The sequence below is a fragment of the Hydra viridissima genome, unplaced genomic scaffold (assembly GCF_058129835.1).
Source record: "Hydra viridissima isolate aposymbiotic clone 2 unplaced genomic scaffold, HvirCarnegie_v1 scaffold_12, whole genome shotgun sequence".
Taxonomy (NCBI): domain Eukaryota; kingdom Metazoa; phylum Cnidaria; class Hydrozoa; order Anthoathecata; family Hydridae; genus Hydra; species Hydra viridissima.
Window position 1 is genome coordinate 420,206 of NW_028324311.1, and position 215,841 is coordinate 636,046.

Below are 215,841 nucleotides of genomic sequence, written 5' to 3' on the forward strand. Positions count from 1 at the left end.
TTTTCACAATTCCCTGATCCTCCTTCAATATGGCTCCGAAGTAAAAGTCGTTTATATGCTGCTGTGAATTGTTTCCTTGTTGGGTTATTGTTAAATCCTCCTGATCCTCGTATTGAACCAAAAAACAATTCCAGATGGTCTTGACTTAACTTATATGTTAGAAGATATTTTAAAGGTGCTTCAGGAATTTCAACAAGGTTATAAAATATCTAAACGTATGAATGAAATATATATATATATATATATATATATATATATATATATATATATATATATATATATATATATATATATATATATATATATATATATTGATTGGTTATGTATTATATCAAAATAATACAAAGCTCTTGTGCGTAAAAGAGTGCTCAATATTATAATAATAGAGCAATATATATATATCTGTTATTTAAATGGAGAAAAACAACATTTTAATAGTACTTAAAGTTTCGTGCCTTACGGCAATCATCAGCTATTAATTACAAATTAAAAACGTAAAAAACCGTTTAAAAACGAATCAAATTTACGGTAGAACGAATTCTGACGTAATGAGCAAAAAGACGCAATCATTTAGTCTTCAGTATCAAAAGAGGATAAAAGGAACTTGTTAGCATGTCGACATTTAGATAATGTTTCGCTTCTTTTGTTGAGTAGGTTGTTTTCTTTATGCGATAAAATTTCAAACTTCTCGTGAAGGCAAAGGTTACAGGTCTTGGTTTCAGGGTTGGAAGGTTTGCATCGCTTTACAATTCTCCACTTTATTATAGGTGTGATGGCTTTTTCTTTTAATTTCCAAACTTCCTTTGAAAGTTCTGTATCATTCTTATACCTGACCGTATTAAAAGATTTTACATGGTTAGCATATCTTAGCTTAAATGGTGTCTCGCTAATGCCAAAATAAACTTTTTCTTTGAGTTCAAGATTTTCGGAACTCACGATAGCTTTATAAACGATGTTGCTTAATAAACATTGATTGTTTAAAGGGCAAGTAGTTTTGTTAGTACAGTTGCAAGTGTTTTTTGGTATGCTTTTTTGGTCTTGTAAAATTTTGTGGTTATGCGAATTAATGATGGATTTTACGTTTCGCATACAGCTATAACTTACCTTGATCGAATTTCTATTAAAAATTTTGTGCAATCTATGATTTACCGGGAAGTGAAGGTCAACCAATGCAAGTAAACGGTTTCCTATTTTTGTTTCCACGTTTTGACTGAATGGAGGGTTAAACCATATAATGTTTCGCTTGCGTTTTGTATTTTTAGTGGTGGCAACATGATGTTGATAACTAAGTTTACATTTATAGCCTGCTTTATTTAAAGCCTCTTCATAAGGTGGAGTAGCATTTTTAAAAATAAGTTCGTTTGATGAAGTTGAAGATAATCTTAGTTCAACAGTGCGAGGTAGTCTTTTGATAACACTTGGTGGATGGTTGGAATCACAGTTGACGTAACTCAGTTCGTTATCACATTTCGAGTAAGGTCGAAAAGAATTATCATTAAGATCAAGTGTCACATCAAGATAATTTACGATTTTCATATTGCATTTGATGGAAATAAGAAAGTCATTACTTTTAAATATTTTCACGAAATGCTTTTTGATTTTTTCCATCTGCTGGCCGTTTTTCTTTTTAAATATTGCTAGCCCGTCGTCACGATATAGCCCGAAATCTTCACTTTTATAATATTGAGAAAGTTGAAATAATAGAAAGATTCCTACTAATTCACATACTTCAGCACCATCGTAAGCCCCCATTGTAACATCGAACTGCCCCCCATTTTTCTTAATCCACGTTTCATTGTTGTTAAAAAGTAAAGATTTTCTTGCATGTTTTATTATTGCTTTTTGCTCCGAGTTTATTAAAAGGTGCTGTTCGGCAAAGTTGATTGCAGCGTTGAGAGTTTTTTCACTTATTGAAGGATAAAAATCATTAATGTCAAAAATTAGAAATTTGTAGAGATGCTTGTTTTTAATTTTTTTAAACCAGTCGGTAACATTTAAGGTGCTTTGCCATTGGTTTACAAGGAGCTTACTTTTGAGTTCATTGTTGATTTGAGATAAAATAAATTTGCTTATTCTTCCTACCTCGTTTTTTGCTGGATTTAAGAGTCGAACAGTAGGGTTGTTGATAAAGTTTTCTTTGTGGTCTTTCAATGTAATAAAACATCATTTACAACATATACAAGCATTAAACAACATCATATAATACAACATCAAACAAGCATTATTTTATATATATATATATATATATATATATATATATATAAAATACATACAATATATATAACTTTAGACACAATTTTCAGATATAAGTAAAACTTTACAAAATATTTTAACCTGCTTAATACTTTTTATAGCCATTAAAAATCCAATAAACCCAGTTTTTCTTTTTGTTGTATGCAATAATCTATGAGATGAGTCTTTTAAGTTTGAAATATAATCATATGCTTCATTAAGAAATTTATCCCATATATGCTTATTACTCATTTTTAGTGCGGATTTATAACCTTTAGCAAAAGGATTTCTTGAGTTTAAAATGTCAAACAATCTATCAAATATTCTAATTAATTTAACTGTTGCATCACTTCCTTGAAACTGCATTAATTTAAGGTCTTTGCAGCAGAACTCTATTGCATTAGCTACACCTGAACTAATTGCCTAAGCAGCAAGATTCACTTTCATTTTTTGTTGCCTCCAATTAATATGTGCTAATCTTAAATTATTTCCAAGACGTAATCCTTCATTTTCTTGCAGTTTTTGAAGATAAACTATATATTTCCATGATATTACATTGTTTTCGCTATCAAACAAAACATCAGTATCTGCGAAGCAATTTATTTTTTTAATTTAATTTAGCTTAATTAGCTTAAGCATGTGACAAATATCGAGTAGAGTATGAACTTTTTTATCAGAGTTGAGAGTATGAGTGAAAGAAGTGTTCATTTTTAAAACATCAATTGAAACACCAAGGTTTGATAACATAGAAATGTGACATGAGGGTCCATCACATGTTAGTGATATGACTTCAACACCAACATCTGTCAATCGTTTGATACATAAATTTACAATGTTTGCTCGTTCAGCACCATTTAACCCATCTATAAAAAAATATCCGCATGGAACTTTCCATGAGCTGTTTATACTAATAGCCATAAGAACTAGGGCATCTTTTGCAACCGGGGATGAACCATCTTGTATGTCATTCCCAAGATCAGCATACCCCTTAAATGCTTTTCCATCCCATGATATGTGTTTTTTAATAGCCATTTCATCTAACATAAGTGAGCAAATGACTTTTGATCCTAACTTCTCAGCTTCTATAACCTTGTATTTAAGTGCTGCAAAAGCTGGCTTTGTAAAACCTGGTTCTGCTGAAACTTTTCCATACCATTTCCTAATTTGTGCTTGGTGTGGTAAATTAAAATTAAATGTTTTTCGCACATAATCATAAGCTTTACTTGAATAAAACTGCAGGGTAAGTGCAAAGGATTTAATTTCTTCTGAATACTTAAATCCTTTACCATGATTTTTATGCATAATCATTCTTCTGGTTAGAGCTTGCGGAACTTCTGAAAATGTTTTTAGTAGCATTTCTTCACAATTTGATGATATTTTTTGTTTATTACTTAATATTTTTACAACTGATTTAAGAGATGTTATCTTTTTTTTCATTCTTCGAGATTTTTGCTGTTCTGCTTTTACCTTCTTTTTCAAAGACACAATTATCTTGTTTCTACGATCTGTTTTTTTTTTTTCTGGAGTTAAACTGCAATTAAATATTTTTTTTGGGGAGCCAACTTTCATGCAGATAGGTATAACACAAGTTTCAAAATCACTATTTACAGAATTTTCAAAAGTTGATCTATTAACAGGAACTTTTCTCTCTTTCATTTTCTAATATTGAAAGAAAAAAATATATAATATATAAAAAATTAAAAATAAAGTTTATATATGTTTATATATATATATATATATATATATATATATATATATATATATATATATATATATATATATATATATATATATATATATATATATATATATATACTTGTATAATTTTCAAATTTTATATCAAACTAGAAGGAACCTCTAAGTTGTGTTTACTCACAGACCTTAGCTAATAGTTCATGCAGCATTTATAAAATAAAAGCATACAATAGCAAAATGGTTATTATATGTTTTAGCTGCTTACCATACAGTTGTGTTATAAACCCTCTAGCACACTGTATAGGGTAACTAAGAACTAAAAGGTACATATCAAACAAACCTGTACAATACATTAAAACATAATTGATTATATACCTTTTTTAAGTAGTCTGGAAATTTTTTAAATCTTTTAGGAAAAGAATTTTCTTTTAATCTAACAGTTTGTCCAGTTCTGTCAATATTTTTTTCTAAAAAATGATCAGAACATATCAAATTGCTACTACTTGGACTCCATTCTTGACGGTGTATTTTGATGGTCCATTCTTTTCTTTTTTCAGTGTTTGAAGGAAATTTGAATAAAATTAGTAGGAAAATTAACATTTGATATTTTATTAAGTTTGTTATACTTTTTGCACAACTGACATTATTTAAATCCATTTCTTCACATTGCAAGCAAACTAACAGAGGTCAATAAATTTTAAAATATTTTTATTTTTAAAAGTAATTAAGAAAGTCACCTATGAAATGTTCTAGGAAACTTTCGTTTCAAAGATGATTCATCATCAGAGATTCCATCGCTATCACTTCTTTTACTGTCGCTATGTTTTCTTTTATTGGAACCAAATGCAACATACTGTGTCCCTCGCTTTTTGGAATTTTCTCCAGACATTTATATAATGAATATTGTAATTATTTTACTAAAAAATAATTATCATTATTTGAAAAAAAAAAAAAAAACTTTTCTTACATTCAATCTATGTTAAATATAAAAAAATATAAAGTTAAACCATCAAAATAAAGAAATAGCTTGTTCACCTTTCAATATTTTAACTAAATAATTTTTCTCCGTGGGTCCTCCCAATATGGCGCTAGCGAAAATATTTTGGCTTCAAAAATTACGCTATTTTCTTAGGAGATGCGCTTTCCAGTTATTATATAGATCAGTGATAAAAGTTCATGTTATAAAAAATATAACAAGAATTTAGCTTTACTTTTTCGTCAATTTAAAGCATCATGAAGTGATTTTATTTTGTGTCAGTAACTAAAAACCTATTGTTTTGAACTTAGTAATGTCGAAGAAAATGGTTCTGCCTTACACTGATTTGACCTATGTCAGTTGTAATACACTCAAGTAATGTTAAATAATTGGTAAATTATTTTACCTCCGCATACTTTTTATTTTAATTTTACAAATGGTTTAATTTTTTCAATTTGAAGGCGTTTTTCTAAAAGGGTATAGTTAAGATTTCGCAAATTTAAATTGTGGAAAACAGCCACTACTAATTAACAGACTGACCAGATGCCATATTACGGGTTGCTTTTTGTTAGTTAAAAATAACTCTTAACTATCAAAAACCAAAAATAATTTTTAACTATCAAAAATATAAAACATTTTAAATCTTTACATTTAATAAATGCTAATTTAAAAAAGTAAAAAACCAAATTAATGAAAAAAGTCCAAATATTGTTGATTTAATTAAATTTATTCTTTCTAAAATACTTCTTTTACTTTTGTTCAACTGGTTTATTACTCTTAAATTGGTAACTGATAGAAAACAAAGTTTTTAAATACTTATAAAAAAATAGTAAAGATTAATATCCAACCACTAAATTGTCTGTGAATTATAATTATGGTGTTGTGTAAATAATTATTTTTGTATTTATTTATAAAAAACCATTTAAAAAGAAAATTATGAAAAAAATAAAAATAATAAAGATAATAAAGAAGCTATTTGAATAACAACGAACCATAGATTGATATTTCATGAATAGAAACTAATAATAATTACCATAAAAAAAAAAACATTTTGTGTTTAAACATTTTATCTGAATAAAACTAATACAAAATACAAATATAATTACAAAAAATAAAAATACTGAAGAATTGTTATTTAAGACTTATTTAATTTTAGTTAATAAATTTAATTAGTTGAAATGTTTATCTTACTCAGATAAATAAACATTTAATTATTTATCAAATATAGCATGTTTTAAAGTTAAATACACATTGAAACCAATCTTATTACCCCATAATGGACAAAAAACAGTTAATTCGTCAATTGGTAGATAAATATGTCTACATGCCAAGTTACATTCCACTTTTAACAAGCCATAATCAGATTTCTATTTAGAATGGTATTTTTTTAACTCAAACCAAAATTGATTTAGACCAGATGAAATAATTTTTAAACAGATAATAATTTCAAAATAGATGAAATATATTTTCCAAGGATAAAAACTCCCTTATTCTGATGCATTACTACAAACTGATCCCTAGTATAAGTGGTTCCCTTATATGTAATTTTAAATGAGCAAAACTTTTCTGTGTATGAAATAGCAGCTACTGCTTCTGTTATTTCAACTGAAAACATAGAGCCATCAAAACAAAGACCATTTGAACCACCATCATCATTATTAGAAAATGAACTTTCACCACAGATATATGACTGTAACAGTTGATGAGCCCCTGCTAAATGTTTAGTGATATTAATGAAATTTTGAGCACTTCTAGCAGATCTTTTAAAGAATATGTGTTTACTCTCCATTCTTATTGTCCAAAGTCTTATTTGAGGGCCATATTTCATAATCAAAAATGGGCAATGACACAGGTAGTGGTGTTTAGGACGAAGTGGAATATCAGGGAGTAATTTTTTCTTTGTTCAAGGTACTCATTAACTAAATGTTGCAAAAATAATACTTGAGATAAAGAAACTTTGCTTGGACAAATAAGCTCTGTTATTGTTTATCCCAACGCTTTCTCTCGTTGTTTTGTGCGTTTTTTTTATGATCTTAGGAAGGAGAACACATTATACGTGCTCGTTTTGTTGATGGTTTTCTCTAGTGCAGTGAAGGTTTCTCGAGAATCATGAGGTATTACTGACTATATACGGGAGAGGGAGAAGAACAGAGTAGTTTAATGTGTAGAGACTGTTCAGCGATTCAAGGTGTTTGACTGGTGCGTGGTACGGATTTGTTTGCTTTTTAAGGATTTTCGGTTTGAGTAAATGTTGATTGGTTTGCTCTTCACTATATTTTGTAAGATGGGGTCGTTCTTAATAATTCTCCAGTGTTCGTTCACCATCGCCATGATTTTCTTGCCCGTGATGTGATATGAAAGGATCAGGGGGATACCGTTCACGTAGAGATTTTTTTTGGAATTTTTCTTTCTTGAAGATTTAGGTCTTTTTGAGAGAAGGTGAGTGCTCTATTAATTTCGTGATTTATGATGTTTAGTTGGTATCTTTTGAAAATGAGGGTTCTAGCTAGTCTTTTAATTTCCATTTCTAGGTCACTGTCTCTAGAAACCAATTTATTAAGTCTTAAGGCTAGGCTGATACCGACTTTTTGGTGCCTCCGGAAGTTGGAATGAAAATGAAGAAGCGCTAATGTGTCTGTCGGTTTCCTGTATAGTTTAGAGTGGATGGTGTCATCGCTATTCTTCCCTAGGATAAGATGCATAAAGCTGATGGATGTGGGTGACTTCTCAAACGTAAGGACGATATTCTTATTTGTTCATAAATGCTTTAGACCCGTCAAGTTCAACCGTTTTGCGATCAAAGATCAGGAGGACGTCATCCACAAACCTCTTATATAGGATTATGTTTTTCTTAACTTTGGAAAGAAATGTTTCATCTAGTTCTCCCATAAAAATATTAGCGTAAGGGGGTGCCATTCTTGTGCCCATGGAGGTGCCGAATTTCTGCCTAAAAGTGCGTGATCCGAAGTGTTAAGAGGGTTCGTCTTTGCTGTTAAGAGTTCTATTTAAGGGATGATAGACGTTATTTAAAAGATATAATTTTACCTAAGAATACTATGGGTTCATATGAAGAGATTGCCTTGAAAGAACTTGGTAAGCGTAGACCTATTATTATTTTAGAGGATATGTTATATGATGATTCTGATTGGAGTGGTTCTAGTTTATCATTACGTTCTATGAGCTCCAATAGTTCTCGGGTTTCTAAATTTAGTCTTAGTTCTAATGGTAGTGTAAATTGGAATTTTCATTCGGATTATCAGCCTGTTCCTACTACCGAGTTTTCTGATTATATGCGATTGAAACGTATGAGATACGACGCTTTGTACAATCCTAATGACGTTCCTTTGTTGAAAGGCGGTAATATATCAAAGAAGGTCGGGCGGTTTGAGCTTTTGAAACCACAAGAGTTTCCTATATACTTTGATGATTTACCTGAAAAGGCAATGCAGTGGGATTATGGGAAAGGTTTGAAGCCTTTGAATGATCGCTTGTTTTCTGATTATTCCGTTAGCGTTGCTGTTGCTGATGGTATTGACAAAATGAAGTTTCGCTCATTCTAGCAGAAGAAAAGTGTGGTCTCATCACGGTTATCATTCTAATAATGGCCGAACAGCCCCAAAAACGAGAACTGTCAGCATCACCAGATTTCGTTATAGAAAGGTCGTTTGATCCTTCAATGGGCTATTGTGATGAATTTATTGTTGAAAAGGTTTTTTATTTTTATTGCAGCTTTACTTCTGGTACTGTTAATGATATTTATTATTTTCCTGTTGAGTATCCAAACCTGTGGGCCGATGTTGATCAATATTGGCCTGTTGCAGACGCTTTATTTTATGTTAAAACTATTAAAGTTGTATTGTAAGATTTTCTTGTTGAGAATCAGCTTAAGTCATCTCAGTCCACTAATGTTCCGTTAGAGATGTCTAATATTGGTATAAGATTTTTTGACGTTGAGAACGATCAACTTATTACCGACGTTGTGTATCCTCTCTTTGCTGATTATAAGAAAGTTCAGAATTTGAAGTTAAAGAGTACCGACAAGAAGCCTTAACCGTTACCTACTATGAATTTGCATGAGGATTTTGTTTTTTTCAGCGATCCTAAAACTGGTAAACCTGTTTCTACTAGATTCTCGAATATTGTTAGTACTAAGGATCCTCGTTTTATAGAGCGTAATAATGTCGGTGAGAAGGAATTATATTCATCTACTTGGGTTAATGATATCGGTCTAAGGAAACCAATTAAGTTATTGTTTAATGACCCTTCCTGCAAACACAAAAACGTTGATACAACGTTGTTATAATGTCGCGGTACTCGTCGAACTGACGTTGAAAATTAGTTGAAATGACGTTGTTTTTGTCAAAGTTTAAACAACGTTGCGAACAGACGTAAGAAACATAGTGATTTTACGTTTTATAAACGTTATTTCAACGTTGGTTGTTTTTACCGATTTAAAACGACCAAAATAAATATTAAGCAAATACAAAACATCTCTTGAAATAATACAACATATAATAATAGGTATATAGTTCTAATTTCAAAACAAATACATCACAAATTAAGAGAATTGTGCGGTATATAATTCTTATTTCAAAACAAATACAGCATAGGTTTAGAGATTAGTTCGTTATCTGAATAAAACTTTTTGTAAATATTGGTTGTATCAACGCTTACAAATAACTTTCGTTACTCCGGAGTGCGTGGCGAGCTCTTGCGCCCATCTCCGTTTAGCCTATCAGTAGTATATTTTAGATAATCTTTCAAAAAATCTCGAATTGTGGATCTCGTACTCTCTGCATAAGTCGCCAAAACCGAATATAAAAATAGAACAAGAGTTAATTATTTAAAAGTTTTATCTGACAAATTTTAATTAGAATCGATCTGCATATCACCTACAGCTAGTTTTATATCAACTAGACTAAGAAATTTACAGGTTGTTGGTCATATAAAATTTAAGCAATTACCACCCAGTAGACACGCCGACATTTATATGACGTTGAAAAGACGTCTTTTTGAAACGTTCAGGACCGGTTCTAAATGGCAATGCCAGATGACGTCTTTATAGGACTTAATAAGGACGTTTTTATAAGACGTAACTGAGACGTCTTTTTGCGACTTTATTAAGACATTCAGAACTGGTTCTAAATGTCAACGCCAAATGACGTCTTTTTAGGACGTAATTCAGACGTCCTCTTTTCACGTCTAAAAGACGCAAATTCACAACGTTAATACGTTGTTAACAATTACTTGTTGGATAACTTAGTTGCTTGATTTCCTAAGGTTGAAATTTATGTTTTCACACCATTTCTTAAGAATAAGAAAGAAAATAATATTTCATATAACAATATAGTATAATAAGTATTAACAATAAAAAGTATTAACAATAAGTACGAACTTTTTAATATGTTTTTGGAAAGAATTTATATATATTATAAATTTAAAAAATCTCCTTCTTCTTCCTCTAGTTCAAGTCCAAAAATCGACTTTTGGCGTCCTCAGCCCTCTTTTCTGTCGGGTGCATGTTTTAAAATAATCCCAACAGCATTTTGAAGGTCTTTTTCGCTGTACAAATCAGGTAAACAGTCTGAAACGGGAAAAAAAATATATATATGTATATATATATATATATATATATATATATATATATATATATATATATATATATATATAACATTTATGTTTTTTTAGGCAAAAATAATAAAAAATAAAAATCTTTAACAAACTTTAAACTTTAGCATTAATTGCTGAATTATAATAACTCAATACCACACAGAATCTTCATCAGATAGGTCTTTCTGAAATTATGCTTATTTGTTCCAGTCATATTAAAAAGACTCATAACTTTATTTGACATCACTCTACAATGCAAAGATTATATATATATGTGTGTGTGTGTGTGTGTGTTTGTGTGTGTTGCATTAAAAATTTGTTTTTCGTAATAAAATTACTTACTTTGAAAGCATGCCCTTTGCAATAGCACTGCATGTTAAGCCACCAATGTTAGATAATTTCTGTTTTTGAATTAACAAGATGACACAAGTTTAAGTGATAATGCATAAGAGCAATTTAAAAACGTTTTGATCATTTTGCAAATATTACGTAACTGTATGTCAGGGATGTAACCTCAGTTTTTTTTATCCATCCAACTTCACAGCAACTAAAATATTGCTCTTGACTTGTTTAGGTCAGCGGAGAAGTAATTCACTTAGTCAACTATGAGATTACACCCATATGTGTATGTGTAAAGTGAGAATCTTGTGTATAATTACAACTTCGATTGTAATAAACAAGAATCAAAACAAAATATTTAAACATAATAACAAAAATGTACCACTTTTTTTGCAACATCTTGGTCTAGAAGTGATTGATCAAAATCATGAACTTCCTGGATAGATTTACACTAATGAAGTTCAAAACTATTTTCATTTTTTAACATGGTTTTTATATCAGCAACATTGTTTTTCAATTCAGTCAGCTAATGAGTAACTTTATATTGAAAGCCTGTAATTAAATAATTAATAAATTAAAACTAAAAATCTTTGCATTTCTCGTGTTATTCTTTACACATAGTTTTTTTAATTCAATATCTACTAGCTTCCTGCTTCTAAAGGAAAAACTGAAGCGTTCTTCTTTTCTTGCTGAGTTGGTTTTAGAACTGTTTTGTAGAGTAATAAACAAATTTAACACATTCTTATTTGAGAAAAAAGAAACAAATAGAACAGCATATCATGTTAAAAATTTTCTAACACCAGTACTACAACAGAAAAAAAAAATATTGCATTTATCTTTTAAAAAACTAAAAGAAGATTTTAGATTGACGGCTCCTCTAATAACGTTTTTTTTCGAGGGGGAAGAACATCAATTTGAATTAATGGATTTTCAAATTTTGGAAGAGTTGGATGAAATAGAGAAGATTTTACCTAAAAAAATTTTTAGGCTATTGCACAAAATAAAATGTTTAATAATAGATATAATATAAATAAAATATTACTCTAACAGGAGTTACTTGCTTTCTTTGCAAAAGCATTTCTAATTTGATTATTTTAATTTCTCTTTTCAATTATAAACTCTATCTCATCATTTGAGTAAAGTTTAAAACTTTCATATAATTTTTTTTTAACTAAAAATATACAAACACTGAAATACAAAAGTCATGCCAATAAATGACTACATTTTAAAAACTTAGGTCTTTTGTTACTAAATAATAAAATTCAACGCCATTTAATTTCCATAAAACAAAAAACAATATTTACAAAAAAATACACACTTTTTCAATTACACTTTGGAGTTGGATAAGTTGCTAAAAAATAAATGTTTTCAAATAATAAATATATATCCTAATCTTAATAAAAATTATTTATTTGGCATTTTTACAGAATTAGAACTAAATAGAAATATTCTTACACTCATCTTTTAAAGGAGAAGTTAAAATTGATTTCCCCGTGTCTGTTACCTTCAATTTCTATAATCGTTTAACAAGTGACAACTAAAAAACGAGACTGGATTTTAAGACATATATCTTCTTAAAGGAATAAGATTTTAAAAATAGGAAAACTGTTTTAGAAGATATTTTTATTCTAGTTTTTAAATATTTTATGTATTTTTATTTTTTATAGAAAAATGAATAAAAAAAACAAATTCAAAACAAGAAGAGATTAGAAAACGTGTGTATGAATTTTACTTAAATTACAAAAATGCTGGTAAAAAGTTCACTTATGACCACTTTAAATTTGAGAATATACCTAAAATTACTATCTACAAGATAACTAAACGTGCTGAAAGTGAATCTGGGTACCAAAGAGTTCAAGTAAGTGGAGTAAAAGCTAAAAAAATGACCAAGACAAACATTGAAAGGCTCAAACTCATGGTTAACCATAAAGACGGAGTTTCTCAACGACAGGCAGCTAAAAAGTTCAACTGTACTCAGCAACACATTAATAAGACATTGAAAAAAAGAACAAATATTAAATCAAGAAAAAAAATGACGATTCCAAAATGTTCTGACCAGCAAAAAGGAGCAGCAAGAAGTAAGTGCAGTCGACTGTGTCAGAAATTCAAAAATCGTAAACCAATCATTGACGATGAGTCTTATTTCAAGTTAAGTCACTCCAGTATCAACGGAAATGATGTATTTTATCTAGTGATGTAAAATCTACTCCATTTACAGTTAAATACCAAACAAAACAAAAGTTTCAAAAGAAGTTACTTCTATGGATTGCTTTTTCTGAAAATGGAATTTCTCAACTTTATTTTCTACCAAGTGGACTGGCTGTAAATCAAAAAATCTATTTAAACAAATGTATTAAGAAGAGACTTATTCTATTCATCAATAAGTATCATTCAGAGGTTGCATATGTATTCTGGCCAGATTTAGCATCATCTCACTATGCAAAAACAGTAATCATGTACCTAAACAAGGAAAAAGCGCATTATGTTGAGAAAGAAGATAACCCTGCAAACTTGCCAGAATATCGTCCTATCAAAAATTTTTGGAGTATTTCGAAAGGCCTTGCCTACAAGAATAATTGGCAAGCAGAAAATCTTAAAAAATTACGTTCTAAAATCAAGTATTGCCTTAATAAAATTGATATTGAGCTCATACGGAGCCTAGCTCAGTCTATACCAGGCCTAGTTGATAAAGTCAGGAGAAATGGGTTAATTGAGAACAGCTGATTATATATTTAAAAGCTAGAATAAAAATACTTTCTAGAACATTTTTCCTTTTATTTAATCTTACTTCTTTAAAGAGATACAGTGGCGAGCAAAATAATAGGTGCGAACCAAAAAATTTACAAATACGAGAATATCTTTGAAACAAATAAAATAAAAATTTGAATTTTTATTAGAACTTTTATTTTATTACATAAATAAACAGAAATTAATAAAAATTATGTTATTAAATATATATATATTTTAATTTAAAAAAAATAAATTCCACACCGAGCAAAATAATAGGTGTAAAATAAAAAAAGATGGAAGTCAATAGGGTTGCAAATTATTAATATTTTGTTCCATACCCTTTATTTTTTAATACTTCCGTGCATCTTGACGGCATTGAATCCACTAGTTTTCTGCGAACTTCTACAGGAATGCTGTACCAAGCCTCCTGGAGCATCATCCACAGTTCATTTCTATTTTTTGGATTTTGTCCAGAAATTTTAAGTTTTAACTGCCTCCATAAATTCTCAATAGGATTTAGATCCGGTGACTTAGGTGGCCATTCTAAAACTTTTACATTATTGGTCGTAAACCACTCTTTCGCAGCTTTGGATGTATGTTTTGGGTCGCAGTCCTGTTGGAAATGCCAAATTATCGGCATATTTTCTTCGGCAAATGGCAACATGACATTATTTAGTATGTCTACGTATGTATATTGGGTCATAATATCTTTGATCCAAAAAAGTGGCCCCACACCGTACCAGGAAAAGCAACCCCACACCATTATATTTCCTCCGCCGTTTTTTACTGTTTTCGCAGTGAAGCGAGGTGAAAGTTCTTGCTTTGATGGTCTTCTTACATACTGTTTTCCATCAGAATTAAATTAACTAATCTTAGTTTCATCACTCCACAAAATATTTCGCCATTTTTCGGTCATATCTGGTCCCCGCCAAGCAATATTATTTTTTGCAAAAATTTTTCTTTTCATAATGTTCTTTCTACCAAGTAATGGTACTTTCTTCGGAGTTCGAGCTGGCAACTTACTTTCTAAAAGCCTTCTTCTAACTGTCCAAACACTAATATTTTCATTAATTTCATTTAAAATTTTTGTTGCTGGCTTGAATAGGTCTTTTTTTGAAATAATTGTAACGTGATCATCCGTACGCTGACACGTTTTACGTGGTTTTCCTCTATTCTCACGTGATTCTTCTGGTTTTAAGGCATTTGTAACTTAATTTTGAGAACATCCCATCGTAATTGAAATTTCCTTTTAAGTTTTTCCTTGTTTTCTTAAATTTCTAATAAGTTTTCTTTCTATCGTTGTGCAATGTTTTCCTCGTCCCATTTTATATCTAATTCTAATTCAATGCAAATATGATATGTTATTATTTTATATAAGTTGCATAAATATTGGCCTTACCTTCATATCAACAACAAATAAAAATAAGAAAATGTTTTTTTAATCCTACAGCAAACAGGTTAAAATAAACACACACCTATTATTTTGCTCCACCAAATTTGTAGGTTAAATATATAAATAGGGTATTCCCCTCGTAAATTTGTAAGAAATTGGAAATATACTGCTCTCTGTTATAATAAAATAAGCATAGTTTGTGTAGCAATCAGTTCCTAGATGTCACTTTATAAAATATACTATAAAATGTTAATTTAAGTGAAATTTATTATTCACACCTATTATTTTGCTCGCCACTGTATGTGTTTTTAAATCCAGTCTCGTTTTTTAGTTGTCACCCAATAGGAGGAGGAGCTTTAAATTTTTTTTGAGAAGCTTCAAATAGTAAAGGAGTAGGATAAGCTACTAACAAAATAATTTTATTTAAAAAGTTATGGCCATAAAACTTAATTTTATGAAATGCCAGAAAATGGGAAGTCTATAAACAATTATCTAAATATTATTGTAAGTAAAGCACTTTATAGGTTTTTTTGTTTAACATTTAAAAAAAGAAACTTGATTAATCTCACAAGTGTTACTTGCTGCTTTTTTTAAAGTATACTTCATTACTTTAGTCTCTTTTTTTAGGGGTTCACTCTTATCAAGTGTTAGTACTTCCTCATTTGACGAAAACTCATAACTTTCACATAACTCCTTATCATTTAAAATAAAATAAACAATATATTGAAAATAAATTATATAGGTATTTTGAAACATTTAGAATGTAGTTTAAAAAAGCATCACTTACCATCATAACACTTAACTTTCAGTACTTTAAAAATTTTGCAAAGTTGCGTCAGGCTTAGCGTGTCCATTTACAGCAGAAAAAACATTTATCTTTGATAGCCAATACACAAACTGACTACTCAACATGATGGAATAACACCTTCCTCCTGAAGTTCATCTTCTTGCCATACAGCTCGACACCAAGCCATAAGTACTTACTACACTAAGTATAAGTATAAATACAATTTTATATTTAGATATTTTACAAATAGAAAAAGTTAACTAGGTAATACTCACAAAATTTTAAATGGATTAAAATTTTATTTTTTCTTAAAATGTTAAGTAGAAAGTGTCCAGAGTTATAATTTTAATTTTAAAAAGGTAAAATCTTGTAAAATAAGAACAACATTAAAAATATTTCTGACATACATAATTATAAAAATGTAAAGTACAAAAATTTAATTCTATAAAATATTATTTATATGCGAATTAATAGGAATTTTTTTTGTTCAAAAATAAAAAATGTATGTAAATATAATCAACAGAAACAAAGTCTAAACTCTTTCAATTTCATGCAGTAATGGAAAAATTGCAAAACCACGTTATTCTGGTAGACAGACACACTTTCTAAGAAAATCATCTTTTTGAAGAATTTTTCTTTTTAGTTTTCTTTTATTTCGATTAGGAAAGATTGCAGTATTCAACTCTAATGAGTTCATTGGAAAATCATAAAAATTGTCTGACAACATCGCACAAAAATGAATCACTATCTATGTATTCTTTTACAAAAGCGACATCATTGCCTTGAATAAAAAAAACAATTTTCTTTTCTTCTGTTTAATATCTTTGTATACAATGTTTTCTTAGGTAATGATACAAAGGCATTTTGGAATTCAGCTTTTTGCTTTGTCACCTGAGCAATTGGATTAGCAGAATTTCAAATAGATTTTTTTTAACCTTTGCGAAAAATTTTCATATTTAAAACATGATATTAAATCCAATGAGCAATTATAATGTAAACAGTCATCTGGTAAATGTACCAGATGATGAATGTTATAAACAATGAATGTGGGCCCATAAATGTATTTACAGTTATATACAAAATGTTTATAAGTTCACGAACATATTCTAAATATTTTAAACGTATTTTGTCGTTGTCCTGTAAAAGAATACTCACAGGAACACTTAATGCCAAAAAGATGGATATAGGCAGTATCTGACAAAATTGAACGAAAAACAACTGGGCCAGTGTATAAAATAAACTGACGAAACTCTGCTGCTTTCCATCGGTCCATATCTTGAAGTCCACGTGGGCGACGAGCATATTCGCTGGGCATGTATGCATTAAATGTTAAAAGTAAAGTTGAAACTTCACGTATTTGACATGCAGATATTTTTTTACATGGACCATTTTTTAAAAAATGTAGTAGTCTACGAACAGCTCCTAAACATACAAGATGCATATAGTCTAATGGAAACATTTCAATAACATTTAAACCTATTTCAATCAGGGGGTAATTTCTTTTTGATGACCTTTTTATCCAGATCATCTGTAAGTACCATTATCTCAAGGTGGGTAGACAATTTCTTCATTAAACACAACTCTGCTTTCTGTTCAAGTTCAGTGAATGGAATATCTTTTACACGAGTCGTAACCATTGTGATATGTGACACCTTTTAAAAAAGATCTTGCTGGAGCATTACACAAGAGCGATTTAACAGTTGCGTTTATATGTTTTCAATTGTATACAAAACTAGTTTTTAATAACTGCCTTAACTCAAAAACAAAATCCATTAAGTAATCAGTTACTGAATTAGGCTTGGTTTCACCACAGTAAATAGCAACAATGAAGATATCAAAACAATCAAAGCAAGCTAATATTGGCCACAATTGTTTACTCGATGATTTAAACAATGGTAACCCGTCAATGTTAAAATTCAAAGAAACTCATTCTATTATTCCGAAGTGGGAAAATATATTCATAATGCCTGTATTCCAAAATATCCATAACTACCGCCATACTTTTCGTGAATAACTATTTCTCTTGGAGTTTTTAAAATTGTCACTGCATCTTTAGGAAGCTCCAAACCTTGATTACGTATTATTTCGAGTAGTTCATTAAGAGATGCCTTTGTCCAGTTATTTCGAACAGCACATGCTGAAAGTTGTTGACTTAGAGGTAGTAAATTCTGAGATTTATCAGGAATCTCGCTTTCTGTGTCGCTACCCAGCCGGCACGGGGACGTACAAAAAACGTACAATGAACGTTCAGACGGAACGTCTTAGACGCGTTCAAAACACATCAATGTATAGACGCTCAAGGACGTCTTATTCGGACGTTCAAAAGACGTCCTATATAGACCGAAGTAAGACGTTCCTTTTAAATTTAATTTGCTGGAATTAAGCGCGCGTTCTAAAGTAGTTTTAATTAAATTCCATATGCGTACGAAATTTCGTACGCATATGGAATTTAATCAAAACTACTATAGTTTACTATATGGGCACTATAGTAGTCACTATAGTAGTTCTACTATACACTATATATAGTGTATAGTGGGTCACTATAGTAGTTCTACTATACACAATAGTGTATAGTAGAACTACTATAGTGACCCACGACCCTTTAATTATCTGTTTATCTAATTATCTGGAACTTAATCAGAACTACTATATATAGTAGTTCTGATTAAATTCCAGATAATTAGATAAACAGATTATTAAAGGGTCTTGGGTCAGGATGTTTAAGTTGAAAACATAATAGAAACGGGAACAGTTTCGCCTATATAAACCAATAGAATACACAATTAAAAGTATACACTATCTACAAAATATTTCAGATTACAGATTTTAAAAATTGTCTTCAAAACTGTCATTTTCGCTGCTTCCTTTCTCACGACCACCGCCGCCTTTTCTGTCCGGCGCTCTTTTTAGGACATTACCAATGCACTTTTCTACTCCATTTCCAGCATACTTGGGCATGGCCTCTGTGAAAAGAAAAAAAAAAATAACATAAGAAAGTTTAGAATAAGTTCATGTTACCTTTCACACACTTAATTAAATAACAACAGAGTTCATGTTACCTTTCACACACTTAATTAAATAACAACAGAGTTCATGTAACCTTTCACACACTTAATTAAATAACAACAACAACAAAAACTTTTTATGATATATTTATGATATATTTATTATATAAAGTATAGTTTCAACACTGAAACTAATAAATCAAATAAGTCTAATAAAACCAAAAACCCAAGGTATATTTTAAAAAAGAAAAAAAGAAAAAGATTTATATCTTTATACCAACAATAATCTTTATCAAATTTGTCTTGCGAAATGGCATCTTCTTCCCTGTTCCATCCAAATTAAAATTCGACATTAACTTGTTTGTCATTAGTCTAGGTAGTAAATTGAATATTTAATATATAACATAAATTTCACTATACATTCATAGCAGATAGGCTGGAGAAATGTTATCCTTTTACTTCAGCATTTTTAAATTTTAGATAATGAAAACTATTATGGGCTATTAAATATGGGAATAAAAGAAGTGTCAGCTATGAACTCAAGTTCATAAAACATAATTATATTTTTCATTTCATATATTTTAAGCAGAGCAAAATTTTACAGACAAACAATATAATTAAGAAAATAAGCAATGCAAAATTTTTCCAGATACATACTTTAAAAGAATTGCTTTAACATTTGCATAGCATGTGACACCACCCATTTTAGAAAGTTGGGTTCTCTAAAAAAAATAATTATTCAGTTATTCAATGTTGAGGATGAATGATAGTATACCTTCCTTATAAACATAACTTATAAAGTTTAAAACTCCTTATTAGATTCTAAAAATCACCAAAAGTTCTATAACAGGGAAATCTGGAAATTGCCTTTATTTTATTAAAACTAAAACCTACCAAACTAGTATATTGACAATTTTCATTCAATCCATTATCAAACTCATGAAAATTTTCCAAATCAGACATTTGATGTATAAAATATGTTGAATCGAGTAATTTGTCTTGGTTGCCTTGTTTCTTAGTTTCTTCTAAAATCTCTTCTAATTTCTGAAGAACCTTATACTGAAATTCTGTAAAATTGAAAAAAAGTCAATAATTAACAGAACAAAAGAAAATTTCATTTCATATCAAAAGTTGTGGTTTCATATCATAGCTTCACATAATCTTTATACATTACTATTTATTATTAAATCATGAAATATTATAATAAATAAGTAAAATATAAAAACTTTTAACATAAATAAGAATAACATTTTAACATTAATAAACATAAGTACTTTTAAAAACTTTTTAAAAGTATGCATAAGTAACCATAACTACTTTTAAAAACAAATTATTACATACTTGCTTCAGTTAATGGAAACTTGTTTAATGCTATATTTGAAGTTTTTCTACTTTCTTGTTGAGCTCTTTGTGATACATATGTATTTGCACTAAATGTAGAATTAGACTGTGATAATAAGGATGTCTTTAAAATTCTTCGAGGTATTTTTGATTGTAGTGGATGCTGAAGAATTGGGTGTAAGATTTTATGAGATATGGTCTTTTCTTGTTGGGTAGAAGGTAAAAACAATGAGGATTGTGATGCAGTTGGCGATATAGTAGACAAAGAATCAATCAAAGCTAAGGGAGTTTTAAACGGTTGTTGGTATTGCGATTGTATGATTGGAGAAACACATTTCCTTTTAACAGCTATTGGGTCTAAAATACATAAACAGTAAAATGTTATGTACAATAAAATGCAATATGTTTATACTAAACAAAGTACTTACGCTTTCGTTTTTTTGGATTATGTAACTCTTCATTTTCTTCGTCAGATGTGAAATCAAAGCCGTCACATAAATTTTTGTCATCTATGAACGAATGTAAAATAAGTTCATTTAATAAGTACATGAAAGCCAAAAAATGATAATAGAAAAAAGTAATACCTGATTGAATCTTAACTTTTATAATTGCATATTTAATCCAGTCGTCCTTCGGCGGCCATTGCTGCAAGCAAGCTCTAACAACATTAATGCCTATCGGCCAACAAACATTATTTTCTACAATCCAGAGGGTAGGAATGGTCATTTTCTCTTCCCTTATTAACTCTTTCCATACCACTCTTGACCATGACATAACTTTAACTTTTAAACTTTTAGCAATAAATAAACAAAGATATAAGCAATACCAAATAAATATAACATTCATTATTGTGCAACTGTATTGAACTCGATTGCAAACTTTAATAATATACAATCCAACAGCATAATGGCAGATCAGTTTTGAATTAATGCCCAAATTATTAAGTATCGAAGTAATTATAAAGATTGAAAAGTGTTAATTAAGGTTAAAATGAATTAAAAATAACAATAAAATACCATATAAATACAATACCAACATATTTACATTTGGACAATGTTTTTATACCTTCAAATTACTATACAACTTGTATTATTAAAAAATAGTCTTATGTTAACAATTATGCAAAATGAGAATAAATAAGAAGTATGAATAAAGAATTATATAATAATTATATTTTATATTGTATTTCATATATATATATATATATATATATATATATATATATATATATATATATATATATACATTTCCACAACAATTATATAACTAATATTGCAGATATTAGTCAGCGATATGACGTCACGCTGATTTAGGTATAGGCGAGGGCTTCAGTACATACATCGACTGATTTAGGGAGAACTCGCAAGGGAGTTGATAACACATCGAAGGGTTTGGGTTGGGGCAGGGATCAATTTATTTTCATTATTCTTTCTTTTCCCTCTTCTTTTTCTACTAAATGTTACTAAAAGAAAGGTAAGCAATTTTATCACGTTTTGCTTATCTATACATGCAGATGTATATATATATATATATATATATATATATATATATATATATATATATATATATATATATATATATATATATATATTAGGGCTTGCATGCGATTAAAATTTTTAATCGCAATTAATCGCACGATTAAATTTTTTGATCATAATTAATCGCGCGATTAATCGACTATTATAATCATAATATAATTCCTACAGAAATGCTTAATGTTTAACGTTTAATGTTCAACGTCGTTTCGTCATTAGTTCCAAGGCTTTGAATTAGTTACTAGGCTTTGGTAGAGCGCGTTCTTCAAATGCACGCGGCCATTGGAGAAAGATCTTTTGAGCGAGTTAAAACTTTTTTCCTTTTGGAATTTAATTATTAGTTTAGATATATTACATAAAGAATCATCTTAATCAATTATATATCATATTATAATTGAAGTAAGTATATGAAATAGTTATATATACATTTTTATCAGATAAAGTAGAAAGTATTAAAACTTTTATTAGATAAAGTAGAAAGGATTTAAAGTAGAAAGGATTTTAATTTTTTAAATCGTTTAGATTTTGTTTGTTTTAGTTTTTCTTTTAGCAGTTTTATTTTTATTTTTTTATTTTTTAGAAAGAAAATAGGGGTATGGATGTTATTTAAAGTTATACTAATGCTATTTCCATAAAAGGGTTATTAATACTTTGAAATTTCTGTGATGCTATTAACTATTTTTGTTCTTTTTTAGAAAATTTAGAAAAATAAATTAAAATTTTGTGCCAACACTAACAACGCATGTCACATGTTATTGTATGTAAAGGTTAAATTTTGTTATGAGGATTACAGTTCTTATGAAGAAAAAAAAGAAGGTAAAGATTATTGTATGTAAATATATATTTTGTATCTTTTTAAATTTTCTGGCATCATTTTTAAAATTTTTGTTTGCACACGTTTATTGTTTGCATATATGCTTTTTTGATATGTATGTGTATGTGGTAATAAGTGCTTTATAGTTGTTTTATCAATGTGTTTTTATAATAATTATAATAATGTAAAGTGTTTTTTTACTGTTTGTGTATGTGTTAATATGTGTTACATAATTGTTTTAAAAATGTGTTTAAATATGTATATAAGGTATTTATTTATTTTAGTATTAGTATATATTTAACCTTATATACATATTTAAACACATTTATTGTGGTTATAGTTTGTACATATGTTTATATTATGTTCTTTCTGTGTTTTTAAAGTGCTGTGACTTGGTAAACATCTACCTGAAAATCAATTAATGTATTTTAGAGAAGGAGCAGAACATATGGCTTTAGATCGTGCAGCTCAGCGTGATATGCACCTTTAAGTTAAATACTGAAAATGAAAGAGCATATTGCTATTCGTATGTAGACATTCCTTATCACTTTATATTTGACGATAAACATTGTAAATGGAAGGTTAGATAAAGGGGTGGTAATAAGGTGATAGTAAGAATGTATAAAGTTAATCCAACTGGAGAATAGTTTTTTCTTAGACTGTTACTTTTGCAAGCAAAAGGAGCAACATCTTTGGAGGATGTGCATACTGTTAATGGTATTGTCCTTGAAACGTTTTGTGTAGCATGTGATTTGAAAGGTCTGTTGCAAGATGACACTGAATGGCAGAATACTCTTTCTGAGGCGGTTTTAAGGCATGCCAAAGAAAATTAGACAGTTGTTTTCAATTATTTTGACCTTTTGTGAACCTGACAATCCTTTACATCTCTGGAATACATACAAATTTTTTATGATGGAAGATTTCATTCACCACTCAGTCCCACTTCTAATAGCTGAACAAGCTACTCTTCATCAAATTGAAAAGATCATTAATCAAATGTGTTATATAAAACCATATTTGTTTATAGTTGTATATATGTTTAAATTATGTTGTTTCCATGTTTTCAAAGTGGTGTGATTTGGCATTATGTTGAGCAAGATTGATAATCTTGCCACCCAAGCGATGTACTTATAGCAGAGTTGTGACTTGGCAGCATTTAGTGCCAGGCGGAGTTACTGCTTTGGAGCTAGGTTGTGTTGTGTAGCCTTTTTTAATTATTCTCAAAACACATAATAATGTCTCTTAATGTTTAGCGTAATGTGTATGAGAGTATGCAACCTTGATCTTTAAATCCAGGGTGTTTTCATGTCCTAAATTTGAAGTAATTGAATAACTGATATTGAACATAAAAACAAATATACTTTTATATATTTATATGTTTAGTAAAAAGATAAATATAGTTAACTTTAAATTGGTTTTCTAATTTTGCCTTTCATATTTTAATTTGGTTTGTTATCTTCACTGGATTTTAGGATCAAGGATGTAAATATTCTATTGTTATGTGTTATTGTTGTGATGTTTTGTGTTGGTATTCATTTTTAACAATAGACACCTTCATGTTGGTGACCATTGTAAAAAATGAATAATAGGTTGTTTCATTATTGGAACTTACTGCTTTTATTTATTTACTGAAAGCCAAGACAACATGGTAAAAATGCAATTTATATCTTAAATTGGTTTTTATATATATATATATATATAGTATTGTTAATCCTTTTGTACTTCGAAACAGATTTTATTGTTACATTTTCGATAAATGTTTATATTAACTGCCATGTCAAAATGGGTTACTATAAATAGGTACATCGATTTTCAGTTTTTATGCGGTGTTTTATTTTTGTTTTTTTTTTTGTTGTTGTTGTAATTATAGTATCATAATTCCATTTTTATTTTTCTTTAGGATTTACGATTGACGCATTTATACGATTTATAAAAAGAAACCTGATTACCTTTTATTGTAAATTTTGGTCAGTTAAAATGATATAAATGTATGCAATTAGTTCAATTTTTTTTAAAGTTTTCTCTATTTTAAGCCTAATAATTTGCTGTACGTAATTTGGTGGTTAATATTGTAGTTTAGCGCATTTTTCAAATATCGAGTTACTTAAATTTTATAAGGTTTTTAACTAATTAATTAGCTTAGTTTGCATTTGCAACACTTTTGAGGAAAGAAAAAATGCTTATATATGTTAAATTCTTATAAATATTAAAAAGAAAAAATTTTTATACACGTAAATCATTGTTTTACATTTCGGTATTCTGGTAAAAGGCCTTCATCAAAAACTTGACTACTCTTAATAAAAATATTCTCCTGACCACCATTAAGGTAAAACGGCAAAAACGGGGAAGGGAGGTCCTTTATTAGTGTCAAAATATTGAAGAGAACTTAACGTTTTAAAGACAGTTTCCTTTTTTAAAGAAACATGTATCAAGGGGATACCAAAAAGTTAATAATTCATGTATAATTAACGTTCGCTTTATATTAATCTTATAAATTAAAGTTCATGTTATAAAAAATATCACAAGAATTTAGCTTCACTTTTTCGTCAATTTAAAGCATTATGAAGTGTTATTATTTTGAGTCAGTAACTAAAAACGTATTGCGTTGAACTTGGTAATATCGAGGAAAATGGTTCTGCCTAACACTGATATGACCTATGTCAATGGTAAATTACTCAATATTAAATAATTGGTAAATTATTATACCTCCGCATAGTTTGATTTTATTTTTACAGATGGTTTGATTTTTTCAATTTGAAGGCGTTTTTCTAAAAGGGTATTAGTTAAGGTTTCGCAATTTTAAATTGTGGAAAACGGCCACCATAAATTAATTTGTAAAAACGGCCACTATAAATTAACATGTTAAATAATTGTAACTTATTTAACCTCCTCCTTCCTTTTTATTTTATTCTTACATTTAGTCTTTTTTATTAATTTGGAGGGGCTTTTCGCAACTTTAAATTGTGGAAAACAGCCACTATAAATTAACAGACCGACCATAACCCGTATTACGGGTTGCTTATTGCTAGTTTAAATAAATAAAGGAAACAAACAGGAAAAGTTTTTTAAATCATTTGATCTATTTGCATGCAAATGATAAAACATCATAAAAAAGTTCTAATTATAGTTTATATTGTTTCTAATACAACCAATAAAAATAAAATATTTTAAAAACTTGAAACAAAAAATTTCTTAAAGCCAGTCTTTTAAACATAATAACATGTTCAATGAATCTGGCAGCAGAGATGATCTGTGCTTGTCTGAAATGAATCCAGCGGTTGAAAACAGTCTTTCGCATGGAACTGTAGTCTCTGGAACTGACAAATATTTCTTTGCGATTGTTGCTAATCGAGGATATGAACCTTGATGTAGCTTCCACCACTGAAGAGGATCTGAATCCATTTTGGCGCAGGGTTCTTTTCGATATCGACTCACTTCATCTTCACTTGGGGAATCAACTTCATCCAGATCTGGTAGATTGAATGCCATTTTAAAATTTTTTGCTGATGGCTGTTGCAAAATAATTATTCAAATATTACCATAAATAAAGCATATAGATATTATCTAACTATTTCAATTAATATTATAGTACTCATAGAGTTTTATCTATTATTAAAACGATTATTTTAATAAATGCAATTTTGAATCTATTATTATGTCATTAGAATAATTCAATAAAAAAACAATATCAAATTTATTACTACAAAATGCTCACCTCTTTTGGTTCTTGTTCTATTGATACTGGTCTGAGGTCTGGAACAGATTCAAGAAGCTTCGATAATCTCTGCCAGACATTTGATCTTTCATTTGAAGCTATAAACGATAAATTTTTAAATCTTGAATCCAATGCTGACGAGATTTGCAACCAACTATCATTCGAAAAATCATTAAATCTGCGCTCCATTTCATTTACAAATTTTTCTTTAAATAGCGCGATGTAACGAGGATCATCATCTTGAATAACCATTTCACGTGATAAGTGGCATATAATTGGTAAAACCACCGAACTAGATACGTATTTATTACCACCTAACAATTCTGAAGTCACTTTGCATGGTTGCAAAACATCAGCAATTTTCTCCATTTTTTCCCACTCTCTTTCTGTCAAAGTCTGTAAGTATTGGTTTTGCTCATCAAGTGTTACTGTGATGGCTTTTTTATGTTTCAACATACTTCTCAGCATATCATATATGCTATTCCACCTTGTAACAACATGCTGAATTAGATTTTCTTGTGGCAGGTCGAGGTCAATCTGATTTTCATGTAATTCCATATTATTTGCTGGACTATGTTTAAAATGTCCAACAATTCTGTGACATTTAGCTAGTGTTATGTCAAATGCAGTCTCTTCAATGGCAGATTTTATAATTAGCTGAACAGTATGTGCGAAACATGGAAGATGTTTGAAGGGAAAACTTGATACAGCCTTTACAATGTTTCTACCGTTATCAGTACCAATAGAAAATATTTTTTCAAATAATCCCCATTCATCTGCAATATTTCTGATGTGGGTTGAAACATTGTCACTGGTGTGTCGGTCCAATGTTTGATGAACACCTAAGGCAAATGAGTTCAACATCCAGTTGTTATCTATCAAATGATATGTTAAACCAAGGTAACTGACATTACCCATTGAAGACCAATGATCACAGGTAATTGCTATACTAGTAGCCATGTTTACGAGGTCTATTTTTTTTTTCTTCTCATCTTCATAGAGTGTTTGCATTTTAATTTTAATTGTGTTTTGACAGGGAAGATTGTAACTGTAGTCGGACGTTGCTGTTCGAATGACATTCGTCAAACCTGGATCTGTAACAATGTTGAGTGGTCGACAGCTACTGGCAACCCAGCAAACAATGGCTTCCGTAATTTCCTTTGATTTATCTGCAGAAATTTGTTTATTTACGCCATTTTGTGATTTAATACTGTCCTCAATTGTAAGTTGTTTTGAGGAACTCACGATCTTGTTTTGATTTTTACTAGTAGTTGCGAAGAACACGTGTTTACTGTTCAAATGTTACTGAAGCGTTGTAAGACTTCGTTGATATGCAAATTCTTTGGAACAATATTTACAGATAACCAACTTTTTTGATTCGTCTTTAAAAATAAAGGCTCCGTTGAGGATAGATTGATTGCCGTTTGAACCCATAATTTAAATTATTAACAAATAAAGTTCATCAGGATAAGATGTTAAAATTTTGGAAATTTAATAAATTTATTAACAAAACAACAACGCGATCAAAACAATTTCGAAAACAAAAATTATAAGGTAAGAGAGACATAATTGAGACAAATAAAACAAAATGGCATCATCAATGAGTAAACATTGATTAGAAATAAGAAAGTGTTATAAAAATTTCTTTATTGCTCAAAAATTATTTTTCGATGCTAACCAAAATTAGCATCGCCAAAATAATTTATGATCTAATCTAATCGTCAGGGTTAGGGTTAGGGTTTTATGAAAATTTATGAGTTAAAAAATTTCATCTGCGTTAATTTTTTTAATTTGCGTTAAATTATTAGCGCTTTAACGCGTTTTTAACGCGTTAACTTTGCAAGCCCTAATATATATATATATATATATATATATATATATATATATATATATATATATATATATATATATATATATATATATATATATATATATATATATATATGTATTATATATGTATATATATATATATATATATATAATAAAGAAATATGCTAATATGAGTAAATAAGAAACAGAAAAAACTATAAAATTTACAACTAAAGATAAATTTATTCAACATAAATGAACTTTTCAGTTTCCGCTTCGTGCAAAACAGGAAATATGGCGAGCCCCCTGCGTTCTTGAAGACAAACACACTTTTTTTTCAAGTCACTTTTGGAAATGAGTTTTTTTTCAACTTTTCCGTAGTTTCCTTCCACTAACAGTGCTATATTAAACCTTAATGATGGAACTGGTTTGACATATAAATTAAAAAGATACCTTCGATTAATAACATCACAATGAAAAGTTTCATTATTTTCATTTTCTGTCACAAAAGCAACTGAATTGTCAGTAAGAAGGAAGCATCTGTCTTTTTTATTTTTCGATATTTTTGTAAATAAAGACTTATGTGGAACATGTTTAAAAAAATTTTGAAATTCTACTTGTCTTTTACACACTTGTACAATAGGGTTACTTGAGTTGTTAACTGACTGCTTTAGTCTTTGAAGAAAATTTTCAAACGGAAAACAAGAAATACTGTTAAGTGAGCAGCAATGATTAATACAATTATCAGCTAAATGAAGTAGGTTGTGTACATTATATACAGTAAAAGTTTCTCCGTAAATATACTTACATGAATAAACAAAATGTGCCATCATACTGCGAGCGTAAACTAAGTGATTGTTGCGAAACTGGTCATTAGATGTCAACATGATACCAACAGAAGTGCTTAACAGAAGAAAATGCTCATATATCTGTTCAGATACAACACCCTTTAATACAACAGGACCTAAATATATCAAAAACTGCCGAAACTCTGTAGCTTTCCAACGATCTAGAAATTGAAGACTTCTTGGTTGACGAGCAAATTCACTCGGCATACTTCCATTTAAACAAGTTAATCTTCTGGAAATTTCAGCTATTTGGGATGCATATATTTTTCCAACAGGCCCTTTCAGTAAATATTTTAAGACACGCTTTGTAACCCCCAAACAAACCAAATGCATATAATCTAAAACAAAAGAATTAATACAGGGAATGCCAATAGTCACAAGTGGAGAAACAGCTTTTTGATGATCAAGATAGCCATAGTTTTGGAAAGTCAACTCGTCTCTTTTATTGAAATCAATTTCATCATTGAAAACAACTCTTCCGTTATATGAGCCATGCACACAACACCTTTCACAAGAGTTGTACCCAGTGTGGCTTACAACACTCTTTAAATAGGCTCTAGCTGGAGCATCACAAATAAAAGCTTTAATTGTTAAACTAATATGAACTCCGTCAAAATTAATTCCACCTTTAATTTCCATCCATTCCTTCACAAAATCTGATAGGAAATCTACCAAAGGGTCAAGTTTGCAATTTCCACAAAAAATTCCAATAATAAAAACGTCTGAACCCTCAAACATACCAAGAATAGGCCATAGCTGAACAGTAGATGGCCGGAAAAGAGGAAGGCCATCAATATTTACAAGTAAATTGATCAAAAAATCATTTTTAACAGCTAAATATGTTAATATTCTTGTAACTTCACTCTTAATTCCAAAGTATGCATATTCGCCACCACATTTATTTTGAGTTACTATTTTTCTTGGAGAGTTTAATAGTGTTCGGGCATCTTTCGGAAGATTTAATCCTGTTTCTCTAAGAATACATAATAACTGGTTAATCGATTCACGACTCCATTTATTTTCAGTTGCACAGACACCTAACCTCAGATTTAAATGTGTTAGTGACTTATGTTTTTCATATTCCTCTGATAACACTTTATCTGAATCGTATGCATCTTCAATAAAATTTTCTGAATCTGAAATTGAATCCACATCAGTTTGAAATTCTGAAGCTATATTAACATTGGTATTCGATAAAACTTGGAAGTACTCTGTAGCACATATTTCTCTTTGAACTGTCTCATCCTCTGTTACTTCCATCACCTTTTTATTTATCTGGTACCACCTACTGGATCTTGAATTCATTTTATAATATGGTTTGAGATTCTAAATCTTTAAAATATGGTTATATACTTTGTTAGTATATAACAAAGCTTTGTTATATACTAACATATATATATATATATATATATATATATATATATATATATATATATATATATATATATATATATATATATATATATATATATATATATATATATATAATTTGCAATTGAAAACATTTTTCTAAACGTATTTAAGTTGATTTTTCTAAAATTGAGTTTTCGTGGGTTTAAATTAAGTCAGGGAAAACAGGTAAAAAATCAGGGAAAAAGTAAATATAAAAGATTTTCGTTCAAAATGAGTAAAATACTCAGAAAAATGTCTGGTCATATACTACTATATATAAAATACTGTATAGTAACTCTATATATATCCTACTATTTAGTATATATTAGATATTCATTTTAATCATATATTTATATATTTAATATAGCTATAATAAATAAATGTGTATATATATATATATATATATATATATATATATATATATATATATATATATATATATATATATATATGTATATATATATATATAAAATATATATAATATATATAATATATATGAAATATATATATATATGTATATATATATATATATATATATATATATATATATATATATATATATATATATATATATATATATATATATATATATATATATACTTTTCACTGGGTCACCATCATCAGCTTGTAAACAATATGTATACTATATATTAACTATATGATATTTTACAAGATTATGATGGCGACCAAATATTTAGTAAATATTTACTAAAAGATATGTTTTTTTAAAAAACATGTTTTTTTAAATATAAAATTAAAAAAAATTATTTACAATATCTTCGTAAAAATCTGTTAAACCTATAGGTTTAACTTATTAATTATCATTATAATGATAATTAAAACTTACTATTAAATTGACTTTAAGCAACTCCTTGTGAAGCCTTTGGGTATTAACATTTCCATGGAATTATTTTTAATTTGAGATGAAAAAAATGTCGTGTGGTTTAACAACTAAACTGCGCATAGTTAACCATAAAAATTTAAAATATACCAAGTTATTATAAACCGGGAATTGTAATTTTGTTTAGTTGCTTGTTTTTACAGTATTTTTATTATAATTCATCACGCTTTCTGAATGTAATTAAGACGTCTTTCAAACGTCCTACGCAAGTCTGAAATATTTTTATTGGTTCCGAAATAGTTACAGGACTTCCAAAACGCAAACTGAACGTTCATTGTACGTTTTTTGTACGTCCCCGTGCCGGCTGGGTAATTGGTTTAACTTCTGAAAAGCATGATTCTTTAATATCTGATTTTTTTGAATAATCTGAACTGCTTGTTGATATGCTTAATTTTAAATTATTGCTTTTAACATCTACATAAATTTCAGTATCATTTGTATCATTACCGATATGATTCTGAATTGATTGACTACAAGTATTTAAATTAGCAAGAACTTGTTTACTTATCAATTTTCATTTATTAATCCGATACGTTATAATATTATTCTTTTGCAATTGTAAAATAAGGAATTTGATTTGGAAAAGTTTTAATTTGATTTCCAAAGCTTTATACTAAATAAAATTATCCAGAAAGCCCTACGAAAAATTATTTAAGTTCAATTACTAAAAGATTCTGGATAATTTTTGTATTGGACGCAAAAAACAAATTCAAAAGACGTTCAGAAAACAAATGGGACGGACGGATGCCAATTGAATGTTAAAAGAACGTCTTTATTACGTCCCGTACCAACTAGGCAGATACAGCATGATAAAATTTTGTCTTTTCAAATGCTTTCTTTCGTTCTCTCTTACCTGCCATACTAAATTTAGCTTAAAGACTGATTAACATTACCCTAAAAACTGCAGAAAAGAAATTAAAGTTACGCACAAATTAAAAGTCTTGTTATCTGCAATTAAACTTTTTATTAATCTTTAAATAGAAATAAAAACATTCAACAGTTTAAATTGTAATGATTATATTGTCTATATTTAATATAAACATTAATATATGTATATATTGTCTATATTTGTCATTATTATTACATATCCAAATATTATGTCTGAATTTCAAAACCGTTTTTAACTACAAAATGGTCGTAACAAAAATATAATATCATTAGTTTTGAAAACATTAATGTAAAACATCACCATTATAAAAGTATTTTAAGAAAAGCAATAGAGTCAGGGGTGATAAGTAGTGAAGCATGCATTCAGAGAGGTTGTCTGTGGGTGAGCCACAGCCGGAACTTATCAGTCTAAGTGGTAAGCCGATTTTATGTATTTTGGGTTGACCGTAGAGTTAAGGAGTTCTGACTGGGACGGTTGGGGTCGTGATTTCAGCTATCTTCTCACTGATCACTAGACCAATAATGTAAACCTCTGTTTCTTTGGTAATTAGGAGCGCAGTGTGGTCAGTGGGAACTTCTGGAAGCTCATGGTACGAGTTCTTGTCTTCTAGCATTTGTAAGATCTTCCTTTCGTAATCCTCACTGTCCAGGATGCAGATGCTTTCTTCTTTGTCTATTTTTTTTGAAGATGATGCTCTTGTTTTTGTTCAGTTTGTCAATCGCGCGGTACTCAGCTGGTCTCGTGTTCCTGTTCCTGTTCATGAGATCTCCAACATTTTGTTTTGAGAGGAGTCTTTCCGTCTCTCTTGTGATGATGGAGAAGAATCTGTCTAATTTTTTGCATCCCAATAGTTTTGGTGTCCAATTAAGGTTAGGTCTCGTGAACTTGTGTTTTGTTGGTTTCTCATTTCCGTTTCCGCTTTTCCTCACTCATTTCTTTCTCACTGCAAACCTGACGTTTGTGAGCTTTAACAACCTTCCCTTTAAAGTTTAAAGCGAACGTATCCCCAAAAGCTATTCGAGATGGAGGCAGGCACGGAGGTTTGTTTCGGTAACAACATTGTCGTTTGCCGTCTTCTTTCCTTCCGCAGTGTCGCAAACGGATCGGCCGGTCACTTAGGTTACGAGAAAACGTCTGATCTTTCGACTCGAACGCATAACCGGCTAAGATTTGTAGAGTTAGTGCAAAGTCGCATCTGGAATGACGTCGTGAAAATTTCGTGACGTCACTTTCAAAGCTCTTGGGTCGAATTTAACCCTCAACCCTAAAGTCGATTTTTGCTTTCGGTGTGGCTCTCTACGACTTTTGCGATGAAAAAGGTTGCGCGGAGTCTACAGTCGTATTTAGCCGAAAGTCGCTGGCAACGCAGGAACAGAATGACTCTTTGGCAGCGCAAACCGAGCGTTCAGCGACTTTTTCGCAATTTCCGTCAAAGCGGCCGATCTGCACCACAAATAAAGGTAACTTTCTCTTTGCAACAGTTAGTCACTGAAAGTTGTACGAGTGTACAGCTTTTTTGCGTCGAAAGCCGAGCGGTGGCCGGATGCGATTTTTCTTTTCACTCAAAAGTCCGAACCTGGTCTTTAGTCGTGTATCACCATCGAATGCTTAATGAGCTGGTTTAGGGGTTAGGGTTAGAGGCAGGGTTAGGGTTAGAGACAGGGTTAAGGTTAGAGACAGGGTTAGTGTAGTGATTTCTTGAAACAACAAAAGCTTATAAACGCTTAGAGTGCACATTTGAAAGAAGAAAATCCGTTTATAAATAGTTTCTTTCAATTTGATGAGACTACGCAGTTAAAATATAAACCTTGAAAACACACTAGCTAAATAAAACCTAAACAAACAGCTTTGCGGTACTGCTGCCTAATATGTTAACGGATGGCCAGGAACAACCTTGGTCTATAATGAATTAGTTCGTCTTTCCAGTTTTAAAAATCACCTAAAGTATAAGCTCAACTTTCCATTCAAGAAAAACAAATATCAGAGTTTCGGAAGGTTTGCATGCACGACACCACCATCGATGTTACTTAAACAAACAGCTTCACTGAATTACAAAACATAACAACGAACAGCTAGAAAAAAGCATGGTGATGAGTAAGCTTCTTCAATCCTATCAAGGAGCCTAGCATCACAGTTTCGGCAATGGTGCACATGTAAATCAGCAAACTCCGATACTTAATCAAACAACTTCACTGTTTTGCTTAGTTTGAGAACGGATGGGTAAGAACAACCAAGGTAGTGAGTATGAATTCATCTCTTCATTCAAGGAATTAATAATCAGAGTTTTAAAAGATTTTGCAAACATTTTTAAAGTTGTGCAAAATCTTATGTGCGATACTACTATCAATGGTACTTAATCAAGCAGCCTCTTAGAATTACCTAAGTTGAGAGCGGACGGCTAGGAACAACCTAGGTAAGGGTATATTTTTATCTACCCATGCAATAAATTAAACATCAGTCTCAGAAATTTCAAATATACAATTCTACCTTTAACAATAATAAATCAAACAGCCTTTCAGAAGTGCCTAAGTTGAGAACGGACGGCTAGGAACAATCGTGGTAGTGGGTATATTTTCATCTACTCATTCAAAGAATTAAGCATCAGTTTTAGAAGTTTCGAATATAAAGTTCTACCATCAATAATACTTAATCAAACGGCCTCATTGTATTGATTAATTCGTGAACGGACTGGTAGGAACTCACTTAATATTGATTGGGTACACCTTTTCATAGAAGTAATAAACCATCAGAGTTTTAGAGGTCTCTTATAAGCGATACTACTATCAACAGTACTTAATCAAACAGCCTCTCATTATTGCTTAATTTGAGAACGGACGGCTAGGAACAACCGTTGAAGTGGGTAAGTACATCTTTTCATTCTATGAAATAAGCTTCGATCTCAGAAGTTTCGAATACACAGTTCCACCAACAATGATGCTTAATCAAACTGCTTCACTGCATTGATTAGTTTGAGAACGGACTGCAAGGAATAATCCTGATAGTAAGTAGCTTCATCTTTTCATTCAAGTATCTAAGCATCAGAGTTTTGGAAGTCTTGAAATGTGCGATACTGCTATCAGAGGTACTTAACTAAACAGCCTCACAGAAATGCCAAGTTTGGAAACGGAAGGATAAAAACAACCTTAGTAGTGGGGCCAGTTCAACTTTTCATACAAGCAATTAAACATCTAAGATCTGAAAAATAAGAAGAGCTCTTTGTTCACTGTTATCATGAAATCCAATATTGCCAACCTAGCTGACCCAAGAATGCCACTTATATAGGGTGATAGTGTACACATCCCAGAGTCACCTGGTGCAAATTTTGAAATCTTTTAGGTACGTCTGCGGGAAAAAAAGTGACTTTGAAGTTACAAAAATGGAAAAAATTTACCTTCTTTTTTGACATGGCAAAACCGCTATAAAATCCATACTATTAATATCATAGACCAATAAAATTTGGTGGCAATGTAGCCTATGCCAATACCAAGATTTGGGTGAAATTTTATCGCAATCCCTGCAGTATAACAAAAGTTATGGTAGTTTTAGTGTTGATTTTTTGTTGATTTTTTCACTTCCAGTGCAAAACTTTACTAATTACTGCCTATTACAACCCCCCAGGCCATAATGTGGGTAACACATGTGCTCTAGTTGAATATACCAACAACATTGTAAAATAAGGATTTTGATGTTCTTACCAAAATTTTTGGTTTCGGGGGTCAAAACTGTTGTTCTTGAATGAGCCCCGAGGATTTGTGAGCAAAGCAAAGAAATGTGTTGAAAACCTTTTGAATGTGATTTTTAACTGGTCAACATGTATTGTGTGTTGAAAAACCCATTTCATACATAAAATCAGCTAAAAATGCCTAGAACTTCCTTTGTGTTTTGTTTTCAAAATCATTATCAAGTGTACAAATTGTAAAGTTCAATAAATTTACACTAACAGTGAATTAATTTCTAAAATTTATTCAACTCTATTCTTTTCTTGTGATATCTTCACACTCTTTAACTTATTTGACATGACATTTAAAGCACTGGCCAGCTTACTATTTTCAAACGGCACTAAACTTTGTCATAAGATTGGGACAAGTTTTAAATATTTTATTTGAATTTGACCATAATTCATTATAATGAGTTACTTATGAGCTTAAATTCTCTTCTAACAAGTAATATTAATTTATTAAAATGAAGCTGAACGGATGAAAACTTTTCATTATTTTCTAAAGGTGTTTACTATTCAAATCCACAAGACAACTGAACAGCCTTCCTTTGTGTTCAGGGTGGGTTTTATCTCTTTTGTATCTTGACCAATGCTGGTGAAAATCTTGATGTGCAGTCTCAAAAGCCTGTTCACTGAATTGTCCTAAGGGCAATTGTTTTATGTTTACAAAGTCCTTGATGTGATGGAATACTGTGTGGATTTTGGGCGTGATGCTTCCAAGTTGGATTGCCAAATATGTAGCTTTAAATTGATCAATCTTGACAGAAAAATCCTTTTCTAGTACATTTCTAAAGCAGGAATTCACAACCAAATTAAACTTTTTGAAAGCTTCAATGACAGCAAGAACTTGGGTGTTGGAAGTTTCTTCAGCAAGACATTGTAAAACATCAACATTTTTCAACGATTTTCTGCATTCATTGCCTTCAAAGTGTCCGCCATGATACGGGCTTTGGTGAATGTGAAGCATGGCTGGCCACTTTTCAGCATCAGACCACACAACCTTGAGAATTTTGAAGAGCTGATTGACTGTGCCCAAAAGTAGGTGTAACTCCATTGGTGGAATGATGTCTAGAATCAGTGTATCTTTAGGTCCATTGATAACTAACTAGTGAACAACATTGCCAAACATTTTGGCCTTGGCCAACACTCCACCCGATTTTTCAAAAGGCTTGAGATTTCTTTTGACTGAGCCAAGTGTTCTTAAACTGTCTCTGCAAGCAAGTTTCTTTGAGTCAATATCACACCAACAACAAGGGTGCATGCTTGAGTGTGTTTGAAGTCCACAAATAATGTTGGCAACTTTCATGTCACATGCAATAATCAACTTCAGAGCATCTGCATTGATGAGTGACCAGACCTTTTGAATATTAGAATGAGTTTTTGGCAAATCTTCAGAGACTGCTACAAGAATTTGTCTTTTCACACTTGTTGCTTTTGCTGCTCTGGAACTCAAAAGTCGATTTTTAGGGGGTGAGTTCGATTTATCTTGTTCTGTGGAACTCTCAATAACACTGACACAAAACTTGAGGAAACCTTTGCCTCCATCAATGCCTAGTTTGACAAAGTAGCCACCTGAAGTTTTTCTAGATTGAATGACTTGACTAACCAGAACAGACAAATCTTTGCAATAAACAACAACATGGGTTGTGTCACAACCTTTGGAATCTGTGGTTTTTAAGTCTGTAAAAGTAAAAAACTCCTTCAGCTGTTGACCAGCCATTTGAAAATTGGCATAAAAGTTGGGCTCAACCATCTTCTTGTCTGATGACTGATGAACAGTTTTCACTAACTTTTTGATCCCATTGTTGGAGAGGCCAGTGTTAATTTGTACATTGATGAGGTCTTGGGTTGTCAATGTTGATGTGGCAGAATGTGATCTTGCTGCACTTGACCCTATAGAAAGTTTGCATTTATTACCTCCAGCAAACAAAAGTTACAAAAACAATCATTTTATAATTAATCACTTAAAGTTATAATATTATAACTAATTTTTGCTGATACTGTACCTGGAGTAACAGGGAGTGGATGACCTCCAGACGCTTTTGCTAAAGGAATTGTGGCTTTTGGAGATGCTTCCTTATTTTCAATCACATTGGATGCTATCTGTTCTGCAGCTTTGGGATCTAATGAAGCCAATTTTTGTATATTTTCCCTGAACTTTAACTGAGAACAATGATGTGGTAATCCCTTACCTAATGGGCTGAGGCAGGTACTGCATCTCACAGCTGGTATTTGATTCACTTTCATTTTTTCATTAGGTTCAGCTTTTTCTGGAAACCTAGACTGTCCAATTTTGCAAATCAAGCAGTCACACACATGACTACGTGCTTTAGCTCTGACTCGGATAGATTTGAAATCAAGCAACTTTGGCAAAGGAACATCCTTTCCTTTCTCTTTTCGTCTCAAAGCAGTTCTGCATGATTCACAAAGACCTTGAGGCACACAAGAGTCACACCCATCAAGATTTGTCTGGTAAATACGACAAACTCGTTCAGCCTGAAAAACAGTCATCTGTCGGCCACATTTTTGAAGGCAGAGCATGCAGACACACTTTCTGTTCTGCTCATGGTTTCTTGCCTGATTTGGCATCTTAAGGAGTCAGTGGATTGTAGCTGTGTACCTAAACAAGTTGAGCTATAATATGAAATTGAAGAATATGATAGACAAACATTAATAATTCTGGCAATGTTATTTTATTATCAACATTACTATAGGATTTTCTGTAATGTCATCATAAGAGATGCCTAGATTTATTTTGATTGGAGTTCAAGATAATGATAATGTTTAGAATCCTGCCATCTTTGATAATGTGAATTTAATACAATAACATATACGTCACAGTGAGGTAGGTGTATTTCAAATAAATAACATATTGCTTTATGTAGAGCTACATATTTACCTAAATCAATCCAATTACTTCAGCCTAACAATTTGTGTATTATAAAAATGAAAAACAAAATTTTTACCACAAACAACGATTTTCAAGTGAAAGGTTTAATTATTTTGGATATTTCTGCAAACGTTTCAGTTCATTGCCACAAAAACAAAGTCATATAATGATTTTAACTTTTTACGATATGTACGCCACAGCGTACAAAATCAACGCAAAAATCAAATAATCATGTACGCTCTTATTCAAGTGATGATGGGTTGATACTGTTAATTCTTCTTATGCAAAACCCTTTTACTTTTTTAATCATTGTAAAAACAAAAATGGAACAAGACTAAAATTAAAACACTTAAAACTTTGAAACTAAATTTAAGCATATCTTATGATAGAGTAGAAAAAATGTTCGTTTTGAGAATAGTAAGCTGACCAGTGCTTTAAATGTCAAGTCAAATAAGTTAAAGAGTGTGAAGATATCACAAGAAAAGAATAGAGTTGAATAAATTTTAGAAATTAATTCACTGTTAGTGTAAATTTATTGAACTTTACAATTTGATTTTGAAAACAAAACACAAAGGAAGTTCTAGGCATTTTTAGCTGATTTTATGTATGAAATGGGTTTTTCAACACACAATACATGTTGACCAGTTAAAAATCACATGGAAAAGGTTTTCAACACATTTCTTTGCTTTGCTCACAAATCCTCAGGGCTAAATCCATGTGTAGAATAAGCGCAATTTGACTAGAGTAAAAATGTCAAGATTTTTTATAATTTTCATCAAAAAATCTGTTAAAATGTCTCAACTAACTTCTAAGGTAGTAGTTTAGTTAAAAGAAAGCTTATGGGGCACTAATAGCACTATCATATTAGGTTTTATATAGAAAAAGGTCCATATGGTGTAAATAGGGCTCATTCAAGAACAACAGTTTTGACCCCCGAAACCAAAAATTTTGGTAAGAACATCAAAATCCTTATTTTACAATGTTGTTGGTATATTCAACTAGAGCACATGTGTTACCCACATTATGGCCTGGGGGGTTGTAATAGGCAGTAATTAGTAAAGTTTTGCACTGGAAGTGAAAAAATCAACAAAAAATCAACACTAAAACTACCATAACTTTTGTTATACTGCAGGGATTGCGATAAAATTTCACCCAAATCTTGGTATTGGCATAGGCTACATTGCCACCAAATTTTATTGGTCTATGATATTAATAGTATGGATTTTATAGCGGTTTTGCCATGTCAAAAAAGAAGGTAAATTTTTTCCATTTTTGTAACTTCAAAGTCACTTTTTTTCCCGCAGACGTACCTAAAAGATTTCAAAATTTGCACCAGGTGACTCTGGGATGTGTACACTATCACCCTATATAAGTGGCATTCTTGGGTCAGCTAGGTTGGCAATATCTTTTTTTTTTTTTTTTCTCCTTTTAAATGAATGTTTTTCTTTTATCTATTTATTTTGCTTAACTTTTTATTACTGGCGCTTTAGGTCATTTCTGTTACTATCTCTGAAATATTATTTAACACTTTAAATTGTGATAAATATTTGAATAGAAGAAAATTTTTTTCTAACGTTAAAATGCATTAAGAATATTTTATTTTTACAAAAAGCACTTGCAAAAATAGTTTCACAAAATATCTTTTTTAAAATATACATTGAAATAAAAAAAAATCACAAACCGCAAAAAGATAAATTAAAGTAGCAGAGAAACAAAAAACAGAGTATAGAAAAAACGTTAAGGAAGGGCGCATAGAAAATCATGCCATATTAAACATAAAATCTATTGTTTAGAAAGAGCATTTTAAGTTCAATTGTTTGTCTTTTATTTTAGTGCATTGTCGCTGGGTTTTTTTAATCGCAAATACTTCTTAGTTGCTGGGGTTTTTTTAAGTAAAGGTAATCAGGGTCTTTTAGGGAGCTCCTGTAGCTTAATCAAAAATAACAAAATATCCTGCTGTATATTTTTACAGTAGAATAAATAAAACCTTTTGCGCAAATATAGACATTTTAGAAAGTATGACAAAATTACTGTTGTTACGGCTTTGAAATTATTCGACTGTCGACTAAATCGATTATTGTATTTTTCAATGTCGACGAAAATCGACTAATACATTTTTAAAATCGACTAAGTCGACTAAAAGTTAATTTAGTCGAAATATTTGAATAAAAATTTTGTCATAATCATATACTTTAGTGACACTCGGTACATACATGTACCACTAAATTGAATTGCTGATCTAGACGTCTTTTGTGACTAAAGTTCGCTTGAAATCTATATATTTTTATTTGTTGATGACGCGTTAGGAACGTGTAACAAAAATAGAAAATATTTACCTAAAATCAATAAAAAGCTGAAAAGAGGCGAATATGTTTTTCAGTGCAGTAAAGATGGACTGCTATTTGTAAAATGGAATGGCAAGACACAAAAGAAGTCCTCATGTTGAGTAATTTCCATAAAGCTTATGTTACAGAAGTGACGAAAACTTTGAAAGATGGCTTAAAATGAAGTGTTTCTTGCCCAGAGATGGTTGCGTTTCATCGCGAAATTATGGGAGGGGTGGATTTAACGGATCAATTGATAGGACTATATGAACTGGATCGTAAATTGAATAAGTGGTGGAAGAAATTGTTCTATCGCTTACTTATTAGGGTATATCATACTTTTGCATGTTTTAATTTTCATTCAGTATGTCACTTTTCCTATGTATTCATAAACCCTGAGTTGAATGGTATAATTTATTTTGGTGAAAAAACAAGTCTAGCTACCGGGAAAACGTTTTTAATTTTCAAAAATATTGTGTTTTTTTACTAAATGATGGCTGTTTATGTTATAAATGTGCATAATAATTATTTAAAATATTGTTTAACCTTATGCTTAATTTTTATAATATGCTTTGAGTTTTTAACAATATTATTTTGTGTATAAGTATCAGTTAATATTCAAATATACTTTGAAAATATTATAACTACCATTTTAGATTTTATTTCAAATTAATTGCTATACTTGCTGTATTTATATCTTCCAGATTCATAATATATTAAAAAAAGAAAAATGGCATTATCAGTTAGCAAGAAAACCAGAAAATCGATTAACACCAAACTAAGTGAGTATCTTGGAGGTCCTAAAAAGTTTCTCCAAACTGAATTTCCAACATTACGTGATTGTTTGCAGCGATGTCTAGATCTGCAGCGAAACAGAATACTAGTCTGTGAAAAAAATCCGCGTAACATATCAATCCAAGAAATTTTTTCTAATGTTGCTAATGAAGTTGCAGAACGGTGGCTTATTTCCAACACAGAATTTAAAGAACCCATAGTTTGTGGAACTAAAGCAATAGCACTAAGAATTAATAGAAGTTGGTCTGCATTCTCTAAGATAGCTCGACACATATCTCAAAAGGCAAACAAAAAATGCTGGGAACCTAAACTTGATAAACTTTTAGATATTGCTTTTTGCAAATGCAGAATCGTTTACTGCAGTGATAATGATGCCCCTTGCAACGAATCTTGTGATGACGGTGCTCATTGCTTTCGCAAATGTGACTTAAATTTAAGAATTCCTAAAAAAGAACTTATTTGGATAAAAACCCAGCGAGAAAAACAAGGCAGTGTTTCATGTATGCAAGAATTTGGTCTTGATCTTAAAGAGACTGCCAAACTTAGGCTAAAATGCTTACGCAAGTCAACTGAACAAGAAAGACTCACGCGACAACGTGAAGAAGCTTCAAAGTATAAGTTAGAATCATCAGTCTCTATTTATCCAACCGATGTTAGATTTGATGATGAAAGTACGGGTGTTACAATAGAAATTAATAATAATTCCAATGATGTGATAGTCAGTGATAGCGATAAAGTCAGTGATAGCGAAGAGGACTCGACAATTGAAAATCAAGAGAGTTATGTTAAACGAAACTACCTTGATATTAGTAATGCTGCCGTTGCCCCTATCAGATTTGGTGTATCATCGACTGCTACTGCTGCTATCATTAATGGTCTACTGAAAGATATTATGAAGGCAGGAAAACTTGTTGAAGATAAAAAAATCTCATATGTGATAGTGTGAAAGTTTTTCGTGCCAAAGAGTGTGCTATGAAGTATTCCAGAGTAGAAGAAAATTTCGACTGTGAAAGAAATATAATTACTGGAATTTTTGTTGATAGTAGAAAAGATAAAACTTTAGTTCTTATCCATGATAAAACTACAGGCACCTTCAGAAAACAAATTATCAAAGAAAATCATATAACTGTGACAGAAGAGCCTAGAGGTCGCTACCTTACTCATTATACACCCAAACCTAAGTCAGAAATATCTAAACCAGCTAAGCAATGTGCTATTGGATTATTCGACTGGTTAATGGAAAGAGGTAAAGATCTTAATCTCCAACTAATTGGCAGTGATAATACAAATGAAATGTCTGGATGGAAAGGTGGAATGCTTCATTTTGTGGAAGAACTTCTCAATCGAAAACTTTTTAGATCTTTTTGCTGGCTTCACATTAATGAGCTTCCATTCCGTCATATTATGGAAAAACTTGATGGACCAACTTCTTCAGATAAAGGATGGAGTGGAGCAGTAGGTAAACTGCTTTCCAAAGTAGAAAATCTTGAAAGAATTACTAAATTTATGCCAATTCCGCTTCTGGAGCCTCTTGTTACAATAAGTGAAGATTTCTTAAAGCAAATGAGCACTGACAGTGTAGTCGCATGGAAGCATTTAAATGCAATATTGAAAGGAAAGCTCGATCCTGAAGTAGCAGCTCTTAAATGTGGTAGATTGTCTCACAGTCGATGGCTTACTTGTGGCATGAGATGCCTGCTTCTCTATATGAGTAAACATGATCTTGAACCTGATAATGCAGAGATCTTAAGACTGCTTGCAACTTGGGTGACTCAGGTTTATTTTCCAATGTTCTTTGAGATTAAAGTTAAGCATGACATTAAATATGGTTCTTGTCATCATTTAAAACTGTTTCAACTTTGGCAGAAGCAAGATGATAGGATTAAAGAAGCATCTAAACTTTATCTCAAAAGTGAATCTTGGTGGGCTCATCCTGAGAATATACTTGTCTCACTTCTCTGTTCTGATAACTCAGAACAAAGGTTATTTGCCGTCGACATAATATTGGCAGTTAGGGCCGGAAGTGAACTTGGCTCAACAGATGTTAGACCATTTAAAGTTCCGCAAACAATAAACCTTGATGCTTGTGACATCAAAGAACTTATCGACTGGGAAAAAGAGGTCATCACTGAACCAATTTTCACTGCAAATATGTCGTTAGTCCAACTCAATGCATTGATAGTTTCTCCCCTGCAGCTACCTCTATACTCATTACATACCCAAAGTTGCGAGAGAGCAGTCAAATTAGTCACAGAAGCAGCTCAGTCAGTCTGTGGTTGGGATAAAAGAGATGGTTTTATAAGAACTCAATTGCGAAATCGTGAACTAATGCCTTTGTTTAAATCAAGAAAAGACTTTAAGTAATTTATGTAATTACTAATTTAGTATTTTTGATTTTTATTTATACTTTGTTGTGCATAACATTAAATGTTAAATAAATACTTGGTTTTAATGTTGATTTTATAAGAATTTTGGGGAGCTAAAACAAAAATTAAGACAGCCAGATTTATAATTTGAATTAGTATTTTGAGTAAGTGTAAGGGGAGGGGGCTTTTGCAACTAAGCCCCTTGCTCCTACTCTACCTACTCTATCTCCTACCACTATTTGATTCAAATTAATGTATGTATTTTTTGCAACGTAAATATTGCTAAATACGTAGATCTTTCATAAAAAGGCAGAAAATTGTCAAAATCACGTAAAAATGAAGCATTTAATACCTGCACTTGCAACACGATTTTTCAAGTTCTAGTAATGTTTTAGCTTTGAAACTTTGCAATTTTGTGTCAACCCATGAAATAAAGGGAATGAATTAAAATCCATGAAAACAAACTATTTTTAGCATTTTTATTTGATATTTTGTGACTTTTGCAATATTTTTAGGGGGTAGAGCTATGTTAAAAACACTAAAAAAACAAAAAATAAATGTATATTTCAAAAACTTTAACATTCATTCCCTTCAACTAGGTATTTTAAACAACTCCTGAAAATTTGAAGTAAATTGCTTGACCCAATCTTAAGATATCATGCTGCAAGTCAAGTATCGTTAAAATGCAATTCTGAGAAAAAAAGAAAAACAAAATACAAAAGCAAAAAACTATTAAAATCCACCAGATAAATAAGATTTTTGTAATGAAGTTCCTATTTTATTATCAATCCAACCTTTTTTTAATGCTTTTAACTTTTCTCTTCTTTTTTTAACTTTGACATCATTTTTTTAAACAGGTTTTTTAAACGCTTCATATCTTTTTGATGAAATGGCAATGAACTTTTTAAGTCAAATTTTACGTTAAGGAACTTAAAAACTCTGTTAAGACCATAGATACTATCATTGAAGTAAAGAACTGCGGAACAAACACCCACTTCAAGCGAAAATCTTGTAACAGAAATATTTTTTGGACATCGAGACCATATTATGTTATTAAGTCCTTTATTGCTATTTTGTGTCTCTCCATGAATGCATTTTTTGAGAAAAAAATCATCAGATAAGTCATCAAAATCTTTTTTTATTACATCATAAATCCACACAGGAATATTTACTGTAGGCTTATAAATGTCAACTCCTTCTTCACAGTTCTTCCACCTACACTATCTATTTAATCCTCTAGGGCATAGTATATGTCGTCGCAATTTGTGTGGAAAGTTAGTACAATGATTTAGAACAGCTCTTATACCTTTTTTCATTTGGTATACTTTTTCATCATCGTTTAAATTTTTATTGTTTGCAAATTCTCTTATCACCATATCAAAATAGTTTTGAATAGTGTTTATAGAATTATTGTTGAGGTTTCCAACACCTGTTAATTTTTTCCCACAAATACTTTGCTTTCTTCGCTCTCTTAAACGATTTCCCACACGCTTTTGTATATCCCCAACACATTCAAGTTTTTGCACTTCAACTCCATATTTACTATATGGTTTGCTACTAACAACATCATTGAATGATGAAGAATCACCATCACCCAAATAGTACTTATAAATTACCCCATAGTTATTTACGGATCTAGAAAATATTTCTACTGCACCAGTACCTTCCATAGCTCCTGAAGATTTGGAATGATTTAGGTGACATTTGTGATTAGCTTTCCAAGAGTTGGATGATTCACTCTGTTTAGGATGATTCACTCTGTTTTTCCATATTTGACATCCCCTGCAATATTTACTAAGTACTGCAAATTCAATGCAACTCCCTTCACTTATAGCTGTTACTACTCCTTTTTTTAGAACTGTGACCTCGTTTTTGCCACGTCCCATCAATAGAAACTTTAATCAAAGGTTCTCCAGTAGTTGTTTTATTTGGTGAAATATTTTTTACTTTATTAGCAGCATTTTTCATAGAGTGTAATGCAGCTGAATGGTAAGCCTTTGATAACGTTTTCATTGAATTATTAAACGCATTTTTTTGCATACATGACATACTCATTTTACGAGAGAAATCTTTTATAGCTTCATGCCCTTTACCTATTTCACGAAAAGCTATTATTGTTTTTAAATTCACGTCAAATAAATTTCTTCCTTGCTTTGAATTACTTTTATAAATTTGATTTGAAGTGTATCTATTGAACTCATACTTATATTTATTGTAACTTATAATTAATTTGTATGAAAATCCCATTCTAAGTGTTGAATCATCATTAATTACCATGTTACTTTCACAATTTGGACATATACAAAATTTCTCAATAATATCTTTAAGAATTTGAAAGTTGAAAAGAATGTAGCGGTTGTTTTCAGTGTCCGTATTATTGTTAAACCTGAGCTTTTTAGAACTGACACAAGTTGATTGAAATTGTATTTGACTCTTGTTTTCAGTACAAGTTTTTGAAAACCCATTAAATTTTCTTTTTCTTTTCGTTCATTATTTTTTTTAATACCCATTACTATAAAATGTATTTATATATAAATACTATCTTTGGTTGAAATGTAAATAAAATTTGTTGTCCGAATCGCTATAAATGCAAACAAAGCTCCTTGTACTAATTGTTAAACTATAAATATTTTAGTATGAGGACTTACAGTATTCAATTGCAAACCAAGCTGGCATAATAACCCATATAGTGTTTAAATTTTTAGGCAGTTGATCAAAAAGAGAAGCATTTATAGGGTTGTTGAAAATGACTTACCAAAAAAAAATGCAGTTGCTATGGACGTTGCTAATGACGCTTTTTTATACTTACCTAGAAACTATCCAAAATACAATAATTTTTAGAATGAGTTAAATAAAACTAAGTTTATCATAATTAAAATGGATCACCGAAGCACTATATCACTTAAGTATCAAAAAATTGATTTTTTCGTAGAAAAAAATTTTTTTTCTGTGGTTATCTACCTTAAATAAGTTATTAAATGAATAGTCAATTTTGGAGCAAAGCTTATTCCACATATTTCCAATAGTAAATGAATTAAATGATAACACTGGTTATTAGTTTCAACAACATCGCCAATTAACAATCAAAGAAATCTTCCTTAACACCAACTTTGAGTTGCATTCATACCTAACTTTTTGTCTTTAGAAACAAGCTTTTCCCGTGTTATTGGCATTGGCCTATTTTTTTTATCAATGCCAAGTTAGTTTTTTATCAAGTTAGCAGACGGCCATTGAACTCCTCAATTCTCAACAGGCAATCAATTAGTAATAAGTGATGAAGAACTATTTTTAATTCATACTGTAAACAACCCTCAAGTATGTCATGCATTGAATCTGGGCAAATGTTATCAGGAACAGTAAAATACTTAAGCTCTGACAAGGGATTTTTTTTATATACACTAGACAATTTAAAATATTCAGTATTATCACAAGTACTTGACAATCGGCAATGTGACGTTCTTTAGTTCTTAAGTCTAGATCTTCTTCATAAAAAGTGTGTTGCATTTGTTCTTTTGTTGTATAGCAATTGCAGCTCTTATTAGCATTAAAGTTTGTACTAAATCCAAAAATCTGGTGCAATACAAGATTATCCCCAGACCACATAACTACTGAACCAAATAAGCAAGCCTAACTTCCATTTACATAAAATTGAACTCCTTTTTCTAGAGCTAACAAGTCTATACTAGTGGTTTTAAAAGCTTTTTATATCCATACTTTGCAACATCAGCTGAAAAACAATAAATTACATGATATATGTTTGCCAATTTAGAGCATCTCTTTGTGTTAATATTTTTTATACAAACAGCACACATTTTGTGAACTTTAGTTTTTGAACCTAAAGGGTTTACTGTTTCAAAATCATCACAGTATATTTTAAGCTGAAAAGCATTTGGATGTTTTTTATATAAAAGGTGATATATTGTTCTTGATCACTATAACAAGTTGATTTATTTAATTTTGTACTAATGTTACTATCTATTTTGTTAACAGTGTTCTTTGAAAGCACCATAGAAACGGTTTCTAGGATAGGAATATATTGCATAGTTTCGTTTACATAACTTATCATATTATTTTTATAAACTTTTTGACGAACCTCAGATCTGAACCCAACAAATCTCATATATGAACCCAGCAGTTATTTCAATAGGTGTAACCATCCCTTTTTGTTGTAAATGTTTTCTTTGCAAGTAACTAGATGTAATTAAACTACATTTTACAGACTCATTTTAAATATCATTTAGCAAATCATTTACTCTGACAGCATCAGTTTCATTATTGAGCATAGTTTTTTGTACACTATAAATTAATGTGGATAAAATATTTTGAACACTTTTTCCTACATACTGAATTACAACTTCACTTATGTTATGACATCTAAGAGTCATTAGAACATCTAAAATCATTTCTTTTATATTTTCCCCAGATAATGCACTTGAGTAAATATTATTAGTGTTATCTTTATGAACATGTGCTGCTGTATAAATACCTTGCTGATCTATTAGATCACCATTTCTTTCAAGAGGAGAAATATTTATACTTTCATATTCCGTATAAGGATCACTTGGATGCTTTCTATATAAATGAATTTTAAGGGCATGGACACTGTCATATGTTGTGCAACAACCAACTTGTCTGCAAGGAATTTTCCAATTTTGTGTTGAAGGAATACCATGGCGATAATAAAAATGTTTTAAAAGATGACTTACAGTCTTTAATTATTCTAAGTTTGACTCACAAATTGCACAAAAGTAACCCATTGTTTATTCTAATATTAAAAAAATGTTAAAAGTAAAAAATACAAACGAAAAACTTGAAAATATACACAAATTTTAAGTTGTTCAAACTTTTACTACTTCTCGAAACTCTAAAACTCTTTTTTTCGTTTTAACGCATGCGTTTTTTGAAAAACTTTTAGCACATATCTTGTCTCAGCGAGAAAGTTGAATTTGCATTTAACGCATGCGCTTTAGAACGATGGAAATAAAATTTAACATCACTATGCGTTAAATGAAAGCAACACAAGATCAAGTGTTAGTTTTCAACACAAGGCTTTTTACAGTGTGGTACACATATGAACCACTACAGAAGATTGCTGGTACGTATTTGTACTACCAACCTCACTAACCCCTTGATGTTTCATTGGCACTTTATCAATAGATTAGTTACTATTGACTTAAAAAATTAAAAAAACACACACAAAAAAAATAAATTCTTACTTTTATTCGTATCAAAAGGGTTAATATTGCTTGACAATTTATGTTTTAGAAGGTATGAAACAAATAGAACTTTAGGAGAGTAAACAAAAATCCTAGGTGGTATGTAATACTGTTATAATAACACATGCTGTTGCTATATCAAGAGCATTTTCTTTGTTCAATTTTAATTCATCTAATCTATTAGATGAATTTAAACCGAATAAACAAACAAATTATAACGGAAATTACTAATCAAACAAATTATAACGGAAATCACAAAGTAAAGAGAAAAAAATACAGATGGGCATTTAATATCATTTTTCACAATAATTAACGCAAAAAATGAACAGAAAATTTAACGAAAATAAAAAAAACGTTGGCGTAGAGAGGTGGGGGTGGATGGGGTGGCTAAGCTTTTTAGGGGCGGCAGATTTAAAAAACATTTTTGTATCCTTAGTTGAGTACCATAACACATTACTTATTATTTTGGGTTATAAAGCATCAACTGGTTACTATAATGAGAAAAAGGAATTATTAATGAAGTGGTGCTACATACAGTAAGCTCAGAGTTAAGTATGTGCTACAGCTAATTAGGTTCGATATTCAGATATTTTAGCTGAATCTAAAAATCCGCTATGAATATTTCTGCGCATGGCTCATTAGTTAAAAATAATTTATCTTTACAAGATAAACTACTTATAATAATATCTCTTTACTCGTTGGTCAGCATCATAACAACATCAAAGATTGATAAAATTAAATCAAGTGAAAATTGAAATAGGGATATTAGGATAATTACCCAACTAAATCGCCTTTTAGTCGATTAGTAGGAGACCCATAGTCGATTAAGTCGACTATTCGATTTTTCAAATTCGACATATTTTGACTTTCGACGAGTCGACTTTTAGTCGATTTAGTCGAAGTCGATAACAATACTGAACAAAATATAAAGCCTCGTTGTTTTGCTGAAGAAAAAAATGCACGGTTAGAGACTTCTTTTAAAATTCGAGGGCTATCTTTTCCGTTTAAGGTACTTTTTGAATTTCAAAGAAAAGTTAGCGCAGCTTTACTCTTTTAAATTTAGCTTATGTAGCTTGACATCAAAAAAAACCAAAAATCAAAAAGGCAAGATAAAAAAGAAGATAAGCGTAAAATAAAAATGAAATAAAAGTTAGGCTGCATAAAAAAAAAACATATCATGATATACTTCTATATATGTTTGGATTGAATTAAATGAATTCCTTTGAGTACATATAAGTAATTTAGAGAGTAAAAGTTCATAAAAAGCCTCACTAGTTTGCTGAAGAAGAAGGTGATGATTAAATGCAACTTTTTAAATTTGTGTGCTATCTCTATCGATTAAGGTACTTTTTGAATTTTTTTTTTCAAAGAAAAGTTAGCGTAATGTTCCTCATTTAAAATCAGCTTATATACCTTGATATCACAAAACGCAAAACAAAAAAGGCAAGATAAAATAGAAGATAATCGTAAAATAAAATATTGATGAAAGAAAAGTTAGGCTGCATAAGTAAAAGACATAACATAATATTCTTCTACATACGTTTGCATTAAGTTAAATGAATTCCTTTGCGCAAAAATAGGTATATTAGAGAGAAAAAGTGCATAAAAAGATTCGCTTTTTTGTTAAAGATGTGGATGACTAGATCTTTTAACTTAAGGAACTTTTTGATTTCTTTTTCCGAAAAAAGGTTTGAGTGGTTTTCTTTTTTTAAATTTCACTTATGTAGCTTAACATCACAGGAGTTATTATTTTGCTTTTTAACCAATTTTTAAAACATCAGAAGTAATTCTAAGTGCAACTCTAAAAAGTTTTAAGGGAATTACAAAGCAATTTCTTTTTGTAAAGATAAAAGTTTGAACTTTTTTTAAGTAAGAAATGTAAGAACAGTTAAACAGAACATCTCGTTTATTAAACATTTAGCGAAACAGATGAAAATATTTGCAAAATGCATAGGTAAAATAAACTACACAAAAAGCCTATCTTTATTGCCAAACTGAACAATCTTATCTAAACTACGTAAATGGTCTCACTATATTGCAATATTGAACAAAATTTTCTAAACTACCGTCTTTTTTAATTTTCAGCTTGATGTTTTTAATTTTGTCTTTAATATGGCTTTGGTAAGGAAACTTTTACAAGACAAATGATCTTGTCAATGCTATGATTTGCCAAGATACCATGTAATCTTTAAACGTATGTAATCTTTGAACATGTGTAATCTTAGAAGGAGGATCTTGAGTTTACATCTGTAAACACGTCTTGCAAGATGTATGTCAATACTAAAGCTGCACAGCGAGGAAAACTTCTAATGTTGAACCATTCGTTGTGGCCATGGGAAGCATTCAGCTTTTCAACTATTTCATCTTAAGTTTTTCAAACTCTATTCATAACACAGAGTTTAAATCGGATACTCATTTGGTTCTGAAGCATAAGAAGATTTATTTTGTTTACTTATTTATTATTATTTTTCTTTTGTTGACCTAACTGTTGGCACTGATTGCTATAAATGGTGTTTGAAAGTTGTTGAGCTGGTTTTTATTTATTTTTAACTAGATTCTTTGTATTATTTTCTATTTTGTTTTTTCTGTTTTGTTTTTTTTGTTTTTTTTTTTTGTTTTTGTTTGCTTCATATCAATTTGAGTTCTTTTGATTTTTATGCTAAATACAAAGGATGATTACCTAATTGCCATTGGATAACTTCTGCTTTATTTTCCTCTGTTCGTGGCTGAGTTGAACCTGATATAAAAGCATGTTCATTATTCTAATTCATAAAAACCATCGACAGTTTCTTAGTAATAGAGGTGATAACAAGTTGTGCATGATTTCTAATGGTAATGTTTCTAACTTCACAATTAAAAATCGGGTATACACAACTTTCTAAAAGTGCACTTAGCAATGATGGCTAGTTTTTATTAACAATTAACTATCTGAAATTGTGCAAGAAGAGGTTTGTGTTTAAATAACTGTTTACAGTTTTATCAACTTGCTAAAAATAATAATTTGTAGGCATAGCTCCTTTTTTATATCTTAGCAAATATAAGGTTTTACATTACCGATATTATCTTGAGCGAAAATGATTTTCTAGCTTGATTTTATACTTCTTGGATCTTTTACTTATAAAACATAATCAATTTTAGTATCACTCACTTCTAGAAAAATTTAAGCAATCACGGAATTAGTCCTGCAAAAATTACATACAAACCTCTGTGTTTTTAATATCTTTAACAATTACATTACGGCAAGGAGTTGACATGGGTATTTTTTTTTATTGAAAGTGCGTTCAGATTTGCATAAAAATAAAAAGCAAAAAGAATTTACCTCTGGATGTACAAGCAAGATGTTGGATAAATGGACTACCTACAGATTGAACAGCGCAAGGTGGGAGCTATTTTGAAAGAACAGTAACTGCCTGTTAGACTGGAAAAGCTGAAATTGGATCAGATGAAAGAAGCAAACTAAGTTTGGCGATTGTTTCCTGACAATATTAGGAGCCAGAGGAACAGGAAAGACCTCCTCTGAAGGGTTGTAAACAACATGCAGAAAAGGAGCAACAGCAACAGGAACAGGTTTCGCAACCACTTGCTGATGAGTTTCAAGAAGAGCATGTTCAGGAGGAGCATGGAAAACACGTGTGACAGGCATAAGATTATCTTGCTGTGAAGCAACATTAAACACTGCTTCCAGAGGAACAGAAAAGACCTCTTTTGAAGGGCTGAAAGCAACTTGCTAAGAAGGAGCAGTAGAAACAGGTTTGGCAACCACTTGCTCACCAAAGTAAATCGGAGAAGGTTGTGCATGGTGTTCAATAAAATCTGGTTCATTACGAAATAATGTTAATGCAAGAGGAGAACAAGCTGTGTCAACAGGAACAGCTAAAGTCTGTTCTACATCAATGCAAACAGTTTGTTCATTAGGAACTAGTTCTGCAAAAGCAGAAGATATTTTAAGAACTGAACCGGTGGTAGTTTGATCAGATGGAACAGACGAAACAGCAGTTGAGGTAGGCTCACACAAGAATCCTACGGCATGTTAATTGCTGTTCTCTAAAGGAACATTGTTTTCTACAGCTGGAGAGAATGGAACCACGGTTGTACAGCTGAAAGTAGCAGCACATTCTTCAGAGTCAGAACCAGAGTCTGAATCTTCCTCAAAGATGTCCTGAACCTCATGAAAACCGTGCTCCTCTGCATTAGTTTGGAGCCAGTCCATCACATCCTTTTCCTTCTTTGGTGGTTCTCAGACTTTTCAACAGTCTAAAAGTCTATGACACCAAAGGACTGTCCGATGCCGAGTGCAAAGCGCAAATCCTCTGCCACGTTCCTTTGGGACACATGAAAGTTATCCATTGTGTTTCTGCTGTGCTTCATGTAGAGTATATCACACCGCTCGCGGTCTTCTTTGCTATTGCTGGCAAAGTAAGTGGCTATTGAACCGTACGGGTTCAGACACAGAGAGAAGATGGTTTCGTAGAAACTCAGCATTGTCTCCAGTCGGTGTAAGATACGGCTTTCTAATCAATTCCAGTTACTCTCTTACACATGCTGACCGAATACTTGCCGTATTCGGTCAGCAAACTGACATTGATGATGTTGATGCCTTTTTTGCTTTTCACAAGGCGTCTCCTTAAAAAACGAAAGGGCCTCAGCACTTTTTGCAACTCCTCCACCTTGCAGTGCAAATATTGGATGGCCTCATGAGAAAGTCCAAAATAGACGTTTCTGGCTTCACTGAAATGAAACAGTAGACAAAGGGATACGAGGCGGTTGTACAACGTGTGAAAAGACATGACTTTTTTTTGGTCAAGTTCTCTCAGTTAGGAATTGAGCTGATTGTTTTTAAAGTGCAAGGAAGTGTATCTATCCTCCAAAACAATAGTATTGCTGAGGGCGTTTGGGTGCTGCTTCAACTTGCTGTCACAACAAGTTAATGTTTCCACAACTGCAATTTTGTAGATCTTTGCTTGTGACAAAGTGTTGTTGTTGGCTATTGCAAGCCACTTCAAAATCTCTGAAGAGTTCATCTACTGACTGGTGATGAAAATGAAAAGCATTTTTGTCCAGCTGAAACAAGAGTCTCTTACTTTCAGTCAAGACAGAGAAGTTGGAAACCAAGTGCTTTAAGGAATTAAAGTCAGACTCTAGGACGGATTTGGTTTTCAGCTCTTTGTTTTCTATAGAGGTGCATTCTTTTGCAGAAGGAGCCTTGAACGAACCAGCAACTGGTATGGGCAAGTTTAAAAGAGGATCAGAGGAAAGAACTGGAGATGAAAAAGAAGAGAAAGGCTCAGGAGCAGAGGATGCAGACCCTAATGCAGACGCTTGTTCAGCTACTGGCTTAATACCAAAGAAGGCAGGTCGAATAAGTTGAGAGACATAGAGCTTCTCGTTGTCGTATCGCTTTGCCTCAGCAATCTTTTGTTCGATCCCCTTAGAGTCGTAGAAATTAGTTTCATTCAAGTGTGTGTCAAGTCTTTCGTAATATTTGCAACATTACAAACAGGTGTACTACACTGTTTACGGACCCTCATGCTGCAACTAATGCGGTCCTGACTCTGTTTTTGAGCTTTAAGTCTCTCTGTTCTTGTGAGTGCTTTCTTTTTCTTATTTTTTGCTTTAGAGGTAGAAGAAGGGGCAACAACAGTTTTTTCTTGTGAAGAAGACTTCTTTAGGTGTTTGTTTGCAACGCTTTAAGCTAAAAAAGAAAATAGTGAGAGTTTTTTTCTTCTGGCTGCATCCAATCCAGGAATTTTGCATGCATTGATGAGAAACATATTTACAGTGAAGAGCTGTGTTTTTTTTTAATCTTCTGAAAGAAAGCAAGAAGAAAATAACGAGAGCAATAAAAAGAAATAAAGCTTGCACTTGCGAAAGAAGAAGAATGAGAACAACTAGCATTATATGCATGGTGGTAACAGTGATTGCCATTATGAGAAGAAGAATAAGAAATAAATAAATAAACAGACAAGGCGGGAGAAGAGAGAAAACGAACCCGAAAAAATCCATTCAACTGATTACTAACTCTAATATCACTACCATAGAAGATAAAACAGCTGCAATTCAATGCGAGGAAGATGCCGATGTTAGTTTTGACGAATACGATTCAATAAATTCACCATGTGCGGAAAAAATAGAGTGAGTCATAACTTTTTCTTTCTAATACAATTCCTTTAACAATCTTTCTTTTTCTTTGTTTATACTGCATTTATTTACTGTTTCACTTGCGCTTAAGAATTTTTATTTCTTTTTGTTTCTTTAAAATGTTCCATTTAAGTGATGGTATTTTTATTTTCTTTTTTAAATATACTTTTTTTTAAATTTACTTTTATTATCATTTTAATTGTATATAAATAGGTTATCTTCAAATATCTTATTCATATTGTTACTAGCAAAAAGCAACCCGAAAAACGGGTCATGGTCGGTCTGTTACTTAATTTACAGTGGCTTCTTTCCACATTATAAAGTTGCGAAATCTTAACTATACCCTTTTAGAAAAACGCCTTCAAAATGAAAAAGTTAAACTATCTGTGAAATTAGAATAAAAAGTATGCGGAGGTATAATAATTTTCCAATTATTTAACATTATTTGAGTATATTACAACTGACATAGGTCAAATCAGTGTAAGGCAGAACCATTTTCCTCGACATTACTAAGTTCGAAACATTACGTTTTTTGTTAGTGACACAAAATAATAACACTTCATCATGCTTTAAAATTGATGAAAAAGTAAAGCTAAATTCTTGTTATATTTTTTATAACATGAACGTTAGCTAATAAGATCAATATAAAGCGAACGTAAATTAACCATGAGTTAATAATTTTTTGGTATCCCCTTGACACATTTTTCTTAAAAAAAAGGAAATTGACTTTAAAACGTTAAATGCACATAACTAAATAAATTTATTAAAAATAACTGAACATTTGACCATTACTATATATGGCACTAATTTGACTATTTTTATATATGGCCTCTTTGTTTCAATAGTTTTTAATAAACGGTAATTTGTTACCATTTACTAAAAACTCCTTTTGTTACTCGAAATTTAATTCTCTTAAATATTTTGACACTAATAAAAAAAACCTCCCTTCCCCGTTTTTGGCTTAATGGTGGTCAGGAGAAAAGAGTTATTTTTATTAAGAGTAGTCAAACTTTTTATGAAGACCTTTTATTAGAATAATAAAATGTAAAACAATGATTTACGTGTATAATAATTTTTTCTTTCCTTAAAAGTGTTGCAAATGCAAATTAAGCTGATTAATTAGCTAAACACCTTATAAAGTTTAAGTAACTCGATATTTGACAAACGCGCAAAACTACAATATTCACCCCCCGTTTAATAAGATCCTCTAAGTTACGTATAACAAGTTATTAGGCATAAAATAGATAAAATTTTAAAAAAATTGAACTAATTTCATATTTATATCATTTTAACAGACAAAAATTTACAATAAAAGGTAATCAGGTTTCTTTTTATAAATCGTATAAATGCGTCAATCGTAAATCTTAAAGAAAAAAAAATGGAGTTATGATACCATAACTACAACAACAAAAAAAAAACAAAAAAAAAAATCTAACCGCATAAAAACTGAAAATCCATTTCCCTATTTATAGTAACCTATTTTGACACGGCAGTTAATATAAATATTTATCGGAAATGTAACTTTAAAATCTATTTCGAAGAACAAAAGGATTAATAATATTAAAAAAAAAAAAAAATTAAAATGTAAATTGCATTTTTAGCATAATGTTGTCTTGGCTTTTAGTAGATAAAAAAAAGCATTAAGTTCCAAAAATGAAACTACCTATTATTCATTTTTAACAATAGTCACCAATATGAAGGTGTCAATTGTTAAAAATGAATATCAACACAAAACATCACAACAATAACACATAACAATAGAATATTTACACCCTTGATCCCAAAATCCAGCGAAAATAACAAACCAACTTAAAATATGAAAGACAAAATTAGAACACCAATTCAAAGTTACCTATATTTATCTTTTTACTAAACATATAAATACATAAAAGAATATTTGCTTTTATTATTGAGTTACATCAAATTTAGGACATTAAAATACCCTAGATTTAAAGATCAAGTTGGCATACTCTCTCATACACATTACGTTAAACATTAACAGACATTATACACTTACCATACCTTAAATGAGATGTTTATCAATTTTGAAAAACAAAATATTAAATGCTCTAGTTCTTGAACATGCAACATATAGTTGACCATTAGAGAAACCCGGTTTTTTGAGATATACCCCAACTCTATGAAATGTTTCACCTTGACTTTTATTAACTGTTATTGAATAAGCCAATCTGACAGGAAACCGACAACATTTCAGAACAAAAGGTAAATTAGAATCTGATAGAGCCAACTGAATTCGAGAAACAAAAACCCGTTTGCTACCAGAAATGCCTGTCAAAATCTCTGCATCAAAATGATTATTTTGAAGAGCACAAACCTTAATTCGAGTACCATTGCATAATCCAGCTTTGAGATCTAAATTTCTATGTAGCATAATTACACAACCAAATTTCAATTTTAAACAATAAGTTGGCATACCAAAAACTCAACAAAAAAGTTATTTCTTTCATTAAGGTCATCAGTTTCAATTTGATCAGCACTTAAATAAATTTTGACCTCACCCGGCAGACATGCAAGCACTTCTTCATTGATTGATGATGACTCAACATTTATTGGTGTTAAAATCACGCGTTTAGAATAATCATTTTGATCAGCATCTCCAAAAATCTTTTCAACAATCGATTCATTTTCTCTAATAATGTACTGATTTGGTATTTCAATACATCCTTTAAAAGGATCCTCCTCTTCTACAAGTATTGTTCCATTCCCAAATTTTAGCAGCCTTTGGGAAAATTCACCTTCCCCATCTTGTACTCTCACATTTTCAGTTAATGCAAACATCTGCACCAGTTGCCAATGCAAAGAACATTTTATACACGATTCTACTATCTCAGCTGGTTGTCTTCTTTTGACAACAGGCAGAATTTGCCTAAAGTCACTACCAAAAAGAATGATTTTTCCTCCAAACGGAAAGTTGTTGTTGCAAATATCTTTTAACAACCTATCAATTGCAGTTAAGGCATGTTTAGGTATCACGGATATTTCATCAAGCAAAAACAAACTAAATTGTCTTTAAAAATGTCCGTGTACAGAGTTAGGAGTTACATTCCATGTTCTATTATCCTATATTGGAACAGGAAGTTTGAATAATCCAAGCAATGTAAATCCATTTGTAAGATGAGTTGCTGCTAAACCACCCCATGTAGCTGTAGCAGATTTAAAGCCCCTACTTATGGTTTCAGCAATCAAATAATTATAAGTAAAGGTTTTTCCACAATCAGTAAGTCCATCCATAAAAAACAATTTAGAATGTTGATTTTCTACACTTAGATACTCATTAAGTGCAGCAAGGAAAGCAATACATACATTTAATTGATTGACATTAAGCAACAGTCTCATTTGATTGGCTTCGTCAATAGATTGTTGAACATTTTCATCAAAATTTTCCGGATTTAAGCCTATAAACTCATCAATAACAGGCAGATATAATCAGCCAGCATTTTACCACTTTGATTAATAATCTTTTTAACTTGATGAAGAGTAGCTTGTTCAGCTATTAGAAGTGGGACTGAACAATGAATGAATTCTTCCATCATAAAAGTTTTGTATGTATTCCAGAAATGTAAAGGATTGTCAGGTTCACAAAAGGTCAAAATAATTGAAAACAACTGTCTAATTTGCTTTGTTTTAATACTTATAACCACCTCAGAAAGAGTATTCTGCCATTCAGTGTCATCTAGCAACAAACCTTTCGAAACACATGCTTCAGTAAACGTTTCAAGGACAATATCATTAACAGTACGCTGATCCTCCCAATATGTTGCTCCATTTGCTTGCCAAAGTAACAGTATAAGAAAGAACAATTCTCCAGTTGGATTAACTTTATACATTCTTACTATCATCTTATCATCACCCTTTTGTCTAACGTTCCATTTACAATGTTTATCATCAAATGTATAGTGATAAGGATCGTCTACATACGAATAGCAATGTGCTCTTTCATTTCCAGTATTCAACTTAAACCATGCCGTTAGGTGTTTGTCACGTTGAGCAGGACGATCTAAAGCCATTTGTTCTGCTCCTCTAAAATACACTAATTGATTTTCAGGTAGATGTTAACCAAGTCACAGCACTTTAAAAGCACGGAAACAACATAATATAAGCATATGTACCAACTTTAAACACAATAAATGTGTTTAAATATGTTTATAAGGTTATATATATACCTTATAACACATATTAACACATACACAAACAGTAAATACACTTTAAATTATTATAAAAACACTTTGATAAAACAACTATAAAGCACTTATTAACAAATGCACATACATATCAAAAAGGCATATATGCAAACAATAAACCTGTTCAAGCAAAAATTTTAAAAATGACGCAAGAAAACTGAAAAAGTTTCAAAGAAAGTAAACAAAATATATATTTACAAACAGTATTCTTTACCTTTTTTTTTTTTTTTTTTTCCATAAGAATTGTAATCCTCATAGCAAAATTTAACTTTTACATACAATAACATTTTGTGCCAACACTGACATGTCATGTCAGTGTTGGCACAAAATTTTAATTTATTTTTTGTACTTTCTAAAAAAGAACAAAAATAGTTAATAGCATCACAGAAACTTCAAAGTAGTAATAACCATTTTGTGGAAATACCATCATTATAACTATAAATAACATCCATACCCCTATTTTTTTCTAAAAAGTAAAATACTATAAATTAAGTAATAGACCAACCATAACTCGTATTACGGGTTGCTTTTTTCTAGTAAAAATAAAACTGCTGAAAGAAAAACCTAAACAAACAAAATAAAAACGGTTAAAAAGATTAAAATCCTTTCTACTTTAAATTCTTTCGACTCTATCTAATAAAAATGTAAATCCTTTCCACTTTATCTAATATAAATTATTTATATACTTACTTCAATTATAATATGATCTTAACGATGATTATTTAACTTAAAATGATTCTTTATGTAATAAATCTATACGAATAATTAAATTCCAAAAGGAAAGAAGCTTTAACTCGCTTCAAAGATCTTTCTCCAATGGCCGCGTGCATTTAGAGAACGCGCTCTTTTAAAGCCTAGTAACTAATGACGAAATGACGGTAAATATTAAACATTAAACATTAAACGTTAAACGTTTCTGTAGGATTTATATTGTAGATTTTTTTTTTTTTTCTCATTGTATGTTTTCGCATTTTTTTTTTTTAATGGAAGCTCACGGTGTGTCATTATTTTTTCCGTGTTATTTTTTTCTATTTTTTTCAATTTTCATTTTTTTTTTTTTTCTATTTTTTTGTCGCGCTTTCGCAATAAAAAAGTTCGAAATGCCTTTTGATGCATTAAATTATTTTATACGTCCTTTTTATTATGTGAAACTTTTAACTGTAAGAAATGCTGGTCCTCTCCATCATGGCAATTAACATTTTAAATTGTAACATGCGGGTTAAACTTCCCAAAAAAACGCACCAAATTTTTCGGATTCCTCCAAAGTTCTTCCTATGATCTCCTCCTCCTTCAGGAAACCAACTCTGGACCCATCACTGCCTAACGGTGGGGATAGGAATGGTCGGGTGCGTCCATTCGGAACTCAGGTCCCAGTAGCTCGTGCTGCGGGGTTGCCATCCTCACTAAGCCAATTATTGAATTACACGAGCTAAACAAGGATGTATGTTAAGTGCCACAGTTTCCTACGATAAAAACAAACTACAAATAGTTAACGTCTAAGCGCCGAACGTGCCGAGCGAGCGCTGCGATTTTTTCGACGGATTGTAAGACTTTACATAAGACACAGGTCTCCCCATCATTTTAGCAGGAGACTTAAACATGGTCGAAAGCGTCGCGCTTGACACACAGGGATCTAACAACGCCAACTACCATACGAGCGGTTTTGCGCAACTCGACACTTTTAAAAAAAAGTTTGATCTAGCGGACGTGTGTAGCGCAAAGTACAAAGAACATTCTCACTAACCAACATTCTCCCTAACACTTTCTCGGACTACGACTTCATGACGAAAACGATAAACTTCAAAAAAGGTAAGGAGAGGACCAGGCTACTGGAAATTAAATTGTTCCCTTATTGAAATCGAGGACATTAACCAGAGCGTCAAACTCCTGATTAGCGACCACTGCGCCAATAAACGCTTTTATTTTTCTCTTTCAGATTGGTGGGACGACCTCAAATATCAAATAGCGGCGAAACTGCACAATAGTGCGGCGCTGGCTGCCGAGAAAAGAAAGCGCAAAATCAGAAAACTGCAAGCAAAACTAAAACATAATGAAAAAAGACAAACCAACCAACATTGACGAAATCTCCGAAATGCGGGAACAGCTTTTTGCGATGCAGTTCCCTGGCGTAAGCGTCCGCACAAAGCAAAGGTTTATAGAAGAAGACGAGATTCCGTCCTAGTTTTTGTTTAACTTAGAAAAAACTTAACAAAGAAAAAAAGACTATCACCGAACTGAGAGAAAGCGACGGAACCTTGACTAACGAGCCCGGTGGCATTTTGTACTCATTAAAAAACTACTATCAAAACCTCTTTACAAAAACTAAACTCTGCGAAGACGGCCAAAACTGCGTACTGTCGCACATAGACAAAACTCTGAGCGCGAACGAAAACGAATTCCTTAACGCGCGACTGACAAAACAAGAACTGAAGCGGTGCTATTCATGTTTGAAAGCGGAAAATCACAAGGCTACGACGGTCTTCCCGCCAAATTCTATAAAACTTTTTGGCAGGATTTGGAAGATTTTGAAGATTTAGCAAACCACATCCTTTATACGGCAAAACAGACTGCACAGTCCATGCGAAAATCCATAATCTCACTGATTACAAAACAAGACGACCTCACAGATCCAAAAAATTAGCGTTACATTTCCCTGTGACGGAGAAAACTGTCCGCGGAGTAAGTTGTCCGGTCGGACATTTTACTCTGGAGAAGAATATCCTAGTTTGTCCCATCCGTCCGTCTAGAACAATTTTCTCTGGAGCAAACTGTCCTTCGTTGGAGAAAACTGTCCTACTATTTTGCGGATAATTTTCTTCGGAGTATTCAAGTAATGTCGTTTAGCTTTTGTTTAAACGATGGTTTAAAAACTCGCGCATTCTGCGCGAAAGGCTTATAAAAAGTGGATCACTCTTTTATAATATTATTTAAATACTAAACATAATACACTTATAATAAACATAGTAATGAGTTATGGAACTTATACAAATTAACCAATTTTTTTTTCAGTTACCATGGTAAATTTTTGACGGTATGAAAAATTAAGACATTACAAAATAAGTTTACATCAAGATATTTTACACTTCTTGCGTGGATAGATATTTGAAAATTTTTGAAATTCACATGTAAATGTATTACATACTAGGCAACTGCGCAGTCAGCTCGGAATATATTTTGCTTGAAAATAATATTCCGATAGAAGACATAAATCTAAGATTTCGTGAAAAACTGGCACACACGAAATCTAATACATCTAAGGTTAGGAACATGCTTGCGATATGAGTATACTCTTTTCGCAGAACAATCATTTTTCTCATATCTTTCGTGATTTTTTGAGCAATATTTCCTGTTTTTGATTTATATCTATTTTTAAGCCTAAAATGAAAAAGTACTATTTACTGTTTTGCATATTTAAAATAAAACTATGATTTTAATTTAAAAATAACTATCAATTACTAAATAATATTTCAAAAAAAATAAATCGGAAAAGTTTTCAATTTGATCCCACCCACAATCCCCTTAATAAAGTCGCCTGAAAGAGGTTATGTATTTTTTTATTTAACATATTCGGATAGTTTTAAAAAATTGATTAAACTAAAACCAAGTATTGAGTTATTGGAATACATATGCATTCTGATAACTACGTTTTAATATAACACATAACACAATTAAAAGCTAAAAGAAGTAAAACTTAAATGTTGAATTTAAATGATCAGCAAATCTCTTTCGAGCAATTTCATTTAACTGTTAAGTATTATTCGTTCTGAAAAAAAAAGAGGAAAAATTTATATACAAAGAAATAATTGAACTAGAAACAATAATATGCCACTTCTAAATCAAGTATACTGACATCAAATAAGAAAGGAATTTGTAAATCTAAAATCGTAGCCTTGAACAAGTTGTTAATATGTAAAGTTTACAACCTCCTCATTTAAAATGAAACTTTTATTGTAAAACTAATTGTAAAAAATTAGTTGAAATATTTCAATATTAATAAGTTTAATTCTGCTACATGAAAAAAAAAAGTTATCATTTTTATTAAATTTATTTGTAAATAATGCTACTGAGATCGTCTGGTAATTTTAATATATGATTTCCGCAAATATACACGCAAAAAGACATATTTTATAAATATATATTATATAAATATACATTACATACATATATAGATTTATCGTTTTTAAAAGTAGATTATTATATTTTTTACTATAATGGAATGTCTTCATAACTAATTATATTTGTGCTAATATTTATAGTTTTGTTATCCAGTAGTTAATTGCATAAATTACAACAAAAATCATCAAAGCTGCTTTCCGAAATGTTGATCAAACAGTTCAATTGATATAATTCATTGCATTTTAAACATTTAATCATTTTGCCTTCAGCAGGCATCCGATAAGGACAGAAAATTTCTATGAACTCAATGCGGCTAACACCGCCCCTTCCTATATTTTAACAAACAGTTGGAAACACGGAAAGAATCTGTTCTTGAAGGCTTTTTAACAAATGATCCCGCATTATACTTTGCTCAAATAAATAATGCTCTGGTTGTATCTGCTTAGTTAAAGCTGTAGCAAAAGCAACAGCAAATAAGCCACAATCATTTCCTCCTTTCTGCTGTTGAACATCCATTAGTTTTATAGCAATTTTTTTTTCAGGACATGTTAAAAGAGCAGCCATCTGTTTTTTTCCTTGATCACTCAATGAGTGCAACAAGCTATTATAAACATGAGCTTCATTTAATTTTTGTGTTCCTGTATTGCTAATTACAAACCAGTGTACATATCCTTTGTGAAGTACCTGAATAAAAGGACTTTTTATAGTAGCAAATGACATATTTAATCCTGAGATTGGAACTTGAAAACCAGAAATTAATGATTGTGCCTTTAAAATATTTTGTGAGGCAAAAGTTATGTTATCTCTTAGTCACTTATTCTCACTTAGAAGAAGTGAGAATAAGTGACTAAGAGATAACATAATTTTTCACTAATGTCAACTCAAATAAACCATTTTTTATCCACAATACTTTGTTCTCTCCTTCTTTGGATGCAATTCTGAAGGATTCTACTTTAATTGAATTTATCTCAATGTTGTGATTATCATTGGAGTCATTTGTTTCATAATATTTTCGCTTTGCTGGTTTACAATAATCATACTCTTCATAGTAGCATTTTGAGGGTTGCATTGTCATTGTAATTGGAATAGATTTAATACAAGGTGCTAAAAATACATGAGATATTTTATTCTGGTTGCTGTTGTTGCTTGTAGAAGAGCTTACGGTTGAAACTGAATAAGTATTTGATGGCACATTAACAGAAGTTGCATGACTACTATCCTTACTACTAACCTTACTACTAAGCTTACTTCAAGTAAGTAGATATTCTTGAAGAGAATCAGCCTCTGGTGTTAAGGTTTTGCTTCCACTAATATATGGTTTGATGTGGGAACCATTAACTTTCTTCTCCTTCAAGGTGGCTACCTCTTGTAAGAGACATGATCTTTTTCCTAAATTTTTCATGATACAAAAAGGTCCGAGCCATCTGAAATCTAATTTGCCTACTTTCCTTTTTTTCTGCGTGAAGTCCTTGATAAGGACTTTGGACCCAATATCATAAACAAATGGATTTGCATGCTTCTTGTTATAATTTATTTTCTGTTTTTCTTGAGTCATTTGAATGTTTTGTTTAGCATTTTCTAGCAGATTTGATCTAAAGTATAAACAATTATTGTAAAGTTTCAAAGTATATTTGTAAAGAAAGAAAAAAGAACATTTTGCATATTAAAACTCTATTAAACTTGCTAGAAATAACTAAAAAAAGAAAGAAAAAACCTTGAATAAATCAAACTGTTACAGTAATGTTCTGCAAACATATTTTAAAGGTGAGTTTCCGTTTTTGTAACGGGAAAAGGGAAAGGGAAGGTAAAATTAATCACGTGAGCGTGCCCAGTTTGTAATTTATTTTGAAAATTAAACAATGCGCATGCTCAAGCGATTAATTTTCCCATCCCTTTCCTTTTCCCGTAGCAAAAACGGATGCGTGGAAACTCACCTTCACAAACCAGTAAATGCTTTATACCTTTCCTCAATTAGTCTGTTCATAAAATGTTGGTTGCTTTCAAGTATCTTTTTAAAATCAATTAAAAATGATTAAGGAAATTCTCCTGCAACTTAACTCAAAGGGAGTATACTTTGTAAACTCTTGCCTTGATGTATTGTATGCAAAAGAACAAACATCCAAATGAGTATCCCATGTAATATGGCGGTCATTACAAAATTTTGCAAGCCTTAACGGGATAGTTTGATTGAACCGCTCATCTAAGCCATTAGCCTAAAACACAAGATGATTAAATCCAAGATTTTAGAACTAGACAGGTCCTATATGCATATTGAATTCAAATTTTTAAACCTGTTGATCATAGGCTGTGGTAAAATGATGTTTCACATTTAACAAAGACATATGTTCCTTGTTTATTTGGTTGTAAAACTATGTGCCTTGATCAGAGGTAACAATATTTGGTATACCCATTTGCATGAACAAATAAAATATTTAAAATATTCTTATATTTTCAAAACAATTACTTAAATGCATTCAGATAATAGTATTTAAATTTACCATATACAATTCTATTACAACATCACTTGCTAATTTTGGTCTAAGGGGAAATGCTGCTACCCACTATGTGCAATAATGAGAGATAGTAAGAATATATTTATTTCCGTCAGATGTAGTAATTGAAGGCCAGTAATTTAATGTATATATTTATTTCCATCAGATGCAAGTAATTGAAGCCCAGCTGACTGATTAATTGAAGGCCAGTAATTGAAGAGCCCAGCTGACTGATTTTTCAATTGTACGGCAACAAAAAGGCATGGGGACAAACCACTCGCCACAAGCATTTGAATATTTACTAAAGCTCGACCTTTCTCAGCGCCTCGATAGGCACGGAAAAAACACACACTTCTACTAAGTCACTGTGTATTAAGGTACATGTCAATTCTTTAACTGTCGAATTTCGTTAGTTTCGGGGCTTCGGGAAGGGCAACCACAAATGTACAAAAGCGAAACATCGTCTTCGGACGCATCAACCATTTATGCACGAGCACGAGATCAGCCAATCGACCAACTCGTACTTACTTACAGTGAGAAAACGTTAGATAGCGGGAAAAAGCATACTTACCTGACGGTGAAGCAAACCTGATCAACATGGGGCTTCTTCCAGGGTGAGGCTTTTGTATTGCACTTCGCCTGGGCTGACTCTGGGTTGACTGCGATTACCGCTAACGTCGGTAACTCGACCGTACACTTTCTGGCTGTGGGGGCCTGCGTTGGCGCTCGCCCCTTTCTCTTACGATGCAATCAAAAGCATCGCTTCTCGAGCCTAAACATAGGCACTTCACATGATTTTAATATCTTTATTATCTTTAGCTATAATTATTACCAAAATATGTGAAAAATATAGACGATTTCAAAATGAGTTCATTTTTTAAATTTGGATAATTGGTTCCCGAGTTATGACGATTTATGTACTGCCCAATAATGCCTGTTTCGGGTCGAAATTTGTGAAGTTTTTCTTAAGGATTTATGGCACCGAAATTAAAAATTTTATTTACTTTTCAATTGACGTCGACGAGAAGACTAACAGTTGAGCAGAATTAAGTATACTCATTCTATTTTTTTTTTTTTTTTTAATTAAAGGAATCAATGTATTCAATTATACAAATTCTTTTTGTGATATAGTTGGAGCAGGGGTTGTTTTTCCCTTTTGGGGCATATGGGTCAAGAGCTATAAAATCACCATAAAAGTAATAAAAATTAACTTTAGTTAAGGAAAAAGAGCTTTTTTTATTGTCAGTGTCAACTAATTCATATAAATTTATGAAAATCTAGAAACTATATTGGAATCCCAGGGCTCGTTTCCCCCATTTGGGGTAAATGGGCCAAGAGCAACTAAATCTCTGTAAAAACCATAAATATCAACTTTACTTAAAAAACAAGAGCCTTTTCAAACTATTCTTATAGTTTGAAAAGGCTCTTGAACAAATTGTGAACAAATTCATAAATTTATGAAAATCCTAAAAATATCTAAGAATCCAAGGGCTTGTTTTCCCCATTTGGGGCAATTCCCAATTTGGGTCAAAAGTAACAATTTCTAATTAAAAAGTATAAAAATTAACTTTTGTTTAAAAATAATATCTTTTCATCCTATAAGAGTGAACAAATTGATAAAAATTTACGAAAATTCTAAAAATATGTAAGAATCCTAGGGCTCGTTTCCCCATTTGGGGCAATTGGGTCAAACAAAATACAATTTCTGTGAAAGTCGTAAAAAACAAGAGTTTTTTCTATTATTTTTTTATTATTAGAGTGAACATACTCATATACACTTATGAAAGTGAAGAAAATATGTAAGTGGGTCATAAGCAATAAAATCTCTGTGGAAACCATAAAAAACAACTTCAGTTGAAAACAAGAGCTTTTCCAAGCTTTAAAGCATTTCATAGTGTTCATATGCTCCTAAAAGTAAAATGTTAATAATAAATTCGATTATCATTAAAAATATATAATAGATTTATCTTTGTTTACATTTAAATAGTAGGATCTGAAATAACAATCACAAGATTTTAAACTAATAAATACTGAAAAAAAATATCAGTGATTATACCTTTTATAACAAGATCATATCTCCTTTATCAAAGTCAGATAACAGTGGAAATGTGTAAATACTTCCAGCTTCTGATTCATAAATAACATCATATAATGTTTGCTTGATTTTTTTTCCGACTTCCGCTATTCTAACAACATCTGCTTTGCACCAAAAATACTCTTCTTCATCAACTTCTTTTATTTTATGAAGAACAACTCGCCCAACTAAACTAACTGGATCATCTAATAAAGTCGGTAAAAACTGGACCTTTTTTTGTCTTGCAAGATGTGACATTCTAGAATCCTTTAACTTTCTAAACAACTCTTCTTTTTGTTTCTTAATCAAGTCATTGCGTTGGCTTTTTTCTTTTAGTGTATTGTTCCTTTGTTCTGGTGGAGGCAAGTTGCATGTACGAATGATAGTTACCAAGTTCTCCATCAGCTCACTTGAATTTAAATCAATACGTTTATTTCCAGAAACTTTAGTTTTAAAAAACAGCTTCAATGAACATTTTGCCCCCATTACATAACGATAAAAATCTAATTGACTTCTAATAACTTGCTTCCTTAAAGTATTATTATCTATTTTTGAAGATTTATCTTCTGCTTCTTCTACTGTTAGCCAAACTTGTGATTTCAATTGAATAAGCACATTTACTATATTTGCTTTTTTTAGTGATGTTTTCTTTTCTGCATCTGCTTTGAGTTGCTGTTTTATTCTCAACATTGACATTTTCTTTGAAATTAACTCTACTTGTCGCTCTTTATACTCTAATTTCATTTTTTCAACACTATGAGAAGCTGTTTCAATTAAAATGTAACGCTCTTCTTCTGATTTTGCATCCAGCCATGCTAAGGTTTTGTTTCGGTACCACATAGTATATGCTTGAATTGTTTGAATTTTGGCATTTGGTTTAGTTCGAATAAGTAGATCCAGAATTGCAAAATCACTTTCTGAAGATTTGTTAGTCGTTGGTAGATTTTCAGCAGCCTTTTGAATTTGATCATCTGAGTTCCAATATTTACCGCCTGGGAGCTGATCAATTGCTTGTCTTTCAAGTATTATTAGAAATGCATGGGAAATTATTTCTAACGACTGTTGCACCAAGACATCAAATTCTATATTGCCAGTATCCTCAAATAATTTTTCATAAAGTTTATCTTTATGTATTTTAACATCTCTTGGGTCAAATACAGGTGTTGCATTGAGCATTGGAGAAGCATCTTTGGAAAGATCTGACAATTTCATTTTTAAACGAAATAAATACTTATTCATGCTAAGAATGTTTTTCTTTTCTTCAATAAGTCTCCAAAGAGGACTAGTAATAAGCTTATCAAAAATACCTAGTGCACGAGATTCAGCTAAAAATAATATATATGATATATCTTCCTTAACTGCCTTCAGTAGATTATTAGGATTTGGCCATTGACACAAAAATTCTTTAATAGATTTAGAATGATAATACAGTGCAGCCCCATTATAAAACAAAATGTTAAATCTATTGCCTATAAAAGGAGCAAACATACACTTGTCTTCACCTTTTCCAATGAGAAAAGAATTGAAATATCCTGCCACACCAGCTTCATCACTACCTCGTTTGTGGAATGCTTTACATGCAGTGCGTATCAGTCTTGCAACCCCAGATTCAAAATTTTTAAATGCAAAAGTGTTTTCATGAGCATCACTCAGAGCAATTTTTTCAAATGAATCCAGTACTTTATCTGTCTCAGTTGCAAAGTTTGTTAAAAGATGTAACTTGCAAAAAAAGTTTGACATATTCTTAAATTCATTTTTCTGTTCAATTGTTAAACTATCCCAATGTTCTATAAATTTTGGTAACAATAGCTCCCTCATTTCTTTGAACTTACTGTTAAACAGTGGATTGACAGAACCTAGATCTGACATAGTTGTTTTGAATGAACAAATTAACTTTGCAAAGTTTTTTTCCCTGTCCTTTGTGTCTAGAATATTACAAATATCATATAACATTTCTGTTAAAGAACTTAAAATTGATGCAGCATCGCCAGAGGCCATTTCTGATAGTCCAAATGATAGCATTCTACCGCTTTTGGTAGTCAACTGAAAGTTTTGATAATGTCTGTAATATTTGGTTGTTCCATCTCCATGTAAACAGTTTCCTGTGTCTTTTTCAATATTATGTAACATTTCTTCTGATACTTGAAGCTGTGCAAGAATTAAAGCTTCTGACATAAATCTAGATCTTGTACCTAATGAGGGAAGTTTTGTAATTCCTTTTTTTGCAAGTTTCTTTAAAACAATTTTAATAACATCATTGACCTTGTTCATACTGACATTTAATGATAACAGCTCCATGATAACTTCTCGAATATCATTCGAATAACGTCCTCTTTCAAATGTTACAATTTCCTCATCTTCCAACAATTCTAAAAGACCATTTAAATAAATATTTTCTTTGTTTAATGAATCAACTTTTGCACTAAGTTCTTTAACTTACGACTTTAAAAAAGTGAGATTTTCAATTGACGAGAAGGAAATTGTTTCCTTTGTTTTACTTAAATTATTTTTTACACGACTTAATTTCTTTTTGAGATTTCTTTTTTCATGACTCAACATTTCAATTTTTGCATTACTATTTTCTAGCATTTGATTAAGGTTATTTAATTCCATATTTAAAGTTTGAGATTGTTTTTCAAATTGTGCTTTTAATGCATCAATTTCTTTTTCTTGTTTTTTCAACTTTATATCTCGATAAACAATCTTCTTGTTTAAATTTCGAATTTTGTTTGTTTTATTCTTTAGTTTCAATGTGGTAAACTTTTTTTCTAGACTCAACAGGCTTTTGTTTATTGCTGTATATAGTGCTTTACACTGCATGGCTTGTCTTACAAATTCTAATTTCTCTCCATTTCTGGTTTTTACAGCTAATTTAAGTTGTTTTTTTTTCACTTTCAAGACCATTCAACTGGTTACAGTAGTTTTCAGAAACTTTTTTAAAACTGTCGATTTCTTCAACTTTGCGCTTTAGAGTTTTATTTTTGATTTTGAGATGTAGGTCTTTCACAAGATTTTTTTCTTTTTCAGATGACGTTGATTGTAAAAATGGTTGAACATTTGTTTCACATAATGGTGGTATAAAATTTAAAAGCAAAAATTCTTCTTTCTTTTTTTTAGTGAACAACCTAACTTTTTGAATCACTCTTTTTATTTTCGAAAACAAAGTAAGGTCATTTTTAGCACTTTGGAAACTGGAAAAAAAGTGTTGTCTAAAAACTGTGCACACATTGGCTAAGCTTTTGTCTTCTAAATTTTGATACCAGAAATACAGATCTCTATTCTGCATTTCAAACAGCTAGATATAAGAAACTAATTATATATCAAAGTCACATAAATAAGCGCTTACTAGTATTGCAGTTTTTTCCGTCATCCGGCTACTTGCCTTACTGACGTTCCGTGAAAATAAAAAATATAAAAAACTAAAAACTAAAAAATAAACATAAATATGTCCTAAGGACTCGTAAAAAAATAAAAAGCGTTAAAAAATAAATGCTAAAGTAAACACAAATGGTTCGTACCAATGGGAAAAACAAAGACATTACTGCAAGTTTAGATATTGCTGTGTGTTTGCTACTAGATTTAAGCATCCGTTTTTAAAAATATTTCTTATCTCTTCTCTATATTTAGTTAGTGTATTTTGAGATTTTATTATTTCGTATTCTTGGTATAGTAGATTTTTAATTTTGCCTTCGTATTGTTTGAGAATTGTTTGAACTGAGATAGAGTTTTTATTATGATGAGCTTGCATTCTATTAAAATATAGTTCCTTGATAAGAGTTTCTAAAATAATATTGCCGAACTCTTTATCGCCCGCCTGCGCGCTGTAACCAAAAAATAAAAACTTAAGAGAGTTCTCATGGGGATAATTATCCGGATATAGTTGATCGAGAATATCGAGAGTGTATAATATAATAGGTTGCGCTTTTTCGCAAGTATACATCATATGCGCAATTGTTTCGTTCGGTTTTAGGCATAGCGGGCATTTTGAGTCTCGCCTTAAATTTTTTGCATGCATTGCAGCGTTGTTAGGGATTAGAAAGTGTATCGCTTTAAAGAGAATTTCGCTAGCTTTATTGTTGGTTTTTCTTTTGTGTATTTTTTTAAATAGGTTTTCCCATTCTTTTTCTGTTATTCCAATCATGCTTTTTTTGTAGGTATGAGGCCAGTTTTTATATTTTGGTTCTAGATCTTTTTTGGGTTTATTAAAAAGGCGATATAGGGTCTGTATTGTTAAGTTTTTGTAGTCGTATTTCGGTTTACGTTTGAGGAGGTAGTTGGGTGCGTTGCGGTAATCGTATTTCTGGTAATCGTTCAGTATTTTGTTTCTCCAGTTAGTCGGGATGGCGTCGGTCAGTTCTTGTAGTTCCGTTTCGTGTATGTCGAGTGTTATGTGGTGCAAAAATCCCGGTTGAAAGGTTTTTGTTATGTCCCCTATCAGTTTGATGTCGTTTCTTTTTCGTTCGGCGTTAGGTATGGTGTTTTAGTCGTCTTTATGTGTGGGTTGTAAAATAACGGTTGGTTCAGTATCTCCTCAATGTCAAGTATCGTGTCTTTGTCATTTTGTTTGAGTTCGTCCCAGTGTTTCAAGAGTTGTTTGTAAAACGGTGGAAGTTTGTTAGTATGAGTTAGTACTGTTTGTAGCGTGTGTTTGTTTTGTTGAGCGTGTCTGTGTTTATTTAGAATGTGGTGCATGGCGTCTTTCCACGGTCCTTTCTGTTCCCTGTTGTAAAGTTTAGCCGTCCAGTGTGTTTGAGTTGCTTTTAGTTTTGCTGTGAGTTTTGTTTGTCCCAGACCACCTTTTTTGATTTTTTGTTGGCAGAGCGCTCTGCTTAGTCTGGGTTTGTTTTCGCCCCAGAGAAAGTTGCTAATGGTTGTTTCAATTTTTTTTAGTTGCGCGGCGTTTGGCAGGGGCACTACAAAAGCGAGGTGCGTGATCTTAGGCACTACCATTGTGTTTAGTATTAAAGTTCTGCCCTTAAGCGAAAGTTTGCGCCTGCCCCACTGGCTCATTGTTTTTTCCATTTTTTTTACATTTTTATCCCAGTTTGTTTTATAATAAAAAATCCCAGAGTTAGAGAAGGTTATGCCCAGGCTGTCAAAGGAGTTGTTTGCCCAGTTGAAGTTGAGGAATTGTTCTTTGTCCTCCAGCCTGTTTTTGCCTAGCCATATGCCTTGGCATTTGGCCAGGTTGATTTTGGCGCCTGTTGCTCTGTTGTTAATTTTGAGCGCTTCGCCAACGTTTTTTATGGAGTTATCACCGATTAAATAAAAGTTTGTATCATCCGCGTATTGTTGTATCTTTGTTTCTTTGTTTTCTATTTTTATTCCTTTTATTGCATTGTTTTGTCTTATGTATGAAGAAAAGATCTCCGCTTGAATGATGTATAGAATCATCGACAAAGGGCAACCTTGCCTTACGCCTCTTTCTATTTCTATTTTTTCAGATAGATTTCCGTTTATTTTCACTTTGGCGTTTATGCCGTTATATAGAGTTTGGATTTGAGATACAAAAGGTTCTTCAAAACCGAAGTGCCGAAGACTTTTAAAAAGGAACTCTCTGTCTACTCTGTCGAAGGCTTTAACCTGATCAATGGACAGAATGCACGCGTCCAATTTTTCCGCGTTGGCTATGTCAATAATGTCTCTTGTGAAACTCAGGTTGTTGTCTATTGTTCTGTTTTTTATGCACGCAGTTTGGTTTGCGTGTATTATTTTAGGGAGTATATCTCGAAATCTCCTAGCTAGTATTTTGGTTAAGATTTTATAATCAACGTTTGTAAGTGAAATGGGTCGCCAATTTCTTATATCTTTTTTGTCGCCTTTTTTGTAAATGCAGGAAATAATCGCTTCCTTTTGGGTTGCGGTCATTTCCTTTGTGCTTAAGACGTTGTTTAGCGTGTCTGCCAGGTCTTTGCTGATCAATTCCACAAATGATTTATAGAAATTTACAGTTAGACCGTCGGAGCCAGGAGATTTGTTATTTTTCATCCCTGAGATCGCTTTTTTTACCTCGTTTGTTGTTATAGCTTTTGACAGAAAGTCGCTTTCCTCGCGCGTCACCCGTTTTACTTCCGCGTTTTGGAACAAAAAGTCTTGCGCTTTATTATCGTTGAGTTTTTTTTTGTATAGTTTTTCATAAAAGTTTTTGATTTCTTTAGTTATGCTTGCGGTATCATTTTTAGTGGCGCCGTTCGGGGAATCGATGTCAGTGATGAGTTGTTTTGACATTTTTTGTTTTTCTAGATCGAAGAAAAACTTGGTGCATTGTTCACCTTCGAGTCGCCACTCGATGCGCGCCCTTATTGCCGCTCCTCTTGCCTTTTCTCGCTCTATTTGTTCTAGTTTTCGTTTTACTTCGCTGTGTAAGATTTTCATGTTGTTGTTTAGGTGCATTTTCTTTGCCGCGTTTTTCAAGAGTTTTTTGAGTTTGTAATGTTTTTTGTTTTTTATTTGGTTTTGTTTTTTGCTAAAGGATCTAGAATCTATTTTTAGTTTCGCTTTGCCCGCTTCCCACCAATCTTTGGTGTTAGTGAAGGTGTGTTTTTGTTTGTCCCATTCGTTCCAGACCGTCTCTACAAGGCCTCTGTACTCAGCGTTGTTGAGGATGGAGCTGTTTAGGATCCACGTCCCCTTGCCTATTTTTAAAGCGTTTGATTTTATTTCTAGTATTTGGGCTTTATAGTGGTCAGTTAGAATAGTGGGTTCAAGAAAGGTGTTGATATTTTGCCTTTGACATTTGCTCACGTAGATTCGGTCGATTCTCGAGTGGGACACACCGTTTGTGGCCGCGTATGTGAATTCTCGCTTTTGCGGATTAAAAATGCGCCAAGTGTCTTCTATATCTAGAGAGTTTAAGAGACTTTTTAGCGCGTTGTTAGAGGTACACGGACTTCTATATACTTCTGGGTGTCTGTCTGTTTCGGACAGAGTCGAGTTAAAGTCTCCACCCATAACAACGACAAAATCGTCCAAGTTTTTATTTTCTAGATCTATTTTGAGATTTCTATATAGGTTGGTTCTCGCGTTTTGCGCTTCTAGGGACGCTCCAGAGGTCGCGTACAGGCTAATTATGAGGTATCTTTGATCTTTCAGATTTAGCACTATGTAGTTGTAGTTACCGCGCGCGTCGCAGCCTTTAAAGAGCGTTTGTACGTTTCGCTGTCTGCAGAGGATCGCTGTACCGCGCGTTCTATTCGCGCCAGGTGAAAGGAAAACGTCGCCTTCCCATCTGTTTTGGATAAGGATGTATTCGTTTTCGTTGATATGGGTCTCCTGGAGCAGATAGAAATCGTGACCTTCGTTCCGATAATAATTTAATAAAGTTTGTCTTTTAGCGTTGTCCTTCAGTCCTTGGACGTTGGACGTAAAGAAAGTGATTTTTTCCATTTTTTAGCAAAAGCAAGCGCGCAGCCTTTGATCAGATGAAAGCCTCAAACAGGTAGCCATTATACGTTCGTAAAAAAATAAAATAAAAACTTCGCAAAAACTAAAAGCGAAGCAAAGAATCAAGACAATAAAGATAGAGTGAAACTCATACCAGGTCTTCGCATAAACGCTCTTTCTTGGGATAGTTACTGAATCGGCTACGTTGCCCATTTCGGCTTTGCGGTTTTTGGTTTACGCTCCATCTGTCCGATCAATTCCTTTCTAGGCGTCTGCGGATGCGTTCGCTTCCTCTCTGGTCGTTGTTTCTGAGTATCTTGCTCTTCGTCTTCATCGGACTCCGTGGCTTCCCCGTCTTCCTTTGTTGTCGCTTCCTCTTCTTCAACGATTATAAGATTTTCTGTCGGGTGCCTCTTTGTAGTGCTTGGGACCGGGGGTTCGATTTTCTTCCCACTCTCTTTCATTTTTTCTTGTTGTTCTAGCTGTTCTTTTTTGCGTGCTTCTTCGAACGCCGCTTCGTTTTTTCTTTGTGTTTCTCTAATTTTTTCTTTGACGTGTTCTGGTAGGCTAACATCGATTTGATCATCGTCTAATACGACGAACTTGGTTTTGTTGGTGTTTTTCTTTTTGTAAACGCTGTCTACGACTGTTCCTCTCGGTTCGGCGGGTTTCGCAGTTGCTGGGGTTGTTGCTGGGATTTTGGTTTCTTGAGATTGGACTTTTGTTGCAGCTGTTTGGACGGGGAGAGGTTTGCACCTTTCCCTTGGGATATGCATACCCCCACACATCCTACACAAGAACTCCTTGCCAGCGAAATGAAGAGCAATCCGTTCTCCGTTAATCTCGATTTGATGCGGAATATCAGCAACAGGCTTGCACAGTTTAACTCTGAATAGTCTACAACCGTCCTCGATGGAACGGTCGAAGTCGTATGTAGCATGCTTGATACTTAATATCTCTTCTACGAACGGAGAAAGTTTTTCAGCAAGAGCCTCATCAGTTGTGACCGGATCACATTTGATAGTTATGAGGAAACCGAAGACCTCTCTTCGTATGAATGTGACCGCACGTTCGCATTCGGATATTTCAAGCTCTGCTAGGGAGAGTGCGTTTGCGTCTTGAACCGTCTTTAGAACGGCGATCCATCGACCTTCGCGGTGATAAGTCAGATTTTCGACTTTCGATCTGCCAATTTTGGTAGAAATTTTCTCGCTTAGTTCTTTAGCTTTCTCCGATATATATCGAGGGTTAGTAGCCCTCGCAGGATCCATTCGGATTCGAAATTCAACGACACGTTCGTTGACAGCTTCTACGGTCTTTGTTACTTTTGCGTATGTTGCCATACCACTATTACACCACTAAGTAATCCACTACGTGAATACTATATACTACGTGAATACTATCCACTACGTGAATACAATATAACTAATAATTCGATACCCTTAATACACAGTGACTAAACTGTAGTATATGTTTTTTCCGTTAGGGTTAGGGTTAGCTTACTAAATATCCATGTAGATAACTAACTATATAGGTTAAACCGAATACCATAATGGCGTCTAGGAAAAGATCGAAAAACTGATGGAAAGTGTATTTTTTAAATAGATAAGTCCAGATATAAAAAGCAAATGGTTATAAAAACTAATATCAAATACTATTGTATAATAAAATTAATATTCTTTTTTGAGGTGCTAGAATGCCAAAAAAGTAATGTAAGTCAGCATATTCACTTGTCAAAATAAGTAAATTAACATAACTATGAAGAAAACGACTTGAAAAATTTTCAGGCATCATTTTTAAGGAACATCAAAGAATGAACTTCACAAAACAACATTTTTATTTAACATTTGCTAAAGGTATACAACGGGCAATTTGGTTTGAAATTTGATAGCTAGCCGAAAAAGTTGCCGAAAAAGTCGCGTTTATTTATATGATGAACTTGCGACACGGAAAAATTCACGTGACTGAACTCCCTACTAAACATTAGCTCGGTGAGAAGACAAACTCCTGTTTTATTCTTGGTGCAGCCATCGATTAGTTTATTTCATGGAGTTTATTTTGTAAAAAAAAAGTTCTAAACTAGAAGAAAAAGAAAGAGCTCGCTTTTAGTATAGGTTAGAGTAACTTATGTCAATCTTTAGATATACTATACGTCAAGATGCAAAAATTCAATTTCACCTTTTTTGAGTCCCTCGGGTACGCTTGTTAAAAGACTAGTAACAGCACGTAACTTCTTACGTAGGAAAAAGTGCTTTTAATCTAAAGTACTACATTTACCTGCTGGTGATGATGGCTGAGTTCATAAATCGAGTCTTTTCGCGTCAACTTTAAAGTTGCTTTTGTAAAGTAAGGAGCATTGATGAGATAACTAGCGTTTAAGAGACAAACTTAGGGTCATTAAGAAGAACATTAAATTGTCTGCAGATGTTACTCAATTTTGACGGTTAGATCCATTCGAGGAAAAGGAAAAGAAGCCAAGTTTAGTTAATGACTTTTACCAACGTTTTTACGTCGAAGCATGGGCATGGGTTAACAGAAAACAAAGGTAACGACGAACTCATTGATTCTTTTTAACAATTTAGCAAAGCGTGACGAACACAAGCAGAACTTTCAAAAGGAGATTTGCCAAAAGCAGTTTTAAAGAACAACTTTGAAGAGCAGATTTCAAAAAAGAAACAACTTTTAAGAGCAGATTTCAGGGACCAACAAAACGAAAGAAAGGGAAGTAGAAAGTGCATGTCATTTTTACTGGTCGGTTAAACGAATTCATGTTGGAATACGAAAACAAATAGGAATGAATAAGTAATTGAGTTGAACAGTGAAAATTTGAGACAAAATGTACTGTCCAACTGCAATACTGACAATACCTTAGTTTAGCAAGTAATTGAAGCCCAGCTGACTGATTAATTGAAGGCCAGTAATTGAAGAGCCCAGCTGACTGATTTTTCAATTGTACGGCAACAAAAAGGCATGGGGACAAACCACTCGCCACAAGCATTTGAATATTTACTAAAGCTCGACCTTTCTCAGCGCCTCGATAGGCACGGAAAAAACACACACTTCTACTAAGTCACTGTGTATTAAGGTACATGTCAATTCTTTAACTGTCGAATTTCGTTAGTTTCGGGGCTTCAGGAAGGGCAACCACAAATGTACAAAAGCGAAACATCGTCTTCGGACGCATCAACCATTTATGCACGAGCACGAGATCAGCCAATCGACCAACTCGTACTTACTTACAGTGAGAAAACGTTAGATAGCGGGAAAAAGCATACTTACCTGACGGTGAAGCAAACCTGATCAACATGGGGCTTCTTCCAGGGTGAGGCTTTTGTATTGCACTTCGCCTGGGCTGACTCTGGGTTGACTGCGATTACCGCTAACGTCGGTAACTCGACCGTACACTTTCTGGCTGTGGGGGCCTGCGTTGGCGCTCGCCCCTTTCTCTTACGATGCAATCAAAAGCATCGCTTCTCGAGCCTAAACATTAGGCTCCTAAATTAGACGCAATGAGCGCTCCCTTTTTTCTTTTTTTAACTGCAGGTGCTGCTGCCCAGTTCCGGCTTCTGCAACTTTTGCCAATTTTCTTTCTCCGTTAAGTGTTACATTACAAGAGCATTATGGAGCTAACTTCTTACGGAGATTAAGTTTCCTTTGTGTTTATAGAATACCAATGGATGGGTGCCAATAAGGTCACGTGCGTGCACACTTTCTATTCATGTTACGCTGGATCCGCGCAAAAGTGAGGAATTTGGTACATCCACGTGACCTATGACGCATTTTTACCAAATTCTCTTACTTTATTCTCCCTTAGGTTATAGTTTATGTTCAATAAAAATGGCTGCCGAGAATGGTTTTGCTTTACACTTTTTCTTCGGAACTTCTGATTTGCTTTGAATGTGCATGCACTTCATTGGAGAGGTATGTCTTTATGCTGTCTACTAGTGTAGTACTATCTTGTTTTGGCTTCCTTGTGGACCCAACCCTAACGTTTGTTCTTTTTTGGGAAGCACTTAGCAACCCCAAAACATTGAACTTAAAATGTTGGTCAACTAGCATGCGTGTTCGTTTTTACCCAATAGCAATAGTCTCAAACACGGATTTGCAGAAATAAAAGGCACACACTCACACACGCACTTCAAGCTATTATTTTGTTTTGGCTAGGGCAAAACGAAAGCCTACGGCACCAGGAGTTCCCAGGCGGTCACCCATCCAAGTACTACCCTGGCCCGACGGTGCTTAACTTCCGTGATCGGACGAGAACGGGTGTGTTCACCGTGGTATGGTCGTAGGCGAAGAGGTTGTCACCCATTAACGAGTTTATACTGTAAACGCCTCATCATGGAATTTTAATTGATAAAATATTACAGTAAACAAATACATTTTTGCAGGATTATATTTGGAGGAGACAGAAATACACCTTGTGAGCCTGTGCACCAGGGACCGTCGTTGTGGAACGGAACACATTTCTAAACACCTAGATCAAGAGGAAAACTACGCTAAAACAATTGGAAGCTGAATGTAAACGCTTTTCATTACTTATATGACTTTGTTACATTCAAATGCATACAGGTGTTTGGGAAAATACTCATGAAACTCCACTTTAAGGTTTAACTTTTAAACGTTTTTTTCTAAAATTTTTTTTTTTTTTTTTTTTTTTTTTTTTTTTTTTTTTTTTTTTCATTTCACAACTGTGTTAACTTTGTCATTTTTTACTATATACTCTTACATTTTTTAAAATGGAGCTCGGTGAGAAGACAAACTCCTGTTTTATTCTTGGTGCAGCCATCGATTAGTTTATTTCATGGAGTTTATTTTGTAAAAAAAAAGTTCTAAACTAGAAGAAAAAGAAAGAGCTCGCTTTTAGTATAGGTTAGAGTAACTTATGTCAATCTTTAGATATACTATACGTCAAGATGCAAAAATTCAATTTCACCTTTTTTGAGTCCCTCGGGTACGCTTGTTAAAAGACTAGTAACAGCACGTAACTTCTTACGTAGGAAAAAGTGCTTTTAATCTAAAGTACTACATTTACCTGCTGGTGATGATGGCTGAGTTCATAAATCGAGTCTTTTCGCGTCAACTTTAAAGTTGCTTTTGTAAAGTAAGGAGCATTGATGAGATAACTAGCGTTTAAGAGACAAACTTAGGGTCATTAAGAAGAACATTAAATTGTCTGCAGATGTTACTCAATTTTGACGGTTAGATCCATTCGAGGAAAAGGAAAAGAAGCCAAGTTTAGTTAATGACTTTTACCAACGTTTTTACGTCGAAGCATGGGCATGGGTTAACAGAAAACAAAGGTAACGACGAACTCATTGATTCTTTTTAACAATTTAGCAAAGCGTGACGAACACAAGCAGAACTTTCAAAAGGAGATTTGCCAAAAGCAGTTTTAAAGAACAACTTTGAAGAGCAGATTTCAAAAAAGAAACAACTTTTAAGAGCAGATTTCAGGGACCAACAAAACGAAAGAAAGGGAAGTAGAAAGTGCATGTCATTTTTACTGGTCGGTTAAACGAATTCATGTTGGAATACGAAAACAAATAGGAATGAATAAGTAATTGAGTTGAACAGTGAAAATTTGAGACAAAATGTACTGTCCAACTGCAATACTGACAATACCTTAGTTTAGCAAGTAATTGAAGCCCAGCTGACTGATTAATTGAAGGCCAGTAATTGAAGAGCCCAGCTGACTGATTTTTCAATTGTACGGCAACAAAAAGGCATGGGGACAAACCACTCGCCACAAGCATTTGAATATTTACTAAAGCTCGACCTTTCTCAGCGCCTCGATAGGCACGGAAAAAACACACACTTCTACTAAGTCACTGTGTATTAAGGTACATGTCAATTCTTTAACTGTCGAATTTCGTTAGTTTCGGGGCTTCAGGAAGGGCAACCACAAATGTACAAAAGCGAAACATCGTCTTCGGACGCATCAACCATTTATGCACGAGCACGAGATCAGCCAATCGACCAACTCGTACTTACTTACAGTGAGAAAACGTTAGATAGCGGGAAAAAGCATACTTACCTGACGGTGAAGCAAACCTGATCAACATGGGGCTTCTTCCAGGGTGAGGCTTTTGTATTGCACTTCGCCTGGGCTGACTCTGGGTTGACTGCGATTACCGCTAACGTCGGTAACTCGACCGTACACTTTCTGGCTGTGGGGGCCTGCGTTGGCGCTCGCCCCTTTCTCTTACGATGCAATCAAAAGCATCGCTTCTCGAGCCTAAACATTAGGCTCCTAAATTAGACGCAATGAGCGCTCCCTTTTTTCTTTTTTTAACTGCAGGTGCTGCTGCCCAGTTCCGGCTTCTGCAACTTTTGCCAATTTTCTTTCTCCGTTAAGTGTTACATTACAAGAGCATTATGGAGCTAACTTCTTACGGAGATTAAGTTTCCTTTGTGTTTATAGAATACCAATGGATGGGTGCCAATAAGGTCACGTGCGTGCACACTTTCTATTCATGTTACGCTGGATCCGCGCAAAAGTGAGGAATTTGGTACATCCACGTGACCTATGACGCATTTTTACCAAATTCTCTTACTTTATTCTCCCTTAGGTTATAGTTTATGTTCAATAAAAATGGCTGCCGAGAATGGTTTTGCTTTACACTTTTTCTTCGGAACTTCTGATTTGCTTTGAATGTGCATGCACTTCATTGGAGAGGTATGTCTTTATGCTGTCTACTAGTGTAGTACTATCTTGTTTTGGCTTCCTTGTGGACCCAACCCTAACGTTTGTTCTTTTTTGGGAAGCACTTAGCAACCCCAAAACATTGAACTTAAAATGTTGGTCAACTAGCATGCGTGTTCGTTTTTACCCAATAGCAATAGTCTCAAACACGGATTTGCAGAAATAAAAGGCACACACTCACACACGCACTTCAAGCTATTATTTTGTTTTGGCTAGGGCAAAACGAAAGCCTACGGCACCAGGAGTTCCCAGGCGGTCACCCATCCAAGTACTACCCTGGCCCGACGGTGCTTAACTTCCGTGATCGGACGAGAACGGGTGTGTTCACCGTGGTATGGTCGTAGGCGAAGAGGTTGTCACCCATTAACGACTTTATACTGTAAACGCCTCATCATGGAATTTTAATTGATAAAATATTACAGTAAACAAATACATTTTTGCAGGATTATATTTGGAGGAGACAGAAATACACCTTGTGAGCCTGTGCACCAGGGACCGTCGTTGTGGAACGGAACACATTTCTAAACACCTAGATCAAGAGGAAAACTACGCTAAAACAATTGGAAGCTGAATGTAAACGCTTTTCATTACTTATATGACTTTGTTACATTCAAATGCATACAGGTGTTTGGGAAAATACTCATGAAACTCCACTTTAAGGTTTAACTTTTAAACGTTTTTTTCTAAAATTTTTTTTTTTTTTTTTTTTTTTTTTTTTTTTTTTTTTTTTTTCATTTCACAACTGTGTTAACTTTGTCATTTTTTACTATATACTCTTACATTTTTTAAAATGGAGCTCGGTGAGAAGACAAACTCCTGTTTTATTCTTGGTGCAGCCATCGATTAGTTTATTTCATGGAGTTTATTTTGTAAAAAAAAAGTTCTAAACTAGAAGAAAAAGAAAGAGCTCGCTTTTAGTATAGGTTAGAGTAACTTATGTCAATCTTTAGATATACTATACGTCAAGATGCAAAAATTCAATTTCACCTTTTTTGAGTCCCTCGGGTACGCTTGTTAAAAGACTAGTAACAGCACGTAACTTCTTACGTAGGAAAAAGTGCTTTTAATCTAAAGTACTACATTTACCTGCTGGTGATGATGGCTGAGTTCATAAATCGAGTCTTTTCGCGTCAACTTTAAAGTTGCTTTTGTAAAGTAAGGAGCATTGATGAGATAACTAGCGTTTAAGAGACAAACTTAGGGTCATTAAGAAGAACATTAAATTGTCTGCAGATGTTACTCAATTTTGACGGTTAGATCCATTCGAGGAAAAGGAAAAGAAGCCAAGTTTAGTTAATGACTTTTACCAACGTTTTTACGTCGAAGCATGGGCATGGGTTAACAGAAAACAAAGGTAACGACGAACTCATTGATTCTTTTTAACAATTTAGCAAAGCGTGACGAACACAAGCAGAACTTTCAAAAGGAGATTTGCCAAAAGCAGTTTTAAAGAACAACTTTGAAGAGCAGATTTCAAAAAAGAAACAACTTTTAAGAGCAGATTTCAGGGACCAACAAAACGAAAGAAAGGGAAGTAGAAAGTGCATGTCATTTTTACTGGTCGGTTAAACGAATTCATGTTGGAATACGAAAACAAATAGGAATGAATAAGTAATTGAGTTGAACAGTGAAAATTTGAGACAAAATGTACTGTCCAACTGCAATACTGACAATACCTTAGTTTAGCAAGTAATTGAAGCCCAGCTGACTGATTAATTGAAGGCCAGTAATTGAAGAGCCCAGCTGACTGATTTTTCAATTGTACGGCAACAAAAAGGCATGGGGACAAACCACTCGCCACAAGCATTTGAATATTTACTAAAGCTCGACCTTTCTCAGCGCCTCGATAGGCACGGAAAAAACACACACTTCTACTAAGTCACTGTGTATTAAGGTACATGTCAATTCTTTAACTGTCGAATTTCGTTAGTTTCGGGGCTTCAGGAAGGGCAACCACAAATGTACAAAAGCGAAACATCGTCTTCGGACGCATCAACCATTTATGCACGAGCACGAGATCAGCCAATCGACCAACTCGTACTTACTTACAGTGAGAAAACGTTAGATAGCGGGAAAAAGCATACTTACCTGACGGTGAAGCAAACCTGATCAACATGGGGCTTCTTCCAGGGTGAGGCTTTTGTATTGCACTTCGCCTGGGCTGACTCTGGGTTGACTGCGATTACCGCTAACGTCGGTAACTCGACCGTACACTTTCTGGCTGTGGGGGCCTGCGTTGGCGCTCGCCCCTTTCTCTTACGATGCAATCAAAAGCATCGCTTCTCGAGCCTAAACATTAGGCTCCTAAATTAGACGCAATGAGCGCTCCCTTTTTTCTTTTTTTAACTGCAGGTGCTGCTGCCCAGTTCCGGCTTCTGCAACTTTTGCCAATTTTCTTTCTCCGTTAAGTGTTACATTACAAGAGCATTATGGAGCTAACTTCTTACGGAGATTAAGTTTCCTTTGTGTTTATAGAATACCAATGGATGGGTGCCAATAAGGTCACGTGCGTGCACACTTTCTATTCATGTTACGCTGGATCCGCGCAAAAGTGAGGAATTTGGTACATCCACGTGACCTATGACGCATTTTTACCAAATTCTCTTACTTTATTCTCCCTTAGGTTATAGTTTATGTTCAATAAAAATGGCTGCCGAGAATGGTTTTGCTTTACACTTTTTCTTCGGAACTTCTGATTTGCTTTGAATGTGCATGCACTTCATTGGAGAGGTATGTCTTTATGCTGTCTACTAGTGTAGTACTATCTTGTTTTGGCTTCCTTGTGGACCCAACCCTAACGTTTGTTCTTTTTTGGGAAGCACTTAGCAACCCCAAAACATTGAACTTAAAATGTTGGTCAACTAGCATGCGTGTTCGTTTTTACCCAATAGCAATAGTCTCAAACACGGATTTGCAGAAATAAAAGGCACACACTCACACACGCACTTCAAGCTATTATTTTGTTTTGGCTAGGGCAAAACGAAAGCCTACGGCACCAGGAGTTCCCAGGCGGTCACCCATCCAAGTACTACCCTGGCCCGACGGTGCTTAACTTCCGTGATCGGACGAGAACGGGTGTGTTCACCGTGGTATGGTCGTAGGCGAAGAGGTTGTCACCCATTAACGACTTTATACTGTAAACGCCTCATCATGGAATTTTAATTGATAAAATATTACAGTAAACAAATACATTTTTGCAGGATTATATTTGGAGGAGACAGAAATACACCTTGTGAGCCTGTGCACCAGGGACCGTCGTTGTGGAACGGAACACATTTCTAAACACCTAGATCAAGAGGAAAACTACGCTAAAACAATTGGAAGCTGAATGTAAACGCTTTTCATTACTTATATGACTTTGTTACATTCAAATGCATACAGGTGTTTGGGAAAATACTCATGAAACTCCACTTTAAGGTTTAACTTTTAAACGTTTTTTTCTAAAATTTTTTTTTTTTTTTTTTTTTTTTTTTTTTTTTTTTTTTTTTTTTCATTTCACAACTGTGTTAACTTTGTCATTTTTTACTATATACTCTTACATTTTTTAAAATGGAGCTCGGTGAGAAGACAAACTCCTGTTTTATTCTTGGTGCAGCCATCGATTAGTTTATTTCATGGAGTTTATTTTGTAAAAAAAAAGTTCTAAACTAGAAGAAAAAGAAAGAGCTCGCTTTTAGTATAGGTTAGAGTAACTTATGTCAATCTTTAGATATACTATACGTCAAGATGCAAAAATTCAATTTCACCTTTTTTGAGTCCCTCGGGTACGCTTGTTAAAAGACTAGTAACAGCACGTAACTTCTTACGTAGGAAAAAGTGCTTTTAATCTAAAGTACTACATTTACCTGCTGGTGATGATGGCTGAGTTCATAAATCGAGTCTTTTCGCGTCAACTTTAAAGTTGCTTTTGTAAAGTAAGGAGCATTGATGAGATAACTAGCGTTTAAGAGACAAACTTAGGGTCATTAAGAAGAACATTAAATTGTCTGCAGATGTTACTCAATTTTGACGGTTAGATCCATTCGAGGAAAAGGAAAAGAAGCCAAGTTTAGTTAATGACTTTTACCAACGTTTTTACGTCGAAGCATGGGCATGGGTTAACAGAAAACAAAGGTAACGACGAACTCATTGATTCTTTTTAACAATTTAGCAAAGCGTGACGAACACAAGCAGAACTTTCAAAAGGAGATTTGCCAAAAGCAGTTTTAAAGAACAACTTTGAAGAGCAGATTTCAAAAAAGAAACAACTTTTAAGAGCAGATTTCAGGGACCAACAAAACGAAAGAAAGGGAAGTAGAAAGTGCATGTCATTTTTACTGGTCGGTTAAACGAATTCATGTTGGAATACGAAAACAAATAGGAATGAATAAGTAATTGAGTTGAACAGTGAAAATTTGAGACAAAATGTACTGTCCAACTGCAATACTGACAATACCTTAGTTTAGCAAGTAATTGAAGCCCAGCTGACTGATTAATTGAAGGCCAGTAATTGAAGAGCCCAGCTGACTGATTTTTCAATTGTACGGCAACAAAAAGGCATGGGGACAAACCACTCGCCACAAGCATTTGAATATTTACTAAAGCTCGACCTTTCTCAGCGCCTCGATAGGCACGGAAAAAACACACACTTCTACTAAGTCACTGTGTATTAAGGTACATGTCAATTCTTTAACTGTCGAATTTCGTTAGTTTCGGGGCTTCAGGAAGGGCAACCACAAATGTACAAAAGCGAAACATCGTCTTCGGACGCATCAACCATTTATGCACGAGCACGAGATCAGCCAATCGACCAACTCGTACTTACTTACAGTGAGAAAACGTTAGATAGCGGGAAAAAGCATACTTACCTGACGGTGAAGCAAACCTGATCAACATGGGGCTTCTTCCAGGGTGAGGCTTTTGTATTGCACTTCGCCTGGGCTGACTCTGGGTTGACTGCGATTACCGCTAACGTCGGTAACTCGACCGTACACTTTCTGGCTGTGGGGGCCTGCGTTGGCGCTCGCCCCTTTCTCTTACGATGCAATCAAAAGCATCGCTTCTCGAGCCTAAACATTAGGCTCCTAAATTAGACGCAATGAGCGCTCCCTTTTTTCTTTTTTTAACTGCAGGTGCTGCTGCCCAGTTCCGGCTTCTGCAACTTTTGCCAATTTTCTTTCTCCGTTAAGTGTTACATTACAAGAGCATTATGGAGCTAACTTCTTACGGAGATTAAGTTTCCTTTGTGTTTATAGAATACCAATGGATGGGTGCCAATAAGGTCACGTGCGTGCACACTTTCTATTCATGTTACGCTGGATCCGCGCAAAAGTGAGGAATTTGGTACATCCACGTGACCTATGACGCATTTTTACCAAATTCTCTTACTTTATTCTCCCTTAGGTTATAGTTTATGTTCAATAAAAATGGCTGCCGAGAATGGTTTTGCTTTACACTTTTTCTTCGGAACTTCTGATTTGCTTTGAATGTGCATGCACTTCATTGGAGAGGTATGTCTTTATGCTGTCTACTAGTGTAGTACTATCTTGTTTTGGCTTCCTTGTGGACCCAACCCTAACGTTTGTTCTTTTTTGGGAAGCACTTAGCAACCCCAAAACATTGAACTTAAAATGTTGGTCAACTAGCATGCGTGTTCGTTTTTACCCAATAGCAATAGTCTCAAACACGGATTTGCAGAAATAAAAGGCACACACTCACACACGCACTTCAAGCTATTATTTTGTTTTGGCTAGGGCAAAACGAAAGCCTACGGCACCAGGAGTTCCCAGGCGGTCACCCATCCAAGTACTACCCTGGCCCGACGGTGCTTAACTTCCGTGATCGGACGAGAACGGGTGTGTTCACCGTGGTATGGTCGTAGGCGAAGAGGTTGTCACCCATTAACGACTTTATACTGTAAACGCCTCATCATGGAATTTTAATTGATAAAATATTACAGTAAACAAATACATTTTTGCAGGATTATATTTGGAGGAGACAGAAATACACCTTGTGAGCCTGTGCACCAGGGACCGTCGTTGTGGAACGGAACACATTTCTAAACACCTAGATCAAGAGGAAAACTACGCTAAAACAATTGGAAGCTGAATGTAAACGCTTTTCATTACTTATATGACTTTGTTACATTCAAATGCATACAGGTGTTTGGGAAAATACTCATGAAACTCCACTTTAAGGTTTAACTTTTAAACGTTTTTTTCTAAAATTTTTTTTTTTTTTTTTTTTTTTTTTTTTTTTTTTTTTTTTTTTTCATTTCACAACTGTGTTAACTTTGTCATTTTTTACTATATACTCTTACATTTTTTAAAATGGAGCTCGGTGAGAAGACAAACTCCTGTTTTATTCTTGGTGCAGCCATCGATTAGTTTATTTCATGGAGTTTATTTTGTAAAAAAAAAGTTCTAAACTAGAAGAAAAAGAAAGAGCTCGCTTTTAGTATAGGTTAGAGTAACTTATGTCAATCTTTAGATATACTATACGTCAAGATGCAAAAATTCAATTTCACCTTTTTTGAGTCCCTCGGGTACGCTTGTTAAAAGACTAGTAACAGCACGTAACTTCTTACGTAGGAAAAAGTGCTTTTAATCTAAAGTACTACATTTACCTGCTGGTGATGATGGCTGAGTTCATAAATCGAGTCTTTTCGCGTCAACTTTAAAGTTGCTTTTGTAAAGTAAGGAGCATTGATGAGATAACTAGCGTTTAAGAGACAAACTTAGGGTCATTAAGAAGAACATTAAATTGTCTGCAGATGTTACTCAATTTTGACGGTTAGATCCATTCGAGGAAAAGGAAAAGAAGCCAAGTTTAGTTAATGACTTTTACCAACGTTTTTACGTCGAAGCATGGGCATGGGTTAACAGAAAACAAAGGTAACGACGAACTCATTGATTCTTTTTAACAATTTAGCAAAGCGTGACGAACACAAGCAGAACTTTCAAAAGGAGATTTGCCAAAAGCAGTTTTAAAGAACAACTTTGAAGAGCAGATTTCAAAAAAGAAACAACTTTTAAGAGCAGATTTCAGGGACCAACAAAACGAAAGAAAGGGAAGTAGAAAGTGCATGTCATTTTTACTGGTCGGTTAAACGAATTCATGTTGGAATACGAAAACAAATAGGAATGAATAAGTAATTGAGTTGAACAGTGAAAATTTGAGACAAAATGTACTGTCCAACTGCAATACTGACAATACCTTAGTTTAGCAAGTAATTGAAGCCCAGCTGACTGATTAATTGAAGGCCAGTAATTGAAGAGCCCAGCTGACTGATTTTTCAATTGTACGGCAACAAAAAGGCATGGGGACAAACCACTCGCCACAAGCATTTGAATATTTACTAAAGCTCGACCTTTCTCAGCGCCTCGATAGGCACGGAAAAAACACACACTTCTACTAAGTCACTGTGTATTAAGGTACATGTCAATTCTTTAACTGTCGAATTTCGTTAGTTTCGGGGCTTCAGGAAGGGCAACCACAAATGTACAAAAGCGAAACATCGTCTTCGGACGCATCAACCATTTATGCACGAGCACGAGATCAGCCAATCGACCAACTCGTACTTACTTACAGTGAGAAAACGTTAGATAGCGGGAAAAAGCATACTTACCTGACGGTGAAGCAAACCTGATCAACATGGGGCTTCTTCCAGGGTGAGGCTTTTGTATTGCACTTCGCCTGGGCTGACTCTGGGTTGACTGCGATTACCGCTAACGTCGGTAACTCGACCGTACACTTTCTGGCTGTGGGGGCCTGCGTTGGCGCTCGCCCCTTTCTCTTACGATGCAATCAAAAGCATCGCTTCTCGAGCCTAAACATTAGGCTCCTAAATTAGACGCAATGAGCGCTCCCTTTTTTCTTTTTTTAACTGCAGGTGCTGCTGCCCAGTTCCGGCTTCTGCAACTTTTGCCAATTTTCTTTCTCCGTTAAGTGTTACATTACAAGAGCATTATGGAGCTAACTTCTTACGGAGATTAAGTTTCCTTTGTGTTTATAGAATACCAATGGATGGGTGCCAATAAGGTCACGTGCGTGCACACTTTCTATTCATGTTACGCTGGATCCGCGCAAAAGTGAGGAATTTGGTACATCCACGTGACCTATGACGCATTTTTACCAAATTCTCTTACTTTATTCTCCCTTAGGTTATAGTTTATGTTCAATAAAAATGGCTGCCGAGAATGGTTTTGCTTTACACTTTTTCTTCGGAACTTCTGATTTGCTTTGAATGTGCATGCACTTCATTGGAGAGGTATGTCTTTATGCTGTCTACTAGTGTAGTACTATCTTGTTTTGGCTTCCTTGTGGACCCAACCCTAACGTTTGTTCTTTTTTGGGAAGCACTTAGCAACCCCAAAACATTGAACTTAAAATGTTGGTCAACTAGCATGCGTGTTCGTTTTTACCCAATAGCAATAGTCTCAAACACGGATTTGCAGAAATAAAAGGCACACACTCACACACGCACTTCAAGCTATTATTTTGTTTTGGCTAGGGCAAAACGAAAGCCTACGGCACCAGGAGTTCCCAGGCGGTCACCCATCCAAGTACTACCCTGGCCCGACGGTGCTTAACTTCCGTGATCGGACGAGAACGGGTGTGTTCACCGTGGTATGGTCGTAGGCGAAGAGGTTGTCACCCATTAACGACTTTATACTGTAAACGCCTCATCATGGAATTTTAATTGATAAAATATTACAGTAAACAAATACATTTTTGCAGGATTATATTTGGAGGAGACAGAAATACACCTTGTGAGCCTGTGCACCAGGGACCGTCGTTGTGGAACGGAACACATTTCTAAACACCTAGATCAAGAGGAAAACTACGCTAAAACAATTGGAAGCTGAATGTAAACGCTTTTCATTACTTATATGACTTTGTTACATTCAAATGCATACAGGTGTTTGGGAAAATACTCATGAAACTCCACTTTAAGGTTTAACTTTTAAACGTTTTTTTCTAAAATTTTTTTTTTTTTTTTTTTTTTTTTTTTTTTTTTTTTTTTTTTTCATTTCACAACTGTGTTAACTTTGTCATTTTTTACTATATACTCTTACATTTTTTAAAATGGAGCTCGGTGAGAAGACAAACTCCTGTTTTATTCTTGGTGCAGCCATCGATTAGTTTATTTCATGGAGTTTATTTTGTAAAAAAAAAGTTCTAAACTAGAAGAAAAAGAAAGAGCTCGCTTTTAGTATAGGTTAGAGTAACTTATGTCAATCTTTAGATATACTATACGTCAAGATGCAAAAATTCAATTTCACCTTTTTTGAGTCCCTCGGGTACGCTTGTTAAAAGACTAGTAACAGCACGTAACTTCTTACGTAGGAAAAAGTGCTTTTAATCTAAAGTACTACATTTACCTGCTGGTGATGATGGCTGAGTTCATAAATCGAGTCTTTTCGCGTCAACTTTAAAGTTGCTTTTGTAAAGTAAGGAGCATTGATGAGATAACTAGCGTTTAAGAGACAAACTTAGGGTCATTAAGAAGAACATTAAATTGTCTGCAGATGTTACTCAATTTTGACGGTTAGATCCATTCGAGGAAAAGGAAAAGAAGCCAAGTTTAGTTAATGACTTTTACCAACGTTTTTACGTCGAAGCATGGGCATGGGTTAACAGAAAACAAAGGTAACGACGAACTCATTGATTCTTTTTAACAATTTAGCAAAGCGTGACGAACACAAGCAGAACTTTCAAAAGGAGATTTGCCAAAAGCAGTTTTAAAGAACAACTTTGAAGAGCAGATTTCAAAAAAGAAACAACTTTTAAGAGCAGATTTCAGGGACCAACAAAACGAAAGAAAGGGAAGTAGAAAGTGCATGTCATTTTTACTGGTCGGTTAAACGAATTCATGTTGGAATACGAAAACAAATAGGAATGAATAAGTAATTGAGTTGAACAGTGAAAATTTGAGACAAAATGTACTGTCCAACTGCAATACTGACAATACCTTAGTTTAGCAAGTAATTGAAGCCCAGCTGACTGATTAATTGAAGGCCAGTAATTGAAGAGCCCAGCTGACTGATTTTTCAATTGTACGGCAACAAAAAGGCATGGGGACAAACCACTCGCCACAAGCATTTGAATATTTACTAAAGCTCGACCTTTCTCAGCGCCTCGATAGGCACGGAAAAAACACACACTTCTACTAAGTCACTGTGTATTAAGGTACATGTCAATTCTTTAACTGTCGAATTTCGTTAGTTTCGGGGCTTCAGGAAGGGCAACCACAAATGTACAAAAGCGAAACATCGTCTTCGGACGCATCAACCATTTATGCACGAGCACGAGATCAGCCAATCGACCAACTCGTACTTACTTACAGTGAGAAAACGTTAGATAGCGGGAAAAAGCATACTTACCTGACGGTGAAGCAAACCTGATCAACATGGGGCTTCTTCCAGGGTGAGGCTTTTGTATTGCACTTCGCCTGGGCTGACTCTGGGTTGACTGCGATTACCGCTAACGTCGGTAACTCGACCGTACACTTTCTGGCTGTGGGGGCCTGCGTTGGCGCTCGCCCCTTTCTCTTACGATGCAATCAAAAGCATCGCTTCTCGAGCCTAAACATTAGGCTCCTAAATTAGACGCAATGAGCGCTCCCTTTTTTCTTTTTTTAACTGCAGGTGCTGCTGCCCAGTTCCGGCTTCTGCAACTTTTGCCAATTTTCTTTCTCCGTTAAGTGTTACATTACAAGAGCATTATGGAGCTAACTTCTTACGGAGATTAAGTTTCCTTTGTGTTTATAGAATACCAATGGATGGGTGCCAATAAGGTCACGTGCGTGCACACTTTCTATTCATGTTACGCTGGATCCGCGCAAAAGTGAGGAATTTGGTACATCCACGTGACCTATGACGCATTTTTACCAAATTCTCTTACTTTATTCTCCCTTAGGTTATAGTTTATGTTCAATAAAAATGGCTGCCGAGAATGGTTTTGCTTTACACTTTTTCTTCGGAACTTCTGATTTGCTTTGAATGTGCATGCACTTCATTGGAGAGGTATGTCTTTATGCTGTCTACTAGTGTAGTACTATCTTGTTTTGGCTTCCTTGTGGACCCAACCCTAACGTTTGTTCTTTTTTGGGAAGCACTTAGCAACCCCAAAACATTGAACTTAAAATGTTGGTCAACTAGCATGCGTGTTCGTTTTTACCCAATAGCAATAGTCTCAAACACGGATTTGCAGAAATAAAAGGCACACACTCACACACGCACTTCAAGCTATTATTTTGTTTTGGCTAGGGCAAAACGAAAGCCTACGGCACCAGGAGTTCCCAGGCGGTCACCCATCCAAGTACTACCCTGGCCCGACGGTGCTTAACTTCCGTGATCGGACGAGAACGGGTGTGTTCACCGTGGTATGGTCGTAGGCGAAGAGGTTGTCACCCATTAACGACTTTATACTGTAAACGCCTCATCATGGAATTTTAATTGATAAAATATTACAGTAAACAAATACATTTTTGCAGGATTATATTTGGAGGAGACAGAAATACACCTTGTGAGCCTGTGCACCAGGGACCGTCGTTGTGGAACGGAACACATTTCTAAACACCTAGATCAAGAGGAAAACTACGCTAAAACAATTGGAAGCTGAATGTAAACGCTTTTCATTACTTATATGACTTTGTTACATTCAAATGCATACAGGTGTTTGGGAAAATACTCATGAAACTCCACTTTAAGGTTTAACTTTTAAACGTTTTTTTCTAAAATTTTTTTTTTTTTTTTTTTTTTTTTTTTTTTTTTTTTTTTTTTTTCATTTCACAACTGTGTTAACTTTGTCATTTTTTACTATATACTCTTACATTTTTTAAAATGGAGCTCGGTGAGAAGACAAACTCCTGTTTTATTCTTGGTGCAGCCATCGATTAGTTTATTTCATGGAGTTTATTTTGTAAAAAAAAAGTTCTAAACTAGAAGAAAAAGAAAGAGCTCGCTTTTAGTATAGGTTAGAGTAACTTATGTCAATCTTTAGATATACTATACGTCAAGATGCAAAAATTCAATTTCACCTTTTTTGAGTCCCTCGGGTACGCTTGTTAAAAGACTAGTAACAGCACGTAACTTCTTACGTAGGAAAAAGTGCTTTTAATCTAAAGTACTACATTTACCTGCTGGTGATGATGGCTGAGTTCATAAATCGAGTCTTTTCGCGTCAACTTTAAAGTTGCTTTTGTAAAGTAAGGAGCATTGATGAGATAACTAGCGTTTAAGAGACAAACTTAGGGTCATTAAGAAGAACATTAAATTGTCTGCAGATGTTACTCAATTTTGACGGTTAGATCCATTCGAGGAAAAGGAAAAGAAGCCAAGTTTAGTTAATGACTTTTACCAACGTTTTTACGTCGAAGCATGGGCATGGGTTAACAGAAAACAAAGGTAACGACGAACTCATTGATTCTTTTTAACAATTTAGCAAAGCGTGACGAACACAAGCAGAACTTTCAAAAGGAGATTTGCCAAAAGCAGTTTTAAAGAACAACTTTGAAGAGCAGATTTCAAAAAAGAAACAACTTTTAAGAGCAGATTTCAGGGACCAACAAAACGAAAGAAAGGGAAGTAGAAAGTGCATGTCATTTTTACTGGTCGGTTAAACGAATTCATGTTGGAATACGAAAACAAATAGGAATGAATAAGTAATTGAGTTGAACAGTGAAAATTTGAGACAAAATGTACTGTCCAACTGCAATACTGACAATACCTTAGTTTAGCAAGTAATTGAAGCCCAGCTGACTGATTAATTGAAGGCCAGTAATTGAAGAGCCCAGCTGACTGATTTTTCAATTGTACGGCAACAAAAAGGCATGGGGACAAACCACTCGCCACAAGCATTTGAATATTTACTAAAGCTCGACCTTTCTCAGCGCCTCGATAGGCACGGAAAAAACACACACTTCTACTAAGTCACTGTGTATTAAGGTACATGTCAATTCTTTAACTGTCGAATTTCGTTAGTTTCGGGGCTTCAGGAAGGGCAACCACAAATGTACAAAAGCGAAACATCGTCTTCGGACGCATCAACCATTTATGCACGAGCACGAGATCAGCCAATCGACCAACTCGTACTTACTTACAGTGAGAAAACGTTAGATAGCGGGAAAAAGCATACTTACCTGACGGTGAAGCAAACCTGATCAACATGGGGCTTCTTCCAGGGTGAGGCTTTTGTATTGCACTTCGCCTGGGCTGACTCTGGGTTGACTGCGATTACCGCTAACGTCGGTAACTCGACCGTACACTTTCTGGCTGTGGGGGCCTGCGTTGGCGCTCGCCCCTTTCTCTTACGATGCAATCAAAAGCATCGCTTCTCGAGCCTAAACATTAGGCTCCTAAATTAGACGCAATGAGCGCTCCCTTTTTTCTTTTTTTAACTGCAGGTGCTGCTGCCCAGTTCCGGCTTCTGCAACTTTTGCCAATTTTCTTTCTCCGTTAAGTGTTACATTACAAGAGCATTATGGAGCTAACTTCTTACGGAGATTAAGTTTCCTTTGTGTTTATAGAATACCAATGGATGGGTGCCAATAAGGTCACGTGCGTGCACACTTTCTATTCATGTTACGCTGGATCCGCGCAAAAGTGAGGAATTTGGTACATCCACGTGACCTATGACGCATTTTTACCAAATTCTCTTACTTTATTCTCCCTTAGGTTATAGTTTATGTTCAATAAAAATGGCTGCCGAGAATGGTTTTGCTTTACACTTTTTCTTCGGAACTTCTGATTTGCTTTGAATGTGCATGCACTTCATTGGAGAGGTATGTCTTTATGCTGTCTACTAGTGTAGTACTATCTTGTTTTGGCTTCCTTGTGGACCCAACCCTAACGTTTGTTCTTTTTTGGGAAGCACTTAGCAACCCCAAAACATTGAACTTAAAATGTTGGTCAACTAGCATGCGTGTTCGTTTTTACCCAATAGCAATAGTCTCAAACACGGATTTGCAGAAATAAAAGGCACACACTCACACACGCACTTCAAGCTATTATTTTGTTTTGGCTAGGGCAAAACGAAAGCCTACGGCACCAGGAGTTCCCAGGCGGTCACCCATCCAAGTACTACCCTGGCCCGACGGTGCTTAACTTCCGTGATCGGACGAGAACGGGTGTGTTCACCGTGGTATGGTCGTAGGCGAAGAGGTTGTCACCCATTAACGACTTTATACTGTAAACGCCTCATCATGGAATTTTAATTGATAAAATATTACAGTAAACAAATACATTTTTGCAGGATTATATTTGGAGGAGACAGAAATACACCTTGTGAGCCTGTGCACCAGGGACCGTCGTTGTGGAACGGAACACATTTCTAAACACCTAGATCAAGAGGAAAACTACGCTAAAACAATTGGAAGCTGAATGTAAACGCTTTTCATTACTTATATGACTTTGTTACATTCAAATGCATACAGGTGTTTGGGAAAATACTCATGAAACTCCACTTTAAGGTTTAACTTTTAAACGTTTTTTTCTAAAATTTTTTTTTTTTTTTTTTTTTTTTTTTTTTTTTTTTTTTTTTTTCATTTCACAACTGTGTTAACTTTGTCATTTTTTACTATATACTCTTACATTTTTTAAAATGGAGCTCGGTGAGAAGACAAACTCCTGTTTTATTCTTGGTGCAGCCATCGATTAGTTTATTTCATGGAGTTTATTTTGTAAAAAAAAAGTTCTAAACTAGAAGAAAAAGAAAGAGCTCGCTTTTAGTATAGGTTAGAGTAACTTATGTCAATCTTTAGATATACTATACGTCAAGATGCAAAAATTCAATTTCACCTTTTTTGAGTCCCTCGGGTACGCTTGTTAAAAGACTAGTAACAGCACGTAACTTCTTACGTAGGAAAAAGTGCTTTTAATCTAAAGTACTACATTTACCTGCTGGTGATGATGGCTGAGTTCATAAATCGAGTCTTTTCGCGTCAACTTTAAAGTTGCTTTTGTAAAGTAAGGAGCATTGATGAGATAACTAGCGTTTAAGAGACAAACTTAGGGTCATTAAGAAGAACATTAAATTGTCTGCAGATGTTACTCAATTTTGACGGTTAGATCCATTCGAGGAAAAGGAAAAGAAGCCAAGTTTAGTTAATGACTTTTACCAACGTTTTTACGTCGAAGCATGGGCATGGGTTAACAGAAAACAAAGGTAACGACGAACTCATTGATTCTTTTTAACAATTTAGCAAAGCGTGACGAACACAAGCAGAACTTTCAAAAGGAGATTTGCCAAAAGCAGTTTTAAAGAACAACTTTGAAGAGCAGATTTCAAAAAAGAAACAACTTTTAAGAGCAGATTTCAGGGACCAACAAAACGAAAGAAAGGGAAGTAGAAAGTGCATGTCATTTTTACTGGTCGGTTAAACGAATTCATGTTGGAATACGAAAACAAATAGGAATGAATAAGTAATTGAGTTGAACAGTGAAAATTTGAGACAAAATGTACTGTCCAACTGCAATACTGACAATACCTTAGTTTAGCAAGTAATTGAAGCCCAGCTGACTGATTAATTGAAGGCCAGTAATTGAAGAGCCCAGCTGACTGATTTTTCAATTGTACGGCAACAAAAAGGCATGGGGACAAACCACTCGCCACAAGCATTTGAATATTTACTAAAGCTCAACCTTCTCAGCGCCTCGATAGGCACGGAAAAAACACACACTTCTACTAAGTCACTGTGTATTAAGGTACATGTCAATTATTTAACTGTCGAATTTGGTTAACTTAGGGGCTTCAGGAAGGGCGACCCACAAATGTACAAAAGCGAAACATCGTCTTCAGACATCAACCATTTATGCACGAGCACGAGATCAGCCAATCGACCAACTCGTACTTACTTACAGTGAGACGACGAGATCAGGAGGGCAAGCTGCCTGACGGTGAAGCAAACCTGATCAACATGGGGCTTCTTCCAGGGTGAGGCTTTGTATTGCACTTCGCCTGGGCTGACTCTGGGTTGACTGCGATTACCGCTAACGTCGGTAACTCGACCGTACACTTTCTGGCTGTGGGGGCCTGCGTTGGCGCTCGCCCCTTTCTCTTACGATGCAATCAAAAGCATCGCTTCTAGAGCCTAAACATTAGGCTCCTGAATTAGACGCAATGAGCGCTCCCTTTTTTCTTTTTAACTGCAGGTGCTGCTGCCCAGTTCCGGCTTCTGCAACTTTTGCCAATTTTCTTTCTCCGTTAAGTGTTACATTACAAGAGCATTATGGAGCTAACTTCTTACGGAGATTAGTTTCCTTTGTGTTTATAGAATACCAATGGATGGGTGCCAATAAGGTCACGTGCGTGCACACTTTCTATTCATGTTACGCTGGATCCGCGCAAAAGTGAGGAATTTGGTACATCCACGTGACCTATGACGCATTTTTACCAAATTCTCTTACTTTATTCTCCCTTAGGTTATAGTTTATGTTCAATAAAAATGGCTGCCGAGAATGGTTTTGCTTTACACTTTTTCTTCGGAACTTCTGATTTGCTTTGAATGTGCATGCACTTCATTGGAGAGGTATGTCTTTATGCTGTCTACTAGTGTAGTACTATCTTGTTTTGGCTTCCTTGTGGACCCAACCCTAACGTTTGTTCTTTTTTGGGAAGCACTTAGCAACCCCAAAACATTGAACTTAAAATGTTGGTCAACTAGCATGCGTGTTCGTTTTTACCCAATAGCAATAGTCTCAAACACGGATTTGCAGAAATAAAAGGCACACACTCACACACGCACTTCAAGCTATTATTTTGTTTTGGCTAGGGCAAAACGAAAGCCTACGGCACCAGGAGTTCCCAGGCGGTCACCCATCCAAGTACTACCCTGGCCCGACGGTGCTTAACTTCCGTGATCGGACGAGAACGGGTGTGTTCACCGTGGTATGGTCGTAGGCGAAGAGGTTGTCACCCATTAACGACTTTATACTGTAAACGCCTCATCATGGAATTTTAATTGATAAAATATTACAGTAAACAAATACATTTTTGCAGGATTATATTTGGAGGAGACAGAAATACACCTTGTGAGCCTGTGCACCAGGGACCGTCGTTGTGGAACGGAACACATTTCTAAACACCTAGATCAAGAGGAAAACTACGCTAAAACAATTGGAAGCTGAATGTTAAACGCTTTTCATTACTTATATGACTTTGTTACATTCAAATGCATACAGGTGTTTGGGAAAATACTCATGAAACTCCACTTTAAGGTTTAACTTTTAAACGTTTTTTTCTAAAATTTTTTTTTTTTTTTTTTTTTTTTTTTTTTTTTTTTTTTTTTCATTTCACAACTGTGTTAACTTTGTCATTTTTTACTATATACTCTTACATTTTTTAAAATGGAGCTCGGTGAGAAGACAAACTCCTGTTTTATTCTTGGTGCAGCCATCGATTAGTTTATTTCATGGAGTTTATTTTGTAAAAAAAAAGTTCTAAACTAGAAGAAAAAGAAAGAGCTCGCTTTTAGTATAGGTTAGAGTAACTTATGTCAATCTTTAGATATACTATACGTCAAGATGCAAAAATTCAATTTCACCTTTTTTGAGTCCCTCGGGTACGCTTGTTAAAAGACTAGTAACAGCACGTAACTTCTTACGTAGGAAAAAGTGCTTTTAATCTAAAGTACTACATTTACCTGCTGGTGATGATGGCTGAGTTCATAAATCGAGTCTTTTCGCGTCAACTTTAAAGTTGCTTTTGTAAAGTAAGGAGCATTGATGAGATAACTAGCGTTTAAGAGACAAACTTAGGGTCATTAAGAAGAACATTAAATTGTCTGCAGATGTTACTCAATTTTGACGGTTAGATCCATTCGAGGAAAAGGAAAAGAAGCCAAGTTTAGTTAATGACTTTTACCAACGTTTTTACGTCGAAGCATGGGCATGGGTTAACAGAAAACAAAGGTAACGACGAACTCATTGATTCTTTTTAACAATTTAGCAAAGCGTGACGAACACAAGCAGAACTTTCAAAAGGAGATTTGCCAAAAGCAGTTTTAAAGAACAACTTTGAAGAGCAGATTTCAAAAAAGAAACAACTTTTAAGAGCAGATTTCAGGGACCAACAAAACGAAAGAAAGGGAAGTAGAAAGTGCATGTCATTTTTACTGGTCGGTTAAACGAATTCATGTTGGAATACGAAAACAAATAGGAATGAATAAGTAATTGAGTTGAACAGTGAAAATTTGAGACAAAATGTACTGTCCAACTGCAATACTGACAATACCTTAGTTTAGCAAGTAATTGAAGCCCAGCTGACTGATTAATTGAAGGCCAGTAATTGAAGAGCCCAGCTGACTGATTTTTCAATTGTACGGCAACAAAAAGGCATGGGGACAAACCACTCGCCACAAGCATTTGAATATTTACTAAAGCTCGACCTTTCTCAGCGCCTCGATAGGCACGGAAAAAACACACACTTCTACTAAGTCACTGTGTATTAAGGTACATGTCAATTCTTTAACTGTCGAATTTCGTTAGTTTCGGGGCTTCAGGAAGGGCAACCACAAATGTACAAAAGCGAAACATCGTCTTCGGACGCATCAACCATTTATGCACGAGCACGAGATCAGCCAATCGACCAACTCGTACTTACTTACAGTGAGAAAACGTTAGATAGCGGGAAAAAGCATACTTACCTGACGGTGAAGCAAACCTGATCAACATGGGGCTTCTTCCAGGGTGAGGCTTTTGTATTGCACTTCGCCTGGGCTGACTCTGGGTTGACTGCGATTACCGCTAACGTCGGTAACTCGACCGTACACTTTCTGGCTGTGGGGGCCTGCGTTGGCGCTCGCCCCTTTCTCTTACGATGCAATCAAAAGCATCGCTTCTCGAGCCTAAACATTAGGCTCCTAAATTAGACGCAATGAGCGCTCCCTTTTTTCTTTTTTTAACTGCAGGTGCTGCTGCCCAGTTCCGGCTTCTGCAACTTTTGCCAATTTTCTTTCTCCGTTAAGTGTTACATTACAAGAGCATTATGGAGCTAACTTCTTACGGAGATTAAGTTTCCTTTGTGTTTATAGAATACCAATGGATGGGTGCCAATAAGGTCACGTGCGTGCACACTTTCTATTCATGTTACGCTGGATCCGCGCAAAAGTGAGGAATTTGGTACATCCACGTGACCTATGACGCATTTTTACCAAATTCTCTTACTTTATTCTCCCTTAGGTTATAGTTTATGTTCAATAAAAATGGCTGCCGAGAATGGTTTTGCTTTACACTTTTTCTTCGGAACTTCTGATTTGCTTTGAATGTGCATGCACTTCATTGGAGAGGTATGTCTTTATGCTGTCTACTAGTGTAGTACTATCTTGTTTTGGCTTCCTTGTGGACCCAACCCTAACGTTTGTTCTTTTTTGGGAAGCACTTAGCAACCCCAAAACATTGAACTTAAAATGTTGGTCAACTAGCATGCGTGTTCGTTTTTACCCAATAGCAATAGTCTCAAACACGGATTTGCAGAAATAAAAGGCACACACTCACACACGCACTTCAAGCTATTATTTTGTTTTGGCTAGGGCAAAACGAAAGCCTACGGCACCAGGAGTTCCCAGGCGGTCACCCATCCAAGTACTACCCTGGCCCGACGGTGCTTAACTTCCGTGATCGGACGAGAACGGGTGTGTTCACCGTGGTATGGTCGTAGGCGAAGAGGTTGTCACCCATTAACGACTTTATACTGTAAACGCCTCATCATGGAATTTTAATTGATAAAATATTACAGTAAACAAATACATTTTTGCAGGATTATATTTGGAGGAGACAGAAATACACCTTGTGAGCCTGTGCACCAGGGACCGTCGTTGTGGAACGGAACACATTTCTAAACACCTAGATCAAGAGGAAAACTACGCTAAAACAATTGGAAGCTGAATGTAAACGCTTTTCATTACTTATATGACTTTGTTACATTCAAATGCATACAGGTGTTTGGGAAAATACTCATGAAACTCCACTTTAAGGTTTAACTTTTAAACGTTTTTTTCTAAAATTTTTTTTTTTTTTTTTTTTTTTTTTTTTTTTTTTTTTTTTTTTTCATTTCACAACTGTGTTAACTTTGTCATTTTTTACTATATACTCTTACATTTTTTAAAATGGAGCTCGGTGAGAAGACAAACTCCTGTTTTATTCTTGGTGCAGCCATCGATTAGTTTATTTCATGGAGTTTATTTTGTAAAAAAAAAGTTCTAAACTAGAAGAAAAAGAAAGAGCTCGCTTTTAGTATAGGTTAGAGTAACTTATGTCAATCTTTAGATATACTATACGTCAAGATGCAAAAATTCAATTTCACCTTTTTTGAGTCCCTCGGGTACGCTTGTTAAAAGACTAGTAACAGCACGTAACTTCTTACGTAGGAAAAAGTGCTTTTAATCTAAAGTACTACATTTACCTGCTGGTGATGATGGCTGAGTTCATAAATCGAGTCTTTTCGCGTCAACTTTAAAGTTGCTTTTGTAAAGTAAGGAGCATTGATGAGATAACTAGCGTTTAAGAGACAAACTTAGGGTCATTAAGAAGAACATTAAATTGTCTGCAGATGTTACTCAATTTTGACGGTTAGATCCATTCGAGGAAAAGGAAAAGAAGCCAAGTTTAGTTAATGACTTTTACCAACGTTTTTACGTCGAAGCATGGGCATGGGTTAACAGAAAACAAAGGTAACGACGAACTCATTGATTCTTTTTAACAATTTAGCAAAGCGTGACGAACACAAGCAGAACTTTCAAAAGGAGATTTGCCAAAAGCAGTTTTAAAGAACAACTTTGAAGAGCAGATTTCAAAAAAGAAACAACTTTTAAGAGCAGATTTCAGGGACCAACAAAACGAAAGAAAGGGAAGTAGAAAGTGCATGTCATTTTTACTGGTCGGTTAAACGAATTCATGTTGGAATACGAAAACAAATAGGAATGAATAAGTAATTGAGTTGAACAGTGAAAATTTGAGACAAAATGTACTGTCCAACTGCAATACTGACAATACCTTAGTTTAGCAAGTAATTGAAGCCCAGCTGACTGATTAATTGAAGGCCAGTAATTGAAGAGCCCAGCTGACTGATTTTTCAATTGTACGGCAACAAAAAGGCATGGGGACAAACCACTCGCCACAAGCATTTGAATATTTACTAAAGCTCGACCTTTCTCAGCGCCTCGATAGGCACGGAAAAAACACACACTTCTACTAAGTCACTGTGTATTAAGGTACATGTCAATTCTTTAACTGTCGAATTTCGTTAGTTTCGGGGCTTCAGGAAGGGCAACCACAAATGTACAAAAGCGAAACATCGTCTTCGGACGCATCAACCATTTATGCACGAGCACGAGATCAGCCAATCGACCAACTCGTACTTACTTACAGTGAGAAAACGTTAGATAGCGGGAAAAAGCATACTTACCTGACGGTGAAGCAAACCTGATCAACATGGGGCTTCTTCCAGGGTGAGGCTTTTGTATTGCACTTCGCCTGGGCTGACTCTGGGTTGACTGCGATTACCGCTAACGTCGGTAACTCGACCGTACACTTTCTGGCTGTGGGGGCCTGCGTTGGCGCTCGCCCCTTTCTCTTACGATGCAATCAAAAGCATCGCTTCTCGAGCCTAAACATTAGGCTCCTAAATTAGACGCAATGAGCGCTCCCTTTTTTCTTTTTTTAACTGCAGGTGCTGCTGCCCAGTTCCGGCTTCTGCAACTTTTGCCAATTTTCTTTCTCCGTTAAGTGTTACATTACAAGAGCATTATGGAGCTAACTTCTTACGGAGATTAAGTTTCCTTTGTGTTTATAGAATACCAATGGATGGGTGCCAATAAGGTCACGTGCGTGCACACTTTCTATTCATGTTACGCTGGATCCGCGCAAAAGTGAGGAATTTGGTACATCCACGTGACCTATGACGCATTTTTACCAAATTCTCTTACTTTATTCTCCCTTAGGTTATAGTTTATGTTCAATAAAAATGGCTGCCGAGAATGGTTTTGCTTTACACTTTTTCTTCGGAACTTCTGATTTGCTTTGAATGTGCATGCACTTCATTGGAGAGGTATGTCTTTATGCTGTCTACTAGTGTAGTACTATCTTGTTTTGGCTTCCTTGTGGACCCAACCCTAACGTTTGTTCTTTTTTGGGAAGCACTTAGCAACCCCAAAACATTGAACTTAAAATGTTGGTCAACTAGCATGCGTGTTCGTTTTTACCCAATAGCAATAGTCTCAAACACGGATTTGCAGAAATAAAAGGCACACACTCACACACGCACTTCAAGCTATTATTTTGTTTTGGCTAGGGCAAAACGAAAGCCTACGGCACCAGGAGTTCCCAGGCGGTCACCCATCCAAGTACTACCCTGGCCCGACGGTGCTTAACTTCCGTGATCGGACGAGAACGGGTGTGTTCACCGTGGTATGGTCGTAGGCGAAGAGGTTGTCACCCATTAACGACTTTATACTGTAAACGCCTCATCATGGAATTTTAATTGATAAAATATTACAGTAAACAAATACATTTTTGCAGGATTATATTTGGAGGAGACAGAAATACACCTTGTGAGCCTGTGCACCAGGGACCGTCGTTGTGGAACGGAACACATTTCTAAACACCTAGATCAAGAGGAAAACTACGCTAAAACAATTGGAAGCTGAATGTAAACGCTTTTCATTACTTATATGACTTTGTTACATTCAAATGCATACAGGTGTTTGGGAAAATACTCATGAAACTCCACTTTAAGGTTTAACTTTTAAACGTTTTTTTCTAAAATTTTTTTTTTTTTTTTTTTTTTTTTTTTTTTTTTTTTTTTTTTTTCATTTCACAACTGTGTTAACTTTGTCATTTTTTACTATATACTCTTACATTTTTTAAAATGGAGCTCGGTGAGAAGACAAACTCCTGTTTTATTCTTGGTGCAGCCATCGATTAGTTTATTTCATGGAGTTTATTTTGTAAAAAAAAAGTTCTAAACTAGAAGAAAAAGAAAGAGCTCGCTTTTAGTATAGGTTAGAGTAACTTATGTCAATCTTTAGATATACTATACGTCAAGATGCAAAAATTCAATTTCACCTTTTTTGAGTCCCTCGGGTACGCTTGTTAAAAGACTAGTAACAGCACGTAACTTCTTACGTAGGAAAAAGTGCTTTTAATCTAAAGTACTACATTTACCTGCTGGTGATGATGGCTGAGTTCATAAATCGAGTCTTTTCGCGTCAACTTTAAAGTTGCTTTTGTAAAGTAAGGAGCATTGATGAGATAACTAGCGTTTAAGAGACAAACTTAGGGTCATTAAGAAGAACATTAAATTGTCTGCAGATGTTACTCAATTTTGACGGTTAGATCCATTCGAGGAAAAGGAAAAGAAGCCAAGTTTAGTTAATGACTTTTACCAACGTTTTTACGTCGAAGCATGGGCATGGGTTAACAGAAAACAAAGGTAACGACGAACTCATTGATTCTTTTTAACAATTTAGCAAAGCGTGACGAACACAAGCAGAACTTTCAAAAGGAGATTTGCCAAAAGCAGTTTTAAAGAACAACTTTGAAGAGCAGATTTCAAAAAAGAAACAACTTTTAAGAGCAGATTTCAGGGACCAACAAAACGAAAGAAAGGGAAGTAGAAAGTGCATGTCATTTTTACTGGTCGGTTAAACGAATTCATGTTGGAATACGAAAACAAATAGGAATGAATAAGTAATTGAGTTGAACAGTGAAAATTTGAGACAAAATGTACTGTCCAACTGCAATACTGACAATACCTTAGTTTAGCAAGTAATTGAAGCCCAGCTGACTGATTAATTGAAGGCCAGTAATTGAAGAGCCCAGCTGACTGATTTTTCAATTGTACGGCAACAAAAAGGCATGGGGACAAACCACTCGCCACAAGCATTTGAATATTTACTAAAGCTCGACCTTTCTCAGCGCCTCGATAGGCACGGAAAAAACACACACTTCTACTAAGTCACTGTGTATTAAGGTACATGTCAATTCTTTAACTGTCGAATTTCGTTAGTTTCGGGGCTTCAGGAAGGGCAACCACAAATGTACAAAAGCGAAACATCGTCTTCGGACGCATCAACCATTTATGCACGAGCACGAGATCAGCCAATCGACCAACTCGTACTTACTTACAGTGAGAAAACGTTAGATAGCGGGAAAAAGCATACTTACCTGACGGTGAAGCAAACCTGATCAACATGGGGCTTCTTCCAGGGTGAGGCTTTTGTATTGCACTTCGCCTGGGCTGACTCTGGGTTGACTGCGATTACCGCTAACGTCGGTAACTCGACCGTACACTTTCTGGCTGTGGGGGCCTGCGTTGGCGCTCGCCCCTTTCTCTTACGATGCAATCAAAAGCATCGCTTCTCGAGCCTAAACATTAGGCTCCTAAATTAGACGCAATGAGCGCTCCCTTTTTTCTTTTTTTAACTGCAGGTGCTGCTGCCCAGTTCCGGCTTCTGCAACTTTTGCCAATTTTCTTTCTCCGTTAAGTGTTACATTACAAGAGCATTATGGAGCTAACTTCTTACGGAGATTAAGTTTCCTTTGTGTTTATAGAATACCAATGGATGGGTGCCAATAAGGTCACGTGCGTGCACACTTTCTATTCATGTTACGCTGGATCCGCGCAAAAGTGAGGAATTTGGTACATCCACGTGACCTATGACGCATTTTTACCAAATTCTCTTACTTTATTCTCCCTTAGGTTATAGTTTATGTTCAATAAAAATGGCTGCCGAGAATGGTTTTGCTTTACACTTTTTCTTCGGAACTTCTGATTTGCTTTGAATGTGCATGCACTTCATTGGAGAGGTATGTCTTTATGCTGTCTACTAGTGTAGTACTATCTTGTTTTGGCTTCCTTGTGGACCCAACCCTAACGTTTGTTCTTTTTTGGGAAGCACTTAGCAACCCCAAAACATTGAACTTAAAATGTTGGTCAACTAGCATGCGTGTTCGTTTTTACCCAATAGCAATAGTCTCAAACACGGATTTGCAGAAATAAAAGGCACACACTCACACACGCACTTCAAGCTATTATTTTGTTTTGGCTAGGGCAAAACGAAAGCCTACGGCACCAGGAGTTCCCAGGCGGTCACCCATCCAAGTACTACCCTGGCCCGACGGTGCTTAACTTCCGTGATCGGACGAGAACGGGTGTGTTCACCGTGGTATGGTCGTAGGCGAAGAGGTTGTCACCCATTAACGACTTTATACTGTAAACGCCTCATCATGGAATTTTAATTGATAAAATATTACAGTAAACAAATACATTTTTGCAGGATTATATTTGGAGGAGACAGAAATACACCTTGTGAGCCTGTGCACCAGGGACCGTCGTTGTGGAACGGAACACATTTCTAAACACCTAGATCAAGAGGAAAACTACGCTAAAACAATTGGAAGCTGAATGTAAACGCTTTTCATTACTTATATGACTTTGTTACATTCAAATGCATACAGGTGTTTGGGAAAATACTCATGAAACTCCACTTTAAGGTTTAACTTTTAAACGTTTTTTTCTAAAATTTTTTTTTTTTTTTTTTTTTTTTTTTTTTTTTTTTTTTTTTTTCATTTCACAACTGTGTTAACTTTGTCATTTTTTACTATATACTCTTACATTTTTTAAAATGGAGCTCGGTGAGAAGACAAACTCCTGTTTTATTCTTGGTGCAGCCATCGATTAGTTTATTTCATGGAGTTTATTTTGTAAAAAAAAAGTTCTAAACTAGAAGAAAAAGAAAGAGCTCGCTTTTAGTATAGGTTAGAGTAACTTATGTCAATCTTTAGATATACTATACGTCAAGATGCAAAAATTCAATTTCACCTTTTTTGAGTCCCTCGGGTACGCTTGTTAAAAGACTAGTAACAGCACGTAACTTCTTACGTAGGAAAAAGTGCTTTTAATCTAAAGTACTACATTTACCTGCTGGTGATGATGGCTGAGTTCATAAATCGAGTCTTTTCGCGTCAACTTTAAAGTTGCTTTTGTAAAGTAAGGAGCATTGATGAGATAACTAGCGTTTAAGAGACAAACTTAGGGTCATTAAGAAGAACATTAAATTGTCTGCAGATGTTACTCAATTTTGACGGTTAGATCCATTCGAGGAAAAGGAAAAGAAGCCAAGTTTAGTTAATGACTTTTACCAACGTTTTTACGTCGAAGCATGGGCATGGGTTAACAGAAAACAAAGGTAACGACGAACTCATTGATTCTTTTTAACAATTTAGCAAAGCGTGACGAACACAAGCAGAACTTTCAAAAGGAGATTTGCCAAAAGCAGTTTTAAAGAACAACTTTGAAGAGCAGATTTCAAAAAAGAAACAACTTTTAAGAGCAGATTTCAGGGACCAACAAAACGAAAGAAAGGGAAGTAGAAAGTGCATGTCATTTTTACTGGTCGGTTAAACGAATTCATGTTGGAATACGAAAACAAATAGGAATGAATAAGTAATTGAGTTGAACAGTGAAAATTTGAGACAAAATGTACTGTCCAACTGCAATACTGACAATACCTTAGTTTAGCAAGTAATTGAAGCCCAGCTGACTGATTAATTGAAGGCCAGTAATTGAAGAGCCCAGCTGACTGATTTTTCAATTGTACGGCAACAAAAAGGCATGGGGACAAACCACTCGCCACAAGCATTTGAATATTTACTAAAGCTCGACCTTTCTCAGCGCCTCGATAGGCACGGAAAAAACACACACTTCTACTAAGTCACTGTGTATTAAGGTACATGTCAATTCTTTAACTGTCGAATTTCGTTAGTTTCGGGGCTTCAGGAAGGGCAACCACAAATGTACAAAAGCGAAACATCGTCTTCGGACGCATCAACCATTTATGCACGAGCACGAGATCAGCCAATCGACCAACTCGTACTTACTTACAGTGAGAAAACGTTAGATAGCGGGAAAAAGCATACTTACCTGACGGTGAAGCAAACCTGATCAACATGGGGCTTCTTCCAGGGTGAGGCTTTTGTATTGCACTTCGCCTGGGCTGACTCTGGGTTGACTGCGATTACCGCTAACGTCGGTAACTCGACCGTACACTTTCTGGCTGTGGGGGCCTGCGTTGGCGCTCGCCCCTTTCTCTTACGATGCAATCAAAAGCATCGCTTCTCGAGCCTAAACATTAGGCTCCTAAATTAGACGCAATGAGCGCTCCCTTTTTTCTTTTTTTAACTGCAGGTGCTGCTGCCCAGTTCCGGCTTCTGCAACTTTTGCCAATTTTCTTTCTCCGTTAAGTGTTACATTACAAGAGCATTATGGAGCTAACTTCTTACGGAGATTAAGTTTCCTTTGTGTTTATAGAATACCAATGGATGGGTGCCAATAAGGTCACGTGCGTGCACACTTTCTATTCATGTTACGCTGGATCCGCGCAAAAGTGAGGAATTTGGTACATCCACGTGACCTATGACGCATTTTTACCAAATTCTCTTACTTTATTCTCCCTTAGGTTATAGTTTATGTTCAATAAAAATGGCTGCCGAGAATGGTTTTGCTTTACACTTTTTCTTCGGAACTTCTGATTTGCTTTGAATGTGCATGCACTTCATTGGAGAGGTATGTCTTTATGCTGTCTACTAGTGTAGTACTATCTTGTTTTGGCTTCCTTGTGGACCCAACCCTAACGTTTGTTCTTTTTTGGGAAGCACTTAGCAACCCCAAAACATTGAACTTAAAATGTTGGTCAACTAGCATGCGTGTTCGTTTTTACCCAATAGCAATAGTCTCAAACACGGATTTGCAGAAATAAAAGGCACACACTCACACACGCACTTCAAGCTATTATTTTGTTTTGGCTAGGGCAAAACGAAAGCCTACGGCACCAGGAGTTCCCAGGCGGTCACCCATCCAAGTACTACCCTGGCCCGACGGTGCTTAACTTCCGTGATCGGACGAGAACGGGTGTGTTCACCGTGGTATGGTCGTAGGCGAAGAGGTTGTCACCCATTAACGACTTTATACTGTAAACGCCTCATCATGGAATTTTAATTGATAAAATATTACAGTAAACAAATACATTTTTGCAGGATTATATTTGGAGGAGACAGAAATACACCTTGTGAGCCTGTGCACCAGGGACCGTCGTTGTGGAACGGAACACATTTCTAAACACCTAGATCAAGAGGAAAACTACGCTAAAACAATTGGAAGCTGAATGTAAACGCTTTTCATTACTTATATGACTTTGTTACATTCAAATGCATACAGGTGTTTGGGAAAATACTCATGAAACTCCACTTTAAGGTTTAACTTTTAAACGTTTTTTTCTAAAATTTTTTTTTTTTTTTTTTTTTTTTTTTTTTTTTTTTTTTTTTTTCATTTCACAACTGTGTTAACTTTGTCATTTTTTACTATATACTCTTACATTTTTTAAAATGGAGCTCGGTGAGAAGACAAACTCCTGTTTTATTCTTGGTGCAGCCATCGATTAGTTTATTTCATGGAGTTTATTTTGTAAAAAAAAAGTTCTAAACTAGAAGAAAAAGAAAGAGCTCGCTTTTAGTATAGGTTAGAGTAACTTATGTCAATCTTTAGATATACTATACGTCAAGATGCAAAAATTCAATTTCACCTTTTTTGAGTCCCTCGGGTACGCTTGTTAAAAGACTAGTAACAGCACGTAACTTCTTACGTAGGAAAAAGTGCTTTTAATCTAAAGTACTACATTTACCTGCTGGTGATGATGGCTGAGTTCATAAATCGAGTCTTTTCGCGTCAACTTTAAAGTTGCTTTTGTAAAGTAAGGAGCATTGATGAGATAACTAGCGTTTAAGAGACAAACTTAGGGTCATTAAGAAGAACATTAAATTGTCTGCAGATGTTACTCAATTTTGACGGTTAGATCCATTCGAGGAAAAGGAAAAGAAGCCAAGTTTAGTTAATGACTTTTACCAACGTTTTTACGTCGAAGCATGGGCATGGGTTAACAGAAAACAAAGGTAACGACGAACTCATTGATTCTTTTTAACAATTTAGCAAAGCGTGACGAACACAAGCAGAACTTTCAAAAGGAGATTTGCCAAAAGCAGTTTTAAAGAACAACTTTGAAGAGCAGATTTCAAAAAAGAAACAACTTTTAAGAGCAGATTTCAGGGACCAACAAAACGAAAGAAAGGGAAGTAGAAAGTGCATGTCATTTTTACTGGTCGGTTAAACGAATTCATGTTGGAATACGAAAACAAATAGGAATGAATAAGTAATTGAGTTGAACAGTGAAAATTTGAGACAAAATGTACTGTCCAACTGCAATACTGACAATACCTTAGTTTAGCAAGTAATTGAAGCCCAGCTGACTGATTAATTGAAGGCCAGTAATTGAAGAGCCCAGCTGACTGATTTTTCAATTGTACGGCAACAAAAAGGCATGGGGACAAACCACTCGCCACAAGCATTTGAATATTTACTAAAGCTCGACCTTTCTCAGCGCCTCGATAGGCACGGAAAAAACACACACTTCTACTAAGTCACTGTGTATTAAGGTACATGTCAATTCTTTAACTGTCGAATTTCGTTAGTTTCGGGGCTTCAGGAAGGGCAACCACAAATGTACAAAAGCGAAACATCGTCTTCGGACGCATCAACCATTTATGCACGAGCACGAGATCAGCCAATCGACCAACTCGTACTTACTTACAGTGAGAAAACGTTAGATAGCGGGAAAAAGCATACTTACCTGACGGTGAAGCAAACCTGATCAACATGGGGCTTCTTCCAGGGTGAGGCTTTTGTATTGCACTTCGCCTGGGCTGACTCTGGGTTGACTGCGATTACCGCTAACGTCGGTAACTCGACCGTACACTTTCTGGCTGTGGGGGCCTGCGTTGGCGCTCGCCCCTTTCTCTTACGATGCAATCAAAAGCATCGCTTCTCGAGCCTAAACATTAGGCTCCTAAATTAGACGCAATGAGCGCTCCCTTTTTTCTTTTTTTAACTGCAGGTGCTGCTGCCCAGTTCCGGCTTCTGCAACTTTTGCCAATTTTCTTTCTCCGTTAAGTGTTACATTACAAGAGCATTATGGAGCTAACTTCTTACGGAGATTAAGTTTCCTTTGTGTTTATAGAATACCAATGGATGGGTGCCAATAAGGTCACGTGCGTGCACACTTTCTATTCATGTTACGCTGGATCCGCGCAAAAGTGAGGAATTTGGTACATCCACGTGACCTATGACGCATTTTTACCAAATTCTCTTACTTTATTCTCCCTTAGGTTATAGTTTATGTTCAATAAAAATGGCTGCCGAGAATGGTTTTGCTTTACACTTTTTCTTCGGAACTTCTGATTTGCTTTGAATGTGCATGCACTTCATTGGAGAGGTATGTCTTTATGCTGTCTACTAGTGTAGTACTATCTTGTTTTGGCTTCCTTGTGGACCCAACCCTAACGTTTGTTCTTTTTTGGGAAGCACTTAGCAACCCCAAAACATTGAACTTAAAATGTTGGTCAACTAGCATGCGTGTTCGTTTTTACCCAATAGCAATAGTCTCAAACACGGATTTGCAGAAATAAAAGGCACACACTCACACACGCACTTCAAGCTATTATTTTGTTTTGGCTAGGGCAAAACGAAAGCCTACGGCACCAGGAGTTCCCAGGCGGTCACCCATCCAAGTACTACCCTGGCCCGACGGTGCTTAACTTCCGTGATCGGACGAGAACGGGTGTGTTCACCGTGGTATGGTCGTAGGCGAAGAGGTTGTCACCCATTAACGACTTTATACTGTAAACGCCTCATCATGGAATTTTAATTGATAAAATATTACAGTAAACAAATACATTTTTGCAGGATTATATTTGGAGGAGACAGAAATACACCTTGTGAGCCTGTGCACCAGGGACCGTCGTTGTGGAACGGAACACATTTCTAAACACCTAGATCAAGAGGAAAACTACGCTAAAACAATTGGAAGCTGAATGTAAACGCTTTTCATTACTTATATGACTTTGTTACATTCAAATGCATACAGGTGTTTGGGAAAATACTCATGAAACTCCACTTTAAGGTTTAACTTTTAAACGTTTTTTTCTAAAATTTTTTTTTTTTTTTTTTTTTTTTTTTTTTTTTTTTTTTTTTTTTCATTTCACAACTGTGTTAACTTTGTCATTTTTTACTATATACTCTTACATTTTTTAAAATGGAGCTCGGTGAGAAGACAAACTCCTGTTTTATTCTTGGTGCAGCCATCGATTAGTTTATTTCATGGAGTTTATTTTGTAAAAAAAAAGTTCTAAACTAGAAGAAAAAGAAAGAGCTCGCTTTTAGTATAGGTTAGAGTAACTTATGTCAATCTTTAGATATACTATACGTCAAGATGCAAAAATTCAATTTCACCTTTTTTGAGTCCCTCGGGTACGCTTGTTAAAAGACTAGTAACAGCACGTAACTTCTTACGTAGGAAAAAGTGCTTTTAATCTAAAGTACTACATTTACCTGCTGGTGATGATGGCTGAGTTCATAAATCGAGTCTTTTCGCGTCAACTTTAAAGTTGCTTTTGTAAAGTAAGGAGCATTGATGAGATAACTAGCGTTTAAGAGACAAACTTAGGGTCATTAAGAAGAACATTAAATTGTCTGCAGATGTTACTCAATTTTGACGGTTAGATCCATTCGAGGAAAAGGAAAAGAAGCCAAGTTTAGTTAATGACTTTTACCAACGTTTTTACGTCGAAGCATGGGCATGGGTTAACAGAAAACAAAGGTAACGACGAACTCATTGATTCTTTTTAACAATTTAGCAAAGCGTGACGAACACAAGCAGAACTTTCAAAAGGAGATTTGCCAAAAGCAGTTTTAAAGAACAACTTTGAAGAGCAGATTTCAAAAAAGAAACAACTTTTAAGAGCAGATTTCAGGGACCAACAAAACGAAAGAAAGGGAAGTAGAAAGTGCATGTCATTTTTACTGGTCGGTTAAACGAATTCATGTTGGAATACGAAAACAAATAGGAATGAATAAGTAATTGAGTTGAACAGTGAAAATTTGAGACAAAATGTACTGTCCAACTGCAATACTGACAATACCTTAGTTTAGCAAGTAATTGAAGCCCAGCTGACTGATTAATTGAAGGCCAGTAATTGAAGAGCCCAGCTGACTGATTTTTCAATTGTACGGCAACAAAAAGGCATGGGGACAAACCACTCGCCACAAGCATTTGAATATTTACTAAAGCTCGACCTTTCTCAGCGCCTCGATAGGCACGGAAAAAACACACACTTCTACTAAGTCACTGTGTATTAAGGTACATGTCAATTCTTTAACTGTCGAATTTCGTTAGTTTCGGGGCTTCAGGAAGGGCAACCACAAATGTACAAAAGCGAAACATCGTCTTCGGACGCATCAACCATTTATGCACGAGCACGAGATCAGCCAATCGACCAACTCGTACTTACTTACAGTGAGAAAACGTTAGATAGCGGGAAAAAGCATACTTACCTGACGGTGAAGCAAACCTGATCAACATGGGGCTTCTTCCAGGGTGAGGCTTTTGTATTGCACTTCGCCTGGGCTGACTCTGGGTTGACTGCGATTACCGCTAACGTCGGTAACTCGACCGTACACTTTCTGGCTGTGGGGGCCTGCGTTGGCGCTCGCCCCTTTCTCTTACGATGCAATCAAAAGCATCGCTTCTCGAGCCTAAACATTAGGCTCCTAAATTAGACGCAATGAGCGCTCCCTTTTTTCTTTTTTTAACTGCAGGTGCTGCTGCCCAGTTCCGGCTTCTGCAACTTTTGCCAATTTTCTTTCTCCGTTAAGTGTTACATTACAAGAGCATTATGGAGCTAACTTCTTACGGAGATTAAGTTTCCTTTGTGTTTATAGAATACCAATGGATGGGTGCCAATAAGGTCACGTGCGTGCACACTTTCTATTCATGTTACGCTGGATCCGCGCAAAAGTGAGGAATTTGGTACATCCACGTGACCTATGACGCATTTTTACCAAATTCTCTTACTTTATTCTCCCTTAGGTTATAGTTTATGTTCAATAAAAATGGCTGCCGAGAATGGTTTTGCTTTACACTTTTTCTTCGGAACTTCTGATTTGCTTTGAATGTGCATGCACTTCATTGGAGAGGTATGTCTTTATGCTGTCTACTAGTGTAGTACTATCTTGTTTTGGCTTCCTTGTGGACCCAACCCTAACGTTTGTTCTTTTTTGGGAAGCACTTAGCAACCCCAAAACATTGAACTTAAAATGTTGGTCAACTAGCATGCGTGTTCGTTTTTACCCAATAGCAATAGTCTCAAACACGGATTTGCAGAAATAAAAGGCACACACTCACACACGCACTTCAAGCTATTATTTTGTTTTGGCTAGGGCAAAACGAAAGCCTACGGCACCAGGAGTTCCCAGGCGGTCACCCATCCAAGTACTACCCTGGCCCGACGGTGCTTAACTTCCGTGATCGGACGAGAACGGGTGTGTTCACCGTGGTATGGTCGTAGGCGAAGAGGTTGTCACCCATTAACGACTTTATACTGTAAACGCCTCATCATGGAATTTTAATTGATAAAATATTACAGTAAACAAATACATTTTTGCAGGATTATATTTGGAGGAGACAGAAATACACCTTGTGAGCCTGTGCACCAGGGACCGTCGTTGTGGAACGGAACACATTTCTAAACACCTAGATCAAGAGGAAAACTACGCTAAAACAATTGGAAGCTGAATGTAAACGCTTTTCATTACTTATATGACTTTGTTACATTCAAATGCATACAGGTGTTTGGGAAAATACTCATGAAACTCCACTTTAAGGTTTAACTTTTAAACGTTTTTTTCTAAAATTTTTTTTTTTTTTTTTTTTTTTTTTTTTTTTTTTTTTTTTTTTCATTTCACAACTGTGTTAACTTTGTCATTTTTTACTATATACTCTTACATTTTTTAAAATGGAGCTCGGTGAGAAGACAAACTCCTGTTTTATTCTTGGTGCAGCCATCGATTAGTTTATTTCATGGAGTTTATTTTGTAAAAAAAAAGTTCTAAACTAGAAGAAAAAGAAAGAGCTCGCTTTTAGTATAGGTTAGAGTAACTTATGTCAATCTTTAGATATACTATACGTCAAGATGCAAAAATTCAATTTCACCTTTTTTGAGTCCCTCGGGTACGCTTGTTAAAAGACTAGTAACAGCACGTAACTTCTTACGTAGGAAAAAGTGCTTTTAATCTAAAGTACTACATTTACCTGCTGGTGATGATGGCTGAGTTCATAAATCGAGTCTTTTCGCGTCAACTTTAAAGTTGCTTTTGTAAAGTAAGGAGCATTGATGAGATAACTAGCGTTTAAGAGACAAACTTAGGGTCATTAAGAAGAACATTAAATTGTCTGCAGATGTTACTCAATTTTGACGGTTAGATCCATTCGAGGAAAAGGAAAAGAAGCCAAGTTTAGTTAATGACTTTTACCAACGTTTTTACGTCGAAGCATGGGCATGGGTTAACAGAAAACAAAGGTAACGACGAACTCATTGATTCTTTTTAACAATTTAGCAAAGCGTGACGAACACAAGCAGAACTTTCAAAAGGAGATTTGCCAAAAGCAGTTTTAAAGAACAACTTTGAAGAGCAGATTTCAAAAAAGAAACAACTTTTAAGAGCAGATTTCAGGGACCAACAAAACGAAAGAAAGGGAAGTAGAAAGTGCATGTCATTTTTACTGGTCGGTTAAACGAATTCATGTTGGAATACGAAAACAAATAGGAATGAATAAGTAATTGAGTTGAACAGTGAAAATTTGAGACAAAATGTACTGTCCAACTGCAATACTGACAATACCTTAGTTTAGCAAGTAATTGAAGCCCAGCTGACTGATTAATTGAAGGCCAGTAATTGAAGAGCCCAGCTGACTGATTTTTCAATTGTACGGCAACAAAAAGGCATGGGGACAAACCACTCGCCACAAGCATTTGAATATTTACTAAAGCTCGACCTTTCTCAGCGCCTCGATAGGCACGGAAAAAACACACACTTCTACTAAGTCACTGTGTATTAAGGTACATGTCAATTCTTTAACTGTCGAATTTCGTTAGTTTCGGGGCTTCAGGAAGGGCAACCACAAATGTACAAAAGCGAAACATCGTCTTCGGACGCATCAACCATTTATGCACGAGCACGAGATCAGCCAATCGACCAACTCGTACTTACTTACAGTGAGAAAACGTTAGATAGCGGGAAAAAGCATACTTACCTGACGGTGAAGCAAACCTGATCAACATGGGGCTTCTTCCAGGGTGAGGCTTTTGTATTGCACTTCGCCTGGGCTGACTCTGGGTTGACTGCGATTACCGCTAACGTCGGTAACTCGACCGTACACTTTCTGGCTGTGGGGGCCTGCGTTGGCGCTCGCCCCTTTCTCTTACGATGCAATCAAAAGCATCGCTTCTCGAGCCTAAACATTAGGCTCCTAAATTAGACGCAATGAGCGCTCCCTTTTTTCTTTTTTTAACTGCAGGTGCTGCTGCCCAGTTCCGGCTTCTGCAACTTTTGCCAATTTTCTTTCTCCGTTAAGTGTTACATTACAAGAGCATTATGGAGCTAACTTCTTACGGAGATTAAGTTTCCTTTGTGTTTATAGAATACCAATGGATGGGTGCCAATAAGGTCACGTGCGTGCACACTTTCTATTCATGTTACGCTGGATCCGCGCAAAAGTGAGGAATTTGGTACATCCACGTGACCTATGACGCATTTTTACCAAATTCTCTTACTTTATTCTCCCTTAGGTTATAGTTTATGTTCAATAAAAATGGCTGCCGAGAATGGTTTTGCTTTACACTTTTTCTTCGGAACTTCTGATTTGCTTTGAATGTGCATGCACTTCATTGGAGAGGTATGTCTTTATGCTGTCTACTAGTGTAGTACTATCTTGTTTTGGCTTCCTTGTGGACCCAACCCTAACGTTTGTTCTTTTTTGGGAAGCACTTAGCAACCCCAAAACATTGAACTTAAAATGTTGGTCAACTAGCATGCGTGTTCGTTTTTACCCAATAGCAATAGTCTCAAACACGGATTTGCAGAAATAAAAGGCACACACTCACACACGCACTTCAAGCTATTATTTTGTTTTGGCTAGGGCAAAACGAAAGCCTACGGCACCAGGAGTTCCCAGGCGGTCACCCATCCAAGTACTACCCTGGCCCGACGGTGCTTAACTTCCGTGATCGGACGAGAACGGGTGTGTTCACCGTGGTGTTATAATTATAGAAGGTTAGGATTTTTTTTAATATATATATATTTTTTATTTCGCTTTTTATAAATATTTTTTCTTTCTACTGTCGCTGGATCCTCTTAATGTCTGTGATTATTGATTTTCTTATTTGCGGAGGTACGTATAATTTATTTATTTTCGTTTTTGTATGTTACATATATCTGTTTTTTTTTCTTTTAGATAGATTGTTATTTCGGTTGTTTCATTGATTTTGTTGGTCATTTTGTGTATATGTTTTCTTTTTCTTTTTATATATCTTTTTTTCATACTTTAACAAATATACCTAGCCTTTTTAATCTTAGGTAGTCTTTATTATTTTGTTTAAGTTTTATTAATATTTTCCACGGTTTCATTATCTTTTTTGGCTCACTTTCCTTCTATTTTTTGTTTTACTCATAACCATTTTGGTCCCTGTCATCAGCATTCTTGTATATTAAATTTTCTTGTGTTTTTTTTTTTTTTATTCTTGTGTAGTTAAATAGGTTTCCTCTGTTAGTTGTTTTTTTGTTTGTTTTTGGTAACACTATTATTACTATAATCTTCTCTTTTAAACAGATAAAGATTTTGCTACTATTTATCTGTCTTCTCCATATATGTATATATATATATATATATATATATATATATATATATATATATATATATATATATATATATATATATATATATATATATATATATGTATAATATATATGTATATATATATATATATATTTATATATATATATATATATATATATATATATATATATATATATATGCATATAGATATATATATATAGATATATATTTATGTATATTTATATATATATTTATATTAGTTGGTATTCAATTTCTATTATTTTTCCATCATAAGTATGCAATATAGATAATTAACGTTTTACTATTTGTCTTATTAAGCAGCATCTTTCTGTATTTTAATCTAAAATTTTCATTCTCCCTTTATGATGTTTTAAGTTCCATAATATCATGAAAAAGTTTTAAATGATTTGGTTTAATATTTTAATTTTAGCTGAGTCCATTTTTAAGTAATGATGAAGAGAACTTCCACTAAATTGTAGTTGGTTGGTCAAAGGCTAGTTAGTTAGGTATGTTGACTTACCAAATGTGTTTCTTTCACAATTCTCTTATTTTGTTTTTGACATTTTTGATTTTTATGTATTTATATTGTTTTTAATTTAAATACGCTATAGCAAGTAACCATGTTAATAAAAGTGTTGAATAAGAAAGACCTTTAACTCTGTTGTTTTTAATTTTTTTTGAACAATCACTTTAGAATGATCTTTTTTTGTTCAACTTAAGCATAATTTTGTTTTACTGTTAAGAAGTTTTGATTTTTAAGTATATTTTTAGCACTTTTCAACCATTTAGGCAATTTTTATGTTGCCTATATTTAGATCATCTGAAAAACTTGGTTTTTTTAAATTCTGTGTTACTCATATGAAAATATAGGTCTTATAAAATATTGGTCTCAATACTTGTTCAACTAATTTTGTAATAAATTTCAACTAATTTAAATAAAACCATGAGTGACGCCATTTCTGATTTGCTGATTTCTACATTATATCTGCATTAGGTAAATAGGCTAAATTTGCAATTTTAGACTTCCAGGAACAGCTGTTTAGAAATATCAGTTGGCACCCCTCATTACCTTGAACCTTAAAACTGACAACTTCAAAGCCTCCAAACTTTTTTCTGATATTTTTTTATGTGAATAGTTTTTCTAAAACTGTTTTCTGGATTTTTTTGTCTCAAAAGTTTTTCTTTTATTAACTTTTATCATGTAAGAAAAAAATCTCAAAATTGGAAAATTTCTGAAAAAAATGGTATAAAATGACAAAATGAATTCATCAACAGCTTCTTACAGTTTTCTTATTAGCTGTTATTGTCTGCAAAAAATAGGTGAAATATATGCTTTTTTTTTTTTTTTTACAGATATTATGGGTTCATTTTATTTTACAGGCAGTCTTCATGAAATCACTTGGATACAGCAAAGTAACAATGCTGTAAAGGCATGTTTATAGTACCAGATGAAAAGCTTTGTCCACAATTCAAATATAGATTAGCATCAGGTGAAGAATCAGAAGTGGGTAAGATGAAGATTGAAGATGATAAAGAGAAAAAAATTATGCTAGAGTCAACAAGATAATTGCTCAACAGTACTTTGTGTGAACTTGAAAAGTCTCCTATAAAAGTTTATCCAGTGAAATCCTCTAACAAAACTTCATTTGGGAAGAGAAATTTAAACTAAATTGAAGAAGCAGTTACTAGGAAACTTGCAACTGTTCTGAATATCACTGAATCTGATCTTAATGCACTAGATAAGATTGAAGTTCCAAAGGAGATTTCAACCAAAGTTGATGATCTAGACTACCTTGTTAACTGCATGAAATGATAACCCTTTAAAAACTTCTACCCTTTAAAAACCCTTTAAAAATTTCTTAAAAAACCCTTTCAAAATTTCTAACAGATGACAGCAACTTCAAATTTTGACATTAACCTTAAAATCTTTGTCTGTCAGAAAAGAAGCAAATGAGTTTTCAGTTTCCAAAAGCAAAATTCAGAAGGGAATTTTTTTACATGAGCAAAAAGGCATCATGATATACCCTGATGTGATTAAATGCGACAGGCTCTCTGACAGGTTGTTGCTGTATATTTTTTTGTTGATATTATTACCAAAGTCATTAAACCCTATTTTGACACTTTTTGGGGATGATGCTTTATGAGAATTATTCTATTTGAGGATTTCAGCACCATTTCCCTCATTGCCTTTTTTTTATTTTAGTGTAGAATGAAATACAAAGTTGCAATGAGATCATTGGTCATTGTAGAAGGGCAATCTTGGGAAGAACAAAACAGGATATTGTTATGGAATTTTGCAGTTTTGCAGTTCTGCTTGTAAAGGAATAATGAGGCAAGGAAATTGTTTTTTTAACATATCAAAACACTATCCAACTGTCATAAGTGCATTTCTCTAACTGTAATTGTATCAGATTTCACTTTCAATTTTTGGGTTAGAAAAAGGTTACATTTAAAATTTTTTGCAAGGATAGCCAGAATCACCTATAACATGAACATATTGATGAGCTTCTAAAACTTGTTTAATAGCTGAGTTTGCAAAAACTTATGAGTTGTGAACAGTTCCAGGTCAAGTTTGCTTCTTGTATTTTGTTCAAGTCAGACTTCAGATTTGAAGTCTGACTCCTTTTCTGACTTGATAATTTTGTTATTGTTGTAAACCAAATATATCTCCCTTTCAAAAAATATAAAGGCAGTTTTAGAAAAAGTTGATTGTATGCGAAGAAAATGTATTCAGAAGTAGAAGTGAGACAATCATAATGGATGAGTGGCTTTAAAATTCTAGTATTCCAATTAGTTTGCAAGCAAAACAGTATAGTTCAAAGGAATACTGTCAGTCTTATCATCAAAATTTGGGGTGAAGATAATAGATTGGAAAGAAGTTTGAGAAATCTAGAGAGTGGTCTACTAAGTTTAAAACTTGTCAAGTTGGAAAAATGTAAATCTAGAGTTCTCTGTTTTGGATATTCAAAAAAAAATTATTGCTCCCAAGTTGATAATCCAAGAAGTCAAAAAGAGGTAAGACTACAAGTCATATAGGAAGCAGAAATTCTCTGGAAGTTCCCAATCGCAGTTCAGGTAAGGCCAACGGGAATCCAAAAGTGCATTACAATGAATGATGAAACCTACTGAAACTCATCTGTTTGATGCCAGCAATTTTATGCAATCCCAAAAGGAACAAAGCCTAATTTTTTGCTAAAAGCAATTTAAACCAAAAAATTTATCAAGAAAATTGTAAATTGGCAACTCATCTGTTCATGTGGTTTCAAAACTCAGCCATTTTTTCATCTCCAAAGTTTATGTTAAAGAATGCTTAACAAAGCGACTTATGCCTATGATCCAAAAGCATGATCATCCACCCATTCTCTGGCCTGATGATGGATCTTGCCATTACCAGGAAGTGTAATCAAATTAACAAAAGTGTAATTGTATTAACAAAATGGTGTCAATATTTTTCCAAATAACATGAATTTAGCACACATGCCACCACTTTGTCCAATTGAAAAATTTCAGGCAAGTATGAAATATGAGCTGTGTAAGAAGGGCTTAATACAGTAAACATCAATAACACTGCTGAATTTGGGGTGTGGCATCACAAAATTTTATTAAAATTGTTTTCCAAAAGTTAATGTGAGGTGTCCACACTAAATTGAGAAAATATCCTGATCAGCTCAGCTATCAAAATAAGCATGGCAAACTGTAAATTTATAACATAACTTATGGTTAGTCATTTGAAGTGTTTACTAAAAAAAAAAGTTAGAAACATTTAAAGTGAAAGTGTTGTCAAAAGATTGACAAATAATAAAAAACGTTTTAATTAAAACATGTTATAATTTTTTTACATATGCACTGGTTCTACTTTCAAAAAAGTTGGCTATTTATGGGCAAATAGTAAAAAAAAAATGAGGGCTACCAAAGCTTTTTCTAAATACCCTATAATTCATGTTGTTTGGTTTTTATGAAAAAGATACAAACTTTTATCATACAAAAAAGGATGTGTAACAACAATCTATGAAATTTCCACCTTTATTTAGAATTGTTAAGACCTATTGGGGAAAGTCGTAAAATTTCCTTGATTTCATATAACTAGAGATTAAAGAATTTTCAGATGTTGGTATTTCTCAGCGTCTATCTTAATAGACTCAGTGTGCAAAGGTGGTATTTCTGTAGTTTTCAAGTTCATTTTTTGTGACAGTGGTTCATAGCTGTCAATTCAACTTGAGTTCAATTTTAAGGTAGGAGTACAAAAATCTAAAAGTCATGTTATGCTACTAAACAGATTGGTATGATAGGTGGATGTTATATAAAATATATTCTGTGTATTACTTAAAAAAATTTACCTATGAGTTTGTCATTTAATATAAAAGCTATACTGAGATGACATTTTAGATTTGTTTCTACATGCGTGTTAATATTTGTAGATCTATTAACAAATTAACTTGAATGAAAGATTTCTATATCAGATTATCCAGTCAATCAATCTCAATGATAAAGTGCTCCTAATTTTTAACTTTTGATAATATTGAATGAAATAAACCTAATCCCAAAGTTTGACTTACTTTCTGTGTTTCTTGAAATAATAAATGAGTTGCACACAGCATCAAAGTCCACCATTTTCAAGTTGTAAAAGGTGCTACTAAATTTGATCTTTTTTTCAGAATTCTGCAAAAAAGTTACAGAAATTAAAATTATTACTTCATTAATCAGCAAAATCATAATCAGCAAAAAAAGTTTGAAAAAAGTTGAAAATAAGTGGAAAAATTTGTTCCTGCATTGCTTCAGGTAACTTTACAGCAGTGATGAAAAAAAAAGATCTCTTTTAGAAGTAAATGCTTTGATTCTCCTTCTAATTATTAGAAACCTTTGTGTATGTTTAAGTATTTTGTATTGAGTATTTATTTGTGTATTTTTTGAGATCATCAAGTAAGGCTAAAAAGGAATTGGTACTAAATTAAATACCAAACTCAAAGCTTTAGGATTTCAAAGGATTTAAAAAAGTGAAAATTTTAGAAGGCATTTTCAGAATAAGTTGAATTTCTAAATCAGAAGTTTAGAAAACCAAAAAATTCTCTCTTTGTGCTGAGGAAACTATCAATTCCAAAACAATTATTTTTACCTCAATAGTTTTTTTAGACACCAAAAATATTTATTATGTAAATCTTTTTCTTTCCTTGAATTTAGATAAAGATGAAAAATTTAGCGAGATTATGGTTGACCAAGCATCATCTGACTGGATGAATTTTGCTAATGTCATTTATTTGAATGAGTTTTACAATATAGTAAATTTTATGTCAGTTGTTGATAAATTTCAATTGAACTTGGAAATATTTCTTTGTAGGATTACTAAAATAAATTGATTGAACTATGAGGAAGGGATTGCAAACTGTCTTTATGCTCTAAAAATATTTGATATTTTGTTGGGTGTAGCATTAAATGGTAAGAAATTGAATTTTATTTCTGTGTAAATAGAGTAACTTCTTATTTGTACAATATTTTACTTCTACAAAATTATTTCACAGAATTTCTATAGTTTCTAGCAAAATGTTTTCAATTACAATTAACTTTTTAGTTCCAGAATAATAAATTGTACACTTTTTTCTTTTAAAACTTTTTTTGTAAATATTATTTAACAGAGATAATTAGGATACTTTGGTTGCATTTTGTGTATTTATTTATAAAAAGAGATGCTCATAGAAATAGCACATCCCACAAAAAAGATTCTTTTAATTACATTTAGTAAACAGTGTTTCTATGTATTTGATTTTAATGGCATTTCTTATGACAACTTACAAGTTGGAACTTGCATTATTATTTGGATGTACATATAACAAAAACCATTGTTGTTAAATATTGTTGTATAAAAGTGCTCAATGAAATATCACATGCTAAAGGAAAATCTCTTTATTAAAAATTAGGGTTTTTCAATAAAATTCTGAAGTGGGAATCAGAAGAACAAGGCATTGTAAATATTATTTATAATGAACATTTACTTTTCTTGTAATTGAACATGGGGCAAAACAAGCATTGCTCTGTTGAAAAGAAAAAAATGGTTTTAAACATATTAACAAATGAAGTTAATATTTCTAGAGTTTTGCATCAACTAGGGTGTTCTAGAAAATTGGTTCAAAACTGTCATAAACATATTAAAAATGCAATCCAGTGATGATAAAATTTGACAGCCACCACTAAGAAAAACTTCAACCAATACGGATGACCAAATTATTATGATGCCTTAAAAAGATCCTTTTTTAATTTCTCATGAGATGAAAACCAAAATTGAAAAACAGTATCACATAGTTATGTCAGCCCCAAACATTCATGATTGTTTATGAGAAGCCAGCCTTTGAGGCTATATAAGCAAATTTAATTGCTTCCAGTATGATGGGAAAGTATACATTTGGCATCCTATGAAGCAAAAAAACAACCCATTATGTACTCTGAAGATAATGAAGTACAGTGGGGATAGTATTAAGGTTTGGGGAGCTATTTCCTGGCATACTATTGGTCAAAATTGATGGAAATTTGGATCAATACAAATACAAAGATATATTGCAAAATTTAATAAAACAAAAAATGTATGCTAATGATAACCTACCTGTTACTTGGATTTTAATGCACAACAAAGGCCCAAAGTATGCTACAAGATCTGTTAAATCTTGGTTTGAGGAAAGTAATTATAATAAATTATAATTATAATAATAAATAAAAAGTTAATGTTTTAGAATGCCCACCCAAAGTCTTGATCTAAATCCAATCAAGAACTTATGATATTTGGTTGGCTTAATGAAATATATAAACCTCAAATTTAAGGTTTACTTATTTCATTAAGTTTTGGGGGATGTTGGAATACCAGTGCTGTCAAATGAAGTCAAAAGCTTGTTACTTAAACAACTGAAAATGATGTAAAATGATAAAAAAATGATTATTTTTAAATTTAGAAAAAACAGTTCCACTTCAAATGGAGTTGCAATATGGACACGTGAAGAAGCTGGTGAATGTTGGATTTTACCAACAACTGCCTAAATTACTAAAAAGCACTTTCCTGTTGACAAATATCTCCTGGTCTACGTAAGTAAGCTTGGTAGGTCATATGAGGCCTGCAGGCAACAGGTTTAGTACTGCTGGTTTAAGTGTATGACAATTTTTGTCTAAAATGCTTTGATTTTCCAATAACTTAAATAAAATTCTGAACAGTGTAGAAATCAAAGTAGTACTTTTATTGATGACTTCAAAACAGGAAGCTTAGATTTATCTACCTTCTATTCAAAATAATTGTATTACCATCTTTTTTTTTAGTATGATTCTTTCTATATCCAGTTGAAACTGATCATTGTTAACTCAATTGCATCTCTTATAAATCCAATCCTTGAAGGGCAGCAGTAAAAAGGTATTTTAAAAATAGTTTTTACATCTAGAATCAGTGCAACTTAACATGACTCTTAGGTTTGAAATTTTAAACTTTTTTTGAAAAATAAGCAAAACTTTTATGTAGGACATTATTTAAAAGCGATACTACTTTTTTTAAGGTATCATTTGAACACAATTCTTTCTTTAATGGTCACTTGTAGGTCATGCAATTATGTCAAAGATTGGTTTGTTGTTAAAGCTCACACAAGTTTGGTATTGCTGTTCTTATGAGTAGATTTGAACTTTTATCATTACTATTATTTTGTTACACTTCTTATACCATAATTCTGTATGGTATATTTACTTTAATATAATATTATTACTTTGATATAGGCTGGGATGAGTATTCATTTATAGGTCATTACAATTCAGCTGTACAACGTAAAACACAGTAACCAACATTTTTATCAAAATTTACTTTTTTATATACTCTTTGATACCAACTCATGCAGAATTTTTATGTAATATCCTCTTTGGAAACAGGCAATTATATCAGGAGTTACCACACAGTAACTACAACATTTTATTCTGATAAAAAAAAAAAACAATAACAAAACCCAGTATCTACACGAAGTTGTAGATAATGTGTTTTGAATTTGTTATGATTGTAATCTACCAAAAATATATTTCAAGCGTAGTGAAATTCAAACTCAAAACACAGTAACTAACTACTAGCAACGACTTTTTTTTAATTCTTAAATTTTTACATTAAAATTTAATGTAAAAATTTAAGATTTAAGTTTTAAGACTTAATTTAAGTTATTTAATAACTAATCGAAAAAAGAATTATGGACTGGGATCACAATTATCCATTACCAAGACGCATAAGTAAGTTCTCTTAAGTAATTACTTATTATTATATTATGTTTTTACATTAACATGTAATTCTATTTTTAGTCAACAACGTTGAAGATGATTTAGATCCTGATTTTATTCCTATTACTGTTAATGAAGGTACTAAATGTTTTATACACAGTATTTACTTAGTTGCACAACATATTAACACATCATGTTATATTTTATATTAGTGTTTATTATATTTTTTAGTTGAAGAAGTTGAAGAGGATTTGGATGAAAATGACTTAGATCCTGATTATATTCCAATTACTGAGCATTATGGTACTAAATAATTTATATACACAACAATGCATTTGTTAATACATCATATTTAAATGTCACATAAAGTTGTATACCAGTATTTATATTTTTTAGTTGAAGAAGTTGAAGAGGATTTGAATGGCAGTAACTTTGATCCTGATTTAACCCCAATTACTGAACATCAAGGTACTAAATAATTTATATATACCTACAACAATGCAGTTGTTACTACATCATATTTACATGTATACAAATATTTAACATATTCCAGATAATCAACTTATTGAAACTGCAAGGAAAAAGAAGAAGTTTAGTCAGGCAGATAAGAAAGCAGTATTAGAAGAAAAAAGGGAATTAAAAAATGTCAATGCCAAGACAAAACATCCAAACCGTTCTCTTACATGCCCTGTAGAGTGTAGAAATAATTGTAGAGACAATCTATCCACTGATCATCAAAAGTTTTTATGGAAAACTTATTGGTCTCTAACAACATATGTCCAGAGGAGACAATTTTTAGCAAAATGTGTAACAATTACATCTGTAAAACGTCGAACAACAGTTGAGGGTTCTGTTCATAGTTTTAAAAAGTCACAATCCAGGATTTACAAACTTCCAGACTCCAAAAAAAAAAGAAGTACAGGTATGTAAGACCACTCTTCTAAACGTTCTTGGCTATACAAATGATTCTGTTTTAACAGAACTAGTTAAAAGGATGAATAGTAATTTTTTAATGTCATCTGTTACTGAAAATAGAGGACAGCAAAATATTAAAAAATGTTTACCCAAAGATATTGTAGCTGATCATATACGGCTGTACAAACCATCTGTAAGTCATTATCGGCGACTTAATGCACCAAATATAATGTACTTGCCTTTTGGACTAACAGTAAAAGCTATGTATGATGATTTTCGCTCTCAACATAAAAACTATTGCTCTCAAGAGTTTTATAGAAAAATCATAAAGGATTTAAATATATCTTTAAGAAATCCCACAATTGATAAATGTGAAGATTGCTATACCTATCAAAATATAATTGAAAATTCTACTGATGAGAATAAAATTAGAGATAATATTACACTTTTAGAAAACCATAAAGCCAAAGCTGTAGCAGCAACGTCAAAATATAAGGAAGATTCTAAACTGAGTATCGAGTCAACTTGTATCTACTCAATGGACTTACAAAAAGCTATATTAATTCCTAATATGCCAGATACTAAATCTAATTTTTTCACCAGTAGACTAGTGGTATTTAATGAAACATTTGCTCAATTAAAACCAAATGCCTTATGCCACTGTGTACTTTGGCATGAAGCCATTGCTGGGCGTAAAGCTGAAAATGTTACAGACTCAATATTGACTTTAATTAGTAACCAAAGAAATGTACAAGATTTTATTTTCTGGGCTGATAATTGCACTGGCCAGAACAAAAATTGGACCTTATACACGGCATTGGTATGTAACTTAAATTCAACAAATTCCTTATTTCAAAGTACAATATCAGTAACAATGAAATACCTAACTAAGGGTCATACCCATATGACTGCTGATGGGGTCCATGGAAATATTGAAAAAAAAATTTAAAAAATTAGGCATATATATGACTTTGAAGACCTTAAGAATTGTATTTCCCAAAGCCGAAAAAATTGAAATATTTTAGAATTGAAAGATTTTTATGAGTGGCAAAATAAAAAAAGGACAACCAATGTAAAAACAGAGAAATTGTGTGGATTTAAAATGAACAGTGTTGTTATGGCTAAATTTTCAAGAGGATCAACTTGTATGGAATACTGGACAGATTTTAATGGAGAGCCAAAGACTGAATAAGTACTTTACAATTATTTTATTATGTTTTACTATAATTTATTTTGTTTATACTTGTTGTTATTATTATATGAAACTGTAAAAATTGTTCTACCTGAAGACTAGGTATTTTCAAATTATATATTTTATGCAATAAAGAAAGTGATACATATTTGTTTTCATTTTTGAATTTTATTTTAAGTGGTTTTTTCTAGCTTTCACATAATTTTGTTAAATCTGTCATTTATCTGTTATTCTTTAGTTTGAAACCAGTAAATTATGCAATTTAGTATGATAATTGTTAGGTTGAGATTAAAGAAAATTAACAAAATACAGTTTGTGGTAAGTAAAAGTAAATGATTCATAATACCAACAAAATGTGGTGCTTTAAAAGACTAGATTCAACCACTACCATGTGGACGTTACTTTCTAATTGAGCATTTAAATAGAAATTCAATATTAGTTTAAGTAAATTAGTGCGAAATAAGCATTTGTTAATTGGTTATTGTTTTGAACTTTCATACAAGTTTGTGTAAATACTCCACTCATAAAACAATTTTAACATTTGTTAGTTCATTGGAGTTAGGGGAGTATTTAGACTTTATTCTAGGAGGAATAGGGCAACTCGATTTTTCACTATGCCACGTCTTCTTGCCGAATGATAAATAGGATTAATGATTTTTCAAAATATTGAATACAAAATATAGATCTAGGAGGAGTCGGTTGACCCATCACCCATCTTAAATACCCCCCTCCCCCCAAATGGCATTAATTTTTATTTAACAAATATAATTTACACATACCGTGTTTTAAATTAAATGTAATAGGATTTTCAAATTTTTCTATTAATTTCAAAACACAGTATCTACAATTACAGCTTAATGAAAGCTAAAAGTACCATTTTGTCGATTTACATTGAATTCTATGCATTTTCTTGATAACCGTATGAAGTTTCAAGTGATGAAAGTTATGAAGTTAAGTTGGCGGCCCGACGTACTTTACAAAAGTCATTTTTATATCAAATTATGAAAAATACAGATACTGTGTTTTGACGTTGTACAGCTGACTTCTCATTACAGTTCTCAGACCATATTTGAAAACTACAGGGAAAGACCCACAGTTGTCTACTTTTTCTGTTTTTGAGAAAAATGGAATTTTCTGTTTGAAGAAATCTGTAGTCCTGAATGTTAAACATTTTTTAACACCTAATTTAAAAATCACCTGATAACTGCAATTTTTTGTTTGCATGTTGTCAGAAGTATTAGATAAGCACCAGTATATGAAAAAAATGATGTAAAGGTGAAAACTTGTGATGTTAGGCGTCTGTAGTTTTTCCCATGTGATCTTCAATTATGGTCTAATGGAGAGTAATACTGATGACCTAATAGCATAATGTCATTAAGTTAATTCTGTATGTTAAAATTATTACATCTAAATATTGTTATTTTAATATAATCTGACTAAAGAGTTAAAATTCTTTCCAGACTACTGATCTCTTTTAGTCTATTCTTTTGTGAATACTTTTTTTTTTTTTAAAAAAAAAGATTCTTTATTCAGTTTTCATATCTAATGATGATAGATGGATCTAGAACTGAGTAAATTTTTATGTCCACGGGACACGGGACTATTTGATGCTCTTTTGAATATACTTAATTCCTTGCAACACTATATTAAAATTCTTGCAACATTTATTTTGGTGATCTGGACTTCATTAAAGTCTTAAGTATTATATTTATCCATGATTAAAAAACATTTTAAACGATTAGTTTATTCTCTAAAACTTTTATATAGTTCTCTTTTAATTTATTTTCAAAATTTAATGTTACTTTTTTATTGAGATGTTAAAGCTATTTTTTTGTCGAAGTTTCGTTATATCATTTTATTACAATGTAACCACGCAGTGGAATATCGTAAAGTTGTCTTGTGTGTGTGTTTTTTTTTGCAATAGACTTTCATGTTAACTTTTTTCTAGCAAAAGACTCTGTCATGAATTTCAAACAAAATTGCATACATAGTCAGTACGAGGCAGTACTTGGTCAAAATTAGTTTTGCATCAATACGATTGCTGTTTTATCATACAAAAAGAAAACAGCACTCAGAAAACTTGCTCCATTTGAAAAAATACCAGACTGGTAAGTATCATTATATTTTAAGGAAATTTCTTTTTCTCGGGAGTTATTTGTGTGCCTCATTTTCTGGCAAATATGCGTTTATTTGGCTCATTTTAAGAACAGGTTTGAATTGAAACATTAACTGCTTACTGCGTTAAATGCTTTTCTTGAACGTTTTCTTTGAACATGCAAAGAAGAAACTGTGTAAGAAGTAATGCCATGATATGGATTTAAACTGCCCCTTAAAAGTTCAAAGAAAGTGTTGATGGAAACCAAATACTAAAAGCTGCTTTGATAATAAAAATAGTAGAAGCCTGTAGCTGAGCTTATCTTTAATTAACTCTTGAATAAAACTTGCTTGTTTTTTTTTAAAAGAAAATTCTAATTTCGTATTTTAGATTGATGTTTTTGTTTCTTTTATCCGAGCTATGTATCGAACTGCGTTATCATTCAAATGAAGGGTTTATGTAATTCACCGAACCTGGTGAATGCAATGTTAAAGTAACGACTTAAAGGATCATACTTCTAAAACTCCCACTAATTGTAAAAGGTGCGTTTGTAGTCTGTAAACAATTTGCAATGATAAAAATCTTGTAAACTCTTAGCAATATTAAAAGTCTTACTTTAGTATTAATTATTATATTTTAATGATTAAAATTTATTTAAATAACATTATGCTAAGATCCGATGAAAAGTTCGCTCAAAAGTTTAAAGAAAGTTCAAGCAAGCAACTAGAAAACATACTGCATAGAAACATACTCTAATATCTTGCAACAGGTCCTCAGAAATTTTTTTTAAAATTATCATCAAAAAACATTTTCTTATTTCAAAAATGTAAAAAACAACTCTTTTCATTGGAGGGCTGAGGAGAAATGATATTCTTTAGGGTAGATCAGGAATTTTATTGTTCATCGTAACTAAGATGAGAGGTAACTAAAAAGACATGAGCTAAACTAAGCTTTAGAGTATGTCGATGCTGGTTTCGAATAATAAGGGTGATTAAAACTAATCTCTCCATGCCCTAAACCTAGAACGCCTGTTAAAACCATATATTTTTTTTTTGTTCTTTCATAAATTAGATCAAAATTCTCAGTAGATTTTGATTTTGACCATTTAAAATTTTAAATTCCCCCCCCCCCCCCCCAATAATTTACCCCCTGAATTAACTTTATTTTTTTTTTTTTTTGAAGAAATTTGAACTCTATCCATTTTGATTTAGTTCTATTTTAAGCAAATAAAAAAGGTTTTTAGAGACCATGCCCTACGGGGAGGAGAGGATCATCTTTAATTTTTAATTTAACAATTTCAGTTTAGTTTTCTAACATATTTTTGTAATTTAAATTTCTATTATAATTATTAAATTGATAATTAAAATTTTTATTCTGAATATATTATTTAATTTTTTAACTTGACTTTTTAATTTATATTTTACAATTTAAACTTATAATGCAACTTTTTGATATAAATTTCTAATTAACATTTCTAGTTGAAATTCCTAGTTTGAATTTCTAATTTTCTGATCTGAGTTTTTAGTTTAAATTTCTAACCAAAAATTTCTAAATTAAATTTCTTTGGAAGATTTCTAATTAAGTTCTCTAAGTTTTAAGTTTTCTTATTTAAATTTCTGATAAATTGTTTAAGCTTCTTGTTTGAAATTCTAATTTAACTTCGTGAGTATGAGTTACTCGTTTAGATTTTTAACTTATACTTCTAATTAAAGCTTTTTCTTTAATTTCTTAATTTAAATTTCAAAATTAAATTACAAATTTACACTTTAAATTTTTGATTAAATTTACACTTTAAATTTTTGATTAAATTTTGAAAATTTATGTTTAAGTTAATAAATTCTAATTAATAGTTTGAATTTCTAGTTTAAATTTCTAATTCAATTTCTTTTCCAATTTTCTGATTTAATCTACTAGCTTTAAAATCTAACTTAAACTTTTAACTTAAACTTCTTATTTAGATATCTAATTTAAGTTTCTAACTTAAATCTCTAATTTTCTGCCTGAAAACTCTAACTTAGCTTTCCGAGTTAAATATCTAATTTTAAAATCAAATTCAAATTTCTAATATAAGTATCAGTTTTAGATTTCCTATTTAGTCTGTTTCTAATTTACTGAAATTCTAAACTAACTTTCTAATTTAGCATTTTTAATTTAAATTTCGCTTGGAGAATCTTTTACGTTTAACTAGGTGACAGATTGAGTCATAGAAACTTGTAATTTGTCTAATGCTGCATCTACCCACACAACGCTTTTAAAATATTCATTGTAAATTGCTGCATACTTTCTAGCGAGCTGTCTTTCCTACTCCAGACATTCTAGTTAATATTGTGATTGATTTACTCGAGTTGTTTGTTTCGTAAACGTATTGGTGAATTTGATATAGTATGTCATCACGCGAAAAAATGGTTTTCGTCGGTGGTAGGTATTTTGTCTATAAGTTCATTTTATTTCAAAACTATCGCAGTTATAAACGCTATTTAAAACAATTTTAGTATTTTTTATACGTAAAACACTCCCAGTGGAATATTTTAAGTTTAATTTGAGAACCCTCTCCAAATCGAGTTTCGAAAAAACTTATTTGAAAAAAATTTCTTTAAAAAGTAATTTATGAAGTAGCGGCCTTTGGGGTGAGGAAGGGAGGAGGGTTAAAATTATGTACCGCACGAGGGGCGGCAAATAAATCGAGGCAGCGAAGTTTGAGTCTTGTCATATGTTTAGTTATTACTATATATTTTTAAATGATTTAATGTAATAATGAATGATAATTTGGAAGAGTAGGAAGGCATGTATTTTTCAACTTGTATGCGTTTGATTTTTTTCTAGCACATGTGTTTTCTACGATCTAGTTATATAATTTCTCGTATTCTTCTAAAAATTAGAAGCAAAATAAATTCGGAGTTTGCCACACCCTTCGCTATTTCACTTTCCAAATCACCAACCATGTTGTTTTTATCAATCCGAATTTTATAGCTGTTTTCAGTCAAAACTTTAGATAGATAGGTGCATTCTTCACCCGTTTTCCAATTAAATGACACCACTTCGTCCCCATTTTTCGTTTTCTGCAGTCATTTTGAGCTGTCAAATTATGAGAACTTTTATTCAGTGAAAACTCTCAACATAATAGTTTAAATGTTTAGATAAATAATACCTTAAGTAAACGTGAAAAGTTTTAAATACTTTGTTGAAAATGTGACGAAAAGACTACTGAAATCAACACAATATGGCAAACCAATCAAAAATCTAAAAGTTTTATTAACACAAAGTAAATGAAATTTAAATGAAACTTTTTATTTGTTGATAAGAACTCTATGGACTTTGATTGGTTAAACACAACTCACAAAGCAATTTTGAAGGTTTACAACTAAATATAAGGCATAAATCAAAAACAACCCTTATTGCCACGCGACATTTTATCAGTCTGCGAAACAATCTTATCGTGTCTAAAATTGAGTTATGCCTTGCAACTTTGTGTTTACTAAAACTTAGTTTGATTGGTTAATAAGCGCTTCTATTTCCATTTTTTTTTAACGTCTGCAAAAATGTTCAACAATAAATAAGTTGAAAACTTCATGAAAGTAAAAGCAATATTTGCAAAAATAGACTTAAATTTTTGCAAATATTAACTCAAATGAGGAGGGAGAGGGGAAAGTGAAGTTCAAAATATGTAAGACTATCCCATACAGATAGTATAAAAAACGATTTTTTTTCACCAGATCGGATATCAATAAATAAAGATTTTCTTGGAAAAAACGTAGTGGTGTACAAGCCCCTCTTCATATTTTATGTATAGGTGCAAGGTTTCATAAATACTTATTCTTCAATACGGTATCAAGCTTATAAAATTAACAAACATTTATTAGCAATTACGGTACATTAAAGGAAAAGGATTGTTATTATAAGAGTTTAAACAAAGATTTGGGCGTAAAGAGAAATACGCGTTTTAATAACAATAAGTTAGAGTGCTGCTAAATTACAGATAAAAATTGTAATTTCTTTCCATTTCAGTCACCTTGGAAAGTAACTTCTTTAGGGTTCTTGGAGGTTGTCTTACCAGCAAGCTCTTCTATTAGATGTTGAAGGTAAACTTTAATTGTATTAAGTGAACATCCTAAATTTTTTTTGTAATTTAACCTCTAAACAATGGATAACATCTCTATTATGACTTGTATTTGTAATACAAATACAAAATTAACTAGTGAAATACTTTTTTAAAAATATTGGTTCAGAAGGTAAAAGCTCTTCCTCTGGAAATAAAATATTATCATTATATTATTTATCAATATTATTTATATATTAATGATAAATTTTTTATAAGAAAACATTAATAATAATATTATTAAAGTAATGTAATATTATTAAAACATTATCTAAAATATTCAGATAATGCTAAAATATATTTATTTTAAAAAATTCTATATCACAAATTACATCAAACATGCTTACCTTTTGTATTATTTTTAAACCATTTGTGTTTTCATACTGTTTCACACTCATTGTAAAAATATCTCTTTTACTTTGGCAATATATTTGTGGGTTAAAATAAATAATTACAAAAAAAATCGAAATACGAAAAAAATATAAATATAAAGGTAAGTCAAAACCTTTTATTAAGATAATTTTATTTAAGCATTTTTATTTATTTTTTTTTTAAAATAGATAAAAATATTGAAGCCTTTAAAAATAGTTGCTAACATATTTGTACGCAAAAAACCCTAACGAAAACAAGCGCTTCATGTTTATCTCTTACACCTAACAGTTCTTTTTGCTGAAAATCTTAAAACACGTAAAAGATGATATTTTTTATTTATTTTAATGACACATGGGAGCGTTTTACAAACCTTATATTAGTACTATAACTATCCCCGGTCCTCTCTAACAAAATTTTAGTTTAAAAGTGAGGCACGTTTGTAGCTTTTCGCCCATTTTCTAGTTCGCGCTTAATTTTGTCTTTCTTATGGTTGAAATTAAGCCCTTTGCACTAATGCATATTTAAGCATTGACATCCATCTGTTAATTGGAAAAGACCTATCTGGTGGGATCCCAATGTATCAAAAGGATTTGTCATGGCCAATAATCCAGACCCCACCCTCAGTATAATGGCTAAAAGTCTAACAATTGGATTTGAATTTTATTTACATCAATGGGTATGTAGTTTAAATTTCACTTCAGAAAAAATTTCTACTTAATTCAATAATAATATTTCAATATTAATTTCTGCTTCTTGCTGAACAATTATTGTTAATTCACGTGATAAAATTGATATTTGCAAGCTATACTTCATTTTTCTTAAGAGTTTGTAAAAAAAAAAAAAGTGCTAACACTAAAAATTGTAGTGCGCCAAAATTAGTTTTTTAACTAACAGATTAAAAATCGTTTTTATGAAAAAGTGAATTTGAACAAATTCACAGACTTAAAGAACATAAAAGAAAGAAAAGAAAAATAAGCAGTTAATTACTAATTAAAAATAAGGCATCTTATTGCAGCGCGCGGTGAATGACTCCACAGCGTCACAAAAGTAGGAATCATGGAGATTATCCCGTGCACTTTTTGGCTGGTCATGTTCAGAACCTCTGACCAAGTCATGTAATTAAAATACTTAAATCATTCATGATAATAAAAACATTTTTTCCTCCTTTGAATTACAATTTAGGACTTTAAATTAAAAAAAAAAACAAAAACTGGATCTTAACTTTTCCGCATTTTTAAACCTTAACATTTGTTAATCTTTTCAAAATCTTTATGCTTTATAAAAAATTCCTTTAAATGTTAAAAATAAAATGTAATTGAAATATATATTCAAATATGTTCATATTAAGGTTAGCTGCGATCTTTGTAAAAGCAGTTTTATTGATTTATCATGAAGCTCCGATTTGATTTCTTCTCCTCTTCTTCTTTGTTTCTAGAGAACGGATCAAAGAAACAAAGGAAAGTTATTTTCAAGTCCAGGCTAATGTTTAACCAGAAAGTTTTCCTGGAAAAAGGCTATATATATTGAAATCTAAATTACAGGAGTTGCAAGCCTCCTAAATAAATGTAATAAATATTCAGTCAACAATAAATAAAGAGTTAGAAAATGGATTTCTATTGGGAACAGCTCTTTTGAAGTTGCATAAAATCAGCAACAATTTTGAATTTGAAGCAATAACCATAACTCACAGTGCAAACAGTTTTCGTAAAGTGTTTATGTTAAGAAATGAAAATTCAAAACTTAGATATTTTTTAATTTAGTTTTTTCGAATTGTAATTCGAACAGTTAGTTGTTTGTAAGTTACAAAAAGGGAGATTGCGATTTTGAAAACATCACCATTTTCCCATGCGGCAAGTATGCTGACCTGATTCAGCAAAATCATGTGAAAATCTACTTGTGCAGGAGTAACTTCTTTGTTTATGAGTATATTTTTTAATTAAGGTCTGAAGTTCCCGAAAAACGGTTTTTCGGTTCTTCGGTTCTTCGGTATTTTTCGGGGAATTGAAAGGAATCGAAGGTTTCGGTTCTTTATCAGAATCGGAATCGAAATTTACCGAAATTTCGAATCTTGCCTAAAATAAGGAATCGAAAAGAACCGAAGTTATCGGTTCCTTATCAAATTAGGAACCGAAATTTACGAAGGAACCGTTTTTCGGTAATTCCAGTCTCTGTTTTTAATCAAGTAAAAAAGGATCCTTTTTTTTGCTTAACTTTTTTCAAATTAAATCAGAAAAAATGACGTCATCAAGCAGTTTTCAACAAAATTTAATAAGAACATTTTAATTAAAGATGAATTACTTTTCTTGGTTTTTCATTTCTGAATTTTTTGTTTTTAAATATTTTGGTTCAAGCAAGTTTTTCTAATTTAGAATTGTTTTATTAAGATTTGTAATGAAAGAGATCATGCTTTTGATTCCTGTAGATTCCTAAAAATTTCAATTTTATCAATAAAGTAAACTTTTTTTTTTTTAAGTTTGCTTTTTTCACTAAAGTTTCTCTTTTGATTTTATTTCATGTTAACAAGACACTTTGTGCATTTGGTTCGCATTTGATAAAAGACTTTCTTCTGATTTCGACAAATGACAAATCAGAAGAAAGTCTTTTATCAAACATTTGATAAAAGACTTTCTTCTGATTTGTCATTTGAAGAAAGTCTTTTATCAAACATTTGATAAAAGACTTTCTTCTGATCACCTTTTTTTACCATAAACACCAGACCCCAAGCATTTTTTTGCTCAAAGGTATATAAATGTAGGATCTGTCGAAAAAAACTGATATTATAAAGTTTTCATTTGCAAAAATGGACTTTATTGCTTCATTTTCCAGACAAAAAAAATAGTCTTTGGCGAAAATAAAGTTGTTGCGACCACAATAAAAAAACCATCACACTTCTTGATAAAATTAAACTTTTTAACAAACGCAAAACATAATTTTAGAAAGAATACTTAAATAAAATTATGTTTGTGGGGAATTATTTAGATTTTCCCTGAGACACTAAAGAGTCACTTTTTGAACTTGATAATATATTTTACATCTGACTGCGAATCAAATATTTTACAAAATACACACTCTTTTTATACACTTTTACAATCGCGTCATTTTCACACATTTTATGCATTAACAATTAAATACCTTAACACCTAAAAATATTAACACCTTCAAACACGCCTTCACACAAACACACCTTCAAACACGCCTTCACACACCTTCAATTACGTCTTGAAGACTTTATTCACGACACCCTCCCCCGATTAAAGCTGAGACTTCGGCTGTAATCAGCTATCTTCCATCTCGTCTTCCATGATGTAATTGATCTTTTGTCTTGCATCCAATTTCGCCAGTCTCGTTTCTCTTTTAAAGGTATCCTCTTCGGCTCTGGTTTCCAAATTCTCGTCCGATTCGATTTCGCTTTCTGCCCCACAACTCATTTCCAAGTCACACACCAACTGAATTGGTCGTTCAATTACATAACCATTTCCCAGTCGTATTTTAAAGCCACGAATAACTCCATCCTTCCCTTTAATGTTGTTTTCAATTCGACCGATGTTGAGAAGTGCCTTGTCCTTCACATCGTCTTTAATGAGAACCATGCTTCCGACACCTGGGAGTTTTGCATTACCTCTCTTTTCCTTTGCTTGTTGTCGTTCTTCCATTGCGTGCACGTACTCGTTCATCCATCTTTTCCTTAAGTGATTCTTACAAGTTTTCACAAACTTGACTCTCCGGAGTGCACAATCGCCCCTTGTTATTAAATCAATATCTTCTTCAAGTAAGATTGCAGGTCTCCCCCTCATTAATACATTTGGCGTCAATACTTGATTATCGAATTGGTCACCTTGGTAACATAGTGGCCTATTGTTCATAGCACATTCCACATCCAACAATACTTCTTCCAATTCAAAGAAGCTCAGGATGCCCTTACCGATTGTTTTTGACAAACTTTTCTTCATTATTCCAATTAATCTTTCAAACAAACCTCCCCACCACGGCGCTCTTGATAAATTGAACCTCCATTTTATGGCTGTAGTAGCAAGATAGTTTGCAAGATTTTCATCCTTCTTAAGTGTTAGTAACCACTTCCCTGTTGCCACAAATGTCCTTGCGTTATCACTTATCATCATTTGTGGTGGTCCTTTTCTCGCAACAAACTCCTTTAAAATTCTCTGAAATTCTCCTGCCGATAGATCATGACAAAGTCTAAGGTAGACAGCTCTTGTACATGCGCATGTAAAGAGTGCAACATAACATTTTTCGACCAACTTTTGTGGCGTTTTATATTTTAGCGGACCAGCAAAATCAACACCTGTAACCGTAAACGGTTCGATATCTTCAGTTCTAAAGCGTGGCAACATTGCTCTCGTTGGCGGTAAAAGCGGCTTCACTCTATATCTCTTACATAGATTACATTCACGAATGACCTTTTTTACGGCAACTCTCAAATTCGGTATCCAAAATCTTTCTCTTATGCTATTCATTGTATCTCCTACTCCCCTGCGTAGCGTTTTTGCGTGATGATGCTCAATAATTCTTAGAGTTTGTTGGAATCCTTTTGGTACAAATATCGGATTATACCAAGAGACTTTTCCGTGACATCTCCAAAGCTGTTTCTCATCCTGTTTAAGTTCCACATCGGACTTTATTGCAACAGCTTCTTGTAGTAACTTAATGTTCATTAACTCCTCTTCCATCATCTCCTCAGCTTTTAGCGGTCCTGTTATTTTTACTTCATTTCGACAATTGTATATAAACCTTTTTATAAAGGATGATATTCTTATGATCTTCCAATACTTGTGTTTACTCAATATTTCTTTAAATATATTATGTCCCTTTATTTCTTCAGTTGCCATACCGACGTTCTCTTTCACACTAATAGTTTCACATGATGAATTCGGCGCTTCGATTATTTCTGGTTGGATTGGCCAATTTTCCTTGTGTTTCAACCATATAGGTCCATTTAGCCACAAGCTTGATAATTTCTCAGGACTCACTCCTCTTGTTCCAAGATCACTTGGATTTTCTTTTGTTGGGACATATAGCCATTTTACTTCTCCATTCAATAAGATCTGCTGAACTCGGTTCCTGACCAACTGCCCCTTTCTTTTAACCAGTAAAGTACCGCAGTACTGTCAACCCAATGATATACTTCAATGACATTATACTTGGTTAATGTCTTCCTAACATGATTCATTAACTTGCTCAAGGTGTGCGCTGCTACCAGCTCAAGTCTTGGAATACTAAGATCCCGCGGTGCAATCCGTGCTTTTGCTACAAGTAAGTTGCTTGTTTTTGAATATTGATGACTCACTGCAACGTAGACGCATGCACATACTGCTGATTATACGATTATACTGCTGATTATACGATTATACTGCAACGTAGACGCATGCACATACTGCGTTCTATGCCTTTAATGTTTATTCTTATCATGTTGATTTCTCTCTGGTAAATTTGCTCTTGGTCCATTCTTCGCTAACTCGTAGGTTTCGTTCGTCCTGGCAGTAGTCGCCACCAAATAGTGTGGGGAATTATTTAGATTTTCCCTGAGACACTAAAGAGTCACTTTTTGAACTTGATAATATATTTTACATCTGACTGCGAATCAAATATTTTACAAAACACACACTCTTTTTATACACTTTTACAATCGCGTCATTTTCACACATTTTATGCATTAACAATTAAATACCTTAACACCTAAAAATATTAACACCTTCAAACACGCCTTCACACAAACACGCCTTCACACACCTTCAATTACGTCTTGAAGACTTTATTCACGACATCTTAGTAAAAGGTTTTGACTTATCTTTACATTTATATTTTTTTCGTATTTCGATTTTTTTTGTAATTACTTATTTTAACCCACAAATATATTGGCAAAGTAAAAGAGATATTTTTACAATGAGTGAAACAGTAAAAAAAAAAAAAAGGGTTTAAAAACAATAAAAAAGGTAAGCATGTTTGATGTGATTTGTGATATAGAATAATTTAAAATAAATATATTTTAGAATTATCTGAATATTATAGATAATGTTTTAATAATATTATATTACTTTAATAATATTATTATTAATGTTTTCTTATAAAAAATTTATCATTAACAATATTAAAAAAATCATACTTTATTTTAAGAACACGCAGCTTTGGGTTTTGTTTCTAGAAAGTTTATCAACAAGCGTAGCTAAAAAAATGGGAATAAATTTATTTCTGAAAAATCATTTGGTTCCATGTTTCAAAACATTTCTTTTTTTATATTTTTGGTTTTTCGCGTGAATTGGAGTAAGTCCTTATGTAAAGGATGGAAAACCGTGTCTCACACCTTGGATTTAAATATGGTTAGGATTGATGAAGCGATTTATATAACCTTTTAAGAATATCCACTAAAATATACATATACACTGTTTAACAGATTTAATAAAGGATTTTTAAACAATCCATATTTTAACTTTTACTAAAATGATAAGAAAATTTAAAGGTTTGTAAAAAAAAAAGTCTGAACATTCTTCTATTTTTATCTAACAAATTTTCAAATTGACTTTGAGGGTGTTGTGTTGTGAAAACATCATCAAATTTTGTACTGTTATCCTATTCTAAAAAACAAACTTCTAGTCACATTTTTTATCATCCAGTGAAGGTAGGTTAACTAACTACAAAGATTCAAGTGTATAAAAAGAATCAGTTTATAAGTCACTTACTGAAAATTAAATTTAATTTAAGCTATATAATTATCAGTGTAGGTGATGTTAGGAAGCAGTGGAACATCGATCACTCATCTTTGATGCAAAACAGACCAGGCAAATCAATGATTTCGATTGTTTTGGCTGTCGTTTCATAAGCTAGCGCTTTACGAACTTTCGAATATATATAATCCAACCTCCTCAATATAAACCAACCTCCTCAATATTGAGGGGGTGATATTGTTTACCAGATCACTTTCATAGTTTAACAAGCACAATATCGAAAAAATATTAACTTATAATAAATTTTTTTTTTTAAATATTTTGTTTGTCAAAAAACATTTTTTAGTTAAAAAAGTATTGGTAATATTTAAGAAGTTCCACTCTGGATGGAACTTCTCAAATATTACAAATAATTTTCATCTTCTACTTGTCTTTTAAAGCGAACAATTTTCGTAAAAAATCTTCGTCAGAATGAAGGCTTTTTCCAGTTACTTTTCGCTGAGGGGTGTTTTATACAAAAGTTATTTGGTGCTTTCATAAAATAAGTAAAAACACGTTTATTGGAATATTTTGACATCATGTTATCAAGCAATTTCGAATGTCTAAAAAGTCAAATGTAAGCTGTATTTAATAATAATATTAAGTTTTTCTGTTATTTTTTTAGTCATAAGTTAGCCATGTATTTAACTAAACATTAAAATAATATGTATATATATATATATATATATATATATATATATATATATATATATATATATATATATATATATATATATATATATATATATATATATATATATATATATATATATATATATACATATACACTCAAAAAAATCTTTCCTTCGCAAGTAAGGAAAGAAATTTCCTTACGGGTTTTGCGGTAAATCTTTCCTTCTTTTAAGGAAATTAATTTTTTAAACTATGTGAAAGGAAGGAAATTAAGCTATTACTTTAAGCGAACTAAATTATTCCTTTAATATATTTCCTTAAATCAAGGGAATTCAATCACGGCTCAGCTGTAAAATAAGGAAATGCTTAAGAAATTTTACCTCGTGGTAATAAAGAAACATTACAGTTCTATTGCAACAAGGGAGATTTGGCGTCCTCTTATCATTGTTATAAATAAATTGATCATAAATTTGTTTTCAGTTTAAAAATGCAGGAAAATAAGAAAACTTAAAGAAGAAAAATTGTCTTATTAACCTGTATTTTTTTATTTTAGTACCTTTAAAATACTTTTTTTTAAATTATTGAACTTCTTGTGTTGGAATTTATTGGTAGCTTTGGCTTGATATAATCAAACTATTACTCCAATACTGGTGTATAGCAGCGTATAAAAAAAGGTTTATTGTATTTTCAGTTTTAAATGACATGTATTAAATTCTGTTACTATTTTAAATTATGTTACTAAAAACTATATTTAACTTGCAACAAACTAAAATGTAATTTGGCGCTACTCCACTTTCTCCCCCCCCCTAATTTTATGATTGATTCTGATAGAGAATTTTATGCTGATTAAGAATCGTATAAAAACATGGGTCTCAAAATCAACGGAAAGTGCTCTAATCTGATGTTGAAAGTACAAAAATATACCACAAATCGCTAATATTCGCCATCTTGAATTCACTAACTTTACGGTTGATATTGTTTTTAACCGCAAAACATTGCCAGCCTGGTTTTTACTATAAGGAATTTTTTCTGGTTTAATATAGATAGCGATTCCACGGCTCAACGAAAAACATCTGACGTTTGACAAAAAACACGAAATTTTCTTTTTATTTTCTTTTCTCTTTTTATAACAAGTATTTATTTATGTTTTTTTGAAGAATAGATTCTAAGGATTTGTATACAGAAATTATGTATATATATATCTATATTCCTTCGCATATTTTATGACGTTTTTTATTTTTATTTTCGCGACGTAAGAATCATTGTATATGTTTATTTGAATTATAAAAAAATCGTCTGGAATGGCTAATATAGACGCGTAAGTTCTTTCCAGAGCTATCAGGCAGACGATCGAGTTATAAAGTTATAAAACGTGTCGCTCTTGCGAAATTGCGATTCCTTCTTATGAAATTTAGTTTTGTAACAGAATTTACGATTATTTTTTCGGTTATTTTTTTTTTTTTGTTATTAAAGAAAAAAATTAATTGGAAAGACAAACTTTCATGGAGTAATAAAAAAGGGCTTTCTTAATGTTCTTTGCAAAAAATGTTCTTAATAATTTTGTGTGGCTATGAAAATAGCCGTTTTTTGATTTACACAACCTTAGGCATGAATTATAATGTATGTTACGTTTGATGCACACAGGATGTCAAACAGGATATGCTGTTAAAACTTGATCCCAAAAGTGAAAAAACCGGTGTTCGGAAAATCTCTGCATCCACATAAACTCGGATAAATAATCAGCTACCATTTCGCGATTAGTTGGCCCCATCATTGATTTGAATTTTGCTTTTGCTCGACACCACATAGCTTCCACGTGATTTGTTGTTACACCTGTCTGTGGATCTACAAAGTTGAGGGTGTGGTTAACGGTACCATGTAAATATGCTGGAGCTTGCAAATCATTATATGCTCTCCACATGTCACTCCAGACAATAGAGCCAGGAAGTATCCATTGATGTATGATAGGAATTAATGTTGCAGCATCGCGGTTCTGGACAGGAATCAAAAAGCCTTTCTTCGTTGCAGGTTCATACCCACCAAATATCCACTGCTGCGGGATTATTCTACCAACTTGATATTTTCTTCGACAAAAAACAGATTCATCTATTTCAACAATGCACCCTGGACCGCCTATTGGATCAGGGTTATTGAGGAAATATGAGACGCAAATGTCTCTGCAAAATTGATTCCAATCAACAATGGTGCTGTCGTTTCCGATATTTAACTCTTGCCTTAAATCACTTATTGATAATCCCCGGCTCTTACCTGCACTTCTACTCCAAGCGTAAGTTAAGCCCAATATTTGCCACAATTGTAGGTGAGATTTCTCAAAGAAGCTGCCTTTTCTAATGTTAAAGGTTCTTTTGCAGCGCTTGACTGGACATCTCCAAATAACTTGATCAACTGACCCATTCTTTGTTTGCTGTGTGCAGGGCACGTTACATACACTACAATTCATGCTTTCAGCGAGTAAACCATAAGTTCTGCACCAGTGAATTTTAGCTTCGATATCGTATTTGAATTTTGCTCCTATTTCTGTCAAAGAAAGTGAGTCAAAAACGTCTATTGTTGGTCTTCGAAGAGCCATGATATGTAGATAAATGAAGAAGCAGAAAAACTATTCTGAAGCACTCCTTTTTATATGACAAACATAATGAAAATGAATTCACGGGGGGTTAACTTGAAGTTTTAAAAGAAAGTCAATAGTTTTAAAGAATTATTTTTATAATTAAAAAATTTTTATCTTGTTTTAAAGTGAATTGTAAAATATAATCAATGAAAGAATTTTTCAACTTATTTGACAAAAGTTTTAAAAGACACTCAAGCTAACAAACTAAGAATCCAGTTGAAGCAAATTGACGCGATAAGAGTAAATGCCATTGAATTTCATTACCTGGTAAGAGAAAAAAAATGCGGTCAATACACCTGATTATGAAACTTAACGCACCGGTTCTTTGTTCTTTTATTCGAAATCTTTTATATAAAAAATAAAAACCAGGCTGTTGATACTTTGAAAGGATAACTTTTAAACAAAAAAAAATCACTTTTCAAGATGGCGAATATTAGCGATTTGTGGTATATTTTTGTACTTTCGACATCAGATTAGAGCACTTTCCGTTGATTTTGAGACCCATGTTTTTATACGATTCTTAATCAGCATAAAATTCTCTATCAGAATCAATCATAAAATTAGGGGGGGGGGGGAGAAAGTGGAGTAGCGCCTGTAATTTTTATATAGAAATAGTTCATTGAAAACTATTCTTAATTTTACTTTTTTTAAATATATGTTCTTTTATGTAGTTTAATTGTTGGAGTATCAGCTGTATGTATCCACCAGATAATTGTATGTAAAGGAGTTAGTAGATAAGTTTATACTGAACTTAGGTTTTCAGGTCTGTTATGCTTTTACTTTTTGCTGTATAATGATTAAAATTGGTTTTAATTTTTATATAATACGTGTTTTTTTTAGGCAGCTTGATTGTTGGAGTATTAGCTACACCTATCCACAGGATAGTTGTATCTAAGGGAGTTAGTTGATAAGTTTAAATTGAACTTAGGTTTTAAGGTTTGTTCTGTTTTTACTTTTTTCTGTGCAATGATTAAAATTGCATTTAACTTTTTTTTAATATGTGTTTTTTTATGTAGCTTGATTGTTGGAGTATCAGCTGTACGTGTCCACAAGATAATTGTATGTATAGGAGTTAGTAGATGAGTTTATACTGAACTTAGGTTTTCAGGTTTGTTATGTTTTTACTTTTTTAATGTGATATAATTAAAATTGCATTTAACTTTTACTTAATATGTTTTTTTATGCAGCTTGATTGTTGGAGTATCAGCTGTACCTATCCACAAGATAGTTGTATCTAATTGAGTTAGTAGATAAGTTTAAACTGAACTTAGGTTTTTAGGTTTGTTATCCTTTTACTTTTTGTTGTGCAATGATTAAAACTGCACTTAAATTTTTACTTTCTACTTTTTTAATATTACCATAAATTAAATTTTTTTTTGAATTGAAATAAATAATATTTTAATGCAAAAGGTAATAAGTATTGAAAAATTGAAAATTGTTTTTTATTTAGCTGAGTATTCTTTTATTGGTATTGATGGAGAGTTCTGGGTGTTTAATTCTTCACATGTTCAACCAAGATCGATCAAAAAAAAAAGTAGTAGTGTACAAGTACGATCAAGGCATAGCTGGACTCTTATCGTCAGGTTAATATTTTTGTCTAATAGTTGCATAATTCAGAAAATATCAGAACTATCAAAATATTTGAAAACCCTATTTTAGTATGAGTTTGCATTGTTTTGTCTGCGGAAAATCATTTGGTGCTGTAAACTTAATGGTATGGCATTTAAAACGGGCACATGCTGTCTATGCACATAATGATATTCCACGTGGCCAAAGTGACTGTCCTAAAAGATGTTCCAGTTTTCGCAATTTAAGAGTGCATATTTGCTAGTATCACCAGGATTTGATATATGTAAACAATATAGAATCTAGATGTGAATTTTCTAGCCAATATTTATTTAATGATATAAATGATGTCTCAACAGATGAGCAATTGGAAGGCAGTGTAGATTCTTTAGACGATAGAGATAGAAGCAATATACAAGATAGTATACAGAAATCATTTGTTTCATTTATTGCAAAGCTTCAAGCACGATCTAACATTCTTTTGACAAATGCACAATTTGTATTTGATGGTGTTAAGGAACTACTGCAGGATTCACTGCAGTTAACTTTAGAGCATGTTCGCTTCGTTTTTAATGAACTAAATATTGATGAAAATGTTACTTGTGTCCAAAATCTTTATGAAGATCTTGCAACTGTGACTACTTGCATTGATAAAGTTGATACTGAACATAAGCTGATAGCATATTTAAAAAAAAATTATTTTTATATAGTTCCACAACCAGTGTTTCTTGGAGTAAGGAAAGAGAAATGCAAATCAGTTTCATTTGGAAGTTACAAAATGAAAGACATACTGGATACTGCTCAATACATTCCTATTGAATTATTATTAGCACGAATAATAATTGAATGTAAACATCACTCCTTAAGTTTAAATTGCTATGACCATGCAAATAATGATGGGAACATAACTGATTACTTTGACACTGACTCATTCAAGCAACATCCCTATTTTTCTAAATTTCCTGATGCAATGGTTTTACATTTTTATATTGATGGGTTTGAAACAACAAATCCACTTGGTCCGCATACACAGATACATAAAATGGAGGCTCTTTATATGACAGTGAGAAATTTACCTTCCAGATTTCTTTCTAAAGAATCTTCAATTTTTTTGGTGGGCATGTGGTATGCTATAAATGCTAAAGATAAAACACGGTCGTATGATATAATTCTTGCCCCATTAATAAACATGTTAAAGCAATTAGAATCTGACGAGGGTGTAAATGTCTCCATCTGCAATGAAACAATAAAAGTGCGAGCATGTCTAGCACTTTTTTCTGCTGATAATTTGGGTTACCATTCATTGTTTGGATTTTTTTAGAGTTTTAATGCACGGAAATTTTGCAGATTATGTGAAGTGATTAAGGAGGAAAGTCAAATTAAGTTACTTGAAACTAATTATGTTAAACAAACTAAACAGTCTTATGATCATTCAGTTAATTCAGTTGGTCAACCCGATTATGAGGAGTCTGAAACTGGAATTAAAAATGGGTGCATTTTTAATGAGCTAAAGTTCTTTCATGTTATGGAAAATTTTGCTGTTGATGCAATCCATGATTTATTGGAAGGGATAGTTTCTATTGAATTAAGTGATGTGTTAGGTAGTTTAAGTGCCGATGGGTATATCTCTCTTAGCGAATTTAATTTGTTGTTGACTGAATTTAATTTTGAATCTTCTGACAGAAATAGTCGACCCACAACTCTTGTATCTTTTCAACGATTAAAAATGACTGCTTCAGAATGCTGGTGCTTAATCCGAAATATACCATTCATTATAGGACACAAATTTCCATGAGATGAACCATATTAGAATTTACTTTTGTTGCTTATGGATATTTTAGACATAGTCTTTGTTCCAAAAGTTAATGTTGGTTTAGCAAGCTATTTATCACACCTAATAGCAGAGCATCATCAAAGTTATCTCCAGTTAATTCCATATAAACGTTTAACACCTAAACATCACTTTCTTGTGCATTATCCTACAGCTCTACTGAAGTGTGGACCTCCATGCAGATACTGGTGCATGCGGTTTGAATCTCGACATAATTTTTTTAAACAAGTTTCACGAAGTACCCACTGTTTTAAAAACATTGCATTTTCATTAAGTAAGCGGGGTCAACTTGCTTTAGCAAATGCTTTCATTTCTCACTCAGTATTCAGCAATTGCATCATCAATGGAAAAACATATGAATTGTTTGTTAATCAAGTTGAGCCTAGTGACATTAATCATTTTTTGCAGACTAATTTTTTATTATCTCAAACTGAAACAGTGCATTTTTTGAAATGGTTTGAAATTGGGCATTATAAAATTTTAAAGGAAAGTGTTATGGTATGTAATTTTAATGATAGTATACCTGAATTTGGTTTTGTTGAAAGTGTAATTTACCTTAATAACACGATTTTCATGATAATGCGGATGCTTACAGTTTACTACTTTGATAGCCATTTTCATGGCTATTTAGTTAATTACAATCCACAATCAACACTTTTCTGTAAGCAAGTCCATGAATTGAAAGATCATATTCCCTTAAACATTCATCAAGTTTTTTATGAAGAGAAAGAGTTATTTTTTGTTGCTCCCAGATATGTTATTTTTTAGCCTTTTTTTCCAACATTTTGTTATTTTAAGTAGTTTTTGTATTATATATGTTTAAAATGTACCATTTGTTGCTTAAAGTTAAGCAATTATGTTTTTTACATTTTAAAGTGTAATATATATGACCATAACATAAGCATACTTAATTGCATTCTTGTTTTTTGGTTTTGTAATACTATTTGTATCATGTATGTCTTCAGTAGACGATTTTGATGACTTGGTTTGACTATTCTTGGTTTGTTCGAAAATGTTAATAAATTGTATATGCTCTAAATTTTAATTGTAGTTATTTTTTTAATTATTATTAAATATTTCATATATATATATATATATATATATATATATATATATATATATATATATATATATATATATATATATATATATATATATATATATATATATATATTCATATAATGCATTATTTGACTAATATACTAATTTATGTATGAGTTATATTTATCTATTTTGTTTGATTCTAAGTAGATTAAATCAATAAATAACCATTAAAAGCAATTGAAATCCAAAAATTTAATTTTAATCATGATTTTTATTTGACTGATTTGATGATTTAAATCAATTTAAATCAACTGATTCAAATCAATCGTTTTAAATCAAAACAACCCTGGTTTTATGTTTATTTATAGTTAATAATTTTAATCGTTTCATAGTTAATATAGTTAATGTTTAATAGTCTTATAGTTTTCTTTCTATATTTAGTATAGTTTTTTATTAATAAAAAATTTCAAACTCTAAAATCAGTATTTACAATAATATTTTACAATCATTTTGTTTAATATATTTAACTATTTAAAAATTATTTTGTTTTTAGTGCACACAAGATTTGAGATAGATACAGATATCCCACTAAGGTTTGTTTTGGAATCTAATGGTTGTGAAATTGATCCAGAAGATTTCCCATTTGTGGTACGCTCTGATACTTCGATTATTGTATTACAAGCAAATGAAAATTGGAATCAGGTAAAGTATTGTATTTAATGTCTAAATGAGGAATTACCCACTTTATTTGAATTTTTCCACTTTTTAAAATGAAGTGGGTAATTTCAAATAAAGTTATAAAATGGAGTGGGTATTGCCAAGAAACACATATTGAAATATTTTTGCCAAATTTTTACAGACTGTGATATATTAATATTTGTTGCATTAAACAATTATTAAACAATTCCATATTTAGAATGTGAGAGAAATTCAAAACCCTGTTATGGCAGCATCTGCTGCTGGAACTGATACCAGTAGTAATATTACTGATGCCATTAACAGTAACATAGAGTTAACTCAAACACCTTCTAAAGCTGTATCTGGTGTTTTTACGACTCAAGCATCACTTGAGTCTTTTTTGCTCCAACATAGCAAGTCTAAGCTGCATATGTTGCGCTTAAAAACTGTTGGGTACGGCATTGCTGAAAGAGTCTCCATCACCTATGTCACAGCTGCTAAAGTTATTGATCTGTATGGTTTTTACCCTCCAAAAGACAAGCTAAATATGGTAAGTGTATTCCTTTCAGGAATCACTGGTCTAAAACCGGAAGATTTTTTTGAGCCTAAATCTCACAAAGGTTTTTTGGCAAAATGCATTGAAAATGCTCGCAGAAACCTTAATTGCAGTGAAAAACGCTGGACGTGGTCTCCAAAAAATGAACGAGGGGAACAAAATAGAAAAAGAATTTTTGATAAAATTACTACATTAGAAATTCAAAAAAAGGGTGGTGTATTCACAGAAGATGATTTTTCATTTGTCGGTTGCTATAGAGGATTAGAAGTATGTGAATTTTGCGAAGGTATAATGTTTGTAGACAATCTTTTCATAGGTATAATGTTATAAGGTGTATAGATATAATGTATAATGTTAAAAGGTTATGTTATAATGTGTTATGTTTGTAGACACTTTTTTCATAGTGAATATGATTCAAATGATTAATTGTCATAAATCCAACCTATAAAATATTCTTTATATTTTTTTATGTGTTTCTTTTCTTTTCATGGAATAAAGCTTTTTCATTTTTTATTTTAATGAATGAACAGGTGCTGATGTTAAAACTGAAATTTTTAAACTGGCAACATTGTCTGCAACAGTATTTTCTGAAGACTTGCTAATTGCCGCAAAGAAAACGTTTTGTTACAGACGGAAAAAAATAGAACAAAAGCATCCGTCATATCTTGAATGTGCTCAGCAGATGCCATGTTATTTGTTACTACCACAACTGGTAAGTATAAACCACTATTTCTAATTTAAAGTTAACTTTTAATTTAGTCATAACTTTATTCTATTTACCAAAAGACACTTGAAATGGTTAGAGTAATGTTTATTTATTTATTTTTTTCATTAATTATCTTCATATGGTTTTTTATAATTATTTTCATATGGTTTTATGTAGAGGATTGATGGGTTTTAAGGATAAATAGTTATTTTTTTTAAGTTTTTAGTAAAGCATCTTATAGCTTCTAATTACAAACTGAAAATATTAAGATTTTTACTGTTACAGTATTTTTTAAATACTTAACTTAAAAAATATATATTACTAATTGTTGTTTGTCCTGGACATATCTCATAGTGCCTATTGAACATAAGATAATATGTGTCTCTGGTTTGATGGCTAGTGGTCAGTTAGACAACTTTTTTCTTTTTGTTAGGCAACTTAGTAACAAATTAGTTTGTGGAAATCTCACATTTGGTAAAAATGTGATGTATGTTATTTTACTTTACTCATTTACTTATCAATGATTTTGGGTTTAGTTGCTGCAAGATTTTAGACGCATGCATCCAGACAAAGCTGATTGTTTTATTACACACATGTTGACATTGGTTCCATCAATTCTTGCTCATTGTTCGAACTCAACACTGGAATATCTACAAGAATGTACTAAAGATGCAGCTATTGGAGGGTCAAGTTAGTTTTTTTTTAAATATTTAATTTCAATAATAGCTTTTTTTATTGCAATGAAAAAAAATTTATTTAATGATATTTAGACTTGTGAACTCACAATTGCCAAATTTTCCAGCTGATTAAGTTTTTGCTCTAACTAATGTTTTTGTTTTTCATAGATGCTCAGGTAACGTCTGCAATTAAAGCATTGATCTTTTTGTTACCGATGACTGGGAAAAAACGGTTAACAGCAAAAGAATCATTTGATTTGCTGATTACATATGTGGAGGTGGACTATTTTTAATTAAATGCATAGTATATTATGAATAATAGTATGAATAATATTTCAGTTATTTGTATTTCTTGAAGTTTTATTTGGAAACAAAGTTAATGCTGCCTAAAGATCTTTTATTTTTATCAGTATTTTCAAACATTTATTATAAGTAGCAAGTAGTAATAATAAGTTTGTTTGCTAAAATACTTATTAAAAAAAAATTATATATATATGTATTTAGAAAAAATATATGCTTATAATAAATTATCTAAAGTTAATTTTGAATTCCTAATTTAGCCAGGCAGCTCCATTAATCTAACAGAAAAACTGGCTCATCCAAAGTTGTATATCGAGCAATCTGCTAATGATAATAATCAGCTAAATGGAAGTATTGTTTGTGATGGCAAAGTCTGTGTGGCAGGATTTAGCATGGTTGAGTGCGTCGACTATTTGTTTAAAATGTTTTGGGTGTTTTCTTTAGAATATCCAAATGGATTGGAAATGTTTTTTAAATTCCTACAGTACAAAGTTTATCTATTAAGTTTTGGAAAAGAAAAAAACCCCAGTTCAGTTAATAGTGTCGATCGACTTTTTCAATTGAACTAACAACTTTTTTGTTGTTGTCCTGTGTATATGTATTTATTATTGTTAAAAATGTAACTTTGCCACTCTTAAGTTGTGATCCAGATATTTGCAAATTTTTACGGTGTACTATTTGTAGAATATAGTTTTTAATATGTATATGTATTTTTTGTTGTTGATATCGGTTATGCGTTTTTCAAAAATAGATTTAAACTTACAATAATAATTAATATGACAGTAAGGAAGTTTTAATCTGCTTTAAGCAGTTATAGTAAAATTTACTTTCAGTAAGGAAGTTTTACTAACTAATCTTTTCTCAGTTTTGATTTTATCAAAAAAAATAACTGCCTAAAAATAACTCAGTAATATTACATAAATTTATCAAATTTCGCATTGAATACATTGAATGAATGTTGGTAATATTAAGAAAATTATTACTTATGGGTTTCCTTATTTTAAGGGAATTCGTTTTGAGGAAAAGAATTTCCTTAAAAATCTATTTCCTTATTTCAAGGGAAGTTTTCCTAGTGTCAAATATAAGGGAATATTTCCTTAATTTTTCCCTCAAAAATAAGGAAAGATTTTTGAGGAAAAAAATTTCCTTAAAAACCAAATTCCTTATTTTAAGGGAATCTTTCCTAGTGTCAAATATAAGGGATTATTTCCTTAATTTTTTCGTTAAGGTGGAAAACCCCTGAAAAATTTTTTTTGAGTAAATATCAATATTTTATAAATTTAACTTCATATACATAAAGTAATTAACAAAATTAACTGAAAAAAACAAAAAAAATTTTTTTTGGATAAAATGGTAGCTGTAGCAGGTGCCAAAAACACCAAAATATTGAAAGACCCCGGCCAATGTATCTAAAGATATACACAATTTTAACAAAATCTTTTTTGCATACTTATTCTAACAAGGTAGTTCTGTGATATGAACGAAGCAGATTTTTCATAATAATTTTTAATAGGCTAATATATTGGACCAAAGTACATGTAAAAAATTTGACCGAATTTTATGACTTTGTTGACCGATTTAAGGACTGGATTCAATTTTTAAAAAAATCTGTCACGTTTAAATCACAGAAGACAATCAAACAAATTCATACTTAAAATTTTAGCTTAACACCACTTTTAGTTATTTAGATATACTGGCCGGCGTCTTAAAAACTCTACATCTGAGAAAAACAGCTTTTAAAAATGCTGACATAAAAAATTTCAAAATAGTGTAAATAAATATCCAAATCTCTATATAATAAAAAAAGTTAAATCTTAAAATGCACCAGTTTGATATGGGTTTTGCTCTTTTTCAATAAATTTGTCATATCGACTCTTCTTTTTTACACGAACTACTTGTCTGTGTTTCTTTGCTCGTTCTGTGTTTTTATATATGGCTAAGTATAACCGCTTTTGATTAATTTTCCAACATCCTTCTAACAAATACTTTCCAGGTCTTAAATTCATTTTTCTAAAACTAAAACACTAGCTTGTCTACCAATGTTAAAATGGGCAACTGCATCAAAGTGCAACATCAATAACATTGAGCACATGGTCTGGAATAGAATTTAAAATAAGATCACTCTTCAAGTCTTTTAGTTCTTGAACAGCATCCATCATAGTGTCTTCAGCTGCAGATTTTACTGCATTAGTTAGTTTTATAACAATTTTATTATAATTATTAGCAGTCATTGGTTTAGGCATGTCCATTAATGAGACAAATCTTGAGAATCCAGAATAGCCTTAACCACATGATCTCATAGCATAAACAGCCCTGGTATTAATATCAAAAAATTTTTTGTATATTCAATGTTGAGGTATAAAATTCTCTTGAATAATCACATACACAGCATTTAACATAAAGACAAGACGCTAGACCAATTCTCTTGTTTTCATTTTCAGAAAGAAACAACTTAGATGACATACATTCTGGACATCTAAGGGTAGAAACTACAGAGTTTAGAGTTTCTAAATCTAAAAACAGGATCCAGTAATTATATTACTAGATAACTTTGGTCTTGATGACGAAATTTTTTTAACTTTTCTAGCAGAAGCACATATTTCATCAGAATTAACAAAGTTAAAATCAACTGGTTTCCCCATATTTACATTTACATCTTCAACACTTGTAGTAACATTTATGTTCATATCTACAATATTCGATTCCATATTTACATCCATATCAAAATTATTTATAACTAAGTTCTTTTTTACATTAATTATTTTTTTCCTTTTATTATTTGTAGCTTTTTGTTTAACTCTGCAAGCCTTAGCCATTATAGAAGATTTATGATATATTTATGAGCTTTCCAGTAACTGTTTTTATACTCAAGTTGTTTTGAACAATGGAAAATACAATTTACTTGATAAGATATATTTTTCATATAAAAAAATAGGACTATTGTTTAGTAAAATTGGACTATTTTTTAGTTAAGGCAAAAAAAATTGCCGTTGTTATGGCGGTTGTTAAGGAAGCTTAAAATACTGGGGTTCAATAAAATCTTTTTTAATGAAGATCTATAGCGAATTTTCAAAAATGGTTTTCAGATGGTGATTCTCTGATAAATTTTGCACAAAACAAGAAAATAATATTTTTTTTCAAAAATTTCATATTTCTGAGGGGTTTTCCACCTTAAAAATAAGGAAAGATTTTTTTGAGTGTATACATATATATATATATATATATATATATATATATATATATATATATATATATATATATATATATATATATATATAACAATCTCGAAGCGAGGGATGAACTAAGAACACAACATAAGGAGAAAAACAATAATTTTTTGAACTTTTTTTATAGATATAAATATATTTTGTTGTGTATATTGTATTTTTAAGTTCAGATGTCATATATATTTAATAATAACAGTAATTTTTTTGGCTTTTTATTTAGGTATAAGCTGTGTGCGCGTATTAAACTTAAGATAAAAGTAATAAAAATCATTAAAATTTGCTGTACATTCCACTTACATACTTTTTGGGCAACTTTATAAATTATGATTTGGTATATTAATATAAACCTAAGCATGCCAAGAACATATAATCGAGTAAAATAAGTTAATTTCATTTTTTCTTTCAAAACATTTACCATTTTATCTACGTTTTAAGACCGCATGCAAATACTTTCAATTCTATGACGTTTGCAGATACCACCGATTCTATGGCGTAATAATTTCTTATGAGTGGTTTACTTCTTTTCTTAAAAAGGTTTCAAATTTTTTTTATAGTTTTGGGGTCACTACTATAAAACTCATTCCGATCCGAATTAAAAAAATCGTAAATCCGATGAATTTCTTCGGATTCGACAAAATTGGCATAAACCCGATAATCCCTAATTGCCTCTACAATAAACATTTTTTTTCGAATCGTAAAAACTTTCCGACAAAAATATTAGCGGATTCATGAAAAACGAAAAGATATTATCCAGTTAATCTCTTGTTTTTTTTTCATTTTGTTTTGTTTACACCATGGACAGTTGTGCCAATTTCCAACTAAATGCCACAAGAAAAACAAATTTTAAAAAAAGAAACGTAAGTAAACCCAATATCATTATCTTAAATATAAATTATAGTTATATCCAATTATGAATCTTTCTGTGCAACTAGCCAGCACTGTCTTACGTTCATATGTTTTAGGAGTTTTAAGACGTTCTTTATCAATTTACAAGGCCAGCTAATCAATGTTTTGTTAAACGATTGATAACATTAAATAGTTTTAAGTAATTTTTTCACTGCATTTGCCTCTGTGATATGTCTATATTATAGACTTACTACAATGGCAATAATTATATATCATAGAAGTTCCAATAAAAAAATTATTTTTTCTAAGGCATTACAAAGACAGGCAAACAGCAACAACTAAACTGTAATTTTATAGTAGTGAAGTTATTATGTCATGTTAAATAATTTTCATCATATTACATTAAAGTTATCTTTTATTGTTATTGTTGACTGTTTTTGTTGACCCTATACATACTACTATTCTCACACTTAGTTCATTATATTTAATGTGCTTGAATGTTTTTTTTTCCAAGGGGACAGAAAAACGACACCTAAATAACTCGATTGTCATAGAGTTTGTAACAAAACGTTCTTTTGGTAGACTGGATTAAACAATGCAAAAATGTTTTAATGAGAAGATTTGGTGACAGGTCACAGATGGCTCAAAAACAGCGAAGGTTAACCAATCTTGAAAAAACCGAGGCATGGGATGTTAGTTTTGAAAAAATATATTGGTCCTGAATGCAACTTATTATAAGCCCTTAAAAGGAAGCCTTCTCCACTTGTGCTACTCTATAAATAACAATAAATATCTTTAAAAAGCATCAAAAAAACATCCTAAAAGACGTTCTAACAAACTAAAATTGAACAATTTGATTCCATTTAGTTAAATTTTTTTAGCAGAAATTAAAGTAATAATTAAGCTTGCTCTGACCAATGGAACAAATTTGTTCGATTGGTCAGAGCAAGATTTTCCTGAATTTGTCAAACTAATGTTTATTAGTTAAAGCACTGTCAAGCTTCTAAAATGTTGAAAAAAGAGTTACTCGTTGTGTAAATTGTATCCTTATTTGATATACATTATTATAGTCAATATCATTATTTTTTGTAAATTTTTTTGGTTTTTGATTTATTTTTGAGTTTACGATTTTGATATTATTTAATAATTTTTTTATTTCTATCTTTTACTCGGTTGTTCGATCTTTTACTCATTTACTAAAAACTACTTCATTTATTTTAACATGATTTAACATTTAGAATTTGTTTACTTGTCCACCTCCCCCGAATTTGTTGTCTCCTGAAAAGTTTAATTCTCTTTTTAATCACTTAGTGTCAGTTTGTAGGAGAGAAAGAGTCAGTGGTTATCATATCCTTGATAATTTTACTTTGTAAAAAGTATTGCTTCATTATCACCTGTCTATGTTGACCCTTAGATGCCATTCACACATTTTGTGAGTTGGAAAATTTTTGTCATTTTTATTAATATAAAAATTGCCAGGCATCACTTTTAGTTACCTGACAATATTTTAACATTGTAAAAGTGACCTACTCCCCAAGGTGTAAATGGTTCCTAATATAGGCAGTGCAAAATACTGCAATTATGCAATATAGTATAGGATGTAATCAATGTTGTAAAATGTTACAAACTTAAAATGTATTATTTAACAATGTAGGACTTCTGAGACAACATCAAACAAGCGACAACAAGGTGACAGATTCTAACAAAAGTAGTATGGGAGTCAAAAACTAATACCACTGGATGAGATTGTTTTTGACATTAGACTCAAATAGTTTAATAGAATGTAGTACAACTATTCTAGAACTAAATTCTGAGTTTTTATAATCAAATTCAGTGTTTTCTACTGCAATACAAAAGAAATATAAATAAAAGTATTTGTAATTGGCAAAGCAATTTCTTTCATTATTAGTGACACTAACCTTAATAGCCTCTTTTTTTGAAAATAACATTTAATGACTAACTTGGTGTTTGATATTTGTGGAGAAATTTATGTGAAAATAGAGTTTAGTCTGAAAAAAGTAAATAATATATTCGTGCCCAAATTCATATTTGAAAATTTCTTACCGACTGTTGATTATCTGTTGTCGAGGTAGACGGTGAAAAATGAAATGTGGAACTTATTACTTTAATTTTGTCAATGAGAGATGTTAGAGATTGAGCTTGATTTCTGTTTTTGTTTTCAAAACAAGAAACTGTTAAAAAAAAAAAAGCTAGCTCAAATTATCGGATTTACGATTTCCGCAACACAAAGATCGCGTAAATTTTTATCGGGTTTTTACGCTTAAATTAGCGGAAATTACGAAAAAATATGTTTATAGTATCAATCCGCTTATTTCAGCGGGTTTCAGATGAAATGAGCGTGAATTCCGATCGGAATGAGTTTTATAGTAGTGACCCCAGAACTCCTACGGAATGTTCATAGAAAGTGCCTGAACGTTAGGGTACATCATACTTTTGCATGTTTTAATTTTCATTCAGTATGTCACTTTTCCTATGTATTCATAAACCCTGAGTTGAATGGTATAATTTATTTTGGTGAAAAAACAAGTCTAGCTACCGGGAAAACGTTTTTAATTTTCAAAAATATTGTGTTTTTTTTACTAAATGATGACTGTTTATGTTTTAAATGTACATAATAATTATTAAAAATATTGTTTAACCTTATGCTTAATTTTTATAATATGCTCTGAGTTTTTAACAATATTATTTTGTGTATAAGTATCAGTTAATATTCAAATATACTTTGAAAATATTATAACTACCATTTTAGATTTTATTTCAAATTAATTGCTATACTTGCTGTATTTACATCTTCCAGATTCATAATATATTAAAAAAAGAAAAATGGCATTATCAGTTAGCAAGAAAACCAGAAAATCGATTAACACCAAACTAAGTGAGTATCTTGGAGGTCCTAAAAAGTTTCTCCAAACTAAATTTCCAACATTACGTGATTGTTTGCAGCGATGTCTAGATCTGCAGCGAAACAGAATACTAGTCTGTGAAAAAAATCCGCGTAACATATCAATGCAAGAAATTTTTTCTAATGTTGCTAATGAAGTTGCAGAACGGTGGCTTATTTCCAACACAGAGTTTAAAGAACCCATAGTTTGTGGAACTAAAGCAATAGCACTAAGAATTAATAGAAGTTGGTCTGCATTCTCTAAGATAGCTCGTCACAAATCTCAAAAGGCAAACAAAAAATGCTGGGAACTTAAACTTGATAAACTTTTAGATATTACTTTTTGCAAATGCAGAATCGTTTACTGCAGTGATAATGATGCCCCTTGCAACTAATCTTGTGATGACGGTGCTCATTGCTTTTGCAAATGTAACTTAAATTTAAGAATTCCTAAAAAAGAACTTATTTGGATAAAAACCCAGCGAGAAAAACAAGGCAGTGTTTCATGTATGCAAGAATTTGGTCTTGATCTTAAAGAGACTGCCAAACTTAGGCTAAAATGCTTACGCAAGTCAACTGAACAAGCAAGACTCACGCGACAACGTGAAGAAGCTTCAAAGTATAAGTTAGAATCATCAGTCTCTATTTATCCAACCGATGTTAGATTTGATGATGAAAGTACGGGTGTTACAATAGAAATTAATAATAATTCCAATGATGTGATAGTCAGTGATAGCGATAAAGTCAGTGATAGCGAAGAGGACTCGACAATTGAAAATCAAGAGAGTTATGTTAAACGAAACTACCTTGATATTAGTAATGCTGCCGTTGCCCCTATCAGATTTGGTGTATCATCGACTGCTACTGCTGCTATCATTAATGGTCTACTGAAAGATATTATGAAGGCAGGAAAACTTGTTGAAGATAAAAAAAAATCTCATATGTGATAGTGTGAAAGTTTTTCGTGCCAAAGAGTGTGCTATGAAGTATTCCAGAGAAGAAGAAAATTTCGACTGTGAAAGAAATATAATTACTGGAATTTTTGTTGATGGTAGAAAAGATAAAACTTTAGTTCTTATCCATGATAAAACCACAGGCACCTTCAGAAAACAAATTATCAAAGAAAATCAAATAACTGTGACAGAAGAGCCTAGAGGTCGCTACCTTACTCATTATACACCAAAACCAAAGTCAGAAATATCTAAACCAGCTAAGCAATGTGCCATTTGATTATTCGACTGGTTAATGGAAAGAGGTAAAGATCTTAATCTCCAACTAATTGGCAGTGATACTACAAATGAAATGTCTGGATGGAAAGGTGGAATGCTTCATTTTGTGGAAGAACTTCTCAATCGAAAACTTTTTAGATCTTTTTGCTGGCTTCACATTAATGAGCTTCCATTCCGTCATATTATGGAAAAACTTGATGGACCAACTTCTTCAGATAAAGGATGGAGTGGAGCAGTAGGTAAACTGCTTTCCAAAGTAGAAAATCTTGAAAGAATTACTAAATTTATGCCAATTCCGCTTCTGGAGCCTGTTGTTACTATAAGTGAAGATTTCTTAAAGCAAATGAGCACTGACAGTTTAGTCGCATGGAAGTATTTAAACGCAATATTGAAAGGAAAGCTCGATCCTGAAGTAGCAGCTCTTAAATGTGGTAGATTGTCTCACAGTCGATGGCTTACTTGTGGCATGAGATGCCTGCTTCTCTATATGAGTTAACAGGATCTTGAACCTGATAATGCAGAGATCTTAAGACTGCTTGCAACTTGGGTGACTCAGGTTTATTTTCCAATGTTCTTTGAGATTAAAGTTAAGGATGACATTAAATGTGGTTCTTGTCATCTTTTAAAACTGTTTCAACTTTGGCAGAAGCAAGATGATAGGATTAAAGAAGCATCTAAACTTTATCTCAAAAGTGAATCTTGGTGGGCTCATCCTGAGAATATACTTGTCTCACTTCTCTGTTCTGATAACTCAGAACAAAGGTTATTTGCCGTCGACATAATATTGGCAGTTAGGGCCGGAAGTGAACTTGGCTCAACAGATGTTAGACCATTTAAAGTTCCGCAAGCAATAAACCTTGATGCTTGTGACATCAAAGAACTTATCGACTGGGAAAAAGAGGTCATCACTGAACCAATTTTCACTGCAAATATGTCGTTAGTCCAACTCAATGCATTGATAGTTTCTCCCCTGCAGCTACCTCTATACTCATTACATACCCAAAGTTGCGAGAGAGCAGTCAAATTAGTCACAGAAGCAGCTCAGTCAGTCTGTGGTTGGGATAAAAGAGATGGTTTTAGAAGAACTCAATTGCGAAATCGTGAACTAATGACTTTGTTTAAATCAAGAAAAGACTTTAAGTAATTTATGTAATTACTAATTTAGTATTTTTGATTTTTATTTATACTTTGTTGTGCATAACATTAAATGTTAAATAAATACTTGGTTTTAATGTTGATTTTATAAGAATTTTGGGGAGCTAAAACAAAAATTAAGACAGCCAGATTTATAATTTGAATTAGTATTTTGAGTAAGTGTAAGGGGAGGGGGCTTTTGCAACTAAGCCCCTTGCTCCTACTCTACCTACTCTATCTCCTACCAGTGCGTGTATAAATATATATATACTAATTGTAATATATCTTGATCTTATAATCATAATAAAACTATCTAATATTGATAGAAGGGAGGGGGGGGGGGGCGGAAGCCCAAGCCGTGCATTCTGGCTCAAGAATCCTGGAAGCTAAATGATAATTTTGTGTTTTATAACAAATGGTTTATTTTTTACCTAGCATTATTTTAATTTTTATTATTAATTGACTAAAAACATTTAAAAATTAAGCTTTAGTTATAAAAGACTTTTTTTTTTTAAAAAAAGCTAATTTTAAAACCAGTTTCCCGGTAGCTAGACATCAATATTTTGCAAAAATATTATTATATTTGAATTCCCCGTACCCAAATACATAGGAATCCAAGCGTGCTAGTCAAAATTCTGAAAAATTAATTTTTGGCTCAAGTATGATATACCCTACTGAACGTTTCTAACGTTCGTCGAACGTGCTCGAACGTTTTGTGTTAGCTGAGGTCACACTTTTGTCAGTTACATAACTGTTTGCGACTGATCCTAGCTTTGTATTAATTTTTTTTTATAAAGTGAAATAAACGATTGCTTGATGATTGACTGATTGATTATTATAGTACTATACACAAACTTAACCGAACAGTTAGATAAAATATAGTTTTTTTCTCGCAATCAACAAGTCACTAAATAGCAATAATTTTCTCTCCTAACTAACTGTCCTTTTTTACAAATTTTCTCCTTTATATATACCCCATGCTTTTCCCAAAATATCCTTCCACAAACCGTCATAAATCACCACAAACACATATTTACAATTTTTATTGGTAAAAACTATTAAAGCTATTAAATCCCTAATGTCATCAAATGTTCTAGAACTTTCCGGAATTACACTCCTCCTTGATCCTTACGGATCATCCAAGTAGTAATTAAAGTATTTCGAAGGCATGCGCCGTTCCCGACCACTCCGTCGCAAAAGCATGTCGATTTCTTGGGGTCTATCTTCAGCTTCAATATTTTCCTCGTTCGTCTCTAATACATCTTTAATTGGATCTCCTTGGTTTTTTAGCGTTCACTTGATCAGTTTCAACATTCATCTCTACTTCCACATCAGGGATAATGTAGGACTGAGTATCATTTCGAGGTCTAATGTGTTTCACATGACGCGGATAGCCGTTCACTTCTACGGTTTGGTTTAACGCATTCCGAGTTACCGTAGCTGGTTGCCACTTTGTATGGCACCTCGCATTTGGTGGTTTTAGCCAGACTTTATCGCCAATTCGAAATCTCTCGTTCATGACATTTTGTGCAGGAAGATTCTCTTTTTTCAATCCTTTCACACCAATGGGATAGCTGTATATTTTGCCCATCGGTCTTGCACCATTTTTGTCGGCTGAGACATTGTAGCAATATAGTGCTTCCGGTATCGACATTTTTGATTGTTCTGCTATTCTCTTGATCGTACGGTGGTTTCTTTCCACAATTCTATTTCCTTCAGGATATAAGTGGCTCTATATCTAATTTGCTCTCCCCAACTATCAAGGAAACTCCTTATCTCTTTAGTTTTAAATGTTGGCTCATTGTCAGTTAATATCTCAGACGGTGCTCCACGTTCACAAAAAACAAGACGGAGTATTCGGACTATGGCAACACTTCCGTATGAGCTCGATAATTGTCGCCACAACGCGTATTTTGAAGGTCCACTATCAATTAGACTCAAAAACTTGTCAGTGCCATAATGCGTGATATCCTTGGCCAATTTCTCCCAGTTTCCTTCAACATCCAATTTCCCTTTTTCCCACCGTATTGGCGCTGGATCTATTGACTGACATGGTTCGCAATTTTTTATCACATTTCGAACATCGTTTTCAGTAGCAGTCGGAATTGTTTTACGAACAAAGTTTAACGTTCGATTCACTCCAAAATGTCCAGTTCTTTTGTGTATATCGGAAATGGATTCAGCCTTCGTAGCTGCGACTCCCATACAACTATTCCGACACTCTGGCACAGTCAGTTTGTTGAGCTATCTGCTGCGAACTCTAGTTAATGCGTCGGCCAAATTATCTTTAGAATGAATGAGTTTCACCTCGACGCTAACATCGTATTCTTCAATTAGTTGTTGCAACACGCTCAGTCTTCTTCGAATCAGCATTTTACCCGTCGCTTTTGATCTCAACCTTGATTTTCCCGTAAGGGCGTCAGAAACCCAGTGGTACACAGTCATGGAATCGGTAAAAACAGTCACTTTCTTGAGCTTCCACATCAGAGCCATATTCATTCCCCGTATCACAGCGTCTAATTCTGCCATGTTTATATGAACATCAGACGTTTCTTTTCGCAGCCATGTTGCATCCTCCACAGTTGTCTCCCCAACTTGATAAGAGCACCAATTGCTAAAGAACTGGCATCAACCCACACTTTTCCCTCATCACCACGCACAGCCCAATCACCACAAGCAGGCTCGCAGCGTTCCACCTCAGCAAATACTTCCTGAAGCACCCACTTAACGTTCTCATCACAAACTTCATCGTCCCAACTCGTCGTCAGACTGACAGCTTTTCTCTTCAAGAGACAACAAATCGCTCGCAGCCAACCACACACGGGTAAATTTCTTAGCAACTGTCCACAGATTGAAAACACCACTTTCCTAGTTAAATTTTGCGAGATAGCATTAACTCGATTCCCTCTGGACCACATCAGTTTGTTACCAACCTTGCGCACACACAATCCTAACACACGAACTCCATTATCATCAATCTGCACACCATCTTTACTCTCTAAACCATATTTAAAAAAATGCCTCTTGACATAATCAAGACTCACCACACTTTCGTATACGAAAATGTCGTCTACATAAGCAGACGTTCCCCTCTTCACCAATTTGTCTTGATCAATGACAGCACTCACAACGGATTTCATGATCATTTGCGCAACATTCAATCCGAAACCAAGTCGTGTCAAGCAATACCTTTTATTTCGAAAGACCACTGTTTGGAACGGCCAAAGAGACTTATCAGTTTTTAGTTGCTTATCAGTTTTTAGATAAGCCTTGCGTAAATCGATGATTGCTGGTTTGTTACCCATCCTTCTCCATTCTCTAAGCTTTTCGACACACACATCTACATCTCTCGTGTATGCCTCAATGAAATCGTTAGCTTCTCTCCAGTCTAGAACAGGTCGGATTTTGTTGTCTTTGTTTCTCTGAATGACAACCATTAAGGGAATCTGCCCTTTGGGCGGCTCCAATTCATTTTCGTCATACTCTAACAGCCATTTCCAATCAATCCAATCCTGCAGTTCGTTTTCATAATCTGCTTGTTGTGAATATTTCTTTGTTTTTAACTGATTAAGGAAGATCGACTCAACGCTTTTTTTGTAACTTGTTTATATATATTCTTATTAAGAAAACAGCGTTATTTATACTAAATCTGACATAGTTAACAATTATTCGTAACTAAAAATAAGATAATAATTACCAACTTCATACCATATATTAATTACTGTAAAAATACTTGACGTCATCGCGTGGTTTAATAAATGTTTATGACACACTCCCCCAATTTGTAGAGAATATCTACAAATTCTCATCAAAATGTTCATCAAGGGCTGTTATTTTAATAAGTTCCTTAGCCTTTGATTTCGCCATTCGTGAAGGTCTTTGCTTCAGAATTTTTATTTGCTCTGCTGATATGTTTTCGCAAGGTTTAGAATCGTTTAGGAATTCCTCGATCTCAGTAGGATCCTGGCAAATTTCCGTCGGATAAAGCATCTGAATCGGTCTTTCCACCACTTGATTATTTCCCGTTCTTAATTTAGCACCGCGGATTATATTATCTTCTCCGCGTACAAGTTTCGTTACCATACCAATTTTCCACTCACCTCTATTCTTTTCTTCTCCTTTAAGCAAGAAAATCTCTCCCACTGCTATGTCCTTTTGATTATACCCTTTACGCTGATAATTTTCTCGTAATGATCTTAAGTATTCGTTTGTCCACCTTTTCCACGCTAAGTTCTTGCATTTCGTGATATACCGGATTGCTCGTGTAGTCCATTTGTTGTTTAAATCTTCATCATCGTCATCTTCTGCATTTTCTGAAGGGATTGTAATACCTTTCCCATGTAAAATCATGTTTGGTGTTAGTATCGGAAGTTGAATATCGTTCTTGATATATCCTAATGGTCGGTTATTCAACGTATTTTCAATATCAATCAAAACTTCTTTAAGTCGTTCGAAAGTCAGACGAATCCTTCCAGTTGCTTTTTGTAATGATCTTTTTACCAAACCCACCATTCTTTCAAAGAAACCTCCCCACCATGGGCTTCTTGCTAAATTAAACTTAAGCTTCTTGCTAAATTAAACCATTTTATGTTCATTTCACCTAAGTAATCGTTTATCAGCGGGTCTTTCTGCAATCGTCGGATCCACCTTGCAGTACTTACAAATGTTTTAGCATTGTCGCTTATAATGAGTGCTGGTGTGCCCCTTCTTGCAATCATTTCTTTTATACTTCTACGGAATTCTTCATTTTCCATTGTTTTTAGTAGATCCAAATGGATTGCTCTAGAAGTTGCACAAGTATAAAGTACAATGTATGATTTTTTGTAACACTCTTTGCTTACTTTATATTCGATTGGGCCAGCGAAATCCAAACCAATAGTTTCAAAGGGGTATTTGCTTTTAGTTCGATACTTTGGCAAATAAGCTGTTAATGAAGCTAGTAATGGTTTGCACCTGAATCTTTTACACCAATTGCAATTGTATATAATTGTTTTGACTTGGCTACGTAAGGTATCTATCTGTCTAATAATGCTCCCGAAACTTGGAGATTGTCAGACCAACCATCCCATGGTGAGTCTGTGCATATGCTCTTTGAATAACCAAGTTTGTAAAGGGATGCTTGCGAGGTAAAAATATTGGTTGCTCACCTTGTATACGACCCATGCAAACTAAAAGCCCATCGTGATTTCTATGTAATCGTAATCTTTCTGAAGTTTCTTTAAATTGTTCGGATTTTTCAAATTCGTCTTGAGCAATTTTGATCAGCTTCTGCATTGCGTTGTTCCTTCCAGTAGCTGATAGCACACCTCGACATTTTCTTTTACTTTTGAGATTGATAATGATTCTTAAGATCCATGCCATTATTCTTATAACTTTTGGTAGTTGATACTTGTTCATAAGTTCATCAAAGTAGTTAAACGTCTCTGCTGTGGCAAGGTTATGCATTTTTGTTGGATTAACTTCATTCATTAACTTCATTCATCCATTTGTGCATGAACTATATTGGTTGGCCACTCATTCTTCTTGGTAAGCCATGTTGGACCGTTGAACCATATTTGTGGAATTTTTCCATTTTTAATTCCTCTACTTCCAATATCAGCTGGGTTCTGATTGGTTGGACAGTGACGCCAGATAATCCAACTTCGTTTATTGATTTCTTTGACACGATTTGATACAAACTGCTTCCATTTACGATTGTCATTAAGGATCCAATGCAGTGCTACTGAACTATCAAGCCAGCCGTATATTTCCATAACTGGATATCCTTCAAGTGCCAATTTAACGTTTGTAAGAGCATTAGCTACCATGTGTCCAGAACTCAATTCAAGTCTGGGAATAGAACATCTTCGTTTTGATATGCGTGATTTGGCTGTAAACAATCCTTGAGTTACTTTGTTTTCTTGATGTACTACTACGTATATTGCACTGCAGCAGCCATCTTTGCTTGCATCACCAAATCCATGGATTTCAATCTTTTTTATTATATGATTCAAAACAGTTATACTTCTTGGTATTGGTGTAAGGTCTGGTAACGTATATTTCCAAAGCATCCATTCCTTTTATAATTCAGGTGAAAGTTTTTTATCCCAAGCAAATTTTAAATCACAAATTTGTCGATATACAGCTATTCACGAAAAATTAAACGATTGCAGAATTTTCAAATCTAATCTTCGGTTTTTCTTGAATAAAAATCTAACGGAAATAGATATCAAAATAAATATTTTTCCAATTTGGTAAATAGGTTATTTGTTAATAGAATAAAAAAAGTAGGTTTTCACTCGTTACCGTTTACTCAGAAATTTCATTAAAAGGTAGGTGATACAAATTAAGAGGTTTCACAAAAGTTTAAACGATTTTATTTAGGATCAATTATTTGCAAATTAATTAATAAATCCGCTGCGAAAATATTTTTTGCAGCGAATTTATCAATTTGTTAGCAAATAATTGAGTAGTTTTTCAATCAATAAATTCATCACAATATCATCAGGCAGCTTTTAATTCATTAAAAATCAACTTAAAATATTGTGAATTTCAAATTTATTTCAATTGCGTGCAAATGGTTTGAAAATCAGTTTCTAGTGACATCAAATGGCAAGTTATTGGTATGGCGCGGACAAAAAATCACACAAACGTTCAAATAGGCAAAATACTTAACATTTCTGAATATTGCGTTAGAAAAACCATCAAAACCTGGGCACTTAACAAGGACGTCTCCGACATGCCGCGTACTGGGAGACCATCCAAACTCAGCAACCGTGACAAAAATAGTATATTCAGAATGAGCAGAGAAAACCCCAGACTCAGCTACAAAAAGCTAGCACAAATCTTCAATTAGTCAAAAAATAATCCAAAAGTTAGCAGAGAGCTCGTGAGACGAACATTGTCGGACAAAGGTATTGGAACGTACATAGCTGCTAAAAAACCTGTTCTTTCAATCACGGATAAACGTAAACGACGAGTGTGGTCCAAAGAAAGGCTGGACTGGTCTGCAGAACAGCGGGCAAAAGTTATTTGGAGTGATGAAGCTAACTTTCAAGTTGTAAACCGCAAGGGAAGAATTTATGTCAAAAGATTTGCAACTGAGAAATTGTCAGACAGGTTTTTGCAACATCGTTGACAAGGCCGTGGAGGTTCGGTTGGGGTCTGGGGATGTTTTTCTCACAAAGGTATAGGCTTCTGTGAGCTGTATGAAGGCCGAATTAATCAATACACCTACAAGAACACATTGGAAACGTGTTTAGTTCCATCAATCAGACACTTGTATGGCAGAAGCAAGCAATTCATCTTTCAACAAGACGGGGCATCAGCTCAAACAGCACACTCAATCAAAGAATACTTTTTAAAATAAAAGTTCAATGTGATGCCCTGGTGCTCTAGATCACCAGATCTCAACCAAATCGAAAATATTTGGTCTTGGATCGACAATCAACTGACATACCATGAAATTCAATCAACTCAGCATTTAAAGCAACTTTTGAATGAGTACTGGCTGACGGTACCTCGCGTGATGTGCATGAAATTAGTTGAATCAATACATAAACGAGTTTATCTTTGCTATAAAAACAAAGGAGGACACTTCAAATATTAGTTTGGCTTTTTTTTTCATTTTTTGTTCGAATGTTGCAATTCGTTTAAACTTTTGTACTTCTTATTTTTCCTATAAGATTTTTTGAAATAGCTTTTTTCTAACTAAATATTAAAATTTTTATAACATGTTCATATTCATTTTAAAGCTAACTACTTTTTCTTTAATAAATAAAAAAAATTGAGTCGATGTCATTTTACAGTTTTTCTTTATTAAACAAAAACCAAACATACTTGATAAAAATTCTGCAATCGTTTAAACTTTCGTGAATAGCTGTATAAGTTTTGCTGTTAGTGTTATTGGGGAAATCACACCAAGTGGATCAAAAACTCTAGCCAAACTTTCTAAAATTCCTCTTTTGGTTGTGATGTTTGTTTGGCGAGTTGGTCTGCAATCCACTAATAACGTATCATCATTTTTGTCCCACAACAAACCAAGAATTTTTGAATGACGTTTGTTTTGTTCATTGATGGTAACTTCAAGATTGTTCTCTTTTGAATCACTGGTTTCCAATGCAGGAAAATTCGAGTGCCATTTGTGAAGCTGGAATCCTCCCATTTCGAACAGATGAATTGCTGTTTGTTTCAATTTATCTACACATTCCAGGTCAACTCCCCCAGTGATTATATCATCAACATATATGCCCCTGTTGATTATCTGAATTTCATTCTTTTTATGCGGATAATGTTTTTCATACGTCAATAAATGTTGCTTGATTACTCCCCCAAGAATAAAGGGACTAGATGCACAGCCAAACGGGATTCGAGTAAATCTTAGAGTTATTACTTCTTTACTTTTCAAGTCCGATATCCAATAGAAACGGAAAACATCACGATCTTTAGTATCAACTCTTATTTGTAGGAACGCTTGTTTAATGTCTCCAGTAAGATAAACAGATTGCAATCTGTTTTGTAAAATAACATTGAGAAGTAAGGGTTGTAATGGAGGACCAATATGTAAAAAAGTCGTTGAGTGAGGGTGATCCGTACTCTTTAGCTGACACGTCAAAAACAATCCTTAGCTTGGTTGTTTCGGAGTCCTCTTTTATCACTGCTCAATGAGGCATGTAGAATATTCTCTTACCAGTTGGTTTGTTTGGTGCATACTCAATTATCCCATCCTTGAGTTGTTCTTGAATAATAGCGTTATATTTTATGAGATCATTTGGTTTCTTTTCCAGTTTTCTAAGTACACTATGCAACCTTGAGATACTCCCATCTGAATAAGATGCTAGTTTTGAATGTTCTACTTTCCATGGTAATCCAGTGTGACAAGAACCAGTCGAGTCTTGTCGTAGCTGTTCTTTAAATTCTTCATATACTTCATTTTGACTTCCCTCGCTTTGATCTTCTAGACCAAGAACATCCAGGCTATATAGTTCTTTATAACTGTCGTTGGTTGACTTTGTAAAATATAAACAGTCCGAGGTGCTTTGTCCTGGTCCCATAACCGTCCATCCAAATATGGTTTCTTCTGCAATAGTTTCTCCATCATTTCCAGTCCTGAATCCTTTCGACTTTATTCTTGCAATATTACCAGCACCAATTATAAGATGAATTTTATGATCATCGTAGTCATCTTCATTATGAAAATGCAATCCCTCTAAGTGTTTGAATTTCTTTTTTAGGACGGATGTCCTCAGATTTTGTAGCACTGTAAGCACTTTGCTTTCTAGCTTGTAGAGTTTAATATCAAGACTGTTGCGTCCGTTTATTGAATATATAGTTGTGTGGAACATCGGAAGGTTTTGATGTACTGATCCAGTCATTGTTTCAATATTTTTCGATTCTCAATTATTTGGCTCTAACTTTAGGTACTTGATTAGCGTAGATGAAGCATAAGAACTACCAGCTCCCGTATCCAAGAGTGCTCTCACTTTATATTTGCCAACGTTCACAACGACCGTGGGATGAAAAGTTTGCCCTTCGTATCCAGCCATAAGGATACCCTTTTTTGATTCGTCTTTATTAACCCCAGTGCATATAGATGAATGATACCTTCCTTGACAATGGTAGCAAGAACGTTTGCTACGACAGTTGGATACTGTGTGGTTTGTTGACGTGCAGTTGAAGCAGCGATGGTTTTCTTTAAGATATTGTTTCCTTTGCTGTGTTGAATGAAGTTTCGTACATTCGTGACTACGATGATTTTGCGAACTGCAGTAGACACAGCCAATGTTTTTAGTTTCGTTATGTTGGAAGTGTTTTTCCATTTGATTTTTGCGCTCCCAATTATTGTGAGGTCTTGAATTTTCTTTTCTGATATTATTTCTTGTTCGTCCAATAGATGATTCTAGGTTTCGTAAGGTATATTCAAGTGGAGCGTCAATTAGCTGTTCAAAGCCCCATTCCTGCCATTTTGGATCTGTTCGAGTAATATCAGCTTTAACAGGACCCAGTTTGTCGAGAGTTTCACGTACCAGTATTTCTGCTCTTTCCAATTTGTTTAAAGTTTTCAACGAGTTTATGCTTACATTTTATTTTCTGTAAAAATGATGTATTTGATCTACGTCGGTATTTTTTATGTAGGGAATATTCATGATATCACGACCATGCTGGCGTATAATTTCAGAAGTGATTCCATATTTTTGATTTAGAATCATTTTCGCTTTTTCATAACCATTTGCATTAAAAGGAAGTCCAGCAATTTCCTCTTTTGGCGTGTCTGATAGTAGTTCACGTAAGTACGATAATTTAGTTACTGGAGGATAGCTTCTGTTGTCAATCTCTGGGCTGAATTGTTCCCAGAACCGCACCCAATCCAGAATAGTCCCATCAAATTTTGAGGTTTGTAGTCTGGGAAGTTTTGCTTTACAATCATTTGTGTGTGCACTGTGCATGCTTTGAGTTGTTTCTTGTTTTTGTTCATTTAGTTCTTCTTTTACACGAGCAGTTTCTTCGTGTATTTTCTTCTTTTTCGTAATTTCTCTTTCTATGCGCTATTCTTTCAGCGAGGTGAGAAGTTCGCTTTGCTGTTTAAGTTGTTCTGTTGTTCGTACCAGTTGTCGATTTCTTGATTGTCGGCGTTTTCTTCGTCTCTTTTTAATTCTTCTATGTTTTGAATTAAGTTAAAAGTCTCCGACAGTTTTGCTTTGATGGTTGGTTCTAATCTATCTAGTGTGTGTATATCGTTATTGTTCAATGATATGCGCACTTCCAGACCAAGTCGCTCAACTTTTGTTAATGTTAGTTCCAATTTCCTTGATAGTGTAGCAATTGGATCTTCGCGCTGCTTCGGAAGCATTTTAAGTTCTACTGTAATCTTTGATTCCTTACGTCAGTTGATAGCTTGAAGAGTGTTCCGTAGATTCCAGTGTCCTGGCAGGGTCGCCACTTTGTGTTGTGAATATTTCTTTGTTTTTAACTGACTAAGGAAGATCGACTCAACGCTTTTTTTGTAACTTGTTTATATATATTCTTATTAAGAAAACAGCGTTATTTATACTAAATCTGACATAGTTGACAATTATTCGTAGCTAAAAATAAGATAATAATTACCAACTTCATACCATATATTAATTACTGTAAAAATATTTGACGTCATCGCGTGGTTTAATAAATGTTTATGACATGCTCTAGCGTATGGTGGAATTCCGTACTATGCCACATTATTATACAATCTGTTGGGGCCTTCTCCATCTCTCCATTTCCATTTGACTCTCCATTCAACACCATTAAAAATTGCTTCATGATCATTCTTTTTAATTTCGATTTTCTTGACTTTGTTCTTACTCGAAGCCGATGCTCTACATTAACTCAGTCCGAACTTCGCTTTTCCCAAAGGAGAAACGGATACTCCTCCTAGTAATTTAATGGAACTCATTCCAAGCATCATATCAACTCCAAACGATTGGAAATCCACTAAAATAACCTCATCACGTGCTTTAATGTCATCAACCTCAAGAATCACGACCGCTGACCCAGTGCACTGATGAACCTTTCCTTCAAACGTTACTACCTTTTGAGAGTTTGAGTACCTACATTGACTTTTGGGCAGGAAATTTTTATTCAAAATTGTCTTCGAACACCCTGTGTCTACTAAAGCTGTCGCAACCATACCATTAACTTTCAAACAAACAACAGATAATGCGCTCATTCCACCGATGTTCAGGAGCAAGGTAGCGCAGATTCCTCGCTCCTGCAATCGTTTCCCTGCAGCTTCCAGCATTTCGATGCATTATGTCCTTCCTCACCACATTTAAAACATCTAACGGTCTTTGGAGAAAAGTTCTTCGCAAGCGAACAGTTCTTTGGAATGTGATTCAAACCTTTACAGTTGTAACACACTAATGCAGTTTTTTTATCATGGCGTCTAGATACAGCGCCAACAGCATCACTGTCAATCACATTTGCACAGTTCATAGCAGCTCTCACTCTGGGTAACAATTTATCAATCGGGTCCATTACGGCTCGAAATCTTGATGATAAGACTTCTGGCAAACCCACAACAAATGCCAAACGCACAGACTCCTCTGGTAATTTAGCAAGATAGGCTAATCGTCTTAAATCAGCCAAAAACACATCGACTTTTTCTCCGTCACATAATTTTCGTTTTGTAAACAGTTCATATGCAGTGTAGGCATCTATAGAAAACGCCGCTAATAACACACGCTCGACTTCCACTACATCTTTTTTGACTTCCGCGGTTAAAGCATCGTACACTGCATAAGCAGATTCTCTGAGAAGAATCGGAAAAATTAGTTCAAGCTTTAAGTTCTGAATTTCTGCAATCACTTTCGTTCGTTGAATCCAGACAACATCATCCGAAGTGGAATTATACGTTTCAAACATATCATATAATCTCATACTTGGTTCTATGCCCGGTTAGCTTGTAGTTTTTTTCTCGCAATCAACAAGTCACTAAATAGCAATAATTTTCTCTCCTAACTAACTGTCTTTTTTTACAAATTTTCTCCTTTATATATACCCCATGCTTTTCCCAAAATATCATATTTACATATTTACAATTCTTATTGGTAAAAACTATTAAAGCTATTAAATCCCTAACGTCATCAAATGTTCTAGAACTTTCCGGAATTACATAAAATTACAGTTAAATGAAATTTCTTGTTGAACAAAAGACTTGCGTGACTAGAATACTTAACATATTTAGGATTAAAATTTGTTAACCATATTGAAGCCCGACGTCGTATTGAATAATAATACTTATTTAGAAGTTTACATATCTGTTTTACATAAATAAATTTAGTTAAATCAAAGTATTTTTTATGATAAATAAATTTTAATTTTTAGTTAAATGATGATAAAGAAAACTGTTTTAATTAGCGGATGTCCTGGTTCTGGTAAAACCTTTTTAGGAGATTACTTAGAAATGATGTGTGGATTTTCTCATGTTGATGGAGATTCATTTGTTCATTCAAATGACCCTAAACATATCGACTTGAAAAATAATTTGTTTAAAGCCCATGATAATTATTGGATGGAAAATAAATCAGCACCAAGTGATCTTTGGAAACCGTATTATCAAGCACTTTGTGGTTTAATCAGTAATGCACACGAGAAATGCCCCAACGTTGTCGTTTCTGGAGTAGTTTTACGAAGGGAAGTGAGAGACTATTTAAGATTGCAATTACCAAACTATATTTTTATCTTATTAGCTTTATCAGAAGACGAGTTAGTTAAAAGACGTATTAAACGGCTTCAAGAAATTGCTGAATTCCAAAATAAAACTATGGAGCAAGCATACAAAGATATGTGCAATAAAGACTATTTTGCTGATACTTATTTGAAAAGAACCAAAAAGACACTAAACGGGTTGCAACCAATTGAAAATGATGAAGTACTAAGCTTTACAGTTGATGCTAGCACTGATGAGAAATACCAAAACTTGCATGAAATTTTGCAACTACCACCACCACTACCGGTTATTCCAGTTAAAGATATTGCAACCATCAACTACGAAAGATTGAAGAGCGCTTATTTTTATTCTGAAAAAAATGTTTAAAAGCGTTAAAAACTATTTTTGTTTATTTATAAATCCGTTTAAATAAGTGCAGTAAAATAAATCGGCTTTACATAAAGTCTTTTAGCTTTCATTACATACATATATCAAAAAAATTGCAAAACTGCAAATAAAAAAAAATTTCAAGTCTTTCAACCAGTTTTTATAACGAACTATTCTAATGAGTGTGGCATTTAATTCCTAAATGATTATAGCATAAGAAAGTGTCATTATAATGAATCATTATGATCTAAAAATTTAACTACTTTTAACTTGAGTGTATTGTGAAAAAAAATTTCCACTTACCCTAGAGAACAACAACAACAATAACAAGATATTTATTTTCCTAAAAATTTACATTATAATTACAGTAATACATAATAATAATAATAATAATAATAATAATAATAATAATAATAATAATAATAATAATAATAATAATAATAATAATAATAATAATAATAATAATAATAATAATAATAATAATAATAATAATAATAATAATAATAATAATAATAATAATAATAATAATAATAATAATAATAATAATAATAATAATAATAATAATAATAATAATAATAATAATAAAAAATAGCAACATTCATCTTAACTCTAAGATAAAAAATTATAATGCTCTCCTTCTCGCTACTTTCCTTCCTAACTCTTGATAAAATTCTTTCTTTAAAGGGCATCCATAAAGTACGTACGCAGGTATGGGGGAGCGGAGGTTACCAAAAATCGTACAAATCCACACAAGAAGAGGGGGGGGGGGATATTCAAGACAGCCAGTACGTACGCGGTTTGACTATCTTTCTCAATAATTACTCCTAAAACTTGACCTGTATATTAAAAAAAAGCAATGAACTTCTCGAAAAAAAAAAATTTATATCTTGTTTTTTTCTGACTTCGGTCACTGAAAGCGAGCGATAGTTGTTCAAATTATTATTTATCTTCAGTAACGTCGTTTGATTGGAGATTAAAAGCAAATTTTTTCCGAATTGTTTTTTTTTTTTTTAATTACGCAACCTAATTTTATTCTTTTCAATTGAAACGTTGCAACAAATTAAATTTTTCGAAGTGTCTTCGTAGAGCGCAATGCGCTCTACGTAGCCATAAGCTGCTCAGAGCGCAATATTGTACACGCATGCGCAATTATTTTATTACAACAGTGCGATTTATATTTAAAAATAAAGCTGCTTAGATAGGCGATTAGGGTTAGGGTTAGGGTTAGGGTTAGGGTTAGGGTTAGAGTTAGGGTTAGGGTTAGGGTTAGGGTTAGGGATAGGGTTAGGGATAGGGATAGGGATAGGGATAGGGATAGGGATAGGGATAGGGATAGGGATAGGGATAGGGATAGGGATAGGGATAGGGATAGGGATAGGGATAGGGATAGGGATAGGGATAGGGATAGGGATAGGGATAGGGATAGGGATAGGGATAGGGATAGGGATAGGGATAGGGATAGGGATAGGGATAGGGATAGGGATAGGGATAGGGATAGGGATAGGGATAGGGATAGGGATAGGGATAGGGATAGGGATAGGGATAGGGATAGGGATAGGGATAGGGATAGGGATAGGGATAGGGATAGGGATAGGGATAGGGATAGGGATAGGGATAGGGATAGGGATAGGGATAGGGATAGGGATAGGGATAGGGATAGGGATAGGGATAGGGATAGGGATAGGGATAGGGATAGGGATAGGGATAGGGATAGGGATAGGGATAGGGATAGGGATAGGGATAGGGATAGGGATAGGGATAGGGATAGGGATAGGGATAGGGATAGGGATAGGGATAGGGATAGGGATAGGGATAGGGATAGGGATAGGGATAGGGATAGGGATAGGGATAGGGATAGGGATAGGGATAGGGATAGGGATAGGGATAGGGATAGGGATAGGGATAGGGATAGGGATAGGGATAGGGATAGGGATAGGGATAGGGATAGGGATAGGGATAGGGATAGGGATAGGGATAGGGATAGGGATAGGGATAGGGATAGGGATAGGGATAGGGATAGGGATAGGGATAGGGATAGGGATAGGGATAGGGATAGGGATAGGGATAGGGATAGGGATAGGGATAGGGATAGGGATAGGGATAGGGATAGGGATAGGGATAGGGATAGGGATAGGGATAGGGATAGGGATAGGGATAGGGATAGGGATAGGGATAGGGATAGGGATAGGGATAGGGATAGGGATAGGGATAGGGATAGGGATAGGGATAGGGATAGGGATAGGGATAGGGATAGGGATAGGGATAGGGATAGGGATGGGGATAGGGTTAACATCAACAAGACTTAAAAAAAAAAAAAAAAAAATTGAATGTGTACAAAGTATTGCGCTCCCAGTAGCTTATAGCTGCGTAGAGCGCATTGCGCTCTAAGTAGCAACGGCCTAAATTTTTATTACTCTAAGATAATATTTTATTATTAACTTTTTATTAACAATGTACTAATTGTTATTATAGTTAAAATGTATATTTTCTGATTGTAGAAAACAATTATTTTTAAAAACAACTATTTTAATGGTAATTGAGACCAATACATTTTATTGCGCAATGTAACTGCAATTAGTTTGAGTCAAGTAATTTTTTTTTACGTTCTTTGCTTTAACGACACTGGACCTTTTAGTTAAATCATTTATTTACAATCACACAAAAACTTTTATCTTTCTATTCGAATAGTTGAATACATCTCAACAAAAAAAAATTACTTATGAGAAAAAGTATCTTCAACTCCTTGAGTTATATAAGAAAGCATATTCAACACTTAAAAAACAAAAGCAGTATCTGTACGCACAGGAGTTGCGGAAAATAGTAAAATATGATCAGTATTTGTATGAAAAAAACAAACAAAACGAATTAATAGTGAAAGCAACAAAATCAAAAGGGTAAATCATGCCTTTCCGGGGGAAATTCTTTGTCACCGCCTATCAAAAAGAAATAAAAAAATTCATCCAGTGCCGTCTTTGTCAAATAAAATACAATGTTTTCCGAACGCAACTACGAAAGAACCTGAAAGGATTAAACTTAGTAAGCCATTTTTTTGTAATAATTTACAAACTTTTTCTTTCTCATGATTTTCTATATATTAAATTCAACCGAATTGGTTGACAACATTATACGACTATAGCGTAGTCGCATAGTTTTATTCATCAAAATTGAACAACTCGACTTATTTCTCTATATCCATTCTCTACAACTGTCAATAATATATAATAGTTCATTTTTGGGTCTTTCCTAATTTAGATTTAACATCAAAAAAGGAGAGAAAGAGCGAATCTGGCGCAAGTTAAAAGTCGGAAAGAAATCTCAGATCTTGAATCACAGCGTTCATGCTTGATAGTCGTACTGGTTTGTCTACTGTTACGAGGAAACAAGTAGACACTGTGAAAGAAAGTAAAAAAAAAGAAAAAAAGAAACTTGGACAGGTAAATGTTAAGAGATATATCGAATGTAGTAAATATTAAGAGAGTTATCAAATAGAGCTTATTTAAGAGTATAGAAAGACGTCTAGGCAGTAAAAACCAAACTTTTAAACTGGCAAAAACTTTTAAAATTTTATTGTCAATAAGAATTCCTATTTTGGAATGAGGATTTGCAAAATTCGCAAAATCCAGGAAACCTTTAAGTATAGAAGGTTTTATAACGGAATCAAAAGTTCAGATTAATTCGTGAATTGGCAAGAAAAAAAAAACGCACAAAAAAACTTTAAGAGGGCATCGAAACAGTTTGTCAAAACAACCCTGAAGTTTCAAGTGCTTTGAAACAGTTTATGCAAAACCATCCTGGACAACTACGCCTCGAAATTGATTTACCAGGGCTTTTATCAACAACCAAAAAAGTTGTGCAAAATTCATCAGCAATAGACGAGCGTCGAAGAACAGAATGTCTTCGTAGCGTCTCCACTCTAGATGACCTTCAGAAAGAGCTGATGAAGATAGTCCTCAACTTGAATAGGAGTGGTTTGTACCTTCGTCTTTCACCAAGACATGGAAATACTTTTGAAGAAAAATGTCAGCGAAGTTCTAGTGAAGCTAATAAGTCCAGAAAACTTACTGTGAAAAAAAATGATGATAAAGTATTTGCCGAATCGTTTATTGATGAAATATGCGAAGTTTGAAAATTGTTTGGACCAAAAGCTATGCTTTTCATGCTCAATTATTTAAAGCCAAGGTAACGTTGGGTCTTACTGCTGCAAACCTTCATGCGCCGTTGCTAATGCATATGGAATATAAGGTCAAACTTATGGCCGTTGTTGATGCAAATGGAATAAAAGGTCAAATGTTGGCCCTTAGCACAAGTTAATCCAATCGGTGTATGGTATATCCAAAGTTAACAATAATGGAAATGTATCTTACAGTGGAGACACTTTCATACGAATAAGAAGTGGGAAACACGATACATCGAATGGTTTTACACATGATTTTAATGTTAGGGAGCTTTTTGAAACCAAGTTGGTTAGATGTAAATCAATAATGTTAATGGAGACTGATGGAGCTCAAGATAAGATAACATGCTTCCCTAAAACGTTAGCACCTGCTGTTGATCTCTTCTGCTTGCTGGATTTAGACGTCTTGCTTCATGGTGGAATGCAGCTGGGCTTTCAGCCTTCAACCCCATTAAAAGAAGAATGTCACGTCTTCCTCGTGATTTGGCAGGAATAGTTCTTCCCCATGATTATTTTGGCAATCACCTTGATTCTTCTGGGAAGATAATCAACCAAGAACCAGAGGAAGAAAACTTCCAAAAACGGCTGTGGTTTAATCTCAAGTTTGGGAGAAAACCATCATCGACGATTACCTTCTTTATTGCTGGGCAGTACCAGTTGGGAAAGCATGTTAACCGCCTAATTCTGATCCTGTTTGGGGAGAGAAGCATTGCCAGCAATTGCGATATTGCCAACAAATTGTGAAATGCCAGGAAAAGTTATGTTATAAATGGTTTGAAACAAATTCGCTGAATACCATCCCCTAACGTTTCATTTCATTTCTGGCCATCCACGAGTACTGCAAGAATAGTTACAAAGTGATGGACCCGTCTCAATATTTTAAAAAAGTATCAAAACATTCAAACTTTGCGCCTCTGACGCATAGGCTTTTGTGATAAGATATACTTACCGAAGGTTTAATGCACATAATTATACCATTTGATCTGTATTGTCCTTTGTTGAAAAAAAAATGCTTTTAAACGGAATTTGTGACAAATGCAATAACTACTGTAAAGATTTCTTGACTTGATTTCTCATTAATGAAGCATTTTAAAATTTTCGTTTTAGACACAAATTGCTGTTGTTTTTTTGTAAACGTACATTTTTAATTTTAATTCGCAATATGTAAATAACAAATACGTGTTAAATTAAAACTTTTCGCCATAAATCTGGATATGGCAAACGGAGAGAGTGAATAAAAAAGAGATAAAGAAAATTCTAGAGGTATGAAAACACTTGAAATTTTGTGGTTTACGATTTCTTAAAAAACTGAGAAAAATGACTGTTACGATAATGGAAACATTGATAGTGACCCTTTAAGTGCAAGAAATGAAATGGGATTTGTTAGAATTTCTCCGCTCAAAGCGCAATGTGATATTTCGGCACTTTCTCTATATACTGACTGTGCCAACAGTGATATTGGAGTGATAAAATTAAATGTAACACCAAAAGACGTATTATAAGATACTATTAGTATCTTAAAACACGTCTTTTTATATTATACGTGAGACACTATTTCTAAGAGGTCCAGATTCACACCCAACAACATTCCATGTAGATTAACACGGTAGTCAACTCCCTACATATTTATTAAGCTTTCGTTTAAAAAATGAAGAAATAGTTCCTCGTGATTGGTTACTTTGGAGCAAATCTAAAAATGCTTAGTTTCGTTTTCCTTGTTGTTTATTTCATAAACTTTATTGCTTCATAGAAAAACAAATACAAATTGAGACACACAAATGGAAAGATTAAATTAAACGGTTATTAGATGTAATTTTGTTTCTGGCAGAACATGGATTAGGCTTTAGGGGTTGTACTCGTTTGATTGGAGATTCAAACAATTGAGATTTTCTAGGATTATTAGAACTTTTAAGTAATTAAAACCTGCTTTTAAATGAACATTTAAAAAACGTAAAGTAAACACAAAACGAAAAGCAGAGACTGCAAGGACATTACTTATCGGCAGCCATTGCAAATGAATTTATATTATGCTGTGCTGATTACTTGAGAACTTGTATTTTAAAGGAAAGAAAAACTGTGATATATTATTTCCTTACTGTAGAAGTAACACCCGATTCTGCGCATATAGAACAAACTACATTCATTTTTTGGTAAGTGACTACCCTACCGGCATTTGCTTGTTTAAAATGGTTTTGATCGCGTTTAAATGACATTTAAATCAATCTGAACGTTTAGGAATCAATTCTAAATGGATTCGGAATATTTAGAAAGTGTTTAAACGCTTGATCAAGACCTCATATGAGGTCTTAATTAATCATGATGTATCGGGCATTATGATTAATCAAGCAATGCGATGAAAAAAAAAGCAATTAAGAAAACAAAGCAATGATTTTAATCAGGGTTTTGAACCAGAGCTACCCGCAGCTGATGTTTTTTTTGTGAGAAACCAAGATGAGGCAGTAAAATTTAGAACTCAGCTCTAAAGCATTGGAGGTAAAAATGGCAATAACAAAAAATAACTATAATAATACTGTATATTTATGTGTTTTTAAGTTAAACAATTATTTATAATAGTTTTTCATATCTAATGTAGTTGCAATTTATTTAAAATATAGTAAAACTGTCTGCATTTCCATCTCCACCTGCAAAATTGAGCAAAAAATTGTGACCAAGTAGTTTATTGTACAGAAAAAGCGTTGATGTGGTACTACAAGATTCTGAAGTTGATCAGTTGTGTCAGTCTTAATATCTTTGAATACTGTTAATATTGATAACAAACATACAACATATATACAATTTTTCGCAGATGCAGCTTGGTTTCTTAAAAGGTATTATAAAACATTTAGTAAAATATTCGTTAAAAATGACTTTGCAGCATGATATAATTATTTAACTATTTACATTGTAGCTAAGCATCAGTACTTTCACAATCTCTTTGTCTGTTAACTGGAAAGTTTAATTCCAAGATTCCATTATTGAGGCAGAGAGCGCTTATATCAAAAGAAAATATTGTTAATCAACCATGTAATACTTATTTTTTTAGCTTGAGTTGGTGTTTGTATATATGTATATGTTTTTTATACATTATTTATGTTATTTAAAAATGATTTTTTATTTAAAATACTTTTTGCATACTTAATATAATGCAATGGTTTTTTATATTGTAGTTAAACCATCAGTATTTCCACAACCACCACTAAAACTAAGCAGAAACTTTCAAACAAACAGCAGTTGTACGGCAACTGCACCCCAAATCAATGAAATGGACCAAGGGTGTAAGTTAACAAGCTTTAAAAGTTTTTTAATTTTTTTCTGATGTGACCAGAGATGCGAAGTCCGGAGTCGGAGTCCGGAATCGGAGTCCATGGAGTCCCTATTTTAGCTCGGAGTCCGGAGTCTTAGTAATCCATAAAAATTTTAGGACTCCAGGACTCTTTTTTTTAGTTATTAACAGGCATAAAAAAGACCTGACAATCTTGTCATTAAGTACTAAAAAAGAGCAATTAACCGGGAAACTAACCTCCTTCTTTACCGATTTTATTTAGTTGGCCAGATTGAGTATCGGTTCGAATGTTGCGCCTTGTTAAGAAGCGTTTCGCTGCTCGCATTTTACGTGCGAATTGTTCATTTGCCTACCCGTTCAGTTGTTTTACGTTAAACTAAAACTTTTCTCGTTTAGAATATTTAAATTATCTTTTGATATTATGACGTTTACTCAGAAAATATAAAGTAAAAGCACATAACCGCAATTGTGATCAAATAGGTTTTTTTGTTAGAGAAAGTTTGTTTAATAATTTTTTTTTGTTAAAATTACTTATAAAAAAGAAAGTGTTTTAAGTTTAAACTTTTCATCATATTTCATAATAAGTTTTATATTACTTAAATGTAAAACTTTAAATGAAACCCATAATGTTTATTTTATATGTAACAATTTTTGTTTATTTAAAGTTTTAAAACAATAATTTTTTTTATCCCATTAAGAAAGTACTTATGATAAACTGTTTATTAAAGTATTTCCTCGTCATCAATTGTCTAGACCCAGGGGCGATTTCGCGGGTTGTATGGAAAGGGTGTTGTTGCTCCTTCCCCTAAAAAGAGAGGGAGTTAACACTTGACTTACAGTTCAATACTTTTTATAAGACATTCGTCACTTTTGAAGGACTCACCCTCCTCCTTTTTCTCATAAAATCGCCTCCCTGGCTAGACCTTTGGGTAGTACGTTTGAGAATTAATTGTTCAAATTTTTTTTAGTATGTACCAAATTTAAGAATAAATGATATTTTAGTGTAAAAGTTTTTTTTTACATAAGTGATTCCTTTATTACTAACTTCTAAGATTTATCATAGAAAGAACGTCGATTAGAAATGAACGAGTTTATGAGCAGTAAACGAATATTTTAACAAAGTAAAGTTCTTTAAAAATAATCGTCGATAGAATTTGTGCTTTGTTTAAGCAATGTTTAAAACTGTTAAGTAGTGTTAAACTATAATTATAAATAAATAAAACTAATTTGTTAAGAAAAAAACTGTATTTTAAATTTAAACCCAAAATGCTGTGAGATAATATATTTATGTAAATTGGTTTTCAGTCTACTCTGCTAAAAAAGTGAAGTTTTTCATTTTAATAACGCTTACTGAAAAATTGCAATTGTTTAGATACGAAAAGCTATCGATAATACAAATCGACTTTTGGATTTAAGCACTGGGTGCGCTTGGTTGCATAAACTCACGGATCCCTTATTTTTCCTAAAAGTAAGGGATCCGTGGTTCAAATCCACCTTTGAGAAAGTTTTGCGATATCGGTTAGGAAGGAGGAGTGAATTCCTGTTAAATGCTTTTCCGCGGTGCTCTGCAATAAGACCGAATAGACTTCTTAGGGCACCTAATATATATATATATATATATATATATATATATACAGTATTAGACAAAACATTTGCAACCAACATCGAACAATGCTAAAAAGTATTCCTAATTTTACGTCTTAAAAACGAAACGAACTATACTACCACAGCAAACAGTTCAGTAGTCTGGAGTCATAGCATGCTATGACATGAGCAATCAGCTGACAGGTGACAGCACACAGGCAGAATTTCGTTGACAAGTGCCATTTTGCAGCGGAAAAAACAAGTGCAACTTTTTTGGTTTGTTTCATTTTCTTAAGTCTGCTCCGTGTCAACGTCACGGAAGTTTTTTAATAATTAAAGGAAGTATCCAGAGGTTTCCAGATGTTTCCAGAAGCATGCAAAATTTTCCAGACGTTTCCAGAAGAAGCATCTGGAAGCATCCAGTAGCATCCAGAAATATCCAGAAACATTCAGAAGCATACAGACGCATCCAGAAGCTTCCAGAAGCATCGAAAAGAAGCATCTAGAATCTTCCAGAACAAGTTCACACAGGTTCATTTTACTATATAAGAGACATGTAAATCGTAATGTTCCAAATATTGTTCTTCGGAGAAGTTGGCAGCAGATAACAAAGATGGAAGACCGCGTTCCGCCACTTATAGAGAGGATTCTATGATCGTCAGATCCGTCAAGAAGGATCCCTGGATATCATCAGTCGAGATACAAAACCAATTAGAGCTGCCTGTATCGGACCGAACAATCAGACGACGTGCTGTTGAAGCCGGATTGTTTTCTCGATGCCCTGCAAAGAAACCGCTGATTTTACTAAAAAACCAGAAGAAAAGACTCCTGTTTGCTACATCTCATATTGACTGGAATGTGCAGAAATGGCGAACTGTCTTGTTCAGTGATGAATCGAAGTTCAACATCATTGTGAGCGATGGCATTTGCCGTGTACGTCGACCGGCCGGAAAACGCCTCGATTTACGTTACTGCCATAAGACCGTAAAGCATGGTGGAGGCAATGAAATGGTCTTGGGGTGTTTTTCTGCTAACGGTCTAGGTCCAGTACATCGAAACGATGGAATAATGGACCGTTTCATGTATAAAATATCCTGAAAAATGTTATGTTACCTCATGCTGAATGGAATATGCCAATAAAATGGGTTTTTCAGCAAGACAACGACCCGAAACACACTGCAAAAGTAGTCAAGCAGTGGTTTCAAGACAACCACCTATCGGTGATGGATTGGCTGCCTCAATCTCCGGATCTCAACCCTATGGAGAACCTGTGGGAGATTGTTAACCGCAGAATTAATCGTGAAGGTGTTCGTTATAAGGATCAAATGTTTGAACAAATCCAAAAGGCCTGGGCAGCGATTCCACAAAGTTTCATTGATCACCTGACCGAATCTATGCCTCGAAGATGCAAGGCTGTGATCGACAACAAAGGATTCGCCACGAAATATTGATAGCGAAATACAGCTTGGTCAGCATTTTGTCGAGTTGCACTTGTTTAGTTCAGGAGGAAATCAACTTTTTTTAATACTTTTGATTAATTTATTAATTTTCGTGTACAAATAATGAACTTTGTGATGAATAAAACTTGAAGAACTTTGTCTCTAAACAGTTACATAGTTATTTCTCTAAATTGAAAAAAATGTAGTACTTTTATCTAAAGAAACTAAATTAGCATTATTTGGTTGCAAATATTTTGTCCAATACTGTATATATATATATATATATATATATATATATATATATATATATATATATATATATATATATATATATATATTATTCATTATAAAAATATTATTGGTACCCTATCACTATTGGTACCCTATCACTCTTCTGACACATATATATAAAAACTCCAGATAGTAAAAGCCCTAATTTAATTTAAGAAAGAAAAAAAAAAAAATCAGGAGTCCGGAGTCGGAGTCCAAGGAGTCCCTGATTTTTGAGCGCGGACTCCGGAGTCCCGGAGCCCCAAAAAATTGATGGAACTTCGCATCTCTGCATGTCACCAATACAGTTGCTTAAGCTATAATCTTTCTTTTACCATTATGCTTTTATCTTATAACTGTGAAATTTGGACTTGGATTAAATATTGCATAAAATTTTTTAAGAATATATTTTAGAACATACATTTTAAAATAGATTTAAAAAAAAAACTTAAGATTTAAAAAAATAATTAAGTTAGTGTACCAAAATTTTAGTAGTTCTTTAAAAGTCTTTTTCTTATATGAATAATGCAATGTATTTTATAGAGTTCCAGTGAAAAGTTCTCTATCAGCTTGCAAATTTGACAAAGGAAATTAAAGATTTGAGAGTAGCAGTTGAAATGATGGGTATACCAAGTTCAAAGCACATAGCAAGTGGTGAAGTTCGTCTGGAAGTTATTGCTGGACCTATTCAGACCTTGAATAGGTATAGAAATTTAGAGGAGCAGTGTGGAATACTTGTAAATAAAACAACTTTAGTTAGTAAATAGCTCATATTTTCTATTTCAAGTTCAATATCCTGTCATTTAAAGTTTGACTATGATTTTAAAATTTTTATTCAAGACTGTTTGTTTTGATGTCTAAAACAGGCTTTGCTTTCACTGAATAAGCAGAATTTATATTTTGATTCTAAACTGGAATTCCATATCTATTAAAAAGTGCACTTTTTAATAATTTATTTGTAGTTTCACATTCTTTCACGAATTGGGGGAACATCTACTAAGCATACTTCAGAAAATCTCTTGAAACGACTTTTTTCTAATCTTGTTCTGTCGGATTTAAGCATGGATGGAAAAGGCACACTTAAAAAGCTTCCATTTAGAGACACTGCTTTATGTCAACTTGTTGTTGGTAAAGTATAAACTTTTTGTTTAACTAAAATCAAATGCAGGTTATAATTCTATTCTTTAATGTACTTCAAATTTTAAACACCATTAAAACTTTGAAAATAGTTATTGAAAGGTTTGATATAAACCTTTGATACATTGAATAGGACTTTCATAGAGCGTAGCGCCATCTGATTAAATTTTTAAAATATATCTAAAAAGATTAGTAGAATATAAAAGTAGTGAAGCAATTTATACGATTTTGTTAATCTATTGGTGCTCTATCAACGGCTCCTCTTGACCTCTGTTGATTTTTTTTATTTAATTTTTTGCATTCACTTGCTAAAATATTCGGACCCTTAATCCAACATTTAGTGTAAACGTTAATACTGATTTAATTGTTTTTAGAATTTGTAATGAAACGTGATTGTACGTCCACATTATCGGAAATATATTCATTCATTGGTTCCCATCTTAGAATGGCTCCATTCCGCATAGGTGGAACTGGAAAAAGTCATTTAAATGCTCATTTTTCAAATTCTCAAGATGGAGAAGCTGGATTGATCAACTTAAGTAAAAAACGATGACAAGAATTACCATGAAGAAAACGATGACAAGGATCACCATGAAGACGATCTAGATGGCAATAATGATTATTAAACTGTCATGAGTTTATACGTATTTTCGTCAAACTTAAAAATAGATAAACAAAACTTTTTGACGTTTAGTTCCTTTATACGTATTTAGTCAACGCTTAAGTTTTTTTGACGTCGAAGTTAAGAAAACCTAAACTTAGTGAAAATTTAGAATACGATCGTTTTAAATTACTTTTAAGTACTTAGTACGATTGTTTTGTTGAGGTGTTTTTATTACAATTTATATTCACAATGTTCTATATAAGTTAAGCTAGTTAAGTTTTATATAACCTGTAAAATAATTTATTTGGACATGTCCTATTACAATTTTAAATGCATAAATGTATAATCAGATGTTTTCTTATTGGTTTTCAGTATTTAGTATGAGTGTTATACTCATACTAAATACTGAAAAGTAATGTGAAACGATCTTTTTATTTATTACATTCGTATGGCGTTTAAAACGAACATTTAGATGGAGTTTAAATTGCGTTTAAAACAAACAATTAGGTAGGGTTTAAATGGAGCATTCGAATAACTTACGTTCTAAATCAAAACGAAATTAAATTTAAACGTTTTAGGCGAACTTTAACTAAACGTTGATTAAATGTTAGTATGCACGCAGGGTATTAAGTCCAACAAATCCAAAGTTATGGAAAGATTTCTTGCATTTGTTGACTGGAATATAAAAACTGGAATAGATATTGCTAATTTCATTCTTGAAACGCTACAAAGGTATAATATTATAAAGGTATAATACTACAAGTGACTGTCGCACACTAGGATATGATTACGGATCTAACATGAGTTGATCATATAAAGGTGCACAAGATCTCATTTTGCAAATTAATCCTATGGCAATACTTTCTCCTTTTGTATGTCATAGTTTAAATATATGCGGCGTTCATCAGCCGAATCTTTTATTCAAGTTGTAAGATTTTTCGGCACTATACAAAAATTATACAATATTACTATATTTAATACTAACCCACAAAGCGGGGAAATATTAAAAAATTATTCAAGATGTTCTTTTCACACGATGTCAAATACACGCTGGTCTGCCAGAATTGAAAGTGCTAAACCTTTTGTTGAAAAAATTAATGAAATTAAAGTAGCAATAGACTCTGCTTTGGAATTAAGCTTTACGCCGAAAACTCCAAAAATATATAAAATTTTTTGAATGCTTAGTACGAGCAAAGTTATGGCACAATGTTCTTGCAGTTATAAATTATAGAAGTACTGTTTTATATTGTTTTAAATGAATGTAAATTTCTGGGCACATCTTTACAGATAAAAAAAGAATTTTCAGAAAAAAAGTATTCTGAAAGGAAAACAATAGCACACGAGTTAAAAAGGACGCTGGCAACAATTTAGAAATAATATTTTCAATATTTTCATGAATTACATCATTGGAAATATGACAAGAAGATTTAATGCAACAAAAAAATATCATTTAGGGCCTGTTTATATGGAAAACGAGCTAGCCCGTTTACCGAGATATTGACGTCATCAATATTTTTATTTTGCGTTTATATGAATAAACGAGCTAGCCCGGACGCGAGATCTCACTGCTTTTTCCCGAGATCTCGGCAAACGGGCTGGTTAATTCCTTATATAAACTTGTACGCATGCGTATAAACTCTTACATTTTTTAAATTTCAAAGCTTCCGCGTAAAATAGTGAACTTAATAACAAAACTGACAACTTCCGTGTACTTAAAATTTTAGCTGTTTTGCTTTTATAATTTACCAAAGATCCAGTATCTTTTAAGTAATATAAAGTAATAGCTACTTTTTTATGTGCTGATACAGCTCTAGAGTTAGGCGAAAAAGGGTTAGGAGATAAGTAAGGGCTTAACTCTGAAACCAAATTCATGAAAAGATACCGTGAAAGGATAAAAATTGTTTTCCATATATAAGTGGGAGCTACGCCAGTTATTATATTATGCCACCATAAATCAGTTCTGCCAGTTTTTTCTACGATTTTTTCTTTTAAGGTACCTCTCTCTTGCTAGTTTCATCTTTTAAAGTGATTGTGATCGTTTTTGTAAAAGAATTTAAATTTGTAAAGCTTATGTAACACAATAAGGCTTTTAAGAAGCATTATTTGTGTTATAATACCAGTTAAACATATTGTTAAAATGCAATGTGTTTTTTTTTGTCGCTAGCCGTCATCTTTAAAGTTATTATTTTATCGATAAAGAGGCCAGCCCTGTTAGAAAAAGCCAGGCTGACCTCGATATCATTTTTTATTTTTTTGGCAAAAATTCATATAAACGCAATTTTAAAACTGGCTCGTTTTCCGGGCTAGCTCGGCAAACGGGCTAGCCCTTGTCCATATAAACAGGCCCTTAGTGTGTTGAAAAGTTTTAAAAACGTATTAAGATCAAAAATGAGACAAAATTGTTTAAATGACTTAGGACTTTTATCTATTGAAGCCTAAATGGTTATGAAAATTAATTTTGAAGAAGTAATTAATTTGTTTGTAACTCGAAAGGCTCACAAAGCACTAATATGAAACAGTGTTTGACATTATTTTTTGTACACTTTTTCCTAACTTTAACTTTTAAAAGATTTAAATATTTTTGACTTTTAAAAGATTTAATTAATTTTCATTTTAAGTTTTCAATGGACAGAGCACGCTACTAGCGGTCCTGGTTATATGATTGATCATAATGAGGGTCCGTTAAATAAACTTCCCCAAGACCCGAAGCTTTTCTCAGCGGCTGAGATATTTCAAATATGTTGTACTTATCGAATAATAAATCATTATTCAAAATTTCTTCAAAATAGATGTTTAAACAAATTTAAATCAACGTTCAATCGACACAAAATAGGTTATAAGAACGTTGAATTTACGTTGAAACTACGTTTAGAACGAAAGTTTTTTTCAACGTTGATTTATCAACGTTAAAACAATGTTAGATCCAAACGTTAAATCAACCTTCAATTGGCACAATTAATAGTGTCTATTGGACTATTAATTATATATTACGCATATAAAATATACTCATAGTCTATAGTTAGACTATTTTTAGTTAAGTTTAGGTAGACATATATTAGTAAAAAAAAAGATGGCATTTGTTTATGATATGTATATTTAAATATCACATATATTTACATAAATTTGAAAAAAATCTACACAATTTTCTTTTCTATACCGCCACCTTTCGGAAATAAAGCGTATTTTAGGAAGCCAGACAATATTCCATTGATCAAAGTTCCTGTCGCTCCATCGTATTTAATAGTAAAAGCTGTAAAAAAAAGAAAATATAAAGTAAAAATCAAAAAAGGAAGATTTGAAACAATATAATGAATGGAAAAGTTTCACATTACTTATAAAGATGTACCTTTAACAACGCTATACAAATTAGTGTTCTTAAAACATATTTTTCCACCTTTGCCTTTTATATTCATCGAGACCATAAAATTGTTTGTAAATATTCTAAATTTTTAAAAGATAATGTCACTGTGAAATAATTATAAATAAATAATAATTTTTCAAATATTTAAATTGAATTTATTATGAAATAACTTTTTTCTAAAATTATAAAATAAGTTTTGTAAAAAGTCATTATGAATGTGATTAGAGCTATCAGTTAATTACCTCAGCATAATTTTCTGTATTCTATCTTTTGAAGATGTTCCACCAATTAATTGTAGCTGATTTCCCTACAAAAAACATAAAGTAAATCTAACATTATGGATTGGGTCAAATATGATATCAAAACATTGAAGTATTTCAGACCTCCAAAACAAATTTTAATAAAGTTATCCAGGATTTTTCTAGGACAAATTCCAAATTCCAAGTATTTTTCAGGACAATTTTGTTCCTATAAAATTCAAGAATTTTTTAATGTTTTTAAGGACCGTTGTCCATCTTAACAATGTTTTTTTAACTAAAGGGTAATGTTCAATAGCTAAATAACTATTTAATAAAGTACTTATTACAACTCACCCATGATGAGCGCACTTTTTCATCATCTAATGCTTTATCCACTTCAGTGAACTCTACTTCTGATGAAATAACCCTTATTTGTCTTACAAATTCACTCATTTCTTATATAAGTAAGTTGATACAACACTTTCTTTTGAAACTCTACAAAGTTTATTAAGTTTTACAAAATAATTTTAGTATTTGCAGAGTAAAGAAATTTCTCAGTTTTTAAAACTTTTAAATCTTATATGAATTTTATATTTCTACAAAAAAAAAATAAATTTAAATAAAAATTTACTTTAAAATATAAAATATCATACTGCCTTCAGACATTGGAAACTTAATCATCCAAATTTTTGATAACTGAACCTGTAAATACAATTAGTGTTTTATAGTATAAATTATGATAACTCAGGTATTTTTATTTTCAGGTGTAAAAACTGAAATTTATATAATTCCAGCATATAAACCAATGCCTACTTGGAAAATAACCAGGCTATTCTCTTTGTTTATTTTTTCTTTTTCGAAGAAAATCAACATCCTCATTGTCACTTTTTTCTTCTGTGGTTATGAACTCAAAATTTTCACAATCCTTTTTGCTTTCTGTGGAAATGAAAAAGTTATTTTAGCTCTTCCTCTTAGCCCATTAATTAAAAAATAGTAACTTTAAGAAATAGATGTAGTACCTGAAGAGAATTTAACTTTTGAAACTTGAAAAATGAAAACTTTTCAGATTCCGTGTCATACTAAAAGATTATTATCCGATTTCGTGTCATACTAAAAGATTATTTCACTTACTCTTTGGGCTTTACTTATTTTACTTTAAACACCAACTCAACGCATAGTTATTTAAAAACTGAGCTTTTATGTCAACGTTGAAATAACGTTGAAAAAAACGTTTACTGAACAACGTTTAAATAGTAACGTTATTTTAACGTTGCGATTTGGTTAACCAACGTTGAAACAACGCTTCAACCAAATATCAACGTTGAAACAACGTGAAGATGCCGGCTGGGAATCCATTAAAGTAAGGGTTTTTTCTTGTACTAGTTGATTCAAATAATTTGTACAAAGTTTAGATTTGTGCTTTGGGTCGTTATCTTGCATAAAAACAGGCTGGCGTCGAAAAACCATTCGATGAGCAGATGGAACGGCATGATTCTCCAAAATTTCTCTGTTCAAACAAGCTCTGATCAAATATCCTATTTTATGACCTGCAAAACTACCCCATACAATTATTGAACCTCCTCCATGCTTAACAGTAGGCACAATGCACCGCGGAATGTAACGTTCATTATGGTGCCGGCGTACAAATATTTTTCTCTTGTTGCCAAATAATTCAAACTTGGACTTATCGCTCCATACTACTGTTTTCAATTGACTTATTGTCCAGTTGGCATGTTTGCGAGCCGATTGTAGTCGTTTCACCTTGTTTCCTTTCCTTAGCAACGGTTTTTTGACAGCAAGCGGTATCTTATTGTCCGGACACAAACAAGTTTTTCAGCAGTTTTATTGTATTATCTGATTATTTGTGGAGCTGTTAATTTTCTGTTTGACATAGATAATCTAGCTATATGACGATCACCATGTTCATCTATCTTTCTTGGCTGTCCAGGTCGTGGTAAATCAAAATATTGATCAGTTTCCTTGAAACGCTTGATTGCATTATGAACTCCAGTCTTTGATATTTTCATTCTTTCGGCAATTTTTCTTTCTGAAACACCTTCTTCATCAAGTAAAACAATGCGAACTCTCTGTTCAAAACTTAATTCTCGAACTGGAGCCATTTTAGTAAGACAAAATAGAAACTTTAAAAAAAAAAATAAACAGTTCAAATAATACAATACTTGTATATTCATTTGCAAGTCATTATATACTATATTGGATCTACATAAAGTATTTACAAGAAGCTACCAATGAGAAAAATTATATTTTCAATATCAATTACAAGTCATTAATCAAATTAAGTAACAGTTAAAAATAATACTTGCATTGTCTGGAAGAACTCAGCACATACACTTTTCCAACACAAAATATGATATTCAGATATATATATTTTTGAAATGTCAATACCGTTTTTAACTGCTGGTCTTAAATTAATTGCTGGTAGTGTATATTTAATATACTAAAACAAGTTATTCAAGTAAAATAAAAAACAATTTCATGCCTTCCGCCTTTTAAACTGTTTTGTTGTAATAAATTACTGTTAAAAAAAGGTTGAAAACAAGGTTTTTAAGGATTGATTAACATTTCTGTTTCTTCAATAATTCACTATACCGCTGGTGACCACAGCAATACCTTTATATTTTAAAAACAAAAATGTCAATTGAAAAAAAAAATCTCCTTGAAACTGGTTAGAGCATTTTTTTTTGCTGAAGTTTATGTCAAAAAAGTAAATTTTCAATACATTTTAAATATATAAAGTTAAAGGATTATTGTTAACGTAAATATGGACCATTTTAACAAAATAAAAATCTCTCATTTCTCAGACATTTTTGAATATAAAACAAAAAAGAGAAGTTTTATGAAAAAACTATTTATTTTAAATAAAGAATCATTATAATTTAACATTATTCGAAAAAGGGCATTATATTTACAAAAAATTGTGAGGGGTTAATTGCCTTTTTTTTTTTTATTGTTTTGAGTCACTGTGCCACGTTGCGGAACCTGTCTGTGAGTACTTGGGTGAGCTACTATAACTCTTTAGAATCTTCTATATCTAGAATCTTCTTTGACCTTCTTTACATTTAGCATACAGTTTAAAAATTGTATGGCTTCGTTTTTCAAGGTTGTCGATTCCCTAAAATTACTATTTATTATGCATATGTTTCTTAATCAAATCTTAGCTAACTTTTCTGAAATCTTTTAAATAATGTAACACTTAAACTAAATATTAGGCCTAATGTTTGCTTTGAATACATCCCCATATAAGAATTCATTGGTGCAATATTAATAAGCTTGCCAGAGGAACTTTTTCTCAGCTTTAATCTCAAACAAAGGACATTTTCTATGTAAATGTCCAGTGTTAGATGCAGCTGCATCAAATTAATTTCCAGCTACCTAATCTTAACGTTTCGAATCGAATATTGTTGTAGCTGCTGATTGTGCCATCTTATTCCCTATGCAACTTTTGGAATTGATAGAGGTTTTTCAGGTTATTGTCTAGAAATCAAAATTGCTTGTCTATCTTCTTTCTGTGGTCCGCCAGATAAGGCAAGAGGTAGCCCCATCGAGATGCTCCCTAACGACCTATCAACATCAATTCAAAACCCAGCTTTTTATATAAGTAGAATGTTAAAATCTCAGCTTGGTTTTTTTTTTTTTTTGGATGCTGCTAAAAGACAGAAGCAATCTTGAAACATTATTCTTAGTTTAACATTGTGCAGCAGCTGTTTAAATGTTGGTTACCTTTCGGTAAACTTGGTAAAATAAGTGATATATATTAATTAAATATCTAAATTGTGATTCCGCAATGAAGCGAATTTTTCGCAAGCCAGGTTAGTTTTGCCAGCCTGAAATGATGCAATGATAAATCAAAGCTAAACAAAAATGAAATTATAGTCAATTTAAATAAAACGGCTGCCGGTGTCACGAAATAAATATTCCCCATTATAAAACTTCCCCCAGCCAAATTATACTTTCCGGGGGAAAAATTTATTTCGAAATAATATTTCACCTCTTGTATAACTTTTTCTCCGTCTGCGAAATAAAGTTTCCTCCGTGACATTAGTTCCCCCTAAATATTTTCTTAAATATATAAATTGATCATTTTTATGATAAGATTGCGCAATAAAATATTATAGAATGATCTAATTAAATACTAATCTGAATAAATATACTATTTCTTTAAATGATAAATTAAACTACATAAGAAACAAAGTTTCAATTGAATCATACGCATCAATAAAAATAAAAAATGAAAGTCACTTAAGTTTAAACTCGATTTCTTTAAACAAATTGATAATAATGACGAAAATTTCATTTGATTAATAACAAAATAACTACGTGCAAGTTTAGAACGTTTTTTGAATGTTTTAAAAAGCAAAGGCTCATTAGTTTTCGAATTTTTTTGGACTATTTATGAACTAGTTATTCAAGTCTGTATGAGTATTTTGTTATGCGTAGTAAAAAAATTTCATAAAATTGCGGATCATTTTTATGAAATAACTTAAAATTTTTATTTATTAATGTTATTTGCTATCAGTAAAGAAAAAGAATATTTGCAAACGTTTATTATTCAACTAGTTACCTAAAAGTATAAAACTTGCAAATATAAGTCGTTTTTGTTTTATTTAACTATTTGAAACAAGAATATGGAAAAAGAAGAAGGCGATGTTCTGGTATATATATCGGGAAAAAGGAATATCCATCAAAGTATACGAAAGAGGAAACTTCGAAAGAAAGCAGAATCTTTCCGGTTGGTACATGGAGAACTATTTCATATCGGAAATGAAAAACGACTACAACGAGTTGTAATTGGAGAAGAAGAGCGAAGCTGTATAATAGGAACTCTCCATAGCAACATAGTTGGAGGATGTCAGTTTGGGCTAAACGCCACGACCTAAAAAGCAACTGAGAGGTATTGGTGGAAGTCGATTTCAAAAGACGTATGCGAATTTTTCGGATCCTGCTCTGAATGTCAACGTGCGAATCCTAACAACAAACCATCACCTGCAACGCTCCATCCAATTCCAGTTCATGACATTTTTCACCGTTAGGGAATAGATCTAATTGGTCTGTTGAAAGAAACTAAGAACGGAAAGAAGCATATTGTAGTAGCAACAGAATGCCTGACTAGATGGGCTGAAATTGATTACATTTCGGACAAGGATGCGGATTCTATTCATCGTTTAATTCTTCGTCTGGTATTCAGATTTGGGTCTTGGCAAATTCTTCTTCACGACCAGGGACGCGAGTTTTGTAATAAGCTCGCGGAAGATCTTACATTGAAATTAGAATCCGCAAAAATGTCAGCATATCATCCCCAGACTTATCGACTGACAGAAAGTTGATAAATGGTTATACTCTTTTTTATTTTTGTATAGTTTTTAATAACTTTTGAATTTATTTAATAGTTTTAAATACAACTATGGTAAACTTCTGGAACCGGTGACTTTTGCATATTGAATAAATAAGCAACTTTCTACAAAATACTCTCCCTTTGAGATTATGTATGGAGTTAAAGCTCAGATTCCAATCAATTTAGAATCTGAGTTTTAATTTCTGTGGGATGCTAAAATTGACAAAGCCAAACAAGGATTACGAATGGCTGAGTTCGCTGAAGAAATTTGCGCGAAAAGAAACGCAGCTAAAAAGAACATCACAATGGCACAAAATATGCAGAAGAAAGGTTACAATATTAAACATTTAGCTGAATCATTTGCAGTTGGCGACAAAGTATTGAAATGCAATAGACGCAAAGACTTACGAATGGGCCATAAGTTAGCTCAAAGATTAGACGGCGCTCACACAATAATAGAGGTTTTAGAAAAGAAGTTTATCGGTTGCAAGATAAAAAAAGAATATTGAAACAAGTTGTTAACGCTATCAACTTAAAAAGATGGAATGAACCGCAGGAATACGCCATGTCAATTAAACCTGCAACCTCCGGTCAAAATATTGATGAAGTTATAGCAGCAGAAGGATTGAAAAATTCAGTTGAAAAAAACAATCATCAAAAAAAGGTCTCAAAACCAGAACCGTGGATTACTAAGTACAATCTAACAATTAGAGATAAACAGATCCTGACTTCAGACGCATGGTTCAACGACAGAATTATAGATGCGGTCAATAAAATGGTTTCAACACATCATGGTAACAAAAACAATCAATCAACTCTTCTAGTTCAGATGCGATCTGGGTTTGAAGCAGTCAGCTGTGAGTCGATCATCATTCTTTACGACGTCAAAAATTGGGTGACAACTGGATGCATTGAAGGAGAAGTTTTGTATTTAGATTGCCTTAATAGCTCCGTTTCAAACTATGTTAAAGCTCAAATGAGACAGCTCTATGTTAGACTTGTTGATCCCGATGGTTTTCTTCCAGTAACATTTTATGACACTTTTTGCTTTCTTTCATTCTTTTTCTGACGCAGAAAATTCTTTTTTTTTGAGATCCCTTTCAATTCTTTTCTTCTTGTTTGACCAAGCGAACATCAACAGCTTCCATCGCACATATCCTTTGAAAAAAAAAAAAATCCAATTTAAAGCATTATCTTCTTTTCATATTATGCTCTAATGCCTCACGAATCATTTTAAGGCAGATGTTTCTGTATAAATTATATATTTAAAGTGTTGTAGCTTTAACCCAGACTAATGCATTTTTCATAGTATACGGTTGACAAAGTTTTTCCTTTTTCCGGTATCAAAAATAAACTCCAAAAAAATATAATTCTGTTTGCCAAAGTCGGCTTTAAAAATTAACCTGCCGTTCTCTAATAAAATGAGCAAAGGGTTTTTGATCTGGTTTCAAACCATATTTATTTCAATATACTTAAATAAATAAACAAATAAAATAACTAAACCAAATAAGATTTTTGTGAAATTGTTAAGAAAGGCTTTGTAATTTAGAAATATTCAACATCAAAAATGTCACTCTCAAATATATTCAGGTTTTAGTAAACTTACAAGTTCAATTTGTTGATGAATAAAAACAGGAAAAGCTGAGTGCTCTTGAAATTACTAATCTTTTTTTTTTCTTATGAAGCACGAATCACCCATGTGTATATGCCCCTCTTGTTTTGGCTTAAGCTGAATGTGTTGATGAAGATGTTGTTTTAAAAGATTCTTTGAGAGATATATGAGATCATAGACGCCGAGTTCGCGGGGGCAACAGGGGCAGTGCTCCCCCCCCCCAGGAAATTTATACTAATAATATATTATCACGGATTATCATGAAGACGAGAGTATCTATTCGTCCCTGAGATACCACTGCCCCTGTTGCCCCCGTGAACTCGGCGCCTACGTATGAGATTGTTAAGAAACTTGCATGGAGAATAATTTTAAAATTACAATTCTTAAATAGACCAGTTGATTCTTTCTCGGCACAATTGCAATGCCTCTATTCGTCTGTTTAATTTATGCCTAGCAAAAATATTTTAAAGGTATGACGATTTTATATTATTTTAAGTATTGATGCGAAATGTTGATTAAATGAAAGGTCATATTCATTTTCAATTCAATTAAATAATCGCCAGGTGTTGAGAACCTATAATTTGATATGGTGCATGAAAAAAAATTCAAGGTTGAGCTCAATATGCAGTAGGCAGCTAGTACCATAACGATTAAAATGATCACATTCAAATTTTGACAAGAAAATGACTTCCTTAGCATCACAAAAACTCTTACTTTAATATGTAACGCATCCATGTAAAGGTTCTGGTCTACATGGTAGGGGTGTAATAGTATTAATTTCTGAACATCTAAAATAAGTAACTGTTGGTTACTCGTTTCATGAAATACATTAAGAAGCATGTTTCAAAATTGTTACAAAAACACATATGGCTGGACTCCCCCGACAAAAAATTTCCATAGGAAAACCATGAAAAAAGTCTGGCATTTGGAACACAATGGTTCATGGCTTTTCCGTTAAAAAGCCATGATCCCTGTGTTTCTTATGGTTGCCAAAGAACAATTGAATCACCATTGGTTTTTTTTTCACAGTTTCTACATCGAATTCTTTGATTTATTGAAGTCCCATATTAGTTTAATTGGCATATTAACACCATCCAAATTCATTTCGCATAAGATTTTAAGCGCAACATACTAACTATAGAATCGTGAAGTTTTTGATCACTAGAATGGTATAGTGGACTGCGAGAAATAAATGAAGCTCAATCGAAATGTAGTCAAATCCTATAAAAGCTTCGAAAAAGCAATATCTATGAAATTATAATGCTCTACACGTCGACATCAGCATTATCTTTCACGCATGCATATGTGAATGCATACTGCAAATAAATCACCATTGCAAATCGTTAAAAAAACTGCATATTTGCAATTATCAGAATAACAGTGTATAAAAAGATGTTTAATAAAAATTGGAAATGACCAACACGTCACTTTTTGTCCAAAAATGTAAAAATTTAGATGTTTTTCTATTTATGATTAAAAACTTTAACAAATCTAAAAGAATCACCATACAATAAAGTAACCATATATATCGATTGGTCACTCCATTTAAAGTCTGCAGCCAATTAAAAATGAATTAAAAAAGGATTCATCAGAGACTTTATTAAAAAATACAAAAGGTCTGTATAGTGATATAGAATCTTAAGTGTTCTATTTAGCTAAAAGTTTTATAAATATCAAATAATGCAATACTTATTAACGTTAACGGTGATTATTCAATAATTAAAAGCTTATTTAACATATTTATACTTTATAACAAGAAGCCAAAACTTCGGGCTGTTTTAAAAATAGACTACGCAAATAAGTTCCTGGAGGAAACAACACGTGAAACATCACCCAAGATCAGGAGAAAAGAGCATTGGGAGTGAAGAGTTTCATTTGCTAAGCAATATTTTTACATGCCGTCATCTTTCTAGGAGAAGGTGTTGTGGACTGACGACTCAAAATTTAATCTTGGGAAGTCCGATGCAGCTAAAAAAGCATAGAGAAAGGAAAGCGAAGCATAAATAAGTCAGGTTTTTTCGAGAAACAACAATATTTAGTGGAGACAAAATTATGGTTTTAGGATCAATGATTTGTTATGAAACAGGAATGCTGGTATTTATTGATGAAATTATGGACTCTAAGGTGTGTCAACATTCTAAATAAAAATCTCTCGGCCTTGACTCGAAAACTCTAAATGTGAGAACATCTTATCTTCTAATAAGATGCAGTTTGAGTTACTTGAATGGTTGATTCAAAATCCATATCTCAATCTAATTGAACACCAGCGGACTATTCTTAATCAAAAAGCCAGTGCACAATATATTAAAAACAAAGAGGAGCTGATAATCTTTCTCTGAGAAGCTTGGGCTCAGATAAAATAGAAAACTTAGTTAAGTCAATCCAAAATCCACTCGCAGATGTCATTAAAGCCAATGGTGGCCCAATATGATACAGAAACGTCATAAAACTTAATTTATTCGAGAAACTTTTGATCTCAAAAACCTTTTTCGGATGCTTATTTAATGTCAAAAGATTTTTAAATTTAAATGTTTCGTTAAATTTTGGCTAATTAATGTAATTAATGTAACTTTGTTTTTGTTATCTGAAATCTTGATTAAATTTGCTTTTAAAATAATCATAAAAGTTTTCTTCAAAAACTTATTTTGTTGATGAGAAAAACTCGCCGATGTTTGTTTTTCATTATAAATTTTTTGCTTGGATACTCATCTAGCTGTATAACCTAAGTGTCTTATTCAGCTCAATGGCAAAATACGAGTATTCAAGCGTCAAATACAACCTAAATCGCGCTTGCTTCAACATCATTGAAGATGCTTACTGCTCTAACTACTGCTTTGCATTTTCATTCCACTCCTATTACCGTTTCTCACGGTAATAAGAGTGGATGGATTTTTTATTAACCTCCTTAATTTTATACAAGTTGCTAATAAATTTCAACCCTGTTTGCTTCTTCGCAACTATCGAAAGCATTCGTCGGAAAATCAAACTATATCAAGTTTCTAATCAAGTTTCGATAAGAATTTTGGGGGTCTGGGATTAATCAAGTTGAGTATTGTTTTTGACGAAAATTTAAAGACAAACATTAAAATTGATATTATAGTCAGGCAAGGACCTTAATCGTAATGACAAGTAAGCTTTTTATTTGTTCATGTGAATACTTTTAAGTAGTTATTACCAATAACATTCATTTTTATTGTGCCCATTATCTAGTGTTTCAAAAGTGGATAATGACAATTTGTTGGTTTGTTAATGTTTGTTATTGTTTTGTGTCAGCAGGTATACTTGATTATATATTTACGCTATAAATATAATTAAGAATGCTTTGAAAATCTGCAAATTAGGCATTTACATGTAAATTATAAGTATATATTTGTTTAAGAAACAATAAAGGTTCTTACAATATCTTGTTGTTTAGCAGAACTTTAGTTATAGATCGCCATATTTAAAGAGAGTCAATTAGGTCGAAATGTTATTGTAATACCATATTTAAAAGAAGTACAAAGCTTTTGTTGATATACTTTAAATGCTCAATGCCAGGACAGAAAATTTTTTTACTGTTTCGTAGTTTCATTCTCATTTAATATTGGTGTTGTGTGTTTATGAGAAGCACCGTTAAAACTGAAATGCTCTTACGATGAAACATTTGCTAAATCATTGGTGGCAACACATTTGTAACCAAAAACCTACCCCTGAAGATGTATCTCATCTATTTAAATTAACTGACAAAATTCAATTGGTTACTTGCTTTCAATTTTCACAAAATCAGAAAGCTAATGATATAAGGGCTTAGATGCCAATATAATGATTGTGATATAACATTTAAGGTTTTCCTTAGTGTTGAATAAGTTAAGACAAATGTGATGTAAACACCCAAGACTTACCAAGTCAATCTTGTGTTTTTTAGAATGGTAAAAATAGAGTAAATATTATTCAGCTTAAGTAGCTACGTTTTTTTTATTACGTTTTGTGCTAATAAAAACAGCAACATGTGCAGTTTTGAATTACGTTATGTTATTTAACTGTTATTTTGAGGAAAGATGGTCGAAAGTAAAAACTTGGCTAGCTCAGTTTACTCTTTGTTATTCAATAAATTGTGGGCTGGTTAACGTTCGACATAAACCTCGAACTCAGTTTCGCATAAACCAATGTAAAAGAAAAAAATTATTATTTGTTTATGATATTTTTTTACACTATAAATGTACTTCCTCAGTGTCACAAAATGTCACACCTCCTTCAACTAAAAAAACAAATACTGCAATTATTATCTTTCAGTTTATAAACCAATGTTTAATTTCATAACTTATCTGGCTTTTCATACCACCACTAATGAAAGTTTTGTTTTTTATGATTTAATTCTACTTGATCTTAAACTGTTTCTATGGCTACAGATTAGTTTCTCATTTAATATCTTGTTGCAACTCCAACTTTTACAAATACGTAGTTTTGATTACTTAAAAACAAGACGCAACCGAAGCAAAATATACATTTAGTGGACTTATAAAAATCAACTATTTTTTAAATTTTCGTAAAAATATATTTGCAGATATTCTGATTTTTGAGCTTTTATTTTGAAACAAAACTTATCCTTTACTTAATTATATATTACGTTCATTTTCATTAAACTTATCCTTTACTTAATTATATATTACGTTCATTTTCATTAAATTTTTACTTTTATTTAAAATGTACCTGAAAGAAAAAGTTTGTTTGCTAGGAGGTCAGAGACTAAAATTTTATATATATTTTTTTCATTTTTAAAATTTTACAATCTCATTTTATTTATTAAAAATTTGAGTTTAAAAAATTACCTGAGCTAAATTCATAACTACCCACGGCATTTAGGTTAAATCGCTGAAAAAGGCTTCACATTCATTGTTATTGCTTTACTCTTGTCTGTCGTCATTTTATTGATCTTCACAGTATCACTTTAATTGTTTTTTTGATCTTATTGCACAGTTGTTTAGTTTAATGAAAAAAGGCGTCATTTTTTGATTATTAGGAACCATTTTGTTCCCTTCGTTTTTTTAATCTCCTTTTTAGAAGGTTCGTTTTCAAGTTTTTCAACAGTTTTATTTGATTTATTTCATAATTAATTTTTTTGATGAACTATTAATTATTTAAATGCCAATCGAGGCAATCAAAAAAAAATTGTCATGTCTGCATTAATTTATTTTAATATACGATGAAAAACAGCTCCAAAATGTTTAAAATATTATCAGTGTCAACATTTCTCAAACTTAAACAACTGAATAATTAAGACTTAATGTATAAAGTGAATGGCTTGTTTAAGAGTTCACTCAAAAATGTTCAAGTTGTTTTTTCATAAGTGCTTTTATATTTCAAACATTGACATATTTTATTAATTGAAGCATTTTTTTATTAATTTTTATATATTTTCTTTTCTTATCCTTTTTTGCTTAATAAACTTGTATTTAATTTGATAGCAGTGTAGTGAAAGCCATTTATGGTATGTTGTAACTATTGAATGTTCTTTCTCACTTTATTAGTTAGAAGGCCTATAATACACCCTGTGCCTGCAGCGATAACTAAAGGCAATTCAGGAAAAATTGTTGATGATCGGTTACAACTTGCAGAAGGAATTGAAACTGGTTCTTGTCATGATTTATGAGTTTTTTTAACTCCTGCATAAAGGGCTAGACTCTGTTAAAAATTGTCATTTATGACTAGATGTTTGATTGTAATTGTTTTGTCTTGCTTGTAATCATCTTTGCCTTTCCATGTTTCAGAACCAATGTGCAGACTGCAGGGAAGATCTTGAGTGTTTAAAGTTACGAAGTCCTACAATTTTTTTTGCGAGGACTTGGTGGCTTTAAAAAATGATTCGTTTTGGACCAGGTTGAACTGGTTGTTTGGAGTACAGTGCATTCAACATATCTTCTTTTGTTTTGGATTATATGTTTAGATTGAAAAAAGCAAGACCCACTAAGTATTCTGAAAGATACCACAAGTGGCATTCTAATTTCTTGGAAGTACCAATTGCAATTTTTTTCAACTGTAGCTGTAGAGATTCTGAAGTAACTCCAACTCGGAAATGGCATGATCCTTTTGACAAGTTGGAACACAAGCCATGTTCTAGACTTAATTCACCACTTAAATCCATAATGATGATGCTTGGCATGTTGTTAGTCCGTGGTTGAGGTGATGATGACAGAAAGACCTAAGTGTTTCATCATTTGATTCAAAGCTGGTGCTGGAAACTGTAGCAGTTCACGCAGGAGATATAGAGGTGACTAGTTATGTGTTTTCATATTTTGTCTACAAAGTAAAATAAAGTACAAAAGTAATCCGCACAGCACGATGCAACATGTATAAGGTTTAATAAACCATTTAAAAATATATATATTTTGCACCAACATCTTATCATTATTAAACAAACAATCCTAAGGAGTAGGAGGACAACACTTCAACTTTTCATTTTAAGGACTACCTTAATAAAACAGTAAAAATGTAAATTTAAAAGATTTTTAAAAGTTGCGATAACTTTTTTAATTTCTTTATATGCTTTTTTATATATAAACAAACTAATTTTTTAAATTTTTAAGTAAATATTCAGAATAAAAAAACAAACCATTAACTAATTATACTTGGGAGATCAGGAGTAACTTGGGACAAAAAGGTTAATTTAGTTTTAATGATTACTTGAATTAGATTATTGAATTAAATGATAACACCAATAAATCTACCAATTTCAGTGCCAAGGCTTTTAAACTCGCTGAAAGTAAATAACATTTTTATACCAAGTTCCCTCTGCTGTCCCAAGTATACCCAGTTGGTGGTAGCAAAGATAAAAAAAATTTTATTAAGGAAAGCAAACGCTTCAATAAATATTTGATATTGTCTTTTTTCAAAATATTGATAAAGCATTCACTTGCTTGGCATGATGTAAGTTTAATTTTAAATTCAAGAGAGTTTTAAACTTTAAAAGATTGGGGTGCCTCCTATCCCTACCGGTGTCTCCAGTACTTAGTTATTACAAAATATTCAAATTAACAGGAGGCAACATGAAGAAATATTTTGATTTTCTCATGTTCGAAGCGATGTTTATGGCGTAGATTTAGGCAGAATGAAACCACTAACTTTTCAAAACTTAGCATAACATTTAACTTGTAACAATTAAATTGTTAGTTAACTATTAAATGTTTACTGAAAGTAAACGTTTAATAGTTAACTAACAATTTTAAGTTAATTAATTTATTCAAGAAAGTCATTTGTTAACAATTTTAAGTTAAATTATTTATTTTAAGAAAGTAATTTATTCACTTCTTCCTTATGCTATTGTTTCAAACATATGCCATACTAAAAATCCACCCTTAAGATAATCAATAAAGATTAACAGTAGCGTGGAGAAACTTGACAACAATGTTAGAAATTAGCAACTTCATAGTATAAAAGTCAATGTCTCATCATGTGTCAGTTTTTTTTTTCTATCTATAAACATAAATATGAATGCTGACGTTCTATATTACCTCAATAAAATACTGAGTTCAAAAAGGGAAGAGGAAAATGATAACAAAAAACAATTACCTCATATTTTGATTTGTAATTAAAGAAAATTGTTAAAATTTGTAAAGACATAGTTTGCGAAGTAAACAGTATATCACTAAATCTTAAAGTAAATATTAATAATACTACATTAATATTAAAGTTGAAAATTATGATTAAGGTGAAACTTTTAAAAACTTGTTCAAACTTAGTTGTGAGAAAGTCATGAAAAGAATATTTCAGTTAACTACTGCTTTCGTTGTTGCCTGTTCTGTGTAGTCCAAATTATCATTTTTTTCGCTTAAGTCAATATTATCATTTGTCTGCCATATTCTTTGTATAGAGGGTGCGGTAGCGATTCACGAACTTATTTTGGGCTAGGTTTTGTGATGTAAATAAAATACATCCGCAATTTGTTTTTGTTGATTGATGTTCAATGACCGTCTTAGATTTTAACAAAATTATGAACAAAAAAAATTTAATTAAAAGTTTTACAATGGAAGCTAAAACAACCGAAGCTTTAAATTTGATTCACGCGGGTTTGGCTGCACATGAAGTGATTAGTATTTCTGGAGTGTCTAAAACTACATTTTAAAAAGTGAAAAAACGTGACAGTGCTGAGTGAGCCAAAATGCCATCTCCAGTGAACAAAAAAAAGCTTATAAAAAGTTTACAGAAATGCTTAAAAATCATGTTGAAAAGAATCCTACTGTATCCATTAGAAAGACAGCAAAATTGTTCAATATTTATGAGAGGACAGTCAGAAGAACTCTAAAAACACTTGGAAAAGTCAGTGTGGACCTTTATGTCAACTTTTGACAGGAAGACTAAAAACTTTAAGATTGAAGCGATCATAGAAACTTCTGAGTCAGCTAAAAAGCCATGCTTCGTCAACAGCTAATGTTTTCTCAGATAAAAAACTTTTTACCATTGGCTGTGTGATAGATAGGTGTAATGGCAGATTTATTGTGTAGAAGAGTGACAAAGCACCACCTGTGTATCACACCAAGCACCCTCAGTCCATCACACCAAGCACCCTCAGTCCATCATGATGCTAGGAATCATCGCTTCTAATGGAGAGAAATGTCCACCAATCTACATCAAAGAGAAAGAAAAAGTTACCTCTAATGTGTATTAGCTTATTAAAACGCTATGTGGTGCCATGGCTGAAGAAGACATTCTCAGAAAAAAATTACATCTTTCAACAGGACAATGCACCTTGTCATAGGTCCAGAAAAAGTCAACAGTATCTTCACGACAATATGACTAATTTCTGGCCCAAACACTTTTGGCCACCATCCAGCCCTGACCTGAATCCCCATGGCTATAGTATATGGAGCGTAGTTGAGAGTAAGGCTTGCAAAAAGGCCCACTCAAGTGTCAAGTCACTAAAGTCATCAATTACCCGTGCTATGAAATCAATTTCAAGGGAATGTATAATAAGCACCTGTCAGTCTTTCCGCCCTAGGCTTGAGGCAGTGATTTAAAAAAAAGAAAATCTAATTGAATGTCAAGGTAGGAAAAGTATTTATCTTCAACTTTTCTCTTATTAATATTCCATGAAGATAATTTTTAAGTGCTTTAAAAATTGATTTAAAAAAATTTTCGAAAAAGTTCGCGAATCGCTGCTGCACCCTGTAGGTGACTTCGTAATGCAGTTATCAACCAAAAACAGAAAAAGATTAAAGTTTATTAGATTAGTTTTTCAATACTCTACGGCTTACAAAAAGAGCTTTTATTTAACTTGCTAATAACTATTTATTTTTGTTTTCAAATGTAATGCCCTTTAAATATATTCAAAAGTATTTGCCCATTTGTTTCAATATGTTGCTTTAACATTTTGCTTTTATTTATAAACTTTTATTTTTTTTATTTTTTATTTTTTTGTTATTGGGTGTAAAACTTATCTTTTCTATATTCTCGAATTAAGTCTTTTGGATACCTTTACTTTTTTTTTTTGCTAGCTTTATAATGGCATTTTTGGTGTGATCAACAAAATGTTATCAGCCAATAGCTCTTTCATTATCCAAGCTCAAACTTCTAAAAACTCTTCCAGAAAAATGTTAGGAGTTCTTGATGCACTAGTTGGTCAGATTGTTAACGAAGTCAAGGAACTGAAAATGTCGTATAAAGTTTTGCTCAACAGTTTTGCTTTGGCTATTGCTAATGTTAAAAAGACAGACATTTTCATTAAAGCAGTTGACAAATTTGAAAAGCAAATATTTTTAGACATTACTGAAAAAGTAGCATGTGATGAAAAAAGTAAAGCATTTTTAAAACTTTTTGCCTCTTGAAAATTGACTAAAGAAAAAACGGGGAAGGGAAGGAGGGGACGAAGGTTTTGAGACAAAATAAAATACTCATTTATACGACACTTTTCTCATTTGTTTTTGGATTATTTTATCAAACGACATGAAAAAGCGATTAAAATAGCTAACTGTTAACAAAACAAAAAAGGTCCTTTTTCTTCAATTTTTCGTATTTTACTGCATACGCCTTCGGTCATGGTCTGAACAACTTTCACATTGATACTTTTTAAATGCTTTTTAATTCTGATTGCCAACTATTTTGCATTCGTTGTGCCAAACCTTGCTTATAAGCCATAATACCCAAAATGCACCAAAAATCTCCAATAGGCTCAGCATACAGAACATTCTGTGGATTCACATTTATCGGCACAAAAGATACATGGTGCTTTTTGAGCCAATTTGTTTTTGTTTTTGCATAATAGAGCGTGGCTAAGTCAGGCCAAAAAATACATTTATCTATTAAATGATATTTGTAGATAAATTTTAACAATTTTGGCAAACAGTTTTGACAATACACATCTGGATTGATCGCTGGACCTTTGGTCTGCGCTATTTATGGCGCAAAAACAACTATACTAGATAACGCTAACCATTTAAGGACCATTTGGTACTTCTCCTTTCATTTAACTTTTGCATCTAGAAGACTGTTTAGTATGTTGCATGAATATAATCTAGAAGACTGTTTAGTATGTTGCATGATTATAATCTAGAAGACTGTTTAGTATGTTGCATGAATATAATATAGAAGACTGTTTAGTATGTTGCATGAATATAATCTAGAAGACTGTTTAGTATGTTGCATGAATATAATCTAGAAGACTGTTTAGTATGTTGCATGAATATAATCTAGAAGACTGTTTAGTATGTTGCATGAATATAATCTAGAAGACTGTTTAGTATGTTGCATGAATATAATCTAGAAGACTGTTTAGTATGTTGCATGAATATAAACCGGCATTCCCGAGCATGTTGTTATCTGAAAATGCATTTTTTTGTCATCATTCACGACGATGATTTCTTCCTTCGCCTAACTCCTTTGCAGTTTTTGACAGTTGCTAGGCATTTTTCTTCATTTGCTGTTGACTGCACTTCGGCGAGCGTTGTCTTTTGTAATATTTTAAATCTAGCTTTTTGAAGTTTTGACGAATGCAAGACCGTGAGAACTTTTAAGCGAGTTTTCTTTAACGCATTATTTTCCGTAAAATCTTTCAATTTCTGTTGCTGTTGTTTGCTCAATTTACTTGGACGACCCTTTCTTGTCTTTTTACTTTTATATAGTAGACTATTCTCAAAGCGATTGTTGATACAATAAACTGTGTTACATAAGATATTTTCAACTTGTAAATATATACCAAATGGGTTTTGCTCATTTACCCAAACAAAGTTAGGACACATTTTCGAAAAACGAGTTATTTTCTCAAGTGTGCAGTGATAATCGAAAAATTTTTAGAAATCTAGAAAGAATGTTTGAAGGGCTATAAATCAGTATATGAAAAAATGAATTCCTTGCATGCAAATATTAATTTATTTAGCTAAATATTTTGTCAATCGGCCCACCCGTTAAGTAGTCATTTTTCAACTTTTACTATTTTTAAATAATTTTAACATTAATATTACAATAAGCTGGAAGTTAAAAACTATGCAGCGCACCTTCTGTTTGAAGAATGCAAGTACATTACCTTTTTTTAGGAGCAGATTTAAATGCCTCAAAACTTGTTCCCAGCAATGCACTAGTTGATGAGGATAACACCATATTTTCATTTGTATTTAAAAAACCAGATTTTTTCTTGTTAAAAAATGATTTTGTCTCTTTTCACTTTAACCAAAAAGGAGAAACAAAGAGTGGCACGGGAATAATTGCCAGCGTCATCTTTTCTGCAAGCGTTGCTGAACATTCTGTTAAAAACCTGAACGGTAATCTTGTAAAATTAAATTTTAAGAAGACTGATCTTAAGGATGTAAGTGGATCCCTGGATTGTTACTTTTGGAACTCTACTTTAGGTTTAGTTTACATTTGCTTTTGTTTTATGTTCCGAGTTTGGAACGCAACTTGATTTCTTTGTACAGTTAATATGTCTGTTGATTAATTCAGATAGCTGGTCAAATGCTGGTTGCAGTAAAACCTATGAAAATCATATCGAAGTGTTATGCGAATGCGACCATCTTACAAACCTGGCACTTATCCTTGATCCGTCGAACCGCGGTTATAATCCTGTATAATTAAAAATTGTGACATGGATTGGATGTGGTATTTCAATAGGGGCTCTGTTTATATCAGTTCTGACGCTTGGATTATTAAGGTTAAACAATTCTTTTCCTTTTTAAGAGCTTGGTTTTTGTTGTCGCAGTAAAATATTTTAAAAAGGGTTTAACAAAATCTGAGAAAAACAATTGAAATTTTTGCTTCCCTGAAATGTTTTTTTCTGTGTAGTTAGGCAAGATAATCATTTTGAAACGTCATTAATAAGATTATACAAAAAGCGTTTTGATGTTTTCTGTCGTAGATATGATTATTATTGCTATTATTTTTATTATTATTATCAATTACTATTATTATTATTATTATTATTATTATTATTATTATTATTATTATTATTATTATTATTATTATTATTATTATTATTATTATTATTATTATTATTATTATTATTATTATTATTATTATTATTATTATTATTATTATTATTATTATTACTATTATTATTGCTATTATTATTATTGATTATTATTGTTATTATTATTATTATTACTATTCTTATTACTATTATTATTATTATTGTTATTATAATTACTATTATTATTATTATTATTATTACTATTATTATTATTATCATTATTATTACTATTATTGCTATTATAATAACTATAATAATAATAATAATAATAATAATAATAATAATAATAATAATAATAATAATAATAATAATAATAATAATAATAATAATAATAATAATAATAATAATAATAATAATAATAATAATAATAATAATAATAATAATAATAATAATACTAATAATAATAATAATAATAATGATTATTATTATTATTATTATTATTATTATTATTATTATTATTATTATTATTATTATTATTATTATTATTATTTTTATTATTATTAATTATTATTATTATTAAATTATTATTATTATTGTTAATTATTATTATCATTTTATTAACTATTATTATTATTGTTATAATTGTGATTATTATTATTATTATTATTATTATTATTATTATTATTATTATTATTATTATTATTATTATTATTATTATTATTATTATTATTATTATTATTATTATTATTATTATTAATATTATTATTATTATTATTATTATTATTATTATTATTATTATTAATATTATTATTATTATTATTATTATTATTATTATTATTATTATTATTATTATTATTATTATTATTATTATTATTATTATTATTATTATTATTATTATTATTATTATTATTATAATTATTATTATTATTTTTACTTTTATTATTATTATTATTTTTATTTTTACTTTTATTATAATTATTATTTTTATCATTATTATTATTATTTTTTTGTTATTATTGTTATTGTTATTTTTATTATTTTTATTATTATCATTATTATTACTATTATTACTTTTATCACTTTTGTTATTATTATTGTTATTATTATTTTTATTATTATCATTACTATTATATTACTTTTTTTTACAAAAACCAATAGGGTTTTTAAGCAAACATCATCTCAGACTACTGCTGGATGTTATATTGTGAAATTCTTAACCAAATACAGTTCGTAGTTCTGTTCATGACACTTTTAATGAATAATATTATTAGAGAGAAAACGGCTTATGTAGATTAAAGAAAAGTTATTCCTTGGCTACCCAACAAGCGCGTTTTTTCGTTAAAGGGGTCTTATTTAAATTTTTTTTTAAAAAAAAAACAGAACTTCATTATAAATGAAATATTTTTTTTGAACCCCAATATTTCTTTATAGAAAACTGCGTCAAAATCTCCCTAAAAAGATTCTCTTTTATCAGTGCATTTCGTTAATGACACTACTTGTATTATTTCTCGCTGGAGCAGAGCGTAGATCGAAGTCCGATTTTAGTTGCGGTGTATTTGCTGGATTATTGCAGTACTTTATCTTGGCAACATTTTTCTGGACTGCAGTTGAAGCTCTGAACTTATACCGAATGTTTGTGTCTATTTTTAAAAGCATGGATCCTGTAAAGTTCATTCGTAGAGCTTGTAGAATTGCTTGGGGTTCGTACTTGATTTTAATTTTTCTATTGATTATGATTGAATAAATAGTATAGTTAATTATTGCCAAAATTTCAAATGCCCTATTTGTATTTAAAGTTTTAAATTGAAGAAATTATAACACAAACTTAAAAATTTTAAACCTACATCCATTACTTTTTAAATCTGTGCAACTTTTGTCGATTGCGATTTGTTTTCATTAGAACTCTTTATTCACATCGATTTAAATATTTTGTTTTAGTAAAAAGCTTAAATATTTTTGATGACTAAAGTATTTTATTGATAGCTCGTGGTTAACTTTCGTGTTATTTTCAGGTGTTCCACTAATCATTGTCGCAGTTTCTGCTGGAGTTGAAAATAAATCTTTTGGCGATGACAAGCTGCACGTGATGTTCATTAATTTATTTTGAATAGAATTATTAATTTTCTCTAATTACGCTTCTAATCAAACATCAGTTTTTCCGTTAAAATCAAATGAAATATGAACTTCTCGATCTGTATTTTAAACTGATTTGATTTTTCTGAAGTTTTTAAAATAGAGATCTTTATGTATTTAAACCTAGCAAAAGTTTTTGGTGTGCCAATTTATATGCATATAAAAATTTGTTTGGCACTATTCCGGAATATTTTAAAAGTTTGATTTAAAGAGGGCTATGTAATGTCGGAATCAAATGGGTTTTTATGGAATTCTATAAATTTGCTTAAATGCATAAACTATTCTAAACTCGATTTATTCAAATGACTGATGTTAATGTTTATAGTTAATTCTCTTTTAATGGAAAAACCAAACACCAATGCTTAAGATTGATGAGCGAAATGATATACCGGGTGTTTGTGACAATTTTCAACTTCAATGATGATGCACGGCGTGTACTTCAATGATATTTCAAACTATTATTAAAATGTTTTTTACTTGTAGCTGTCTCATTCATGGATATGCATTCTATTTTGGGGTTTTACTTCCGGTTGCTGTTGTTCTCATTTTGGTTATGGTAAAATTAAGCACTCGGGAAAAAGCAAAGTTGTCAACAAACCATGCTGAAAGAAATAATTACAGACGTGTTTTTGAATCCTCTCGCATCGCTTTTGCATTTAGCACTTTACTTGGCTTAACATGGGTGTTTGCTCTTCTTGCTGTTGGTATGATTTTAGTCTTTGCAACTTCACTAAAGAGTTTGAGATTGTGTAACTGATCGTTTTATTGTCTGTATTTATATTCTTGTGTGTGCTTTTTTTTATACAACATGTTAGTGAAAATATGAAAGTTACAAACGTAGATGCTTAAGCACTATCAAAATCTTCATTAATTTGTTCCCTTAGGAGACATGATGGAAGTCTTTCAATGGTTGTTTTGCATTTTTAACTCTTTGCAGGGGCTTTTTATATTTGTTTTATACATTGCTCGTAATCCTGAAGTGCAGCTCCAATGGCGTACACTATGGACTTCTTCATCTTTAAATTATCATAAAAACAGCACACATAGTTTGGATTTTATAAATTGTAAGCTCTTTTGATCTGCTGATTTATTAGTTTGATCTGCTGATTTATTAGTTGTAAACTAATTTGATCTATGAATTATTGCTGCTTAATGTTTAATTGTTTGCATATCTTTCACTATTTTTTTAAACAGCGTCGTTTGCTGATTCGAGCGACCAACGTAAAAACTCTTCAAAAGTTCAACTTACTGGTGTGTATAACTTAAAGCCAATGTAAGGTTTTACATAGCAACCAAATACAAAACAAAGTCTTTCTATACGTAGCATTTAAAAAAAAGATCTTCTAATGATCAGCTAAGGAAAAGATGACATTTAAAAATATATTTTTAAGTATGCTTGTTTGTTTTATTAAACTAAATAATTTCCTGCGGAAAGGGGTTAGGATGTTGGCGGTACCGAGGGTCTTCGAGATATGTGTCTCATGCGCTGCTACCTTAGAGTTTTCATTCAACAGCTTTTTTATACAGGTTCTTCTTTTTTCAGCGTATTTTTACCTAGTACGAGTTTATATTGCGTATAACTATCCATCCTCATTTAGTCAATCTAGCTTTGAAAAACTGTGCATAAGATTAGCAGTGGTATTAATTTGTTATGGACGCACTGTTCAAAAGGCGGTAAAACTTTCCCCGAAGGACTGCATTGGGGTGTCTCTTGTAGGATCTGCCTAGATTTCAAAGTCTCATAAACAAAATGGCAAATAAAATATATATTTGTCATCGCTTCGATAGGGAACTATTTAGCAACTACCCAAAAAGAAAACCTAAAAAGGCATACAGCAAAGAACTTACAAAGAGAAAAGAATATTTAACCCAAAAACTCTTTCATATGTGACGATAAACTCTGAGTATTTTCTAGAACCACACAAACAGCCAACGAGCCAAGAAGTGTCAAGCACCC

At 32.6% G+C, this 215,841-nt stretch overlaps 18 protein-coding genes, 1 long non-coding RNA gene, 30 other non-coding genes and 4 pseudogenes across 79 annotated transcripts; 22 read left to right on the top strand and 31 right to left on the bottom strand.

The window, feature by feature from the left end:
• Window positions 1-11,594: 11,594 nt before the first annotated feature.
• On the bottom strand, window positions 11,595-15,887 carry LOC145189433 (uncharacterized; annotated as a pseudogene).
• Window positions 15,888-18,588: 2,701 nt separating this feature from the next.
• LOC149880575 (uncharacterized) lies at window positions 18,589-19,730 on the bottom strand. The gene is made up of 4 exons (XM_090069140.1): window positions 19,662-19,730; window positions 19,425-19,489; window positions 19,045-19,139; window positions 18,589-18,725 (listed from the first exon to the last, which is right to left on the bottom strand). The coding sequence occupies exons 1-4, from the start codon at window positions 19,728-19,730 to the stop codon at window positions 18,589-18,591; spliced, it is 366 nt and encodes a 121-aa protein (XP_089925266.1).
• Window positions 19,731-19,930: 200 nt separating this feature from the next.
• On the bottom strand, window positions 19,931-20,882 carry LOC149880576 (uncharacterized). The gene is given in 4 exon segments (XM_090069141.1): window positions 19,931-20,040; window positions 20,076-20,465; window positions 20,537-20,617; window positions 20,693-20,882. Coding segments are annotated over 4 exon segments (771 nt in total).
• Window positions 20,883-21,901: 1,019 nt separating this feature from the next.
• Window positions 21,902-24,577, top strand: LOC149880577 (uncharacterized). 3 transcript variants are annotated; one of them, XR_016445750.1, is made up of 4 exons: window positions 21,902-22,042; window positions 22,224-22,459; window positions 22,890-23,647; window positions 24,358-24,577. It is a non-coding gene; the product is annotated as an uncharacterized LOC149880577 (long non-coding RNA). The 3 variants fall into 3 exon arrangements; XR_016445751.1 differs by having other exon boundaries at window positions 21,912-22,042; window positions 22,890-22,983; window positions 24,358-24,568; XR_016445749.1 differs by lacking the exon at window positions 24,358-24,577 and having other exon boundaries at window positions 21,916-22,042; window positions 22,890-23,793.
• A 975-nt stretch (window positions 24,578-25,552) lies between these two features.
• On the bottom strand, window positions 25,553-27,468 carry LOC145189271 (E3 SUMO-protein ligase ZBED1-like). Its single transcript, XM_090069642.1, has 2 exons — window positions 26,173-27,468; window positions 25,553-25,967 (listed from the first exon to the last, which is right to left on the bottom strand). The coding sequence occupies exons 1-2, from the start codon at window positions 27,181-27,183 to the stop codon at window positions 25,650-25,652; spliced, it is 1,329 nt and encodes a 442-aa protein (XP_089925768.1). The 5' UTR covers window positions 27,184-27,468; the 3' UTR covers window positions 25,553-25,649.
• Window positions 27,469-48,330: 20,862 nt separating this feature from the next.
• On the bottom strand, window positions 48,331-58,710 carry LOC149880578 (uncharacterized; annotated as a pseudogene).
• A 175-nt stretch (window positions 58,711-58,885) lies between these two features.
• On the bottom strand, window positions 58,886-59,486 carry LOC149880579 (uncharacterized). Its single transcript, XM_090069147.1, has 2 exons — window positions 59,165-59,486; window positions 58,886-58,923 (listed from the first exon to the last, which is right to left on the bottom strand). The coding sequence occupies exons 1-2, from the start codon at window positions 59,484-59,486 to the stop codon at window positions 58,886-58,888; spliced, it is 360 nt and encodes a 119-aa protein (XP_089925273.1).
• Window positions 59,487-63,932: 4,446 nt separating this feature from the next.
• On the bottom strand, window positions 63,933-66,193 carry LOC149880580 (uncharacterized; annotated as a pseudogene).
• Window positions 66,194-66,831: 638 nt separating this feature from the next.
• LOC149880581 (U1 spliceosomal RNA) lies at window positions 66,832-67,003 on the top strand. Its single transcript, XR_016446061.1, has one exon. It is a non-coding gene; the product is annotated as a U1 spliceosomal RNA (small nuclear RNA).
• A 991-nt stretch (window positions 67,004-67,994) lies between these two features.
• On the bottom strand, window positions 67,995-77,242 carry LOC145188361 (uncharacterized). Of its 2 annotated transcripts, none has more exons than XM_090069643.1 (2): window positions 68,325-71,656; window positions 67,995-68,176 (listed from the first exon to the last, which is right to left on the bottom strand). In XM_090069643.1, the coding sequence occupies exon 1, from the start codon at window positions 70,638-70,640 to the stop codon at window positions 68,328-68,330; it is 2,313 nt and encodes a 770-aa protein (XP_089925769.1). In that variant the 5' UTR covers window positions 70,641-71,656; the 3' UTR covers window positions 67,995-68,176; window positions 68,325-68,327. The 2 variants fall into 2 exon arrangements, with proteins under 2 accessions (XP_089925769.1, XP_089925770.1); XM_090069644.1 differs by lacking the exon at window positions 67,995-68,176 and adding an exon at window positions 77,229-77,242 and having other exon boundaries at window positions 68,189-70,711.
• LOC149880582 (uncharacterized) lies at window positions 75,926-77,068 on the bottom strand. Its single transcript, XM_090069164.1, has one exon. It carries the CDS (start codon window positions 77,066-77,068, stop codon window positions 75,926-75,928), a length of 1,143 nt encoding a protein of 380 aa, XP_089925290.1.
• A 1,754-nt stretch (window positions 77,243-78,996) lies between the features above and the next one.
• Window positions 78,997-79,168, top strand: LOC149880583 (U1 spliceosomal RNA). The gene has a single exon (XR_016446072.1). It is a non-coding gene; the product is annotated as a U1 spliceosomal RNA (small nuclear RNA).
• A 732-nt stretch (window positions 79,169-79,900) lies between these two features.
• On the bottom strand, window positions 79,901-80,019 carry LOC149880584 (5S ribosomal RNA). Its single transcript, XR_016446074.1, has one exon. It is a non-coding gene; the product is annotated as a 5S ribosomal RNA (ribosomal RNA).
• A 1,735-nt stretch (window positions 80,020-81,754) lies between these two features.
• LOC149880585 (U1 spliceosomal RNA) lies at window positions 81,755-81,926 on the top strand. Its single transcript, XR_016446083.1, has one exon. It is a non-coding gene; the product is annotated as a U1 spliceosomal RNA (small nuclear RNA).
• A 732-nt stretch (window positions 81,927-82,658) lies between these two features.
• Window positions 82,659-82,777, bottom strand: LOC149880586 (5S ribosomal RNA). The gene has a single exon (XR_016446075.1). It is a non-coding gene; the product is annotated as a 5S ribosomal RNA (ribosomal RNA).
• A 1,734-nt stretch (window positions 82,778-84,511) lies between these two features.
• LOC149880587 (U1 spliceosomal RNA) lies at window positions 84,512-84,683 on the top strand. Its single transcript, XR_016446091.1, has one exon. It is a non-coding gene; the product is annotated as a U1 spliceosomal RNA (small nuclear RNA).
• A 732-nt stretch (window positions 84,684-85,415) lies between these two features.
• Window positions 85,416-85,534, bottom strand: LOC149880588 (5S ribosomal RNA). The gene has a single exon (XR_016446076.1). It is a non-coding gene; the product is annotated as a 5S ribosomal RNA (ribosomal RNA).
• A 1,736-nt stretch (window positions 85,535-87,270) lies between these two features.
• Window positions 87,271-87,442, top strand: LOC149880589 (U1 spliceosomal RNA). Its single transcript, XR_016446092.1, has one exon. It is a non-coding gene; the product is annotated as a U1 spliceosomal RNA (small nuclear RNA).
• Window positions 87,443-88,174: 732 nt separating this feature from the next.
• On the bottom strand, window positions 88,175-88,293 carry LOC149880590 (5S ribosomal RNA). The gene has a single exon (XR_016446077.1). It is a non-coding gene; the product is annotated as a 5S ribosomal RNA (ribosomal RNA).
• A 1,736-nt stretch (window positions 88,294-90,029) lies between these two features.
• LOC149880591 (U1 spliceosomal RNA) lies at window positions 90,030-90,201 on the top strand. Its single transcript, XR_016446062.1, has one exon. It is a non-coding gene; the product is annotated as a U1 spliceosomal RNA (small nuclear RNA).
• A 732-nt stretch (window positions 90,202-90,933) lies between these two features.
• On the bottom strand, window positions 90,934-91,052 carry LOC149880592 (5S ribosomal RNA). The gene has a single exon (XR_016446078.1). It is a non-coding gene; the product is annotated as a 5S ribosomal RNA (ribosomal RNA).
• A 1,735-nt stretch (window positions 91,053-92,787) lies between these two features.
• On the top strand, window positions 92,788-92,959 carry LOC149880593 (U1 spliceosomal RNA). The gene has a single exon (XR_016446063.1). It is a non-coding gene; the product is annotated as a U1 spliceosomal RNA (small nuclear RNA).
• A 732-nt stretch (window positions 92,960-93,691) lies between these two features.
• LOC149880594 (5S ribosomal RNA) lies at window positions 93,692-93,810 on the bottom strand. The gene has a single exon (XR_016446079.1). It is a non-coding gene; the product is annotated as a 5S ribosomal RNA (ribosomal RNA).
• Window positions 93,811-95,546: 1,736 nt separating this feature from the next.
• Window positions 95,547-95,718, top strand: LOC149880595 (U1 spliceosomal RNA). The gene has a single exon (XR_016446064.1). It is a non-coding gene; the product is annotated as a U1 spliceosomal RNA (small nuclear RNA).
• Window positions 95,719-96,450: 732 nt separating this feature from the next.
• Window positions 96,451-96,569, bottom strand: LOC149880596 (5S ribosomal RNA). The gene has a single exon (XR_016446080.1). It is a non-coding gene; the product is annotated as a 5S ribosomal RNA (ribosomal RNA).
• Window positions 96,570-98,295: 1,726 nt separating this feature from the next.
• LOC149880597 (U1 spliceosomal RNA) lies at window positions 98,296-98,466 on the top strand. Its single transcript, XR_016446073.1, has one exon. It is a non-coding gene; the product is annotated as a U1 spliceosomal RNA (small nuclear RNA).
• Window positions 98,467-99,195: 729 nt separating this feature from the next.
• On the bottom strand, window positions 99,196-99,314 carry LOC149880598 (5S ribosomal RNA). The gene has a single exon (XR_016446081.1). It is a non-coding gene; the product is annotated as a 5S ribosomal RNA (ribosomal RNA).
• Window positions 99,315-101,048: 1,734 nt separating this feature from the next.
• On the top strand, window positions 101,049-101,220 carry LOC149880599 (U1 spliceosomal RNA). Its single transcript, XR_016446065.1, has one exon. It is a non-coding gene; the product is annotated as a U1 spliceosomal RNA (small nuclear RNA).
• Window positions 101,221-101,952: 732 nt separating this feature from the next.
• LOC149880600 (5S ribosomal RNA) lies at window positions 101,953-102,071 on the bottom strand. The gene has a single exon (XR_016446082.1). It is a non-coding gene; the product is annotated as a 5S ribosomal RNA (ribosomal RNA).
• A 1,736-nt stretch (window positions 102,072-103,807) lies between these two features.
• On the top strand, window positions 103,808-103,979 carry LOC149880601 (U1 spliceosomal RNA). Its single transcript, XR_016446066.1, has one exon. It is a non-coding gene; the product is annotated as a U1 spliceosomal RNA (small nuclear RNA).
• A 732-nt stretch (window positions 103,980-104,711) lies between these two features.
• Window positions 104,712-104,830, bottom strand: LOC149880602 (5S ribosomal RNA). The gene has a single exon (XR_016446084.1). It is a non-coding gene; the product is annotated as a 5S ribosomal RNA (ribosomal RNA).
• A 1,736-nt stretch (window positions 104,831-106,566) lies between these two features.
• LOC149880603 (U1 spliceosomal RNA) lies at window positions 106,567-106,738 on the top strand. Its single transcript, XR_016446067.1, has one exon. It is a non-coding gene; the product is annotated as a U1 spliceosomal RNA (small nuclear RNA).
• A 732-nt stretch (window positions 106,739-107,470) lies between these two features.
• On the bottom strand, window positions 107,471-107,589 carry LOC149880604 (5S ribosomal RNA). Its single transcript, XR_016446085.1, has one exon. It is a non-coding gene; the product is annotated as a 5S ribosomal RNA (ribosomal RNA).
• Window positions 107,590-109,324: 1,735 nt separating this feature from the next.
• On the top strand, window positions 109,325-109,496 carry LOC149880605 (U1 spliceosomal RNA). The gene has a single exon (XR_016446068.1). It is a non-coding gene; the product is annotated as a U1 spliceosomal RNA (small nuclear RNA).
• A 732-nt stretch (window positions 109,497-110,228) lies between these two features.
• Window positions 110,229-110,347, bottom strand: LOC149880606 (5S ribosomal RNA). The gene has a single exon (XR_016446086.1). It is a non-coding gene; the product is annotated as a 5S ribosomal RNA (ribosomal RNA).
• Window positions 110,348-112,082: 1,735 nt separating this feature from the next.
• LOC149880607 (U1 spliceosomal RNA) lies at window positions 112,083-112,254 on the top strand. The gene has a single exon (XR_016446069.1). It is a non-coding gene; the product is annotated as a U1 spliceosomal RNA (small nuclear RNA).
• A 732-nt stretch (window positions 112,255-112,986) lies between these two features.
• Window positions 112,987-113,105, bottom strand: LOC149880608 (5S ribosomal RNA). Its single transcript, XR_016446087.1, has one exon. It is a non-coding gene; the product is annotated as a 5S ribosomal RNA (ribosomal RNA).
• A 1,736-nt stretch (window positions 113,106-114,841) lies between these two features.
• LOC149880609 (U1 spliceosomal RNA) lies at window positions 114,842-115,013 on the top strand. Its single transcript, XR_016446070.1, has one exon. It is a non-coding gene; the product is annotated as a U1 spliceosomal RNA (small nuclear RNA).
• Window positions 115,014-115,745: 732 nt separating this feature from the next.
• Window positions 115,746-115,864, bottom strand: LOC149880610 (5S ribosomal RNA). The gene has a single exon (XR_016446088.1). It is a non-coding gene; the product is annotated as a 5S ribosomal RNA (ribosomal RNA).
• A 1,507-nt stretch (window positions 115,865-117,371) lies between these two features.
• LOC149880611 (uncharacterized) lies at window positions 117,372-176,398 on the top strand. Of its 9 annotated transcripts, XR_016445698.1 has the most exons (8): window positions 118,590-118,744; window positions 119,640-119,715; window positions 120,590-121,268; window positions 121,413-121,541; window positions 124,545-124,642; window positions 126,145-126,274; window positions 126,503-126,593; window positions 126,775-126,904. XR_016445698.1 is itself a non-coding variant. In XM_090069011.1 (2 exons), exon 2 carries the CDS (start codon window positions 175,621-175,623, stop codon window positions 176,326-176,328), a length of 708 nt encoding a protein of 235 aa, XP_089925137.1. In that variant the 5' UTR covers window positions 117,382-117,413; window positions 175,617-175,620; the 3' UTR covers window positions 176,329-176,398. The 9 variants fall into 9 exon arrangements, 2 of the variants coding, with proteins under 2 accessions (XP_089925137.1, XP_089925138.1); XR_016445699.1 differs by lacking the exon at window positions 126,775-126,904 and having other exon boundaries at window positions 126,145-126,287; window positions 126,503-126,627; XR_016445700.1 differs by lacking the exons at window positions 126,145-126,274; window positions 126,503-126,593; window positions 126,775-126,904 and having other exon boundaries at window positions 124,388-124,642.
• LOC149880612 (U1 spliceosomal RNA) lies at window positions 117,600-117,771 on the top strand. The gene has a single exon (XR_016446071.1). It is a non-coding gene; the product is annotated as a U1 spliceosomal RNA (small nuclear RNA).
• LOC149880613 (5S ribosomal RNA) lies at window positions 118,504-118,625 on the bottom strand (annotated as a pseudogene).
• LOC145188544 (uncharacterized) lies at window positions 139,375-141,562 on the bottom strand. Its single transcript, XM_090069165.1, has 2 exons — window positions 141,461-141,562; window positions 139,375-141,222 (listed from the first exon to the last, which is right to left on the bottom strand). The coding sequence occupies exons 1-2, from the start codon at window positions 141,560-141,562 to the stop codon at window positions 139,375-139,377; spliced, it is 1,950 nt and encodes a 649-aa protein (XP_089925291.1).
• LOC145195253 (uncharacterized) lies at window positions 143,705-154,145 on the top strand. Of its 12 annotated transcripts, none has more exons than XM_090068998.1 (12): window positions 143,922-144,125; window positions 146,755-146,846; window positions 146,924-147,019; window positions 147,100-147,191; window positions 147,271-147,362; window positions 147,534-147,666; window positions 151,078-151,226; window positions 151,441-152,044; window positions 152,289-152,470; window positions 153,001-153,154; window positions 153,310-153,419; window positions 153,702-154,145. In XM_090068998.1, exons 6-12 carry the CDS (start codon window positions 147,558-147,560, stop codon window positions 154,008-154,010), a joined length of 1,617 nt encoding a protein of 538 aa, XP_089925124.1. In that variant the 5' UTR covers window positions 143,922-144,125; window positions 146,755-146,846; window positions 146,924-147,019; window positions 147,100-147,191; window positions 147,271-147,362; window positions 147,534-147,557; the 3' UTR covers window positions 154,011-154,145. The 12 variants fall into 12 exon arrangements, with proteins under 12 accessions (XP_089925133.1, XP_089925125.1, XP_089925124.1 ...); XM_090069005.1 differs by having other exon boundaries at window positions 143,987-144,125; window positions 147,271-147,325; XM_090069002.1 differs by having other exon boundaries at window positions 143,987-144,125; window positions 146,928-147,019.
• On the bottom strand, window positions 145,100-146,041 carry LOC149880614 (uncharacterized). Its single transcript, XM_090069166.1, has one exon. It carries the CDS (start codon window positions 146,039-146,041, stop codon window positions 145,100-145,102), a length of 942 nt encoding a protein of 313 aa, XP_089925292.1.
• Window positions 149,347-150,395, top strand: LOC149880615 (uncharacterized). Its single transcript, XM_090069010.1, has one exon. It carries the CDS (start codon window positions 149,478-149,480, stop codon window positions 150,246-150,248), a length of 771 nt encoding a protein of 256 aa, XP_089925136.1. The 5' UTR covers window positions 149,347-149,477; the 3' UTR covers window positions 150,249-150,395.
• LOC149880616 (uncharacterized) lies at window positions 164,448-164,984 on the bottom strand. Its single transcript, XM_090069169.1, has one exon. It carries the CDS (start codon window positions 164,982-164,984, stop codon window positions 164,448-164,450), a length of 537 nt encoding a protein of 178 aa, XP_089925295.1.
• Window positions 166,575-167,291, bottom strand: LOC145197733 (uncharacterized). The gene has a single exon (XM_080073926.2). It carries the CDS (start codon window positions 167,289-167,291, stop codon window positions 166,575-166,577), a length of 717 nt encoding a protein of 238 aa, XP_079930052.2.
• On the bottom strand, window positions 168,254-168,829 carry LOC149880617 (uncharacterized). Its single transcript, XM_090069170.1, has one exon. The coding sequence runs from the start codon at window positions 168,827-168,829 to the stop codon at window positions 168,254-168,256; it is 576 nt and encodes a 191-aa protein (XP_089925296.1).
• LOC149880618 (uncharacterized) lies at window positions 170,620-172,132 on the bottom strand. Its single transcript, XM_090069201.1, has 2 exons — window positions 171,448-172,132; window positions 170,620-171,242 (listed from the first exon to the last, which is right to left on the bottom strand). Exons 1-2 carry the CDS (start codon window positions 172,130-172,132, stop codon window positions 170,620-170,622), a joined length of 1,308 nt encoding a protein of 435 aa, XP_089925327.1.
• Window positions 176,399-181,775: 5,377 nt separating the features above from the next.
• LOC149880619 (uncharacterized) lies at window positions 181,776-189,165 on the top strand. Of its 7 annotated transcripts, none has more exons than XM_090068805.1 (7): window positions 181,776-182,652; window positions 183,118-183,237; window positions 183,411-183,526; window positions 183,670-183,777; window positions 187,622-187,833; window positions 188,041-188,206; window positions 188,590-189,165. In XM_090068805.1, exons 5-7 carry the CDS (start codon window positions 187,696-187,698, stop codon window positions 188,766-188,768), a joined length of 483 nt encoding a protein of 160 aa, XP_089924931.1. In that variant the 5' UTR covers window positions 181,776-182,652; window positions 183,118-183,237; window positions 183,411-183,526; window positions 183,670-183,777; window positions 187,622-187,695; the 3' UTR covers window positions 188,769-189,165. The 7 variants fall into 7 exon arrangements, 6 of the variants coding, with proteins under 6 accessions (XP_089924931.1, XP_089924929.1, XP_089924932.1 ...); XM_090068803.1 differs by having other exon boundaries at window positions 183,118-183,330; window positions 188,590-188,981; XM_090068806.1 differs by having other exon boundaries at window positions 183,118-183,330; window positions 187,622-187,815; window positions 188,590-188,981.
• Window positions 189,166-191,953: 2,788 nt separating this feature from the next.
• Window positions 191,954-192,888, bottom strand: LOC149880620 (uncharacterized). The gene is made up of 4 exons (XM_090069205.1): window positions 192,774-192,888; window positions 192,423-192,487; window positions 192,166-192,260; window positions 191,954-192,069 (listed from the first exon to the last, which is right to left on the bottom strand). The coding sequence occupies exons 1-4, from the start codon at window positions 192,870-192,872 to the stop codon at window positions 191,954-191,956; spliced, it is 375 nt and encodes a 124-aa protein (XP_089925331.1). The 5' UTR covers window positions 192,873-192,888.
• A 9,278-nt stretch (window positions 192,889-202,166) lies between these two features.
• On the top strand, window positions 202,167-215,277 carry LOC149880621 (adhesion G protein-coupled receptor E5-like). 3 transcript variants are annotated; one of them, XR_016445747.1, is made up of 8 exons: window positions 202,167-202,513; window positions 202,595-202,660; window positions 205,308-205,631; window positions 208,852-209,149; window positions 210,886-211,197; window positions 211,289-211,496; window positions 213,183-213,451; window positions 213,764-214,361. XR_016445747.1 is itself a non-coding variant. In XM_090069168.1 (6 exons), exons 2-6 carry the CDS (start codon window positions 213,238-213,240, stop codon window positions 215,159-215,161), a joined length of 765 nt encoding a protein of 254 aa, XP_089925294.1. In that variant the 5' UTR covers window positions 211,212-211,496; window positions 213,183-213,237; the 3' UTR covers window positions 215,162-215,277. The 3 variants fall into 3 exon arrangements, 1 of the variants encoding a protein (XP_089925294.1); XR_016445748.1 differs by lacking the exon at window positions 202,595-202,660; XM_090069168.1 differs by lacking the exons at window positions 202,167-202,513; window positions 202,595-202,660; window positions 205,308-205,631; window positions 208,852-209,149; window positions 210,886-211,197 and adding exons at window positions 214,368-214,588; window positions 214,769-214,948; window positions 215,079-215,277 and having other exon boundaries at window positions 211,212-211,496; window positions 213,764-213,830.
• The last annotated feature ends 564 nt before the right edge of the window (window positions 215,278-215,841 follow it).

Bases quoted from the DNA above. Each gene is read 5' to 3' on its own strand.
- LOC149880575 (XM_090069140.1), bottom strand. From the start codon at position 19,730: ATGTCTGATTTGGAAAATTTTCATGAGTTTGATAATGGATTGAATGAA. The intron at 19,490-19,661 runs GTAGGTTTTAGT...TATTTTTTTTAG, and splicing joins ATTGTCAATATACTAGTTTG to AGAACCCAACTTTCTAAAAT. The intron at 18,726-19,044 runs GTATAAAGATAT...TTCTTTTCACAG, and splicing joins TTTGATAAAGATTATTGTTG to AGGCCATGCCCAAGTATGCT.
- LOC145189271 (XM_090069642.1), bottom strand. From the start codon at position 27,183: ATGCAAACACTCTATGAAGATGAGAAGAAAAAAAAAATAGACCTCGTA. The intron at 25,968-26,172 runs GTGAGCATTTTG...ATTTTGCAACAG, and splicing joins TAGAACAAGAACCAAAAGAG to CCATCAGCAAAAAATTTTAA.
- LOC149880579 (XM_090069147.1), bottom strand. From the start codon at position 59,486: ATGGCTTTAGATCGTCCTGCTCAACGTGACAAACACCTAACGGCATGG. The intron at 58,924-59,164 runs GTTTGTTGCTAG...TATTAATCAAAG, and splicing joins TGAAGCATGTGTTTCGAAAG to TGGTAAAATGCTGGCTGATT.
- LOC145188361 (XM_090069643.1), bottom strand. From the start codon at position 70,640: ATGGAGCTGTTATCATTAAATGTCAGTATGAACAAGGTCAATGATGTT.
- LOC149880582 (XM_090069164.1), bottom strand. From the start codon at position 77,068: ATGGCAACATACGCAAAAGTAACAAAGACCGTAGAAGCTGTCAACGAA.
- LOC145188544 (XM_090069165.1), bottom strand. From the start codon at position 141,562: ATGGACCAAGAGCAAATTTACCAGAGAGAAATCAACATGATAAGAATA. The intron at 141,223-141,460 runs GTATAATCAGCA...TTGGGTTGACAG, and splicing joins GTCTACGTTGCAGTATAATC to TACTGCGGTACTTTACTGGT.
- LOC149880614 (XM_090069166.1), bottom strand. From the start codon at position 146,041: ATGGCTCTTCGAAGACCAACAATAGACGTTTTTGACTCACTTTCTTTG.
- LOC145195253 (XM_090069007.1), top strand. From the start codon at position 147,558: ATGGAGAGTTCTGGGTGTTTAATTCTTCACATGTTCAACCAAGATCGA. The intron at 151,227-151,440 runs GTAAAGTATTGT...TTCCATATTTAG, and splicing joins CAAATGAAAATTGGAATCAG to AATGTGAGAGAAATTCAAAA. The intron at 152,045-152,288 runs GTATAATGTTTG...ATGAATGAACAG, and splicing joins AGTATGTGAATTTTGCGAAG to GTGCTGATGTTAAAACTGAA.
- LOC149880615 (XM_090069010.1), top strand. From the start codon at position 149,478: ATGGATATTTTAGACATAGTCTTTGTTCCAAAAGTTAATGTTGGTTTA.
- LOC149880616 (XM_090069169.1), bottom strand. From the start codon at position 164,984: ATGGGAGTCGCAGCTACGAAGGCTGAATCCATTTCCGATATACACAAA.
- LOC145197733 (XM_080073926.2), bottom strand. From the start codon at position 167,291: ATGGTGGGTTTGGTAAAAAGATCATTACAAAAAGCAACTGGAAGGATT.
- LOC149880617 (XM_090069170.1), bottom strand. From the start codon at position 168,829: ATGCTTTGGAAATATACGTTACCAGACCTTACACCAATACCAAGAAGT.
- LOC149880618 (XM_090069201.1), bottom strand. From the start codon at position 172,132: ATGACTGGATCAGTACATCAAAACCTTCCGATGTTCCACACAACTATA. The intron at 171,243-171,447 runs GTAAGAGAATAT...ATCTTACTGGAG, and splicing joins TGCACCAAACAAACCAACTG to ACATTAAACAAGCGTTCCTA.
- LOC149880611 (XM_090069011.1), top strand. From the start codon at position 175,621: ATGATGATAAAGAAAACTGTTTTAATTAGCGGATGTCCTGGTTCTGGT.
- LOC149880619 (XM_090068805.1), top strand. From the start codon at position 187,696: ATGATGGGTATACCAAGTTCAAAGCACATAGCAAGTGGTGAAGTTCGT. The intron at 187,834-188,040 runs GTTAGTAAATAG...ATTTATTTGTAG, and splicing joins TTGTAAATAAAACAACTTTA to TTTCACATTCTTTCACGAAT. The intron at 188,207-188,589 runs GTAAAGTATAAA...AATTGTTTTTAG, and splicing joins TTTATGTCAACTTGTTGTTG to AATTTGTAATGAAACGTGAT.
- LOC149880620 (XM_090069205.1), bottom strand. From the start codon at position 192,872: ATGAGTGAATTTGTAAGACAAATAAGGGTTATTTCATCAGAAGTAGAG. The intron at 192,488-192,773 runs GTGAGTTGTAAT...TGTTTTTTGTAG, and splicing joins AAAAAGTGCGCTCATCATGG to GGAAATCAGCTACAATTAAT. The intron at 192,070-192,165 runs GTACATCTTTAT...TTTTTTTTACAG, and splicing joins TTTGTATAGCGTTGTTAAAG to CTTTTACTATTAAATACGAT.
- LOC149880621 (XM_090069168.1), top strand. From the start codon at position 213,238: ATGACACTACTTGTATTATTTCTCGCTGGAGCAGAGCGTAGATCGAAG. The intron at 213,452-213,763 runs GTTCGTACTTGA...TGTTATTTTCAG, and splicing joins AGCTTGTAGAATTGCTTGGG to GTGTTCCACTAATCATTGTC. The intron at 213,831-214,367 runs GCACGTGATGTT...TTTTACTTGTAG, and splicing joins TCTTTTGGCGATGACAAGCT to CTGTCTCATTCATGGATATG.